At 42.9% G+C, this 288,358-nt stretch overlaps 1 protein-coding gene across 1 annotated transcript; it reads left to right on the top strand.

Annotated features, from left to right (window-relative positions):
- The first annotated feature begins 71,641 nt into the window (after nt 1-71,641).
- Nucleotides 71,642-257,320, top strand: LOC115098868 (transmembrane channel-like protein 1). Its single transcript, XM_029615918.1, has 19 exons — nt 71,642-71,666; nt 80,806-80,877; nt 99,193-99,592; nt 134,295-134,435; nt 138,728-138,818; nt 148,847-148,928; nt 149,897-150,003; nt 161,686-161,784; nt 173,185-173,327; nt 184,355-184,499; nt 186,508-186,702; nt 219,205-219,384; nt 219,498-219,650; nt 221,560-221,688; nt 225,151-225,218; nt 234,157-234,396; nt 251,123-251,248; nt 254,283-254,361; nt 257,199-257,320. Exons 1-19 carry the CDS (start codon nt 71,642-71,644, stop codon nt 257,268-257,270), a joined length of 2,547 nt encoding a protein of 848 aa, XP_029471778.1. The 3' UTR covers nt 257,271-257,320.
- The last annotated feature ends 31,038 nt before the right edge of the window (nt 257,321-288,358 follow it).

Raw genomic sequence — 288,358 nt, 5'->3', positions numbered from 1 at the left:
GCAGTCAGGTGTCTTCTTATGCGCCAAAGGGGGGAATTTTTGAAAGAAATGCGCAGCAACGCATTGGGTCCTTCCCCAGTTTCCTCCCAGTGCGCTCCAATTAAGGAGCGTACTGGGAGAGAACTTTTCTATACTCATACCTACCCTCCCTCCCTTTTCCCCTCTCCTCCCCGACCCCTAAACTAACCCTAGCTATCCCCAAATTTTATGTTTTTATACTTACTGCTCCTTTGGAGCAGAAGTAACTTCTGCATGCCGGCCAGCTGCTGGCGCTTGCTTCCCCAGACAGGGCCTAATGACCACTGTCCCGGCTGGCCCCCAGCCCACTCAGACCCTGTCCCTCAGCCTGCCCTGTTTCGATGGCCCAGCACTTCTGCGTGTATCGGGGGTTATGTGCTTGGCTGGGCCTTTTCTAAAATGCACTCAGCGCGCATGGCCTGGCCACTTGCGTAACCCCTGGATTTTAAGTGTGTGGGCCATCGAAAATTCAGGCAATAGTATTGCTCATAATCCTTGATTGTAAATATATCTGAATAGTAAGAGCAAGAACTTTTGATAGCTTGCCCTCTCTTCAGTACAGTCAATAGCACAGTGTTGCTCTCTGACTGCTTCTTTGCAGAATGTGGCCACTAATAATCTTATATTGGAAAGACTTGCTTTGCTAGAAATTTTCTGAAGCTTCTATCAAATTGATATGGTATTGTGCTCCTTTTAGAAAATGTTACTTTGGAGAAAATTTAAGTAATTTTGCAAGAATTTACTGAAGCCAAATGAAAAAGACTCCAGAATGTGAAACAAAATCAAAAGTGAAATTAGTTACACTAACGCCCAAATTTTCAGTGTCCCGTGTGCGCAATTACCAGTGGTTACTCGCATGGCTGGGCTGTGCACATGCCGAGCGCATTTTAGAAAGGGCCCAGCCATGCACATAACCCTCAATATGCGCAGAAGTGCTGGGCCAACGAAAGGGGTGGGGAGGGGGTTGGCCGGGACAGCAGCCATTAGGCCCTGTCCTGGGGAAGCAAGCGCCAGCCGGCTGCCAGTATGCAGAACTTACTTTATCTATTTAGATGAAGTAAGTTCTGAAATAAAAAATGTAACGGTAGGGAAAGGGGTTTTAGGGGTCACGGGGAGAGGGGAGAGGGGAAAAAGGAGGCAGAGTAGGAAGGAGGATAGGAAAATTCCCTCCCAGTCCATTCCTTAATTGGAGTGGACTGGGAGGGAACTGGTCTAGGCCCGATCGCGTCGCCGTGCGTTGTTTTTTAAAATCCCCCCCCCTCCCTTCATGCACGAGTCCTGACCCGCCTGCACATGCGTGCATGAATGCTTGTGCACGCAGGAAACATATTTTATAACATGCGCACCTCCATGTGTGCGCACCAGGAATCGTGTGCACATGGACGCATGCACGCTTCTTTTAAAATTGACCCCTAAATTTGTTGACATATTGCCTTGTTTCTCATGGTTGGAGAGGAAAGCTGAGAATGGGAAAAGAGAAATGAGCAGGTAACATACATTTACCTATTTAAAAATTGACTAGGTTTTAGAATTCTACAAAATAAATATAAAATAATAACACAGGCTTTAAAAACTATTAGCATTTGTTGGAACCATTTGGTCTTAAGTTGATGGATGATAGCTTCTCCCCTCTGAGCAAGGTAAGAAAAATTGAACCAGCTAATACTTTTACACCTCAGAGAGAATATGAGTAGAATATTAAAACCAATGACATACCAATTATGCTGATAGATATTCCTCATTATGATTAATGTCATGAGTATTGCACAAGGTACATTGCTTTAGTTTCTTAGTCAGGGAGAACTGCCCTTTCCTTCGGGCTGTAATCATGTCTTGAAAGGCAATAGCAATGTAAGTAAGCTATCAAATAATTTAACTGCATCGTTATTTTGTCATTAACTTTCACAACACACATGACTACAATCTGAGCTGTTCCATTCATTAGTGCATGGCAAAACAGCCTTGCAGTAAGTTTCATGAGAAAGTGTTCTTATATGAGTTTTACATTTCTTAGAGGCTGATGGACATCTTTTAAGGTGGTTTATGTGATGCAAATGGCTACATCAAAGCAATCACTCCCTTCTGTAATATTAATCCATTTGATATGGGGGACATGCACTGGTAAGTAAGGTTTGGCTGAGCCCCCCTCCCCCATGAAGAGCTATCATGTCAGTGCTTGGCCACGCCTATTGTAATGCATTCAGTAGAGACAGATGGATCCAGAAATTGGGAGCCATAAACTGGGAGCCATGAGGTTAAGTGATGTATCATTTGTGCTTTTTGCAGTCTGATCCTGTGAGCCATAATTTGGCAGAGAAAAATAGGGAATCACAAATTCACAGATCGCTGAAAGTAATAATAACAAACGAGATATTGGATGTATGCTATCAATAAAGAGATCGAAGAAAATCATGCAGAAAGAGTTTATAAGTGCATTTTATCAACAAGTTTAGCAAAGGATTGTATAAAGTGTCAGCACAGCCAGGGATATTTGTTGTGTACCTGATGACAAAAAAACTCATCCTCTACTAGAACACCACAAAATTCTTAAACCAACACAAATGATTGAATATCTGAAGGTATTTGCCCTGCAGCATTATTTCTCATATTGCAAACCATGAAGCTCAGGTTGACTACTTGGGAGATATTCAGCTCTATCTTGGAGAGATTTACTTCTGTACATAATTGTGGAGTGGAGATGTGGGCCTAGTGAATAAAGCAACAGGTTGTGAAATAGGAATCAAATCCTCACACTCTTTTTGAAGTTGGGCAAGCCACTTCATTTCCTTAGGAGCAACAGATTATAAACCTTCTGGGGCAGGGACCTTCCAAATATAACAGAATCTGTAACTCACCTTGAGCTTGGATTTGGAAAGGTAGACCATCAAATAAATCCGATATTTGAATTTCTCAGCTAGAGGCCTATAATTGTACACAAGTCCAGAAAAGCAGGAGACCATTTTAGCCTTTTTTTCTGAATTCTGAAACATACTTAACAAATGTTGTTGTTGTTGTTGATTTTTTAAATAACCTAACCTTACAAACACAGTAATCTCATATCTAATTATTTTATTGGCTCAATATCCTGATCTGGTTGTTTTCAGGGCATTGTAGCCTTCAGTTTATAACCAGGCTAAACTATGACTTATGGTGTGGCTAGGTCATGCTTCCTTTTTATCACCTCTCCTCTCTCCTCTGCTCTTGAGGGAGTGAATTGGGGGCTGTTTTGTAATACTAAAAACTCCCAACTCTATCTCTTTCTCTCTCTCTCTATATATATATATATATGTCCCACTTATACTTGAATTCTGTCATGGTATTTGATTTTACTACCTCTGCTGGCAGTTTATATCAGCCATCTACTACCCTCTCAGTAAAGAAGTATTTTCTCATGTTTCCTCTGAACCCTTCAGATTCCTTGTCCTTGAAATTCCTTTCCTATGGGAAATGTTTCCTTCCTCTAATTTATTGAAACATTTCAGGGATATGAATGTTTCTATCATATCCACCTTTGCTCTTTTTTCCTCCAACGAGTACATTTTGAATGTGTTTAAGTCTTTCTTTGTAGCATTTGTTTTACAGGTCATGTATCATTTTAATAGTCCTTCTCTGTACCACTTCCATCCTCTCAATGTCCCTCCAACATTTGCCAAAGGGTCAATATTGTGTTTATTTGTCTAGCTGAGCCCTGCATTATAGAAGTGTGTAGGCAAGATCCAGTGTTGGCAGATGTAAAGTCAGCCACAGTTATATTTAGATTAGGCATTTGTTTTTGAACACAAGAACATAAGATTTACCATTCTTGGTCAGACTGAGATCAGTCAAGTGCAGTATCCTGCTTCCAACAGTGACCAATCCAGGTCACAAATACCTGGTAGGATCCCAAACAGAAGATAGATTCCATACTGCTAATGCCCAGAGATAAGTATTGTCTTTCCCCAAGTCTATCTAGTTAATAACAGTTTATAGACTTCTCCAGTCTATAAACTGGAGCTATACTAAATGCCTTTAAACCCAGCTATACTAAATGCCTTTATCACATCCTCCAGCAATGAATTCCAGAGCTTAATTATGCATTGAGTGAAAAATAATTTTCTCCAATTTTTTAAAAATGTGGGTACTTACTAACTTCCTGGAGTGTTCCCTAATTTTTGAAGTTTTTGAAAGAGTAAATAGCCGATGCACATTTATCTGTTCTATTCAACATATGATTTAATAGACTTCTACAGTATCCCCCCTCAGCTGTCTCTTCCCCAAGCTAAATAGCCCTAACCTTTTTAGCCTTTCCTCTCATGGGAGGTGTTCCATCCCTCTTATCATTTTAGTAGCTTTTAGTAGCCACATGCATGTTATAAAATCCGGGGTCAGCGTGCGCAAGGGGGTGCACATTAGTGCACCTTGAGCGTGCCGAGCCCTTGGGAAGACCAGCTGGCTTTCCCCGTTCCCTCGGAGGCCGCTCTGAAATCAGAGCGGCCTCAAAGGGAACTTTCCTTCCCCCCCCCACCTTCCCCTTCCTTCCGCTACCTGTGCCTCCCCCCCAGCTCGAAAATTAAAAAAAACCCGTACCTTTATCACATAAGTTACGCCTGCCAGAGGCAGGCGTAACTTGTGCTCGCCGGCCAATTGACCGGAGTGTGATCCCCCAGCCCAGGATTCCTCGGCCACGCCTCCCGCCCTGCCCACGGACTGCCCCCGCCCGCTCATTCAGAAAAGCCCCGGGACTTACATGCGTCCCAGGCTTTATGCTTTATGCGTAAATCCAGTGTGGTCTCACCATGGAGGGATATAGAGGTATTATGACATTCTCTATTTTATTCTCCATTCCTTTTGTAATAATTCTTAACTTTCTGTTTGTTAATTTGTCCGCTGTTGAATACTGACTGAGGATTTTAAAGTATCATCTTTCTTAAGTGACCCTTTAAGCCCTCAATCATCTAATAGTCTAACCGACTCCCTCATGGGCTTCCTGCATTGTGTATATTTTAACAAGCGTTTATTATGAATTTTTGCCTCTGTACCCAGCTTCTTTTCAAATTTTCTTTTTGTCTGCCTTATCAATGTTATACATTTAACTTGCCAATGCTTATGCTTTTTCCTATTTACTTCAGTTTGATCCTTTTTCCAATTTTTGAAATAAGTTATTTTGGCTAAAATAGCCTCTTTTACTCACCTTTCAACCATACCAGAAGTTGTTTGACCATCCTTACACTTTGTCTAATGTATGGAATACAGCTGGTCGGGCTTCTAAGATGGCATTTTTAAACAATGTCCACATCTGATGTAAACTCTTAATCTTTGTATCAGTATCTTTCAATTTTTTTCAAACTTTTAAAAATGATTTTATCAAAGCTTCCCTTTTGAAAATTAAATGCTAGAACAGTAGTTTTACTTAATGACCTCACTCGTGTCATTAAGTCAAATTTGATCGCATTATGATCACTGTTCCTGAGCGGCCGCACTACCATTATAGTTTGCACCAAATCCTGCATTCCAATAAGAATTAGGTCTAAAATGGCTCTTCCTCTCATCGGTTCCCAAACTAGCTGCTTCATTAAGCAGTCATTATTACATCTAGAAACTTCACCTCTCTAGCATGTCTTGATTTGACATTTACTCAGTCAATATTGGAGTAATAATAATCTCCCATTATTACTGTGCTGTCAAATTGGTTAGCTTCTTGGGATATGCAGAGGAACACCATACGTTGCATTCGGGAATCAGATTCGTCAGGGAGCAGATATGTTGCATTCGGCCATATGGCGCCCCGATGCATTAATACGGCGATTTCTATTCGTGTCCCAGCTAAAATTAAAATTAACTACAACCCCCCACCCTCCTGACCCCCCAAGACTTATCAAAACTCCCTGGTGGTCCAGCGGGGGGTCCGGGATCCATCCCCTGCACTCTCACACCCTCGGTGCCTGTTTCATCATGGCCCTGATAGCCTTTGACCCACTATGTCACAGGGGCTACTGGTGCCATTGGTCAGCCCCTGTCACATGGCCTTCGGCGCCATCTTATGCTCCTACCATGTGACAGGGGCTGACCAATGGCACCGGTAGCCCCTGTGACATAATATGGGCAAAGGCTATCAGTGCCATTTTGATTACTGGCAGCCGACGGTCCGAGTGCAGGAGGTCATTCCCGGACCCCCGCTGGACCACCAGGGACTTTTGGCAAGTCTTAGGGGGGGTTAGGAGGGTGTGCAGTAACTCTTTGCTTCTTCGAGACAATGTACACACTTATAAGTTTATAATGCTCATTTTGTCCATCAAGTCATCCCCATACTCCCACCTTCCCCAGTTTGCCCAGTGACACACACACACACACACACACACACACACAGCCCCAATTATGCACACACTCTCAGAAATACAGTGCTATCCACTGGTCGCCGCATCTCAAAAAAGATATAATTGCGATGGAGAAAGTACAGAGAAGGGCAACCAAAATGATAAGGGGAATGGAACAGCTTCCCTATGAGGATAGGCTGAAGAGGTTAGGACTTTTCAGCTTGGACAAAAGATGGCTGAGGGGGGATATGATAGAGGTCTTTAAAATCATGAGAGGTCTAGAACGAGTAGATGTGAATCGGTTATTTACTCTTTCAGATAATAGAAAGACTAGGGGGCACTCCATGAAGTTAGCATGTGGCACATTTAAAACTAATCAGAGAAAGTTCCTTTTCACTCAATGCACAATTAAACTCTGGAATTTGTTGCCAGAGGATGTGGTTAGTGCAGTTAGTATAGCTGTGTTTAAAAAAGGATTGGATAAGTTCTTGAAGGGGAAGTCCATTACCTGCTATTAATTAAGTTGACTTAGAAGATAGCCACTGCTGTTACTAGCAACAGTAACATGGAATAGACTTAGTTTTTGGGTACTTGCCAGGTTCTTATGGCCTGGATGGGCCACTGATGGAAACAGGATGCTAGCCTTGATGGACCCTTGATCTGACCCAGCATGGCATGTTCTTATGTTCTTATGTAAGCAAAGTTTGGCTCAGATAGGACAGACACACAGAAAAACACTAACATGAGATACAAAACAAACTAATAAGCAAGCAATCTCTCCCTCTCCCCCTAGCAAGCTGCCCTTTCCATTCACCATGACAAACCAGCATGCCACATACTAGGTGTACAAAGAGAAAGAAAGTTTGAATATGGCAAGCTAAATAGCAGGTGTAAAAGTGCTCATGCATTCTTACTGACGTACACATGTACGTTCTTTATAAAATAGCAAAGTACGTGCAAACACCCAAAACACATCCTAACACGGTCAACTCGGGGCATGGGCGTGGCCAGAGGCCTTCATATAGCCGCTAAGCCGGGGGATCGCGCGCCGGCACTTGGTCAGTGCGCGCAACCTATGCCTGTCCAGAGGCAGGCACAACTTGTAAAACAAAGGTGAGGGGGGTTTTAGGTAGGGCTGGGGGGCAGGTTAGGTAGGGGAAGGGAGGGGAAGGTGGGGGTGGTGGAAGGAAAGATCCCTCTGAGGCTCGCTCTGATTTCGGAGCGGCCTCGGAGGGAACGGGGAAAGCAATCGGGGCTCCCCTAGGACTCGGCGCGTGCAAATTGCACTAGTGTGCACCCCCTTGCATGTGCCGACTCCGACCTCTGGCCATGCCTCTGCCCTGCCCGGGACCGCCCCCACCCCGCCCCTTTTTTTAAGCCCTGGGATATACACATGTTCCGGGGCTTGTGCATGTCGCCGGGTCTATGCAAAATAGGCTCGGCGTGTGTAACCCCCCTGTGCGCGTAAGTCCAGCTGGATTTACACACGTAGGGCTTTTAAAATCTGCCCCTAACATTGTAACTGTCAGATACATTTTGACAATGTTTTATGTCAATATCTATACATGTTATAAATGCATAACACTATAGAGAGTTTAGAAGCTATGTGAATAATGAATGATTGACAAGGGCAATTGATAACTATATGTATGTTTTATTATGCCAGTTTTATTTTTTAAATAGTTTTGATATTCTTTGCCATTGTGTAATAGGGATGTGCATTTGTTTGCAACGAAATAGGAATTAAAGACGATATTTCCTATTTCGTTGCTTTTCGGGGGGGGGGCCGACGAAACAAAAAGAAAACCCATGAAATTTTGTGTGATTTTCTTATTGTTTTTTTTTGGGGGGGAGAAAGGGCACATTAAAAACAAAACAAAACCCCAAACCGACCCCAACCCTTCAAATTTAATTAATTGCAACCCCCCACCCTCCCGACCCCCAAGGCTTGCCTAACCCCCCCCCCCCCCCAAGACTTACAGAAAGTCCCTGGTGGTGCAGCGGGGCCCCGAGAGTGATCTCCCCCTCTTGGGCCATCAGCTGCCACTAATCAAAATGGCGCTGGTGGCCCTTTGCCCTTACCATGTGACAGGGGCTATTGGTGCCATTGGTCAACCCCTGTCACATGGTAGGAACAATGAAAGGCCCACACCATTTTTTTTTTAATTTAAATTTTATCTTTATTGATTTTCATTTCTTTTAAGTAATAACTCTTGCTTACAGAAAAAATAAAGGAGCTAGAGTTACATTTCCATATACACATATATTACATATATTCCTAGGTAAACTTCAAACATCTCCTATCACTCATACCCCTTTCTTTAAAGGAAATTTGGTAGGGGGGGACAGAATTTTCAGGAGTTTAAAAGGAAATATATCGTACATTAATATAGGCTCAATGTATCCTCCTACTCTCTATCTATATTATTAATCTTCATGGGTCAGATCTTATTAAGGAAGGGGTAGCTATGTTCCTTGCATATAAAAAAGACTTCAGTTGTTCCGGTAAGAAGAAAATAAATGATTCACTTTGTAGTCGAACTAAACATTTACAGGGATATCTTAAATAGAAACTATAACCTAAAGAAACAACTTGGGATTTCAGGGAGAGAAATTCCCTCCTTCTCTCTTGAGTCACTCGGGTGAAATCTGGGTATATTCTTATCTGTTGAGAAAGGAAGCTAGCAGAGATATTTTTAACATATCTCTGCATTATTTGACTAACATCGTGCTCAGACATAAGCGTTATTAACAAAGTGGCTTGTTCATACACTTCTTCTGAAGAGCTTTCCAGAAATGGTGTTAAGTTCTCTAAAACCTCCGAGTGTTTCTGTATATTTATCTTATTAGCTGGTAATGGCAAGAACACCAATTTATTAACCACAGGGATTTTCAAATCTTCAAACCTTAGAACTTCATTTAGATATTTTTTGAAAGTTATATAAGGATCTTTTCCTAGGACTTTAGGAAAGTTCAATAGGCATAGGTTCAGACGCCTATTGTAATTTTCCAGTTGTTCTAGCCTTCTGCTGGTATAACTAAATTCCTTAATTAATTTTATATCACAGTCCGAATTCTTTGTAGTTACAAATTCCACTTTTTCAACTTGAGACTTGAGCTCAACCACTTGTTGTTCCAACTTTTCTTCAAGCATATCAACTTTAGACTTTAATGCCCCAACTTTGTCCCTTCTTCCTTAAGGGATTGGCTTAGCCCAGCCACCAAGTCCCACAATGCATCCAGCATTACAACGGCAGGTTTGGATGGAATTTGAAAGGACTCACCCTCAGTTTCCGATAAGGCAAAGTCCTCACTCCCCATGACTGCTCCGGACAAATTTTCCATTCCTTCCTGCGTTCCATTGTCCCTGCCCAGCATTGATGAATATGAGAAACTGATGTGGATAAAAATGCTGTGTTAGAGGCAGAGGGAGGAGCTAAGATGGCAGCATAGCGAGGCCGTGTGGAGGAGTAGCTCTGTTTTTGCCTGTTGGTAACCCGAGTTTTTTTTTAGCTCGAAATGCCTCCCAAACATAAGGGAAAGGTGTGGGTTTACCCCTCAGAGTCTACCATCTCCTATTCAACATTTGGAGATTACTCAGTTCATGACCTCACCAGCGTTTAATCCAGGAGCTGAGGAGGCTGATGAGCGGAGCAGCTTGGGAGCGCCGCCGATGCTGGCAGAGGAGGCATCCTTGACTCCAGACCTTCAATAGTCACAGGCGCAGAGATTGAGCATCGAGAACCCCTCTGGGGCTCCAGGGGATGATGTCATTTCCGGGTCCAAAGCAGAGGGAGTCTCTCCTAGCATCTCACCACCAGCCCTGGGTCCTTCCTCAGCATTCCCCCTGTTGGGGTGACCAGTATAGGTCTTTTGGGTCCTGTTCTGAATGTCGGAGAGATGAACGTGGACCCTGCTGTTGGGCTATCAGTGACCACAATTGGAAATATCGTTAGCGGCGAGTCCTTTAATATTCCTTCTTGTCCAGCGGTGGAGATATTGGATGCCCTGTGGGATCTTGTGGCTGGTTTCAGGACTACACTAAAAACTTTGAATGTAAAGATGGATAATTCTGTTTCTAAATTTCAGCAGAACGTTTTGGAAATACAAACCCAGGTTAATCTGATGTCAACTAGAGTATCTGCTATTGAAGAAAATGAAAAGAAAGTTCAAGAATTTAATGTAGCCACAGTGAAAGACTGAGAGGTCCTTGCAAGACATATAGAACATTTGGAGAATAATGCTAGACACCTCGATCTGCATTTTCTCAGTTTCCCAAGAGTGGCTGGGGAAATTCCTTTTACAACATTGAAGACATTTTTGCAAGAAGCTTCGGGATTTACAAGTGAAAATCTACCATCAATAAACACTTGTTTTTTTTCCTAAACCTAAAGCTTCTAGAATGGCAGTAAACACTTCATTTCAAAATGATCTGTCTAATTTTCTTGAGAATTCTGCAATGGAGGTTATTGATAGAGGAACATTATTAGTCTCTTTTATTTCCTCATGTGATTTAAACACAGTAATGAAAAATTACTTCAAGAAGTATCCTGTTAATTATTATGCCTTACCAGTAAAAAGTTTTCCTGATTTAGCTTCAACTACTCAAATTCGGCAAAAAGGATTTTTAACCATTCGCCAAGATATTGTTGCTTTAGGCTTTTCTTTCTTACTCTGCTTTTCTTGCAAATGCATAATTAGAAAAGGAGATGAGTGCTTTATCTTTTTCTCTCCAGAACAGTTAAAATTATTTGTTGAGTTGAGGAAACCAATCACTTCTTTCCCGGTGCCTCCATGAAGAAAAATTAGTAGCGCTGGATGTCTATGTTATGCCTTTTCCTTTTGAGTATCTTTTTAATTTTTCCTCTATAGATCTCTTCCCTCATTTTCTGGGAAGTGGATTCGATATTGTATCTTGAAAACATTTTTTACTTTGTCAGACGTTAGTTGTGAATATCCACACATTTCTGTTACAAACTATTGTTATGTTTGTAAAGTTAAAATTCTATAAATAAAGAGTTAAAAAAATGCTGTGTTAATATTCTTTTTAGTTGTTAACTGAAAAGTATAAATAAACTTTTTCAGGCTGACCTCATTGTGAACATTTGCTGCATAAATTGATAGATTCTGAGAGTTAATGAGCTTTTGAAGTTCTACAGCCAAGTACTTAGCTCAGATTTTGGTCCGAGAGTGACCGTGCAATTTAAGTGCCTGGCCCGCACCATTTTTTAAGATGGCGCCGGCCATCCATTGCTCCTACCATGTGACAGAGGCCGGCCAATGGCACCGATAGCCCTGTCACATGGTAAGGGCAAAGGGCCATCGGCGCCATTTTGATTACTGGCAGCCAATGGCCCGAAAGGGGGAGATTGCTCCCGGGACCACGCTGGACCACCAGGGACTTTCGGTAAGTCTTTGGGGGGGTCGGGCAAGATTTGGGGGGTTGGAAGGGTGGGGGGTTGCAATTAATTACATTTGAAGGGTTGGGGTGGGTTTGGATTTTTTTTTTCTAAATCTGAAGGGTTCAGGCATTGTTTTGGGGGGCAGGTGAAATAAAATCGGCCCGAACCACTGGAAAATGAAATTTCTCATGGCAGGCCGATAACAAAGGCTGAACCAAAAGGTTCGGCTGAATCACATCTCTACCCTCTTATGGTATTTTTAACCCCTGGTCACATTGGCTTGTGAGTGCAATGCAAGTTGAGCTTCATGACAGTATTGATTTTGACCCAGGGAATTGACAAGGAAGACATTAATGTATATGAGGGTTTCTTAGAGCTCTTGGCAGAGACAGTATCTTGTAGAGTAGCAGGCCAATAGTGAGTTCTGTCATGAAAGCAAGAAATACGAGCAGGAACTTTAGTGAACTAACCTCCAGCCTCTTCCTGACTAGCATGCAGCTGGTCTAGCCCCTCTTCGTCTTTCCTGTACAAGTCCCAGGCTTTCTTCTTGAGGTCCTCAAACTATACAAATAAAAAAGAATACAATGCTCTTAGTTCAATGTGACTGGTTCTGTGTCCTCTTCAATAGTATGATTCTATTTTTTCAAATGAAGCCTTGACGCTGTTTCATAACTCTCACTTTGTAGATCAACATGTGATATCCTGCCACCTGTCCAGAAAATATACCTAACCAAGGACAATTCCAGATCAGTCAAGGTACCCTATTTCAAAAGGAGGAATATAGGCCAGTTCAAACTTCTAGACAACCCCATTCTGATGCATTATGGACCCATAATTACTATACAGCTTTGGGGTGTAAGTTTAAAACCAGGGCTGGTCAAAAATTCTCCCTCCTGGAACTGGAACATTGTCAGCTATGCAATACAGACCAGCACCAAAAACCTGAAAATGTCGCTGATATTATCTTTCCCTTCTGTATCTTTACTTGATTTATGACCTTTTTCTAATTTTGTCCCTTCTTTTCCTACCCTTTAATTTTACTCTTTCTGTATAATACTTCAGCAACGCATGTACAATTATCATGCCAATAAAGTTATATGAATCTGATTCTGAATCAAAATATGCCTATTGTACGGGTGGCCAATTCTGGTCCTAGAGAGCCACAAGCAAGCCAGGTGTTCAGGGTATCTACAATGAATGTGTTTGAGATAGATTTGCATGCACTGTTTCCATTGTATATAAATGTATCTCATGTATATTCATTGTGGATTTCTTGAAAACCTGGCTTGTTTGTGACTCTTGAGGAGTTGGCCACCCCAGTCTATTGGAGCTTGCCCTACCAGAAGCCCAAAGTGCTCTCCTAGACTCCCAACCTCTCCCCACCTCAAAAGCTCCTATATAACCACCTACAGAATGTTAGGAATTATTAGGAAGGGACTGGTTAATAAAACGGAAAATGACATAATGCCTCTGTATCGTTCCACGGTGAGACCGCACCTTGAATACTGTGTACAATTCTGGTCACCGCATCTCAAAAAAAGATATAGTTGCGATGGAGAAGATACAGAGAAGGACAAAATGATAAAGGGGATGGAACAGCTCCCCTATGAGGAAAGGCTGAAGAGGTTAGGGCTGTTCAGCTTGGAGAAGAGAGGCTGAGGGGGGATATGATAGAGGTCTTTAAGATCATGAGAGGTCTTGAACGAGTAGATGTGAATTGGTTATTTACACTTCCGAATAATAGAAGGACTAGGGGGCATTCCATGAAGTTATCAAGTAGCACGTTTAAGACTAATCGGAGAAAACTGTTTTTCACTCAAGGCACAATAAAGCTCTGGAATTTGTTGCCAGAGGATGTGGTTAGTGCAGTTAGTGTAGCTGGGGTCAAAAAAGGTTTGGATAAGTTCTTGGAGGAGAAGTCCTTTAATGGCTATTAATCAAGTTTACTTAGGGAATAGCCACTGCTATTAATTGCATCAGTAGCATGGGATCTTCTTAGTGTTTGGGTAATTGCCAGGTTCTTATGGCCTGGATTGGCCACTGTTGGAAACAGGATTCTGGGCTTGATGGACCCTTGGTCTGACCCAGCATGGCAATTTCTTATGTTCTTATGTTCTTACCTTTCCTCATCCAACAACCACCCTCACAAACCTCCCCATCCTCTCCCTACCCAAAATAGGCTTCTAAGACCCCCTACACCCCCAAGCACTTTTACCCCCTCCCACTTTCCTAGTTCCTACAATGTCATCTCGTGGGGAGCGGAAGCTCCATGATTAAATTCAGCCTGCAGGCCCCGACCTTCCCTTCCCAGGCTTGCCACATACTGTGTTTTTTTTTCCTGACCCCAGGGATGGGGAATAGGACGGCTTCGCTCCTCACCATCAGGGATGCCAGCCTAGACACATCCCTGGTGGTGAAATTTGGCTGCCTTGCTAGGGTTGGGGCCATCTTGGAATGAGCTCTCCCCAGGAAAACAGGAAGTGTGCCTAGATGTGTATAAAAGCATAGTGCCTGCACACTTCTGGGTTTGCATAAACTTTCAAAATATGGGTGAATTTGCCCATGAAACTAAAACTTCCATGTGTACTTTTAGGGTTGTTGATACGCATATGTTAGAAGCTGAGAAGATGCATTCATGCAGATTCTATAATACTATGGTACATTTGCGCAGACCTATATATGCGGGGACCAAACAGAGTTCTTTGAAAGTTATTCTCTCTTTTTTTAGAGATCTCCAGTAGAAAGTTTTTTCAACACAGTCAACTTGACTGCTCTGAAAATATCCTTGTAAGGTTTACAATTTTAAGGAGTAAAATAAGTCTTTAAACTTATTTTCTTCTTATTTGCAAGTCTCTGGTCCCTTTCTGATCTTATTAGGATAGCAATAGTGTTCAGTTGTACTCATGATAGGATCCAACAGGAGTTAACAAGGTGGCCTGAAGAAAATCATCATACAGAGCAAGCACTGGGGAAAAAAAAGAGAAAAAATAACCTTTTACTTTTATTGAAAGACTAGGAGGCACTCCATGAAGTTAGCATGGGGCACATTTAAAACTAATCGGAGAAAGTTCTTTTTTACTCAACGCACAATTAAACTCTGGAATTTGTTGCCAGAGAATGTGGTTAGTGCAGTTAGTAATAGTATAGCTGTGTTTAAAAAAGGATTGGATAAGTTCTTGGAGGAGAAGTCCATTACCTGCTATTAAGTTCACTTAGGGGTAGATTTTTAAACAGCGCGAATAGGCCTACTTTTGTTTGTGCTCCAGGCGCAAACAAAAGTACGCTGGATTTTAGTAGATACGCGCGGAGCCGCGCGTATCTGCTAAAAACCTGGATCGGCGCGCGCAAGGCTATCGATTTTGTATAGCCGGCGCGCGTCGAGTCGCGCAGCCTACCCCCGTTCCCTCCGAGGCCGCTCCGATTTCGGAGCTGCCTCGGAGGGAATCCTCTAACGCCCTCCCCTCACCTTCCCCTCCCTTCCTCTACCTAACCCACCCGCCCGGCCCTGTCTAAACCCCCCCCTTACCTTTGTTGGGGGATTTACGCCTCCCGGAGGGAGACGTAAATCCCCGCGCGCCAGCGGGCCTCTTGCGCGCCGGGCCGCGACCTCGGGGCGGGTACGGAGGGCACAGCCACGCCCCCGGACCGCCCCGGGCCGTAGCCACGCCCCCAGGCCCGCCCCAGAACGCTCCCGACACGCCCCGAAAACGCCGCGTGGTTCGGGCCCGCCCCCCGACACACCCCCCGACACGCCCCCCTCGGAGAACCCCGGGACTTACGCGAGTCCCGGGGCTCTGCGCGCGCCGGTAGGCCTATGTAAAATAGGCTTACCGGCGCGCAGGGCCCTGCTCGCCTAAATCCGCCCGGATTTGGGCGGATTTAGGCGAGCAGGGCTCTGAAAATCCGCCCCTTAGAGAATAGCCACTGCCATTAGCAATGGTTACATGGAATAGACTTAGGGGTAGATTTTTAAACAGCGCAAATAGGCCTACTTTTGTTTGCGCTCCAGGCGCAAACAAAAGTACGCTGGATTTTAGTAGATACGCGCGGAGCCGCGCGTATCTGCTAAAAACCTGGATCGGCGCGCGCAAGGCTATTGATTTTGTATAGCCGGCGCGCGCCGAGCCGCGCAGCCTACCCCTGTTCCCTCCAAGGCCGCTCCGAAATCGGAGCGGCCTTGGAGGGAATCCTCTAATGCCCTCCCCTCACCTTCCCCTCCCTTCCTCTACCTAACCCACCCGCCCGGCCCTGTCTACACCTCCCCCTTACCTTTCTCTGGGGATTTACGCCTCCCGGAGGGAGAAGTAAATCCCCGCGCGCGAGTGGGCCTCCTGCGCGCCGGGCCGCGACCTGGGGGCGGGTACGGAGGGCGCGGCCACGCCCCCGCACCGCCCCGGGCCGTAGCCATGCCCCCGTACCCGCCCCCAAAACGCTGCCGACACGCCCCCGAAACGCCGCGACGACCAGGCCCGCCCCCGACACGCCCCCCTCGGAGAACCCCGGGACTTACGCGAGTTCCGGGGCTCTGCGCGCGCCGGTAGGCCTATGTAAAATAGGCTCATCGGCGCGCAGGGCCCTGCTCGCCTAAATCCGCCCGGTTTTGGGCGGATTTACGCGAGCAGCGTTCTTAAAATCCGCCCCTTAGTTTTTGGGTACTTGCCAGGTTCTTATGGCCTGGATTGGCCACTGTTGGAAACAGGATGCTGGGCTTGATGGACCCTTGGTCTGACCCAGTATGGCATTTTCTTATGTTCTTATGTTCTTATATTAAACACCAAACATCGGTGGGCTTCCATTTCAATCTAGCCATCTTAAAGCTTTGTGAAATTCTGCTCTAAGAAAACTGCCTCAATGTGCCTTTTTTCAGCTGTTCATTGTATTGATTAATGTTTTGAAAAATAATATATTTCAGTGTAAGTCTGTTTTACTGTGAGAGCTTCAATCAACTATTCTCCACTCCAGTTTAACATTTTACTGCTTTCCTCTTCTATAGCTTGTGCTTCTTTCTCACCTTGACTGACCCAGTTAAATCCAGGTTTGTCTATTTGAACCCACCTGGCATGGATTCTAGGGGCTCTACTCAAAGCGATGTTCAAGTTAAAGAATGGGATACGCATAAACAGTTACTGCGCTCGCATAAAACTATATATGGAATTTATTTTAAAAAGCAAAGAAACTGAGTTGAGTTACATCTTTCCGAGTCTTGACATTTAAAGGGAATCCATTGGGAAAGCATAATTCCTGATCTATCACCAGGTCAGTGGTGTGATTCTGGGCCTGCCTAACTCCTCAGTTTGCATCACACAGTATTTTGAGGCTTGCAGCCCTGTTTTTCCTATTAATATATGCAGGGCTACAGCTCATGATGGGAAAAGAAGGAAAAATAAGAGTGACCTGGGGGGGTCATACGGAAAGTGTGTTATCTTTTGTTCATGCTCATGTTTGCATTGAGTAAGGTATCTGTGGGTGAGCTGACATGATTGCTCACCGTCCCTGCTGTGGCAGAGGTCATTTCTTTCTGTCACCCCTCAATGTAAAAGAGGAAGAAGAAAAGGCTCCCCTTTACCTGTTCTCCTAGCCATCACTACATCTCCTACCATCTTTTTCTGTTTCACTGGCTTAATATAGACAAGCCATGCCCTCAACTTCTTTCCAATTCTTTCCAAGCCTTTCCGGCTGGAAATCAAAGATTGCAGCATTCATTCATATGTTACGTGAGCAGCAATTGGACCTGTTCCAGAATGGCCTCTCCCATGTTTAAGATTTAGGATAGCATGGCACGTTGAAACAAATCACCGTAACACTTCCTGTAAGTTTGTTAATTGTACTTACTTGGAAAACTGCAGAGAATCGATGCTCCAGTCAGTCAGCCCCAAGCATGAAGTCTTAGAAATGTCAGCCCCTTAGAGTGCAGTGAAAGATTCATATCACAGGGGCCGATGCGATAAGCTGCGCCCAGCCTAGTGCATGGGTATAGTTGCAGTTGGGCATGTGTTTTGGGCACACAAGAATAGCACCCAATGCAGTAAGGAGATTAGTGTGTCCAAAATGCATGCCCTAATAAATGCATTCCAATAGCGCCCAACGCTGTAAATTCTATGGTAATGAACACATTACCTATTACCACCCGATGCAGGAAAGTGCACCCTAAGATTGGGTGTCCAATGTGTATTTTTTCATGCCGGAAAATTAACAACAGCTCTGGAGCTGGAGTAAAGTTTATTGCACCTCCATAGCTAGAGACAAGGGCTCTTGAGAAACGTAGAAAAAATTGTTCCTCTGTGCTTCAAAACACATAGTAACATATTTGCACTTTACTGTTTTCCCTGGTCAAGTTGAAGTACAGGTTTTACAGCATATATATATATATATTTTTTTTCCATCTGATTTCCTTGTAAACAATTTAATAAGTCAAGGGAATGTTCAACCTGAGAAAAAAGTCAGGATTTTAATTGATATCCTCAAAATATATTTTCAATAATTAACATTTTGAATATTTAGGAATTATTAGGAAAGGAATGGTGATTAAAACGGAAAATGATAATGCCTCTGTATCGCTCCGTGGTGAGACCGCACCTTGAATACTGTGTACAATTCTGGTCGCCGCATCTCAAAAAAGATATAGTTGCACTGGAGAAGGTACAGGGAAGGGCAACCAAAATGATAAAGGGGATGGAACACCTCCCCTATGAGGAAAGACTGAGGAGGTTAGGGCTGTTCAGCTTGGAGAAGAGACAGCTGAGGAGGGATATGATAGAGGTGTTTAAAATCATGAGAGGTCTAAAACGGGTAAATGTGAATTGATTATTTACTCTTTCAGATAATAGAAGGACTAGGGGGCACTCCATGAAGTTAGCATGTGGCACATTTAAAACTAATTGGAGAAAGTTCTTTTTCACTCACTGCACAATTAAACTCTGGAATTTGTTGTCAGGGGATGTGGTTAGTGCAGTTAGTGTAGCAGGGTTTAAAAAAGGATTGGTTAAGTTATTGGAGGAGAAGTCCATCAACTGCTATTAATCATATTGTCTTAGAGAATATCCACTGCTATTACTGGCATCAGTAGCATGGGATCTTCTTGGTGTTTGGGTACTTGCCAAGTACTTGTAGTCTGGATTGACCACTGTTGAAACAAGATTCTGAGCTTGATGGACCCTCAGTCTGACCCAGTATGACATATCTTATGTTCTTAACCTGAAAATGTAATGAACGCACAATTTTGACACCCATGTGCCTGATGCAATAAACCTTTTGAGCGCTTTAATCACACATTACTCCCTCGTGCTCCCCTTTTCTTTGCCACTCTGATTCTGCTCTCATTTGAATATTGTATCAGATGTACAGGGGATGTGGTTGCATGCGCTTTAGGAAAACGGGTGCTCATATTGAGTGCCTGTTTTGGCGCGCGTTTCATTGCACTCCAAAATCATCTGTTTTCAGAATTTGTTGTTGTGCTTGAAGTTGTAGTTCTTTCTTGTGGTAAGAGTGAAAATTGTGGAGGTGTAAGTGTTCATAATATATCCAAACCCCCAATATGAAACATTCAGCTCTTTCACATGGAGCCAGATGATGAAGATAAGAATGGATTTTTCACTTGTTTAATGAGATGTAGACAGCATTCCTTAAATATACTAGAAGTTGGTGAAACACTCTGGCAGTGTAGGAATTCAGCAGCCATCTCTTGTGCTCATGTTTGAGCTGGATGGGTCAGGGTGTCTGCTGTCCGGACTGATGACGTTGCTCAGTGTTAGGATCTTTTTTTTTTCCTTTACTGCCTCAGTATGAACGGCACAAGACAGCAGACGCCCCTCTGTCTATTCACTGAGTCACCTTCAGGTTTCTTCATCTCACCTTTGTCTGCTTACTCAGCTCTAGTTAGCTGTTAAGGGGAAACACAAAAACCACGTGAGGCTCTGCTGCTGTAATTCTTTGGGAGTTACGGTATGAACCATCGTGTTTTGGCAGAGTCTGCAGAAATTGCTCGAGCAATTTCTCAGCTCCTGTGGTGCAACTTATAAATGAAAAGCGGAAGCGTCTGAGTTAAATGTAACAGGCTGGTACAGCCATGATAAAGGGGAAGCATTTCATTTCACTTCTTCCTTCTAACTAAAGCTCAGTTTATCAACTAATGGGAATAAAGAAAAGGGGGTTCTTTAATCGTTTTCGCTAGCTAAGCTTTATTTTTAGGATTTTGCTAACTCCCAATGGAATCTGTCAGAAAGGTAGGTAATCAGCTCTTTCTAAAACTAGAACAGTCAATAATGTTGCACGGATTAGTCATCCGACAAGAATAGCCCTGCCAGTCTGGTGCCGGTGAAGATGGTCATGTGATAGCTATAGGATGGATGTATGTTTCAGGTCTCAGAATGGGAGCACCTAGTTTACGCCTGATATGAGTAAACTCAGATTAAAGATTGGGTAACAAAGACAGCTGCCCACATTCCAATCTTCTGAGAGCTACCAGTTTCACAGCATCATTTTGGGACATGTTTACAGCATTTTGAATATTTATGAATGTAATCAGTTTTTAGAGGAAAGAAGCAACTGGTAAAAACTTTTTTTTTTTTTAATTTAATTTATCTGTCTGGTCACTGCAACCAGTACAGTCCCACCTGGATAAACTATGGGTTTTTAAAATCTTTATTTGGCCCCAGTGGCCAACACTGCTATAAAACATCCTTCCCAGTGTTTTAAGCCCGGGTAATCAGAGTTTGGCTCTGTGGTGTGGTGTGTGGAGTGGACCTTTTTTTAATTGTTTGTGGCTAAGTACAGGAGAGTTTGTTTATTTGCCCACTGCCAGCACACTTTCATTTCATTTTATTTTTAATATACTTTTTAAAATTTCCATTTGTGGGTGAGCACATGGGGCCAGGTGTCTCTCTCTAGGCCTCTGCTTTTTTTTTTAAACTTTATTTGCAGGTCGCTCCAGCCAGCACAGCAGCTGTTGGCTGAATTAACCATGTGGTCTGGTGGTTGCTTATCAGATGCACTAGAGGACTCAGCGCCGCTGGGCCTGGTCAGGAATAGCTGCTGTTGGACTGAAGCAGAAGGGACTGCAAGACTGATTCCAGAGACAGCGGAGTCAGGTGGATGTGGTCTGTATCAGCAGCACGTGTGATGGAATGACCGGTCAAGATACAGCCAGATATGGGATCCCGTCCCTCTTTTATCTCGTCACCAGTCACATAGAAACATAGAAATCACGGCAGAAAAAGGATCAAAATAGTCCATCCAGTCTGTCCAGCTAGATTCTTATGGTAGGATCTGCCATGCCATGCAGGGTACCCCCATGTTTCTCTTAAGGGTAGCAACTGCTGCTCCGTGCAGTTAGTCCCAAGCCTTATGATAACCCATAAAGATTTTACTGCTAGCAACATTTTTACTGGGTGATGAGCCTTTTTCCAGGGACCATTGGTTGCCCTGAGCAGCCTGGCCCTCACATCCCAGCCCAAGCTGAATACTCTGAACTGAGGTCAGAGGCCAGAGGCCAGGCCATTAGAGATGTGAATCGTGTGATCGATCGTCTTAACGATCGATTTTGGCTGGGGGGGGGGGGGGAGGGGGAGGGAATCGGATCGTCGTGGTTTTGTTTTCTTTTAAATCGTGTAAATCGTAAATCGGGGGAGGGCGGGAAAACCGGCACACTAAAACAACCCTAAAACCCACCCCGACCCTTTAAAATAAATCCCCCACCCTCCCGAACCCCCCCAAAATGTCTTAAATTACCTGGGGTCCAGTCGGGGGTCCCGGTGTGATCTTCCACTCTCGGGCCACGGGTGCGTTAATAGAAATGGCGCCGTATTGCAAAATGGCGCTGGCCGTATGGCCGGCGCCATTTTGCAATACGGCAATACGATTCGAGTGCAGGAGGTTGCTTCTGGACCCCCGCTGGACTTTTGGCAAGTCTTGTGGGGGTCAGGAGGCCCCCCCCAAGCTGGCCTAAAGACCCTGGGGGGTCCATCGGGGGTCCGGGAGCGATCTCCTGCGCTCGTGACGTCGGGGGACAGGAACCAAAATGGCGCCGGCGCTACCTTTGCCCTGTCATATGACAGGGCAAAGGTAGCGCCGGCGCCGTTTCTATTAACGCACCCGTGGCCCGAGAGTGGAAGATCACACCGGGACCCCCCCACTGGACCCCAGGTAATTTAAGACATTTTGGGGGGGGGGGGTCGGGAGGGTGGGGGATTTCTTTTAAAGGGTCGGGGTGGGTTTTAGGGTTGTTTTAGTGTGCCGGTTTTCCCGCCCTCCCCCTTCCCCTCCCCCCGATTTATGATTTTTGATGATAAATCGAGGGAATTCCTATTGTATATCGCCTCTAACAATTTTTGACGAGTTAAAATATATCGGACGATATTTTAAATTGTCAAAAAACGATTCACATCCCTACAGGCCATCATCTTCAGGTAGGTTCTCCTCCCCCACCGACCACATGGCTGGCATCATGTTATGTCCTTGGTTTCATGGCAGGGGCAATGGCCTCGGGGGTTTAATAAAAACTAAACAATGGCAAAATACATTCATTACATAAATCACTGCAAAATATTAGTACAAAACAAAAAATACAAATAGTACCAAGAAAGATTACGTATCACTGATATAAAATTAGGTAAAGGTCTGAGTAAATAAACAGTGTTTAGCAATTTTCTAAACTCAGAGTGGTCAGATGTTTTCTAGGCCTCTAATGGCCAATGATTCAAAAACTATGGATCTGCATGGGAAAAAGCACATTTCCTTGTGGAATTTAGTCTAAGTTTTATGGGTAGCTCTAGTTGCAGAGCAAGCTGTGATTGATGCTGCTGCTGACAAGGGATGTATTTGATCAGGTGTATCTGCAACTAATTGGCTCCCAGACCCTCGATGGATTTAAAAACTGAGGGCTCCATTTTTAGCTGCTGTACAGCTCAGGTAGTTAGCTGGATAAAAATAATTGGCTAACTAGCAGGGTATATTCAGCAGCACAGTGGCGTCGCTATCTTAAAAATAGTCTAAATGTTAGCAGGATAAGGGCTAAATATAGCCGGATAAGCCATTTACATTTAGACGGATAACTATTATGATATCCATTTAAATAGCTTTTGAATATGGATTTGTAAACATATGATTTTACATCATAGAGAACACATAGAGGCCTTGAAGTAAAACCAGAATTTCATCAGCCTGTGAGTTGACCTGCGTCAGCTGATAATCCTAGATATATGTCACCTTCTGATGACTGAGACACATTGAATAGAACATTTTGGTTGAGTTCCATTGATATTGACTGTTCAGTAATTTTGACTTGGTAGCATTTACTATTATTCTGCCTTATCCAGGGCAATTTTAGTAGATTTGATAATATCTTCTGTAAATTGTCAGTAGTTTTCATATACCTGGAGAGACTATGATCAAACTCAAAACAGGATAATTTCAGAAATCCAAAAAAAGGAAACCCTCCCTCCTCTTCTCATCCCCCCTCCCCCACCTGGCAAATTTGAACCAGACTTGCAAACAAAAATAAAATGAATCTGCCAATTTCAATGAAGTCTGCTTTGGGTTTTTCAAAATTCTGAAATATTGAATTGAAATTTGAAAAATTTGTATTCAAAAAATGGGTTGTTGAACCAGCTCAATGAAACCTCTGACTTTTCCTGGGCTGGTCAAACTGCTGCACAAGCCTATTTGGAAGACATCAGTACATCCCCATTACCAAAAAATTCATATGTAATAGAGGAAGCTCAGGACAAGACATGCAAGACATGACTGAGCTGTTTGTTATTACCGCAGCGGATTTATTTATTTATTTGATTCACATTCTTCCTTGTTTCTTTACTCCCTATTTGTTCATCAGCAAAACCTCCCCTAGGCTGTTAAGTTATTTATTTCTGACTCCTTCCCAGTCTGAGCTAACCCTGTTGGTTTGCATTTCATTTGAGGGTACAAAGGTGAATACATTCAGCGTGTAACAGCAGCATTACTCATCTATGGCTATTAGTTTCTATGCGATCAAAAATGTTTTCATTTGTTTTTCTGTCTTTGGTAACAGCCTAAGGACTTTTGTTAAACGGAACACGTGCCAGTTCCTCAGCTGTGCTTCAGATTTTGGCAAACTGGATTTTCAGCTGAGTGAGAAGGCAGTCTAGAACTGACATGATACCCCAAAGAAGAATTTTATTTTAGATCAAAAGTAGGCAACATCACTGTACAAATACTCTACATCAAAATGCATACATAAAAAAAAATTAGATAAAAAAAAAGAAAAGGTACAGGAGAGACTATAACACAAACTGGCAGATAATTCCACAGTAAGGACTAAAGTCACTTTGTGCCCTTGTAGGACACAGCAAAACTTCATCTCTGCCCTTGAGGGAAGCCTCACTGTGTAATAAGTCACAGACTGCACAGCATGGCACTAGGTGATCTAGGACACTGCGTTACAGGAGTGAGTCAGAGGCAGTGCTGAGTGGGCGTATTTAAGATTAGAAGCCCTCCTGGTGAAGCCAGGTCATGGGAAGAGGTGAACGAACAGCAGCATCTTAGCACAGAATTCTGCTTTCTTCATAGCAGCATCCTGCAAGTTTTGTTCTTCGAGCGGGAATCCCTTTCCCTGTCTTTTGGTGCCACGGTCTATCCCAGGGTCGCTCCTCTTGGATGAAAGGCGCTCTTATTAGGAATCGCCTTCGCTTTTGTGGCTGATCTATTTGCTTATAGAACATATTATTGCAGCAAAGGCTTATGCAGCGGAACAGGCTTTTCCCAAATCTGTCTAGGTGACCCCATAGCTAATGAGGTTTTCGGGATATCCGTAATAATAAACATGCATAAGATTAATAAGCATATACCAGGTTTCTGATGTATGCAAGCCTATCTCCTCCATATTCCGAAGACCTGACTGAGAAATGTGTCCAGTTGGGTTTGTTTTGGGCACGCCATGACAGGAAGGAACCTCACTCATAAGCCAGGGTATGTTGGGTGTGATCCCAGTCTCCCAAATTTACTGATAGTAGTACCCATCGTCATACTTGCATTCTGCCAAAGACAGCTTCTTTCTGGAGTTCATACAATGTGAATATGTACAGGCAACATCAAGGTGTGTTTGGAAGTTCTTTTTAATTAGGCTAGTGGTTCCCAATAGAACTGGGAATCTTTCTTTATCTTTTTGCCACATTTTCTTGGCCTCTGGCATCAGTTGGTACTTGAGAATAATCTCTTTCCATACCTTGTATGGAATAGTTGCTTGGAACCGACACTTCTATTAGCAAGGACATTCATGTGTTTGTCTCCTTTTTCACAATGACTGTTTTTCTTGGGCTTTTTTTCAGTTGGAATGGGAATGTCTCAGGCGATCACAATTTCTTCATTCTCACCAATTCTGTTAGGAACGTGATCCTAGTGTTTTTCTGGTACAGTGATGTTATAATATTTACAGTTTCCAGGGGATGAGCAGTGCCACTTTATTGTGCCTTTTCATATCCAGGTCTTCTGACATCAGCACGTCATTGCTGGTGTTTAAACCTGCAGTTCTGTTTTACAGAATCTGCATTTGTTTGATTTATCATTTTTTTTTCTATTCAGGCTGTGAACCATCTTATTTACTGACCTGTAGTGCAATTATCAGTCTCTGATCTTTAATTCTAAGTTCACCTCTCCTTAATCATTCCTGAGTAAGGTTGTGATCTTGTAGCTGCAGAAGTAACTTTCTGTATTTCCCACTTGCTTTGTGCCTTAACTAATTGTTTTTCTGTATTTGCTTGGCTGACTCTTCAAAGATGTTTTCCTTGTTTTGCAAATTCTATTGCCTCTTTCCCCAAGCATGCTGGTAAATTCTCACTCATTCCTTTTACTCATCAGAATGATTGCCCAAGCTTAAGGATGGACACTGACTATGGTCATTCACTTTTGTACATCATCAATTTTTGAGTGTTTGGATCTGCTGATGATGTTAGAGAGGCTTGGAAGCCTATTATAGTATTCTGTTTCTCTATGACCCATACTGCCTTTGGTTCTTGGAATGTACATTTCTTCTTATAGGTTGCATGATGGGCATGGATGAGTTTTTTGTTCTTATATCCAACTGTTCAAGATCTTTGTGAGGCCAGTGTACAATTCCAAAATTGTAGCAGAAAGCAGAACTAGCAAGTTGATAGGTAGTTTCATTTTATTCTGTGTTGTTAAAGCAATTTTCAATATCAGTTTAACTCTCCATTAATATTCTTTGATAATCTTTTCTCTTGGTAATTTATGCCAGATTGTTACACCTTCTTCCACTTGTAGATTGTTTTTTTTATATATCTTCCTGCTCAAGTTCTTTTATATTACAATCTTCATTCAGAGAGATGTTTTCAGTTTTGCTTAAGTTTCCTTTAAGCAAGGTTGCCTTAGCGCATTTGATCAGGCCAAATGTTAAACTGATGTCATCTGAGAAACTCTTCATTACTCAGAATTGTTCCAATAAGTGATGATCATAGGAACTGTAAAGCTTCAAGCCATCTACAAATAATAGGTGTGATGTTATCTGTGAATCATTGGTGTCTCTAGGATTAAAGCTAAATCTATAGCCCAAGGAGTAAATAAGAATACTAAGTGTATTCAATGCCAGACAAAACAGAAGGGGTGACAGGGAATCTCCCTGCAATATTTTTTTTACTAGATCTTGATGTTAGGAGGGATGCATTGTCCAAATTCATAATTCAGATGGAATGTAGTCTGGTACATTTTCCTGGTAAACTTGATGTTCTCAATATATCCAGGGTTCATTCAGTACATTTCAAAGCAATTCATTATCCTAGAGTGTGGAAATCTATCAAAAAGCTATTTTATAGTCAATTCTTGCTGTACTGAGGTTTTTGTTTTGACTTGGCATGATGGCTTTATTTGGCATCATCTGGTCTTTTCTTCCATATGCTGCTCCACTTTTGTTATCCTTCTCTTCTGTCACTATGATGTTATTAACCTCTGCGTGGTTGCATATTCTATATGCATCTATTGCAGTGAAAAACTTGTTGATTGTAGGTAGGCACATTATTGGTCAGTAATTTTGAGGGCTATTACTTGGATATCCCTTTGGAAGGAGAAGTGTTCTTCCTATTATCAGCAATTGTGGTGTTAGCAGGGCCGGTGCAAGGGGAGTAGGCGCCCTAGGCACCTTCTGCCTCTCGCCTCCCCCTCCTTGTCATGCTGCCCCCCCTCCCCCAGTCATGCCGCCACACCACCCCGGTTGTGCCCCCTAATGGTTGGTGCCCTAGGCCCAGGCCTAGTTCGCCTAGTGGTTCCGCCAGACCTGGGTGTTATTTTTGGTTGTCTGATCAGTAGGTTTTTGCCGTTTGCCCGATCTTGGTGGAGAGATGTTAAAATGAACCAAAAGTTGGACCCTCCTTCAGGGCCAGGGCTCTTTTTAATCTGGTTTCCAGCTCTTTTGTTGTGACTTCAGGCCACTCCATAGTTTTGATGTTTGACTTTTGCGTGTTCCTTTGTATGTTGAGTAGCTATTCTGCTTACCTCTTGTCTTGTGTGGGATCGTCATGTATACCTTTTTCCAGAAGTTCTCTGCTTTGTCTTTAATTGGTGGTGTTTGTTTTAACGAATCTAATGTTCTTTCCAAGTTCCCTGTAAAATTGCTTTGGGTTCTGTCTAAATGTTTTATTTTGATGCCTTTCTTTTCTATTTTCTTCATAACTCCATAGCTTTTATGTATCCAGTTGGGTTTTAAGTCCTGAAATAAATATTAAAGAGAATGAATTATTGTTTAGTTGCCAGTGAAGGTATGTGTGTATAATAGGTTTCTTTATTTATTTTTTTTTAAATATGCAGGGTATGCATTTTTTTGCATAGGATATAATTGTTTTCATTTCCTAATGGCCTGAATTTGGGTGAATTGAGCCCTTGTGTACTCCAGATTTAGTCTTGGTTGGGTGGAGCCAACTTTGTTCTGTTAACAGAAAATAATGTTTGTTTGTTTTTTTAGTTATAAGGTCTGTGATTTCTCTTTCATAGTCTAAGTGCTGGCATTTATGTCTTGTTTGTGTATGTGTAACTACTGTGCGTAGACAGAGCAATGAGAGGAAGAAATGATCACACTGGGTAGGGTGAATGAAGGAGGAAAGGCAGAAAAGAGGTATATGGGGAAGGGAGTAGAGGATGCAAATGTGCCTTGTGAAGTTTGTGGGCAGAAGAGAGAGATGGCATATTTAAAGGAAAAAATCAGAATAAGGGGAGATGGGGAAAAAGTAGAGGCCAAGAGCTGAAGAAGACAGTGGGGTAAAGGGAGTAATTGTTGAGAGGTGGAAGATAAAACAGAGGTGAAAAGCCTTGAGGAAGGGAGGGTGTAGATAAGCTATGTGGTGGTTGATAGGAAGAAATCAAAATGCATGGTCTATGGGGTTGAGGATTAGCACCGGGGCACCGGGGGTAGAAGGGGGGCACGTGAGGGGCTTCTGTGGCCAAAGGGAGAAGAGGAAAGGACCAAGTGGAGGAGGAGGAAGGAGGGGAGAATGATAGGAAGGCAAGGGAGATAAAGTCTTGGTTGATGGTACCCTGCAAATAAATGGGATAAAACATCACAGGATAATACAGGGAGGAGAATGATTATGAGGAGAATGATTCCAGAGGGAAACACAAAACAGAACAGAAGAAAAGGGAAAAATGGATAATGGCATTGTGGAAGGCAAGATGAAGGAATAAAGAAAGGACATCAGAAGAGAAAATAGTTGGTGGCTATGATAGGGATCTCTGTTAATTATTGTGATGCTCCTGTTGGAGGACGTGTACATTTATTTGGAGAGGAGGCACTTGCATTGCTGATTGCAGCCTCCTGGGAGTTTTATTTAATGGCTTCTTTTCTGCAGACTAAGGATGGAGTTTAGGGTGTGAATGGAATATTTATGGGTCTCTACCATTACATTTTAGCTGGGGAGAAATAAATATTCCCTGAGATGTCCCAAATATCTTCTTTTATATTGCATGCCAAAAAAAAATTCAGGCACATGAATACCTCAAATTCTTTATCCACCTTTGGAGACCTAGAATTTTGCAGAATTGTGCTCTAAGAAACTTACACTAAAGTTGTGTTTGAAATATTGCACTCTTAAAGCAGAAGCTGCATGCTTATCACTGAAAGGGTGCTGTATATAGCTCCATCTGTTGTCCATACATTGAGTAGCAGCTCCTAACACAAAAGTTCCTGCATGAGAACCAATTAAACAATGATTTTATCCATGTAAATCCTTAGTTAATATGACCAAAAATAGGTTATTAAATTTTTAGGATTATTATTAATAGTCTCAAATTGATAAGAAATATTGGAAAATGTTAAATCAAACTTGGGGGGGGGGGGGGGGATGAATTCTCACACAGAGCACAGAATTTGTCTGTGTGTAATCTATCCCTCCTTAACTTCATTGGCAAAATCCTAAAAATGTCCTACTTTATTGATTAAAGCTTTGTAAAGGAGAGCCAGCACTGAAAATGTCTAATCGCAGGAGAAAACAACTTCACAAGTCACATAGTTTATAAACATGTTCTGTTCTTAAAACTTTGGGGGCCTATTTACTAATCTGTGATAACTTTGCTGTGAAACACCTGCAGCTAAAATATAACATGTGTTGTGATAAGGTAGGCTGTACGTGAAACAACGGCCGCTGTTATGCCGTGGTCACTATGACTTGAATTGAATTGAATCACAGTAATAGCTTTTATTGCAACACTAAAAAGATAAAAAAAACCCAGTTCTCCGCAAATGATGGAGCTGTCCAGGTGGCCCGTTAATAAGAGGGCACGCTGTCAGGCTTGCTGATGCATTGACATATCGTCATTTGTAAGACATACACGTGTACATGCACCTTCGTGAGTAACAGTACGCGAGAAAAACGTGGGCGAGCTGGGAGCATGTCAGGGTGTGGTTTGCATGTAGGCACATAATGAGCTATTTTAAAAGCGACTTATCTGTGAACATCATCAACACTGCGCAGTAGATTTACTACTGCTAATTTACGCATACAAGTTCAAACTTTCATGGTGATTTGCCATTATTTGACGGACTGGCTTCTCTGGGTGAGTAGACACAGCAGCAGTCTAGAGGCTGGGAGGGACTTGGTGTCCCTGAGAAAAGCTGGGCTATACTGAGTGTGTGTGTGTAACTGGGCCATACTGGGAGGTACCTGAACCATACAGAGAGATGTAAGCATACCTGAGATAAACTGGCCCATACTAAAGGGTAACTATGCTAGACTGGATCATGCTGGGGGTGGGGCGGCAGGGAGGGTAGGAGTGAGTGTATCTGGGACATACAGGAACATACTGGGGTAACTGGGACAGACTTAGCTATACTGTGGGAAACTGGGCTAGACTAGGCCATACTGGAGGTGGGAGTGAGTGTATCTGTGGACATAAAGGGCCATACTGTCGGTAACTGGGAGAGACTGAGCCATACTGGGGGTAACCACTACAGGGCCATACTGGGGGATGGGAATCAGGGGTGAAGGTTCCATTTTCAAAATGACTCTGATGGCTTTATGGATACTCGTGTCATAGCAGTTGAGGAGGGAGAGAGATCAGATAAAGAGGAGGAGGTATCTTTTACAGAAAATATACAGGACTAGGGCACAGTTTTTTGATCTGTCATTTGATCTGTCAGAGGACCAAGTCAAGCACAGGTTTAGATTCAACAAGGAAATCATACTGTACCTATGCCAGCAATTAGACATGCAATCTTCCATCTGCAGGGGCCATACCTTGCCAGTGTCATGGACTGGTAGGCTGGAGTCAGAGAGCACCCCCACATAAGCAATACAGTGCTGCAGGACAGACCTGGAGCTGGTCTTCTACCTATGCAACCTCCTCCCCCGCAGATTGAGCCCTTGGGTTCTGGGGGCGGTAGGTCTTCTATATATAACTTCAGGGCACAGACTGGAAGCTGGATACAGGCTGGATGAGGCAGGGCTGGCTGGAAGCTGAGGGCAGGCACAGGCTGGAAGCTGGTTACAAATATTGGCTATGGGCTGAATACACGTACTGACTGAGGGCAGGACACAGGTACTGACTGAGGGCTGAATATAGAGCACAAGCTAGGGCTGGATCTGACAAAAACGACAAAGGCAAGGCCTGGGAAATAGAAAAGGGACTTACTTGGACTGGCAATGTTCAGACAAGGACAGGACTGGACTAGACAAGGATAGGACTGTATTAGGCAGGAGCAGGACTGGACAAGATAGGTAACATGGAACAAGAAAGCCCAACAGGGCATGAGACTGGGCGAGGTAATCCTAGTAGGACTGGAGGCCAAAAGTCAAGACAGAAAAGCTAAGAAGGGCACAGAGCATGGCAGGGAGGCCTGAGAGGCTGCAGAACAAGGCCAGAAGGCCTGGAAGAGCACAGAGCAAAGCAAGATGCCACAGAACAAGGTGAGAGGCCAAGAGAGGCCACAAGATAAGGCCGGAGGCCCAGAGGCCACAAGGCTAGGCTAGGCAGATGACCCGGATGCCACAAGACTAAGCAAGGCAGAAGGCCCAGATAGGCCACAAGGCAAGGTAGGAGGCCTAGGTAGGCCGAAAGGCAAGGCAGGATAACCGATAGGATAACCAGGAAAGATTGGCCAGGTCATAGAGTCGAGGTAACTGAATGAAGAGGCACTGAGGCATTGAACAGGCTGGGTTAAATAAGGCTATAGGGTATAGGCTATAGGGTATAGTAGGAGCAGTGAGGAGGTAACTGGCAATGTAGTGAGCAAGGCTCGCTGAGGACTCCTTGTGGAGGGAAGACTGCACAGCAGGCTGAATCTTGGTACGGGAAGACTACACAGCAGGTGAAATGGTGACAGCCAGTACACATATAGGTCACTACCACCCTAGTTTTTTTGGCCACCAGCACTTTCTATACATCTCTAGCATCCCTATAGCAACCCTGCTAGTCTATATATAGTTGCCTTTCTGAACACATAATTTGTAATGTCATATATAGTTTCTCCTGTATGTACTAGTTAAAGATAGCGTATATTATTGTATATAATACTTTTTGTTATTATTGTATATAATACTTTTTGGAGTGTATAATTTATATACAGGTTATCCACAGTGTATAAGGTTATACACAGTCCCTTACTGAGTGTATAATTTGCAATGCTACTTATTATGTTCTTCTGTTTTTTCCCATCAGGTACTGTTCCTTTTCTCCTCTTCCTGTTTTTCCCTCTCTTCTCTCGCCCCTTCTCTCTTCCCATCTACTCCCTCTCCCCCCACCCTGGTTTTTTGTAATTTCCTCCTTCAGTTATATTGTAAACCGGCATGATGTACCCACGAATGTCGATATAAAAAAGCGAATCAATAAATAAATAAAAATAAATAAATCTGTAGGGATTACAGCTGGAATAAGCCAGTCTGCCAACTCCATATGCAGAGAGTAGCTCCTGGCTGTGTTGCTCAGAAAAATTACAACACTATATATCTTTCCCTCAGAGCAGACAGCAACAACAAAAATTACGACTGATTTCTAACAAACTGCATGTTTCCCCCGGTCTTGGGGGCTAGCGATTGCACTCATGTCTCTATAAGGGCACCAGGGGATGACAAAGCCACCTACTGCAATTTCAAGGGCTTCTATTTCGTCAACATGCGGATAGACTGCGATGCCAAAGGGATCATCATAGATGTCCTGCCCATGTTTCCGGGATCCAGTCACGATGCTACGTCCTTTCAGAGTCTGGAGTTCAAGAACACTTCCAGGAAGGGCTCGTCACCTGAGACTGGGTTCAGATAGGACCACACAGCAAATAACTGCTTTTTGTCTCCTTCGTATCTTAGGTGGAGTGATAGTATTGGTCCGGGAGGATCAGTCAAACCTTGTCCAGGGAACCACCTAGCTGCTTAACTTAAGGGATATTATCTAATTCTGCTCTCCTCTGTGCTCTTCCCTACTGGTGATAAAGGATATCCGTTCAAAACCTGGCTCATAATCCCACTGCAAACCCACAAACTATTGCAGATGCTCACTACAACCGGACCACCGGCAGACCAGTTCAGTCATCGAGAGAACTTTTGGCTTTACCCAAAACACCTTTCCAATGCCTGGACAGATCTGGAGGATGCCGTCTGGACACCCCCCCGCTAAGATCTGTGAGATCTTTCTAGCCCGCTGCATGAGTGAATAAGACAAATAAAAAGAGAAGAAGGGGGATTAAACCATAAATTAAATTTAATTACCTGCAACGGTGTCACTTGGTGCCCTGGAAAGGGGGGGGGGGGGGGTAGCAGAGCCAGAGTTGAAGTTGCAGGGAGGATTTCTGGTTTTTTTTTTATTTTATTTCTTGTTGAAGGGTCCTATGAAGTGAGGGCTGAGAGAGGCCCTGGGGCTTGGAGCTGGTGACAGCACAGAACTGCATTAGCAGTGGAGGCCTGGTGGTAGAAGCAGCATTGGGGCTGTCCATTTCCTCCTGATTTGAGAAGCAGGAGGGAAGGGCAGGCCTGTCATGCAGCCTGGGAGAGGAGGCTGTGATTATGCAGCCACGGGGGGCAAGATCCGTGGAGCTGGAGGGGCCCTGATGTGGGGGGCAGATTTTGTGCATCATCGTGTTGCCGATAGCCGTGAGCTGTGGTGTTGGTGCTGCCACGGGAGCAGTAGGAAGCTTCCCGCAGTGCTTGTGAGTCAAAGTGGAGCTGCAGGAGGGAGGGAGCGGGGTGAGTAGCGATGCATAAGGCCCTCTGCTGCCACTCCAGCCTGTGTCTTAGCCGTGGCAGTGACAGGGTAAGCTGTGCACCACCACAGGAATGCGAGGCATCCAGGACAGTAGGAAAGCCTCCAGCATGACAAGAGAGTGCAGACCGTGATTTCAGGGTCTCAGACCCAGGAGAAGTAAAAGCAGTAAAAAGAAAGTCAAAATAGTCAAAATAAATAAAAATTAATATCAAGGACTGATGTGCAGAAGTCAAGGAAATAGTCCCCTGTCACATGTGAAAATGTGGTAATGAAAGTAATAATGACCTTATTTTCACCATAAAGATTTTGGGGGTTAAAACATAAAAATAGCCAAAACAAATCAAATTAAGTATAGGTCACATCTGTAGGGGGTTGGCCTGGCTGCTCTTTCTCTCCTTTTACCCCAGAGACTGCAGACATCCTTGCACTGCTGCTGTTGCTGCCTGAGCTGTCAGCACACTCAAGCCCAGATGGGATTGGCACCAGTGTCAGCAGGAGTTGGAAACTGCAGTATGGCCTCACCCCCCCCCCCCCCATGGCCCAGAAGAGGAAGTGATGCTCAGCAGGGTGTGCGGGAAAAAGAAACGGCTATGCTGCATTCAAAAGTAGCAGCAGCAGCATCGGCCTGAGGAGCAGCGCAGGTCTGGAGAAAAGCAGCTGACGATCCGCAATGGGAAACAGCAGTGTAAGTTCCCGCAGCTGATGGGACTATTTGGGCATGGGGGCTGGAGGAGGAGGCTGCTGCAGCTCCTAATTGTGCTCAGTGTGTGTGTGTGTGTGTGTGTGGTGGGGGGGGGGGGGGGGGGCAATGAGTGAAATTGAGAGTGAGCCAGCGTGTTTATGAAAATGAGAGAGAGAAAGAATGTGTGTGACTGAGAGCTTGTGTTTAAGTGACAGAGATCATATATGTGTAAGTGAAAGAGAGAGAGCATGTGTTTCATTGAGAGAGAAACTGGTCAGGGAAGTGACTAGTGTGCATGTGTGAGAGAGAGGCTAGTCAGGGAGGTGGCTTGTATGTGAGAGAGACTGGTTAGGGAGGTGACTGTTGTGTGTGTGAGAGACTGGATTGGAAGGTGACTGGTGTGCATGTGTGTGTGAGAGAGCGAGACTGGCCAGGGAGATGACTGGTGTACATGTGTGTGAGAGAGAGAGGCTGGTTAGAGAGGTGACTGTTGTGTGTGTGTGTGAGAGAGACTGGTCAGGGAGGTGATTGATGTGTGTGTGTGAGAGAGGCTGGTCAGGGAGGTGGCTTGTATGTGAGAGAGTGGTTAGGGAGGTGACTGGTGTGCATGTGTGAGAGAGAGAGGCTGGTCAGGGAGGTGACTGGTGTGTGTGTGAGAGACTGGATAGGAAGGTGACTGGTGTGCATGTGTGTGTGAGAGAGAGAAACTGGCCAGGCAGATGACTGGTGTACATGTGTGAGAGAGAGAGAGGCTGGTTAGAGAGGTGACTGTTGTGTGTGTGTGAGAGAGAGACTGGTCAGGGAGGAGACTAGTGCGTGTGAGAGACAGAGAGAGACTGATCAGGGAGGTGATTGATGTGTGTGAGTGTGAGAGAGAGACTGGTCAGGAAAGTGATGTGTATGCGAGAGACAAAGAGAGAGATGGGTGTGTGAAAGATAGAAACTGGTCATAGGTGACTGGTGTGAGTGTGTGTGTGTGTAAAAAATAGAGAGATTGGACTTGGGTCTTAAGGTAGAGCACCATGAGGACAGAGCTTCAGCAGCCCCTGCTGCTTCTGGTATGTGCTGCTGGCCTGCAAGGCAAAGGAGTAAGAGAGTTGCTAGAAAGGGTAAGTTAAGGTGGTTTTTTAAGTTCATCTTTCTTCATTGACTGCCATTTAAAATTACATAAGAACATAAGATATGCCAAACTGGGTCAGACCAAGAGTCTATCAAGCCTAGTATCCTGTTTCCAACAGTGGCCAATCTATTTCACAAGTACCTGGCAAGTACCCAAACTTTAAATAAATCTCAAGCTACAATTGCTTATTAATTTTTGGGCATTATGTGATGGGTCTGCTGTTTTGAAATATTTTATTGGTATTTGGAGAATTTTAAATAATTTTTATGAGTTTGTAATTATTGAATATTATTCTGTTGATCAATTGTTTTGAAATATGCATTATCTTTATTAGGATATTTGTACAATTATTATTTTTATATTTCTTGAGGAATGTATAAATAGAAATGTGCAGACAAAAGCTGAACTGTAAACAGCAAGAAGCCAAACTCTGAATACAGTGCAACAATGGAAAAACAAAAACATTAGCTTTATTGTTTGTGGCTCTCGATTTCCAGAGTTGGCCATCCCTGCTCTAGACCAATGATTCTCAACCTTTTTTGTGTTGTGGCACACCTAACACAGGGTTAACTTCATCGTGGCACACCATCACCTTCACCTTCACCATCATCATCATCTTCTCTCACTCACCTCTGGCATCATTACCTTCCCTCTCCCTCTACCCCCTGGTATCTTCATCCTCCCTTTCCTCCCCCCCACCCCTAGCACCATTACCTTTTCTTCCCTTCCTTCTTCCTCCAACCCCCTGACATCACCTTCTTTCCTTTCCTCTCCCTCCACACCCCCTGGCATAATCACTACCTTCTCCCTCCACCCACCTGGAATCATCAACACTTTCTCTTCTCTTCCCTCTCCCTCCACCCCTCTGGAATCATTTATTTTCCCTCTCCCCTTGCATTCTCACCTTCTTGCCTTACCTCTCCCTCTACCCCCCTTCTCCTTCCACCCAGCCTCTCTAGCCCTTGTCATCATCACCTTCCCTCTTTCCCATCCCCTGGCATCATTACCTTCCTGTCCCTTTCCCCACCCACTTCCCCTCCCCCTCTGGCATCATTTTTCCTTCCATCTCTCTCACCCCCTAGCATCATCATCTCCCATCCCCAGAGCAAGGCATAAAAGAGAGCCGTGCTGGATCTAATACTGCTAAAAAAAAGGGAGCACTGTGCTGAAGTCACTACCACCGGTCGGAGGGAGTGCTGGGCTGGAACTGCCACCAATAGGTAAGTTGGAGAGGGCGTGCATGACCGAAGGTTCGGTTAGGATGCCAAATACTCTTGCACCGGCCCTGGGTACATTCGTCTTTCCCTCCCCCCACACTTCTTCAGATATTTAGCTGTTGCTTCTTCCCCTCCCCCTCCATGTCGGATAGAAATCTAAGCAGCGCTTACCTGGTGCTGCCTCTTCCTCCCCTGCCAGTTTGCTTCTGCAATGGTTACAGCCCAAGGACAGCAGGTCTTGCAAGACTACAGGGCCCCCTTGCAGTTTCAATTTCAGTGGCAGACCACCAGCAACAGATAAGGTGCTACTCTCTGACCCTCTCTGCTGGCTGGAGGGCATCCTGCGCCTCAGCTTTTCTTATCCAGCTCTTGCTGTGGCCTGCCTGCAGGTCAGCCATGGCTCGCTAGCGTGCCGCGGCACACCGGTTGGGAAGCACTGTTCTAGAAACATGACAAAATCTGGAGCTCAAGCCTAACTTTGGCGAGCACAGCTGCTGCCAGAGAATACTTTGAAGTGGAAGCTGCACAGATGCATGCATTTATAGGAGGAAAGAGGTAGCTTTAAAACTAGAAAGAGCTAGAGCTGAGGAGCTGGAGCAGATTCACAACTTCTGCTGTATTCAGCGCAGCTGACTCTAAAGGGTTAAACTCTGACTGGGAAGCAGGGGTGCCTGGGCGATTTGCCTTCCTCTTTTCAGTCAGCTCTGGTCAGGCCGTGTGCACCAGCAGCTAATCTGGCCAACCCTGAAGAATTATCCTTATTTTACCTGTGTTTCTTTCAGTGCCCAGATTGCGTTGGTCATTGTTATCTCCAGTTTATGCACAGTAAGACGTTTAATGGTTTTTCCTGTTAATATAGTTTGGAGTTGAAGAAGCGGCCTCGTCCATCCGCTGGGAGTAAAGTTCAAGTTAAGCTATCTGTTCAAAGGTGAGATCTAATAATTACTCCTGGAACAATTTTTTTAAAACCCCTTGGTGAAGCAGGCTCTTTCACAGTGCTCACCTTAGCAAATAGCCTGGCTTCTATTCAGAGGGGCAGGAGAGAAGGCAGACCCGAGACTAGATATCCAGAAGGAATTGTCTATTAAAGGTACTATTCCTTAGTCAGAAACCTTACACTGGCTGTGCATCTTGAGTTCTGATGTTAATCAAGTTCTGACCCCCAAAACGTTTCCACAACAGGTGGAGGTATTTTCTTAAACAGGAACAATTCAAAGTGATTGATTATTAATGTAATAGCAAATAAATAATTATATGCACCCCAGACTCCTTTATAATATATAAAATGTATTAAATAATGCTTACTGATATAAATGAAATAAATGTAATTATAAATCACAGCAGTAAATGTGCAAGAATGTATTCATATCAGTAACTTATGTAGCGTAACTACAGGCAGCCACATAGCTGGAACTGGCTGGATTTGGAGCAACTGAGGGAATGGACTGGTGGAAGGAGAAAGAGGGAGAGAGACTGGTGGGGTGGGGGAGAGAGACAGACTGGCAGAGATAGACTGGTGGAGGAAGAGAGACTGACCAGGATGGACTGGTGGAGAGAGAGAGAGACAGACAGACTGGCAAGAAAGGGAATGTGGAGGAGGAGTGAGAGACTGATGAGGATGGACTGGTGGAGAGAGAAAGAGAAAGACTGGTGGAAATGGGCTGGTGGAGAGAGACAGACAGACAGACAGACAGACTGGAAGAAAGGTACTGATAGAGAGAGAGAGAGAGACAAACTGGTGGGGATGGACTGGTGGAGGGAGGTAGAGACTGGTGGGGATGGACTGGTGGAGGGAGAGACAGAGTAACTGGCAGGGATGAACTTGTGGAGAGAGAGAGAGAGTGACTGGTGGGCTTGGACTGGTGGAATGAGAAAGGGGAACTGGTTGGAATGGATTGTGGAGCAATGACAGCGAGTGAGAGACTAGTGGAAAAGGGAGAAGGATGTTTGAGACAGGCCCACATCACTAAAACAGAGATGTAGAGACTAGAGAGAGGTTTGGTGCACATATTCCCCTCTCAAAACCTTCCTCCCCCCAACATGGTATTTTTATTATTATTATTTTTAAAGAAAATCACTTGAGTCAGGGAAACCACCCTGTTAATTTGATCTTGGTGGGGGTCCAATGAATCTCTCCACACCTGCCTGTTACAAATGTCCATAATATGCAGAGACAGGACACCCCTGCTTATAAAGCAAGAGGCACTGCTACAAACATTTTGCAACATTATCATAAGATACTGGGCATGTATGCAGTGCCATCTCTAGAGAGAAGAATTTCTAAGTAACAAAAAAAAAAAAAACCCCAAAAAACCCCTGGCCAGTTTTATCCATTTAGTAAAACTACCACTAAAATTATTCAAGAACATCAATCAAAAAATTCTTCTATATGGGACAGAATCCCATCATAAAACCTGCACCTCAAATTCTACAATACCCTGCATTCACAGAAACTCCTCCAACAAGGGATGCAGGGCAGAACAAAGACGTTTCCCCTTACCATTCACCATAGAAAAAATAATAATCAGTACCAGCAACACAAACCTGCAGACATACACTGAACTGGAAACCCCAAGAAACCAGACTCTGTATGCATTTCAACAAGGGAAAAGCAGAAACATCGTTGTTCCTCATAAAACATCAAATGATATAATCAAGAAATATCAATAATAATAAAACCATACTAATAAAAGGAATATTTCAAAACAACTGACATATACAATATCCAATAATTTAAAACTTATATAAATTATTTTTAAATTTCCCACACAACAAAACATATTTCAAAACATCAGACACTAATATAACACTAACAGCTAATAATTAAAACTAATAAGGATTTAAAAATTCCCCATTCTCCATACTTGGGAACTTTTGATTTCCAGTCACCCTGAGATTGTGGATATGTAGGGGTGGGAATGGGGCACACAAACTTTCTCCTCTCTCTCATATACAGTACACACACATGCACATGTTCATTCTCATTCACACGCTCACATACACCCCCTCCATCTCACATACACGCCCACACAAACATGCTCCCTCTCTCTCATACGCACATGCTCATACACACACACACGCACACACATACATGCTTTCTTTCTCCATTCACACATGTTCTCTCTCACACACAAACATGTTCCCTCTCTTTCATTCAGCATGCTCTCACACACACATGCACCCTCTCTCTTATACACACATGCTCTCTCTCTCTATCCATTTCTTCTGGCTGTGATGGAGGTCTGCATATTACACCAGTATAAAAAGATATTCCATCCCTCTTTCCAGATTAACCCACAGTGCCTCTACCTTACCTTGCAAGCCCTGCTGCAATTCTGTTCCCTTAATATTATTTTTTATATATAGCCATCCCTTCTCCCTTTCTTCCTGCCTGGTTATTCCTGAATAAATATAAATATATATCCCAGTTATGGTTTTCCATATACCATTATGACAACCACTGCATTCAAGGCAGCTTATCATTCAGGCAGCCCTCCTTTGAATTGACTCAGTCTTCTCAATATCCTGTGAAGATATAGTCTCCAAAAGGACATGGAAGGCAGAGGCAATTCCATATTGGGCTAAGTACATATTGGTCTTCAGATTGTTTAGAACAGTCAAATGAGTTTGAAAAGCAACTTACAAAATGATATAATTTCAGAAAGCTTTGCCAGCTTGTAGATATGATTATCCAAAACATTCATTTCTGCTTTTGTTAAGTTGTTTTTTCATAAATAAATTATACATATTATGGAGCAGCATTTGCAAAAGGGGGCCTCAGAGTGCATTCCAAAAGAAACTGAAAAAGATCTATCTTACTAGCAAAACTAAGTGGAACTAAAGACAGGGGTTGATTTGTCAAGTGTTTGTACCAGGCACAGTCAATCAAGTAGAGCTGTACCTGTCACAATCACTGCACCTACACAGCACTCATCTAAATGGCACCATTTTTTTCAGTTGCAGGCTGCTCCAACCTGTCTTCACTCTCTGTACAGAATTTTAGATGTTCCTAAAACATTACACATGCAGATGAAGGCAAAGCAGCAGGATCACTGGTTTAATGAGGCACACACTATTTGGAGCAATCTAGAAAACTTTGACATCTAAATTGGTGAAATTTTAAAAAATCTGTTTTCACAAATACAGTATGTGCAATCAAGAAGCACAATAAAAGCATTCAATTTTGGATTTAAAGTAATGCAGTGAAATAAGTCAGCTACAACTTAGGTTGCTGGTTACTTTGGATTGAAACATTCATTTTGCAACTGGAAAAGAGGTTTATGTATAGCTATTCGGTCAGGCCAGGGAATGCAAATATTTTTTTTTATTTAAAACTGAAGTAGAGCCTTCAGAGGTGGGAAGCAAAGAATTAGGCAATAATGAGATTATAATGAAGCATTTCAGGCATGCCCTGCTCCAAATCATGGAATAAATCAACTGCCTCATTTCCCTATGCATGAACCTGATTATACCTTTATAAAACATGCACAGCCATGTGGGTGACATTGATCCTCCTATAGAAAAAGGTGGGGAAACTGAAATGAATATGCATGGGACATGATATCAGTATATCCTATAAACAAGAATTAAAAATATCCTAGTGCTACACTGCCTCATTTGCATGATCTCTAAAACTCAGCTCCAAGCTACTCTTGCTATCCTTGTGTGGTTCCTCCTCTGCCTTGAATATCTTCAAGGTTCTTTCCAAATTCCCTTCCCTTAGAGTACTTGCAAACTCTTGGTCTTCTCCTGGCAATCCAATGCTTTACATACACCTTACCCAGTTATCTTTAATGTTTTCATGCCTTCTTAGATTTTTTGTTCAAACTCCCTTCCCTTACTATTCTTACCAACTACTGGTCCTGTCTGGTATTTAGCCTTTGACAGATTTCCCCAATACCACAGCAACAGGAAGGAGCAGCAGAAGTGCAACACCCAAAACCAGGACTGCACTCCTCCATTATTTCTGCTTCTCAGGTAATGCAGATTAGTATTTGCAAAAAATGATTCAGAAGAAGAATCATGTCCCGGATTCCCTGAATCACAGGATATTGTACAGCTAGTGGCTGAAGAGAATTTGGGGTCTCTAATCGGCCTTTAGCGAGGCGGTAGAGAAGGCATATGATACTGACAGGGCTAAGATGATACACAGCAAAGGGGAAGGCCAACTCCAAGCCTGTGCAGTCAGCCACTCTCCTTAATAACGCTGTATGGAAATTACATTAAGTTTTACTCCAGAGATTTCCCCTGGCTTCTCTTTGCCTAGGACTTTGTACCCATTTGGTTGGTGCCCCTTGATCCTCACTTGGAGTCTTGAGGGGCTTCTTGTCACTGTGGGTGGCTGCTTTGCATGCCTCATGGTGCTTTGGGGGTCTTCATCCAAAGCAGCATCTTTCTGCTGCTTTGACCCTCTATTGCTACATTGGGGGTTTTTCTGCCACTTTTGGTGCTTTCTTCCCCAATCATAGGGCCTTGTGCTGTTCCTGCCACATTTGTTGCCACTTTGCCCTTCACGTGCTGCCTTGGGGTTCACATGTTTTTTCATGCTGTTATGTTTATACGGCTTTTGTAATTTGTGTAATTGTCAATAAAAAAAATTTCACAAATTAAAAAAAAAAAAAAAAAAAGAAATGATTAGAAAATCCCAATTTAGGAGCCCAAAATAGGCTGCATTTCTCCTCACATTGACTTTAATGGAAAACAAATGAATGAATAAAAGGAAATAAAATTCATCTGAAACAAACCAAACAAATTATTGTGGCATATGAAATGAATAAATGAACTTCTGCTCATCCCTACTATGCTCCGGGTAGGTCCAGATAGCGAAGCGAATTTTCAAAGAGTTATGCACATAAAAATTAACATATCTGCAAGTAATAAACCGGTTGTTGTGTGTCCTGGCTGCTTCTGCTCCACGGCCGGCCCTGCTCACCTCGCTCTCTCGTCCACGAGCTCCAGGCTGTCCTCCGCAGCTGCAGCCACGGTGTCCCCGGCTCCCCTGCTCTCAGTCTCCGATGCAGGCCTCACAGCAGAACACCCGTCGGGGCTCCGCGTCCTTGGCCCCACTCCTAGGTGTGTGCGTGGCTGACCTGCAGCCCTTTAAAGGGCCAAGCGCAGGAAAACCCCGAGAGGCTCACGCTGATGACATCACTGAGACTCCATATATAAGGCAGGGCTCAAACCCATGATCCCTGCCTTGGCAATCAGGTTGTACACTCCGATGTAATCTAGTTTGCCTGTTCCTGTGTCTCCTGTTCCAGCGTCTCCTGTTCCTGCGTCTCCTGCTCCTTCTTCTCTCCATTCCTGGTAGTACCTTTCAGACTGATCTCACGGTACTGACCTTTGCTTTGCTCCTGACCTCATCTGACTGCTGCCCGGATCTTGACCTCTGCCTGTTCATTGACCACATCTGATTGCTGCCTGAAACTTGACTCTGCCTGTCCACTGACTTCATCTGACTGCTGCCTGGAACTTGAGCTCTGCCTGACCTGACTACTCTCGGATTGACTAAAGGTATTGACCCTTGCTTCGGCTGACCATTCTGGACTGATACTCTGGCCTTGATCCTCGCTATCCACTCGGACACTCTATTCTGGCCTCCTGTGACCTCTGGACGCTCCTGCTTGGACATTGACTGCACACCCTTGTTTGTGGTGGGCACGCCCCTGCGCTTCCTCTCTAGGAGACCCTGTGAGGCCCACCTAAGACCAGGCAGCCCGGGTACTCAAGGGCTCAACCTGAGGGAACCCCGAGTTGCTATTGGTGAAGCTCCAGCAGCTAGCCTCTGTCTCCTCCTGTGCTCTGCCTCTTGGTGGCAGGTGCTCACCGGGTCCGACTGGAGGGCCGTTCCAATCCTGTACCAGGCCAAGGGTCCACCTCCAGCGCAACACCTGTACTCATATAATCAGAGTTTTATAAATGTTTTCACGCACACACACATATGCACATATAAAGGGGCAGTCTAAGGGCATTCTGGAGGGCCCAACAGGTATGCATGCTAAGTTGCTATTTTAAAAGACACATGCATTCATTTGACAACTTACTCACATAATTTTACATCTGCTAATATCTGTCATAACTGATGTCAGACTTGTTTATTGTGTATGATTGGCAGGATGGGAGATCTGGATAAATGGGGGGGGAGTTCAAGCTGAAGAACCAGGATAATCTCACTGAGATGGAGAAGGGTGAACTGGTGGAGTTCTTGGTAAACTGGTTAATTTCAATTACGCGCACATGTCTTAGAATATGCTGACTTATGCATGTAAATCAGGTTCACCATAAGTCCTACTTTATTTTCCTGCTAAAACATATATGCGTATATTTTTAAAACAGTAGTAAAAGTATACATATTCAATGCATTGAAATACTTGCTTTCATTGCATTGCTTGTATTTATATGTATGCATATATACTCGCACATATTTTCTGGGGTAAAGATATGTGTATTTTATAATAGGCCTGCATATGATATGCACAGGTTATAAAATACTAACGCAGATCTATGCAGGTCCATATACACACATATATGCCACTATGCATAGTTGTTTGAAAGTTACCCTCACTGAAAACAAATGGGAGACGTGTGGATAATGTGTTAAGATGCTCACTTTCCAACAGACGTGTCACATTGTGCTGTGGCCATTGTAGAACGCTTTCTTTAAAAGCATCTAGAACAGTTCCAAATGAGACTTTTTGGCAACCTTTTCCTGAAACCTTTATTTTTTTGTCAAACATTTTGCCCAGTTCCATTCCAGTGGTATTCCAATTCGAACATATCTAACTCTGCATCACAAAAAGTATTTTTTGTATGTTTTTTTCCAGATACCTCCTGGGTTTTTCTGTGAAGGATCTGGTATCATTGTGTGATCCGCTGGCTTACAAAGCCATTCTCTTCCTTTTTTTTTTCGTTCTATCACATCTCAGCAGGCTCGTCGTAGTCCCCAACAAAAGCCCAATTAAAAGCTTTTTAAAGGATAGAGTGCACTTATCACAGACACATATTGTAATATCAGAATTGCTACTTGATTCAGTTAAAAAACACCTACCTATAAATTAGTTGCTTTTTTAATTGTGCACCTAGACACAGTGGTATTTTTAAGTGGGTGTTTTTTTCATTATGCACCATGTGAATAATTGTTTCTATATACGGCACAGAACTGCAGGTAAAAATGGAAGAGAAACATGTGGGGGTCTGTGAAAATTTTGGAGGTTGAAAAGGTGTCCATGTTCACAAAAAGTCTGGGAACCCCTGCTGTAGAAGAAGGGGAAGATATAATACGCACATACAGGAGCAATTTTCAAGTAGTCCATGTAGTTGCAAAATACATAAGAACATAAGAAATTGCCATGCTGGGTCAGACCAAGGGTCCATCAAGCCCAGCATCCTGTTTACAACAGAGGCCAAACCAGGCCACAAGGACCTGACAAGTACCCAAACACTAAGAAGATCCCATGCTACTGATGCAATTAATTCACCAACTTTGAACATATAAGGGAATCCTTATTTGGTGGTTGTCTTGTACGGAGGTTTTTGATGAGGATAACCGATTTGCAGTTATCCTTTTCTTAACCTCCGTCTATTACTTTTTTTATTAAATTCAAAAATATTTGTAAGTATATTCACTTTTTTATTGAGTTTTTCTAATTCTTCTTAAAATCCCTTCTCCCCTGCTGCTTTTCCGACCCACTTCAATTTCTATTTCATACTTATCAAGGTCGTCGCCTTTACTGATGTTTCACGGGTACGGAGCTGCACGTCCGACACAGGCCATGTTTCAGCACTGTGTGCCTGCTTCAGGGTCTGTGGGAGAATCTACTGTGTCCTGTGTAGGGTTCACAGCATTCAATTTACTTTTCCAAGCTTCTTATATCTAGCGTGCGACGCCTTCTGAGCACAGAAGGCGTTTAAAAAGGGAAAGAGGTTGGTTAGTGACTAGTGAATACTGATGCAATTAATAGCAGTGGCTATTCCCTAAGTAAACTTGATTAATAGCAGTTAATGGACTTCTCCTCCAAGAAATCCAAACCTTTTATGAACCCAGCTATACTAACTGCAGTAACCACATCCTCTGGCAACAAATTCCAGAGCTTTATTGTGTGTTGAGTGAAAAATAATTTTCTCCGATTAGTCTTAAATGTGCTACTTGCTAACTTCATGGAATGCCCCCTAGTCCTTCTATTATTCAAAAGTGTAAATAACCGAGTTACATCTACGCGTTCAAGACCTCTCATGATCTTAAAGACCTCTATCATATCTCCCCTCAGCCGTCTCTTCTCCAAGCTGAACAGCCCTAACCTCTTCAGCCTTTCCTCATAGGGAAGCTGTTCCATCCCCTTTATCATTTTGGTTGCCCTTCTCTGTACCTTCTCCATCGCAACTATATCTTTTTTGAGATGCGGTGAGCAGAATTGCACACAGTATTCAAGGTGCGGTCTCACCATGGAGTGATATAGATAGAGGCATTATGACATTTTCCGTTTTATTAACCATTCCCTTCCTAATAATTCCTAACATTCTGTTTGCTTTTTTGACTGCTGCAGCACACTGAGCCGACGATTTTAAAGTATTATCCACTATGATTCCATGATCTTTTTCCTGGGTGGTAGCTCCTAATATGGAACCTAACATCGTGTAACTCCAGCAAGGCAACAACATCTAATTGCGTGTACTTTATACAAATTTTCAAAGGGAAATGACCTGTATCATTTCTCTTTGAATATTAGTGTAAAATGTGTGTGCTAAAGTTGCCATGGCAGTGCTGCTTGTATGTCACCTGTATTAGTCCCTTGAATTAAACACACCCCCTGGGAATGCACCTTGCATGCAGACTGGAAGACTATGCATACTTTTCGCCACTCGGAGGAGGGCAAGCCATTTTGCCTGGGTAAATGGTTCAGAAAATTGCTCTTCTTGGTATCTAGCAGGCTTCAATAAAATACCACAAGTTAGAATTTTCCACTGAATGTAAAAGTCAGCGGCATCACATGCAGCTGACGAGAGGAAAGCTCAACTGGAAAGTTAGAAAATACTTTTTCACTAAGATGGTGATGGATACCTAGAACAGGCTTCCAATGACAGCAATATGAGCCAAAACACAGAGAGAACTGAAGTTTGTATGGGATAGACACAAAAGAATCCAAGCGGTGGCAGAAGACCACAGATCGCGTAAGACTTGTGTCAAGCACAAATGGACAGACTGTTTGAACCAAATGGTCCTTTTCTGCAAACATCTTTTGTGTTTCTGTGTAATTTAGGATGTGAAAACTCCAAAGTTTACACTAGCAGAGAAAGTTTGGAGCTTAAGGACAAAGGGTAAAAGAGCACCGTACAATATCATACTAACTGCAAAGTACTAGATTGATTTTGTTTAATGCTTTGTATGTTAAAAGAAGCGTAGCTGCCTGTACAATTGACAGAAATAAAAGCTTTCTTCCCTTTTGACCTTAGCACTCCAACCCTAAATGGTAAACTAAACATTCATGAAAAATTGATCAGTTTAGGAAATTAGTGCATGCTCATATTTCGAACAGTGAAATTGCTCCAGCATCCTTTCACTGGCACATAAAAGTGTGTTGATGGGCTGCTGGATTATCACCCAGCAAAGCCTCTTCAGTTGCTAACCACCTCCACACTCAGCAGCTGACGCAGCCCAGGACCACACAGCCGCAATGCCAAGACATAAGAAGCTGGTTGCCTCAGAGAATGATGGTACATTTTTTAAAATATCATTTTCTTTACTACTTTCTTATTTGTCTGTGTTTTTAGTTTGCTGCTTATTGTTATTTTCCATTTTATTTTTATCATCTGAATTTCTCTCTGGCTCCTGTTTTTTTGTTTTTTTTAAATAAATTTTAGAGTTACTTTCAGGCTTTTTATTGTTTTTACAGAATGCAGCACTTATTCCTCTATGTTGCACCTTAATAAATTGCAATAATACAACAGACTGAGCTCCAATTTCCGGTAGTTGTGCCAATAGTTGAAAATGACATAGTGGCTCACCTTTTAATTGATGAATTTTTTTTTTTTTGGTTGGCAAGATCGTCTTGAAATCATTTGTTATATCGATGAAGAATCTATCTGCCCGAAAAAAAGCGAAAGGCAATTCAGTAGCTCTGCATCTTCCAGGCATTTAGCTATCTTCTCTTGCCTTTTGCATAATTAGAATTAGCAGAAGAGAATTTTCTAGAAGATTGTTCGATGCATTCATTTTGCACATGAGTGCTATATACACACACACACACACACACACAAATTGCCAGCAAAACAGTTATCAAGGCATAGATTACTAGATGGCTGCCTTCCTTTGACCAGCATACTCTTTTCCCAAGTGTGCAATCTTTTATTTTATTGTCTAGGTTGGTTTTAAAAATGTGGAAAAATACATAAACTTACCAACAGCTTAGCGCACGCTGAGCAGATTTTAAAAGCCGCCCGGATACGCACGTAAATGCCGCAATGCGCACGCCTCAGAAGTTTACAAAAAAAGGTTTGGGCACGGACGTGACGGGACGTCAAGCTGAGAGGTGCCTCGTAAATACGTACGCGATCTGGCGCGCGATGAGGGCCCCCCCTGGCCGTGAAAATTTACTTCTGCTGTGGATGCCGTGTTAAGTTATAAAATAAAGATAAATAGGAAGATCTGTGGAGCTTTAAGGGTGGAGGCTTAACTGGGGGGAGTGAAGGCTATCAAACCAGGGCAAACTGGGGATGAACTGGTAAAACTGGAAATGGCGTCAGAGTGCGCCCCTTTTAAAATCCCCCGATTTATGCGGTAGAAGCAGCTTTGGTGTGCAGTTGCAGGGGCCCGCTTAAAATTTGGCACATGTGTACACAGGGCCAGGCTGTTTTATAACTTGTGCACATATTTATGCGTGCAAGTTATAAAACAGCCGTGTCCCCGGGCGCGGGCAGATGAACCAGCGCTCATGTGCGCCCACATGCCGGTTTGAAAGTTACCGTCATAATATGCAAAGACGACGACAACTTTGGTGCACCTGTGCCTTCTGTTGTGGGTCTTTCGGATCCTGTGTGCTCAGGATTCTGGATTCCAAGCTCAGACATTCTACTGAGCTGCAATTCCAAAAATCCCCCCAGGATGTGTTTGTTTTCCCTGCTGCTGTTGGCGGGCATTGCAGCTCTACCTTATTTACATCACTGCTAGCCCTGCTACCATCGGCAATTGAATTAGCTGGATGACCGCCACCTGCACTCCCACCATCACTGTCATCTCTTCCTCCTCTGTTATATTCAGTTTCTCTCATTATTTCCCTAATAATCTTCTGCCAGCTGCATCTACTGGTAAAAGAGGACCTTACTGCTCCTTGCTTTCAGGCTGTATTTCTCTGCTGTGAATACTGTCACGTTGATGATGATTGGCTCTGCAGAAACAATGCCTAAATGAAGTCCTGCCTTCTGAAGTGTGCTGTGTTAGATTGGCTGCAATGGCAAAGAATCTTTCCTTCTTATTACTGTTATTCTTGGGTTATTGTCTCCTAATGGGTTTGTTTTGCACATGGAATGATAGGAATGAACCTCATTTGTTAGCCAGCACATGCTGGATATGATCTCAGTGTCTCACACTTACTGCTAATACTTCTCTGACTAACTGCGTTGTGCCAAAGAGAGCTTCCTTCTAGAGTTCATAGGTGTAATATAGTACGTAGAGGCAACATATCCAAGATAGGCTTCAAAGTTTTTTTCAATTTATTTATTTAATCTGTTTATTTATTTGTTTTTTCGTTTATCACTTACTAAAACCTTAGCGATTTACAATAGGAACATACTTAATAAAATCACAAAGGCCAAAATACAAAATAAAGAAATCAGAACAGCACCACTCAATACAATTATGGCTATTTCTGTATCTTTCTGACACATTTTCTTGGTTCTGATTGCATCTCTTGATACTTGATGATCTTCCTTCTCTCTGTTCATAGTGTAGAATAGTCTCTTGCTGCTGACACTTCTATTAGCTCTTAGCAAAGCCATCCCTAAGTTTTTCTCCTTTATCGCTATGTCTGGTTCTCCAGCATCAAGCTTTTTATTGCTTGGAATGGGAATGTTTCCATGTGTGATGGATTTTTCTCTCCTTATCTGTTAACTGTTCTGGCCCACTCTGCTTGTTCAGGATCAGAACTGTGATTGTGTGCAGTAGGGGCCTTCACGCCTCCTGGAGAAACACGGCCGAAATTTCAAAAGCCTACACGCCTAAAAACCGGGGTTTATGTGTGTGGCCGGGCCTTGCACGCATAGCGTGCATTTTATAAATGGGGCTGGCGGTAAACCCCGGTACGTACACAAGTGCCGGGCTTCTCCAAAGGGGCTGGCCGGGGGCGAGGTCTGGGCGGGGAGAGGCAGGGCAGGGTGGGACAGAAACCGGCCGGGACAGCAGCCATTAGCTGGTGTTCCGGGGAAGCGCATACTGGCAGCCGGCACGCAGCACGCGGAGATTACTGCTGCTCCAGATGAGCAGTAAGTAATAAAATACAAAATTTGGGGAAAGTTAGGATAGGTATAGGGAGTGGGGAGGAGAGGGGAGGAAGTTTAGGTAGGGCGGATAGGGAAATGGGGGGGGGGGGGGGGTCCGATTGCATCACTGTGCGTAGTGAGCGAAAATTCGCCCCCTCTGTGCGCGCCGCTTGCACATACACGCTTACACATGCACGCGCGGATTTTAAAATCCAGTGCGCATGTGCGCGTGGGCAGCCAATTTTATAACACGCCAGTGCGCGCATGTTATAAAATCAGTATGCTCATGTGCGTGTGCTGGGAACCGCGCGCACATGGAAGTGCACGCACTCCTTTTAAAATCAGCTCCTGTATATTCACTCTCATGATTCTGTACAAGTATTTTACTGATTATATTACCATCTAAACAGGCAGGTAGGAAGATGACGACATGACTCAGTAGCACAGGTTACATCCTATCTAGAAGCCCTTGCAAACCTACCATCCCTGGCAGTGTCAGGTGATATGGCTTGGCTTGTGGGGGTGGTGGTGGTGCAGGTAGCTATTAACCCCTTCCTGTCTGTGCTGCCTTCTGCCATCAGTCCTTCAACAAAGTGATCATCCGTTCTTCATTCTCTGCCCTTTTCTTAAAGCTATGATTTCATTATCTCTCTGGTATCATGTTATTATGTTTACACATTTCCCAGTTAATGAGCCATGATACCTTTTGTGCTTTTCTGAATAAAGAACTTCTCATAGGAACTTGTAATCGCCAATCACTAGATTGAAAACTATTTCCAGTTCTGTGCTACAGCTCCTTGAAATGCTCTTCACTGGATTTCGTATTGCAGAGGTAGTGTAGTATGCCAGATTTTTTTTGGTGAACTTGATATTCGTTATCAAGCCTGGAGTGTATTTTATACATTTATAATATTAAAAAATAGCTGAATGCCTAACTGAGCTGACCAAATTCTGGCTGGCTAAGTAGGTTATGCTGATTTTCAGCCAGATCTAGCCAGCTAGAATTTTGGCTGAAAATCAACCTAAATCTTGCTAGTTAAAATGTAGCCAGTTAGATTTAAGATGCTCAGATTTTTGTGCCTAAACCTAGGCAGCTAACACCAGTATTCAGTGCTAGCCAGTAAGTCCTCATAAAATCCCCCAAACAACCAAACCAGCCATCCCTCCCTCCTGTATATCAAAATTAAAAAAAGGCCCCTCCCATCCGATCCCCACATCCTCTCTTCCTCAGCATGTCCATATTTTTAAAAAAATCTGGCCCAGTGCCCCTGCCATCCTTCCCTCTCCCATATCAAAATCTAATTAACAAGGCTGTCTTTATGTTAACTCCAGTGAGATGCGCTTCATTGAACCACCGCATGGTCTCTTTTCCTCCTCCCATTGATGGCTCTGGCCCGATGTTGTTAGTTTGGCAGCCTGGTGCGATGGAGGTTCAGGTTCACTGGACCACAGTCACCTTCCTTTACTCTTGATAGCCCAAACTCAGGCAGAGCTGGCACAGACCTAAGCCCAGATGGACAGGGTAGACAAGAGGGGCAACTACCCTGGATGTCAAGCTGAGGGGGGTGAGAGGGGCGGATACCACACTGTTCTTTTGAGTTAGTCTGCGAACACTCAAGTCTAAAAGGAAAGGGAGCAATATGTTTCCTATGATTGCCTTGTCGTGTGTGCTTAGCCAGTAAACTATCAAACAGGCGCACATGTCTGCTCAATCGTTGGCCTGCGCCCAGGGATTGCAGCCATTTTATAACATGCGTGCGTAAATGTGTGCGCGTTATAAACTAGCCTGAACGCGTGCAATTTTCAGTGGACATGCGCCTCTGTGTGTAATTCCATTTCTACTGTGTAAGTTGTGGTATTGTAATAGACTCATGTGCCAATGCCACGACCAGTTTTCCCAGTTCGTTCTTAGTTCGCCCAGGTAAAGGATAGGACTTCCAAACTCCTCTAGTTTAAAAGCCTCCCTTCTCCGACCCTTAAAACCTCACTGATCTATCTATTTATCTTTATTTTATTACTTACCTGTTCTCCATAACAGAGGTAAAGTTATGTGGCAGGGGACTCCAGCGTTCGCCTGTGTGTGTAAGTATTTATGCGCTAATTTGAAGTTGAAATCCAGGAAAGCCCATGCCCACGCTCTGCCCAAACCACAGCCACACCCCACCCCTTTTTTGAACTTTTCAGTCTCGTTCCAGTCTTTTTCCAGCCTTGTTCCAGCATCCTTCTGTTCCAGTGTCCTTCTGTTCGTGTCCATCTGTCCCGTCTTTCCAGGTAGTATCCTCGGACTGTCTCTCTGGTACTGACCTCGGCCTGTTCCTTGACCATTCTGTCTGCTGCCTGGATTCTGACCTCTGCCTGCCTTGTGACCTTGTCTGATCTCCGGAACCTGGCCCCTGACTCGTTGACTACTCCTCGGACTGATCCTCGGTTTCTGACCTCATCTGCCATTGACCTCGTCTCCTGATTCTGACTCTGTCCCTTGCCTTGTCATCGCCTACGCTGTTCTGGTCTTCCTTGCTCCATCAGACCTATAGCCTCGAGTGCGACTGCGCTCCCTTGCTGTCCGTGGGCACCCTGCAAGGCCCACCTAAGTCCAAGTGGCCTGGGTCCCTATGGGCTCCACCTGGGGGGACCATGGGCTTCCAGTGGTGAAGCTCATCCTAGCTTCTGTCTCCTCCAGTGCTCTGCCCCCTGGGAGCAATGGAGGAGACCAGGGAGCCGTTCTCCACTGCTCCAGGACAAGGGTCCATCTCCGAGCGCAACAATAATCACATGTCTCCCAGGTTTGGTGCACGCTAGCCTTTTAAAATTCACCTGTTAATTCCTGGGCCCCATAGCAGCTATTGTAGTTGCTATCTCTGAATGTCCACTCTTGAAAGATTTCAGTTTCCAGTACTGAAAATTTGGCACATTTTTATAAGAATTACATTCTAGGCATGTGAAGAGGCAATTTTATTTTTTTTGGTTCTTTTATTTGTTTTATAGATCACTTCCATTTGTTTGATTTGTTTCAAACAAAACATTTTCATTTATTTGTTCCATTTGTTTGTTGTTTTTTTTTCATTTCCCATTAAAGTCAACGGGGGAAGTAAAACAATCTATTTTGAGCCTCAAAATTGGGGTTTTCTTTTGAACTCTAATGAAACTGGTGAGTAGACGTCATCTGACGGGGAACAAGAACTCAAAGCCAGCAAGACTGTGGCAAAGTGGCACCAAAAGTGGCTGGAAAAGCCTAATACACCATTAAGAGGCAAAAAAGCACCATCAGAGGAGCAAAGCAGCAGCAAGAGTGGAAAGGATAACCCAAGGCTTCAAAAGAGGGCACTGATAGCAGTAGTGTGAAACTACAGTGGCAGCATGAGAAGGGGAAAGTGGCACCAAGAGTGACATGAACTTGCTAAGGCACCACGAAGGGGGGAACAAAGTAGAAAAGGTGCAGAAAATAAGACCAGGCGCAAAGGGACAAAGCATCACAAATAGTAGCACGAAGGCGTCAAAAAACCATGAGAGTTGCAAGATGCTCAAGGTGTAGCATAAGGAGTATAGCAGCTAGGCAGAGTGGCATCAAGACCCCTAATGTATGTGGCAAGGCAGAGTGGCAACAAGACCCTCAAAGTGTACAGCACGGAGGAGGGTAGCTTCACCTTTATTGGCTCTTCGTCCTGCCTACCTGCCCTCTTTTCCGCCTCAGCTCTGTCCTAGCTACTACCTCACTCAGGAATTTCTTGATGGCTTTACTTCTCAATGAGCCACAGAACTGAATGGAAAACCTATAAACGAAACAAAACTGTTCGTTTAATGTGTGGGCACCCTCCATTCATTTCGAGGGGGGGGGGGGGTCAGCAAATACAATGAAAATGGTCTCATTCATTGCATTTCTCTCATTTCAAACAAATTCACATCCCTATTAAATTCACTAGAAACTAAAAATTAATCATTTATCCAAATTAGTTTCTTCTGAATAGGAATCTTTGGAAATTAACTAACTGAATCAGGAAACCCTTTGCTACTTCTCATATTATCATATTTTCTCTAGGTGTTATCAGTTTTTTAAAACTTTTTATAGGATTTGGGTCCTTTGTAGTGCTAAAGAAAGTAATGGACTGAAGGAAAGAGGAAATTTCATTGATCTTGTAATTGATCTTCATCGATTTTGTACTTTGACTCGGCTACTTATGTAATTAGCTTTTGTAAATAGTTGTGATTTTGCTGTATCTATTTATTGATATCACGGACGCTCGCGGCATAGTCAGCTCTATACCCTATTCCACTTTTAACCACCTTGTTCTCAGTTACATGTAAGGGCCCTGCCCAAAAGTTAACCTGTTTTTTCAATGTTATATGTAAGGGTTCTGCCCATTTGTTCTTTTTTAACTGTAAACCGATGCGATGTGTAAACGGTCATCGGTATAAAAGAAACTTTAAATAAATAAATAAATAAATAAATCTTGTATCAATATTATATGATTTTATATAAGAATGAATAGTCTATCCTTGCTGCATGTAATGCTTCATAACTAGTAATCTTATGTGAAATCCCCGCCACTCTAATAATACATATTGGCGACACACATCTTACTTGACCTTCATAATAGGCATCATTGTGCGGCAACACGTACCATTTATCACTCTGCCTTATTTTTAATCATTGGTTAGTCCTTGTTTTTTTTGTTTTTCAGTGTTTGAATAATAAAGTGCTCCGTGTGTTTAAAACCGTTTCCTCAAACATATAACTAATTTCACGTTTTTTAAACTTCAATATGAGAGTGTTGAAATCACTTAGCTTATAAATCCAGTATTGTAAATGTTGTAGCCCAAATCGCTTCACATCCGATGGATTATAGCAATGTGATCTTGCTTCACACTGCCATACTGTGTCTGTGCCCGACACTGTACAATGTTTCGGACGTTGTTGAACTTCCTCAAGGGCAATATTCTGCGCCATGAACAAAACAATTATTATAGTCCAAATAATCATGTTTCACATGGAAAGATTGTCCTAGTATGCATAGCTACTTACTCAGTTTTCCACCATTGTCGTTCTCAGCGTTTTTTGCAACCTTCTCTTCCGGTTTACTATTTCCCGCCACCATTTTTAAACCCCCTGTCTTATGTGACGTGGAACCCACGTCACTTCTGGTATTACAGAGAATACCACTCTATCATGTTATTCAAACCAGTTGGACTCACAGTATGCATCCAAAAGATCCATTGTTGCTCCTTTAAATTTAACAAAGCATTAGGATCGCCACCACGTTTCTGCATTGTGACTACCTCTAACACTCGCCATCTTAGCTGTTGAAAATCATGATGTTGTTCTTGGCAATGGGCCACCATTGGGGCCATCATTTTGCCAGTAGCAATGCAGCTACGATGTTCAATTAATCGTACACGTATCTGCCATTTTGTGCGACCTATATAATACAGATTGCAGGGGCAAACTATGATGTATATCACTCTAGCTGTATCGCAAGAAGAATATTGCCATGCTTTGTGTACTTTCCCATTTTTATCAGTCCAAGATTCGCCCTCAATAACTTGGCTGCACAAGGAGCAATGTTTACATGGCCAATGCCCAATTTTTTCATTCGTACTGCCCGTGGTTATTATAGACATGAAGGAGTGTGTCACTAGGTCCCCCACATTTTTCCCTCTACTATATGCTATAATCGGCTGTTCCTTAAAGATGTCATGGTTTTTTAAGACCTGCCAGTGGTGATGTATTAACATTGAAATCTTTCGTGATAGGTTGGAATATGGAATAGTGCACACTATTCGTGGTTCTTCACTTTCTGTGGATTTATCAAGAAGCAACCATTGGCGCTCGGCATTATACGCTCTCTTGTAAGCCTTCTTTATATATTTCGCCGGATAGCCACGTTCGAGCAATCTTGCTTTAAGGAAATCTGCTTGATAAACAAACTCTGCTCGTGTGCTGCAAATTCTCCGCAACCGGAGAAACTGCCCTATCGGTAAGTTATTACGTAACTGTTGGGGATGGAAACTAGTATAATGTAAGAGGGTGTTCCTCTCACATTCTTTATGAAATAACGTGGTAATACAACGCCCATCGACCAATCTAATGGCAATATCCAAAAAATTAATATCCGTTTGATGGTAAGTGCTGGTGAACTGGAGGTGCTCATCTAGTGTATTTATCCATTGTAAAAATTGCTGTAATTTATGTATATCCGCATGCCAAATAAAAAATACATCATCTATATAACGCGTCCAATCTGACACCGGACTAAACTCTATGTGTGAACACAATTTTTCTTCTTCAAATTGACGTACATACAAATTGGCCAAACTTGGGGCCATTGTCGCCCCCATTGCGGTGCCACTAATTTGCTTGTACCAAATGTTCAAAAATGTGAAAAAATTTTCACACAACGCTAGTCTAGCTATAGACATTAAAAAAGATGTTGGAATACGATGTGGACGTTCTCTGTTGTCCAAATATTTTTCCAAAATTAATAAGGTGTCTTCTTGCGGTATAGACGTATACAGTGATTTTATATCTAAAGTCGCTAGTATCACTGGTTCTTCTACATGTATGTTCTGTAATTTTGACAGCATGTGCTTGGTATCTTTACAATAAGATGATGCATCTACCACCATAGGATGTATGATCACATCTATCAACGTGGAAAGTGGTTCTAAAAGGGAACCTATGGTAGTTATGATGGGGCGTCCCGGAGGATTATGCAGGTCTTTATGCACTTTTGGTACCATATATAGAGTTGGTGAAATCGGAAATTTTACCCGTAAAAACTTAACTTCTCTGTTAGTTAAATAACCTTCTGCAAAGGCATCCTCTGTTAGCTGAACAATTTGAGATTGCAGATGTTCAGTCGGGTCTTGCGATAATATTTCATACGTGGTTTCATCTTGTACATGTGCTGTGACCATGGCCACATATTTTGCCCGATTTAAAATAACTACAGACTCTCCTTTGTCGGCTTTTTTTATGACAATTTTGTCTTCATTTTTCAAACTATATAAAGCCGCTACTTGTTCGCGACTTAGGTTATAACTTGGAGGTGTTTTCCTTTCCTCAATTCGTTCTAGATCCCACAATACAAGGTCAATATATGTTTTTATTGCTGCATCTACATTGCTCGAAGGCAACCAATTTGACTTTGGAAATACTAATGAACAATCTTTTTGGATATCAATTTTTGAAAAAAACAAACGCAATTGTAATTTTCTAAAAAATTTATACAAGAATCGACGGCTAGTAAATGCATCGTAAGATTTATACGGCACAAAAGATAAACCTTTAGCCAAAACTTGTAATTGAATATCAGACAACGGAATGTCTGACAAATTTATTATGTTGGATGTTTGGTTTGTGACCTGGTCCACGGGCGTTCGCCAATATCTGGAGCTGGTGGTTGTTGTGTCGTCCGAAAAAACCTCCTATTTTGTGATCTATATGCTGATCGATAATTTCTTCTCCCTCTCTGCTGATATTGATTATCTTGCTGAGGTGCTGATCCAGAATATGTTCCTTCTTCTTCCGATGTAGATGAAGACGTATCATCAGAGGAGCCCGCAAAGGCTACTTTTCTAGGAGGAACATTTTTCTTACGCTGCCAGATGTATATTTGTCCCGTGGCATAGTCTTTTTCGTCCCGTTGGAATTTTTCAATCTTACTCTGCTTTAGATCGGAACGAAATTTATCCAACGATTGATTCATTTCCTGTAAATGTTGATCATAAATTTCCAAAGATTCAGCATGTTGTAATCCTTGTTTAATGACATCACTGTCATTTCGAACTGTTTCAGCGATCTTATTCGTGGTCTCTATTAAGAGCAGCATGATATCTAGCGAACATTTATTTAAGATTTTTATCCACCGATCTACAAATTCTTTATCATCTGCATAGATAGATGGTGCTATGCTCATACGGAGGCCACGTGGAATCATTTCTGTTTTCACATACTGTAACAGAGTTGCCGAATGCAACTCCAAACGTGTTTGACGCTTTTTAGTAGTAAGTAATTGATCCCACGTGTGTATTTCACTCGCAACTTCATGATCTTCTAACAGAAGATGTCCCTGCAGGGCCTGAGCAATTTGTTGGTCTGAGTAGCTATACACGTTAGACCACATATTAGTGTCAATCTATAGATGAAATTGTGCAAACAGTAGAAACTCTATCATTGACACTTAATTTATGATTGAGATGGGGATCAATCCTCACTAGTAATCTTATGTGAAATCCCCGCCACTCTAATAATACATATTGGCGACACACATCTTACTTGACCTTCATAATAGGCCTTCATAACTATACAGCTAGCTAAACTCTTGTTACGCATCACATGAGAATGTTCTAAACTCCCTGAAACAGTTATTGAGGAAAGTAAACAGAAAAATATAGATCTTACTGGGGAATAAAATGAAGGCAAGAATCAACTGGAACTAAATTTCTGAACTGTGATAAAGATGGATTGAGGACTTCTTTGAATTCTCAGCACAGGTGAAAAAGCAATGGTTTCCGTGGGTTCTCAGAAAGACAGGGAGATTCAGACTTAGCTGAGAATTGCTGTCTAAAAATAGAGGGTTCTCATTGACAGGTCGATACTGTAACGTGTGGTTGAAGACTTCCCGTCTGTAACGTGCTGGGAGCGCACAATTCGGACGCGTAAGGCGATCCAGCGATCCAGTCTCCAGTTTCACGCGTCCTTAGCGCTTCTTAAAACAGACGCATAACCTTTCCCGCATGCAGCATGTAAATGATATGTAAATGAACGAATTAGCTGTATAACGAAGGAATTAGCTATTCCCCTCCGATACTGTGACGCGCGCTCCGACTATCGCTTTTTTTCCCTGCCGATTTGCCGCGCGTTTAACCTGTTAGTTTACCACCTACCCCTACCCCTACGTTAGAGGCAGGAGTAAGGGTAAGCGGCAAACTTTCCCCCAGCCCCGGCTCACCTGCCCTGGTCGCGTCCATGGGTGCCGGTCTCCGGGGTAGCCCCAGTCCTCTCCCTCCTCCCGAAGCAAAAAAAAAGCGAAAAAAAAAAATCCAATGCGGCCCCACTTCGGCAGCTCCCCTTCGGCAGCCCCCCTTCGGCAGAGACGGCAGTGTAAAGCGAGACGGACCTTCGGCGGAGACGGCACTGTAAAGCGAGACAGACCGCGGCGCAAGGAGAGGAGGAGAGAGAAGACGCAACTTACTCCAGCCAGCCAGCCCTCCTCCGGACAGCGGCTCCTCTGCCTCCCAGCTGCCGGCAAAGATAGACGCCCGAATGGGTAGGCCCCTCGTGCAATTTGACCTCAAGGCGTGACGTCACGACGTTTGGCGTCACAGCATGCGACGTCACGCCTTGAGGTCAAATTGCACGAGGGGCCTACCCGTTCGGGCGTCTATCTTCGCCGGCAGCTGGGAGGCAGAGGAGCCGCTGTCCGGAGGAGGGCTGGCTGGAGTAAGTTGCATCGTCTCTCTCCTCCTCTCCTTGCGCCGCGGTCTGTCTCGCTTTACAGTGCCCTCTCCGCCGAAGGTCCATCTCGCTTTACACTGCCGTCTCCACCGTAGGGGGGCTGCCGAAGGGGAGCTGCCGAAGTGGGGGCTGGCTGGAGTAAGTTGTGTCTTCTCTCCTTGTGCCGCAGCCCCCCCCCCCCCAGCTGGAGGCAGGAGAGGTCGTCCGATGTCCGGAGGGGGCTGCAAAAGTAAGTCGCTTCGCGCTTTTCGCGCCCTGCTTCGGGAGGAGGGGAGGGGGAAATGGCACGGGGGAAGCCACGATGTCCGGAGAGGGGCTGCAAAAGTAAGTCGCCGAGCGTAGGATTGCTGTCCTCTCCCCTCTCTCTCTCGCAACTTTTTTTTTCACTTTTTTTTTTGCTTCGGGAGGAGGGGAGAGGGGACGGCAATCCCGACTTCCTGGTATCTGTCATTTCAAATGACATTTGAAATGACAGATACCAGCGTGGCCGTGAAGCGTTAGGCCTGAGCACCCAGGTTACTGTATAGGCGCTCTATACAGTAAAATGGGTTGCGCGGGCCTAACGCTTCCCTAACACTTCGGAGACGCGGCATGCATTTGCATGCAATTAGAAGAGAGTATCGAGCGGTGGGTGAAGAGAACTGTGCGTGCGGGGAACGAGGGTGCGCCGGGCACTGCCGCACTCTTTTTACCGCGGCCTTAGAGTATCGACCTGATAGTGAAGCCAGATCCCCTAACATTCACTGCTTCCTGCCCTACACTAAACTATTAAAGGAAAAATTTACATATCTGCACTGACAGACACACAGAGGTCTATATTCAGAAGCATTTAGCCAGATAACTCAGAAGTTATCCAGTTAAATGAATATTTGTGCACTTATCTGGCAGCTGGATAACTTTTCATCTGGCTATAATTTGGCTGGATAAGTTGGCTGGATAAGTTAGGGATGTTCTGGGGATGTAACTGGGAGGAAATGATTTAGCTGGCTAAGGGGCTCATTTATCAAAATGCTCTAAAGTGCTTTCACATGCGTTAAGGACTTATCGCATGCGAAAAATCCCGTTAACGCATGTGATAAGCCCTTACTGCTTGCGAAAATGCCTTTAACGCATGCAATAGCACCATATCGTATGGTGTGATGCAAATTTGAAAAAGAAGAGAAATTAGGGGTGGGCTTACCAGTTTGTGAAGTCCTATTGCATGGACTTAATGCTGATTTTAGTTACACCTTTTTTAGTAGTGTTAGTCATTTTGCAATGTCTCCTGAAAGGCCTGTTTCAGTAGGTTTGAAGGAGAGGGAGAGGGGGAGAAAGAGAGAGAGAGAGAGAGAGAGTGAGAGAGACTAGCCATAATGACCTCTCCCTAGACAGGTATTTGTATTCCTATCGGAGGCCCACCTAGTAACTTGAGGTGAGGTTTAGGTGTTAGTGTAGAGGGTTAGGGGCCACTTTGACATTCAAAGTGAGACGATGAACAGAACAGTGGTCTCTTGTGAAGATTTGATGACCTACAGAGAAAGGAAACTCACCCAAAGTTGAGATTGGTGCAATGTTCTCTCCACCTAGCTTGATGGACTCTCTACCTGGGTAACATCAAGCTAGGTGGAGAGAACATTGCACCAATCTCATCTTTGGGTGAGTTTCCTCTCTCTGAAGGTCATCAAATCTTCACAAGAGACCACTGTTCTGTTCGTATGTCTCACATTGAATGTCAAAGTGGCCCCTAACCCCCTACACTAACACCTAAACCTCACCTCGAGTTACTAGGTGGGCCTCCCATAGGGATATAAATACCTATCTAAGGAGAGGGCATCATGGCAGATACAGCATTACTTTCACTGGCAGTGATAAGGTAAGGACCATTATCATCACCAGTAGCACACCCAATAGCACCACCTTTCACAGTGGCATTATTGGTTGTGAAAGCCAGCAGCGATAACACAACGGTAGTGTGATCACTGTCAGCTTTCACAGGCCCCCCCCCCATAACTAAACATAACTGGATAAACTTATCCAGCTACCTGTAGAAGAGGTTAACTCATAAAGTATATCCAGCCAACTAGCCAAGCTGCAAAGCAGCTGAATATGGACCTCACAGAAGGAACCTGTTTATGTTATTTTCAATATAACCACTAAGTGGCAACATAACACACAAACATAAAAAGTTTTCTGTATTCAGGCACAAGTTAGTCCATTTATTTATTAATTACTTTTTTCTGTCTTGGCTTAAGAACTCAAACAGAGTACAATATAAAACCATAAATACATCAGTAAAACATTGTTAATCAACATGATGATATACAATACAAATAAAAGAACATAAAGCATAAAAATAAATGCTAAAACATATTACTGAACAATTCTACAATAATACCCCTATTCAATATTTCTCATGAATTAGACCAATCAGTGTGCCAATAAAACACAATTACTTGCCTGGTCCCAGTGCTATCTCTAGCTAATACCTAGAGTTAAATTCCTTAATGAAGCTAAAATAAAAATGTCATGTAGACAGAATTTTATAATCTGGCAATATAATGAGATGTAAAAGTAAACTGAAGTATGCCAGAAAATTAAAATTGCTGTGTATACATAGATAGAAACTTGCTAAATTTGCTAAAAACTGGCTTTAAGTAATTTTTTTGAAAAGTCTCTTTACTGTGTGATAACTTCCCTACAGATGGGGGAAAAAGACAATTTTAAAAGCCATTTGCCCAGATTGTAAATAGCTGTTTACTCGGGGAAATGTGCTTGCCTGAAAAACAACCATCCTCTGTCCGGCTAAAAGTAGGGAGAGCTTTGGTAGCATGCACACTTTTAGCCGGATTATAATATGCATTCCCATGAGTGTGTTTAGGCTTAAGACGTAAAGAGGCATGTGTAGGCAGGCTATTTTGTTCCTAGTTGGCCACCCTCATTAATAGCATTTTGTGGCTGCTGCTTTTCAAAATGAAACAACACGGATTGTTTCCCTTTTGAGATCTGACTTCAGTGAGCACAGGCCAAACGTACTCACATACCTTGCAAGAAATGTGGATTATTCTAAATTGCCCCAGGAATGTATATTTCCAATGAATGCTGTTGTTTTCCTGGTAAAGAAGGACATACTAAAATCTTTTTCTGTGGATTAAAAGCTGTTTACCTGTGGGAAAAGACACATTGAAAATTGCCCCTCCCCAAAATACGGGTAAAGGAACCCCCCATTAATCACACTGTGGATAGTTTAACCTGTGCCCGAAAAGGGCAGCTGGATTTCAAAGGGCAGTAGTACAACTGTGAATGTTTCTCTCTCGCTTGCAAAAGTGATCAGTGAGAGAGACGGGGAGGGGGGGGGGGGGGGGACACACGGACGTCAAGGGCTTTTTTTCTTGTTCCTACTGACTGAGGACAAAAGTCTCAACTCATCTGTAACTCAAATTGCCCACACAAAGTGGAAGCTGTGAGCTGGGGCTTCCTCTGAATAATGGCAGGGCCCAGGATTTGGAGATGTACACAGGCAGTGCTCAACAACCTAGCTGAATGGCCGTTCAGTTTCTAAGGGCAGTGATACATCTCCCTTGCAGAAATGACCAGTGAGTGAGATAGAGATGAAATCCAGGGCTTTTTTCTTGTGTTTCTTCTGTATGGACTTGAATCACTCCCACTCTATCCCTTACCAACCCACCCTATGGTCTGCGATTTTTAAATATTCTTCCAACGGCATAGATCAAATTATCACTAAATTAAATTAACTGGAGAATAAAGGATTTCATTAGAATTTTTAAATATAATATAGTTGTTCCTCATAAGAACACTCCCTACCCACTCTAATGGAAAAAAAAACATAACCTGCCAACTTGATGTACCCCTCAGACCCTGAGAAAAAAAGTGAAAGGCCAAAATAAATCAGCACTATGTGCTTCAGCAAAACCATGCTACCTACATAGGTGATTTGGGGTAGATGAGATCCATTACCACAAAAGACAAACTCTCAATCCTCCTTCAAGCAAGATCTCAACCCAACCCAAACAAATCACTTCTCCATCCCTTCAACTAGGCCTTCTTAATATTTACTCTGCGAACATCAGATCTCATCACATTCAGCACTTAATTAAAAAATACCAATTCCACAACCTATTTATCACTGAGACCTGGATAGGAGAAGGTGACACTGTTACTCTCAGTGATGTTGAATTAGATGAGTGAACATTAACACAAAGCATATGACTGTTGACCATGAATATGAATGCTAATACTATAAACCGTAGTGATCTTCTTTTGGAACGAAGTTATATAAAATGCCTAAATAAATAAATAAATAAATAATAAATATCAATCTTTGTTTCGGCAAAGAACACTCCAAAAAATACAAAGCTGCCACTCGGCAAGTTAAAAAGACTGCATTTTCAAACTATTAGAACTGTTCATGAACCACCCAAGTAAACTTTTTTACCTGTTACAGAAAATCTCCAAGATGGAAACCCAAACTGCTTCTACCAAGACAGAGGGTCACATAGCTGAAGACTTTGCCAAATTCTTCACTGGAAAAATACAAGCTGTTCATTCTTTCTTTCATCCCACCACCTTTTCCACCTCACACACTCCTGGCACAAACCAACCCATTAATGCAACAATCACACAGGCAAATTCTATTCAACTCCTTCCAAACTTGATCCCATTATCCGGGATCTTTATAATTGTTTTTACCAATTACATTGTTCATCGCCTTGATTTATTTTCAGCAAAGGCAATTTATCAAATACAATAAACTAAACTAAACTAAATTAACACTCTCCAAAATTGTGAAAAAAGTCATTTACCTCCAACTCTTAGATTTCTTCGAGAAGAACAATATCCTATATGGAGACCAATCCAGATTCAGGAAAGTTCACAGAACAAAATCATATATTTATTTATTTATTTAAGCATTTTATACACCGTCGTTCCAAATGAAGATCAATATGGTTTAAAAAAGTAACATTCATATTCTAGATCAATATTCATATTCTAGGTCAACATAACAACTAATACATATTCTATCTAGGTCAAGACATCATCAAATACATGTTAACTAGGGGATTAAGATAGTATTTTGTAGTACATTAATTCCATTGTAATTTCATTCACGTATTAGTCTGTCTATATCCCTCATTATTTATTGCTTTCTACAAATATGATCTCTGATTTTTGAAAGTGAAGTTATCGGCATATTGATATTTTAAGTTAAATCTTATACATTTCTGAAGAGCCAGGTTTCCAGTTCACATCTGAAACTCTTTCTTTCTGTTATCATACGTAATGTCTCTGGTAGAGAGTTCCACAACTTGGGGCTCACTATGGAAAACATTTGGTTTCTTATTTGTGTTAGATGTGTACTCTGTGTTGAAGATACAGTTAACAGTTCTTTGTTTTGTGATCTTAGTGCTCACTGCAGTGTGTAGTGGTCTCAATAGTCCTGAAGGAAGGACTAGTAGTAGGGCATTGCAATAATCTATGTTTTAAAACATTAGTGTTTATAAAACTGTGTGGAAGTCCTGTAAAGTTAGCAATGGTTTCACCCGATGTAATATTCTCAGCTTGGAGTATCCTGTTTTTAACAAATTGGTTTATGTGTTTTTTCATTGTAAAGTTCTCATCAATTTGTATTCCCAGGTCTCTTACTTGATCTGTAGGTGTAATGTGAAAATTCCCCCGGTCTAGGGGTGGTGGTTTAACTATAGAGGAATTTCTCCTTAACCACATGATTTCAGTTTTTTTTGTGATTAGTGTTAGTTTCAACTGTGATAGTTCTTGTTGACTTGCCTTCATGTGTGTAAAATGAGTTGATGCAATTTTTTCAAATGATTTTTTGAGTGGGATGTAGAATTGTTTGTCATCTGTGTATAAGAAGAAGTTGATTCCTAGTTTTGCTCACTAGGTAGCATATAAATGTTGAATAGTGTTGCTGAAAGTGGGGAATCCTGGGAGACACCTGTATCGATTGTGAAGGTGTCAGATATGTGATTTCCCAATTCTGTTGGCTATTGCAAACAATATTCCACCTCCATGCAGATCAAGGTAGTTAATATCTCATTGTCCTAATGATCATTCGACCACCATCAATATGGTTGATCATCATTAACTGATCCAGTGACTCAAGAACATTAGCATCGATTGTACTGTCCTAAAATGGTTTGAATCATTCCTTTCCAACAGAACATAAATGGTTACATGGGCCAACAAACCATTCTGCCCTAGAGAATTCACCTGTGGAGTGCCTTGGGGCTTGATCTTCTCCCTAATATTTTTCAACATCTACATGCATCCTATCTGCGATCTCATCCAGTCTTTCAATTTTGAGTGCCACCTATTTGCGGATGACATCCAACATTGCAACAAAATAGAACCTGACCAAACTTCATCCATTACCAATCTCAATAACTGTCTTACAGAGAAAGCCCAATGGCTTACTCAGTACAAACTCAGAGTAAACCCACCTAAATCAGCATCTCTCTGGCTCAGCTGCCAAGTTCACCCCTTAAAATTGCTTCCTTCACAAGCAGGTACTGCTTTATATCCTAAGAAGTCGGCACAAAGCCTAAGGGTTCAACTTGACCAAAATCTCATAATGGAACCACACATTTTTGGAAGTAGCAAGGTCATCCTTCATGTATCTGTGTTAGATCTGTAATTTCCTTGTTACATGCAATCTTGCTACTGTAATCCATACATTAATTGCCAGCCAAATTGATTACTGCAATTCTTTATACAACGACATCTCCAGCTCCTACAAAGTACTGCTGTGAGAATTTGGGTAGGTGCAAAAGCAACTGATCATATCAAGCCTATTCAACATTATCTTCACTTGTGCCTAGTAGAAAGCATGATAAAATGTAAAACTCTGTGTTCTCTACAAATGCTTGAATAAACAGGTCCTTGTATACCTCTCTCAACTTCTCTCCCCTTACACACCTTTAAAGTAACTTCAGTCTGCCAAAAAAGGCCCTTCTTTCCTATGAATCTTAGAGGAAGGCTATTCCTTAGCTTTTTTTCCTGAGCTTAAGATAACATGGCTCCAGGCGCAGGGTTAGTGGTACATTGTTCCAAATTTTTGGATCGTAACAGCTTAAAGCACGGATTCTCATGCAGGAAATTCTGGCAGGGGATGATATTTCTTGCTGCTTTTGTAAGACTGTCATTAATTATTATATATCTATTTTGACTTATCTATGTTTATCTCTGTGTATAATGCAAAACACTGTATATACTTGCGACTATACAAAATATAATAATATTTCATATCATAATAACAATATGTACTTTGGAATATTTTCAATGACTTTTAACTGATTTTGGAGCCTATTTACTGAAGAACTGTAATAATATCAGCTTTAACACAGGCTAGTACCCGAAGGATTCACTAAACTGAGGCATAGATAATATGGTAGGGGTCTGGAGTGGATCCTGCGGCTGGGAATGAACTGATGTTAGCAGTTGTAAAGTCCATGCATTTCCAGCCACAGGAAAGCGTATTCTGAGGGCTCGCTCCCTCAAGAATGTTTTAAAGTGTTTGAAACATCCAGTTCAGTGCCCCCTATTGTATCTGATATATTAGTAGATAGCGCATGCTTTTATCGGTAGCATGCAATAATGCGTTTTAACGCAAGTTAGGTGCTGATTTCAGTGTTTTAACAAATGTTAAAATGTTATCGCAGCTTAGTAAATCCGCTCCTTAATGTTCTCTGAAATATGAAATCATACGTGTGGTCATTGTCAACATCATTAAGAATTTGATAGTTAATTTTGTTTTCATTAGCTCCCAGTCATGTGCAATTCTATTCCATTTTTCGTCAATTAGAAATTTATGGTTATAAGATGCAGAATGTGTTGGCACCAAAGACAAGCTAAAATCCCAAGCCTTCTTAATTTGACTGCGATCAGTCTGCATTTATGTTTCAGTCACTGAAAATCTGGGTTTCGTACTGCAGTCAAAAATGGCAGGCAATATCCTGGGCAATATTGTGCAGTTACTGGTAGATTGTAAAAGTCCTATGTGCCCCCAAATCCGAGAGATACATGCGTGACTTGGCCCGAAGTGTTTCGCCCGGATTTTAAAAACCATGCGGGTATGCATGTATCTCCCGGGCCGGTACATGCATAAAAACATTTTCACAAACAGGAGCAGGGCGTGGGCGGGACATGAGCGGGCTAGGACTGCACCATAAAGTCTATGTGAAAGTATTTACCTGCACAAGCGCGTGCCGGGGTCCCCTACCTTGTAACTTTACTTCTGCTATGGATGGTGTGTAAGTCAAGTAACAAAAAAAAATAGGCTAGTCAGCAGGGTTTTTTTTTTAATTTTTTTAATTTAATTTTTAGATTTATTAGTACATTCATTTTCAGAAATGCATTTTACAGCAATAGGAGAATTCAAAAATCAATATACAAATGGTCATTCTCATAACATAAATTTCTTATGAGTTATAAGTTTACTCCATTCAAGTCCTCAAACTGATGGGGGGGGGAGGAGAATCTCAACCTATATTACATTTAAATACTTTTTCAGAAAAAGACTGACTAGGCTGCTTCAAAGAGAGGTATCATTATTTATGCATATACAAATTACAAGCTATTTTTACGGTGCTCTCACGGTCATGTCTGACTCACTATCTCTGGTGATTTATTTAACAGGAAATTAAGTCAGCAGGGTTTTAAGGTTCGGGGTAATAGGGTAAAATGGAGGCAAGTTAGCTAGGTGCATTAGGAAGTCTTCTCCTTTACTGGGGGCAAACTGGGAGCTAACTGGGAAAAAGAGCTATTGTGTTGGTGCGTGTAGCTATTAAAATTCTCCCCACTTACGTGCGCGAGGCGTCATTTGCGCACGTCAGTATAAAATCCTGAGCACATGTACGCATGTATAGCTGATTTTATAACACTAGTGCCTATATGCGCATATACATGCATATGTTATAAATCGCCACGTCCGTGTCTGTGCACCGGCAAATGCACGCACATGTGCGCCTGCGCACGGGTCTTGAAATTTGCTTCATAATGAAAAGCAGATTTACATCTATTAGTGAAGTGAGACACAAATAACAGTTCTGGATCAAGGTTGGGACAAATATGACAGACGAGATGAAGCAAAAGTGAGGTAAGGGACAAGAAGGGAGAAAGAGGATACCAATTTGTTAATGTTAATGGAAAAACCTCTTGACTTGCAGCAGGACTTCAGTCTTAAAGACATTCAGTAGAAGGAAACTGAGTTCAAGTCATTAGTTGGCAGAAAGGTGGCATGTGTTGCCCTGGGGACGCTCTGAAAATTGCCACGGGTAGAAAGCCTGCATGGACACAGGCTCCTACTGTGTGTGGGCAGAGGTTTGCTTGTGCATAGATTAGAGCTTGCAATCCACATGTGCACATTTCCTTTCCTGACCTAAATGTACCCCCCAGAGAATGCCTCCTCTCAAGGTGGTTAAAAGAACATGCAGACTTTTCGTTGCACTGAGGATAGGCGATTTTCAGACAGCCAATTTATGTGGATAGGATGGTTTTTACATATTTGATTCATTGCCTTCAGAAATTCCTATTTATGTCGGTTGAGAATTTTTAAAAAAAGATATTTGTTCCTTTAGCTTGGGAGCTGGAATGTTCCAATTTACTTTTAAGTCAACAGCCCTCAAATGCCAGCAGATATTGTTTGACTATCTGTATGCCTTGTTCTGCTGATTGGTAAATCTGATTACTGTAATTATTTTCTTTTTTTTATAAAACAGACTACTGTGAAAAAGATAATAGGTGAAAAGTCATAAAGAAGAGTAAATCACATAACTGAGCATCTGAGTTTTAGCCTTGGCATTTGTAGCTGATTTTTAAAAACTCATGAACTTGCCCTTGCATTCCTCATTGACAATATCATGCTACATGCAGCCTCCCACTCTCTCCATTCTGTAAATTCCTGCTTCCCCGTTATGCCATCTTTCAATTCATTTGTCAGAGCTGGTGGTAGAGTATATTCTCCTCTGCCTTGAAAATCTTCCATTGTCCCCTCCTTTTTCAACATTTAGGGATTAATTTTGTGGGCTGGTTTGCATCTAAGCTGCACCAATTAAAAAAAAAAAAGAATGTGCCTAAGTTCACTTTGAAATTGTCCCATAAAAATCTGTCTACCTCTTTGTGTGGGGAAAGGTTTCAGAAAAATATAACGGCAACCTTTAAACCGGCAGGCGGATGCACATGTGCACACATTCACTGGCCCATGCCCAGGGACGCAGCGTGTATTTACATGCATGTTATAAAATAGCCCGACCATGCGCATATGTGTGCACAATTTTAAGTGGATATGCGCCTATGTGCTCAAATACTATGTCACAGGGGCCGACGGGTCTGGGAGAGACCTCCTGCACTCCGGCCGTAGGCTGCCAGTATTCAAAATGGTGCCGATAGCCTTTGCCCTCACTATGGTTATTGGTGCCATTTTGAATACTGGCAGCTGACGGCCGGAGTGCAGGAGGTAGCTCCTGGACCCCCGCTGGACTTTTGGCAAGTTTTGTGGGGTCAGGAGGGTCCCCCAAGACTTGCCAAAAGACCCTGGTGATCCAGCGGGGTACGGGAGCGATCTCCTGCACTCAGGCCGTCGGCTACCAATAATCAAAATGGCACCGATAGCCTTTGCTCTTACTATGTCATAGGGGCTACCGGTGCCATTGGTCAGCCCCTGCCACATGGTAGGAGCACAAGATGGCGCCAATGGCCATGTGACAGGGGCTGGCCAATGGCACCGGTAGCCCCCATGACATAGTAGGTCAAAGGCTATCGGCACCATTTTGAAACCGGCAGCCGAGGGTGTGAGTGCAGGGGATGGCTCCCAGACCCCCCGCTGGACCACCAGGGAGTTTTGGTAAGTGTTGGGGGGTCAGGAGGGTGGGGGGTTGTAGTTAATTTAATTTTAGTGGGGAAACAAATAGGAATTAATGTATAAACATATTGGGGGACCCCCTTGTCGAATGCAACTTATCTGCCCCCCGACGAATACGAATCCCGAATGCAACGTATGGCGTCCCTCTGCACATCCCTAATAGCAGTGGTTATTTTCTAAGTCAACTTGATTACTAGCAGGTAATCGACTGCTCCTCCAAGAACTTATCCAAACCTTTTTTAAACCTGCTACACTAATTGCACTAACCACATTCCCTGGCAACAAATTCCAGAGTATAATTGTGCATTGAGTGAAAAAGAATTTTCTCCGATTAGTTTTAAATGTACTACATGCTAACTTCATGGAGTGCCCCCTAGTCTTTCTATTATCTGAAAGAGTAAATAACCGATTCACATTTACTTGTTCTAGACCTCTCATGATCTTAAAGACCTCTATCATATCCCCCCTCAGCCGTCTCTTCTCCAAGCTGGACAGCCCTAACCTCTTCAGCCTTTCCTCATAAGGGTGCTGTTCCATCCCCTTTATCATTTTTTTGCCCTTCTCTGTACCTTCTGTATTGCAAATATATCTTTTTTGAGATGCGGCAACCAGAATTGTACACAGTATTTAAAGTATGGTCTCACCATGGCGCTATACAGAGGCATCATTACATTTTCTGTTTTATTCACCATTCCCTTCCTAAAAATTCCTAACATTCTGTTTGCTTTTTTGACTGCCACAGCACACTGAGCCAAGGATTTCAATGTATTATCCACTATGATGCCTAGATCTTTTTCTTGGGTGGTAGCTCCTAATATGGAACCTAACATAATGTAAATACAGCATAGGATATTTTTCCCTATATGCATCACCTTGCACTTATCCACATTAAATTTCCATTTGGATGCTCAATTTTCCAGTTTCACAAGGCTCTCCTGCAATTTTGTGTCATCTGCAAATTTGATTACATCACTCATCATATTCCTTTCCAGATCATTTATAAATATATTGAAAAGCATGGGTCCTATACAGATCCTTGAGGCACTCCACTGTTTACCCTTTTCCACTGAGAAAATTGTCCATTTAATCCTACTCTCTGTTTCCTGTCTTTTAAACAGTTTGTAATCTATGAAAGGACATCACCACCTATCCCATGATTTTTTATGTCTTTCTATATGTACTGAGATTTTGATCTTTAGAACATTTTACACAGATCACCCCTGGAGCTCTTTTTAAATATTGGGGTTACATTAGCCACCCTCCAGTCTTCAGGTACAATGGATGATTTTAATGATAGGTTACACATTTTAACTAATAGATCTGAAATTTCATTTTTGAGTTCCTTCAGAACCCTGGGGTGCATACCATCCGGTCCAGATGATTTACTACTCTTTGAATAGCGAAAGGCACTTTAAAGGAGCAAAGGAGTGCCAGAAGTGGCAGGAGTTCTCCATGGCATCAGAGCAGCAAAGAAGCAGTAAGAGTGGGAAGAACTCCCCAAACTTTCAAAAGAAGGAGCCAACAACAGTGACTTGAACTCTCGAAGGCAGCACATGAGGAAAAAAGGCACCAAATGTTTCATCAACATCCTAAGGCATAATGAAGGGGAAATGAGGCAGAAACATTAGCAGGAAAACCCCTAGGGCTCTGATAAAGGGACAGAGGAGCACAAAGAGGCATCAACAGACCAAGGAACCATGAGAGATGCAAAGTAGCCCCCCCCTCCCCCCCCGACACAGTAGCAAGAACACCCCAAAGTATAAAGTCTGAGTATAGCATTAAGTCTGAGTATCAGAAAGATCCCCAGGATGGAAGAACCAGGCTGGGATTATAGATGGATAGACCAAAATGAAAAACCATAAAGTTGATGGAATATAGAGAAGAAACTTTACATTTTTCACATTTTTTTCTGGGGAAAAACAAACACCCCAGTATAACCAACAAACTAATAACATGGAGGCACCAAAACTCCCATGCTGGAACACAGTAGGCATGGCAGGTGGCAGCTACAGTTTTACTTGACCCATAGGTTACAATGGAAAACAAAAAGAAATAGAAACAACAATTTTTGTCATTGGTGGTGGTGCCTTTCATTCTTTTTGGGAGACCATCAATGGAATGGAAATAGCCTCATTCATCCTATTTAACCTATTTGTTTTAAACACATGCATTAGGGATGTGAATCATTTTCTGACAAATTAAAATATCGTACGATATTTCTTAATTCGTCAAAAATTCGTGAAAAATGAGAAACGATCGTATTTCCCCCAAATTTTCATCAAAAATCGTTTTTTTGGCTTAGTGCGTGCTAACAAAAATAGCAAAAAATAACAAAAAGTAACAAAAATTAACGGTTTTTGTTAGTGCACGCTAACGGGGATTAGTGCGTACTAACTCCCCATTAGTGTGCTCTAATTCCCGTTAGCGCGCACTAACAAAAACCGTTAATTTTTGTTACTTTTTGTTATTTTTTGCTATTTTTGTTAGTGCGTGATAACTCCCGTTAGCGCGCACTAATCTGAAAAAAATTTTCACTAAAAAAAAAAAATGCCGGTCCACGAGAAACCGAGATTTTCCCGCGGCCACACAAACTCGATAGCAGAAATGATGGGGCACCCGAATTATATCTCTAACATGCATATCTCTAGCCTATAATGACTTTGTAGTTTGCAAATGTTTAATCCTCCTATGGTTTACAAATAATAGCCTGGATTCACCATTCTATCGCAGAATGGTGAATCCAGCAAAAACGGGGAGTGGGGGTGGTGAAGAGGGCCGGCCTGCAAAGGCCGGCAGCCTTCGCACCACCCTGGTGTTTTCGCTGCCAGCTTTCGCACCCAATAGCGCCACCATGAAAGGTGGCACTATTGGGTGGGCTACAGGCGACGATAATGTTACTAACCTTATCGCCGCCAATGAAGACGCTGCCGAGTCCTCCTTCTCGCCGCCCTGACTCCTCCCCCACCATGCTATCGCACATGATAAGCATTTGAAAATGACCCCCAATGTGTGCTTATGATAGTTTCTAAATATCTTTATCCTAATTAACATATGTTAACCTTTGTAACCATGATGATATCAAATTCATATACCGTGAGGCAGTACATATCCTTTAACAGGTGCAGTATCGTTCCATTATTGTTTCTTAATAAACCAGTTTCATAATTAGTAAATATATTGTACTTGCGATACACATATCTCATTCACTCAGAATAATGGACCTCAACTTTTGTCATTCTTTGAAACACTTCAGCCGCAAACCAAATTTCAAAAAGCTACATTCAAATGAAATCTTCATTTATTTTTCAAATGTAAGTTCTATTCCAACCTATGCTATTTCAAAAATTCTGCGTACAGCTTGGTATGCAAGAGCTGCATTGATAAGTCACAGGTTGAGTAATATTGATTTACCATATAATATTGATTGAGTCAATCATCAATTGATGACACTCTCTTTTATAATTACATTGATATACCTATTTTTTTTCCCTGTATGGTACGGTAATTGTTGTTCCTTCAATTTAAAGTTAAAAATAATAATTAAATGAAAAACAACAAAGTATTTGAGTCAATTTTATGTCTATATATTTAAAAATGCAAGCTTTCAGAACTACCAATATCTCTCCTTTAGGCAATGTCTACTTTCCATTCCCTCTGTACTTTCTAAAAAATAAATAACATTTAAGAGAAAAAGAATATACAGAACAGTTATTCATGTGTTATTAATATATTTTCCTAGGGAATTTCTCGTTGAATAAAGCAGGTCATGGAGTAGCATAGGTTAAAAATAAAAGACTGTTTCCTTTTGACGTCAATAAAGTAGCATTTAAAAAAATGCCTGCCATTATTGCCATTGCAAACTCTTATTAGGCATGTGATGGCTTTTGCAAGATGTAGACCCTGATACTGTGAATAACAGAAGGCAAGTGTCCAGACCGAACAAAAGAGCACTTATTTTCACTTTGCGCCTCTGAAACGGAACACATTTTTTTGCATAATCCTAAAACAAGTTAAAATCTAGTATGCAGATATGGTGGTTGTGACAGAAGATGTTTAGAAAGTGGGATGCTTTCTGAAAGGAATGTGACTTCTACTTTTGCACAATATTTCTTTCTAACCTCGTCAGTTTGATTTCAGAAGTACTTGGTTGGCATGTTTCATAGAAATGTTGCACACAGATATGTTGTACATATGTAAATTAAATTGTGGAGGTATAAAGCATTATCATAGTAGTCTGTTAACAGAGAATATAGAAAGAACTATAATTAAAGTCCATTTGTTGAAATAATTATATATATTAACACCCGGGACGAGCGTAAGTCCCAGGGCTTCGCAAGGGGGCATGTCGGGGGCGTGTTGGGTGGGCGGCGCGAATTTCGGGGCATTCCGGGGGGCGTGTTGGGGGCATGGCGCCGGCCCGTGGGCATGGTCGAGGTCTCCGGACCAGCCCCCGAGTCTGGCGATGGTGCGCCAGCAGCCTGTTGGCGTGCGCAGAGTTACGCCTGCCTCTGGCAGGCGTAACTTTCCCAACAAAGGTAGGGAGAAGGTTTAGATAGGGCCGGGGGGGGGGGGGGGGGGGGGTTAGGTAGGGGAAGGGAGGGGAAAGTGCGGGGGTGGGGGTGGAAGGAAAGTTCCCTCCGAGGCCGCTCCAATTTCAGAGCGGCCTCGGAGGGAATGGACAGCGTGCAGGGCTCGGCGCGCGCAAGTTGCACAAATGTGCACCCCCTTGTGCGCGCCGACCCCGGATTTTATAAGATACGCGCGGCTACGTGCGTATCTTATAAAATCCGGTGTACTTTTGTTTGCTCCTGGTGCGTGAACAAAAGTACGCGCGCGCGTAGATTTATAAAATCTACCCCTATATGCATTCTCCTAGTGGAATCCTTCTGTCTTATGATTCTCAAAAGAGTGAACCAGTCTCAGCTTTTAGATCAGACTCTACTCCTGGATCTTAGCCAAGAGGTTAAGAAGCAATGAGCGGAGCCTTTAATAGTTAGCATCTCTCACAGACATTAGCCTTGAAAAGAGATAGTATCTTCTTTAACTTTGGCTCATGGCACTAATTCCTGTGGCATAAAGTTTATGGAAACCACAAAAAGAGCATTTTCTTGTTTAAGAGCAGCACTCTGGAATGCAATGCCTAAATATTTGCAAGCTACAGTGGATTACTTAGTATTTCGAAAAGGGTGTAAGATGTGGCTCTTTAGTAAAGCTTCTAAACTAATACTTTTGTTTTATATGAAGCTAGAGACCTCTTTATTTTGGCAGGATTGTTCGATGCTGTTTGAATTTTTGGCGTAGTATTTTATATACACCCAATAAAAGAGCCATACAAATATTGTGAAAATCACAGAATTGTTACCATATTCATATGGCGTAAAAAAGTAAAAATTTTAATTGGGGTTAATGATCGAGAAGGTCGGCGCTGGCTCTGCTCTAAGTCAGACGTGTCATAGGCTTGCTGAAACCTCTTCTGTTCATTTGCTGTCAACCTCAATTACTTTGGTATTTCTGCAGCTGGATTACCTACCTTGGCTCTTTTATTGTGAGTTTCATCTTTTGTGCAACAGCTGCACTTGATATTTTATATACAAACATAGTTACCTTAATTTTATCAGGATTAAGTATGTTTAATTTAATGTTAATACAAATTAGATTGTGTTCTGTATATTTTATTGTAATTTATATCCAGGATGTGTAATGGTATGGCAAATCAGTTATTTCTGAACCTTCTGCAATATTGCAGACCTTGCTTAATCTTAGATTTAAAGGATGAATGTTCATAAGCATAGTGAGCCAGATTTTTAAACCTAAGCGGGCATAGATTTGTGCACGCAACCCGGCGCGCACAAACCTACGCCCGATTTTATAACATGCATACATAGCCGCGAGCATGTTATAATATCCGGGGTCGGGCCTTTTTAAAATAGGCCCGGTGCGAGTAACCTTTTTAAAATCCGGCCCAATCTGCACAAATAAATCTTCCCAAATTCAAAGACATAAACTATCCAATTCACATTTTCCATCAAGTTCCCAATCCCCAATACTGTTCCTTCTCGATTCTGTCCCTCTTCCCAAATCCAAAAAACATGGACTATCTAACTTGTATTTTGCACCAAGTTCCCAATTTCTGCTTCTATCCCTTCATGGTTCCGTCCCAACAAGGTCCCTCGTTTCACTTGTTAGGGCTTCTTTAGGGTATACAGTCTTATAATAAGCTAATCGTTAAACTTTATAATATTCAAATGTTCTGGCTCCAATTAATATCATTCAAATGATTAGGTGACCCAACGATTTATATCTTCTATACGAATCAGAAATCAGTGGACATCTCGTAATGCTTGGGTTTATCCACTATCTGTAGACCTTTTCATTAATCCCATCCACGGGAAATCACCAATGGATTATAATTAAAAGAGTTATATCATTTCTTCTTAACACTTATGAACATATCATCCTCCATATATCCGGTGCACCTCATAACTCCAGGGCACTCCAATATTCACTCAGTTATCATTACTGACCAGCATTGCTTCAAATGCCATTCAAATGGAATACAGGACGGCGGTTACAAGATGTCTACCGATTTCTGATTCATATAAAGGATATAAATCGTTGGGTCACCTATTCATTTGAATGATATTTATTGGAACCGGAACGTTTGAATATTATAAGGTTTTCCAATTAGCTTATTTAATGACTGAAGAAGCCCTATTGAGTAAAATTAGGGACCTTGTTGGAACAGAACTGTGAAGGGACAGTAGCGGAAACTGGGAACTTGATGCATAAAGCCTCTTCCTATCAAATCTCAATCTGACATACTTCATCTATGCTGATGATATTCAAATATTAATCCCAATAAAAAATTCACTAGAAGACACTTACAAATTAACAGCAACTTACCTAAACAACATAAAGGAAATACTAACCAACTTAAAACTCATCCTCAACTTCGACAAGACTGAAATGATTTTATTAGATAGAAAGAACAACTCTCCTCAAATACCACCACTCAGCCTAATGAACCAAAATTCACTCATATCTCCAATCAATCATGCCCGCAACCTCGGAGTAATAATTGACAGAGAACTTTCTTTTAAAAACCATATCACAACAAAAAATCAAAGACGGATATCATAAACTACTTACTCTCCGTCATTTAAAACCTTTTCTTTCCAATAATGATTTCAGATCAGTCCTTCAATTACTAATTTTCTCCAACATAGATTACTGTAACTCACTCCTTTTCAACTTAACTCTAAACACCATTTGCCCACTACAGATCCTACAGAATGTAGCTGCAAGAATCCTCACTAGATCCAAAAAGCACGACCACATCACCCCAATACTTATTTCACTACACTGGATACCAATAATATTCAGAATTGAATACAAAGTACTATCCATCCTTCATAAAATTATATATGAAAAACAAGAAAATTGGCTAAGCTCATCTATAAAACTACATACCCCAAATAGAAATCTCAGATCAGAAACAAGGGACTTCTAAAAACACCTCCTATGCGTTCCAATCAACTCACCTCAACCCAAAAGAGAGCAATATCTCTAGGTAGCCCAAAACTCTGGAACTCCCTACCAACTGAACTTAGAACTCAAGAAAACCTAAAAACATTCAAAAAAGAGCTAAAAACATGGTTGTTCAACAAAGCATACCAACTCACCCAATGAACGACACAACAACTTCACCTTCCACTTCAACCTGAAGATTAAATGAATAAATGAACTTATCCCAACTACAGACGTTTAACTAAGAAGTTAAACGTAAAACAGAACAGTAAATAACTAACATTTGATTCCCCTATGCTTAACAACAATTTGAATCTTTTTGAAACTCTGTTTATCCCTTAACATTGTAACCTTCATATTTGTAAACCGTTATGATGGATTTATGATGGTGAATTCGAATGACGGTATATAAAACCCGATAAATAAAAACATAAAAAATAAGTTGGATAGTCCATGCTTTTTGGATTTGGGAACACAAACACAAAGGCACTCTGAAATTTCCCCCTACTAAAGCCACTCGCCTCACTATGACCAAAGACAGAGCTTTTTCAATAGCAGGCCCATCTATCTGGAATAACATCCCAGCAAATCTCAGATTGGAACCCTGCCTCTTAACCTTCAGAAAAAGACTAAAGACGTGGCTCTTTCACCAAGCCTTCCCAGATCCACCTGATAATCACTAGTTTGAGCCTCACGTCCTACAAGGTCTTCAACACACTTCCTCCTGAACAATGGACACTGGCATTTCCAGGTTAAAGCATAAGCTCTAACCCGTTAAATTATTCGTATCACGTTATATTTATTCTACCTGCCTTTATCTTCCTTCCAGCTTGTCTTAAGCTTCCAAGTTTTTCCATTCCTTGTTGATTGTAACTTTGACTTATTCCTTTTTCCTTTGTTATCTATTGTTTACCAGAATTGTTACCTCAGTTTACCCTTGTTAAAATGTAAACCGATCCGATATGGTTATCTACTATGAAGGTCAGTATAAAAAACTGTTAAATAAATAAATAAATAAATAAATAAATTGTCCAGACTCTTCCAAATTTCCTGTCTTGTCTAGAGTCTTCCAAGTTCCTGGTTCATTTCCAGAGTCTTCTCATCTCATCTCAAGTCTTCTGTGTCACAAGGTCTCTGTCTGCCCTCATCCTCATTCCGGCCTGCTGCTTCTTGCCGATACCTAGCGGCAGTTCCGAAAGGGCTGGGAACGGTCGGAGGACTGTTCAAATACCAACATAGTGTAGTTGGCTTTCCAGAAGTATGCAGGTCCGGCAGAGGGTTAGACTTTGTCTTCGCCCATGCTGGGACACGCCTCGCCAACCATTGGTGCTGTCTTGGATTCATCTGGGATCATGCCGAGGCCCAAGGGCACACATTCTCCTCAAGTTGGGATCGCTCTTCTAGCGGTCCCAAACACAACAAATACTAAGATGCATCCCATTGGGCCCATAGCTTAGTCCACTTTCAGTTTTGTTTGTTCCTCACAAACACTCTCTTCCATAAATGGTGTCATATATTCCCCACTCCCATATGCACTCAACAATCAACGGTCTTTGTCCAAAGTAGCTTTCACATGCCAGTCACTCAATTTTACAGCACAAAAAAATTAGATCAACTAATTAGAAGTGAGATTATTTATTTATTTATTTTATTTATTTATTTAAAAGCTCTTTTATACCATCGTTAAGTTAGATAACCATCACAACGGTTTACAGCAAGGCACGATAATGCATAAAGTAAGTGGTATAGATTACAGTTAGTCATGTGCCATCATAGTGCGGTAACAATTCACTTCAATAAACTATGTGTGTACATTAAGTTTGTCTGTAGGGAGCATATTAGACGGAAAGAATTTAACCTTAATGTGCATTTGTAGGTTACAAATAACAATTTCTAGTTTTGTGCATCCTAATCAATCAACTGTTTTTTTCCTTCTCTTTATCTTTATAAAAAGCTTGTTTAAATAGTCAGGTTTTCAGATTGGATTTGAATATTTTGAAGTTTCTCTGCAGCCTTATTTCGAGTGGCATGGTGTTCCATAGCACGGGGCCAGCCAGTGATACTGCTCTCTCCGTAACTTGCGTGAGGCGTGCTGTTTTGACAGAGGGAACAGTTAGTAGAGCCTGATTAGCAGATCTTAGGTTTCTTTGTGGGACATGTACACGCAGAGCAGTGTTAAGCCAGCTTTTTCATCATGGATTAGTTTATGAATTATGCATAAAGCCTTATATTGAATCCTTTGTTCAATTGGGAGCCAGTGTAGATCAGCAAGCGTTCCTGTAATGTGATCATTCTTTTTTTGCTGGTCAAAATTCTAGCGGCTGAATTTTGTAATATTTGTAGTGGTCGAATTGTGGATTGTGGTAGTCCTAAAAGTAGGGAGTTGCAGTAGTCTGATTATGTCAGAATTATTTGGCTGGAACCCTTAACAGAAGGCATGTGGGTAACCTGCACCGAGCGGCAGTTACCACCCTTAACAGAAGGCTTGGAGGTAACCTAGCAATGACTTGGGAATGAGAATTTTCTATTGCAGGGCCAGTATTAGGGAATTCAATCCTGCTAGAGATACAGTCATTATCTTGCCATAAGGATTTTAAGAAACCTATAAAAATGTATCTATTTTCTCAGGCCTTCCAAGCAGAAAATGAACCTATTCCTTGCAAAGGCCATTGTAGACCTCCCTTGGTGAGCCGTTTATGTAATTGCTTCGTAATCCGTTTGCTAATCATATGTTGATTGTTTTTTTTTTTAATATTGTGTTTGTTAGCTTTGTAACCTGCCCTGAACTTTGGAGGGATAGAAGTAATTTTAAATAAATAAATAAAATAAGTCTGTACAAGGTGGCAATTACGAACCTTAGCAAAACGTATGGGGGTAAGCTGCATGGAGTGTCAGTTACTACCCTAAGCAACTTGCTGGACAGACAAGATGAACCATTTGGTCTTTATCTGCAATCGTTTACTGTGTGGCTATGTTACTCAGGTTTTCAAATCTTGGGCATGCAGCTATAGAAAACACATAACTTGCTTGCTTATGTGTTAAAACTGCACTTTTGCTGTTTTCATCCTATTTGTTTTGTTTCTCCGTAGTTGCAATTGATGTGGATGATGAAGAAGGCAGTTCAGATAAGAATGATGACAAAGAGCAAGAAGACAAGAAAGGCAAGTGATCATTGAAGGAAACCGTGCCCAGGGGCATCGATGTCTGCTCCTAATATACAGGATCACTTTTAGATGGCCTTTTCTTTGCACTTTGAATGAGAATCAAAGAGGAAGAAACAACTGAAAAGTTATAAAATAGCAGTAATCTAATATTATATTTTCAAATAAAATGAAATCATAGGGAGCCAGTTCATATTGTTTACACATCCATTTCTTAAGCACAAGTCTAAGGGATAATAATCACTGAAAATGGCCAATATTTTTGGTTACTTGAACTCTTTTTAGTAAATATCACTGAAATGCATGAATCTTTATTATCAGTGGGTTAAACTGTCAATACAACACTTAACTGCAAAATCACCTTTAAGCCCACATAAATCGTAAGGTTCCTGCCTAAACTGAATTTGAAAACCAGGTTGTTGGGTGGGTAAATGTGTGCGCATACATTTCAGTAGAGCAAAACCTGAGTATTATCGGGTTCTGGTTCAAATACCACGCAGCAGGCACACTTTTCAGTAAGGTTTAATGGAAGCAACAAAAGTTCAGAATATAACATGGGTTTCCTGGCTTACAGGCTGCTGAAAACAAACAAAGTATTGGTGATGTGAATCGTGTCCTCGATCGTCTTAACGATCGATTTCGGCTGGGAGGGGGAGGGAATCGTATCGTCGCCGTTTGGGTGTTTAGAGTATCGTGAAAATCGTTAAAATCGTGAACCGGCACACTAAAACCCCCTAAAACCCACCCCCGACCCTTTAAATTAAATCCCCCACCCTCCCGAACCCCCCCCCCAAATGCCTTAAATTACCTGGGGGTCCAGCGGCGGTCCGTAGCTAAATCGGGGGAAGGGGGAGGGCAGAAAAACCGGCAGACTAAAACACCCTAAAACCCACCCCGACCCTTTAAATTAAATCCCCCACCCTCCCGAACCCCCCCCCAAATGCCTTAAATTACCTGGGGGTCCAGCGGCGGTCCGGAATGGTCTCCTGCAATTGAATCATGTTGTCTTCAGCCGGCGCCATTCTGCGCCGCCATTTTGCAAAATGGCGGCGCAAAATGGCGTACGGAAAATGGCGTACGGAAAACGATTCGCGGCAGGAAATTGCTCCTGGACCCCCGCTGGACCCCCAGGGACTTTTGGCCAGCTTGGGGGGGCCTCCTGACCCCCACAAGACTTGCCAAAAGTCCAGCGGGGGTCCAGAACGACCTCCTGCAGTCGAATCGTGTTGGTCTATGGCCGCCGCCATTTTGCGCCGCCATTTTGCAAAATGGCGGCGCAGAATGGCGCCGGCTGAAGACAACACGATTCAATTGCAGGAGACCGTTCCGGACCGCCGCTGGACCCCCAGGTAATTTAAGGCATTTGGGGGGGGGGGTTCGGGAGGGTGAGGGATTTAATTTAAAGGGTCGGGGGTGGGTTTTAGGGTGTTTTAGTGTGCCAGTTTTCCTGCCCTCCCCCTTCCCCTGATTTACGATTTTTTGACGATAAATCGGGGGAATTGGTATTGTATCGTGGCCCTAACGATTTTTGACGATTTAAAATATATCGGACGATATTTTAAATCGTCAAAAAACGATTCACATCCCTACAAAGTAGTCCAGCAATGTGGATTCTCTTACCAGATAGGCAAAGGGGAAGATCCAGCAGAGCCCTGCGTGTTCAGCATGACTCAGCTCAGACCCTGCTTTCTACAAACAAATGACTTTGTGCCTGCAGGGTGGGTCTATCAGCTAACCAATGACAACCTGCTTTCTCATAACGCCGCCCACGAATACCTACAGACCAGCAGTACTAGCTGCTCTCCCACTAGCTGGGTAGCTCTCTGTTAGATGTTCAAGCCCATACCCTCCAGCGCTGAGGGTTCAGAACTCCCCATGATTCTTACACATATAAAGTTAAGCATGATAGTAATGTGCCATGTATATATATACCTACTTTGTTGAAAAAGTAAGGTGACCCTGTACATCTAATAAATGCCTCTTATATGCTTATTTGACCAAGTTTTGTGCATGTTATGAAAATATGCACATATATTCAGGAAGTTGAAAATCCACTTACCCGTCATGGATGTACTTAATTCTATCTTTGTCTGTATAAAAAGTGACTAAGAACCTGCTTCACCAAAGATTTTCTCCCACCCTGTGTTCATGGAAAAAACCTTAGTGATTCAGGCTCTGAAGCTGATGCACTACAGTATATATTGGTGCCTGAAAAGGTGTGTGAGAGCATTGACAGACTAACACTCCTGCTAAGTCAAAGCTCTAACCCCCACCCCCTCCTCCAACAGAAAAAGAAGGTTGTTCATCTTAATATTTCTAAGTTTTTTCTATTATAATTATGCCTTCTTTATTTCTATTCTTGATCCCCCAATTGTTGTGGACTTAGGAATATATGGAGCAAGAAATTATTATAATGTGTAATGTTAATTTATGTTTTCCTATTTCCTTTTTCTTTTTGATTTCTTATTAGACTCCATACATCTGTAACAAGTTTTAATTTGCTTGTTGTTTGTAAAACTTTTGAGAAATAAATAATAAAAAAAAAAAGAAGAAGGTCTTGCTATTGCCTGATTCTCCCACTCACCCCATCACCCACCCTGGTGCAAATAAAATGTCCCCCTGAGATTGTATTCCTTCCTCCCCTCTCCCCCGGCATTCACCGCCCCTGAATGAATAGAGCCTCAGTGACTTGAACCCCGCACCCTCCCTCTCCCTAAATAGTGAGCTACACCTGAGCTTCTAAAGAGGTTCCAAGCCCAAATTTTCCTCTTCCCACCCCTGCCTTTCCTCTGCCTGCCTAGATGAGAGCAAGAAAGATTCCCGCTCCCAAATGTCCCACTTGCTCCAAAGCACAAAATGGCTGGGTGAGCTGAGGATCTTCTTATTTATTTATTTATTTTTAACTTTCATATACCGATGTTCCTGTATAGGATACATATCGCACCGGTTTACATGAAACTGAACTGTCGCCGGATGGCGGATACAATGAAACATGGGTATAATGAACATGCGGAAACAATAAAACATGTGAAACATTAGAAATACACTATCATAAAATGTTGTAATGATAATAATGATAAAATGATAATATAATAACATAATATTAAAAATAATAACTTCAATAATATGATGGAAACAAGGGCCTATGCCTGGTGAGATACAGAGACGGGGAAGGGGGGAGTAGTTGATGGGTAACAAGAAAGAACTAACTTAGCCAGCGGGAGAGTTAAGAGGAAAGAAATCCACAATGTGCATTAGGACGTTTAACTTGGAAGGGTACATAGAGGGAGTAAGTGCAAGGGCGAGGAGATTATCTGTCCGAAAAAGCCTGGCTGAAGAGCCAGGTTTTCAGTTTCTTTTTGAAGACCAAAGGGCAGGCCCAGCTGTGGAGAGGGCGCGCTTCCTTAAAGAGGTTTTAGCAGGTGGGGTATACAGCGTGTCTTTGTATGCTCTTCTAATGGGTCTGTTTGAGATGTGTGGCCTTAGTTGGAAGGTTAGATTGAGGGGGGAGATATTGTGCAGTGCCTTGTGGATCATCATGAGGGCTTTAAAGAGAATCCTGAATCTTTGCCTCATATGGGGACATACCTTGAGGAGGAGCTAGAAAACTGGGAGAAGATAGATGAGATGGACAACAGTGGGTGAAATTGAAAGGGCCTATAATAAAGGCAACAAACCTTCATGTTAGAAAAGTAAACAAAAGTAAGAGAAAAAAGAAACTGATTTGAGTTCTTAAAGGAGGTGTCTAATAAAATAAAGACAAAAAGAACAGTGTTCAAGAAGTACAAAGATTCCCAAAAAAGAGGAACACAGGAAAACATGTCGTATGAAGCTGAAGGAGACGAGAAAAGAAATCAAGAAAGCAAAAGGCCAAGTGGAAGAAAGAATCACCAAAGTGGTCAAGCAAGGCGACAAAACATTTTTCAGATATATCGCAGAAAGGAGGAAGGCCAGAAGTGGCATTGTAAAATTGAAGGGGAAAAAAGGAGCAATATGTGGAGAAAGATGAGGAAAAAGCAGAAATATTAAATAAATACTTCAAGTCAGTTTTCACTAAAGAAAACCCTGGAGTAGGACCTATGCTGGTTGACAACAGCATGCATGGGAGTGGGGTAGATGCAATTCAATTTACAGAAGAGAATGCATGGGGAGAGCTAGGAAAACTGAAAGTAGATAAGGCGATGGGGCCAGATGAGGAACATCCCAGAATACTATGGGAACTCAGAGGTGTGCTAGTGGTACCACTGAAAGACCTGTTCAATAGATCCATGGAAATGGGAGTGGAGCCACAGGATTGGAGAAGAGTGATTGTGGTCCCGCATCACAAAAGTGGTAGCAGAGTGGATGCTGGAAACTACAGGCTGAATAGCTTCACCTCGGTGGTGGAAAATTAATGGAGACTCTGCTGAAGGACAGAATCGTGAACTATCTACAATCTGTTGGGTTGCTAGACCTGAGGAAGCATGGTTTCACCAGAAGAAGCACTTTATAGACAAATCTGATTCATTTTTTTGATTGGGTGACTAGAGAATTGGATCAAGGAAGAGCGCGCGATGTGATCCTCATGCATTTCAGCAAAGGTTTTGATAAGGTCCTGCATAGGATTCTCATGAATAAAATGAGAAGCCTGGGAATGTGTGATAAATTGTTGGACTGGATTACAAATTGTTGACTGACCAGAGATAGTGTGTAATAGTAAATGGAACTTGCACCGAAGAAAGGACAAAGTTAAGTGGAATACCTCAAGGATCAGTTTTGAGACAGATTCTGTTCAATATCTTCATGAGTGACATTGCAGAGGTGACAGAAGGAAAATTTTGTCTTTTTGCAGATGACACTGAAAAAAAGTGGACATGCCTGAGGAAGCAGAAAGAATTAAAAGTGATTTAAGAAAGTTTGAAAGTTTGGCAGCTGGGATTCAATGCCAAGAAGTGCAGAGTCATGCATTTAGGGAGTAGTAATCCAAAAGAAATACATGAGACTGGGTATGAAAGACTAATGTGCATGCACTGGGAGAGGGACCTTGGAGTAATAGTTTCTGGCAATGTGAAGGCAACAAAACAATAAGACATGATGGTGGCAAAAGCCAGAGGAATGTTGGGCTGCATAGAAAAAGTAATAATTCTCAGGAAAAAGGAAGTGATAAAGCACTTGTACAGGTCTTTGGTGAGACCTCATCTGGAGTAGAGATGTGAATCGTGTCCTCGATCGTCTTAACGATCGATTTCGGCTGGGAGGGGGAGGGAATCGTATTGTTGCCGTTTGGGGGGGTAAAATATCGTGAAAAATCAAAAAAACGTAAAATCGCAAAACCGGCACATTAAAACCCCCTAAAACCCACCCCGACCCTTTAAATTAAATCCCCCCCTCCCGAACCCCCCCCCAAATGACTTAAATAACCTTCGGGTCCAGCGGCGGTCCGGAACGGCAGCGGTCCGGAACGAGCTCCTGCTACTGAATCTTGTTGTCTTCAGCCGGCGCCATTTTCCAAAATGGCGCCGAAAAATGGCGGCGGCCATAGACGAACACGATTGGACGGCAGGAGGTCCTTCCGGACCCCCGCTGGACTTTTGGCAAGTCTTGTGGGGGTCAGGAGGCCCCCCCCAAGCTGGCCAAAAGTTCCTGGAGGTCCAGCGGGGGTCAGGGAGCGATTTCCCGCCGCGAATCGTTTTCGTACGGAAAATGGCGCCGGCAGGAGATCGACTGCAGGAGGTCGTTCAGCGAGGCGCCGGAACCCTCGCTGAACGACCTCCTGCAGTCGATCTCCTGCCGGCGCCATTTTCCGTACGAAAACGATTCGCGGCGGGAAATCGCTCCCTGACCCCCGCTGGACCTCCAGGAACTTTTGGTCAGCTTGGGGGGGCCTCCTGACCCCCACAAGACTTGCCAAAAGTCCAGCGGGGGTCCGGAAGGACCTCCTGCCGTCCAATCGTGTTCGTCTATGGCCGCCGCCATTTTTCGGCGCCATTTTGGAAAATGGCGCCGGCTGAAGACAACAAGATTCAGTAGCAGGAGCCCGTTCCGGACCGCTGCCGTTCAGGACCGCCGCTGGACCCGCAGGTTATTTAAGTCATTTGGGGGGGGGTTCGGGAGGGTGGGGGATTTAATTTAAAGGGTTGGGGGTGGGTTTTAGGGGGTTTTAGTGTGCCGGCTCACGATTCTAACGATTTATAACGATAAATCGTTAGAATCTCTATTGTATTGTGTTCCATAACGGTTTAAGACGATATTAAAATTATCGGACAATAATTTTAATCGTCCTAAAACGATTCACATCCCTAATCTGGAGTACTGTGTTCAGTTCTGGAGACCTTATGTCAAAAAGGATAAGGACAGGATGGAAGCAATTCAGAGAAAGGAAAAAAAAAATGGTGTGGGATGTGCATCAAAGCCATATGATATGAGACTGAAGTGTTATGGAGTCTCAGTTTAGTGGACCCTTGGGCTGACCTGCAGGAGACTGGGAAAGATATTCAAAGTCTCTAGTACACCGCAGGCTGGGAGGTAGATGGTCAGGCTGGACGTAGAGGTGCTCTTCACCCTGGAAGCTGGTACTTTCCCGGGAGGAGCCCGTAGGAGCCCGGCTGCTGGGACTTAGTGGGTTGATGATCTTGAGACTGAAGCGGGCAGGCTGATGAGCAGGACTGGGAACTGGAACCAGACTAGAACAGTAGACAAAAACTGTAGCAGGACTCGGGTACTGGAACCAGGCAGGAACTGTAGCAGGACTCGGGTACTGGAACTAGGCAGGAACTGTAGCAAGATTCGGGTACTGGAACCAGGCAGGGACTGCAGCAAGACTCGGGTACTGGAACCAGGCAGGAACTGTAGCAAGACTCGGGTACTGGAACTAGGCAGGAACTGTAGCAGGCAAGCAGGAACCAAGCAGGTACTGTAGCAGGCAAGCAGGAACGGAGCGAGTTCCAAAGGCAGCTCACTCCAGGGCACGAAGCAACAGGGATCCGGAAGGTAAGCCCGTTGCAAGGCAAAGACTGAGTGTCCGCGGCCAGCTTATCAAGGCCGCGGCGTCTGACGTCAGGAACTGGGCGGGGTCACCACTGGCGGGAAACGGCCTAGAAAAGCGCCCAAGCGGCATGCGCACGCGCCTAGAGACAGGGCGTCCATGGGAGGCTTCCCGGTGGCGCGGCCCTCGCGGGGATGCCGCCGAACAGGCCGCGAACTAGGCCACCAGAAGCGGGAACAGGTCCAGGAACTCGGAGGTAAGGGTCTGGTCACGGCGCTCGCGGCCAGAACCTTAACATGTAGGACCTGAATATGTATACCCTGGAGGAGAGGAGGTGCAGGGGAGATATGATACCGACCTTCAAATACCTGAAAGGCATTATTGATGCATGAACAAGGAAACTGCACAACTAGGGGTTATGATATAAAACTCCAAGAGTGGGGGGTTGACTCAAAACCAATAACAGGAAATATTTCTTCACTGAGAGGGTGGAGGTTGCATGATATTCCCTCCCGAAAGAAGTGGTGATGATGAGGATGATGATGGAATTCAAAAGGGCATGGGTTAAACATTGCGGATCCCTACATGCTAGAGGATGTAAATGAAAATATGGAGTAACCTATGTTACCTTTAGGTGTAATATGGGGGTAACCTCCACAGAGCTACAACCATAATTTTAGGCAACTTTAACCTTCACCTCCCGACCTCCTCATTCCCATCCCCTACCCAAACCATGTTTTATAGCTTTATTTCTTGTGGCTGGAAGCAAATCATCTCCTCTGCCACTCACAAGAAAGGCAATTGCTTAGACATGGTATTTATAAATCCCTCAGGCTTCCATATAGATGAAGCTAATTTCTCCATAGCTGAAACCCTTTGGAGTGATCACTTCCTCATCTCCTTTTCGCTTATACCCAAATCCCTTGTGCAAATTTCTCAGAAGAATAATACTACGGTCATTAAACTAGGGCATTTAGATCCTGAGACCCTTGCATCTAACCTTATACCTATACTAGACAGTAAATCCTGTAATTAGCCTGAAGACTTTTTAGAATTCTGGATCACCTTCTTAACATATACCCTTGATAAACTGGCTCCTCTGAAACCTTTCTCAACCAAGAGAGCTAACTCAGCCCCATGGTTCAATACAATGCTTCAAATAAAAAAATGCGAGCTGAGGAGAAATGAGAGGAAATAGCAAAAAGACCCCACCCAGATAAACAAAATATTCTATAACTGTAAACTTACATCCTACCAAGATGCCATAATCTCTGCTAAAAAAAAATACATATATTTATACGAAACTGGCATTTACACTAAACAACCCAAGAGAGCTATATTCTTCTGTTAAGAAGGTGTCATAGTGGATAAAACATTGAAATCATCGGTTCAGTGTGCTGCAGCAGTCAAAAAAGCAAACAGAATGTTGGGAATTATTAGAAGGGGAATGGTGAATAAAATGGAAAATGTCATAATGCCTCTGTATCGCTCCATGGTGAGACCGCACCTTGAATACTGTGTACAGTTCTGGTCGCCGCATCTCAAAAAAGATATAGTTGTGATGGAGAAAGTACAGAGAATGGCGACTAAAATGATAAAGGGGATGGAACAGCTCCCCTATGAGGAAAGACTAAAGAGATTAGGACTTTTCAGCTTGGAGAAGAGATGGCTGAGGGGGGATATGAAAGAGGTGTTTAAAATCATGAGAGGTCTTGAACGGGTAAATGTGAATCGGTTATTTACTCTTTCGGATAATAAAAGGACTAGGGGGCACTCCATGAAGTTAGCATGTGGCACATTTAAAACTAATCGGAGAAAGTTCTTTTTCACCTAATGCACAATTAAACTCTGGAGTTTGTTGCCAGGGGATGTGGATAGTGCATTTAGTGTAGCTGTGTTTAAAAAAGGATTGGATAAGTTCTTGGAGGAGAAGTCCATTACCTGCTATTAATTAAGTTGACTTAGAAAATAGCCACTGCTATTACTAGCAACAGTAACAAGGAATAAACTTAGGTTCTTATGGCCTGGATTGGCCACTGTTGGAAATAGGTTGCTAGGCTTGATGGACCCTTGGTCTGACCCAGTATGGCATGTTCTTATGTTTTTATGTTCTTAAGAAAGTCATTAATCCCAGTTCATCTCCTTCTACTTTACCACCCACACTCCCTGGGATGAATATCGTGGAGACATTTGCATCATACTTTAGTAATAAGATGGTAACCATAAACAATACCTTTAATTACTCCCCTACTGATGATGCAGATGAATTGACCACTGATGGCCCAATATGAGAATGATTTAACTATGTATCAACATCGGATACTATTGAGACTATCAATAATATGAAACCATCATGTTATTGATAGATAAATAAGCAGCCCCTGCCTTATTTATGTTCAGTTATATGTAAACTGATGTAATATTTCGATCGAATGTCGGTATATAAAAACAAACAAATAAATAAATAAAAATAAATCATTCAATCCCTTAAACCCTTGGGTCACACTTCATTACTTAAACTGATTAAACTTGACATTGCTCGTTTTATTACTAAGTTCATTAATTCTTCTCTACAACATGGTGTCATTCCTGATCTACTAAAATAGGCCTCAGTCTGGCCCACAATCAAAAAACCATCAGCTGATCCAACTTTTATCTCCAACTACCACCCAATCTCTTCTCTAACTTTCATGGTAAAAGCATAGAAACAGTAGTTCATCACCAGCTATGCAACTTTATCTACTCTAATAACATCCTGAATCAATATCAATTTGCATTTAGGAAACATCATAGTACTCAACTGCTGTTACTTTCCAGCTTTGACATGGTGAGATAAAGTTTTGACTGAGGTTCAGCTTTCCTCCTATGTCTCCTTGATATCTCCTCAGCATTTGACACAGTAAATCACCTCATCTTACTTTCTAGATTGCACTCCATTGGTATAACCGGCATTGTGCTTTCCTGGTTCTCCTCATATCTCAACAACAGGACTCAACAAGTCCACATCAATTCCTCTACCTCTTCCATGACATCCCTTAGCTCTGGGGTACCCCAAGGATCTGCTCTCTCTACTGCCTTATTTAATGTCTACTTAACATCATTATGCCACACCCTTGCTGGCCTTGGAGCTCATTATAAAATCTATGCTGATGATATCCAATACTTTTTCCCTCTGAAAGAAACATGGGCACTTACAGAATCATTCCTTATCTACTGTCTCATAACCATCCAAAAATGGCTTCATTGCAATAAACTAGCTCTCAATATCTCTAAAACAGAAATCATTGTCCTTTCACATTCTCCTATTGAAAACACACCCAACACTTTCTTCTTTGACACCCATTCCATCACTGTCTCCAAAACTATATGTAACTTGGGAGTCACCATTGACCCCTCTCTCTCTCTGTATGATCATATAAGAACCATTACCAACATCTCCTTCTACAAACTACGTCTACTCCATCAACTCAAGCCCCTTCTCGAACACCCTGATTTTCAGTCTATCCTTCAATCTTTATTACTTTCTGGTATTGATTACTGTAATTCTCTCTTAACAGGTCTCCCACTGTACTCTATCTGTCCATTGCAGATGATGCAAAATGCAGCAGCAAGACTTTTAACTGGCATGCCCATTCATGAACATATCATCCCTGTCCTCAAAAAATTACAGTGGCTCCCAGTCACATACCGTATACAATACAAGCTCACCATGAACATATACTCAACTATTTACAACTTATACTCCCCTTGGATTTCCTCGATTCTAAAAATCCACACTCCTCCCTGGTCCCTCAGGTCGACAAATGTAATGTTATTAGATATCCCATCTCCTAAGCTTACCTGCTTTAATGAAACCAGAGAATGTACTTTCTTTACTGTGGGTCCTCTCCTATGGAACTGCCTACCTAAGGAAGTAAGATGCCTCCGAGAAAAAAGATTCTTTAAAAAAAGCACTAAAAACTTTCCTCTTCAAAAAAGCATTTCCAAACCTAAGCAATAATGGTTAGTCCCCGACATTTTTCCCCTCCAGCGAGTCCTTTATAACCTTTTATTGGCCCCACTACTAGTTCTTCTGTCTTGCTGAGCTAACACCTATATTTTAATATGTTGTCATTTGATAACCAATGTTCCCTTGCTCAAGAAAATGTAATGTGCTATATTATTTTGTTCTTCTAATCTATGTATGTTCATAATGTACTCCACCCTGAGCATAGGAAGGGTGGGTAATAAATGCTTTTAAATAAATAAACAAACAAATAAATAGCCAATTAAATAAATAAATAAATAAATAGCTTATTAAAAGCAACTTTCTGGGCAGACTGGAAAGACCTTTGGTCTTCATCTGCCATCATTTACTATGGAGTATATTTCCAGCCACATTGCGGCTTAGCTATTTAGCTGGATAACTTTATTCAGCTAACTAGCAGGGTATATTCAGTGGTGCAGTCACGCCATTGAATATACTCAGTTAGCTTAAAGGTAGCCGGATAAGTTTATCTGGCTATTTTTAGGACAGGTCAGTGACTCAGCCAGAGTTAGCCGGATAACTTCTCCTCCCTGGAATGCTCCTCTCTTATCCAGCCAAATTCTAGCCTGATAAATAGTTATCCAGCTTGGCTAAATATGCCAGTTTTGCCATTTAGACAGGTACATTTTAAGTTACTATCTAAATGGCTTTTGACTATTGACTTCACAGAGGTCCATATTCACATTCCCGATAGCAAAGTTAGCCGCACTATTGAATATAGCCGGCTATCTTAAAGTTCATTTGGCTGGCTAACTTCTGGGTTATATATTCATCAAAAGAACAGCCCCTGCTGTTCTATCACTGTAGTTTAAGCTATTTTTTTTTTTGTATTTAACACATTTGTTATTGTCACAGTCAAAAATAACATAGTCACATCTGTAGTCATATTAGAAAAACGAAATAGGTACATAGGATCTTGTGCATGTTAACACTACGATGCGGAAAGCATGACAATTATTAGATTAATTAACAATACCAATAACGCATATTTGTATAAAGCTCCATTCGAGCAATGTTTACCTCCCCTTCCCCCCCCCCCCCCCTCACCCTCACCGGATACACAATGGTGAAACAGATTAGTATACAAATTAGGATAAAAAGAGCACTTATATAAACTATTAAAAGTACTGAAAGGACAAGTAAGGAAGGTTGTTAGGAATTAACCGGCGTATTACTCCACACTATGTCTGAGCTGTAGACTCCTCTGTCAGCTGTGCCTGTAACCATTTACAGTAGGGTGCCCAAATTTTAGTAAAAGGAACTAAACGATCGTAATGTACTGCCGTTAGTCTACCTAATTGATAATAAGCATGTATTCTATGTTGTATATTAACCAAGCTGGGAGTGTGTATATGTTTCCATTGCTTTGCTACTTCTGCCCTCGCCGCAATAAAGATCTGCAACATAAAGCGTTGTGTCGCTTGATTGTGTCCGGGAACTGGTAACCCCAGTAGGACTTGCCAAGCTTGTAGGTCTATGTCAGTATTTAAAACTTGGGATATCCAATGCTTCACCGTATCCCAATATGCAATTACTTTGGGGCACGTCCACCAGATATGGTAGTACGTTCCAGCTTCCCCACATCCCCTCCAACACTGCTCGGAAATAGAAGAATTAATCTTATGTTATGTTGTTGGAGTGTAATGCCAGCGATATAATAATTTATAACAATTCTACTGGAGCCCGGCCGACATAGAGCATTTATGAGCATTCACATAGATAATATCCCAATCCTTATCAGCAAGGGGCTTCTGGAAGTCAGCTTCCCAGCGTGATCGATATGTATGTTCCCTAACATGTTTACTATTTAGAAGAGCATATATTTTGGAAATTATTCCCCGCATAGAAGAGGCGTGTCTGCAAAAATTTTTCAAAAAGAGTTCCTATCACCCTCAATGACCCGTTCCGCTGACTTTTGTGTATAAAGTGATAGACCTTCGCATATAGTAAGAAGTCCCCCCTAGCTGCAGGGTAGAGGTCATCCAACTGCCCTCTAGTTAACAACTCCCCTTGACGGTGTACATGCTCTACCCTTTTTAACCATGCTTATTACCTTTATATTCTGTATATTTCATGTGTAATCTCAATGCCTACAAAATTAATAGAAATATTTTTTCTTCAATATTTTATTTTGTTTAAAAACCATTAATTTTTGGCGTGGGAAGAAGATTTCATACGTTTGTTTAGGCGTGCCTGCAACATTTATGCATTGTAATCATTAACCTCCTACCAACTCTGTACTGATGTTTATACTATATATTTTTTGAGAATTTTTTTCTTAATTTAAAGTCCCAAAAACTTCATGACATCCATTTGATTTAACATAATGCGATGAACTCTCTAATGTTACATATTTTTTTATCTTCAACTTGAAGACACTTCTGATTGAAATGATTTTATTAGCAAAATGTTACTCGTTTGAATTAATATTATTGGCAAATGTTACCTTCATTGATTCTTAGTGTTTCACTATTTTGCTTGATAATTTTCACAGTGGATACCTTCCAACCTCCTGTTTGCTGTCTAACTTTAACTCAAATCCTGACACATTCATGTTTCAGACTTTGCTTCTTTCTTCAGGGGAGTGTCTCTGTCATTAGTTTGAACAGGAAGGAGGGCAGAAACTATACCTAGAAATGTAAGCTTGAATATAAAATTACAGCGTGGTAATAATCCTGTCTGTTGGAGGTTTATTTTACAGGGTCGGCGTGCACAAGGGGGTGCACAATTGTACAACTTGCGCATGCTGAGCCGTGCAGCCGTCCTCCGTTCCCTCCGAGGCTGCTCCCCACCTTTCCCTCCCTTCCCCTACCTAACCCACCCCCCAGCCCTACCTAAACCTCCCCCTTACCTTAACTTGCACCTGCCTCCGGGCAGGCGTAGATTGCGCACGCTGGCCGATGGCTGGCCTGCAATCCCAGGCACAGCAGCAAATGGCCACTGTGCCTGGAGGCTCTGCCCCACCCCATCTCTTCCCGCCCCTTTTTCAAAGCCCCGGGACATACGTGCATCCCGGGGCTTATGCGCGTCGCCGAGCCTATGCACGCGCAAGAGCGGGTTTTCGGGGTTATGCGCATAATATGCACATGTAACCCTTTGAAAATCCCCCCCCCCTTAGGGAATAGCCACTGCTATTGCTGGCATCAGTAGCATGGGATCTTCTTGATGTTTGGGTAATTGCCAGGAACTTGTAGCCTGGATTGGCCACTGATGGAAACAGGATTCTGGGCTTGATGGACCCTTGGTCTGACCCAGCATGGCAATTTCTTATGTAATTTGATTATCTCCCTCGCCGTACGTATTCCTTTCCAGATCATTTATAAATATATATATCTATATCTATATCTATATCTATATATCTATATATATATATATATATATATATATAATGGAGCTGGTTGAGTTATGTTTCTAAACTAATTATTTCTTTTATCTTCTTTTATCTCTATTTTAATTATTAAGTTTTTATTATAACTTTGATACCTAACTATTTTATGTGATATTGTATTTAAAAATTTAGTTTTATTTCCTTAATCTTAATTATTTATATTTAATACTATAATGATGTATTTATTCTCTTAACTATGTAAACCGTTGTGATGGTATAACTGAATGATACTCTAGAAAACTTGCTAAATAAATAAAAATAAATAAATATTGAAAAGCACAGATCCCAATACAGATCCCTGAGGCACTCCATTGCCACACCCCTCCATGTTATGAATTGGCTCCTGTGGAGGGAGGAGTTAGCAAACTGTTATGATCTACTCTTCAAGAATGGAGGAGATAGCAAACTGTTATGATCTACTCCTCAAGAAGGGAGGAGTTAGCAATCTGTAATGAATCTGCTCCTGTGGAAGGAAGAGCTAGCAATCTGATATGCTCAGCTCCTGTAGAGGGAGTAGTTAACAATTTGATAGGGTTGAGACTGCGGAGTAGCAATGCTATGAATCTGTTGTGGAAGACTCCTGATGGGGGAAGGAGTAGCAATCTGTTACCAGCGGAGTGCTTGGAGAGAGCACTCAGCTGTAGAGGAATGTAGATAGGTGAATCCTTGGGCCGATGGCAGATGACTGCGCCCCCAGGAGGATATCCTGAGAGGGACCACCGGCTAGGCTTGAGTACGGAGACAGACACAGATAATTCTTTTATTAGACAGGTTAGTAGAACCACCAGAGGTGGCAGTAGTGAGCTGATATGTCCGGCAGGGCTGAAGTCCCTCAGGTACTGGAACAGCGATCCCAGGGTTGCTGAGTTGTAGAGAAACTATAGATGGTGAGTAGACAAGGTATGCTGTGTTCATAGCCAGAACTGGATGAGAAAACTCACATAAGGTCTTTAAGAAGCTCAGTAGCTAGAAAGGGTTAGGCCCTCAAGGAAAGAGTACCTGGTTCCAGAGAAAGCTCTGAGAGAGCGATGATAACTCACAATTGTCTGTTTCTGCGATAGCTTCCAGGCAGTAGAGAATCTTCAGAGTCTCCATTAACATGGGCCCTCGAGGAGCGAGTACCGGTTCCTATCTGCAATCTGAAATAACTGCTGTAACCACATCCTCTGGCAATGAATTCCAGAGTATAACTGGGTTTAAAAAAGGTTTGGATACTGGGCAGAGACCCGACAATGTGTGGCTCTTATAGGGCTATTTCTTTAATAAATATAGATCTAAAGCTATTATTCAAAATATTAGCGAGCCGTCTTAATGGTTTCATTTCCCAGCTAATCCATCAAGATCAGGCAGGGTTTATACCTGGTAGAATGGCCAGCGAGAACATCCGCAAAATCTTAAATATAATCTGAGGAGCCCATAAAGACCATATACCCACTCTTCTGTTGGCAATATTCGTTGAAAAAGCATTCGACATGGTCCACTGGACATTTCTATTTGCTACTTTGGAAAGAATGGGTTTTGGCCCTCCCCTGCCGTTGAAGCTCTCTGCTTCAACGGCAGGGGAGAAGAAAAACTGATACTTCACGCATATCCAGCATAGCTCTCTGCTTCAACGGCAGGGGAGAAGAAAAACTGATACTTCACGCATATCCAGCACAGCTCTCTGCTTCAACGGCAGGGGAGAAGAAAAACAACCAATAAGGGCTGAATAACATAGTCTGGGTAAAACAAATAAGCATGGGTGTAGCTTGCTTATTGCGGCGGTTACTACCCCTACTACCCCTATCTAATCAAGCTTGATATTTCACTTGGATGCAGCTCCATCACTGCTCTCTGCATTAATGGTGGGGGTGGAAGGGAAATAGAACCAAAGAGCTAAGAGAAACAGATAAGTATGAGAGAAAAAATGTGTGAAGCTTGCTGGGCAGACTGGATGGGCCGTTTGGTCTTCTTCTGCCGTCATTTCTATGTTTTCTATGTTTCTATGTAAATGTTATGTAGCGATTAATGCGGTAGGAGATTGCTGTGATGACCTGATCCAGACAGCATGAAAAAGTGGTTTGGGACATTCCCCCAAGATCCCTACTGTCATTGGAAGGAGCTGATTGTTATGAAATGCAGGGTGGCCAATAGTTTAGTGAGGCCCAGCACAGCATGGGACCTTTCCGTGACCGGATCCAAATCCCCTTGGATTTCTTCATATAATCCCAGGATAGCCCGAGAACTAAGGCAATACCTGCAAACCACATAATCCTCTGGCATGCCCAGCAATGATGTTTGGGGAGGAAAGATGTGCTCTCTGTATCTCTACCGCCGTAGCCGCCTGCATGCCAGGCGCTGCCCTGGGTCCCGACCCTGCGGGGCCCGTGGCTTGGCCTCCGGTGCAGGAACTTCCTAGGAGGGCTTGGAACTGCCCTTACCTGTTCTTCAGGTTGTTGTTCCTCTTGTTGTTGTCTGTGGTGAGCCTCCCGAAGCATCCAGTATCGCCCAACAATTAAACTTGCCACAAACATTATGGCTTTAGGAAGCTAGACCAGGTAAGAACAGGTGTTTTTATTGGGGCAGGAAGGCCAGGTAGGTGTGTCTTTTTATCATGCACGATAATTGCTGTGATAATACCCGTAATTGGTGATATCAGCCATGGGAGCGCAATAAATAGTATTTTCACTGTACAGCAAAAAAAGGTGTAGTTATTTCCTGCATTAAATCCCGTGATAGTGTGCATTACTCTATCGCACTCCACGCTAGCAGACCCTCATTTCCATTTACTCCGCCCAAACTCCTCCCACTCAAATACTCAATGTTTAATTTTCATACGCATTTTGCCTTGCGTTATTTATCACTTGCGTTATGGCGCTATCGCTCGTGTTATGGCATTATCACTTGAAATAAGGCTCTAATGCGGAATGATAAATAACCCAGAGAGAGAGAGAGAGAGAGAAAAACAAGGTGTTTCTTATGACATTTGCTCGACCCCCATGTCCAATCACAAGCAGTAAGTGCTAAACAGAGAACGAGGGAAAACATTTTAACATTATCTCATTTTAAATAACTGCATTAGTTCAATACACACTAACATACATAAGAAGCTTCTCTCCCTTTCACTCTTTTAGGAGTTGATGTTCCCAATAGGTGGTAGGGATGTGCATTCGTTGGTCCTTTTGTTTCATTTGTTTCAGCGGTGCGCGTGTATCTTGTGAGCAGAAGGTGGGTGCACAAAACACTATGCGTGCATGTAGGTGGTTGCATATTCCTAATAGGTGGGTGGGCTTGGAAGGAGGAGAGATGGGTTGCAGGAGGAGAAGAGGAGTCTATAATATTTTTACTACTTACCAGGAAGGAAGGGGTGGACAGGGGGAGGGCTGTTTGCAGTATTATCTTTAGTTCCCCTTTGAAGGGATTTGGAGGGGACTTGGCCAGTATGGGGTTTTAATGATTTATGGTGGGGGGAGGGGGGGAATTATGCCAGCTAAGTTTTTTTTATTTTTTTTAACCATAGGTATGCTACTTAATTGGCCACATAAGGCCAGATAACTTCAGAACTAACCAGACATATTCTAAAGCTACCTGGTTATGCTTAAAGTTATCCATCTGCAGTTAACCAGATAATTTTAATCAGAGATATTCAGTGGGATGTTTATACAATGAATATCTGGACAAATTATCCAGCTAACTGTAGCTGTATAAATTGTCTGCTTGCTTACTGAATATTGGGCCTTTAGTGTTTATAATTTACAATATTTCATGTGGAAAATCATTTATAGTTCTAGTGTTTGGTATTTTGCTTCTCTTTCCTTGGATAATATTGCAGATGTATAATGTTTGCTATTACCTTTCCCACATGCCAAATTGATTTTGCTTATGAATTATATTTTGGGCAAGGAAACTGCAACTTTTCATACACAAAAAAAATTGTTTGCATTTTTTTCCATGAAGGTAAAGACCACGGGGATTCAAAAGAGAAAATAACTCCCAAAGGGAAAGGCGTAGAAAGAAATGCTACTGAAGAGCCAGAAGATGAGGAGGGTAACACAGCTGGAAGATACAGGCAAAGGAATAGGAGGGTACAAAGCAAGAAACCTACAAATGAAGGCAGTGATAATGAGGAAGAGGAAGAGGAAGGAGGAGGTGCCTGCAAAACCAGAAAAAACAGAGCCAATGAGAGATCAAAGCAACAGGGCCAGGCCAAGACGGCTCCTGGTGGAAAAGGAAGAGGCAGAAACAAGAAGAAAGAAGACAGCGTCACAAAGAATGCTGACAAAAATGACAAGAGCAAGAAAGGAAAGAAAGAAAAATTGAATAAGAAAAAGGATAAAAAGAAGAAAAGTGGCTCAGGGTAATATATATTTGTTATACTGTGTCTGTCATTTGGTCGCTAGACAATCTTAGCTCCTGTCAACAAGTGAGGAACTGCGTTCAATCATGAATATAAGCTGTGATACAAATTTTCAAAAATGTTTTCACTGGAATAGCACGCATTTTGGGGTGTGTGTGTGTGTGTGTGTGTGTGTGTGTGTGCACACGTGGGGGCAGTTGAGACAAGATGGGGAAAAGCTTATCTTTGGTGCTTAATGTGTCATTGCTGAAAAGTAATTAAATAACATTTATCAGTGATATAGTTCTTGCAGAGTACACAGGACTGCATACAATAATTCAGGTATGAGCACAGGGAGGGCAGAAGATTTGTCTAAGGTACGTAGTGTTCTAGGGAAATGCTGGGGCGGGGGTTGAGAAGTGCACCTGAAGTTTCTGTTTTGTAAGAGAAACGCACATATACATTACTGAACTTATTCGTACATTTTTACATCTGCTAATTGACTGGCGCAAGTGAAATCAGACTTCTCTGTTGTCTGCAGTTTTTGTTTGGGAGGTGTGGGTGAAGTGCTAGGAGGTTTTAGCTGAACTGGAGAAGGACTAGGAGAGCTAGTGGAGGTATTAGCGAACTGGTGATTCCAAGTATTCTTACATACTTTAAAATATACCCACCTCTGTGGGTTTATTCCTGCAACATCACCACTATTTCACTCGTAAAACTTACATGCACATGTTTATAAAGTGGATAGTAAAAGTATGCGTTTTCTTGCACTGGAAACATTTGCGCATAGTGAAACATATGCCTGTGCTTTCGGAGCAGAAATATGCAGTATTTTATAAACTGCGCAAAACCCACCACTCAGTTTATTCAAATCACTACTAGTATTATTATCCATTTAGGAATGCCAATGCTGTACTAAGGCTAAGTTTGAAAGTTAGGCTCTAGGCACCCACTACTGTTTAATATCTTATTTTGGGCCACATAATCCTGAGAAAGTCACTTAACATTTTGAAAAGAAGAAAGCCTATTTTTTTTCAAGATTAAATATCAGAGCACTCAGCACATTCTGCAGTGGGAACCACAATGACAGTTATACCATTGCTGATGAGCAACTGTCAATCAATTAACAACCCATTAGTATCATGTTTGTCATTTTTGGAAAGGCTCTTTTTTTTTTTTTTTAAAGAATTTTAAATGTAAATGTTAAAAAACAAAGAATTACATAAAACCAAAAAATTGGTTCCACAACCTAAATACTGTATTGCTGAATGAGCAAAAAAGAATAAATTGATTTCTTCAACAATTTACGTGCTAGGAAAGCCAAGAAAACAAAACACTTCTGATTCTACGGCTACCTGTTTTGTCTCTTATTTACACTAAACTGGCACTTACTTATCAGGTCAGGTTCAAGAAAGGTTAGCAAGTAGAATAAATTAATGGTTTTATTTGCTTCTAGAATTAGAGCAAATAGGCAGCTTGTATACAGCCACATTTCTGAACCTGGATAGGAAAATCATAGCTATTACAAACTTTGTTTAAAATTATTTTATGGATGTTTGAGCATAGATCAACCATTGCACAACAAAATTATAGAATCTGATCATTAGTTATATAACATAGTAACATAACATAGTAAATCATGGTGGAAAAGAACCAGTTTGCCCAGCCAGTTTCTTTTTTGTTTTTGGCTGGTAGTAACTGCCGCTCCATTCAGGTTACCCCCATGGCTTCTGTTAAAGGCAGTAATAGTAAACTTTCAAACTTGGTTTAATGAACCTTATTGCCATCTTCTATTAAAATGCTTAGTAACAGAATGTGATGCATTCAGTACAACATACAGTTTATAAAACATTAAACTAAAAAGAAAAAACATATTTCATATCTAATCCCAACCCACCCTCTCTCTCTCTCTCACTATTTTGGTCATTAACAGAGATGTTCTATGCATCCAGAAACTAACACTGTGCTTACTGAGGGTAATTTTCTAAGCCATTTCCACAGTAAAAAAAAAAAAAAAGTGTTTTACCCAAAGAAATGGGCTTTTACAAAATCTCTCCATTCTGTGGCTCAGTTTGCTTGCATAATATCATGACATGCGTAACTGTACCCACAGTGACAAGAGGCATTTCTGTGCACAGAGGCAGGGTGGGATTTGCATTTATGTGCATAATTTTGAATTTTCAAAAGCATGTTCGTATTGTTTCTTAGATAAACTACCTGCATGAATTAGCAGGTGGAAATGTGTGAGGATACTTTTCCTGGGATAACTTTGAAAGTAAAAGTACACACACAGACCTGCAGACTTTGAACCAATTCAGGCAGCTAGAAAATTGCCCCTATTAGGACCCAAGTCCTATTCTTCATATTAAAGATTATTTACAGAGAGGTCAACATTCAAATGCGTGTGCCTGACTAACTTTTGGAGTTAGCTGGAAAAACCCTGAGGTATAAAACGTTTTCCTCGCTCCCTGGCAACATTTTGTCTCAGCAATTTGTTGCCTGCACCACATTCATCCAGGTAAAAACAGGTGGCAGAAGGGGCATTTGCAGAGTGCAGACTCATTTTGTCCACCAGTACTGATATTCAGTGTTGCCTGGATAAAGTAACTGGGCAACTCTAATTGAACGAAATGCTATCCTAAAATTACCCACATATATTCAGCAGCAATTTTACCCAGAAAACTACAGCTGAATATCTGAATATAGTTAATAGGATATAACCTCTGAGCAGGACGGATCCTTGAGTTGTCACCCAGGGGCACATAGAAAACAAATAGGAATGGACCCCTTTTGCACAAACATTCCCTTTACCTCATCTCTCCTTTACTCCACGGATAGCTTAACACTCTGAGCCCTAGGATTCCACTGTTGGAAAGGAACAACAGCTCCAATACCCTCGTTTTGCAACACAAGCTCCTTCTATGTCCTCTATATGCAGCACTGAGAATCACAGACTTTGCATCCATTAAACACACTGGAAAGACTGGTGATTTCAACCTTCATTACTGATAGCTGATCTGATGGCCGAATAATATTTATAGCTTCAATTCAGTTCTCAATCAAAGTCAATAAATAATAAGACAGCAGATAGATTAAGGGGTAGATATTCAAAGCTGGCTGTGTAAGTAACTTTGCCAGTTAGAACGTACCCAGCTAAGTTCTGATGTATAGTCAGTGGCACGGTGAAGCCCCTGAATATATACACGTATATAATATATGCACTTGGCCAGATCAGTCTACCCACCTAAGTTTAGACCGGCTGTGTGGCGCATCTAAACTTACACGGATTCGAATATTGGAGTTATACAGCTAACTTGCTCTGCCTCAATCTGCCCAGTACATGTCTACTTTTTGTGCATGTAACTTTTAGTCGTATAAGTCCCTTATACAGCTAAGCGGCGGCCACTGAATCTAGGCCATTACTTAACTGCATAAGTCCCACTTATCCAGATAATAGTATTGAATGCACTTTGAATATTCAGCCCTAATAAACTTGTAACTCCACTTCTTTAGCAAAGACTCTGGAAGCAGTCTTTTTAATACTTAAATTCCTTCTCTTCTCAATTACTCCAATTACTTAGATTGAATATAGTTCAATCTTCCTTTAAATTCCCAGATTTATTTTCCCAGCTCTTCCCACTGTAGTTGGTTAGAATTTAGTCCCCGTTTTAATCTTTTTTACTTAACTCTTCTTAAATCCTTTAACTCCTTATGCAGCACCTGAAGGGTACTTTACACTCCCTTGAATTCTGTTGTAGAAGCAACAAAGTTCTTGATACCTTCAGTTCTCAGCCACTTTGTGCTTTATATCCTTCCCTTTATGCCACTGTCAGGAGCCCTCTTCTCCAGCTGCACTCCTCCACACTTACAGTTTCTTTCGGGATGAAAGACACCACTCTCCCTTTGGTTTGGTTACTGAGTCCAGGGTACCAAGGGCCATCAGTTCCCAGTGGAACAAAAATAGTCTGTGAACCCAAAAGGGGAAAAATCAAGTAAGAGGCAGGAAGAGTGGAATAAAACGTCCTTGCCTCAAAACAGAGGATATAGTCCAAAAACAGTTAATTCAAAGTTGAAACTCCTCTGAATCAGGTCACAGTCAGTTGTATCCTCTGAAGGAGAGACAGCGAACTGCAGATCTTCCATACCCCAAATCTAGTCTTGAACACAGGGACGCCCCAATTCACTGTAACAAAGGGGACCAGGTTCTCACATGGAATTCTCAAAAAATGAATTAAAAGAGTCAAAGCAAGCAAAGGTTTTGGTCAACGAAGGCTGACCTCAACAGGGAAAATTAATTACTCCTTTCCCATAAATAAAGAGTCAAAATGAAGACAGGAGACAGAGAGTTCCTGCTTTTAGAAAGAGTAACTACAAATCTGCAACCTGTTAACTCAAGTTCCAAACTAAAAATCCACAAAGATAGATGGTGCTTTGGGATGATAAATGAGACAATTTTTGTTTCATTTGTGGACCCTGGAAACAAGTGGAGGGTGCTCACAAATTTATATACAAATTTTCATTTAATTTGTTTATGTTTCCCATTCAAGTCTATGGCACATTGGAACATGCTGTAGTGAGACTGGTATCTATTGCAACCAACCATTGCCTATGTAAGGTAGCAGCTGGACCAGAGCCAAGGCAGGAGAAGTAGGCAATTAGGTTAGAGAACCAATCAAGGTGAAGCATTTTTTATTACTAGTCTATAGCTGGCATCTGTATCAAGTGACACTGATGACCACCCATTAAAAGGTCTGAGCATGTGCAAAAAAACTCCATTATCTCTGCTGGATTTTGCAGAGAAAGCTTACCTTTCAGAAGTTCTCTTAGAGTAAAAAAAATACTTTAAAAAGGAGAGAGAATTTTGGCATTAGAAAGGGCTTTTTCTGATCTTCATTGCTGCAGTTGCAGTGCTCTTACTATGACAGTGAGACCAAGGCATTGCTATCCATCTGTTTACTCGAGTAGGATCATGAACTGGAGACAGAAACAGTGAACACTGATTTTTTTGTGTCTTTACTGGTTGTTTACCGACAGATTTCAGTGAAGAAACTTGCAGTCTTACTAGTCTTCTTAGTTTATTCTCTGATAGTTTTTTATGTGTGTGCAAACGTAGTCAATTGAATGTTTAAACACATAACTGTGTGTGTGCATGTATATGAAAGAAGCATTTTTGCACACACTAGGGTGGATTTTAAAAGGGTTACATGCATAACCCGAAAACTTGCTCCTGTGCGCGCTGAGCCTATTTTGCATAGGCCCGGCGACGTATGCAAGCCCCGGGATACATGTAAGTCCCGGGGCTTGAAAAAATGGGTGGGGTGTGGGCAGGGTTAGGCGGTCTGGGGGCATGGCATGGGCATGGCCAGAGGCCTCTCCACTGCTGCTGGACCTGGGATTGCGCGCTGGCACTTGGCTGGCGTGCGCAACCTACGCCTGCCCAAAGGCAGGCATAAATTAAAAAATAAAGGTAGGGAGGGATTTAGGTAGGGCTGAATAGGGGAAGGGAGGGGAAGGTGGGGGATTTAGGTAGGGTTAGATAGGGGAAGGGAGGGGAAGGTGGGGGAAGGTGGTGGGGTTGAAGGAAAGTTCCCTCCGAGGCCGCTCCAATTTTGGAGCGGCCTCAGAGGGAACAGGAAAAACCATCAGGGCTCCCCTAGGGCTCGGCGTGCACAAGGTACACAATTGTGCACCCTCTTGTGTGCGCCGACCCCGGATTTTATAAAATGTGCACGGCTGCATGCGCATGTTATAAAATTGGGCGTAGATTTGTGCGCGCCGGGTTGCGTGCACAAATCTACGCCCACACATAGGTACGAATATCTGGCCACTGTGAGAGAGATAACCCTAGAAAGACAGAGACTGAGTTTGTGCCACTAGCAAACTACTATCTCTGCTTGGCAAGTTGGCAGTGCTTGCTAAGTGCTGAAGTAAATGCAATCTGTTAACTTGATTGAGTGTGTGTGACAGGCAGACAGGCAGTGTTAGAGTGGCACTGGTGACTGGTAAAGCGATTGGACATCTGCATCTGGGCCTTACATCACCATTGTTGGATGGGTCTCCCTCGCCAAGGATTACAGACTGTTACCAGCTAACCTTCTCTCTACTGCCACCTCTGGTGGTCATCCTAGCTGTACAATAACATAATCTATCTCTGTGTTTGTGCTATTGAGTCTAGTCCGGTGCATCAGTCTCCCTACGGGGCTCCTCCCCGTAGGAAATAATATTACTGTTGCCCCTAAGAATCCACCAAACACCTCGATATCATAACACTTGGGGTCTTGATGTCACTCTGTCTTGCTGTCCTGACTCTGACCCTACACTTTGGGGGGTAGATTTTAAAAAAGGGCGCCTTTTTTAAAATCCAGCATACAAAAGTACGCTGGATTTTAGAAGATACGCGCGTAGCCGCGCGTGTCTGCTAAAATCCTGGATCGGCGCGCGCAAGGCTGCCGATTTCGTGTAGCCGGCGTGCGCCAAGCCGCACAGCCTACCTCCGTTCCCTCCCCTAGTGGGGTTTAGAGGGAGAAGTAAATCCCCGCGCGCCAGCGGGCCGCTAGCGTGCCGAGACACGACCCGGGGGCGGTTCCGGAGGGCGTGGCCACGGCCCCGGACCGCCCCGGGCCGAAAACACGCCCCCGGGCCCGCCCCCGAAACGCCACGTCCCGCCCCAAAAACACCGTGCCGATCGGCCCCGCCCCCCGACACGCCCCCGACATGCCCCCCTCGAAAAACCCCGGGACTTACGCGAGTCCCGGGGCTCTGTGCACGCCGGCAGGCCTATGTAAAATAGGCGCACCGGCACGCGAGCAGGGCTCTTAAAATCCGCCCCTGGGGGTCTTACTGCTACTCTGCTTTCTGTCCTATCCCTAATGTTAAACTTTGCAGGTCTTGCTACAACTCTACCTTTCTGCTCTTCTCCTGATGTTTTACTTTGAAGGTCTTGCTGATGATCTAGCTAGCTGCCAAATCCTTGATGTTACATCTTGGGGTCTTGCTACCACTCAGCCTAACTGCCATACCCATGATACCATACCTTTAAGGTTATGCTGTCACTCTGCCAAGCTGCCAGACTCCTGACACTATACGTTCTGGGTCTTGCTGCCACTCTGCCTATCTGCTATATCCCTAATACTACACCTTGGGGTTTTTGATGCCTCCGTGTTGTTTGCTGCTTGGATCCTAGCCTAGTTTTCTCACTCTGCTTCTTTCTTGTTTATACTGGGATGTCTTGTCTCTGAAAAAAAAATGCAAGACCCTCCTCCCATCTCACCTCTTTTCTGTTTCTCCATCTTACTCTTTATTGTATCCTAAAGGATCCTGGGCTATTTCTCCTATACTGCTTCTTTCTTGTTTATACTGATGTGTTTTGTCTCCAAAACAGAATGAGAAAAAAAATAAAAAATATATGTTATTTCTCCTACCCCATCTCTTTTCCATTTCCCCACCTTACTGTTTTGATGAACCTCTCCAGAATGCTGCCTACATTTTCCTCCCTGTTTCTTTCTTGGTTATATGGGGTGTTTTGTCTCCAAAATAAAATATCTCCTCCCATACCATCTTTTTTCTGGACGTATGCCTTGCTGTCTAAACCTGGCACTGTTACTACCCTGTCTACTCCTGGATTTCTCATGGCATCTTGAAGATCCCTGCCACTATGGTTACTGTTTTTTCTGTTTTGCAGTTCCTTTGGGTTTATGTTGGTGCTGCTTTTGGAGCTGTTTTGGTGCCTTCAATGCCTTAGGCTTTTCCCTTTGCCCCTCTCATATTACTTCTGATGCCTCTGTGCTCTTTGTGATAGCCCACATTCCATGCCTTAGTCGCTGTGATGCCTCTTGCTGTTTGTGATTTCTTGTATGCTACATCTTGGGGTTTTGATGCCTCTGAGTTGTTTACAATACCAAACACTCTATGACTTAGAGGTTTGATGTATCTGTGCTGTTTGCAATACCCTACACTATGTGCCTTGGGGGTTTTTAATGCTACTCTGTCTTTCTGTCTCACTCTGTACGCTGCTATCTTGTCTTCTATTCTGCACCTACTCTTTATTTCAGAGGCAGATTGCCGTAAACACCTGCCTGAACCTTATCTGTTTCCTCTCTGCCTCAGAGTTTGTGTGTGTGTGTGCACAAGGAGTCAGCACACATGCACAGTGTGAGAGATATTTTTGCACAAACTGTGGGAGTTACTGGGTGTAGTATTATAATGTATAACTCTAATACACTATGTAGGAATAGCCAGCCACTAGTCAGTGTGTGTGCCTCTCCCAAGCATTGTAACACTGCTTGCTAAGCAGTGCCACTATTCTTTGAGCATTGCTCTGCACCTACTGTTTGTGATTTTAATCACCATTGGCACAGCTGCTGCTGTTCAGCTCCACTCTTGTACCTTTGACAGGTTGTTTTTCTACTCTGGATCTCTTCGAGGTTCTTTCCAAATGATTTTCCTTTATAGCACTTGCTAATTCTTTGTCTTGCCATGGCAATCCAACGCTTTACACCAACAACCAGTTATTTTTTAATGGTTTCATGCCCTCATGGGCATTCTTTTCAAACTCCTTTCCCTTCCCTTACAGTTCTTACTGTGCACTGATATCATTCAGTATTTAACCTTTGAAAGATTATATCAGAGGAAAAGCAGGGGCAGGAGAAGTGTAGCACACAATACCAGGGCTGTGCTTCTCCATTATTACTGTTTCTCAGGTAATAGAGGCATTATTTGCAAAAACTGATTCAGAAAAATAATTATGTCCTGGATTCCTTGAATTACATGATATTGAATAGCTAGTGGTTGAAGAGAATTTGAGACTTCTAGTCAGTAGCATCTTAGCATCCAGTGAGGAGGTAGGGGAAGCAAAAGGGAAGATTAATTCAAAGCTTGTTCAGCCTGCTCCTTCTCCTAATGATGCTATAAGGAAATGACATGAGGTCTCCTCCATTGATTTCCCCGGCTTCTCTCCATCGTGAGCTTTGTTCCCCCATGCTTGGAAGCCCAATTTTCTCTGTCAAGAATGTGGCCAGATTAATGGAGATGATAGTGATCAGTGAGACTCTCCTCTTCTCCATTCATGAGGCACAGCAAAATGCAGGCCGGATGGACCAGGTCTGACAACTCCTGCAACTTGAATTTAACCACAGAGCCTCCGATTCCCAGGAGTTAAGTGCCTAGAGCGAAGTAGGTGTTAAAGAATCAAAAACAGAGAAGGCAATTTGGATGCGTGCGCAAAACTTCATGAACCAGGTGGAAGCTCTTGCCCTCAGTATGCTGTTTTGCACAGAAACCAGGGAAAAGGTTTTAGGTATTAAGAAGAAGCTTCCTCTGGGGTAATCTGCAGCCCCATATCAAGAGATGTGAGAGCAGGACTACCCTGCAAGGAGGCTCAGAGGACAACTCCAATGCCCTTATTGTACTAGGAAAACTCCAGTTGGTAGAGCTGGGCAAAGGGCAGCCAAACCTACAGCTGTTAGCATTAAAGTTTTATTTTCTGTGATAAGCTGTAAGGGAGGAGCACATAAAAGCATATATGTATGGCATAAGGGACTCTGAAGAACCACATTATGGCAAGGTTAGGCTGACATGAATGGAAACCTGCCATTGTGGATGTCATTGTGCCAGCATCAAAAAACTAAGAGCATATTAATCAAACTTCTCATCTATACAGATTGAAGTCCTCAAGAGGAAGGCATGGGAGCTGCGCTACTTGGAGGGAGAATGGCTGGAGCAGCTGCACATCAGGCAAGAGCAGGCCAGAGGTAAGCTCACATAGCATCCATCATTATCATCATGTATGTTGCTTCCATCACAGACTACACTTTAGCCCTGATTGCCAATCACAGGCTGTCACAGTCAGCAGCTTTAAGAATCCCTCCTGCACAGAAAGCACTACCCATGCAAAACCTATAGGCAACCATCCAGTGGAAAGGTGGACAATGCACAACCCATGGGTCATGGGGTGTCTTTCCACAAGGTACTACTCACAGGTCAATTATATATGTTATAAGGGTGACTAGGAGAACTCAAAAATTCTAAAACAGGGAAGCTCTTTGCCTCCCCTCTAATAAGCTCCCTTTGCCCAGTGGCAGCATCCATACTGCAGAGGTGTTGGAATCTTAGACAGAGTCCCAAGCCGTAAACACTAAGTGGTCACCATTCTGTACAGGCCAGTTGTACGGAAAATATGTTTGAACCTGTACAGCCTTGTGACTCCTTATTGTCGTTTGGTGTCCACTGCTTGGATCACATCCCTTTGCCTCCACCCCTCCTATAAATGGAACACATTTACAGTTTTTCTGAATCTTCACATCACACCCCTGTTCACATCCACTGGCTGTTTTTCACAATTTTCTCTTTTCACAGAGCCCACTAGCTTCTCCTCTGATGATGATGATGATGAGGAGAATGAAGAGGAGGAGGTTGAGATGGACATGGCCCCTTCTTCCGATGTAGCCACAGTGCCTGATGCAGGTGGCCAGCTGCCACCACTACCACCACCAGCAGCTCCAGTCCAACCAACGTCTCCACTACAAGGTGGCCTCAGGCCTCTTGGGGACATGCCCTCCTGAGCTGCTCCCCCACTAGCAGCCCAAGACTCCAGACTTCCATGTATTCTCTGCCCCCCCCCCCCCAGATGGCCTTCTCCCCTTTTCCTCCAGAACTTCAAGACAAAGGTCCTGAAGGTGCTCTCCTATTGTTAGCGGAGGGAGGGGAGCATAATGGGGGATAGCTTGCCACCAATTCAGGGCAGCATCCCATGGCTGTAGATGTTGAACATGGGGGGGGGGGGGGAGGGGGGCAATTGACGGGAGCCAACTTCAGGAGGCTGGCGGCGGTGATGGAGAATATTGTCTATGCTCACGAGAGGTTCGCTACTGCTCTTGAGCTGGTTGGCATCCGATGACCACCAATGCTCCCAGCCCCCTAAGCCTTACAGGACTTATCCTCCTGGGGTTTCTGGGGTCTTTACTGTTTTGTATATTATTATGTCCCTATATTTTCTTTCCCCTTCCCTTCTTTTCTCCAAGTTTTATATTTATTGATATTTTGATATGATTTTATAAACATGTTATATTTGTTAGCTTTTGCGTGTGGCTTCTTCTTTTGCATGCTAGGTGCCATATCACCTCTTAGTCAAGCCCCTTTCAGAATAGACTACTGAACTCATTCACACACCCACATGCTATTCTGCATGTACCTATGCATCCTGCTTATTCCAATAATTTCTATCCTTCTCTCTCCTACTCTATTAGCCACCTCAGTTCAGCTCCAGAATATGAGTGTAAAGTCTAGGCAAAGCTTCCCTGAGTGTCCTTACTGTAATGGCCATAACAGTACAGAGCTATATGCTACCTTTTTTGGTCTTCCCTCCTCTAATATGTGTGAAGATAAGCCACAAACACTGAGACAGCCTTTAGAGGGTAATATCTTTGTTGCAACACCACAACTACCATCACAAAATGGCGAGACAGTGCTGTAAAAAGTGACCTTTACATGATCAGCAAATGTATGATAGAGATGTGCCATTAGGTGCTTTTTTCAACAAAAGCTGTCTGCATCAACTCTGTCTCCCAGTTGCTGGTAATGTGAAGGAAATCAATATGCCCTAAATCCCATTTTATACCCTGATGCCTGTTCAAACCTGAAGTTAAACAGATGGCTCACATTAATAGAGGCCCAATCCTCACCATCACTCTTTCTTCACACACTGGCTCACGAGCCAGCTTTTCACTACAAGAGTCTCAGCTCACAGGTATGATTCCCTTCTTTGACTTTCCAATACATAAGTCACAGGAAGCTCCACATGTCAATAGAAGTCTGCTAGCCTGTACAGCAGGGGTGGTCAAACCTGGCTTGATGACAATTTTTTTCTGGCCCTCCTCTTCTTCAAGGCACTGGCCTGCCAGTGCCTTGTAACGATGTCATCACTAATGGCCTCAAAAAATATCCAGAGGTACGGTAAATAGTTTCTAATTTTCCACCAATATTCAGTCATATATAACCATTTATTTAACTTCTCTAGATGTATCACAGGATATTTCAGTTTCTATATAAGTTCAACGATCCTGCGACATGGACCGTGTTTCATAACAAAACTGTGTTGGGAGGGATCATACATCAAAACTTTTGAACGTTATATGAAACCAGAGCTGAGAGCCACCTTTATAATTAATTATTTAACAGCTTTCAAACTAGGATGACACATCGGACACATCAGATTGTATTGAAAAGAGCAGACATAGGAGAAAATCCACCAGAAATTGAATACCGTCTTCTACAGCAATAGAAATGTGCAAGACCTCAGCCTTAAGTGGTGAGACCTTAGCCGCAAGTTGAAGGAAAAACAGAGAGGATGAAGTCTGAGGTGCCTTCCGGCCAGATTACTTTCACCTCTGCTGAACAAATGGTTCTGAGCACCAAAGCTGTGTGAAGGGTTGGGAGAACAAGTATCTCATGATCAGACATCAGACAAGGTGAGTGCTCTTTGTCAGAAAGACATTCAGTTATTATTTGTATAATTACATATATACAGATTGTGTATAGCCCAAAACCTAGTAGGGCTTGAAGTGATGGTCTGCACCTTGCAATATGTTTCTATTTTTTTGTTACCTGATTGTCTTAACTGGGAACCACATAATGGTACAGAAGAGGCAATGTGGACGTGAAGGGAGTTTTGTAGCAGGAGACCAATGAGTGGGACTCCTTTGGCTGTTTTCCATGCCTGTAGTGGAGGTCTAGTGTGAGATCAGAGTGAAAGCCTGACAGTTGTCACAGTTTTGTACTTTACCTATTTGCAGGTGAGAAGAAATACCATGACTTGGATGGAGCTAGTGCCAGGGTCAGGCAAGACCTGTGCTCTGTTCTCCAGTGCTGGCTGAAAGTCCAGAGGTGGCAATCCAGAAAGGAGGAGGAAATGGGCATGGAAGGAAATGAGTAGCAGAAGAAGGCCCAGTTGGAGGAGAAGATCAACCCTACGTAAAGCGAATTACATTCTCCTGATCACTTTGCATATAATGTGGGTGAGGAAGAAGGGCACACAGGAGAGGAAGAGCAAAGATATTCACCAGGTCCAGATGAGCAGTTGCCATTCACTTCTGCAAAGAGCTGCATGTTTGTACAAAACAATCATCTTGGGGAGCTCTTTTTTTGCTTACATTAGGAAATGCAGGGCATAAAGGTAGTGCTGCAAGAGAAGCTGCAGGGAAATAAAAAGTGCTGCAGGAAGAAATGAATGGCATTAATACATTTTGAGAGAGAAATGCTTCAGCGCATGCCTCCATGTCAGCCACAGCTAGAATGGGCCATTCCCTGGCATCCACAAGTCCTTGATGCAGCCTCCGCCATGATTTCAAACTATCTCCGCTGTTGGACCATCAGTAAATTTTGAACCTCCCCCTGCATGTTCACCACCACTAAGGATGCCTTCTCCGACTATGGCTCTACCACCTCCAAGGGTGGCTCCTCCCCCAGTAGACAGACAGGTGTGATCAAGTCCAGCTGTCTTTGTGAGCCATGTTATGTCCTCATCTTCCACATCCTCTGATGGGGGTTCCAGAGCTGCCAGTCATTCTTCTGGTTTCCCAAATTTAAGTCTCAGGAACCTCCTTTTCTTCTGGTACTCTCCTATAGCTCTCTCCTCTTGCTACAGCCTTCTTTGTACGTAGCCTCTGAAGGCACACTCAGCATTGATTATATGCCCCTTTGTAGAAGCACTAGACTAGGCCAGTTGAAAATAACAGAGGCTCCCCCCTCCAAAAGAAGAAGATCCCCCCAAAAAAATATATACAGTACATCTAATACACATAGGGGTAGATTTTCAAAAAGCACGCCTTCGCGTACTTTTGTTGGCGCAGCCGCGCAGCCTGCCGCCGTTCCCTCCAAGGCCGCTCTGAAATCGGAGCGGCCTCGGAGGGAACTCGCTTTCGCCCTCCCCTCACCTTCCCCTCCCTTCCTCTATCTAACCCACCCCCCCGGCCCTATCTAGACCCCCTCCTACCTTTGTCAGGGGATTTACGCCTCCCGGAGGGAGAAGTAAATCCCCGCGCGCTAGCGGGCCTCTAGCGCGCCGAGACGGGACCTGGGGGCGGTTCCGGAGGGTGCAGCCACGCCCCCGGACCGCCCCGGGCTGAAACCACGCCCCCGGGCCTGCCCCCGAAACGCCGCATCCCGCCCCCAAAAATCCGCGGGCAGATTTACGCGAGCAGGGCTCTTAAAATCCGCCCCATTCAGTATAAATGCACACTCACCATTAAAATTTCACTGCTGCAGAATGTTCCTTTTATACAAAATTTGTTGGTGAATCTGGTGCTCTATCTCCTCCCTTTCCTCCTCTGCCATGTGGTTTGCCTCCTCTTTCTTATCATCATTGGGCACTGTAAGATGAGCATTGTTCCCTTCTGGAGGAGGTAGGCTGTGGGTTTTGGCAAGGTTATGGAGCACGCAGCAGTCTAAAAAGATGTCATAGACCTTAGTTGGGTTGTAGATGAGACATCCCCCCTGATCTGCCCAGGCAGCAGAAATGTGTTTTGAGTACGCCATAAGTTCTCTCAGAGACTGCTCTGGTCTGCCTGTGTGCCAGGATTTAGTGTTCATCTGTCGCAGTGTGCAAGAAGGATCATGAGCCAGGTTTTGAGTGGATATCCTCTATAACCTGTTGAGGAGAAGGCAGCAACGCGGAGAGTGAGATATTCCAAGCTGGTTTGCAGTGTGGCAGGCTCCTGATGGCTGGAGGCTGGAGTGGGCCTCTTGGGGCAAAGTGGTAAGATCTCTTAGAGAGAGAAGGCAAGAAAAGGGCAGTGGTTAGTTGTGGAGTAGTTGTGAGAGCAGCATATACATACCTAGAAGCCATCCCCCATTGATGTGGCCAGACTGGAAGTGACCATGAATTCCTCACTGGGTGAGGATGTAGGCATTGTGATAGGGTCCCAGAAACTTGGGCACCCTGTCCATGATGATCCCCTTGGCATTGCAGACCACTTGCATGTTGAGGGAGTGGAAGCCCTAGCGGTTGCTGAATGTGGCCTTAAAACTATGTGTTGCAATCAATAGCCCCCAAAACCATGGTGAAATGTGCAATTTGGTAGAAATCAATCATTATTCATTACTATTGCTGTCTACCATGTGGGGAAAGATATATACTGATGTATCTTCCTGAGAAATGCTGCCAGATACTAATCTATATATAGGGAGGTAGTTGTCTGGCTTATTCCTTCTATGACCTCTAGGGATGTCTGGAAAGTGCCAATGGCAAAAAAGGCCAGGGCTGTAGTGACTTTGAGGTGCACTGGCAAAGCACGGTCTCTCTAAGTGGCACAGTTCCTCCTCTAACTGCTGGCTACAGTATGGTTTATTTGCTGAACCAGAACTTGCTCCTCAAACAGATCCAAAAACTGTGATCTGATCCTGTATACTTTGTCTTAGGAGTATCCCCCTCCTCCTCCTCCTCCTCTGCTGTTCTCTTTCTCTTCTCAGACATTGCTCCCTGAGTATCCAAAAATTTATGTTACTCATTTAGTTTGTCACTTCACCACCACCCTCCCTCCCCCAGTCTGCCCCACGAACATAAGAACATAAGAAATTGCCATGCTGGGTCAGACCAAGGGTCCATCAAGCCCAGCATCTTGTTTCCAACAGAGGCCAAACCAGGCCACAATAATCTGGCACTTATCCAAACACTAAGAAGGTCCCATGCTACTGATGCAATTAATAGCAGTGGCTATTCCCTAAGTAAACTTGATTAATAGCTGTTAATGGTCTTCTCCTCCAAGAACTTATCCAAACCTTTTTGAACCCAGCTACACTAACTGCACTAACCACATCCTTTGGCAACAAATTCCAGAGCTTTATTGTGCATTGAGTGAAAAATAAGTTTCTCTGATTAGTCTTAAATGTGCTACTTGCTAACTTCATGGAATGCCCCCTAGTCCTTCTGTTATTCGAAAGTGTAAATAACCGATTCGCATCTACTCATTCAAGACCTCTCATGATCTAAAGACCTCTATCATATCTCCCCTCAGCCGTCTCTTCTTCAAGTTGAACAGCCCTAACCTCTTCAGCCTTTCCTCATAGGGGAGCTGTTCCACCCCCTTTATCATTTTGGTTGCCCTTCTCTGCACCTTCTCCTTCGCAACTATCTTTTTTTGAGATGCGGCGACCAGCATTGTACACAGAATTCAAGGTACAGTCTCACCATGGAGCGATATAGAGGCATCATTTTCCTTCCTAATAATTCCTAACATTCTGTTTGCTTTTTTGACTGTTGCAGCACACTGAGCCGACGATTTTAAAGTATTATCCACTAGGATGCCTAGATCTTTTTCCTGGGTGGTAGCTCCTAATATGGAACCTAACATCGTGTAACTACAGCAAGGGTTATTTTTCCCTATATGCAACACCTTGCACTTGTCCACATTAAATTTCATCTGCCATTTGGATGCCCAATCTTCCAATCTTGCAAGGTCCTCCTGTAATGTATCACAATCTGCTTGTGATTTAACCACTCTGAATAATTTTGTATCATCCGCAAATTTGATAACCTCACTTGTATTCCTTTCCAGATCATTTATATATATATTGAAAAGCACCTGTCCAAGTACAGACACACACACACACACATACACACATATACAGAGTCAGCCCCCCCCCCCACTCACATATATACCCAGTCAGCCCCTGTCACACACATACTCAGTCTTTCTCGACCACACAACACTCATGCAGACACATGCACTCACTCTCAGAAATCCAGTGACACGTCAAAACAACTATAATTGACAAGGACAATGATTTTGCACTTACCACCCCATACATTCTCCCTATACTACCTACCACAAGAATCCAGCATGCCAGTCGCCAATCTCTAGTTCCAAAAGACAATGAAGGTTTGGCATTAAATGACAGGTATAAAAGCATTTACGCATTGTTGATAGTAAAGTATGCACATTCCAACATGACCACTTTATATGCGCTCACTTTTCTGTCTAATCATGTGAGTATGTACATACTTTCCTTGTTTTGAAAATCACTTGGTATGTACATTAAATGTAAGTGTGTACAAGGTGTCTTTACACAAAAAATTCTATGAAAATTCTCTCACTAATGTCTGCTTTCTGGCAATCAGCAGGCATTTCAGATTAAGCAACTTAAATTTGTTTTTGAAATATAAACCAACAAGATGATCAATAATACAGATTTGTATTGATTTGGGTAATCTGCATTTTGTCATTAATATTTTTCAAAATTGCATCACAAAAAGTAGATACAGCATTTTGACAGCAGTTCTTGGGCTAAAATATATCCAGTGCATATGTATAAATTACATTTCTCTTATTAAGATATTTTCAGTAGGAGACTTAATATCTTTAAGCTTTCTTAGATTGGAAGAAAAATCTATGCATATCAGCCTGCCATTTCAAGTTCAACGGAGTCATAACCTATGAAGAATTCATACTTATATGATAATTATATAGCTGAGCAAGAGATTTCTCTTTTACAGCCAAAGAAACTACTTGGCTTAATTTATTGGGTTATAAGATTTATTTGTCATAATTATAGACTGCAAATAAAATCTTACTTGGAGGAAGGTGAAAAAGTCTCAGTTTAATAGACCATAGCACTCTTTCAAATGCTGAGATAAATGTATGGTAATTCCATCTGACATTAAGAATAACTTAATCACGTATAGTCCTCCATCAGCTCGCGTTTGATATGGTTGCCTTTGAGTTCTTGGTTTAAATTTTGCATTACCTCTAATCGGCAGATACAATAAACAATAAGAAGATATTCCAAGAGTTTTGCATACTGAATGCCATGCCTATCTTACTGTACTTATAAGGGAATTTTATTGAAATTCTTGTGCATCTGTACTTCCCTTTTGAAAATTATCTGAACAAAATCACCCACACAGAATCACACCTGTTAATATGCATGCCAATTTTTTCCAGGGAAAAACATGCACATAATTTTGAAAATGCAAAAGGTATGCACATAATTCCGTAGCCCGTCCCAACACCATGCAAATGAGCGCCCCTTCCTACTTCAGGGGCTCTATGCACATATATTTACCTGCATATTAAGAGGGCAAGTATTTAAAAGTCCATTATCCCCCCCCCCCTTCACTGTCTGAGGACCCAGGCTAGGATTCATCCAGTGGGGAATAGTTTCTGATATAAGACCCAAGGGAAATTCACTCAATTCAAAATAACAGTCCACACAAGAAAGTTATGTCCCAACAAATGCAAAAAAAAAAAATCATTAAAAAATCCAATTTCAAAATTCATTAGAAAGTAAAGAAAAAATCAAACAGTCCATAATTCCAACATAAAACCGCAGCTTCTTCAACATGACCTAAAAGATTCCCCAAGTAATTATTCACATCTCCTTAATCTTCTTACAGTAAGTTACAACAATGGAAAAGCATTCCCCTTTCAGGTCCCCCCCCCCCCCCACTCCATCCTCTCTCTTTCTTCAGGCCCAGGTAGAAAATGGGATCTCTCTTCCATCTTCTCTCAAATCAGACTGCAGGCTTCCCCCGACAGGAAAAGTGTCCCTATGGGCTAGGGATCCCAGTTCTTCTACCTGGTTAAAGTCTTTAACAGATAAAGGGATAATTTCTCTGGAGGATCAACAAAACTAGAAAATCTTTATACTCTGTATCTGATCACTTCAGACGCTAACTCCTAGACTAAAAAATCAACATCCCACCTCTATGATTCATCAGAGTCAACTTATATATATTGAAATCCTACCCCATTTAGGAGAATAATCCATCTTTACACCCTCTTGGACCTCCCACTGCTGAAAGATTCTCAGTGTTAACACAGCACATATCTTAGTAAAACTTAACAGGGATTACAAAACAAAAATTATTGTCAAATTACTGGGTAATTTATCTGAGCTTATCTCAATCAAACTCTTCTCAGTGACATGCGTGACTGTGAATTCTCTGTTGCAGAACCAATCTTCTGGAATTTGTTTCTGGAGACATTGTGCTTAACAACTTGTCTAAAAACCTTTAAATCACAACTAAAAACATATTTATTTAAATTAGCCTATTCATGAACACATTCCACTTGCTCTGGCCGCCTATAGCTATGGTATTCAGAATCTTCAATATTTTTGTATGGATGTCCTGTATCTGTTTATTTTTTTAATTTATGTAAAAATTGTCTCATGTATGTTACAACATATGTATTACTTAGAGCCACTAGCCGGCCATTAGCAATTAACAAATTTTGATAAAAACAAAGATAAATTGATTTCCAAGGTGGCCTTGTGGTTGGAGCAATGGGCCAAAAACTAGGAAAACCAGGATTCAAATCCCACTTAACCCACTGACATTCCTTGTGACCTTGGCCAAGTCACTTTATCTTCCACTGCCTAAAGTACATAAAAGTTGTACTGCTCTCACAAATCATCTGCCTTTGCTTGAGTTACTAAAAAGTTAGTTCTTGTATTCTAAATGACATTTATTAGAATCAAGAAACAGTTCAACATTCACTGTGACAAGGGCATTGAGAATAGCCATACCGACAGCAATCTGGTTCAGTTATTATGAGTCTCTGAAAGCCCAGTAATCAGATAAAGATAACTGCAACTGAAGTAGAAGTTGTGGCTACTAGTGAATAGTAGGAAATAGTAGCGGATAGAAAATAGAGGTGAAAGAGCAAAGCTATGAGCTTGAAGAATCTTTTTCTTCCAACTGAAAATCCTGCAGGAAATGAATCAGTTCCAGGCTGCATTCGGGCAAGAGATTAATAGGAAGAGGCAAGAGAACACAGAGAGAGAAGGAGCAGAACAGAAATAAATCCAATAGGGAGCTCAGAAACATTCAAACAATAACCAATCAGGAAAAAGGGTATCATACCCTGTTGAGATTCTAAGCTAAGCAATATCATAAGATGACATAGGATGGAGTGTAACATATACAAACACTATGTAGGCAGAACAAAGGTGAATTTTCAAAGGGATTCTATGCATAAAAATAGCATATGTGCGTGCAAGTAACATGTATGTGCATATATGCTATTTTATAGATCTTGAGAGTAATGTATTTTTGGTTTTGCACATACATTTTACTGCAGAAAAAGGAGCAATCTAGGGGAGTTCCGGGTGGGATTCAGAAGTATGTGTGCTAGTTGCAATTTTATAAAAGATATATGTGTATACATTACCAGACTTATTTGTACAATCTTACATCTGTTAAATGACTCTTGCAAGTAAAATTGGACTTGTCTGTTGTGGGTGGGTGGGAGGTCTAGATGAACTAGTGGAGTTTAGGGTGACGAACTAGAAGGTCTAGGCAAAGTGGAAAGGGACTGTGTAAGCTGGTGGAGGTCATGGTGAACTGGAGATTCACCATAAGTGCAAATATTTTCAAAACAGCATGTGCACCTACTTTATAAAATACCTGCCTCCATGTTTAATTCTTGGTGTTTATTTGTGCAGTGTCACAATTATTTCACAACTATAATATATGAGCACTTATTTATAAAACAGAGAAAGTGCATTTTCTTGCACTGGAAATATTCACGTATGCTGAAGCATACATGCATACTTTCAGAGTAGAAATAGGTGGTATTTTACAAATTGTGCAGCTCTTCCTACATAGTTTATAAAGCGCTAGTATTAGTCTCCATGCACTCTATTACACGTGCATGGGTTTGAAAATTAGGATGTCAGATTATAAACTCTTTGGTGCAGGGACTTATTCTATCTGAATACTTATAGTTCTATAAACTGCATTGAGCATCATTTAGAAAGGTAACCTACAAAATTCAAAAATCCATTTAAAATTTCCACCTATTACCACTGGTATTTGGTGATCATTTTTTAAATTTTAGAAAAGAAATTATGGTCATAGGACTTTGGAGCATAAAAGTTTTACAAAATATCATTTTCTTTCCATATATTTCACTTTTTAGTGCAGCAGATCTGCCTTGAAAGTCTGCAGCTTTCTTGTCAAGTTTGAACGCAATAGATTAGATTTATGGAATAAAATTCAAACTCTGGCTCTTTTAGTGCTGCTCACTGAGAATGAATAGCACTGATCTACCCAATTAGTCTTTCACTTGGAATGTTCCAGCTCCCATAAGTCAGTTTCTTGTAACATAGCTATTCCTGTTTGTTACCTTTCTTATGACTGTAATACTGTTTTTCATTTAAATGGTGAATTAAGGCCCTCCACATTCCAATGGTTAGGGACCCATTTACTAACCATTTTCCCAATTACACAAAATGGGTGAAAACATTTAGGGGTAGATTTTCAAAGGGTTACACTTGTAATATATGCACGTAACCCCTGAAAACCTACCCCTGTGCGCCGAGCCTATTTTGCATAGGTTCGGCGGCGCGCGCAAGCCCCGGGACACGCATATGTTCCGGAGCTTTGAGAAAGGGGCAGTCCGGGGGCGGGACTGTGGGAGTGGTGGCGGTCCGGGGCGGGGCTGTGCTGGGGGATGGCGCACCGGCAGCTGGCTGGCACGCGCAAGTTACGCCTGCCTCAGGCAGACGTAACCGGAAACAAAGGTGGGGGGGCTTTTAGCTAGGGCTGGGGGGTGGGTTAGATAGGGGAAGGGAGGGGAAGGTGGGGGGGACCGAAAAAAAAGTTCCCTTCAAGGCCTTTGAGGGAACGGGGAAAGCCATCGGGGTTCCCCTCAGGCTCGGCGCGCGCAAGGTGCACAAGTGTGCACCTTGCGCGAGCCGAGCCTGGATTTTATAACATGCGCGTGGCAACATGCGCATGTTATAAAATCAGGTGTACATTTGTGCACGCTGCGTAGCGCACGCAAATATATCCCCCGCGCGCTCCTCTAAAAATCTGCCTCTTAGAGGTCCATATTCAAAAGCTAATTAGACAGATAACTAAAAAATTATGGGCCGGATTTTAAAAGGGTTATGCGAGAAAATCCGGAGGATTTACGCATGTAACTGGGTTTACATGCGCCAGACCTATTTTAAAAAGCGTGTAAGTCCCAGGGCTTGCAAAAAGGGGCGGTCCGGGGCAGGGACCCCTGGGCTGAAGTAAGTTTTGCAACAAGACCCCCCGCAAAAATAAAAAAGGTAGGGGGGAAAGGGCGGGGGAGGTAGGGGAAGGGAAGGGATGGTGGGGTGGGGGGTAGGGAACGGGGGAAGGCAGCGCCGCTTGGCGCAGGCTCGTCGCACGCAAGATGCACAATTGTACACCTCCTTGCACGTGCCGACCTCCGATTTTATAACATGTGCGCGCCTGTGTGCGCATGTTATAAAATCGGGCATACATGTGTGCATGCCGGGTAGCGCGCTCATATATACGCCGAGCGCGCTCCTTTTAAAATCTACCCCTATCTAAACGAAAAATCTGGTATATTCAGCACTTATCCAGCTATAAGTACTAGTTATCTGGCTATAATTTAGCCAGATGAAAAGGGAGCGTTCCGGGGGGCGTTCTGGGGAGGGGTTCAGTTATCTGGGTAACTTAGTTGAATATCAGGTATATCCGGCCTTCTTTGACTGTATAGCTACCTACGTACCCGGATGCCCACCCCCCCCCCCCCCAACACAAGTCACTATCCCCTGCTGGCAAAGAACCCACGTTCTACCCCAAGAAATGTATTTTTACAGCAAAAATAATATCACAATGAACCCAGGCCTCTAGGCCTCCCTCCTCCCTCCCTGATAAGATTTTATTAAAGTTTACCCTTTCCTCCCCCCAAACACCCTCTCCCCCAGGCAGACACCTCCCCCAGGCGCTTTCCCACCCATCCGGTACCTGCCAGGATCGCTGTACCTTGCAATCCTGGTGTTTCCAGCATTATATAGGTAATAATGCTGGAAGCATTCTGTAGGGGTAGGAAAGTTAGGGTTATGTTTGGGGAGGGCTTTTGGGGGGGCTTTTGAGGGGTGGGGATGGGGTAAAGGTAGGTTTGGGGTTTTTTTTTAATGATGCTAAGGTTTGGATTGTGAAGCTTTGCAGGAGATTTTGGGAGTGTCAATGGACTGGGGTGAATTTAGGAGGCTTTTAGGGTTGCAAGTGGGGGTGAGAATTGTGGGGCATTTAAGGGTGGGATGCAAGGGGAGAGGAATTGTGGGCTGTGGTAGAGCAAGAGGCAACAGACATATATCAGTGCAGAAATTGATTCATATTATGTTATTGGTCTAACCAAGGTACATGTGTTTATTTATTTATTTATTTATTTTTCTATACCGACATTCGATTTGCCATATCACATCGGTTTACATATAACGAGTGGTCTAAGGCAAGCCTTATGAAGACCTGATACAGTGTAACAGCTCTATTAACTAGCTAGGTACAAATAATGGGTATACATGGTAGTATTATAGGTAAAAATGCTTAACAACATGACATTTTACAAAATGAATTTGAATTTGTTGGTTTGAATTTGAATTTGAATGTGTTGGTAAAGAATTATACTAAAAGCATGAAATAAAAGGGTAGGTTAAAAAAAAAGACAAATTTAGATAAGGGTCATCAGTAAAGATAAAGGATAAGGGTCATCAGTAAAGATAAAGGAAAGAAAATCATTGTGGACATGTTTTTTATTTAGTTGCTGGTCCTTATTGCATAGCTCAATAGTGTCCTAGTTACAAGAGAGAGAAAATTGGGCCAGGCTTACTTGTAGAATTGCACCCCAAAGCCGTGTGGTATCTGTAGTCTCTGATTCTTCCCTTTAAAATAAGTGCTTCTGGACCCATAGCTCATCAGAATGGGGATGTCCAAAAGCCTGAGCTGGGCTTCTATCCTTCCTCTTGAAACTGGGTATCTTGGCTGCTCTGGGATTGCCCCTGATCTGGTGTATTTTTTGACCACGTAGCAGGACACAACGTACAGCTGCATGAAGGGAGAGCAAAGAGCCATAAAACAGAGTTAAGGCTTCAATTGAAAAAAATGGAACCATACATTCTGGAAATCAGATAACCTGTAACATTGAACAAAGAGCTTCAGCCACTGAGGCTGTCTCTGCAGTCAAGGGATAGAGTCCAGAATTAAGTGAAAGGTCTCCAGTGAGCTGGTAGCCTCCCTCATCCACAAATGGCTACCGCTGTTACGAGCGCGCGCGGAGCGCGGTCATCTCGAGCGGGTGGTGAGCCCTTGGGCCACAGCAGGACTCAAGGAGGGCCCCAAGCCACACCGTGGGAGGTGAGCTGGGCAGGCATGGAGAGCCAGGCGGGTCCAGAAGCAGGAAAGCAGGCACGGAGTCTGACCCTCAGCCGGACCTGCACGCCCATGGCAACCAACACTGGGGAGTTGATTGATGAACGGTCCTCCGACTGTTCCCGGCCCTTTCGGACCTGCCGCTGGGTATGGCAATGGGTGGCAGGCCGGACAGAGGCGAGGGCAGACAGAGTCCTTTACACTGAAGACATCGTAGACAAGGCAGGTGCAGACATCGAAGACAAAGACTAGTGCAGACATCGAAGATGAGGGCTGGAAGAAAGACATGGCACTGTCCATCAGGGCGCCCTACTCAGCCCACCCGTGGGACTGAGTCGCGGACCACCCCGTCCCAGATGCGCCCTACACAGCCCAGGAAGGCTGGTCGCGGACCACGCTGAGGAAAGGAGGGTGCTGGGAAGAAGAAGAGGCGAAATACTGCACACCAGGCAGCTCTAGGCAGGAACGCTGCTCTCCAGGCAGCACAAGGCAGGACATCAAGGAAAAGCAGGAACTGGATCAGGCACAGGATCAGACATCAGGTAACACATCAAGGCAGACATCAGTAACATCAGGTAGTGGACATCAAGGTAAGACAGGACAAGGAGCCATCAAAACAAGGTAGACCATGGAGGACCTGGATCGAGGAAGAGGTACAGGCAACTGTAGCACTCAATCCGAAGGCCGACATCAGGACAGAGACAGGACAAGGAGCCATCAATACAAAGCAGACCACGGAGGACCTGGATCGAGGAGGAGGTACAGGCAACTGTAGCACTCAATCCGAAGGCAAGTTGCAAGTGACAAGAAAGTCCTTATATACTGGAGGTTGTAGGCAACTCCCTAGGAGGAGTTTGCCAGGACCGCCCCTCGCTGGCCCTATAAGTGGGGTAGAGAGCTGCGGGCCGGCCCCTAGGAGAAGGGCGTCGCCAACAGGAAGTCCAAACGCAGGTATGCAAGCCACAGGAACAGCTAGGCCTCCCAGGCCCTGGAGCAAGTCCCGGATGGTGCACAGGAGGCCCTGGCTTCGAAGCGGCCTCCGGGAGGAAGGTAAGATACCTCCTGTAGCGCAGCAACAGGAGGGATCGCAACACCGCAGGACTTGAATGCAGAAGTTCCAGGGCAGAATGGGGAGGATGCCCTACTGGGAAGGAGAGAGGGTTGAGTGGTTATGTCAACTTGGAGTCCCTTATTGGAGAGCGGTTGCTCTGCCATTGCAGGTCCACTGGTGGATGTTGCTCCCTTGCAGTGGACACAACTGTTGCAACAGCAAGAGCTGGGTGCTCTTCCTTCTCCTCTTCCTCCTTCTAGCTGGCATCATCTGTGAACAGAACAAAAATTGTATGCTTCAGGATGTGAGCATTCCAGCTGATGAAAGGCTAAAGAAAGTTAGGGCTGTTCAGTTTGAAGAAGAGGCGACTGAGGGGGGTATGATTGAGGCCTACAAAATCATGAAAGGACTTGAACAGGTTATTGTAAATTGGTTATTTACTCTCTCAAATAATAGAAGGAATAGGGTGCATTCCATGAAGTTAGCAAGTAGCTCATTTAAAACAAATCAAAGAAAATTATTTTTCACTCAGCGCATAGTTAAGCTCTGGAATTCATTGCCAGAGGATGGGGCTAGTTAGTGTAACTGTGTTTAAAAAAGGTTTGGATAAGTTCCTAGAGGAAAAATCCATAAACTGCTATTTATTAATAGGCAATAGTAGCTTGAGATTTATTTAATGTCTGGGTACTTGCCAGATACTTTTTACTTGGATTGGCCACTGTTGGAAACAGAATACTGGGCTTGATGAACCCTTGATCTGATCTAGTATGGCATATCTTATGTTCTTATATGCACATCAAACAACCTATTAGCGTGCATAGCATTTCTGGGAGAGTTGGAGGCAATAGGAAGTGTTCCTAGCAGTGGGACACCCATCTACTATGGGGTAGCAAGGCCATAGATTTGTTCCTGGAAATACATAGGCTTCTGTACAGCAGTCCTCAGAGGATGGTGCCTAGCTGGTGATAGGGGCTCAGAGGTAGGCTCATCATCCAGGTGATATGTTTTGGGGTATACCCTAGATTTCAAGCTATCAAGAGTCATGATGCAGTCTCAAGTCTATGGGTCTTTGGATGGGAGGCCTTGACATTACCTGATAAGTATTTTAGGAATAAATTCTAATACCCTCTTAAGTTCAATGGTTGGCCTGAGAGTTCTTTACAAGTAGTGCTTCATGACAGTGCTGCCTGTGTCACAGAGAATAACCAAGGATAAATTGAATGTGCATGAGGGTTTCTTGAAGCTCTAGGCAGTGTCTTGTAGCGTGGCAGGACAATAGTGGGGCTGTGATGGAAGGAGTAAATAGACAGACCTTGTTGATATTTCTCTGATGGACATTTAAGAAGAACTTACTTCCAGCTCCTCCTGCCAGGAATGCAGGTCATCCAGCTGCTCCCTTTCCTTCTGGAAAAGCTCCCAGGCCACTTTCTTGAGGTCCTCAATCTTTGCAGAGAAATAGGAATATTGCCATTTTGGAATTTATTTCTCCTGCCACTCAGCCCACCAATATGCCCCATATGCATTCACCCCATCCACTATGCCCCTATCTCACTTACTCCCCAGTATGCCCCAGTCATACTCATTCTCCCCCCAGTATGCCCAGTTACCCCCCCCCCCCCACACACACACATACACAAACACTAACCCTCTCTGAAATGCTGTGCTGAAATGCTGTCATAGTGAGAGCACACATTCTTGAAAAAAAAAAGATGTCACTTTTTATTATGGTTACATCCATTTTTTTCTTTCCATTTATTTTCTTGAGTTATCTTTTTAGCTGTTTACATTGTATTAACACTTTACGTGAAGTCCTGATAAGGATCATCGCATACCTTATAAAACTATGGATCTTCACCACTGTAGCAGCAACTAATGGCCTATGGATACTTGCTATAGTCAATAAAGGAAACCATGAGGACAAACCAATGCTTTTGGTGGCATTTTAAACAAACAAATACACAACTTAAAATCCCTATATTTTTGTGCTTCAAAATGGAATCCATTAATATTAGCACTATTATCATAGAAAGCAGGCATCTCCTGAACCTTGTAAGATATAGGACCTGAGTGAAACTCTGCTGGGGAAGAAGAGTGGGTTGATACTTAGAGCAATGAGCTAAAGAAATCAGTTTCAAACCCCACTTCTACTAGTGACACTCCTTGCAATTTTGGGCAAATTCTATAGTCTCAGGCACCCACTCAGATTGTAAGCTCTTTCAGGCAGGAATTTACTCTACTTGAATTCAAATAATGACATAAACCATCTTGAGCATCATTTTGAAAGGTCAGTCTAAAATTATTATTATCCAAGCCTTTAGATACCTAATCCTGGAACAAAGAGAGAAAAAAGTTTGTAGGGGGCTGAGGGAGTAGCCTTGAAAATTGATGCTTCAGCCCACTGTAGGCATGTGCATTACTTTAAAACGAAATGGAAAAACAAGACAAATAGGGGCAAATTTGTTTCTTTTATGGGGTCCCATTAATTAAACAAATCCTATTTGTTGCATTCGTTTGAAATTCATATGATTTATGTAAGCCATTACCGTCAATGGACTCATAGAAATCATAGGGAGAGTAACAAAGTTTAGAGCAGGCAGTCAGGAAACCTGGGTAGGATGGATGTGTTGTCAAGAAGGCAACAGAGATGATGATGTATCACGGTGAAGAAATTTGCCAATCGGACCTATCGCAACGCACTAGGTACAGTGATGTTGGTCTTGAAGAGTGAACATGTCAGAGTTTTGCCATGCACACATTCTGAAGACATTGTCTGGAAGCATCTGCTAGTTGAGCTCTTAGTGCAAGGTTTACTTTTCGCAATCAACTTTTGCTCTGTCCATTTTACAGTTTGTCACTGTGTCAGCAAGTTACACAAAAGTGGAAAGCAGTGAGGCAGCGCTGTGTCTGAAGCTCTGTGTTTCAGATCAGACTTGTATTGCTTGCTGTTCCTTTTTTTTTTATGCTTTGTGGTGACTGGAGGAAGACTGTTGAATTGCTTGCAGAGCTGGTGATGATTTTGTGGGCAGTGAGCATCGAGGATAGTGGGCACAAGGGAAGCACTGAGGGCAGGGTGGAGATTGAATCATACCAGGCTGTGTTGTGAAGCCAGTCAATGTTAATTAACAAGTGCCAGCAGTGTGACATTCAGTGCAGTTATGTGTCACCTACACTCTGTGTCTGAGCACTGGCACAGTCAGTGGGCAATACGATATCACTATAAAATATTAAATCATTTTAATCCTCACATCCCAGTGACAGAATTAATCCTGTCAGGGAGAGGGAAAGGCAAAGCAGCAAGAACCTCAAAATTAGTACTGAATAAGGATGCTATTGCTACTTTGGTTAAAAGTTTGCCACTTGAGATGCCATCAAGGTTCATGTCACTTTTGCTGGTGCTCTGTTTTGGAGCCTTGGGGTGTTGCTATGTAGGGTGAAGAGCTCTGATTTCTAATCCCACCCCCCTTTATGTATGTACTTACCAGCAACCCTCCTGTTCATTGTTAGAAAATTAGCCAAACTGCTGAACAAAACAAATCTCCTTTATTCCAAACTTCCACAGGGCTAAGCTTAACACTTTGCATCAGGAAATACACAGGCAATAAGAAAAACAATAGTTACACAAGCATATTTAACATCCAGTACTTATCAAATTACCCTTAATTTCTGCTGGTCTCACCTTTTAGCACTTACTTTTGAATGCTAATAAGCTCTACCTTACTAACCCCAAGGGGAGAAAATGGAGCCCAGGTTCTTATCATGTGGCTGGCAGTAGCTTACATTCTCTGGCTGGTCAGGGGCGGTCCCTCCTTTCTCCTCTTTCCAGCACAGATACAGAGTCACCGAAGTGACAGACTGTTCAACTCTCAAGTATCTTAGGCCTTGTCTTCGCAAGTCACCTCAATCCAGGATACCTGGGGGAAAAACAGAGGTGGGAAGCCACTAGAGATTAATTCGGCTGAACTTTTTGGTTCGGCCTTTGTTATTGGCCCGCTGCAGGAAATTTCATTTTCCCGTGGTTCGGGCTGCTTTTTTTTGGCTGCCCCGAAAAAAACAAAACAAAACCCACTCCAACCCTTGAAATTTAATTAATTACAACCCCCCCAAGACTTGCCGAAAGTCCCTGGTGGTCCCCCTCTCGGGTCATCAGCTACCAGTATCAAAATGGCACCGGTGGCTCTTTGCTCTTACCATGTGACAGGGGCTACCGGTGCCATTGGTCAGCCTCTGTCACATGGTAAGAGCAATGGATGGCCCGTGCCATCTTAAAAAAATGGTGCGGGCCATCTTAAAAAATGGCACAGGCCATCCATTGTGACAGGGGCCGACCAATGGCACGAATAGCCCCTGTCACATGGTAAGGGCAAAGAGCCACTGGCGCCATTTTGATTAGTGGCAACCAAATGGCCCGAGAGGGGGAGATTGCTCCCGGGACCCCCGCTAAACCACCAGGGACTTTCGACAAGTCTTGGGAGGGAGGGGGTCGGGCAAGTCTTGGGGGGTTGGGACAGTGGGGGGTTGTAATTAATTAAATTTGAATGGTTGGGGTGGGTTTGGGGTTTTTTTTTTTAAAATGTACCCTTTCCCCCCCAAAAAAAAACAATAGGAAAACCACATGAAATTTTGTGGGTTTTCCTTTTGTTTTGTCAGCCCCCCGAAATGAAATGAAATAGGAAATATCATCTTTATTTCCTATTTCATTGCAAATGAATGCACATCCCTAGAAGCTACAGTATTCAGATTGGTTGCCTTCTTCTCTTCAGATGGGTCTCAGTCAGCTGACCCTGAGTACTTGTACCCTGATATTTTTCAAGGACTTACTTATGCATAATTCAGCAGTTCATGCATAGTCAGGTGAATGCATAATTAAGGCTTTTAGTTAACAGACCTTTCCATCCTTTTTTACCAGTCCTTTGTCTCATCTCCAGGTTCATTAAGTGCTCAGTTCTCATAAATGACAGTTCTTCACATTTGACAGAGCTCTGATAAACTCTGATCCCGGATAGACACTTAGGATCATAAAGAGAGGCCCTAATATTATTGCAGTACCTATTTCCACACAGCACCATCTGTCCTGGTGTTTATTTTGGCCCCATTTTGGTGCCAGCTCGGCTAGCAAGACTAAAAAATTCCTCGGGCTTGTCACTTATACAGCAATGAGAAGGCTCTCTCATGTTTGCATTTGGCTGTACATAGCCAAGTTCCAAGTCAATTTTTTTCTCTGCATTTAGCTATGCATAGCCTAAATAGGCCAATGTCTATTTTTACTGACATCAGAGACTCCATCTTAGCTACTTGTCCTTATTAGCAAGAATTGTGATATTTCCTACAGTTCTCATACTTGTTTTCTTCTTGTTTGTTATACTGAGGTGTTTTGTCCCCAGAACAATAATTTGTCAGAAGTCAATAAAAGACACTGGTTTCACTACCAGGGCACAGTGGTACCTGTAACTTCCATAGTGCTTCCTTTCCTCCAAAAATCTCAGTCTGGTTCTCCTACACCCTTGAGAACGTTTGCTGATACTGGGTTGGTTTTTTTGTCCAAAAAAGCCCTCATTCTGAAGGAAAAAAATAGAGGAATAAGTAAAAAAAATGCTCAAGACTAACCATTTTGATGTTCTGATTGTGATAACTATTAGAGTAATGTGAGAAATTCAATGTAAAACCAGAAAATCAGGAGACGGAACAGCTTGAGGTCAGCTAAATAATATGGGAAATGGCTGATAAATAAAGTAGCCCTCACCACTTTCCAGGAAAACCACATAATGATCATTAGAGAACAATTTACTGAATTGCAATGTGCTGAATGCGATAATATTTTCATTTAGAAAGCTCATTTCACAAGACAATCCAAATTCCACACTGTACCTTGGGGTCTTTGTTCCACTCAACCTTGCTTCCATGCCCAGACCTTGAACCTTGCAGTTCTTTTTGCCACTGTGCCTTGTTGTCATAACTGAGACCTTATATCTTGCAGGTCTGGGGGGGGGGGGGGGGGGGGGGAGGGGCTGCTTTGTGCCTCCCGTGTTGCTTTGGAATCTTGAAGCCACTTCTTCTGCTGCTTGGCTCTGTTATCAGTGCCTGCCTTGGTTTTTTACATGCCACCTTTTCTGCTTTGTTCCCCCTTCATGCTGCCTGAAGATGCTGATGCCACTTTTGTTGCCAGGTTGCTGCTCGATATACCATCAAGGGTTCATGTCACTGTTGGCGGTGCCCTCTTTTGGAGCCCTGGGGTGTTCTTACAACACTTGCTTTTCTTTCTTCTTGGATTGTGTTATTCTGGCCTCAGGTGTTTTGTCCCCAAAATTTTGAAATAGAAAAAGGTAGAGGTTTATTGCCATGGCATAACATTTGTTTTCTACTGCTTCCTTTTCCCCAGCCCCTACACAATCTCAGTCTGGCTCTCCTGCCTTGTATGAAAGTTGATTACACTGAGGTGGTTTTTTCAAAAAAAGCCTTCATTCAGAGGAAGAAATACTGGCACAAGACAAAAGATGCTCAAGAGAAACCATTTACTGTACTAAAGGTCATAAGAGGCTAGAGTAGTAAAAAGGTGAATTTTAAAAGCCTGGTATGTGCCAAAATGAGGAGATATGTGCATAAGTTGGACTGGTGCATGCCGAGCAGATTTTAAAAGATGTCTGCATACATGTGTATTTCCTGCTAAGAGCACAAAAGTTTTTCTCAAACAAAGGGGCAGGGTGTGGGTGTGGTCTAGGCAGGGCATAGGTGTTCCTGGATTTCTCAATGAAATGAGCACTTAAATACTTACTTGCACAAGTGCGTGCTGGAGTCCCGTACCATGTAACTATATTTCTGCCATGGATGTTGTGTAAGTCATAAAACAAAAAAATATAGGCATGTCAGCAGGGTTTTAAGGGTTGGGGTTAACAAGGGAAAAGGGAAGCTATTAAACTAGAGGGGTTGGCAGTCTTATCCCTTGCCTGGACAAACTGGGAATTAACTGGTGAAACTGGCAATGGCGTGGATGAATGCCCCTTTTAAAATCCCCCCACTTACGAGGTGGAAGCAGAATTTGCACACAATTGTGCACATCCATTTAAAATTGTATACACATGTACGTGTGCTCAGCCTATTTTATAACATGCATGCATATACGTTATAAAATAGCTGCATTCATGGAATGAACCAGCAAATATACGCACATGTGAGCGCATGCAGCTATTTAAAAGTTACAATTTAATAAAGAATTCATGCAAAACCACAAAATCAGGAAATGCAAAGCCACAGTTCTACTACAGAATATAGAAAACATTTTCTATTAAAAAAAAACCTCACAATTATAAACCCCCTGTCTTTGTGAAACTATTTCCATGTACTACATGTAGTCTCATTTTCATTTACAAAGCCTATTTCACAGGAAAATCAAAATTCCACCCTGCACTTTGGGAATCTTTGTGCCACTCAACCTTGCTTCCATGCCCAGACCTTATATCTTGCAGCTGTTTTTGCCACTGTCCTTGCTGTTGTACCCCAGACCATATACCTTGCCAGTCTGGGGAGGACTACTTTGCACCTTTCAAGTTGCTTTAGAGTTTTGAAGCCACTGTTTGTACTGCTTGGTCTCTTTATCAAAGCCTGCTTTGAGGTTTTTTTCTGCAACCTTTTCTGCTTTGTTCCACTTTCTTGCTTCCTTAGGAAGCTATTGCCATTTTGGGTGCCAGTCTACCATTTTAGATGCCATCTAAGGTTCATAACACTGTTGTTGGTACCATCTTTAGGAGCCTTGGGGTGTTCTTCCTAAAAAAATTTTCTTCTTGGTTTGTTATGCTGGGGTATTTTGTACTCAGAACAAAAATGTGAAAAAGTCAATAAAAGACACCAGTTTCATCACTACCAGGGCACGGTGGCACCTGTTCCATAGTTCTTCTTTTCCTCCTGAAATCTCAGCCTGATTCTCCCACACCATTGAGAAAGATTGATTATACTGGGGTGTCTTTTTGTCCAAAAAAGCCCACAGTCTGAAGGACGAAATAGAGGCACAAGTCAAAAAATGCTCAAGACTAACCATTTTGATGTCCTGAATGTGATAACAGTTAGAGTAGGGCAAAAGATTTCACACAAAACCAGAAAATCAGGAGATGGAATGGCATGAGGTCAGCTAAATAATATGGGAAATGGTTTCTAAATAAAGCAGACCTCACTACTTTCTAGAAAAACCGCACTGCAATCATTAGAGAAAGCATTGCCATGTACAGAATGTGATATAATTTTCATTTGGAAAGCCCATTCTACAAGAAAATCTAAATTCCACCCTGCCCCTTAGGGGTCTTTAAGCCAATAAACCTTGCTCCCATGTCCAGATCTTACAGCTTAGAGGTCTCTTTGCCACATTACCTTGCTGTCAGACCTTAGAGCTAACACCTTGCCAGATTTGGGTGGGTGAGGGGTGTGTGTGTGTGTGTGTGTGTGTGTGGAGGACTGCTTTATACCTCTCATGTTGCTTTGGAGTCTTCAAGCCACTCTTTGTGCTTCATGACCCCTTTATAATTGCCTGACTTGCAGGTTTCTCTGTCATCTTTTCTTCTTTGCTCACCCTTCATTCTGCCTTTGGATACTAATGCCACGTTGAGTGCCAGTTTGCCACTTGAGATGCCATCAAAGGTTCGTGTGCTGGTGCCTTCTTTTAGAGCCTTGGGGTATTCTTCACACTTTTTTCTGCTTCTTTGCTCCGCTCACAGTGACTTGGTGAAATCCTGTCAATGATGGGATCCCTATGCCCCTTTACAGAGTCGAAGGCTCTGTAAAGGGGCATAGGGATCCCATCACTGTCCAGTCTTACCAGTTTTTCTAGGTACCCTGGAGTTCTTTTCCCCTTCTAGTGATCTCTTCCCACAAGTTTTAAGACAATTTGAAAATGATCTCCTTTGTGAGAGTTCTTACCAGTTTTTACAGTACCACTAATTATTCCTAATACTAGTCCTGAAGAGTCAGCACAGATTTCTGTGTAATTTTATGCTAGCACAATATGTTCAGTTTATCCAGTCATGATTAGATACTAATAAAAGCTTATTGTTATCATTCCTCTTCAGAAGTTAGTTTGCATGTTCAGTTGTGAAAATGCACTGAAGTCTTTTGGATTAGAGAGGTCAGTGTGCAGGGGTCCATCTACATTTTCATGCAATTTTTTACAATCCTGCATTGCCTACAGGTCCACTGGTACTCATACCCTCAGGCCTGCAAGCTTCCAACCTGGCCCCTTTTCTACCTGGCTACGTTTTCTGCAATTTTCAATTTTATCCTCATAAATGTAGTCAGTCAGAGGGGTCCTAGTTTTAACTGGGTATGCCTGGCTAAAACTAAATTTTAGCCAGGCATGTCTATTGACTATCAGCCCCCATTGTTTGTGTGACTGTCTTTAAATGGTGTGCTCGAATTGCAAAGTGTGTGTGCTAGTGTCCAGTTTGGATGAAGGGTGCAATATTATGAAGAGTACATTCGTCTGATTTATATCTCACCCTGGGACTTGAACTCACCGCACACCGCACGTTTTTTTGTTTATATGTTTGAAGTTCCGACTCTGAATCTGAAGAGGAGCCAATTACAGAGGAGGAGCTGGACAAGCTGAAGGAGGCAGTAGAAGAGAAAAAGAAACTGATTGCAACAATAAAAAATAAGCCGTGGATGATGAAACGGAAACTCGAAGTACTTAAGTATGGATTTTTCCTTGTAATAATTTCAAAGCTGTTCTAATATTTATGGTGCCCAATCACATATTTTTAACTGGCATTTTGCTCATGCCTTACATAAAATATCTGCAGGCAGGACACTAGCCTAACTTTTCCCATCTATGTCTGTGCTTTCACAAACAGTTTTGTTAACAGAGATCAGAATATTATTTTTCATAAGCTGGATTCTGTGCAGGTTGTCATACTTTCCATTAGACCAAAGCAAGAATAATCTTGAGACCTGCCAACATCACGCACTCCATATTGAAGCAATGGTACCATGTGGCAAAATATTCTTGTACTGTTCTCCTGCGCCTGCTGTGGGAAAAGGAGGAGAGGGGGAGGGACAGGAAGAGACGAGGAAAGACCATGAACAATCAGTGAACAATCAGAGACTGAGAAAGAGAGAGAGAGGGAGAGAGGAAAGATGGGATGGGGGAGGATGGAGCAAATGAACTGGAGAAAAGGATGAGGGGAAGAGACATGTTGTGCTGGAGATGGGTGACAGATAAAAGAAGGGAAGGAGGGGTAAGAATGGTTAGAAGGAGAGAGATGGGGAATGTGGAAGGGTCACAAGAGGGATAGGAAGAAGGAAATAAGAGGAGAGAGAGAGATAATGGAAGGAAGGAAGAGAGAGGATAGAGATATGTTCCTTCGGAAGAGTAGAAAAGTTGTGAGATGACTAGGGAGTTGGAAGAAGAGAAGGATCAAGATTGGAGTGATTGAAAGTGGGGGGAGAACATCTGGCAGACTGTTCTGCAGCTGGTTACAGAACATGAGGTGGACATGTGGAAGAACTCAGCAGGGACAATCACCATGATCCGATGGTGCAGGATCCAATGAAGCAGCAGTCAACTGGGAAGCATGGCACGGATAGCAGCAAAAGTAAACAGTGTTGCAACCAACCACGCCCAAAGCCAGATATACAGAACCTAGCCAGATCCATTTTGTTGGGGGATTTTTGGTATCAGGAAAGGGTGAAAGTGAAGTTCAGGGATTAGGAGAGAATAGGAGATTTCAAGTGTTTTTCTTCAAAGGAGGGAGGCATGGAGGATGAGTGATGTGATGAGTAGGCAAAGAAAATCTCCCTCATTCCAATTACTCCCTTGGCATTCTGAATCCGGAAAGAAAGTAGTTCTTGCAGGTCCTGTGTGCAGACTCTATTTCACTGTGTGATGTTTGCATGCCTTGCAGAAAAGGAGCGAGCCCAGCCTGCACTGTATAGAACAGACGGAATGAATGGAGTCAGCATCTATAAGCAGCACCGCTAGGGTTGTCATCTCACCTGGCTCACCTAAAAAATGCTGATCCATTCCTGGTTTTCTTCCACCGCCTGCATGTAGCTGTGCTTCTGATTTCCCTAATCAAAATAAGACTACATCTCTGTGCATGCAATGGAACAAAACCTGTACTGGATCAGCATCTTCGGCAACTCTAAAGCATCACTCCAATGCTGACCAGGGAGGGGAGATTCACTCAGGTTTGGGGAAAAAAAAGAAAAATGAGAGAAGAAGTGAGAAGGAAGGGTTCAAGAGAAAGGATGGGGAGGAGAGTGCTCCCATTTTTTTTTTTTTAAATAGTTTAACCCCTACTTGAGGCTACATATTGTACCATCTTTTGAAAAAAATTACACTGTACAGTAAACTCTAAGACATTTTAATGGGGGAATAATTTTAATGACATTCCAGAACCCAGTGACTGAAGCCTTTCCCTGCCCTTAGCAAAAATGTAAACAATCCGTGAGCATTAGATTCATCCGAAGCCTCAAGTGTTGTAATTCATCCCGTGCCCTGTGAAGCTGAGCCGAGGAAAGTACTGTTGAGTACCCCCCACCTGCTACTGTACCTCTCAGATAAATAAGTAATTAGTGTGCGTTAATGAAAAAAAAGTCCCTTACTTCATCAAATATGTATTCACCTTTTGTACTGGCAATTAGATTAATAGGGTTTGTCTGAATTTTCATGGCTTTTGCAGGTACTGGAGGAGTTCAGTTTGACCTAACTTCCAATATATGTAATGTACCTATAACACATGATACAAAGTGATTACAAAGCTGAGGCTTGTCTTACTGTGTTGCTTTTGACACGTCTATGTTCTGGTATGGGTCTGGATGACTTTCTCTCTCCCGGACTTTCATCTTTTTTTTTTTTTGTCTCTCAAGTGGTAAGGAAGCTAAATGAATCACTGAACATTAGGATGTTTTATGCTCCACTGTTGATGCTGTGTGTTATTTTTCTTTTTTCAGAAACCCTTCACCCAAAGTATTATGTACATTTTTTTAGAACCAGGGTTGTAGGTAGATTATCTGATTGTTAAATTTTTCCTAAGTCTTCATTGGTAACACCTAAAGATATGCTTAAAAAGTTCTATTAGGAAGCCCTAAATGTTCCTGTTGATTCAATTCCACCTTCACTATGGTGTCTACTTGTTCTGGCATTGTTGGTGTGGAGGGTACTCCTGGAAGAATTTGACTGGATTTCTTATGAATTCCCAGACAGAAGTGGTTAGCAAGGCTTCTCTTTTCATCACTTTTGCATTAGAATGGGTTAGAAATTATACATTGATAATTTATTTCCATGCTAAAAATAATGGGTTTGTTTGACTATAAGGTGGCTATATTTCCTGTTCTGTGCAAAACTATGCAATTTAGATAAAAAGCCTTTTTTATGGGATCTATTTACTAAAGGTTTTCTCCCATTGGTGTCTAAGGAGAAATTCTTAGTGAACAAAACCATAAATAAGAAGAAGGAGGTGATCTCTTTAGGAGCCACATTTATGCTGTATTTCCTCTGCAAAGTGAAGTTAATTATATCAAAATTATAGGATTTTCATTTATTTATTTAAAATCATTTTTAGCCTGCACCCTACAAAGCTCAGGGTGGGTTACATGGCACACACATAAAATAAACAGGATGGATCAAATTGATAGAGGGGTGGCACTATCTATTAAAGAGGGCATTAAGTCAAGCAGGATAAAAGTTTGCAGGAAAGAAAATGCAATGTTGAATCTTTTTGGATAGAAATTCCAGCAGTGGGGGTGTATTACCATTCTCATGGCCAGAATGAACAAACAAACAATAAAATGCTAAAAGAAATTAGATAACAAAGCGGAAGCCGATCCAAATTGCCGATGAGCGAAGAGACAAAGGGTGATTGGTGCAAAACAGCCTTTATTGGAAAGAGCCCGACTCTGGCCGAGTTTCGCTCCTAAAAGGAGCTGCCTCAGGGGCTATCGCTGTAGATTGTCTTCAGTTGTGATTAAACACTGTACTATCAGAAAATATGTACAGTCCAGGCTATGCAACTTGGCGTGTTAGTCTTCAGCGTTTGTTGATTGCATGTGTAGAATGGTATAGCGACATTACTCAAAGTATAAACCGATATGAATGCACTCCTCTTAGAGCCGTGTTCAGAAACACATTTTGAAATTATATCAGGTCACTGTTCTGTGCATCGCCTAGCGCTTCTCCAGCCTGTGTGAGATAGCATTTTGCAGACTGGCAAACCCACCCCTAACTCCTCTTCTTTTTTAAATTTGCATCGCACCATAGGATATGGTGCTATCACATGTGATAAAGATGTTTTTGCATGCAATAAGCCCTTAACGCATGCGAAAACTCCTTAGCGCATTTTGATAAATGACCCCCACTGTCTAGACTAAAGTCTCCTGGAATAGATACATTATAAGTGGCAAGAAGCTGCTAAGCATAGATCTGATTTATTATTGGACATTCTTTTATTGGGAATCCCCCTATGATTTTTCTCCAGAATTGTCTGCAGCAGAGTCATGGAGATTTGACCCTTAATTCTTGAAAGCTCCAGGAAATAATTTCTGCAAGGTTTACAACTCTGGAACTGGCCTAAAATGCACTGATATACCTTAGGAACCTGCTGCAGCCTCTGGGCAAGAAACCTGGCAGTGGAGGAATGAGGTCATACAGCTGGAGAGTTCAGGACTTCCTGGTTTCCTCTCCTTCTCTAGCTGTGGCCAAAGATGGCCATTCTCTGTCATATGCACTATTCTACCCACCTCAAATCTGACACTGTGCAAGAGAGAGAGAGATGACATGAGCCCTTCAGTTAGGGCTGTTGTTGCCAGTGTCATTTCACACAACCCTTGTGATTCTCCAGCAGCATTCCTGAGGTTTACATCTCTAAGGCTGAGACCTGCTACTCTAAAGAACTTCAACAAGAAATTCAATAGACATCATTCTTAAGTGGAAGACATTCTTAAGTGGAGACAAAAACATCAAAGTGATATTTGTCCTTTCTTTTAGAGATGCCCAGGTTTTTGTAGAAAAATTTGAAGGAGCCCTTGGGAAAGGAAAAGGAAAAAGATTTTATGCATACAAAGTGATGATGACCAAAGTAAGTGATCAAGTGAATGATTTTAATAGAATGCCACGCAGTTCTGTGACTGAAAGCTCTGATAGCTATTGTCATAATATAATACATGATGTTTGTGACTTTGACTTGCAGTATTCTATAGGACAAAATGTGGCTTTGAAAACTGTCAATGTATTTCCGTTTATTCAAAAAAAGTCGTAAATGCTAAGCCTTTCATAACCTGGATTATACTAGGGATGTGCTGCTGTTTTAAAATGACATGAAAAAAATAATGATATTTTTATATCATTTTTGTTTGTTTCCCATCTGAAATGACAAAAAAAAAATAATATTGTTTGTCATTCATGCTATTTTAGCATGTGTTGTAAAAATTTGAGTGCATTGTAAAAATACAGCAAGCTCTGAGAACAAAATAAAATGATTTACATTTCAAAACAAAATGAAATAATTGAAATAAATGGAAAAGCAAAATGAAAAACAGAATACCTCTAGATCATGCATATATTGCAAACTTTTCAAAAAATATTTCATCCATTGAGCAGACTTTCATAAAATTCCAAGGGTCCAAAGTGCTAAACTGTATTTACAATAATAGAAGCGATGCGGTGCTTCAGATGACTTCAGTATCTATTGCACACACTTTAACAGAGCTCCTAGGGGTAATTTTTTAACAGCCGGCATGAATCTAACCGAATCACAATAATAGCTAAAGAAAAAAAGTATTTTTGCTACAAATACCACAATAATAACTAAAATAAATTGCAAACAAAAATTACATATAAATATATATATAAAGATTTTTTCAAAATAATCAATCATTATTCAACCTTCAGAAATATTTCATGTAATTGCAAAAATGTAAGTCATCCCAAAACCTAAAAGGAGAGGACAATCCCAACAATACTCAAAATTATATGTACTATGGGACCACAAAATCTAATACACAAAACAAAACACACATACTACATAGAATAAAATAAGCAAAGAAATGTTTTCAACATGTATTAGTGCCTTAGCACCACCTACTCAATATCATTTATTTTTAAATACAATAATTACAAATACAGCCTTTTCAAAATAGAATTTAATAAAATACAAACACTGTGATGAAATTTATTTACTCTGGGGTGAATTTTAAAAGAATTGCTCGCGTTAAAAGGCCCATATACCTGAGCATATGGGCCGAGTACGAGCAACTCATTTTAAAACCAGAAAAATATGTGCATATATATGCACGCAACAGAACGCATGAAAAAAACAGGGCGGATTTAAGGCGGGTCAGGGTCAATATTTATGACCTACAGATAGACTGGGCAAACTGGTGGACTAAGTGGTCAAATTGGTTATTTCCTTCGCAGGCGCATGTTTTAAAATGTGCTCCTTTGTGGGTGTAAAAGCTGTCAAGTCTAAAGAAAAGATATGCAAATAATGGGGTAGATTTTAAAAGCCCTGCACGACTATTTTGCAGAGGCCACCAGCTCATGCAAAGCCCCGGGATGCGCGTAAGTCCCAGGGCTTCGTAAAAGGGGTGGGAGGGGCCAGTCCGGGGGCGTGTTGGCCGGCCGGGGGTGTGTCTGGGGCGTGTCCGGGCCCAGGGGGTGGTCTGAGGCGGGTCCGGGGGCGTGGACACGGTTCGGTGGCGGGCCGGAAGGACAGTCCCGAGTCCCCTGGCACTGCGGCCTGTGCCAGGGGATGCCAAGGCGGCGCGCACAAGTTACGCCTGCCTCAAGCAGGCGTAACTTGTACAGCAAAGGTATGGGGGGATTTAGGGTAGGGCTGCGGGGTGGGTTAGCTAGGGGAAGGGAGGGGAAGGTGGGGGGATGCAGAAGGAAAGTTCCCTCTGAGGCCGCTCCGATTTTGGAGCGGCCTCGGAGGGAACGGAGGCAGGCTGCGCGGCTCGGTGCGTAGCCGCGCGTATCTTATAAAATCTGGGGTCGGTAAGGCTGCGCAAAATCGGCAGCCTGCGCGCGCCGAGCCGCGCAGCCTGCCTCCGTTCCCTCCAAGGCCGCTCCGATTTCTTACATTTCGGAGCGGCCTCGGAGGGAACTTTCCTTCGCCCTCCCCGCACCTTCCCCTCCCTTCCCCTACCTAACCCACCCCCCCGGCCCTATCTAACCCCCCCCCTTACCTTTGTCGGCAAAGTTACGCCTGCTGGAAGCAGGCGTAACTTTGCGCGCATCGGCCGGCAGCCCCGCTCCGTCCTCCGGTCCCGGGGGCTGGTCCGGAGGTCTCGACCACGCCCCCGGGCCGGCGCCATGCCCCCGGGCCTGCCCCCGAAACGCCATAGCCCGCCCCCCCTAACGCAGCGTCAGTAGGCCCCGCCCCTGACACGCCCCGACACACCCCCTTACAAAAGCCTCGGGACTTACGCACGTTCCGGGGCTTTACGCGCGCCGGCGGCCTATGCAAAATAGGCGTGCCGGCACACGAGGGCCCTACGCGCGTAAATCCAGAAGGATTTACGCGCGCGGGCCTTTGAAAATCCGCCCCATGTGCGTATCTTATAAAATCCGGCATACTTTTGTTTGCGCCGGTTGCGCGAACAAAAGTACATGCTCGCGTACTTTTTAAAGATCTACCTCAATGTTTCCTCAAGTAACTGCTTACAATTAGGAGCACACATAAGCACACTAGGGCCTGGATTTTCTAAGGTCGCAGACCTTAGAGAATCTGGCGGTAACGGGGGGCAGGGAGGCAAAGCGGAGGGTGGGCCTGAGAAAGCCAGCAGCGATCGCACCACCGCAGTGTTATCGCTGCCAGCTTTCGCACCAATAGCGCCATCGTAAAAGGTGGTGCTATTGGGTGCACAGCAGCGATAAGGGTTCTTACATTTTCGCAGCCAGCGATGTTTCCACCGCGTCCGCCCCGACTCCTCCTCTTCTGGTGCCACCGCCACCCTGACTCCGCCCTAATTTAGCTATCGCATGCGATCCCATTAGAAAATGCCCCCTAGGTGTGTTATATTTTATACATTTGCACTTCTGCGAAGAATTTAAAAGTCCAGCGTATGTGAGCGCATGCACGCTCATGTTAAAGTTTAAGAACATGAGAATCTAAAAACATGCCATACTGGGTCAGACCAAGGGTCCATCAAGCCCAGCATCCTATCTCCAACAGTGGCCAATCCAGGCCATAAGAACCTGGCAAGTACCCAAAAACTAAGTCTATCCCATGCTACTAATGCTAGTAATAGCAGTAGCTATTTTCTAATTCAACTTAATTAATAGCAGGTAATGGACTTCTCCTCCAAGAAATTATCCAATCCTTTTTTAAACCCAGCTACAGTGACTGCACTAACCACATCCTCTTGCAACAAATTCCAGAGTTTAATTGTGCGTTTAGTGAAAAAGAACTTTCTATGATTAGTTTTAAATGTGCCACATGCTAACTTCATGGATTGCCTTCTAGTCCTTCTTTTATCTGAAAGAGTAAATAACTAATTCACATTTACCCGTTCTAGACCTCTCATGATTTTAAACACCTTTATCATATCCCCTCTCAGCCGTCTCTTCTCCAAGCTGAACAGTCCTAACCTCTAGTCTTTCCTCATAGGGGAGTTGTTCCATCCCTTTATTATTTTGGTCGCCCTTCTCTGTACCTTCTCCAGTGCAACTATATCTTTTTTGAGATGCGGTGACCAGAACTGTACACAGTATTCAAGGTGTGGTCTCACCACGGAGCGCTACAGAGGCATTATGTCATTTTCCATTTTATTCACCATTCCCTTTCTAATAATTCCCAACATTCCATTCTTATGTTCAAGAACACTAAAAATTCTCAAACAATGAAGCTTGCCACTTGAAAATTATAATAGGGCACAGGTATTACATTACCAAAGAACACAGTCTCTTTGTGCAGTTACTATTAGCTGAGGATCAACAATAGCTGCATATTCGAGACCAATGATGAAGTGATTTCGTATTTGAAATCACACTTTGCTCAACATGTTTCACCTTATATTCAGTGGACCCAGTGGCATTTTTTTAATATTAAAAAAATTGTGTGGGAAGTTTACTGCACAGTGTGATATGAGAGAGAGAGAGAGAGAGAGAGAGAGAGAGAGAGAGAGAGAGAGAGAGAGAGAGAGAGAGAGAGAGAGAGAGAGAGAGAGAGAGAGAGACTATCTACAAGGCCATTGTAGTAGTTATTTATTTATATCTCTATAAGAGGCCCCCCTAATAATTCGAGGTGAGGTTTAGGTAGTAGTGTAGGGGTTAGGGGCCAATTTTACATGCAGAGTGTGACGTACAAACAGAATAGTACACTTTTGTGAAGATTTGGTGTCCTTCAGAGTGAGGAAACTCACACAACAATGAGATTTGTACAATGTTCTTACAAATCTCATTGTTGTGTGAGGTTCCTCACTCCTAAAGACATCAAATCTTCACAAGAGTGTACTATTTGTACGTCTCACTATGCATGGAAAAGTGGCCCCTAACCCCTATACTACTACCTAAACCTCACCTTGAGTTAATAGGTGGGCCTCCAATAGTAGCATAAATAGCTGCTTATTATGGTGCCATCCCCAGAGGTGCTCTCTCTCTCTCTTCCTCCCCTCATCTCAGGCCCCTTCCCCAGCTTAAAAATGCTCAAAACAGAATTTGTGAAGAAATTGCATTATGGGCACAATGCATTATATTGCACAGCTTAAAGCTACTGAGAAAGGTGTAGTTCTTTTTGGTGATATCGTGCGTTGTGGCTTGCACTTTGCGAAGCCAGCACACTTTTGTGGAAATCATACCCACAATCTCTCCCCTTTTAAAAATTTGCATTGCGCCATGCGTTATGGTGCTTATTGCATACTTTAAGGCATTTTATGCATATGAAAATACCTTGACATGTGCTTTAAGGCCATAGCGCATTTTGAAGAACGATGCGGTCAATCAGCAATGTAACCTTCCACATAAGCACACCACCATCTTGCTGGATAGTGAAACGTCACACATAATGGACAAACATGTCATTAATTACACCCAATCACACCTTTATACTCACAAGCTACAATAATCATGCACTCAATCCCATCTAAAGCAAAAACCCTAAAGAAAAACTGCCCAATTAACCCGACTATTCAATCCCTCAGGACTCAGGGATTTAAATTAAAAACTTCAGTGCTGTTCACTCCACAATAACATTCGGTCAATGTTTCTTCCCCTACTATTAAGAATCTTCTGTTTCACAAAGCACTGGATATCTTCCACCGTGTGATTACATTCCAACCAATGTGCTGTTAGTGATGCCTCCCATTCAGGCACGTTGACTTGCACTACAGTGCTGAGATCGCCATATCTTAAGTGGTAAATGTATATATACCACCTGCAAAGAATCACAAGTATTTGAACATAAATAAGTCTTGCCTGTTACTGGATGTAAAAACATCAGTAATGATATAGACAAAGGGCAAACTTTTCATCTGCTACAATATTTATGGCCCATTTCAAATCCGGAAGAAGGTTTTAAAAAACTTGAAGAAACTAATCAATCACAGAGGTTGCGAGCTCTCTGATAAGCAAACAATGGCATGTTTTTACATAAATATTGTGTGTTTGAGTGAAGTGCCTATGTTTCTTTATAATCCATATCACCTGAGTAGTATAAATCATATATGGCAACACACACACACACACTGCCTGGTTTGTTGAGATCTTAGGTGTCTTTAAAAACAAAAAATCTCTATTGATATACAATGCATATTTATATGGCTTGTGAACAATCTTTTTTTTTGGAAACCTCTGTGCACAAACTTAGCCTGCATCGCAATAGATTTAAATTTGTAATCATTAACATCTGAGGAAATATGCTGTATATGAAAAAACTGTTCAATCAGGATATTAGTTCTCAAGTGCCGAGGATGAAAGCTCATGAGTATTGTTGGGATGGAAGTTTTTGATATTGGGATGACTTTTATTTTTGCTATTACTTGAAATTATATATTTATTATATACAGATAGATATAGATAGATAAATAGATGTAGATATAGATAGATAGATAGATATAAAAAATAGTATATGTTTGAAATTTCTGTCAGTCGAATAAAGGTTGATTAGTTTGAAAAAATACTTTATACATTTTCTATAATTTTGTTTGCAGTTTGTCTTGTTATTATTTATGACATTCCTAACTAACACCAATTTTCAAAGCAAACTTTTGCATATAAGTTCACTTTGACAATTAGCCCACAAAAATTACCCATACAAAGTTACACCTGCGCCGAAAGCTCTTAGGAAAATGTATGTGCAAAGTTTGCAAAATTGAAAAGTTTATGTCTAAATGGAAGCCCTGCCCGTATTCTGCCCCAGAATGTCTCTTCCCCATGCATTTAAAATTATGCACCATGTGTTGCACATGGATATAACATATGCACATACTGACTAGACAATTTTCAAAAGGGCCATGTCTGCAAGTAAAGCACTGCTTTACTCAGAGGTCCCTTTGAAAATGACCATCTTAATGTGCAGAAACTACCTTTGCATTAGTATTAACATAAATCAATGCAAATGAGGTAATGAGATGCAAAAGTATGCAAAATAGTTCATTATCTCTTAGTGCAGTAAAAAACTGCATGGGTTAAAATGGGCAAAAAGTAATGCAGATGAAATTAATACAAAACCATTTTGTGTTGCCATCCACAATCACACACATTTTTTAACATCTGTAGTAGCATGTGTGCCTTTTTTCGTATCTCAGCATCAGCCATTAATATGCACACTGGTGGCCGATGTTTATGCAGTTTAGTACATTGGCCTCAGGCAGCAAATATAATGACTGACTTAATTACAATAATCATTCGGTACCTATTTGTGTGAATCTTTTTTAAATTTTAAACCTTTCTAAGTAAGTATGAGGGAATACATGTTTTCGACTGCCATCGTTTGATTCTCTGTTGTAAGCTGATACACATGGATTAATGCATTCTGAAATCTATATGAAGGAAACCCATTTAAATGAAATATAAAGAACTGAAGAACACTATTAAGTAATTACAACCAGTGCTATTGTATGCAGGGCAGTTTTCAGACAAGGCTGATCACCTAATCTAGATAGTCCAATTTTAACTGCCTGGATTTAGGAGATTTTTTGATATAAATTTCCCCTAAATTTAGGCAAACAAAATTTGGCTGTTCAGCCTTGATTGAAAATAGGCACTTAACTCAATCCTAACTCCTCCACCCCCACCAGTCAACAGTACTGCCCTCCACATATCTCACTGTATTTAGAAGTAAATCCTGGGGTATGATAGCCTCCCTGGTAACCCTAGTCCCATCTTACACTTTTACAACGTGAAACTGGATGGCCAGCAGCCCCCTCCCTGGATCTACCTCCTTTCCAACTGAAAGTAGAAGTAGTGTGAGGGTCTACTCCTCCCCCCCACAACCTTTCCTCCTAACTCTCCTTCAACCTACCAGAAACTGAGCCAGAGGAGAATATAGTCTTGCATCTCCCTGGTTTCATGTCTCCTGTTGCTCTGAAAATAAATTGCACCAATAAGGGCACTTCATTACTTATTCTGCAAAGAGTAATGGTGCAGGCAGGAGAACTTTGTCTTCCCGCCTACCTGTAAATATTGGAACCCTCCAGAAGGGTGAGTGTATCTTCCGAAGTGGTGCTGGCGGTAGGGTGGGGTACCTGGGGACTATGGAAGGAGAAAAGGACTGGAATCAAGGGACTTTATAGCATAATGTATCTTCTGCTGGGGAGGTTGTTTCTTATCACCACGAGAAGAAGGGAAGGATGCAGTACCCTAGACCGGACTTATTTTTCCAGTGGAGTGAGGTAATCCATCTTGCTGAGTGACCTGTTCCCTTTTGGCTGCTTAACTTGGAGGATATCAAATATCACTGTGCATGAGGAAAGGCTGAAGAGGTTAGGGCTGAAGAGGGCTGAAGAGGTTGAAGAGGGCTGAAGAGGTTAGGGCTGTTCAGCTTGGAGAAGAGACGGCTGAGGGGGGATATGATAGAGGTGTTTAAAATCATGAGAGGTCTAGAAGGAGTAGATGTGAATCGGTTATTTACACTTTCAAATGATAGGACTAGCGGACATTCATGAAGTTAGCAAGTAGCACATTTAAGACTAATCGGAGAAAATTCTTTTTCACTCAACGCACAATAAAGCTCTGGAATTTGTTGCCAGAGGATGTGGTTAGTGCAGTTAGTATAGCTGGGTTCAAAAAAGGTTTGGATAAGTTCTTGGAGGGGAAGTCCATTAACTGCTATTAATCAAGTTTACATAGGGGCGGATTTTCATACTCCGCGAATAGGCCTACTTTTGTTTGCGCTCCAGGCGCAAACAAAAATAAGCTGGATTTTAGTAGATACGCGCAGAGCCGCGCATATCTGCTAAAAACCTGGATCGGCGAGCGCAAGGCTATCGATTTTGTATAGCCAGCGCGCGCCGAGCCGCGCAGCCTACCCCCGTTCCCTCCGAGGCCGCTCCGAAATTGGAGCGGCCTCGGAGGGAACTTCCTTTTGCCCTCCCCTCACCTTCCCCTCCCTTCCCCTACCTAACCCACCCACCTGGCCCTGTCTAAGCCCCCACCTTACCTTTGTCGGGGGATTTACGCCTCCCGGAGGGAGGCGTAAATCCCCGCGCGCCAGCGGGCCTCTTGCGCGCCGGGACGCGACCTGGGGGCGGGTACGGAGGGCGCGGCCACGCCCCCGGACCGCCCCGGGCCATAGCCACGCCCCCGTACCCGCCCCCAAAACGCTGCCGACACGCCCCGAAAACGCCGCGACGACCGGGACCACCCCCCGACACGCCCCCGACACGCCCCCCTCGGAGAACCCCGGGACTTACGCGAGTCCCGGGGCTCTGTGCGCGCCGGTAGGCCTCTGTAAAATAGGCGCACCGGCGCGCAGGGCCCTGCTCGCGTAAATCCGGGCGGATTTACGCGAGCAGGGCTCTTAAAATCCGCCCCTTAGGGAATAGCCACTGCTATTAATTGTATCAGTAGCATGGGATCTTCTTAGTGTTTGGTTAATTGCCAGGTTCTTGTGGCCTGGTTTGGCCTCTGTTGGATACAGGATGCTGGGCTTGATGGACCCTTGGTCTGACCCAGCATGGCAATTTCTTATGTTCTTATGTTCTTATGATAGTTAGTAAATATCAGGCCCTACCTAGAATTAACTAGTGGCCATTTGGCAAGCTCCTGCAAAATTCTGTGGAGAATTAGAATATGGTATTTAGCACGAGCTTAAAAAACCCTAAATTATGTATGACTTTCCTTCCTTTATATGTGTCAGCTTGCAAATTTTGGTGAGCCCATGCAAATGTCTTTCAGGACCACTTTACCCTGCCCTGTAAGGCCTACCTACTTGCACAAAATGGCCTTACCGTGAATGCTAAAATTTATTGGATAGGCTGCTATTTTTTATATTATATTGCAAAAAATTTCCATGAAGATAAATTCACGGTGACATGTTAATAACGGAAGTCCAAAATTCAAATGAAAAAATTTGCAAATACTTCAAGTACAGCTGCATATGAAATTCAAAATATTCCACAGCAAATTAATGACTTTTCCCTATTCTGCGCTTAAGTAAAAAAAAAAAATGTTTGAATACATTTTTAAGTCTAGCTGTGCTCTGACTGGTCTTTTAATTGTATTGATTATGCTTATATTTCTATGACCCAAACGTTTGCTTTTCTTACTGCTCCATTCTGTTTATTGTGCTTGCTCTGGATTAATATAATTCAGCACTTGATGCTTGCTCCAGTGAGGGATTTCCCTCACTGGAGCAAGCCTGTCAGTTCCAGGCGCTACGAGATGGGGCTTAGAGAAGTATCATTTTCCTTTGTAGCCTATTTCAATTTGTATTTTACGACCATGAGAAAAGCATTAATCAGATGGCCTCCAAAATAGACAAATCAGGCTGAAATTTGGCAGCTTTGGGTGAGGAGCTAAAAATCTTAGTTCCTCATCCAAAGCTGCCAAACTACAGCCCGATCTGATTTGTGAGTCAACGGTACAACTGCACTCACTATAGTGTCCAGGTTAGGAATGGACAGTCACTGTATCTCTTTTTTTTTTTTTGTTTCTTTCCCTTTCTAGAAATGGATGAAATTTCAGAGAGATTTTGAGAATTTTAGAACAGCCTGCATACCATGGGAAATGAAAATCAAAGAAATTGAAAGTAAGGAACAGTCACCAACAAAAGAACTATTTATCCAGAAACTGTAGTGGGTCTCAGATTATTTCCTAATGTAATTTATGTGCTGTTATTACTTTATAGTATAGTAAGGATGTGAAATTATCTGCTGTGAAAGGCTGAGGTTTAACTATGAGTTTTAGAAATGGGTCCTGCCTGACCTTAGCTGGCAGGAAATCTGCATTGCTGGAACAGAGACAGCCCTGCTATCTAAGACACCATGGTATTCCTAGAGAGAAGGGCATCATGGATTCAGATGACAGCTGAATTGACTTTTTGTTTCTCAGAAGCACCTAAAACAAGCACCACTAACAATCCGTAAAAGGCTTCTGATGGCAGGTTCTTTAGTAAGCATGGTGGCGTTATTCATGGAAGCAGCACGTGCTTCTTTCCCTTATTGAAATATCGCTGTACGTTTGGCTAATCAAAAGTCCTCTTTCAGGCATCCACAATTATTTTTCATTACAAACAAATGTTTCCTTGGCTGGATTTTCTACCCTCCACAGTTCTCTAACAATAGCAAAGGTGGGCACATCGTAGTTTACTTTCTAGCTACCTCAAAATCATTTGTCAATGGTTTACAAAGTGATGGGCCATTTACTGAACTTGACAACATCCCAGTACTTTGAAAGGCTTGCTTACTCACTAAGGGCTGCGTTTAAATCTTAGCGGAGTCATATTTCAACAAGCTGAGGAAATGTTCATGCTGAAAAATGAGAATGGCTCTGGAAATAATAAGGAAATATGACTTCGAAGAACTCTAGACTTGGGCTTTAAATATATTTAAAGCCCAAGTACTGTCATCAGATGAGAAAAAGTGAAAATAGCATAGCATGTAACGAACGTTATTGCTGCAGATTAAAAGGGGGAGAAGGGACAAATACGGTTAAATAGATGGTAATGTGTATAGCAAAACGTTTGAAGAAAAACTGTACTTGTCTCTGTCCTTCTAGGTCATTTTGGCTCCTCTGTTGCCTCTTACTTTATATTCCTGCGATGGATGTATGGAATAAACTTGATTCTCTTTGGACTGACATTTGGACTTGTCATGGTGCCTGAGGTAAAAGTGTTTCAAAAAATTTTAATGCTCTATTTAAGAACATAAGAAGATGCCATACTGGCTCAGACCAAGGGACCATCAAGCCCAGCATCCTGTTTCCAACAGTGGCCAATCCAGGCCTGGCAAGTACCCAAACATTAAATAGATCCCATGCTACTAATGCCAGTAATAAACAGTGGCCATTCCCTAAGTCAAATTAACTAATAACAGTCTATGGACTTCTCCTCCAGGAACTTGTCCAAACTTTTTTTAAACCCATCTAAGCTAACAGCCTTAACCGCATCTTCTGACAACACATCCCAGAGCTTAATTGTGCATTGAGTGAAAAAGAATTTTCTCCGATTTGTTTAAAATGTGCTACTTGCTAACTTCATGGAGTGCCCTCTAGTCCTTCTATTATCTGAAAGAGTAAATAACCAATTCACATTTATCCGTTCAAAGTTCTTTCATGATTTTATAGAACTCTATTATATCCCCCCTCAGCCATATCTTCTCCAAGCTGAACAGCCATTCCTTTTGTTCGCCCTTTTCTGTACTTTCTCCAGTGCAACTATATCTTTTTTGAGAAGCGACGACCAGAATTGCACACAGTACTCGTGCAGTTTCACTATGGAGTGATACAGATTTTTATAGCTATATTTCTTTTATCTTATTTTCTATGGGTTTTTGATATTTTTGCTTGACTTTCTACCATTTGAAACTAAAGAGAGAAATTGCCCAGTACCCATCACAGTATTATAAATAAACTGTTTGATTTTTTTTTATATATGACATTGGTCCAAATGGTCCATCTATGTAACCTCTAACTTATCCTCTACCTACAGAAAACAATAAGTTGTATTTGTTTCAGTAGTGGAAGGTGTACATTAGGTTTTTAAACTTTAAGCCATGATGATGTCAGCAGTGATAGTGTTTACCTTTTACCAAGGCTAATTATTGTGTAGTAGGACCAAATGTTTCCCACATCTGTTTAAACTGGACTGAAATTGGTCACATTTAGATACTATTGCTTCCAAAATACTCTCGAAAGTAAAAAACTTCTTTATGAATAGAGGCTCTTGCAAAGAAGCAATTTTGAAGCAGAATACTTTTTCAGTACTTGATTTCATGCTTATTAGAAGGTATTCCAAACTATCAAACAGGCCAGTTTAGGAAAGCACACCAGAAGGCGCCCATATTCATTTCTTAGGGCCAAGACTTTCAATTTTAAGCAACGCAGGACAAAAAGCATACAAAGAGCCAGCAAGTTAGTTTGCTTGCGTAATTCTGACATAGCTAGCATGTGGTTTGCTCAAGGGGTTTCATTTTTCTACAGCTTTAGAAAGGGGAAAAAAATCCACAGAAAAAAATTTTGCAAGTGCAAACCTGCAAAAAGCACTGGTGAACTTTAGTCTGTTTCTTGCACTTAGCACTTCCAAACAAAAGCCCCCAAGGTGCTTTCAGCAGAATTTTTTTGCTTGCACAAATTCTCCTTTCATGCTGTGTTTCCTTTTCGAAACTGCAGGAAAATAAATCATTGAACAAAAGATGTGCTATTTCAGAAAATATGCCAGCACACTATTGTGAAGGCTTTTAAAAAAAATCCTCTATATGATTTACATGCAAACAACTAATCTGCAATCATACATTTTTAAATAATATTGTTTAACTATCTCTGGCACTATCTATCTCACACATCAATGCCATCTTCAACCTGAAAGATATAAAAATGGGGCTTTCGATGTCATTTTCCATCCATAGTTCCATCATTTCACACTATTTTAGGATTCTATTTTTTTTCAGCTTGGTAAAGGATTAACTGGAATTTGTTGCCAGGGATGTGGTTAGTGCAGTCAGTGTAGCTGGGTTTAAAAAATGATTGGATAAGTTCTTGGAGGAGAAGTCCATTACCTGCTATTAATCAAGTTGTCTTAGATAATAACCACTGCTATTACTAGCAACGGTAACATGGAATAGACTTAGTTTTTGGGTACTTGCCAGGTTCTTATGGCCTGGATTGGCCACTGTTGGAAACAGGATGCTGGGCTTGATGGACCCTTGGTCTGACCCAGTATGGCATGTTCTTATGTTCTTATGTTCTTAACTGAGTGAAGCACTAATGACGAGACAACCTTTGCTGAAATACCTGATAGTCACTTTACCTACTATGTTTGTTATAATGTATGATATATGTTACGGACCCTACGGTTACATCACCATTAAGACATGGGTGAGCCTTTAGTTCGGTTAGAGAGAATGCAGGTTAGTGTGAGGGGAAGGTTACCATTCAAATTCAGCTCCTTCCTTTGAGGAGTCTGAAATGGCCGTCCCCCTGAGAGTCTATGCAGCAGCTCTTTACAGAGAGCTCAGGGGGCAGTCCCTTTAGGTTTGCCAGTGGCGTAGCGAGGGAGGGGATGGGAGGGCCAATGCCCCTGGGGGGACGACATAAGGGAGGGTGCAGCAGCTCGAGTCTTCCAGCTCATTTTTTGTTTTGCGAATGTACACTGCACATGCTAGCATGCCACAGAGCTCAGAGGCCTGTCTTGAGTCAGAGTGCTTCTTCTCCGCCTCCGCTGGGGTTCTGTCTGGCTCTGCTCTGCTACTAATTTTCAGCAAGCACTGTCTCTCTGCACAGCAGGGAAGCCAGGATAGGTCAGGACCAGGTGTTTTTCTACTGCTCTGCTCCCTAATTTGGGTGGGTGCCTGGCCTGGGACTTTATAATTCCTCCCCCCTAGGCCTGCACCCCACTGCCGACTGCCTAGCTGTCTCTGAGTTGATACAAAATAAAAAACAAAAAACAGTACCGTGACCATCCTATGTGTTGTCACTGTCTGCAATCATGTGCATTACTCTCGCACCAGACCACCTCCAACTTCCTAAAAATGGTAACTGCAATGGCATGGCTATGGGTGGACCCATAGGCCTCAGAAAGTAGGGGGAGACAAAGGGCCCATGGCATTCTCTCCCAAATTTCCACCAGCTATGGAAGGAGAAGACTCATTGATGGCAGGTGGGACAGCATATGTCCTTTCCACCTTCCTCTGAGCTTTGACATAATCCCTTCATTCAGCCTTTCTACTGCAAATGAATCGGATTGCGGCCTTGCCATACTTCGGGTTGTCTCCTCCTACTCAGCTGCTGGAGCCTGAATGACGTCATCGGCGCTGACAGTTGATGAGGAGGCTGCAGCCCATGTGGCAAGGTCTCTCTCCTCTGCAAGCAGGTTTGGCTGAGGCGTCGCAGAGCCTGTCCCACGGTGGCCAAAAAAGAAGCCCCAAGCTGCCAAGGAGCCAATCCCATGTCAGCCAAAGAAGCCCAGGCCACCGTAGAACCCATCCCACGGTGGCTGAACATGAGACCCTGGCCTTACTGCATGCATATATATATATATATATATATATATATATATATATATATATATATGAGAGAGTTTGTGCTTGTATGTTTCTATGCCTGCCTACATATGTGTGTGAGAGAGCATATATGAAAGAGAACCTGTGCGTGTGTACGAGAAAAGAAGGAAAGAAGATAGGAGGAGAGAGAAGACACAGAAAGAATAAAAAGAGAGCCTGCATGTAAGAGCTTGTGAGACTGAGAGCCTGTATGTGTGAAAGCGGGAGCCTGCATGTGAGAGTGAGAGACTGTATATGTGTGTGAGTGTGGGAACCTGAGTGAGAGACTGTGAGAAAAAGCATGTGAGAGTGAGAGCTTGTGTGAGAGAAAGCATGTATGTAAGATAGTGCATGTGTATGAGGAAGGAAGGAAGGAAAGAAGACAAGGAGAAAAACAAACATGGGATCAACTGATTAGAAAAATAAGATTAGACAACAAAGGTACAAAAAAATTATTTTGACTTTCAGTGATTAGAATATACCATCTTTGGGAATGGGAATGTGCATTTCTTATATGTTTGTATTTTGCTTTTTTTTAGTATTCCACTGTTCACACAGTGTCTGGTTTCTCAGGCTTTCCATTTCAGTTTTGTCTGCATGTTTCTGTTTCTAATTTGTAGTCCCTTATTCTGTATTAGATAAGGTTCGATATGTGTTCTGCCTGTGTGTGGCAGAGATGCAGTATTTCAGCTAGCATGTAGTTTCTCTGTAGGGATTTGAAGCAGTCCAGCATCTTATTTGGCTACGAGGTATGTGTATTAGTGATTTAGGGCCTGGTGAATATTTCCATTGTTGTCTTTTCATAGATAAGGTTGCTGCTTTTTGAGTCTTGAGTTACTGCTGTTATGGCATAGTATGGCAAGGTTCTAGATTATTTTTTTTTTTTTGTAGGGGTTTTTACTAGTTCATAAAGTATTTGGCATTGGAGAGAGTTTGATTTGAAATTACTGAGGTGACACCAGAATTTGAATATATATTTTTTTGCATGTCCTAATTGTGATTTATATGCATTGCAAATCTTAAGTTCTTGTCATTATTATGATTATTGCTGTTTTATTGTAGTTATGATATTCTTCACTGTTTTAGAAAGAGGATTTATAAAAGAATACATTGATATTTGTTTTATTACATGAATGGATCTGATGTTTCTGTTAAGTATTCTTTGTTTACTTTTTACATGATATTGTGTATTTATAAACTATAATAAATTAATACAGATTAATAAGACATTTTTTTAAATTGGTAAGTGCTTGAAATAATTTAATTAAATATTTTAAAGCGTCACTTTTGATGCATGATGATTGTTGCATGCTACTTTGAAATTCATTGTCAGGAAAGAAACATAAGAAATTGCCATACTGGGTCAGACCAAAGGTCCATCAAGCCCAGCATCCCGTTTCCAACAGTGGCCAATCCAGGCAACAAGTATCTGGCAAGTACCCAAAAACTAAGGGGTACATTTTAAGAAACAGTGCGTGCGCGAACAAAAGTACACTGGATTTTATAAGATACGTGTGTAGCCGCGTATCTTATAAAATCCGAGGTCGGTGCACGCAAGGGGGTGCACATTTGTGCAACTTGCATGCGCCGAGCCCTGCGCGCGCTGCCTGTTCCCTCCACCTCCCCCCCACCTTCCCCTCCCTTCCCCTCCCTAACCTACCCCCCGGCCCTATCTAAAGCCCCCCCCTACCTTTGTTGCAGAAGTTACGCCTGTTCGAAGTAGGCATAACTGCGCACGCCGGGGCGGCTGCCGCGCGCCATGTTCCGGTCCGGGGGCTGGTCCGGAGGCCGCGGCCTCGCCCCCAGAACGCCCCTGGGCCGAAACCATGCCCGCAGCACCGCCCAGGATGACGCGCCGACCATGTCACGCCCTCGACACGCCCCCAATGATGTGCTGACCGCGTCACGCCCCCCCAACGCGCCCACCCCAAGAAAGCCCCGGGACTTACACGCATCCCGGGGCTTTGTGCGCGCTGGAATCCTATGCAATATAGGCTCAGCGCGTGCAGGGCCATTTTAGAAGGGTTACACGTATACCTTATGCGCGTACCCCTTTTAAAATCCGGCCCATTGTGTATCCCATGCTACTGATTCTAGTAATAGCAGTGGCTATTTTCTAAGTCAACAATTAATAGCAGGTAATGGACTTCTCCTCCAAGAACTTATCCAAACCTTTGTTAAATCCATCTAAACTAACTGCACTAACCACATCCCCTGGCAGCAAATTCCAGAGTTTAATTGTGCGTTGACTGAAAAACAATTTTCTCCGATCAATTTTAAATGTGCTACATGCTAACTTAATGCAGTGTCCTGTAGTGTTTCTATTATCCAAAAGATTAAATAACTGATTCACGCTTACCCGTTCTAGACCTCTCATAATTTTAAAGACCTCTATCATATCCCCCTCAGCCGTTTCTTCTCCAAGCTGAACAGCCCTGACCTTAGTCTTGCCTCATAGGGGAGCTGTTCCATTCCCTTTATCATTTTGGTCACCTTCTCTGTACCTTCTCTATCACAACTATATATTTCTTGAAATGGGGCAACTAGAATTGTACACAGTATTCAAGATGCAGTCTCACCATGGAGCGATACAGAGGCATTATGACATTTTCCGTATTATTCACCATTCCCTTCCTAATAATTCCTAACATTCTGTTTGCTTTTATGACTGCCGCAGCACACTGAACCGACAATTTCAAAGTATTATCCACTATGATGCCTAGATCTTTTTCCTGGGTGGTAGCTCCTAATATGGAATTTAACATCATGTAACTACAGCATGGGTTATTTTTCCCTATATGCATCACCTTGCATTTATCCACAATACATTTAATCTGCCATTTGGATGCCCAATTTTCCAGTCTCACAAGGCTCTCCTGCAATTTATCACAATCTCTTGTGATTTAACTACTCTGAATAATTTTGTATCATCTGCAAATTTGATTACCTCACTCATCAATTTCCTTTCCAGATCATTTATAAATATTTTGACAAGCACAGGTCCTAGTACAGATCCTTGAGACACTCCACTGTTTTCCCTTTTCCAATGAGAAAATTGTTCATTTAATCCTACTCTCTATTTCTTGTCTTTTAACCAGTTTGTAAGCCACAAAAGAACATCACCATCTACCCGATGACTTTTTACTTTTCTTAAAAGCATCTCTTTAGGAACTTTGTCAAAAGCCTTCTGAAAATCCAAATATATTACATCTACCGGTTCACCTTTATCCACATGTTTATTAACCCCTTCAAAAAAGTAAAGCAGATTTGTGAGCCAAGACTTGCCTTGGGTAAAGCCATGTTGATTTTGTTCCATTAAACCGTGTCTTTGTATATGTTCTATGATTTTGATCTTTAGAACACTTTCCACTATTTTCCTGGCACTGAAGTCAGGCTAACTGGCCTGTAGTTTCCCAGATCACCCCTGCAGCCCTTCTTAAATATTGGGGTTACATTGACCACCCTCCAGTCTTCAGGTACAATGGATGATTTTAATGATAGTTTACAAATTTTGACTAATAGATGTGAAATTTCATTTTTGAGTTCCTTCAGAACCCTGGGGTGTATACCATCCGGTCTTGGTGATTTACTACTCTTCAGTTTGTCAGTCAGGCCTACCACATCTTCTAGGTTTACCGTGATTTGGTTCAGTTCATCTGAATCATTACCCATGAAAACCTTCTCTGGAATGAGTATCTCCCCAACATCCTCCTCAGTAAACACCGAAGCAAAGAAATAATTAAATCTTTCTGCGAAGGCCTTATCTTCTCTAAGTGCCCCTTTAACCCCTTGATCATCTAATAGTCCAACTGACTCTCTCACAGGCTTTCTGCTTCAGAAAATTTTTAAAACGTTTTTACTGAGTTTTTGCCTCTATAGCCAACTTCTTTTCAAATTCTCTCTTAGCCTGTCTTATCAATGTCTTACATTTAACTTGCCAACATTTATGCTTTATCTTATTTTCTTCTGTTGGATCCTTCTTCCAATTTTTGAATGAAGATCTTTTGGCTAAAATAGCCTCTTTCACCTCACCTTTTAACCATACCAATAATAATTTTGCCTTTCTTCCACCTGCCTTAATGTGTGGAATAATCTGGATTGTGCTTCTAGGATGGTAATTTTTAATAATGTCCATACTTCTTGCACACTTTTTACCTTTGTAGCTGCTCCTTTCAGTTTTTTCTATCTATTTTTCTCATTTTCTCGAAGTTTCCCTTTTGAAAGTTTAGCACTAGAGCCGAGGATTTACTTACTTTCCCACTTCCAGTCATTAATTCAAAGTTGATCATATTATAATCACTGTTGCCAAGCAGCCCCATCACCATTACCTCTCTCACCAAATCCTGTGCTTCACTGAGAATTAGATCTAAAATTGCTCCCTCTCTCATTGGTTCCTGAACCAATTGCTCCATAAAACTGTCATTTATTCCATCCAACAACTTTATCTCTCTAGCATGTCCTGATGTTACATTTACCCAGTCAATATTGGGTTAATTGAAATCTCCCATTATTACTGCCCTACCAATTTGGTTAGCTTCCATATTTTCTCTTAGCATTTCACTGTCCATCTTATCATCTTGGCCAGGTGTTGTAGTATAAACATAGAAATGACGGCAGAAGAAGACCAAATGGTCCATCCAGTCTGTCCAGCAAGCTTTCACACTTATTTTTCTCATACTTATCTGTTACTCTTGGCCCTTATTGGTAACATTTTGGTTCCAATTTCCTTCCCTTCTGCCATTGATGCAGAGAGCAGTGCTGGAGTCGCATCAACGTAAGTATCTAACTTAATTGGTTAGGGGTAGTAACCACTGCAATAAGCAAGCTACTTCCACTCTTATTTGTTTACCTAGTCTGTGCAATTCAATACTTGTTGGTTGTTGTCTGAATATAAATCATTTTTTCTTCATCCCCCCTGCTATTGAAGCAGTGAGTTGTGCTGGATATGTATTCCAAGTGAAGTATCGGGCTTATTTGGTTTGGGGTAGTAACCACTGCAACAAGCAAGCTACTCCCCCGCTTATTTGTGAATGCAAATCCTTTTTTCCACATTTTCTCTTGCCGTTGAAGCATAGAACAATGTTGGAGTTGCATTAACCGTGTGTGTGTTTATTGAATAAGGGTATTAATCACCAGGTAGCAGCTGTCATTCCCGCAAGCCACCCCATGCCTCCTCATTCACATCCTCTAGATTTTATGGATCCACAATGTTTATCCCACGCCTCTTTGAAATCCTTCACAGTTTTGGTGTTCACCACTTCCTTTGGAAGGGCATTCCAGGCATCTACCACCCTCTCTGTGAAGAAATACTTCCTGACATTGGTTTTGAGTCTTCCTCCCTGGAGTTTTAAATTGTGACCCCTGGTTCTGCTGATTTTTTTCTGATGGAAAAGGTTTGTTGTTGACTTTGGATCATTAAAACCTTTCAAGTATCTGAAAGTCTATATCATATCACCCTTGCTCCTCCTTTCCTCCAGGGTATATATGTTTAGATTCTTCAATCTCCTCATAAGTCATTCGCTGAAGACCATCCACCTTTTTGGTCACCCTTCTCTGGCCCGCCTCCATCCTGTCTCTGTCCATTCGGAGATACGGTCTCCAGAACTGAGCACAGTACTCAAAGTGAGGCCTCACCAAGGACCTGTACAAAGGGATAATCACTTCCCTTTTCTTACTCAATATTCCACTCTCTATGCAGCCCAGCATTCTTCTGGCTTTAGCTATCACCTTGTCACATTGTTTCGCCGACTTCAGATCGCTAGACACTATCACCCCAAGGTCTCTCTCCTGCTCTGTGCACATCAGCCCTTCACCTCCCATCGAATACATTTCCTTCGGATTTCCACACCCCATATGCATGACTCTGCACTTCTTGGCATTGAATCTCAGCTGCCATATCTTCGACCAGTCTTCCAGCTTCCTTAAATCCTGTCTCATTCTCTCCACTCCTTCCGGTGTGTCCAGTCTGTTGCAGATCTTAGTATCATCCACAAAAAGACAAACCTTACCTTCTATCCCTTCTGTGATATCGCTCACAAAGATATTGAAGAGGACTGGTCCCAACACCGAGCCTTGCGGCACTCCACTCACAACTGCTCTGTCTTCCGAGTAAGTTCCATTTACTATCACACATTGTCTTCTGTCTGTCAACCAGTTTGCTATCCAGGCCACTACCTTGGCACTCACTCCCAAGCTTCTCATTTCATTCACAAGCCTCCTGTGTGGGACCATATCAAAAGCTTTGCTAAAATCCAAGTAGATGACATCGAGCGCTCTTCCTTGATCCAGTTCCTTGGTCACCCAATCAAAAAAGTTGATCAGATTCGTCTGACAGGACCTTCCCTTGGTGAAACCATGCTGCCTCTGGTCCAGCAATTCTGCTGCTTCCTGATAGTTCACTATTCTTTCCTTCAGCAGCGATTCCAATACTTTTCCCACCACAGAAGTGAGGTTAACCGGCCTGTAGTTTCCAGCCTCCTCTCTGCTCCCACTTTTGTATAGAGGGACCACCGCTGCTCTTCTCCAATCACTCGGCACCACTCCCGTTTCCAGGGATCTATTGAACAGGTCAGGCAGCAGAGCTGTCAGCACATCTCTGAGCTCCCTCAGTATCCTGGGATGAACCTCATCAGGTCCCATGGCTTTGTCCACTATCAGTTTTCTTAGCTCTTCCCATACATTCTCTTCTGTGAATGGAGTTTCATCCATTCCATTCCCCTCCAGTTTCTTGTTTAGTAGCGACGGTCCTTCTCCTGGGCCTTCTTTAGTGAACACCGAACAAGTATTCATTTAATATTTCTGCCATTTCTTCATCTGTTTCCACCCATTGATCCTTTTCACCTTTCAATTTCACTTTACCACTTTGGACTTTTTTCTTTTCACTGATGTATCTGAAAAATGTTTTGTCACCTCGCTTTACCTCTTTGGCAATCCTTTCTTCCGCTTGACTTTTTGCTTTCTTGATTTCTTTCTTCGTCTCCCTCAGTTTTACCTGATATTCTACCTTGCGATCCTCCCTTTCGGATATTTTATATTTCTTAAACGCTGTTCTTTTATCTTAATTTTTATCAGCCACCTCCTTTGTGAACCAGATAGGTTTCATTCTTTTCTTGCTTTTCTTAACTTTTCTAACATATATATTAGTCGCTTCAGTAATTGCTCCTTTTAGTTTGGCCCACTGTTGTTTCACATCTCTCGTTTTCTCCCAGCCTTCTAGTTTTTCCTCCAGGTACTTTCCCATTTCAACAAAGTCAATGGATGGCCGGCGCCATCTTTAAAGATGGCGCCGGCCATCCAGTGCTCCTACCATGTGACAGGGGCCGGCCAATGGTACGGATACCCTGTCACATGGTAAGGGCAAAGGGACATCGGCGCCATTTTTTTTTTTTAGAACAGCTGATGCCTGGGAACGGGAAATCTCTTCCCGAGGCCCCCCTGGATCTCTCCTCTCCCCGAGGCCCCCCTGGATCTCTCCCCGAGGCCCCCCGAGGCCCCCCTGGACCACCAGGTAATTTTGAAAGGTTTTGGGGGGGTCGATTTAAAGGGTCGGGTGGATTTTTTTTTTTTAGCGGTACGGGCCTCCCTAAAAAAAAAATTAGCGATGTGAATTGGAATCGGAAACGATTCCAATTCACATATCTTAACGATCAGATTCCCCCCCCCCCAGCCGAATCTGATCATTAAGACGATCTGGCACAAGATTCACATCTCTACTGCCTGCCTCTGAGAACCTGCGCTTGGAACAGGAAGCATTTCAGAGAATGCTATCCTGGAGGTCCTGGATTTCAGCTTTCTACCTAAGAGCCTAAATTTGGCTTCCAGAACCTCCCTCTCACATTTTCCTATGTCGTTGGTGCTCACATGTACCACGACAGCTGGCTCCTCCCCAGCCCTGTCTAAAATCTTATCTAGGTGACCCGTGAGGTCCGCCACCTTTGCACCAGGTAGGCATGTTACCAGGCAAACCTCACGCCCACCAGCCACCCAGTTGTCTACATTACTAATAATCGAATCACCAGCTATGATGGCCGACCTAACCCTTCCCTCCTGGTCCTCTCTCAACAAAATTGTGTAATTCGTCATGGTTCGGGGGCACTAACATGAAAACCGGGTCCCACGAAAAAAAAAAAAAAAAAAGAACTGTGGGAAAAAACAACTTTCCCGCGGGGGCCCGAAGACGAAGCCCAAATCGATAAAAATAAACAATGCACATCTCTATTACATACAGCTAACCTTAGAAAATCTGTCATTGTTCTGTTTTCAGTATTGTACTGATTAGGTTTCTCCTGTCTTTTAAAAAAAAAAAAAAAGGCCCTGATGGGAAAACCGTATGGATCTATGCCTAGGAAAACTGTTCCAAGATCCGAAGAAGCAAGCGCTATGAACTTTGCTACTCTGTGGGACTTCAGCGTAAGTTGATCAATAAATAGAACTGTGCCAGGTCATATTTATGCTACTGACTTTTAAGCATGTAGTAAACATAAAGGGCTGCATTTTCAGATCCATTTGTTTGAAATTGGAGTCCATAAGAAGTGTATGATAGTTAAGCATTATGATATTAGATATTTATAAAATGTAAATTTGGGTGTTTATTTTTACTTAATCATGATTTTATTAAAGATGTTTAAAATCAGGGCTTATCAGTGATTGCACACTGATAAGCCCTGATTTGTTGTTTTTTTTCAGATATTTCAAATTAGCAATATTTTATAGAAACACTTGAAGTTATATCTGAAGTCCTACTTACAATGTTTTCCCCCTCATAGCCCCAACCATTGCCCCACCACTCCCCCTCCAAAGTAACACAGAAAATGATGGAACAAAAGACTGGCATGGACCATCCAGCAGAGCCGTAGCTAGCCTATGGCTGTTATGGCCGTGGCCATAGGCGCCATTCACCAGGGGCACCATCACGCTGAAGCATCGCAGCATCTCTCCCCCCCCCCCCATGCAGTGAAAGGTAGCAAGGCCCAGAGCGCCATTAGAGGCATCAGACTACTAGTGAGCAGCATAGGGCTGAAAAGAAACATCAGGTGGCTTTTCCATGTCCCGCCCCGGCAGTGAGGAACAGCGCAGCCCGCGGAGCTGTGAAAATTATCAGCCTCCTTCTTTCTCTCATCGACCCGGCAGTGAAGGGCAGTGCTGCAAGACACATTGGCCTCCTTCTCCCCCCCCCTCCCCACTCTGGGAATGAGAAGCAGTGCAATCCATGGGGGCCGCAAGAAACATCAGCCTCCTTTTCCCTCCCTCTCCCCGCTTCTGCAGTGAGAAGCAGTGCAACTAAAAGGAGAAAAAAAAAGCATCGTCTTCCTCCAAATTCACCCTACCCCCACCCCTGGCAGTGAAAAGCAGCATGGCCTACAGGGTGCAAGAAGCATTGGCTCCCTCTGCATACCCCATCCCCTCCCCCCCCCCAGCCCTCTCCACAAGTCAGAAGCAGGAGCAGCACTGCACAAATGAAGCTAGAAGCAAGGAAGCTGCTGCTGCTGCGCCTTGTGCTTCCAGAGGAGGAAAACAAAGATCATGTGTGTACTGTATATGTGTGTGTGTTTGTGTCTGAACATATGATAAAACATGTGAGTGACTGAGCATGTGAGAAAGAACATCTGAGCGTATCATTGAGCATGTGAGAGTGTATAAGCAATAGCGTATGTTTGAGTACGTGAGACAGAAAAAGAGCATGTGAGTGCGTGTGTGATTGAGCAAGTGAGACAGAGAGTGAATGAACATGTTTTTTGTATGGTTGGGCATGAGAGAGGAAGTGTCCGAGTCTGTGTGTGTATGTTTGAGCATGAGAAAGAGAAAGAGAAATTGTAAGAGCATGTGTGTGTATAGATCAGCATGTGAAACAGAGAGGGAATGAAAATGTGTGTATGTATATAGTTGAGCATGAGAAAAAAAGTAAAAGAGCGTGTTTGTGTGTATATATCTGAGCATGTGAGAGTGTGTGTGTGTGTTTGTACATATGATTGAGCATTTGAGAGAGAGTACACGAATATGTGTGTGTATGGTTGATCATGGGAGAGAGAGAGAGAGCATGGAGAAAGTTTGTGTGGAGCAGCCCCACCCCACGTGCTTATCCATGGTAATCTCAGGGCATCTGGAAATCAAAGGTTCCCAGGTTTGGAAAGCAAGAAATTGATTTTATCCTTATAGTTTTAATTGTTGGGTATTACTTCATGTATCAGCTATTTTGAAATATTTTATTGGTATTTTGTAAATTTTATATGAATTTTTAATTATTGGATATTCTATTTGTTAGGATTTTAAAAATATTTATAATTTGTATTAGTATGGTCTTAATATTATAATCTACATTTCTTGATTTTGTTTTATGCTATATGAGGTATGATGTTTCTGTTTTTCCATTGTTGCAATGCATACAGAGTCTGCCTTGTTGCGGTTTCCAGTTCAGTTTATATCTGAATGCTTATACTTACACTTTATGATGTCTTTGTTCATTATTTGGTGAGGATCTGTCAGTGTGAACAAGGTGAAATGTTCTGCAAGAATGTAGTTTTGTGTAGGGTAGCTTGGCTTGTTCTGTTTTACTAATAGCAGATGTATTGGTGTTTTAGGGGCTGGTATAATATTTACAGAGTTGCCTTTTCATAGGTAAGATTGTTACCGTTTGAATGCTGGCATGCAGTACTGTTTTCATATGGGAGCTTTACTATATTGTAATTCAGTTTACTCATGGCTTTCTGAGGGCCAAGCCTACACCTAACATGTGTTACCATAGGCCTAATACCATATAGGTTCCAAATGCTTTTTTTCTTTTATATTTTTTGCAGGGCGTTCTGCATGCAAATATAGATGTTGTAAGAGATATTTTTTTTACCTCAGAATGTCCTTTTTCATCGTTTTCCGTACGGAAAATGGCGCCGGCAGGAGATCGACTGCAGGAGGTCGTTCAGCGGGGGTTCTGGACCGCCGCTGAACGACCTCCTGCAGTCGATCTCCTGCCGGCGCCATTTTCCGTACGGAAAACGATTCGCGGCAAGAAATCGCTTCCTGAACCCCGCTGGACTCCCAGAAACTTTTGGCCAGCTTGGGGGGGCCTCCTGACCCCCACAAGACTTGCCAAAAGTCCAGCGGGGGTCCGGAACAACCTCCTGCGTCGAATCGTTTTTGTCTATGGCCGCCGCCATTTTGCGGTGGCCATTTTGCAAAATGGCGCCGGCTGAAGACAAAAGGATTCAATTGAGGGGGCCGTTCCGGACCGCCGCCGTTCTGGACCACCGCTGGATCCCCAGGTAATTTAAAGCATTTGGGGGGGGTTCGGGAGGGTGGGGGATTTAATTTAAAGGGTCGGGGGTGGGTTTTAGGGGGTTTTAGTGTGCCGGTTTTCCTGCCCTCCCCCTTCCCCCGATTTACGATTTTTTAACGATAAATCGGGGGAATTGGTATTGTATCGTGGCCCTAACGATTTTTGATGATTTAAAATATATCGGACGATATTTTAAATCGTCAAAAAACGATTCACATCCCTACCTGATGGTTGGATTGAAGGCCCATGACTACAGGGTTCTGAAGGGAGCCCTGGTGCATGGCTTCCAGCCCAGGTCTGACCCTGCAATGATTTGAGTAAATAAGTTAGGAGAAGATATAAAATAAGGGGAAAAAAGATCCTCAGTATTTGTGAATGAAGGCTCATGGTGTCAGAACTTCTGGATTGGTAACATCTGAGCTGCAAGCCCAAAGGAGCAGGAGGAAACTAACTGCTGGATTAAAATAAAAGGCTCCATGCTCATAGTGTGGGTGCACTGTTTTACTTGGCCATTGCTAACAAATGACTTGACTATGGCTCTGCCATCCAGACTGCCCAGCAAAGTGTTTAGGGTTGTAACTGCAGCTCCATGCAGGTCACCCCTGGGCCTTCTGTTTAGGATTGTTCTGTGGCTCTGTACAGGTTACCCTCTGCTTTTCCTGGAAGCGCAATACAATAATTTCAATTTGGTTTTGGGTTGATCCACTGCTCTATGCATATTACCCCACAGCCCAGATTGCAGGAAAATATCAGCCAGGAGGATTTTTTCAAAACTGGCCCACGGGGTATCTGTGATTCACGTGTGCACTTTCTGTGCAGCATGTGCTTCAACAGCTCCCAAAAGAACACAGAGGTATTATCATATGACCTGAAGCCTGGCAGAATTGCAACAAAAAATCTCCAAAATATAATTCTTGTTTTCCTAAGCAACGTTTTAGAGCACAATTTAGACCAAAGATGAGCAAACTGAACTGCAGTCCTACTTTCTTCTATGCAGTTGGTCAGCCCTCACAAGTTTAGTTGCAGCTCTCATATATCCTGGATTCCTGGTCTGGTGTTAGTCTTTTGCCAATCAATCAGGTCTTGAACCAGCGGCCAAGTAATGAGAGAAATGCATTACCAGCCAGTGGCTCAGATGCTCATTCAGTGAGTGTCCCCCTGCCCCTAGCACTGCTGCTTCATTGTGTAAAAGTTGGTCCTTGCTGCCAGTCCTTCCTCACATTGTCACAGCCCCCTCCCTTTCCCATTCTTACTCCTTCTTGGCATTCTCATGCTCCAGGAGATTCACCAGTTCCACAGCCAGCAGCTGCTCCTCTCAGAGCTCTGCCAGCCTTCACAGATAGAGCCTTCTCTTAGCGCTGCACAGCTACCTCCTTCTGGCTCACCATTTTCCTTTCTATTAAGGTAGCTTTCTCCCACTTATCAGAGCCTCGCCCAACCCATTCGCATTGACTGTGTGCAACACAAGCTGCTGCTTTTATGGCTCCTTATGCCAGCATTTCCTTTTTCACACTGAAGGCATAGCTATAATAACGAAAATGTATGGCACACCAACCTCCACAGAGCAGGCAGTACAGACACGGAGAGGACTCATATGGCCAAAAGAGGTAGGGCAACGAAAGCCCCACCAGTCTCTCTTCCAAAACAGAAGACACACTCGCATCAGTTCCCAAGACAGAAGGGAGAAATCAGTGTAGTGTGAGAAACCGGCTCAGTTAGTTACCTTGGCTGCTGCATGTGGCTGACAGAGCTCTTTTGCTGCTGCTCCTAGCATTCAAAATGAGTCACATCCAGTGCTCAGAGCATGCTCTCCCCATCTCACACAGCCTGTGGGATAAAACAGAGGCTTCAAGGACTCAAACAGGGAAGATGAGGAAGGGCTGAATGCGCTGTGTCTGCAGCATAAAGCAGGTCCCGTCTATCTCTGCTCTGCATGCTGCCCATTTACCAGTACACCCCAGGGCTCCTGCTGTAGCTAGGATGAAGTTTGCATGATTGCATGTGTTCTCAAAAAGGAGTTCCTATCAGTTTAAGAGCCACCGCCGGTGTCTCTTGTTGCTTCAAGGTGCTAAGAGCAGAGCTCAAATGGTGGAGGCTTTTCCGTGGCACACCTGATCAGCTCTGAAGGCACACACTGGTTGGGAAACACTGCCCTAGGATCTGCTCAACCTACCTATTCCTGGGGGGGAGGAGGGAGACCAGAAATGATTCATACTGCTGGCTTCCTCCAGGACTTGAGAAAAAAATTAAGCCCTAGCCAAGACTAAGGGGTAGATTTTAATAAAGTACGCTGGATTTTAATAGATATGCGCATATCCTTTAAAATCCGGGGTCAGCGCATGCAAGGCTGTGCAAAATCGGCAGTCTGCATGCGTCGAGCCGCGCAGCCTGCCTCCGTTCCCTCCAAGGCCGCTCTGAAATCGGAGCAGCCTCGGAGGGAACTTTCCTTCCAACCCCCCCCCTCCCCGGCACCTTCCCCTCCCTTCCCCAGCCCTATCTAAACCCCCCCCCCCTACCTTTGTAGGGCCCGGGAGCAGTTTCGGTGGCCTCGATCACACCCCCGAAACGCCGCCGCGACACGCCCGCGACACGCCCCCTAGCAAAGCACTGGGACTGACGTGCATCCCGGGGCTTGCGCGTGCCGCCGAGCCTATTCAACATAGGCTCGGCGCGCGCAGGGGGAGGTTGGGGCAGGTTTTCGGGGGTACGCACGTATCTTACGCGCGTACCCCTTTGAAAATCTGCCCCTATGTGAATTACGACTGCAGCACAGACTGGGGAGAGCCCGGCCCATGGCAGCATAGCTCCAAATGGAATTCTGCTTTCTCACGTGGAGCCAGATCATCAGATACCCTAGGAAAACCTTACAACCTTGCACCTCCCTAGCTGCAGTCTCATCTTCCATGCACACAATTAAAAATTATGCATTTGTAATAAGATTTTACATGAAAAATATACATTTATAGTACTGTCTTCTGAAGTAAAAATATTACAATATGTTTATTCTATTGAAAATGATCTAGGCATCTTAGAGGATAATACATTGAAATTGTCAGCTCAGTGAGCTTTGGTGATCAGAAAAGCAAACAGAATGTTGGGAATTATTAGAAAGGGAATGGTGAATAAAATGGAAAATGTCATATGCCTCTGTATCGCTCCATGGTGAGACCCCACCTTGAATACTGTGTACAATTCTGGTTGCCACATCTCAAAAAAGATATAATTGCACTGGAGAAGGTACAGAGAAGGGCGACCAAATGACAAAGGGGATGGAACAGCTCCCCTATGAGGAAAAACTAAAGAGGTTAGGGCTGTACAGCTTGGAGAAGAGACAGCTGAGGGGGGATGTGATAGAGGTGTTTAAAATCATGAGAGGTCTAGAATGCGTAAATGTGAATCAGTTATTTACTCTTTTGGATAATAGAAGGACTAGGGGGCACTCCATGAAGTTAGCAAGTAGCACATTTCAAACTAATTGGAGAAAATTATTTTTCACTCATCACACATAAAGCTCTGGAATTTGTTGCCAGAGGATGTGGTTAGTGCAGATAGTGTAGCTGGGTTTAAAAAAGGTTTGGATAAGTTCATGGAGGAGAAGTCCATTAACTGCTATTAATCAAGTTGACTTGGGGAATAGTCACTGCTATTACTAGCATCAGTAGCATGGGATCTACTTACAGTCTGCACGTTTTCCACACACTGTTAGCCCTTACAGTATAAGGGGTAATAATAGCGGGTCTAAAACGCGCGGCCAAACGGTGGCTAAACGGTGTGCTCAGCCGAGCGCACCATTCTGTATTGGCCTGTTAGTGTTTGGGTACTTGCCAGGTACTTGTAGCCTGGATTGGCCACTGTTGGAAACAGGATGCTGGGCTTGATGGACCCTTGGTCTGACCCAGTATGGCATGTTCTTATGTTCTTATTTACATGCACTGCTGTGGTGCCAAATAGAAATCCCTGCAAAATAGTAAAAGGAACTCATATGGCATTAGGCCTAATGTAATGTGCATTGGGTGTGGGCTTGGCATTCAGAAAGCTATGAGTAAATTAAACTAAAATTACAATTATAATATAGCAAACTTCCGATACCAAAACACACGAATTGCCAACACTCAAATATTAACAACCCTACCTGTGAAAAGGCAATACTGCAGCTATTACACCAGACCCTAAACATCAATACACCTATTAGGAAAAACAGAACAAGCCAAGCTGCTATAGATCTCAGCACAGAAACTGCACCCTAACAAAATACCTTGCCTCAGTCTGACAAAGGTAGAATACAGACGGACGAACAAAGAATAAAGAGAAATAAAGCATGGATAGCAATATGTAGACAGAAACTAAACTGGAAATTGCAATAAGGCATACTCTGCATGCAGCACATTGATGTATAAACACTGGCGGCCCATGGCTCCCTTCTTTGTCCCTGTTGGCCTGGGCTCCAGTGGTGATGCCTGAGTCTTTCCTCTTTGGCTCCGCTGGCCTCAGCTCTGGCAGTGGCCCATGGCTCCTTTCATCAGCCCTGCTGGCCTGGGCTCTGGCGGTGGCCTGTGTCTTCCTTCTATTGGCCCCACAGGCCTGGGTTACAGCAGTGGCTTGCAGCTTCTTTCTTCTGCCCTACTGGCAGGGAAGAGAAAAATATACAAGGGAGAAGATCCCGCTGCTGGCTGATGTTGGGCAAAGCAGCTCCTCAGGCATGGGGGCCGCTGTGACCAACTCCAGCCCACGTGACTGCCTGGACCGGCCCACTGGGGCATGCCCCAAGCCCCAGTAGACCAATCTGCCCTTGCCACAGCCCCAGCACTCTTCCCCGCCCCCCACAGCAGGTTGCCACTTTCTGAGCAACACTTCTACTGATAGTCTTAGAGGTTTTTGCTGACAGCCTAGCTTTATTCAGTTGAGTAGGTAGGGTGGGTCCCTTGGAAAATCAATCAGCTGAGCAAGGAGGAAAGGTTTGCCCTTTTGTAGGATAAACTGGGCAGGGTTCTGACAAGCACTCATTCCCTTCTCTCTGGAGTACAGGTGCTGCTAGGCTATCCCTGGATTCCTAACCCTATCTATCTCTCTCTCGAACTGAAATATCACTTCTAGACAGTATCCTTGTTCCCCCACCCACACCAAAGTAGAAGCTCAATTTTGATAACGTCCGCCTTCGAGGAGGGAGCAGGAAGAGAGATGCAGACAGGATTGCCAAGTGCCAGGAAATTTACAGGCTGCTGGAAGATATTTACAGATTTTATGGGCAGGCCCATATTTTGCCTATTTTTATGGACATCCTGTAAATTTGTAAGTGGTTGGCAACTCTGCCTCACATCTCCAGTACTCCCCTGTCCACCTGCCATCCCAGCAGTCCCAGTCCCTCTGCCACCCCAGCAGTCCCAGGCCCTGTATTTTTTCATCCACAGACACAGTATTTCCTCTTATGGCCTCTTCCTCCCTTGCAGGTTGCTCCTCTGCCTGCTGCTTCTCTTCTGGGGCTGTTTGTGGGCTAGGCCTCTTCATGTCAGCTGCTCCTGCTGTGGTCATCTTCCAGTTCAGGTCCTGCTGTAGCTGATGGCGTGTCCCTGCGTGACTCACTCCCTGCTGCTGCTGCTTGACTCACACTAAATTTAAGCCTGCACGGCTCCCCTGCTCCAGCACTTATGAACTGAGCTGCCAGCCATTGTAAGTGAACCACATGTGATCTGCCACAGCAGCCCCAAATCAAAGGAGGAGCACCCAGGGAGGCCAGTTTCAGGGTTTATTGATTAAAACCAATAACCCCAATTTTCACTTCAGAAGGGGAGGGGCATTTTTGTGGTTTATTCATTTTAACCAATAATCAAAAGCCATAGATATAAAATGTTATAGCAAATATGTGGTCTTGGGAGGCTGTGACACTTTTTAAAAGTGTTCACTCTTTACAGTGTATTTTATGTTTCCCTTATTGTACCTCCACCCTGTGTACTTTTGTAATATTGTTTGGCTTAGATTTTCTGCAGGACATGACATTTGCTCTGATAGGTCATTGGAACTGCTATTTCATTGCTCTGAATTGTACATTGCCTGTTTTGCCTTTTCTTTCTCAGTGCGTTTCTCCTTTCTCACTTGGTCCATTTATCCCAAAGCAACTTGGGACATTTTATTGCTCAGAGGGATTTTAAGTTTGAAAAGGCTCCCAGCAATCCTTCTGCGCTGTCTGTATCCCTTTTCCACAAACTCCTGAGAAGGGCATTGTTTCTTACTATTCACATTTCCAAACTCTAGCTTCTACTACAGTTGCAGTTTTTTTTTGCTTCATTTAAACTCACCTAGAAGAGAGAAACTCATTATGGCTGTTACAATTCCAGAATTTGACAGATGAGGTGAATTTTAAAAGTGTTACTGACATGAAAAGGCCCATATCCATGAGAATCTTGCCCATGCATGAGCAACGCGTATTTTAAAAGCCATAAATTATGTGCGTATATGCGCATGCTTAAGCAAAAAAAAATAAAAGAGGCAGAGTTATGAGTGTGGGTGGCATGGGCATTCTGGGATGGGGCCAACAGTTACGCACGTACCTCTGAATTTTAAAACCGAAATGAATTATCTTGGTTTTAGAAAAAAGGTAAAGGCCTGGCTTTTTCCATCATAGTCTGGGTTTTTATGTATTTTAAATTGAAAGCGGTCCTTACTGATTAGGAAGGGTATAGATTTGAAGTGTTATTAAATGTTTTATATGTTATTTGATTGGGTGTGTTTTAGTATTTATGCATATGATTACATTGAATGTATATTTTTATTGTGGTTTTAATTGTAAACCGCTCTGGCCAGATCTGGAATCTGTTGTATGGTATATAAGAAAAGAGAAACAAACAAACAAACAAACAAATAAATAAATAAAACTGACCACCACAGCGCTCGACGGTCCAGTAGCCGCACATGTTTACTTCTGCTTCTGATGAAGTGAAGTCTTCATAAATATCTCTTAAGGCCTAAATCAACTGGGTGACGTAAATGGGTCAACTGGGAGGAGTGCAGGCTGAAGAACCAGAGAGGTCCAGATGACCTCAAGATGAACTGGGCATACTGGTAAACTAATGTGTACAACTGGAAATGTCCATGTTTTAGAATCTGCTTCCCTGTGTGCATTAAAGTCAACAAAATTCTTAAGGAAGCTATGCAATTTACATTTGCTTGAGTAACCGCTTAAAATTAGAAGCACATATACCAGTAGGCGTACTTTAAACTATATGCGCTTAATAGCACGCATGATTTAAAATTCCAGCATATGTTCGCTTGAGCACCCATACGCACATGTTAATGTCCCTATGCTGACTCCAATTCTTTGCAGTGTCTTGTAATTCATTGCTGTAATAAATGTTTTGGAAGTTTAGTTCTGAGTCCTTCTGATTACTTGAAGCTGGGTCAAAGGGTAAACTGGATGTCTAGCAGCACAAGCAAAGATGACACATGCTGCGAGGAGAGCACAAATAGACCAACAAAAAATGTTGTAGCAATCAAACTTTAGAGACCTGACAGGCCTCTTCTTTAGGGGCCTGTGGGATCTTGAAAGATCATGATAAACATCTTTTTCTGGGTCTTTGAAAAGGTCTCACAACCTGCAAAGACTCCAGTTTTCTTCAGAACTAATACAGCTGCCAGAAATCTAGTCTATGCTATGGCAGTTACACACTGATTGATTCAGATCATCAGGGGCTTGATTCATTCTCTGATCTCATTTATGACTTTTACTAACCATAAAAATTCTACTACTACTAATAAAATTTGTATTACTTGCAGTCTCCGTCATCCGAGGCAAGTTACAGAAAATACAAATAATAAAAATAACACAGTACATCAAAGACCATCAACAACAGCGCTCATTTGGCCAAACTTTTTCTCCACTAGGCCAACTTCTAAAAGCTGTTTTAAAAAAGCAGGCTTATAATTGTTTCATAAGGATCTTATAACCCAACAAGGAATGTAATTGCACAGGTAAGGTGTTCCATAGACCATGACCAGCCACTGGAAAAATCCTTTTTATGTGCTTCTGTCAAATGAAACAAGGCTCGGAGAAGGAACATCTAAAAGACATAAACTACTTGATCGAAGTGTATACGATGGTCGATAAATCCTCAGTGCTGAACTTATGCACAAAAGTGCCTGATTCTTTAAAGCCTTGTGCACATTAGTTATGACCTTGAATTTTATTCGCCATGAGATTGGAAGACAATGTAGAGATTCTAGCACCAGAGTTATATGATCTTGTAAACACATCCCCTTAAGAGCATGGGCAGTCAAATTTTGAGCCAGCTGTGAGTCCCTAAAGTCAGGAGGATAAGCCTTTCAAGGAATCCATGGCCCAGTTATCAATCACATAAGGTCTACAGTACATAATACATTTAAATCCAGCCCTAAATAAATAATTTTGTAGGAAAATAAATTCAACAGGAATTGAAATACTCTGGAAGAAAACTTGTTTTTTCTATCTCCTTCTTCTGGATAGATTTAATTTTAACTTGTTGGAAACATTTTCGGGAACATTTTAAGAATATCTTGTGTTTTCATTTTAGGGTCTTGCACAATATTCTGTCCTCTTTTATGGCTACTACAACAATCAAAGAACAATAGGATGGCTGCAGTTCCGGCTGCCACTTTCCTACCTTCTAGTGGGAATCGGTACCATCGCCTACAGCTTCATGGTTGTCATCAGAACGTAAGTTTTCTCCCTGCTAGGTGGCACAGAGGCAAAACATCAAAAAAGCACTGTGGAACTCTTGCCCAACAGGACTACATTCATGAACTGGGCACAAATGCTGCAGCACTTTTTGTCCAAAGTTTTGCTCACACTTGTTTTTTGCTGCAGATTTTTTTCCTCGCAAAAGTTGCAATAAATTAAAACATTGAATAAATGCTACACTATTTCAAAATTCTGCAAGCATACTGACTTGCAAACCTTTTCTTTGCTATTTTTCCCCTACTTTTGCTTGATCTCTAAAATCTTCTATTAGATGTTTGTCTTATTCCATGTTGATTCAAGGATGGGGTTTTGGCTCTGCTGCAGCTCCACAAGATGTACTATTTGCCTCTAGCTACTTGCTTACTTCGTGGAGTGCCTCCTAGTCCTTGTGATATCTGAAAGAGTAAATAACCAATTCATATTTACCTGTTCAAATCCTTTCACGATTTTGTAGACTTCTAGCATATCCCCCCTCAGCCGTCTTTTCTCCAAGCCCTAACCTCTTTAGCCTTTCTTCATTTAGGAGCCGTTCCATCCCCGTTATCTATTTGGTTGCCCTTCTCTGTACTTTCTCCATTGCAACTATATCTTTTTTGAGATGTGGTGACCAGAACTGCACACAGTATTCAAGGTGTGGTCTCACCATGGAGCAATACAGTGGTATTAAGGCATCCATCATTTTATTCGCCATTCCCTTTCTAATAATTCTTAACATTCTGTTTGCTTTTTTGACTGCCACAGCACACTGAGCCGACAATTTCAATGTATTATCCACTATGATGCCTAGATCTCTTTCCTGGGTGGTAACCCCTAAGATGGAACCTAATAATGTGTAACCACAACAAAAGTTATTTTTCCCTATATGCATTAGGGATGTGAATCGTTTTTTGACGATTTAAAATATCGTCCGATATATTTTAAATCGTCAAAAATCGTTAGAGCCGCGATACAATAACAATTCCCCCGATTTATCGTTAAAAAATCGTAAATCGGGGGAAGGGGGAGGGGAAGGGGGAGGGCGGGAAAACCGGCACACTAAAACAACCCTAAAACCCACCCCGACCCTTTAAAATAAATCCCCCACCCTCCCGAACCCCCCCAAAATGCCTTAAATTACCTGGGGTCCAGAGGAAGGGTCCCGGTGTGATCTTTTACTCTCGGACCTCCGTGCGTTGTAGAAATGGCGCCGGCGCTACCTTTGACCTGTCATATGACAGGTCAAAGGTAGCGCCGGTGCCATTTTGTTTTTTTGTCCCCCGACGTCAGGAGCGTAGGAGATCGCTCCCGGACCCCGCTGGAACCCCAGGGACTTTTGGCCAGCTTGGGGGGGCCTCCTGACCCCCACAAGACTTGCAAAAAGTCCAGCGGGGGTCCGGAACGACCTCCTGCAGTCGAATCGTGTTGCCGTACGGCCGGCGCCATTTTGCGCAAAATGGCGCCGGCCTTACGGCAACACGATTCGACTGCAGGAGGTCGTTCCGGACCCCCGCTGGACTTTTGGTAAGTCTTGTGGGGGTCAGGAGGCCCCCCCAAGCTGGCCAAAAGTCCCTGGGGGTCCAGCGGGGGTCCGGAATGACCTCCTGCAGTCGAATCGTTTTTTCGTACAGAAAAACGATTCGCGGTAGGAGATCGTTCCGGACCCCCGCTGGACTTTTGGCAAGTCTTGTGGGGGTCAGGAGGCCCACCCAAGCTGGCCAAAAGTCCCTGGGGGTCCAGCGGGGGTCCGGGAGCAATCTCCTATGCTCCTGACGTCGGGGGACAAAAAAACAAAATGGCGCTGGCGCTATTTCTACAACGCACGGAGGACCGAGAGTAAAAGATCACACCGGGACCCTTCCTCTGGACCCCAGGTAATTTAAGGCATTTTGGGGGGGTTCGGGAGGGTGGGGGATTTATTTTAAAGGGTCGGGTTGGGTTTTAGGGTTGTTTTAGTGTGCCGGTTTTCCCGCCCTCCCCCCCCACTGGACCCCAGGTAATTTAAGGCATTTTGGGGGGGTTCGGGAGGGTGGGGGATTTATTTTAAAGGGTCGGGTGGGTTTTAGGGATGTTTTAGTGTGCCGGTTTTCGATTTACACGATTTACATGATTTACACGATATTTAAAAAACCCAAACTGCGACAATCCGATTCCCTCCCCCTCCCAGCCGAAATCAATCGTTAAGACGATCAATCACACGATTCACATCTCTAATATGCATCATCTTGCATTTGTCCACATTAGATTTCATCTGCCATTTGGATGCCAAATCTTCCAGTCTCACAAGGTCCTCCTGCAATTTATCACAATCTGCTTGAGATTTAACTACTCTGCAAAATTGTGTGTCATCTGCAAATTTAAGCACCTCACTCATCGTGCCCCTTTCCAGATCATTTATAAATAAATTAAAAAGCACTGGTCCTAGTACAGATCCCTGAGGCCCTCCACTGTTTTCCTTTTTCCACTGTGAAAACAGATCATTTAATTCTACTCTCTGTTTCCTGTCTTTTAACCAGTTTGCAATCCACAAAAGGATATTGACTCCTATCCCATGACTTTTTAATTTTCTTAGAAGCCTCTCAGGAGGAACTTTGTCAAAGGCCTTCTGAAAATCAAAATATATCACATCTACCGGTTCACCTTTGTCCACATGTTTATTCACCGGTCACCCCTTCATAAAATCATAAAAATGTAGATTTGTGAGGCAAGACTTCCCTTGGGTAAATCCATGCTGGCTGTGTCCCATTAAACCATGTCTATCTAAATGTTGTGTGATTTTATTTATTTATTTAAAAAGTTTTTTATACCATCATTAAGTTAAATAGCATCACAACGGTTTACAGGAAGGCACATAAATTAAGGTTGGTTAATATATTGGAACTACATTCTACATAGGTGCCATAAAGATTCGGTAACATAATTTGTGATTAATATTATTTGGTGAAAGTGATAAATCATGTCCTTTTATATAGGTCTCGTTCTAGATTACAGGTTTAGTTTATAAAGTGAATATTTCTTCTATGATAACAGTGTGATAAAATAATAAAGCGCACATATTGAGTTAAGTGTTGTGCGCAGGTGTTCTACCGCCTGCTCCCTTCTCTTTTCTATTCTCTATTCTCCATTCTCTTTGTGATAGGCTTGTTTAAAAAGCCAGGTTTTTAAACTCTTTTTAAATGTTTTGAGATCTCTTTGTAATCTGATCTCAAGTGGCATGGTGTTCCATAGTATAGGTCCTGCCAGTGATAATGCTCTTTCTCTAACTTATTTATTTATTTATTTATTTATTTATTTATTTATTTAGGGCTCTTATATACCGATATTCTTGTAACAAGTTACAAATCAATTCGGTTTACATTAAACCATAAAACCTGCACTAACAAGGCATTACATTAAACAAGAAAGCCAAAAACTTGGGTTCATTAACAATGTTAACAGGGTGAATACAAGGAGAACAACTTTAGCCGGCTAGCCAGCTCTTAACTATAGGTAACTGGCTCGATGTCTGAGGGGGGCCACAGGGCCTCGGAAATACTATGACATTTGTTGGAAAGACTGAATTAAAGAGTTGATTTTTCTGGTGAGCAGCCTCCCGGATTCAAAGGTGAAGGAAGCTCTACTGTTCTGCTGAGTCAGGGAATGCTTAGATGAACAACCAGGTTTTGAGTCTCTTCTTGAATGAGATTGTGCATCTTTCGAGCCGAAGTTCTGGTGGGAGCGAGTTCCAAAGAGATGGGCCAGCGGTGGAAAGTGCTCTCTTTCTTACTGTTGTTTTGATTGAGGGAACTTGTGTTAGTCTTGCTGTTTTGACAGAGGGGATAGTTAGTAGTGCTTTGTTAGCTGACAGAGGGGATGGTTAGTAGTGCTGTGTTCAACCATTCTGCTTTTTCATTGTATGTTAATTTATGTATAGTGCACACTGCATAGTGCTTTGTATTGTATTCTGTGCTCAATGGGTAACCAGTGTAATTCTGCTAGAGTTTCTGTAATGTGGTCTCTTTTTCTTTTCCCAGTTAGAATTCTTGCTGCAGTGTTTTGTAGTATTTGGAGTGGTCTTAGCGATGTGTATGGTAATCCTAATAGTAGGGCGTTGCAGTAATCCATGCTTGCAAATATTAAAGCCTGGAGCACTGTTCGAAAGTTTGTGGGTGTTAGTAATGGTTTTAATCTCCTGAGAACCATGAGTTTTGCGTAGCCTTCCTTTACTTTTAAAGATATGTGTTGTTTCATGCTTAGTTCCGTGTCTATTATTACTCTGAGGTTCCGTACCTTCTCAGATAATTCTATTTTCTGGTTGTTTTTCAGCATAATTGGGTTTTGAATGACCTTGATATTTTTTGCTCTAAATGTAGAAATTCATTTTTTTCGATGTTAACTAGCTCCATTTGGTTTAGTAGCTGTTTTATTATATCTAGGTACATGTTGGCTAGGTTTAATGTCTTTTTCAATTGTGTCATCAACAGGTAGGATTATTTGAATGTCATCAGCATATATGTAATGTATGATACCTAGGCCTGCCAGTAGATGGCATAGTGGTAGTAGGTATATATTATATAGTGTTGCGGACAGGGCTGATTCCTGTGGTACTCCTGTTTGAAGTTTTATTTTTTCTGATATTACATCTTTGATCTGTACTTGGAAATACCTCTGATTTAGGTAAGATCTGAACCAGTTGATTATTTTGCTGTGTAATCCTATTTCTTCTAGTCTTTTTAATAGAATATCGTGGTTTATCATGTCAAAAGCTGAGGACAGATCTAGCAATACTAGAATGTAATGTTTTCCACTATCAAAACCTCTCATAATTTTGTCTGTTAGTGAAAGCAGCAGTGTCTTCATGCTGTAGTGTTTACTGAAGCCATGTTGTGATGGATATAGAATATTATTGCTATCCAGATGATCAGCTAGTTGTTTTTGTATGGTTTTTTCTATTAATTTTGCAATTAATGGAAGATTTGATACCGGTCTGTAGTTGCTTAGGACCAGTGGGTCGTTGGTTTTTTACTTCATGATTGGTTTTATGATTGCCCCTTTCAGTATATCTGGCATTGCTCCTTCCTGCAAAGATAGGTTTACGATTTTTGCTAATATCGGGGATACTATGTTGGCTGCTTTTTTATGTCCATAGTTGGTATTGAGTCAATTATGTGTGGGGCTGGATTAACCTTTTTTAGCATGGATTCAACTTCCAGGTCCAATATCTCGTTAAATGTAGACTATTGTGTAACATCTCTATTTTGCATTTTGATTTCTTGCTTGTTTGTGTTTGGGATTTTGGCTTTTAGGTTCGTAATTTTTTCACTGAAGAACTTTGCTATTTCGTTACACTTATTTTCTGGTAGGTTTTGTGGAGATTCTGATTTGTCATTGGTGAGATTATTTACTAGGGATGTGAATCGTTTTTCGACGATTAAAATTATCGTCCGATAATTTTAATATCGTCTTAAACCGTTATGGAACACAATACAATAGAGATTCTAACGATTTATCGTTATAAATCGTTAGAATCGTGAGCCGGCACACTAAAACCCCCTAAAACCCACCCCCGACCCTTTAAATTAAATCCCCCACCCTCCCGAACCCCCCCCAATGACTTAAATAACCTGGGTGTCCAGCGGCGGTCCGGAACGGCAGCGGTCCGGAACGGGCTCCTGCTATTGAATCTTGTTGACTTCAGCCGGCGCCATTTTCCAAAATGGCGCCGAAAAATGGCAGCGGCCATAGACCAACACGATTCCACGGCAGGAGGTCCTTCCGGACCCCCGCTGGACTTTTGGCAAGTCTTGTGGGGGTCAGGAGGCCCCCCCCAAGCTGGCCAAAAGTTCCTGGAGGTCCAGCGGGGGTCAGGGAGCGATTTCCCGCCGCGAATCGTTTTCCGTACGGAAAATGGCGCCGGCAGGAGATCGACTGCAGGAGGTCGTTCAGCGAGGTGCCGGAACCCTCGCTGAATGACCTCCTGCAGTCGATCTCCTGCCGGCGCCATTTTCCATACGGAAAACGATTTGCGGCGGGAAATCGCTCCCTGACCCCCGCTGGACCTCCAGGAACTTTTGGCCAGCTTGGGGGGGGGGCTCCTGACCCCCACAAGACTTGCCAAAAGTCCAGCGGGGGTCCGGAAGGACCTCCTGCCGTGGAATCGTGTTGGTCTATGGCCGCCGCCATTTTTCGGCGCCATTTTGGAAAATGGCGCCGGCTGAAGACAACAAGATTCAATAGCAGGAGCCCGTTCCGGACCGCTGCCGTTCCGGACCGCCGCTGGACACCCAGGTTATTTAAGTCATTTGGGGGGGTTCGGGAGGGTGGGAGATTTAATTTAAAGGGTCGGGGGTGGGTTTTAGGGGGTTTTAATGTGCCGGCTCACGATTTTACGATTTTTCACGATATTTTACCCCCCCAAACGGCAACAATACGATTCCCTCCCCCTCCCAGCCGAAATCGATCGTTAAGACGATCGAGGACACGATTCACATCTCTATTATTTACTATGGTAAATAAGGTTCTTGGGTTATTTGCAAATTTTTCTGTTTTAGAGCTAAAGTATTGTTTCTTTGCATCAAGAATTACTTGTTTGTAGTATGCTAGATTTTTTCTAAATTTAGTTAGGTTTTCGGTTGTTTTATCTTTTCTCCATTCTTTTTCTTTTTTCCTAAGATTTCTTTTGACTTCCTTTATCTTTTCATTGTGCCATGAATTTATCTGTTTTGGTTCTTTGATGCATGTAAATTTTATGGTGTTTATCTCATCTGCCAGTTTGTTGGTTTTTGCATCCATGCTGTTGTTGCAGAACAGCAATCGTTAAAGTCAAATTCAGCTAGCTTTTCTTCTAATTTATCTTTTAGTGTTTCTATGTTGTATGGCGGTCGATACTTAAATTCTATGGCTTCTTTTGTTTGTATCACTTGTGGTTCCAGATAATTAATAGAAGATTGTATTAGGAAGTGATCTGACCATGGACTTTGTGTGTATTCTGTTTTGATGTGTTTTAAGTAGCTGTGATTGATAAATGTAAGGTCATTACTGATTGCGTGGGTTTATCAGTAATGAGAGTGAATCCTATAGCTGTCATTATATCCATCAGTGTCTGGCAGGTATTTGATAATGGGTGTGTGTCCATGTGAAGGTTGAAGTCTCCCATTATGATGGTAGGTTTTGAAGTATTTAGGTGTGTTGTTAGAAATTCAATTAGTGGAGAGATATTTAGTTCTAGTAGGCTTGGTGGGCAGTATAAGAGGCATATTTGGATATTGTTAGTTTCAAAAATTGCAATCTCGTGATTTTTTGGAGGTGTTATTGGAATTAGTTTACATTTAAATTTTTTTTCAATTATTAGTAATAGTCTCCCCCTCTTTTATTTATTCTGGGGCTTGAAAAGACATCATAGTTTCTATGTGCTATTTTATTTTTTAATAGTGTCTGATTTTTTTAAACATGATTCTGTGATTGTGATGAAGTTTGGTTTTGTGTCTGTTAGAGTTGCTGCTCGGAGTTAGCAATCTGTTATCGGTTAGACTGCGGAGTAGCAATCTGTTTAGAAGCTGCTAGGAATTAGCAGTTTGTTAGGGTTTGCTCCTCCCAAGGGGAGGAGTTAGCAATCCTGTTGAGCTTTGCTCCCTCAGAGGGGAGGAGCTAGCAATCTGTTAGCGACTCTGCTAGGGTTAGCAGTCTGTTGGCAAACTGTTATAGTGTTGCTCCCCAGAGGGGAGAGGTCAGCAACCACATAAGATCTGTTCTTCCAGAGGGGAGGAGTTAGTATCTGTTATGGATCTCTGCACAGAGTGGCAACCTGATATACGAGAGTTCCCCTGAAGGGAGGTGTTGGCCATCTGTATGGTTCCTGCTAAGAATTAGCAATTGGTTATGATACAGTTCCGGAGGAAGGAGATGTTAACAACAGTTGAGGTTAGACTGCAAGGTAGCAGTTGTACTCAGCTCTTGATGTGTGAGAGTTGAGCACTCTAATGTAGAATGGTGAATCCTTGGGCCGATGGCAGATGACAGCACCCTCAGGAGGATATCATGAGTGGGATCACCGACTAGGCTGGAATATGGAGACAGACAGATAATTCTTTATTCGACAGGTAGTAGAACCACCAGAGGTGGCAGTAGTGAGCTGATGTCCCTCAGATCCTGGAACTGGAACTGAAGTCCCTCAGATCCTGGAACTGCTATCTCCGGGTTTGCTGAGCTGTAGAGAGAGACTCATAGATAGTGAGTAGACAGGGTATGCTGGATACATAACCAGAAGTAGATGATACACTCACATAGATTAATAAGAAGGCTCAGTAGCTGGAGAGAGTTAGGCCCTCGAGGAGTGAGTACCTGGTTCCAGGGACAGCTCTCAGAGAGCGATGGTAACTCACAGTTATCTATCTCTGTAATGGTTTCTAGGCAATAGAGAATAGTTAGTATATTCAGGAACAGGAGCCTCTAGGCGAGTACTGGTTCCTATATGCAAACTGAAATAAGAACTCACAATATCTGTATATGAAATAGCTTCTGAAATAGAAGGGAGTCTTCGGAGGGTTTTAGGAACATGGGCCCTCGAGGAGGGAGTACCGCTTCCTATCTGCAATCTGTAATAATAACTCATGATCTCCATACCTGCGATAGCGTCTTAGACAGAAGAGAATCTTCAGAATTCTAGGAACATGGGCCCTTGAGGCGCGAGTACCAGTTCCTATATGCAACTGGAATAGAAACTCACAATGTTCACGTCTGCGATCGCTTCCAGGCAATAGGGAGTCTTCTGAGCGTTCAGGGACATAGGCCCTCGAGGAGCGAGTACCAGATCCTGTCTTAGCAATCTGAAAACAAGAGGAGAGAGTGGGGCCCCCGAGGAGCATATACCCCTGGTAAGTTCGAGGAGGCAGAGCAGTGGAGAATGAAGCGGGTCGAGATGATCCCTGCAATCAATCCCTTGCAAACTCAATTCGTAAGTGTAAGCAAAGACCTTTTATGTTGGAAGCGGATGACATCACTATGGGGGGACGCCCCCGAGGTTCGCGCCCTTGCTGGTACAAACTTTGGAGCGCGCGCCCTACGTCATCAGAAACATGGCGGATCTGCAGCATCAGGCCAGCCAGGGGACTCCGGGAAGAAATGGCGAGGAGAAGCCACGGCAGCAACTGTCCATTAGATCCGAAGGGAGTCACCTCAGAGGTAGAGAGGATGGAGCGAGGGCAAGAGCTGGCACGAACGCAACAGTGTCATTCAATAGATCCGTAATTATTGGGAATTTCTTTGTGATTGATTGTGTGTTTACTAGTAGGAATGTTATCATTAGCAAATTATTTGTAATTGCATTTGTTGAGGTTTTGGTCCTTTTGATTTGTATAGGTTACTAGATTTTGTTTTATTCTTTATAACAGTTTCCATGATTATTCCCTGCACTGAAGTCAGGCTCACTGGTCTATAGTTTTCCAGATCTCCCCTGAAGACTTTTTAAATTGGCCACCCTCCAGTCTTCAGGTACAACGGACGATATTAATGATAGTTACAACTTTTTACTAACAGGTCTGAAATTTCATTTGAGATTTTTCAGAACTGTGGGGTGTATACCATCTGGTCCTGGCAATTTACTATACTTTAGTTTGTCAATCTGGCCTACTACATCTTCCAGATTCACTACAACTACATCTTCCAGGTTCAGTACATCTGAATCATCACCCTTGAAAACCATCTCCGGAACAGGTATTTCCCCTACATCCTCTTCAGTAAACACCAAAGCAATGGCCTTATCTTCCCTAAGTGCCCCTTTAACCCCTCAATCATAACAGTCTAACCAACTCTCTCACAGGCTTTCTGCTTTGGATATATTTTTAAAAGTTTTTATTAAGAATTGTTGCCTCTATGGCTAACTTCTTTTCAAATTCTCTCTTAGCCTGTCTTATCAATGTCTTACATTTAACTTGCCAATGCTTATGCTTTATCCTGTTTTCCTCTGCTGGTTGTTATTGATACTCAGAATTGTTCTGCCTGCATTTTTCTGCAAGTGACTATAATTATACCAGTATATTTTAAAATGCTATAGGATACTGTACATAGGGAAGGTAATTTTACAACTCTGCAAGTAGAGTTAAACTCTGCATTTAAAAGCACTTTGAAAGGAAACTTTATGTGCATAAAGGGCCAGTTACATGGGACATTCCCTCTTCCCCTCAATTCTGGCAAAATCAATTACCCTGTCCTAAACCACCTCTTCTCCAAAGCACCATCCTCAACCCCATCTTATAGTAGGCATCTCTGAATTATCTCCCCTCAACTGGGCAGTGAGACATTTCTACCCTACAAAAGGAACATTCCCTTGGCAATAAAATACCCTCTATCAGTGTCATTCAGTGCCAGCTGCAATGCCAGCAGGAGTTCCTTGACATCCCTGCTGCTCATGAAAAGCGCTGAGTGGGAGTGGAAGGTTGGAAAGGGGGCTCTGCTATAGGACAACATCTAGGGGGAAAAGCCTGTCTTGGGGGAAGGTACCTCACTATTGGGGAGGGAAGAGTAACTTCCTGTCCAGATTGAAGGCTCTCTGCTGGGGGAGAGAGGGGTAAGAGAAGGGTGAGGGTGGTGTCTTAGTAGAAATGCTTACTATGCGTCTAGGTTGGAAATGGGGGTTTGGGGGGGAGAAGACTTCACGTGTGCTAACTGGCCCATTTATGTTGGACCCAAAGGATTTCTGCCAATTGCTAGCATGCACAGTTGTGTTTTTTAGTTAATATGCACATTAGTACTGTTGTTACGCTAGTGTGGCAAAAATTGAGCATGCACACAGTAAAACATTGTATTCCGCATTAAGTGGTGTTTTACCGTGTGCGTTAAATTGTACCAACTCACATTCTAAACTTTTTTAGCACAAATTGTATGCTTCACTCCTATTCTGTCCCTCCTTTTTTTTCTCTTTTAAATCTTTTGTTCCAAATTTTTTTCCTCTTCCTGCTGCCTTTCTTCTTGAGTCTGGGCCCAGCCAGTTCATGTCGGTTCTTATTGTTTGATTATTGCCTAATTGTGTGGGGGTTGGGGCTTTCCTACAGAATGGCAAAGAATGCTAACGATGAAGGAGGTGGAGATGACACCAGTTTTAATTTTAGCTGGAAAATGTTTACAAGTTGGGATTACTTGATTGGCAATCCAGAAACAGCTGACAACAAGTTTGCATCCATCACAACAAGTTTCAAAGTAAGTGTTTTGTTTTTGTTTTTTTTAAATGGGATTTTATAAGTTTGCAATTTAAGACAGGGGAAGCACTATCCATGCATTGGGGGCCTGATTTTGAAAAAAAAAGGCTTTCTGCTATTTCATGCCTAGAGGAAAAACCTTTTGATAAATCAGGCCTTATCTTTCCTTGCCGTCAAAATTTTAAAAAGATTTTACATATGTTACCCACCAGCTCAATTAGTCACACACCCACACATACACCCACATATACAAATGCATTTTTAATGTGGGACAGAATTAATCTCTTGTTAGAAAAGTTTCTCTGCACAAAAGAAAATGTTTGTCACTTGTTAGTAATGTACCTGAACGTCTCTGTCATATTTCCCCTCTTCCCTCTCCTCCAGGGTATATATCTCCATCATGTACCAGGGAAAAGATGTGATTTTTAGATGTTGATTACTCATTTCTCTAGCGCTACTAGATGTACATAACTTTACACAGATACACATTAGTGATAGTCCCTCCTCCATGTAGCTTACTGTCTAATCATGATACTAAGGCATGACAAGTAGTGATGTGGAGCTTCTGTTCATAGGATAAGTAGATTTCATCTACAGGAATTAAGGGTGATTTGAAATGCAGTTTGTGAATATTTTTAGCTATTACCCATGAGTGCAGTTCAGTTGGCTCTTGTCACATAAAATGAACAGCCTGATCTGCACACCTACCAACAATAGGGGGGATATGATAGAGGTCTTTAAGATCATGAGAGATCTTGAACGAGTAGATGTGACTCGGTTATTTACACTTTCGAATAATAGAAGGACTAGGGGGCATTCCATGAGGTTAGCAAGTAACACATTTAAGACTAATCGGAGAAAATTCTTTTTCACTCAACGCACAATAAAGCTCTGGAATTTGTTGCCAGAGGAGGTAGTTAGTGCAGTTAGTGTAGCTGGGGTCAAAAAAGGTTTGGATAAGTTCTTGGAGGAGAAGTCCATTAATGGCTATTAATCAATTATACTTAGGGAATAGCCACTGCTATTAATTGCATCAGTATGCATCAACCAACCTCTTCCCTTGCAATAATAATTCTTCAACATACATCGATATAAGGGAATGCTTGTGTGATGGTGTTTTTTTTGTGTACGGTGGCTATATTTAAGGGCAACCAATCTGTGGCTGTCCTTGTATTCGCCCCGTCTATTGCTCTTTATTGTCAAAATCTTGTAGTAATGTAATTTTTCTGTAACAATTTTTTCTTCTTTTTGATAAAACCCCAACTCCCTGTTCGCTGAGGCGACCCGTTAGTGAGTGAATAAATACTTATCGAGGCATCTGTCTCTAAAGCTTCTTACAGGATCGCTTCTGCCACCGTACAAAAAAAAACACCATCACACAAGCATTCCCTTATATTGATGTATGTTGACGAATTAATTGCATCAGTAGCATGGGTTCTTCTTAGTGTTTGGGTAATTGCCAGGTTCTTGTGGCCTGGTTTTGGCCTCTGTTGGAAACAGGATGCTGGGCTTGATGGACCCTTGGTCTGACCCAGCATGGCAATTTCTTATGTTCTTATGTTCTTAAACTGGTCCTTTAAGTAATTCAGGATCTTTAAGGCATTCCAAACAACCTGGCATTTAGATGACAATTTTCTAACTTAGGTATCCAAATATATTCGACATGGTGCCCAAAATCTTTTGGAAAACGGAGAATTTAGTAGTACCATTGCCATGCTAAGGTGAAATAATAACATAATGTTATTAATGTAATTATCACAAGAGGCAATTTTAAAGCCATTCTTAGGTTTGTGGAATTTGATATCTTGCAAGTTTTAGTCTTGGTAGCTTGGCATAACCTATCATGCATATCCTTATATTACAGAGGTATTGGCTTTTATGTATCTGCTATAAATTTGTTTCTTTGTTTGCATAAGACAGAGAATTTTGGTAGGTGAGAGTGTTTGTTCTGTCTTATATTCTTTCACTCGGCTTCAGCTCACTAATCTTGTTTGCTAAACTACTAATAGGAAGCCATCGTGGAGGAACAGGAGAGCCGGAAAGAAGAAAACATCCACTTGACCAGATTCCTTCGAGTTCTTGCTAACTTTTTTGCTCTGTGCACGCTTGCTGGAAGTGGCTACCTCATTTACTTTGTTGTGAGGAGATCTCAGAAATTTGCTTTGGAAGGGATGGAAAACTATGGGTGGTGGGAAAGGAATGAGGTTAGTGTCAACTCAGTACCTAAAAGTGATGTGATTAAGATGATCTTTTTAAAGATGTTTATCTATGGAACAATGCTCTTGTCTTTGTACTCTTTTGCAAGGCTGGACTCTCATCTTTGGAAATCAATCTTCCATCATTGCATCTTGCTTTCCTATTATAGATGTTAAAAATCAGTCTCTCCACACAAGATTCTATTTACTATTTCTTTCTTTAGTTGCGATTAAGGGCCATCATCAATTACTTCTAGGTTTATAATAAAAATAATTGTTAGAATTATAAGGTGCTCCATTTATGTTGATTTTAATTTCCAATACTGTGTTTTTCCTATGATATAAATATCTTTTCTATACGAGACTATGGAAGGTAGCATTCATATTTGGTAACACAATATACGAATGACATAGGCTTTCAGGTAATTTCATGGAGAGCAAGCAGAAAAAGTTTCATGGCGCAAACAAAAGGGGTCGGCGTGCGCAAGGCTGCGCAAAATCGGCAGCCTGCGTGCGGCGAGCTAGGCAGCCTGCCTCCTTTCCCTCCGAGGCCGCTCTGAAATCGGAGTGGCCTTGGAGGGAACTTTCCTTCCGCATCCCCCCACCTTCTCCTCCCTTCCCCTATCTACCCCACTCCTCAGCCCTACCTAAATCCCCCCCTACCTTTTCTTGTGCAAGTTATGCCTGCTTCAAGCAGGCGTAACTTGCTCGCGCCGCCTTGACATCCCCCGGCACAGGCCGCAGTGCCGGGGGACTCGGGACCGCCCTCTCGGCCCGCCCCAGAACCATCACCACGCCCCTGGATCCACCCCGGACCACCCCGGACACGCCCCGGACACGCCCAGACATGCCCCCGGACACGCCCCCAGACTGCCACCACGCCCCCTGGACACGCCCCTCCCGTCCCTTTTACGAAGCCCCGGGACTTACGCGCGTCCCGGGGCTTTGTGCGCGCCGGCGGCCTATGCAAAATAGGCCGCCGGCGTGCGAGTGCCCTGCGAGCGTAAAGTACGCCAGATGCACAGGCTCCACCAACTTTAAAATGGGATGTTTTGTGCACTATCAACTGCCTGGAGGCCTAAGAAGAGAAGCCCCGTCACAGGGTCACAGTGTGCACATCCAGGGGAGCAGTGACAGAGAAGAGGAAGATGCCTGTGAGGCTGCCGGTGAACCCTATCCCATCAGCTTCCATCCTGCCCCTCCTTTCCCCGCTCAGACCCCTGCCTCCCCCCCCCCGGCCTGCCCCTTCCTCAATGTCAGGCACTTGTGCACGTATTGGCACTTATGCTCGTGGCCGGACCATTTTGAAAATGTGTGTGGTGCGCACAGGGCCTAGCCACACGCATAAGTACCAATTCTTACACGTGTGGCTGCTTTAAAATTCAGCCGATAATGTAGATGCAAGGGGGAGAGAGCCTGTGTCAGTGAGAGGGAGTGTGTGTGAGAGTATTGGCATGCGTATGAGAAATGGAGTTAGTGAAAGAATGAATGCTTTAGTTTGTGTGTGTGAATGAGAAAGAGAGGAGATAGTTTAGTGTCCCTACATCCCCCAATCTATAATAATCTCAAGGTGAGTGGAAATCAAAAGATTCCAGGTTTGGAGAGCAGGAGATTTTTTTAATCCCTTTTAGTTTTAATATTGGGTGTAATTTGATATTTCTATTATTTTGAAATATTTTATTGTTTTTTGTGGGAAAATATTAGAACATTTTTAAATTACTGGATGTTTTATTCATCAGATGTTTTGAAATATTTTATTTGTGTTTGGTAAATATTAGAACAAATTTATGCAAGTTTTTTTTTAATTCTTGAATGTTTGTTGGCTGTTTTGACATTTATTCTTTTTATTAGCATGGTTTAATGTTATTATTGATGTTTTATATCTCTTGATTTTATTGCTCGATGTTTTGCGAGGAATGATTGTTTCTGATTTTCCATTGTTGCACTGAATAATACAGTCGGGCTTGTGGTTTCCAGTGCAGTTTTTGTTGGTGCACTTCTATTTTGTATTTGTTGAGGTTTTGTCTGTATTTTAAAGGTCTAGTTCATGTGTAACTTGAATTCTTGCTGTGAGAATGATATTTATCATCATTGTCTTTGACGGCATTACAGTCCTCTCTTCCTCATTTCTATTTTAAACAGGTTTGCTCTTTATTAATTTCATTTGCAATCAGAAAGCATTTTTGAATGTTATTGCAGAAAATATTTTTTTAATTCACATATTTTATTGTAACTGCTGTTAGTAGATTAGGCGATTATTTTAAGCAATGCACTTAGCTAATTTTCCTTCTAAGTGTTAGGCTTTTTGCATCAAAGAAAGCAGTGCTCACAAGGTAATGTAGGAGGGTGCACTGGGTTCTAGGGCATCTGGTAGCAGCAATTTTTCGGGTGCACCACCAACTTCAGCAGTCACCCTACGCCCCTGATTTGAACATCCCTACTCCCTTAGAAATATTTAATTGCTAATAACTGAACAAAATGAAGATGCAGACAGTAGTCCAGCAGTGAGGAGGGGGCTAACCAGTCTTTTGCAATGAGTGTGTTGTGTATGATTATCTACCAGTGGTGAGAGGTTATATATGTGCACATGAAGCAAAAAGCTCCTAGCCCTCAGAGAATGAGTGGCTGGGGCTCGGGCTGGTGGGGGGTGGGAGACTGCAATGTGGCTGGAGAAAGGGGCTCAGCTTGAGAGGGCAGGCTGTGCTGGGCCTGAGAGGAGGGGCTTGACTGGGGAGGGGGAGGGGGAGGGGGAGGGGGGGAGTCACTGTGCTAGAACTGGGGCTGGAGGAGAAAGGGCAATAAATAGGAGCCTTTGGGGAATTTTTATGGGTGACTGTGCTGCAGCTGGGGTTGGGGTTGGGAAGGGAAGCTTGGGCTGGGTCACATAGGGACAGGAAGGCAGGCTATGCTCTGGCTGGTGGTGGGGGGGAGGGTAAATCATAGGGGCCTCCTGGTAATTTTTAACAGGTATCAGCTAATAAAATAATTATTGCTGCCCTGGGATTTTACCTTGACATTCAGCCTCATTCTCTGTCCTTCCTGCTCTCAGTCTGGTAGTTGTAAGGACCCAGTTCGTTGTCTAATTCTTATTTTCTAGCATGCTGTAAAGTGGGATTGGCATTCCTGGGAACTCTCCGGATTTGGCCCGGAGACTCTGGAATTCTAAAGGAATTGCCGGGTCTCCGGGCCAACATCAGAAAACTCCGGGTCCTGCCGCAGAAGCAGACCCTGGAAAAAAATGTCACCGGGCATGCGGCTGAAGGGAGATCTATCGGGGCTGCACACCCTGGAAGGAGGAGGAGTGTGGGCCCCACACTGGAAGGAAGAGACCCGTCGAGCCATATGCGTGATGAGGAGGAGGAGCATGGGCTCCACGCTGGAATGAAGAGGGGCTGCGAGTGAACACATGCAGAAGAACAAGGAGCACTTCCCTCCCCTCCATCCATTGAAAAGGAAGAGATCCATTGCCAGTGCAGCTGCAAGGAGGAGGCGTGTAGGAAAGAGGAGGAGCCATATTGGGCTCATGCAAGGGATGATCTGTTCACCCTGGAAGAGGAGGCTGCTGTCATTGGTAGGTTTGGGGTGAGGACTGTGTGTAGAAGAAGGAGAAGAGTAAGCACATGTGTATGAGAGTGCATGTATGCATGTTATAGAGGGAGAGAAGTGTGTGTGTGTGTAAAAGGGAAAGCAGTGAGTGCATGTGTGTGAGTGCATGTATGTGTGTGGAAAAGGAAGAGAAGTGTGTGCAAGTGTGATAGAGGGAGAGAAGTGTGTGTGTATGTGAGAAAGTGCATGTATATGTGTTAATGAGCATGTGAGTGCTATTGTGAGAAAGTGTGTGTGCCTGCTGCTACCATCACTCCCCTCCCCCCTCAACAATCTCAGGGTGACAGGAAATCAAAAGTTCCCAGGTAAAAGTTTCCCTTTTGAAAGTTGAGCACGAGAGCCATGGATTTGCTTACTGTCCCCCTTCCAGTCATTAATTCAAATTTGATCATATTATGATCACTATTGCCAAGCAGCCCCACCACGTTACCTCTCTCACCAAATCCTGTGCTCCACTGAGAATTAGATCTAAAATTGCTCCCTCTCTTGTCAGTTCCTGAACCAATTGCTCCATAAAAATGTCATTTATTCCATCCAGGAACTTTATCTCTCTAGAATGTTCTGATGTTTCACTCACCCAGTCAATATTGGGATAATTGAAATCTCTCATTATTACTGCACTACCAATTTGGTTAGCTTCCCTAATTTCTCTTAGCATTTCACTGTCCTTCTCACCATCTTGACCAGGTGGACGGTAGTATACTCCTATCACTATAGTCGTCTGGGTCTCGTGCTGACAGGATTTTGCTGCCCAAAAATGTTTGGTGCTCTATGGAAGCAATGGCCTTCTCCTGCTGAGTTTACTTGTCTAAAGTTACCTGAATAAAGTTATCAGATAAATTTGCCATTTATCGGGTTTATATTGATATTATAAAGTAGAATGCTGAGCGGGTGCAGATTCCCCCTATCCCCTACTTTTAAGAAAGGTGTTGGGCAAATCCCCACCTCCTGAATTCCCCACTGGTCTAAATACAAAGAGGGTAACTTTCTAAAAACTCCACGCAGCAGCATATACGCCCCATATGAGTACTCAGAGATCTACTATAGTATTTTATCACCTGCACATATCTGGTTAACACAGATTATAAAATACATGCATGTCCACTCTCCAACATACAGGCATATGTTTCATTACTCATGAATATCGGCAATGTATTGAAAGCTTGTACTTTTTCTAGCTGTTTTCTAAACATACATGCAAAAAAAATTAGAACTTGTTCACATAAAACCCTGATTTATACATGGGAGTAGGAATATTTTTATTTATTTATTTATTTATTTACAACCTAGTCCTCAACACGGCCAAAACTGAGCTCCTTCTCATCTCGCTGGACGACAACAACCTCTCTCTCAACAACCTCCCCACCTCCTCAACGATCTCAATCGCCCAAGTGAGAGACCTTGGTGTTATATTGGACAACTGTCTGAACTTAAAAAATTCGTCAACAATACAACTAAAGAATGCTTCTATAAATTACAAGTTCTTAAAAAGCTTAAACCACTCCTCCACCTACACGACTTCCACATGGTTCTCCAAGCTACCCTATTCTCTAAAATCGATTATTGCAATTCCCTCCTACTAGGCCTCCCCGCTACCACCACTAGACCTCTACAGATGCTCCAGAATGCCACCGCAAGGATCCTAACCAACTCTAACCAAGGAGACCATGTCACACCCATTCTAAGGAATCTACACTGGCTTCCCATTAACTTCAGAATCCTTCACAAAGCCCTCACCATTATTCACAAGACCATCCACAATCAGTCTTCACTTGAACTAGATATCCCTCTTCGCCTTCACACCTCCACCAGACCGATTAGAGCAGCGTACAAAGACACCCTTCATGCTCCTCCCACCAAGTCCTCTCTCCACCCATCCATAAGGAAACGTGCTTTCTCCACAGCTGGACCTTCTCAGTGGAATGCTTTACCCCCAGATCTACTCCAAGAACAATGCCCGCTCACCTTCAAGAAAAAACTTAAGACTTGGCTTATTAAACAAGCATTTCCTTAAAAGGCTGTAGGATCTTCACTGACTCGCATTGCTGCTCAGCCTTTAATACTTTGTTATTTTACCATCCCTGTGCCCTACCATTCCCCCTTACTCCTCTCCCACAACCCTCCTGTCAACTCCTCTCCCTCAACCCTCCGGTTTACCCCTCAAGTTTATCACTCCTTGTCTCCATTGTTTCTTTGCTATGTACCCCTTCCCCCACCCTACTCTTCCCAGCCCAGTTTCCCATACACCCTAACCTCTTGATACCACAGCTTTTGATACACAAGATATAAGTTATTTTGGTTTTCTATCCCTTATTCCTATGAATATCGTTCTCGTTTTTACCCTCATTTTTCACTTGTTATCTCCCATTCTAGGTTGTTCTGCTCAAGGTTGTCTCTCCAGGGTCTTTACCCTTGTTACCGGCCAAGTTATTACCCCCTGTTCAATGTACTTCTCCAATGTTTGATGTAAACCGATGTGATATGACTTGTCATGAATGTCGGTATAAAAAAAAATAAAAAATAAATTAATTAAATAAGATAATAGAATAGACTTTCTGGGGTCCATATTTAGCTGCTTTGCTAGTTAGCAGCCTTGCCTCTGAATATACCCAGCTATCGTAAAGTTAGTCAATTATGTAAAACTGACTAAATTTAGGACAGCCCTACAGCCAGACCAGAGTTAGCTGGATAAGTTAACAGGTTGCCAGTTAACCTATCCGCTAATACCGCTACTCCCTGGAATGCCCCCTACCCACCCCAGCACCCTCCCCCTGAATTATCTGGTTAAATTCTAGCCGGGTACAGGCTGAATATAGCTGGGCAAGCCATTTAGATGGATAACCGTTACAGTATCTGTCTATGAGGCATATGAATATGGACCTCTCTATGGTGCACTTGATTGATAGTAATAAGCATTCTTTTCTCTTGTCGAGTAATTCTTATCTGTATTCATTATTTTCTGTCATCCTCTTGTTTTAGGACTGCCTCCAGCCCTATTTTACAAGTGTCTATCTATAGTATAAATTCTTTTTAAAGTCAATAGTGTGAAGGACCAGTTTCTTGCATAGCTTGTCTTTTAGGCTTCTGAAGACTCATCTCATGTCTCTGACATCCAAAATAACTTTTGTTATGTGCTCTCTTCCATGTGAATTTCACAAGGGTTTCTGCCAGGTCTGAAAAGAAAGGCATGCATTTTTGGTAGTGGCCTGCCAGTCCCAGGAAGGTTCTCACTTGCTTTTCTGTACTTGAGTTGGACAGAAGAGCACTGTCTGTACCTTGTCAGCTAGGGTTGTAACCTAATAATATAGCCTGCTCTCACTGTGTGCCACCATATCATCTAGGTAAGCAGCTGTGTGAGGTCTTAACACCTTGTTCATTAATCTTTGAAAGGAAGGCACTAAATCCCGTTCAGAACTTTAACTGGCAAACCTTAGGCAGATACTTTAACTGGCTAACTTTAGGAATTATAGCTAACGCAAGTTACTGAATAAGAATGGATCTCTGATACCTGTCAGTAAACGGAACAATCATTTTTTTTTCACCAAGAGTGAAGTGAACAAATGAATATACTGGGAGCTGCCAGCCCTATCCACTTAGGAGCTAATTTTCAAAGCAGTTAATGCATGTAAAGTTAGCATATATGCATGTAGGTAGCTTGCACTTTTATAAACATCAAAAATGTGTGTGCGTCTAGGAATATTCAAGGGCAGGGCCAAGAAGAACATTGCATAAGTTGCTATTTTTATAAAAGATTTACCCAAAATCATTAGGCAACCTGTTTCTGCAGTTTTACACCTGGCAATTATCATCAGATGGGGCTGCTATTGTAGGGTGAGAGATCTAGATGAAATAGGGAGAGTTCAGGGTGAAGTACTAGAAGGGTCTCAATGAACTGGAGATTTATTTATTGTTTTTTATATACCAACATTCCATCTCAATGTTTACATTCAGGTACTTCTCTATCCCCAGAGGGCTTACAATCTAAGTTTTTGTACCTGAGGCAATTGGGGGGGGGGGGGGGGGTTAAAGTGACTTACCCAAGGTCACACGCAGCAACGGCGGTCTTCTGGGTCAAAGTCCACTGCTCCAACCACTAGGCTATTCCTCCTCCCTCAATGGATGGACTGGATGAGCTGATGGAGGTATCAGCTGACTGGTGATTTCAATTACATGCACATTTTTAAAAATATACCTACTCCCATGTATAAATCAGGGTTTTATGTGAACAAGTTCTAATTTTTTTTTTCGCATGTATGTTTATAAAACAGCTAGAAAAAGTACAAGCTTTCAATACATTGCCGATATTCATGAGTAATGAAACATATGCCTGTATGTTGGAGAGTGGACATGCATGTATTTTATCACCTGCGTTAACCAGATATGTGCAGGTGATAAAATACTATAGTAGATCTCTGAGTACTCATATGGGGCGTATATGCTGCTGCGTGGAGTTTTTAGAAAGTTACCCTCTTTGTATTTAGACCAGTGGGAAATTCAGGAGGCAGGGATTTGCCCAACACCTTTCTTAAAAGTAGGGGATAGGGGGAATCTGCACCCGCTCAGCATTCTACTTTATAATATCAATATAAACCCGATAAATGGCAAATTTATCTGATAACTTTATTCGGGTAACTTTAGGCAAGTAAACTCAGCAGGAGAAGGTCATTGCTTCCATAGAGCACCAAATATTTGGGGGCAGCAAAATCCTGTCAGCACGAGATCCAGAAGACTATAGTGATAGGAGTATACTGCCGTCCACCTGGTCAAGATGGTGAGATGGACAGTGAAATGCTAAGAGAAATTAGGGAAGCTAACCAAATTGGTAGTGCAGTAATAATGAGAGATTTCAATTATCCCAATATTGACTGGGTGAGTGAAACATCAGAACATTCTAGAGAGATAAAGTTCCTGGATGGAATAAATGACATTTTTATGGTGCAATTGGTTCAGGAACTGACAAGAGAGGGAGCAATTTTAGATCTAATTCTCAGTGGAGCACAGGATTTGGTGAGAGAGATAATGGTGGTGGGGCCGTTTGGCAATAGTGATCATTATATGATCAAATTTGAATTAATGACTGGAAGGGGGACAGTAAGCAAATCCACGGCTCTCGTGCTCAACTTTCAAAAGGGAAACTTTGATAAAATGAAAAAATAGTTAGAAAAAAACTGAAAGGAGCAGCTACAAAGGTAAAAAGTGTGCAAGAGGCGTGGTCATTGTTAAAAAATACCATCTTAGAAGCACAGTCCAGATGTATTCCACACATTAATAAAGATGGAAAGATGGCAAAACAATCACCAGCATGGTTAAAAGGGGAGGTAAAAGAAGCTATTTTAGCCAAGAAATCTTCATTAAAAAATTGGAAGAAGGATCCAACAGAAGAAAACTGGATAATGGATAAAGGTTGGCAAGTTAAATGTAAGACATTGCTAAAACAGGCTAAGAGAGAATTTGAAAAGAAGTTGGCCGTAGGGGCAAAAACACAGTAAAAAACTTTTTAAAATATATCCAAAACAGAAAGCATGTGAGGGAGTCAGTTGGACCATTAGATGATCGAGGGGTTAAAGGGGCAATTAGAGAAGATAAGGCCATTGCAGAAAGATTAAGTGATTTTTTTTGCTTCAGTGTTTACTGAAGAGGATTTGTGGAGATACCCGTATCAGAAAAACTTTTCATGGGTAATGATTCAGATGGACTGAACCAAATCACGGTGAACCTAGAAGATGTGGTAGGTCTGCTTTGACAAACTGAAGAGTAGTAAATCACCTGGACCAGATGGTATACACCCCAGGGTTCTGAAGGAACTAAAAAATGAAATTTCAGACCAATTAGTAAAATTTGTAACCTATCATTAAAATCATCCATTGTACCTGAAGGCTGGAGGATAGCTAATGTAACCCCAATATTTAAAAAGGGCTCCAGGGGCGATCTGGGAAACTACAGACCAGTTAGCCTGACTTCAGTGCCAGGAAAAATAGTAGAAAGTGTTCTAAATATCACAATAACAGAACATATAGATAGAGATGGTTTAATGGAACAAAGTCAGCATGGCTTTACCCAAGGCAAGTCTTGCCTCACAAATCTGCTTCACATTTTTGAAGGAGTTAATAAACATGTAGATAAAGGTGAACTGGTAGATGTAGTATATTTGGATTTTCAAAAGATGTTTGACAAAATTCCTAATGAGAGGCTTCTAGGAAAAGTAAAAAGTCATGGGATAGGTGGTGATGTCCTTTCGTGGATTACAAACTGGCTAAAAGACAGGAAACAGAGAGTAGGATTAAATGGAAATTTTCTCAGTGGAAGGGAGTGGGCAGTGCCTTAGGGATCTGTATTGGGACCCGTACTTTTCAATATATTTATAAATGATCTGGAAAGAAATACGACAAGTGAGGTAATCAAATTTGCAGATGATACAAAATTGTTCAGAGTAGTTAAATCACAAGCAGATTGTGATAAATTGCAGGAAGACCTTCTGAGACTGGAAAATTGGGCATCCAAATGGCAGATGAAATTTAATGTGGATAAGTGCAAGGGGATGCATATAGGGAAAAATAACCCAAACTATAGTTACATAGTTAGGTTCCATATTAGGAGCCACCACCCAAGAAAGAGATCTAGGTGTCATAATGGATAACACATTGAAATCATCAGCTCAGTGTGCTGCGGCAGTCAAAAAAGCAAATTTAATGTTGGGAATTATTAGAAAGGGAATGGTGAATAAAACGGAAAATGTCATATGCCTCTGTATCGCTCCATGGTGAGACCACACCTTGAATACTGTGTTCAATTCTGGTCGCCGCATCTCAAAAAAGATATAGTTGTGATGGAGAAGGTACAGAGAAAGGCAACCAAAATGATAAAGGGAATGGAACAGCTCCCCTATGAGGAAAGACTGAAGAGGTTAGGGCGTTTCAGCTTGGAGAAGAAATGGCTGAGGGAGGATATGTGGCACATTTAAAACTAATCGGAGAAAGTTCTTTTTCACTCAACGCACAATTAAACTCTGGAATTTGTTGACAGAGGATGTGGTTAGTGCAGTTAGGGGTAGATTTTCAAAAAGCACGATTTGGCGTACTTTTGTTGGCGCATCAGGCGCCAACAAAAGTACGCTGGATTTTAGTAGATATGCACGTAGCCGCGCGTATCCGCTAAAATCCTGGATCGGCGCGCGCAAGGCTACCGATTCCGTATAGCCAGCGCGCGCCGAGCCGCGCAGCCTACCTCCGTTCCCTCCGAGGCCGCTCCGAAATCGGAGCGGCCTCGGAGGGAGCTTTCTTTTGCCCTCCCCTCACCTTCCCCTCACCTTCCCCTCCCTTCCCCTACCTAACCCACCCCCCCGGCCCTGTCTAAACCCCCCTTACCTTTGTCGGGGGATTTACGCCTCCCGGAGGGAGACGTAAATCCCCGCGCACCAGCGGGCCGCTAGCGCCCGGGACGCGACCTGGGAGCAGGTCCGGAGGGCACGGCCACGCCCCCGGACCGCCCCGGGCCGTAACCACGCCCTCGGACCCGCCCCCGAAACGCTACGTCCCGCCCTGAAAATGCCGCGCGGATCGGGCCCGCCCCCGACACACCCCGACACGCCCCCCTTGGAAAACCCCGGGACTTACGCGAGTCCCGGGGCTCTGCGCACGCCAGTAGGCCTATGTAAAATAGGCACACCGGCGCGCAGGGCCCTGCTCGCGTAAATCCGGGCGGATTTACGCGAGCAGGGCTCTTAAAATCCGCCCCACAGTGTAATTGTGTTTAAAAAATGATTGGATAAGTTCTTGGAGGAGAAGTCCATTACCTGCTATTAAGTTGACTTAGAAAATAGCCACTGCTATTACTAGCAACATTAACATGGAATAGACTTAGTTTTTGGGTACTTGCCAGGTTCTTGTGGCCTGGATTAGCCACTGTTGGAAACAGGATCCTGGGCTTGATGGACCCTTGGTCTGACCCAGTATGGCAAGTTCTTATGTTGTTAGGGTAGGTGCTGTGCCAGAGCTAACTCCTCCAAAAAAGGGAGAGCTATTCTACAACCACTGTTGTCAGTAGGAGGAAGTGCTCTGCTAGAAGTAAGTTAGGGGAAGGGAGTGCATGATTGAAAGTTCACCTAGGGCGCCAAACACTCTTGCACTGAGCGGGAGATTTAAGTCCTGCTGAATATCCTGACCAAAGTAACTTTAACCAGCTAACTTCCTGCTACCCGCACCACTGAATGTTGACCTCATTAAATTCCTGGCCTGGTGGCAGGATCTCACATATTTTGCTGCTGTAGCTGCTGCTTCTCCTGTTTTCCCCCAGGATTATACTGAGTTTTTCCTGTTCAAGTCTTTTGTGGGTTGTCTTTTATTTTCTCTTTCAGCTTTGTTAGCAGTATGACAAACTTCTGTAGCTGTCTAGATCACAAAAACATTTGGCTATGTTAGGAATATCCTGACCTCATAGTTTATTGGATCACCAGCCATTCAGACTGTCATAGTGTAAGTGACAGTTGTGAAGAGACTGCTTTATGTCAGTCAGATGCACTGTAATTAAAACACAAAGAAGCCTGCCAGCATTACTCCTGATTAATTCATGTGCACACTTAGATGGGGCTGTTTTCTGCTTTTAGGCTTGCACAGTATAGCTGTTACATGTTCCTCATGTGACCATTGAGCATTTTGCAATGGCAATCTGAGGGAGAGGCCACAAAAAGGAGACACACCATTTTTTCTGGAATCTGTATTAGATAAAGTCTATGGGGGATGTAAGCAGACTTTTCAGTGGGAAATTTGCATCTAATTGCACATACAGAAATTATGAGTAATTTGGATTGTAGCTCATTGTTTTAGGGTTAATTTGCTTGTCAGTCTATTTTATAATTATATGCATAGTTGAAAACTTGGAAACAATGTTTATTTTTTTTTAGCTAACACTCATACTGAATGTGCTATTACAAACTAGTGCACTAGTGCCCATCAGATTTGATGGACACTGACTTGCAATTCCAAAAAATCATCATTTCTATGGAAAAAGATAGATAGAATAATGTTTTTGACAGAATGCAGTTCTTCAGTTTGAAATATCCTCCAATCATGAAATAATGGTATAGTGTAATTGTCATTTGGAATTGAAGTTTCCTTGAAAGAAGTTGTTTCTATGCCATTTACCTGAATGAGTGATTTACTAGGGCAGACTGACCTGTCTTTCTCAGTTCTGGGATTTCCGGGGTAGGGAGGGGCAGGTTAGAGAAACAATGCAAATAGACTTTCAAATCTATGGGACTGATATAATAAGGTGTGATATTTATTATTTTATATACCGACATTCGATCTGAGATATCACATCGGTTTACATTCAGGTACTGTAGGTATTTCCCTATCCCCAGAGGGCTTACAATCTAACAGGCCGATACAGTAAAGCGCGGCCGCGGTTACCCTGCTTCTAACCTGCTTCTAACTCACAATTTGGCCGCGTAAGTCCAACCCGCGATTCACTATCTCTTTTAACTCATCCTTACCGCTTCTTTAAATCAACCGGTAACCCTTTCCGCCCGTAGCATGTATATGAGATGTAAACGATCGGATTAGCTATTCCCTCCCATTCAGTAACGTGCGCCCCGACTATCGCCTTTTTAATCTGCAGTTTTGCCGCGTGTTTAACCTGCTAATTTACCGCCTACCCTTACCCCTGCGTTAGTGTGGAGCGTCAGGTCAGAGAGACAAAATTTCATGGGCAAACGACCCCCTCACTCCCCGGGACCCTTACCCTGGCGTTAGTGTGGTGTGACAGCAATAGGCAGGCTCCGGTCAAAATCCCCCCCTCCCGAAGCAAGGCGCAGGGCGAAAATCGGCTCGACATGTCATTAAAACAAAAGTAAATAAAGTGTAATAAAAGTAAACTTACTGCATGTGAATTTTCTTTGAACAGTCCTCTCTCCCCTCCTCCCAAGGCGCGCACTGCTGCTCCCCTGCCTCCCGGGGGCAGCCGGGGGTGAAAGCGGCTTCCAGCAGCCCCCGCTGGCGAAGGTGGATGAATGGACGCCCGTACGCCTGGATGAATGCACGCCCGCCGGCGAAGGTGAGTGAATGAATGCACGCCCGTACGCGCCAGCGGGCATGCATTCATCCAGGCGGGAGCCGGCAGGCGTGCATTCATTCACTCACCTTCGCCGGCGGGCGTGCATTCATCCAGGTGGAGGGAGCCAGCGGCGAAAGCGGCTTCCAGCAGCCCCCGTTGGCGGTGAATGAATGCACGCCTATGCGTGCAATTTGGGCACTCAAGGCGTGACGTCACGGCATGTGACGTCGGCGTTCGCTAATGCACTGCCTTGAGCGCCCAAATTGCATGCACAGGCGTGCCTGCCGGTGGGGGCAGGGGAACCAAAGCGGCTTCCAGCAGCCCCCGCCGGTGAAGGTGAATGAATGCAATTTGGGCGCTCAAAGTGCATTAGCGAACGCCGACGTCACACGCCGTGACGTCATGCCTTGAGCGCCCATATTGCATGCACAGGCGCACATTCATTCACCTTCGCCTGCAGGGGCTGCTGGAAGCCGCTTTTGCCGCCGGCTGCGCCCTGGAGGCAGGGGAGCAGTGGTGCGTGCCTCGGGAGGAGGAGAGAGAGGACTGTTCAAAGAAAATTCACATGCAGTAAGTTTACTTTTATTACACTTTATTCACTTTTGTTTTAATTTTCGCCCTGCTTCGGGAGGGGGGGGGAGAGAGGACTGGCAGTCCCCGAGCGCCCGACACTAACGCACCTCTTCCTACCACTCCTTACTGTATCAGCCTGTAAGTTTGTACCTGAGGCAATAGAGGGTAAAGTGACTTGCCCAAGGTCACAAGGAGCGACAGCAGGACTGGAACCCTGGTCTTCTGGTTCGTAGCCCACTGCTCTAACCACTAGGCTATTCCTCCTCCCTTAATTAGGTGCTACCACCAAGGAAAGAGATCTAGGCATCATAGTGGATAATATATTGAAATCGTCGGCTCAGTGTGCTGCAGCAGTCAAAAAAAAGCAAACAATGCTAGGAATTATAAACAAGGGATGGTGAATAAAACGGAAAATGTCATAATGCCTCTATATCACTCCATGGTGAGACGCTCCTTGAATACTGTGTACAATTCTGGTCGCCACATCTCAAAAAAGGTATAGTTACAATGGAGAAGGTACAGAGAAGGGCAACCAAAATGATAAAGGGGATGGGACAGTTCCCCTATGAGGAAAGGCTAAAGAGGTTAGGGCTGTTCAGCTTGGAGAAGAGATGGCTGAGGGGGGATATGATAGAGGTGTTTAAAATCATGAGACGTCTAGAACAGGTAAATATGAATCTGTTATTTTCTCTCTTTCGGATAATAGAAGGACTAAGGGGAACTCCATGAAGTTAGCTGCTTAGCACACTGTTTTACTGCTGTTGTATTGCACTTTTTTGGAGAGTTTAAATAACTACTAATTTAATAAAGGTTGAAGTGCATAAAAAACGTATTCTAAAGTAGTAGTAAAAATAAAGTGTGCTAAAAATATTGCACTTCCATACAAATGAAGTGGAATATAAAACACATAAATTAATAAAATATTATGCTAATGACTGAATCAGGTAATACTACCTAATGCAGAGAAGTGTATTAAAACCTGCTGTGCTTAACAATTTTTTTTTAATGCAGGAAGTTTAACTACAGAGTTAAATGTGAAGCCAGGTTAACTCACTATACTGTGGCAAGTGTTAATTTATTGTGCTGTGCCAGCTTGAGGTGTTCGCAGCTGCTTCTCTGTGTACCAGCGATAAAAGGGGTCTAATGCACGATGAATGTACGATCTTTATTGTGTTGTGCGCTAGCTTTTAAATACGATGAGTATGCAAAACCAGGAAAAGTCTACAAATGAGGGACTTCTACTGCATAACAATACGGGATTTAACGTGGGAAATAACTACACTTTTTTTTTTTTTCAGTAGAGGGGGAAAAGTTTTTATCATGCCATAGTGGCCATTATCACGGATTGCAGCTATTATCGCAGCTATTATTGTGTGCAATAAAAAAGGCCTTCTCTGACTCACCTCCACAGCCTACTGGCCCAGTAAAGACAGCTTTTTGCTACCTTCCCTTTCTTCCTAAAGCTACAATGTTGGGGGAAAGTGTACTAGTAGTGAGATATGGCTGCTTCGGGCTGCTCAACAAGAACAAGAAAATCTCTAACAATAGGCAAGACAGGTTCAACCACCTCCTAGGGAAGTACTCGCATGGGAGCCAGAGCCACAAGCCCAGCCGGTGGAGCACCTTGGCCCAGAGTAGGACTTGCCGTGCAGGAGGGCACGCAGGCGGTACAGGGAGCACATCTTTCATCCATGAATTACATTGCTGGGGATGCCAGAGGAACATGTGGTAATAACCAGGTATCCCCTCAGCTCTCAGGCTATCAAGGATTTGCATCACAAATTCAGATGGGATCTGGATCCAGTCATAGAAAGGTCTCGCATGATACCGGGCATCACCAAACAATTGTGTGTGCCCTGCATTTTATGGCATCTGGCTCCTTCAAAATGACAGAGTTGTTGGGGAAATGTCTGAAACCGCATTAATCATTACATAAAATTCCCTCATGAAAGGCAGGACTTGCTGGACTTGAAGAGTGGGTTTTATGCCATTGCCAACTTTTGCTAATATTCTGGAAGCTATTAACTGCACTCACAATAGCCATCATCTCACCCTGTAGCAGGGAGGAGATCTACCGCAACAGAAAATTCTTCCACTTCATCAATATGCAAGCGGTTTGTGGTGCTTGACTGTGCATTAGGGATGTGCATTCATTTGTGATGAAATAGGAAATATAGGCGATATTTCCTATTTTGTCAATAGGAAAACCCACAACATGTCGTGTGGTTTTCTTATCGTTTTTTGGGAGGGAAGAAAGGGCACATAAAAAAAAACCCCAAACCCTCCCCAGCCCTTCAGATTTAATTAATTACAATCCCCCCCTCCTGACTCCCCCCAAAATCTTGCCTAAAGTCCCTGGTGGTCCAGCGGGGGTCCCGGCAGCGATCTCCCCCTCTTGGGCTGTTGGCTGCCACTAATCAAATTGGCACCTATGGCCTTTTGCCCTTACCATATGACAGGGGCTATCAGTGTCATTGGCCGGCTCCTGTCACACACCAGTGTATCCTCAAGCACATGCAGGTGTGTCACCATATTTCCCAGTTCCCCTCTGGCCCAGCTGCTCCTCCTGCTCCAGCAAAATGGAACTCTTCCCCCGCCTGGGCTTAGAATGCTGAAAACCTGGGTGGAACATGGCAGGAGAGCTGAAGTCAGAGGCACTAGCATGGTTTCTTCTTCCCACCCCCATAGCCTGGAAGAGGAAATGGAGTGTAGCAGCCATGCACGCAAGAAGAAGAGACCATGTTTGGTAAAGTGCGGGCACCATAAGCCCAATGAAGAGGAGCACTGGCCCGGAACAAAACAAGGAGCAATGTCAGCCCCCACGGCCAATGGGATTCCTTTCTTGAGGCCACAACAGCTGGAAGAGGTGGAGGCCATTGCTGCCACTAGTTCGGTAGAGAGAGAGTGAGTGAGTGAGCATATGTGTTTGAGATCGTGTGTATGTGTGTGTAAGATATGCGCGTAACCCCCGAAAAGCTGCCCCTTCCACCCCCTGCGTGCGCCAAGTCTATCTTGCATAGGCTCAGCGGTGCGCGCAAGCCCCGGGACGCACGTAAGTCCTGGGGCTTTCCTGGGGGGGGCGTGTCGGGGGTGTGTTGGGGGCGTGTTGCGGCCGGCGCATCATTGGGGGGCGTTCCATGGGCGGGGCCGTGGGCATGTATTGAGGGAAACCAACTTTCAGATAGCCAGTTTATGCATGTAAATCACTATTTACCCAAAATAAATGGCTTTGAAAATTATCCTCACTATTAATAGGGGTAAACTGAATGTAGCACGTTAGATATCCAAATGTATCAAAATGCAGGGATCTGAGAGTTGTTCTGTAGTCTTGATATGAAGTTTGCAAAGGTTGTTTATACTGTATGTTTGTTCTAGAGAACGGAGTGGAATCTCTACAGGAATGTGGATGTAGGAAATGGACTGTGCACATAGTATGTAAGTTAAAATTAGTGAATGGGATTAAATGGGGAATGGAAACTCATTAGGTTTAGGTAGGCTGGACACAAGTTTCATTTCAACATATTCTGCGTAGACTTGGCTTGTTGTGCGACCTCTGCTCTCTCCACCTGTTTTCCTTAGAAGCATTTATCCTTCACCAAAGTGTGCATCCAGGGAATTTGCAGAATTCCTTGTTTTTATGTTAGACTGTAAGAGTTTGCCTCTAAAAATGAACAGACTCCCTTGGGATGTATACTCCATTATCAGTTCTGACCAAGAACTTTCATCAGGGTAACAACATAACTGCATTATGCAATAAATACATATTTAGAGTTTCTTTCCATTCTCTCTGGTTCCCGTAGTTGAACAATGATATTAGTAATGTACAACATGTTCCCAAGACAAAAAAAAATAACCACAATAATCTTCATATATATGTTTATCTAAAATGCCGTAACATAATAACACAATAGATGACAACAAGAAAAGACCACTGGCCCATCTAGTCTATGCAGAACAATGAACCCGCAGATTTTACAGCTACACACACATGCTGTTTGAAGATTGTCATATTATATGATAGAAACTACTTTGAAAGATACCTTTTTCCTGAAACACATTTTCTTTTATAGAAGGGGACCAAGCATAAAGAACAAATTAATGACAGCAGACCACTAGGACAAATATTACAAACAGAAAAGGAAATTGAAGATGTCACGATTGTTCCAGTTGTAGTAACATGATCACAGGGGATTGTTTTCATCCTCCTCCTAGTGGGAAGCAAGATAAAAGATGACATTATTTCTGATGATGAATTTGTGATTTATGTACTTAAATGTCCCTGTGGTTTAGGATATGCAGGGAAAACAACCATGAAATTAAAAACAAGAATTACTGAACATGAGTACAAGTAGGACAAGAAAGAAAAAGCATTCTGAATGTGGAACATTTTATTAATATGTAACGTTTCATATGATGACTGAGATTTCAAGCTGTAGAAATGATTAGAAGATATCCTTGTGGAGATGACAGAGAGACATTTGTTGCAAAGAGAAACATACTGGATTTATGAACTGGGAACAATTGTATCTGAAGGGATGAACGAATGGGACTGAAATGTTCCCATGAACCGAGAATACATTGCAACTGATCTTACAAATTTCCAAGCAGACACTCTTTGAGGAAGATGTCCTTCCAAAACTCGTAGGAAGCTTTACCACCAATGCAAATGACTTTTATCCTTTTTAATTGATGATGATTAAATAAATATGATATCTTATTGGCAACCTGGAGAAGCTGGTGGGATACTTGTCTATTTTTTTTTTCATGAATAGGGCTACATGCTAGTTTTTGAGTGGTTAACAGATTTGAAGTTATGAAGAGAGAATATTTTGAGTTATGGGAAGAACATTGAGTAAGAGTTATATTTAGGAAATGTATGGAAATTTGACTGAAGAAAATGAGAGGCCCAGCAATTTAATGGAACAAGGGCAACACTTACAAACAGTGTGGAACTAAGAACAAAGAAGCATATCAATAAAGAGGAAAACATGGAATAAAAATTATCAAGGAATAGTATGGTTTTAAAATGGGAGCCATATAAATGTTGGGAGCAAGAATAACATCAGCGATCACTGTGGAAATAAGAATAAAAATGGAGAGGAGAATATGGAGTAAGAAGAATAGGTTGATATTCAGTACTTGAACAGCTCTTCATATGAGAATATATCATTTTAATGGAGTCATTTTTCAGAAGGAGTTTAAGCAAAAGTTACATGAGGAAATTTATTAACTTTTAAGATGGATTTTTCAAATGTAGTTTATTTATATCATTCTTTTCTTTGATGCCATAAATCATGCTGTTTTTTTTTCCCTTGAAGGACTATTTGGGGGTTTTAGTATCACAATACTTGAATAGTTTAATTCACAGTCTATATAACTGATTTATGGATGTTATGTTTGCTATATCAGCAGAGCAACAAAAAAGTTGGCTTAGGGGACATGATATACTGATGTCATTTGCTTGCTCCAGTTATAAAATGATTACTTACATGATTTAATTTGCTTATGTATTTTGGCATTTGAAATAGATGTGTATGTAAAGATTATGCTGGCTCTAATTTTTTTTGTCGTGAGGACACGTCACACATTGATAATGTTATTTTTCAACTGCAGAACCTGGAAGGAGCAGGGAGGAACATGGGGGAAGTATTTATTTGGATATAGTGCTAATGCATGCTGCCCTGATGAACATTCTCTATCAGCACCAAGACACTGGGCCAGCACTGTGGCTAAATGACTGTGCTGTGAACCCCTGTCCAGAGTGATGTGAGTTTGATTCCTGGGTGAGGCCTTCTACTCCTGAGGTCAGCTAGGGCTGGGAATTCTACAAAGACAGTGTGGGGGAGGGAAGTCCCTGCATTGTGTGTGATGGTGACACATAAGGGCTGGATACAGCACCCATGAGTGCAGGCTGGCAGAAAGAGGTTTGACCATGCCCCCCCCCCCCCCAAGGAGTGTCCCCATAATGCCTGGGCTGAGATGGAAGGGGGATTATCAGTCAAATAGGCGAAAAGTACCTTAGTAATTGCAAATGAAGACTTATAGCAGCATTGTCCAACAGAGGCTAATTCTGATTCTGCTGGAAACCCAAAGCAGCAGGAAGAACTTGCTGTGCTACTTCTTCCCAACCAAAAAAAAGATCTGTAATGCTGGCACTTTGATGCTCCATGAGAATAAATAATTTGTATTTATTTATTTGAAAAATGTATTTTTCACATTCATACAAACGTGTTTGAGGCAGATTACAGGGTAACAATGTGCAGAGTCAAAAGATAAAGAGAAAAAGCAAAAGTAAAACAAACAAAAATAATTTCTATTATCAAAGTAATAACTAATCAGACAAACAGGAAACCTGCTCAAGAGAGTTTAAGGATCTGTTAGCTCACTGGGAGATGGCATCACAGAAGACTTGAGAAAAAAGATGGGTCTTTAAAGCCTTCTTAAAAATTCCTGGACATGTATTTGGAGTCCCTGGAATTGTTTTGTCTTAAGTTGAAGTGCAGCTGATGTTGGGGGCTTATTAAAGCAGAGCATATGAAAAAGGAGAATTCTGACAGTGATGGAAAAAAGCATCACTCCCATATAATACTTCATTGATATACATGCGAGACAGAGCATGTGTGATCCAATTCAAATTCCTGTAGACTAGCAAATGGTGTAGTGTAGTGAAAAGGCATAGTCTGGCAGTGTGGTGTAGTGTAGTAAAAAGGCACAGTCTGGCAGCCTCAGTGCTGCCTTGGATCAGAAAGGTCTCCCAGTTGGAGAACATCACCCTGGTGTAGCAGGAAGTGATCCTGTAGCAAAGACCTGCTCTCCAGGTGATCTCCTTGTGCACTGAGGATAAGTCTGCTAGGGCTACTGCCCAGGAGGGAAGGGTTAGGCTGGCCATCATAGTTGGTGATTCAATTATTAGAAATGTAGATAGCAGGGTGGCTGGTGGACATGAGGACCACTTGGTAACTTGCCTGCCTGGTGAGAAGGTGGCAGACCTCATGTGACACCTAGATAGGATTATAGACAGTGCTGGGGAGAAGCTGGCTGTCGTGGTACATGTGGGCACCAACGACATAGGAAAATATGGGAGAGATGTTCTGGAAGCCACATTTAGGATTTTAGGTAGAAAGCTGAAATCCAGAACCTCCAGGGTGGCATTCCCTAAAATGCTTCCTGTTCCACGTGCAGGTCCCCAGAGGCAGGCAGAGATTGACATAATTGGCATCAGAGAGACCTGGTGGAAGGAGGAAACCAATGGGACAGTGCTATATCAGGGTAGAAATTATATCGCAATGATAGGGAGGATCAACTTGGTGGGGGTGTGGCACTTTATGTCCGGGAGGGTATAGAGTCCAACAGGATAAAGATTACAAGAGACTAAATGCTCAGTAGAATCTATATGGGTAGAAATCCTATGTGTGTTGGGTAAGAGTATAGTGATAGGAGTATACTACTACGGTCCACCTGGACAAAATGGTCAGACAGATGATGAAATGCTAAGAGAAATCAGGGAAGCTAACCGATTTGGCAGTGCAGTAATAATGGGAGATTTCAATTACTCCAATATTGACTGGGTAAATGTATCATCGGGACTTGTGTTGCGCCCGCTGGTCGCAGATGGCTGCGACTTCTGTTGTTCACCTCTCTTTTGCCTGCTCCATTGATTTCAAGGAGTCTTTCGGGCTTAGCCTGCAAACGCTGCTGTCCCTGGCGTCCCCAGGATGGCTTGGGTGATCCCGGATGCCATCTTGAAGATGGAGTTACCTAGGGCGGGCGCGCGCGCATCAGCCTCCCTCTTGTTCCCATCAAGGCTGGAACCTCTGGGGTGTTCCCACTTATGACATCACCCACCAAGAGGTATTTAAACTCTAAACTTCCTGACATCCAGTGAGTTAGCAAGGACTTCCGTCTTGTCTGATTCCACTCCTATGGAGATCTTCTCTTTGCTTCACAGTACTCATTCCTGACTACTGATATTAGACTAAGGTACCCGTTCCTCGGTGGCCTATTGTGCTCTGGCTATCCGGTACTCAGAGGGCCATCTTGTCTGCAGGAATCTACTACTTCTGTCTGTGAGTACCATCATTTACCACCTTGGTGACAAGACCTCCGGTGTACCCTAAACCTCTGGCCACTAACGAGCGCTCTCTGTTACCTGCCTCATCGCTACCAAGTGAGTGCCCTCATCTTCTCTGCTCTTCTGCTATGAGTGATCCTCTCTCATCTCTACCTGATTCTCGGAGTAACCCACGCTGCAGGCCACTTCTGGATCACATCTAAGAAGCATCTCCACTCCAAAGGAGCTGCCCTGGCATACCCCGCTCTGTGGACCATTACCAGGAGGACCAGCTTCGCACCACTTCACTCCAGACTGAGTATATGCCCACCTAGTGGGATACCTACATGCCTGCTTAGTAAAATCTATTACTGTTGTCTGTCTATTGAAGCTGTGAGTCCCCACAGGACTCCTCCCTGTGGGTGGAGCCAACTCTCACTAGGACCCAGGGGTCCACAACCACACCGAATAATAACTTGATAGAGACATAAAGTTCCTGGATGTAATAAACGACTGCTTCATGGAGTAATTGGTTCAGGAACCAACGAGAGAGGGAGCTATTTTAGATTTAATTCTTAGTGGAATGCAGGATTTGGTGAGAGAGGTAACGGTGATAGGGCCACTTGGCAATAGTGATCATAACATGATCAGATTTAAACTATTAACTGGAAGGGGGACAATAAGTAAATCTACAGCTCTAACACTATGGGGTAGATTTTAAAAAAGTACGCCCGCGCGTACTTTTGTTCGCATGACTGGCGCAAACAAGAGTACGCCAGATTTTAATAGATACGCGCGTAGCCGCGCGTATCTTTTAAAATCTGGGGTCAGCGCACGCAAGGCTGTGCAAAATCAGCAGCCTGCATGCGCCGAGCCGTGCAGCTTGCCTCCGTTCCCTCCGAGGCCGCTCTGAAATCGGAATGGCCTCGGAGGGAACTTTCCTTCCACCCCCCGCACCTTCCCCTACTTAACCCACCCCCCCAGTCCTATCTAAGTCCCCCCTACCTTTGTTTGAAAAGTTACGCCTGCCCCCGGATGACGTGCCACTGTGACATGCCCTCGACACGCCCGCTCAGGAAAGCCCTGGCACTTACGCGTGTCTGGGGCTTGCGCTCGCCGCCTAGCCTATTCAACATAGGCTCGGTGCGCGCAGGGGTAACTGGGGCAGGTTTTCGGGGGGTATGCGCATATCTTACGTGCGTACCCCTTTGAAAATCTGCCCGTATATTTTCAAAAGGAAAACTTTGATAAAATGAGGAAAATAGAAAAATATTGAAAGGTCAGCTGCAAAAGTTAAACATGTTCAACAGGCATGAACATTGTTTAAAAATACAATCCTAGACAGGCAGCTCAGATGTATTCCATGCATTAAGAAAGGGAGAAGGAAGGCAAAACGATTACCGGCATGGTTAAAAGGTGAGATGAAAGAGGCTGTTTTAGCCAAAAAAATATTCTTCAAAAATTGGAAGAAGGATCCATCTAAAGAAAATAGGGAAAAGCATAAGCATTGTCAAGTTGGCCGTAGAGGCAAAAACTAATAATAAAAACTTTTAAAAATATATCCGAAGCAAGAAACCTGTGAGAGAGTTGGTTGGACTGGTAGATGACCGATGGGTTAAAGGGGTTCTTAAGGAAGATATGGCCATTACAGAAAGACTAAATTAATTCTTTACTTCCGTGTTTACTAATGAGAATGTTGGGGAGATACCAGTTCCGGAGATGGTTTTCAAAGGTGATGAGTCATATGAACTGAACCAAATCTCTGTGAACCTGGAAGATGTTGTAGGCCAGATTGACAAACTGAAGAATAGCAAATCTCCTGGACCAGATGGTATGCATCCTAGGGTACTGAAAGAACTAAAAAATGAAATTTCTGATCTATTAGTTAAAATTTGTAACCTATCATTAAAATCATCCATTGTACCTAAAGACTGGAGGGTGGCCAATGTAACCCCAATATTTAAAAAGGGTTCCAGGGGCAATCCGGCAAACTACAGACCAGTGAGCCTGACTTCAGTGCTGGGAAAAACAGTGGAAACTATTCTAAAGATCAAAATCATAGAGCATATAGAAAGACATGGTTTAAAGGAACACGGTCAACATGGTTTTACCCAAGGCAAGTCATGCCTAACAAATCTGCTTTATTTTTTCTAAGGGGTTAATAAACATGTGGCTAAAGGTGAACTGGTAGATGTAGTATATTTGGATTTTCAGAAGGCATTTGACAAGGTGCCTCATGAGAGGCTTCTAAGAAAACTAAAAAGTCATGGGATAGGAGGTGATGTCCTTTCAAGGATTACAAACTGGTTAAAAGACAGGAAACAGAGTAGGATTAAATCGTCAATTTTCTCAGTGGAAAAGGGTAAACAGTAGAGTGCCTCAGGGATCTGTACTTGGACCGGTGCTTTTTAATATATTTATAAATGATCTGTAAAGGAATATGACGAGTGAGGTTATCAAATTTGCGGATGATACAAAATTATTCAGAGCATTTAAATCATAAGCGGATTGTGATACATTACAAAAGGACCTTGCGAGACTGGAGGATTGGGCATCCAGATGGCAGATGAAATTTAATGTGGACAAGTGCAAGGGGTTGCATATAGGGAAAAATAACCCTTGCTGTAGCTACACATGCGTCGCTGGGCCTTTTTAAAATAGACCCGGTGCGTGTAATCCCCCCCCTACGCTTATATATCCTCAGGATTTAAGCACGTAGGGCTTTTAAAATCTGGCCCATTATGTATGAGGGATGTGCATAGAGATGTGTTTCGTTTTGCTTTCACTTCATGCCATTTTGTGTCCTTTTTTGTTTTTTATGGTTTTGTTAGGATTTTTTGTTTTTCCCTAGTGTCATTTTAGTTAACACTAGTTGCCATTAATGCGTGGTATTTGATGTTATTGCACACGATTTTGAGTTAGTGCACTATTGCAAATAGAGACAGTGTGCACTAACAGCAAATAGCGTGCATTAATGGCGAATGATGTGTACTAAAACAAAATTAGAAAAAACAAAATTTTGTCAATTTCCCTCAATTTGCTTTATAAATAAAATTAAATAAAATAGACAATTGTCTATTTCCTTAAAAACGAAAGCACATCAGTAATATATACTTTATATGGTATATAATTTTCAGACTGCCCACATTGAGACAATGACCATGCATACTTTTTACCTATGGATTTCGCATCAATTCCCAAAGCAAATGTATATGTGTACTTTTGCTTTAAAACTTGCAGTGAGTAAAAAGTACTCAAGGTCATTTGCACCTGCTCTTTCTGTGGCTATACATTTGCTGAAAAAGTATGCACATAAATTTGAAAGTGTCATCTGCACATGTACTTTTCCTCTCCTGACCCAAGCACACGCCCGGGAGACTCCTCCTCTCAGGGATGCTAAAAGGGCTCACATTGTGGGACAACAGGCAGATTTTTAGCCACCCTGAAGGAGGGCAATATTCTGTTAGCCAAATAATGGAGATAAAGCACTTTTCACCTGCCCAAGTCGCTTTGAAAATTTACCCTCACTATGGCTTGGATTCATCATTCCTCACAGAATGATGAATCCTGCGAAAATGGGGGGTGGGGGGAGAGGACCTGCGAAAGCCCGCAGCCTTCTCACCACGGCGGTGCGCTGGCTGCCGGCTTTCACACCAAATAGCGCCACCATGAAAGGTGGCGCTATTCGGCGCGCTACTGCCGACGATAATGTTAGTAACATTATCGCCGGCAGTGAAGACACCGCCGACTCCACCCCTCCCCGCCCAGACTCCTCCCCTCCCCTCCCCCTAATTTGCATTCTATCGCATGCGAAAAGGCCCTTTTTGCATGCGATAAGCCTTTGATAAATGACCTCTTATGTCTCTAAGGGGGTCATTCATCACATTGCGATGGGCGGTTATCACGTGTGCGTTAGGGTGTTATCGCGTGTGATAACACTCTACTGCACACGATAACTACCGCAACGCAATTTGAAAATGTAAATTAGAGAACGGAGAAGAGTTTGGGCGGGGTTTAGGTAAATTAGGGGCCTGTAGCGCTGGGATGTAGCTGCCTGCTCACTATCGCTTTCCGGCCCTTTTCTTTTTCACGGCTCATCATTCTGCTATACTGAAGGTGAATTTGAAAATGAATCTAGGGGTTGGACCCTTGTGTAAGATTTAAATACTTTTTATTTTTCAAGAGGCAATATTTGGATAATATTCTATTTTATTTAGAAGTCAGAATGTCTGAAATTTGAGGACTGCGTTATTGTCTTAACACCCACTGCGTCCAAGCTTGCAATTTAACAAAATAAACCTGCGGGGTTTGGAAGAGGGATATCTTAAAGTCTAATTTTATTGTTGATTTTTTACAATTTTTTTTTTTTATTCTGACATTGAATCAGCAGTAACTCTGGTAGCATCAGACATTAGAAAAACCTTCCCAATCAAAAGGAGGAATACCAGGGTGCCGAGATGGCGGCGTGAATGGACACAAATGCAGACTCTCTGAGATTTTTCCTGCTTCTTCCAAGAATGCCTCCCAAAAGAAAAGGCAAGGTGCAGGTTTTTCCCCCGGAACACCCCTTACCTGATGACCAGCAGCGGATAACTGCCTTTGCTACCGCTTCAGTGGAACTGGGAGAAACTCTCCCCGCTTCAGCGACAGGAGAGGGAGCTCCGTCGCTGTATGGGGAAACTTCATTGAGTCCTCCGGACTATCGACCTCCACCGCCTCCACTACCGCGGATGAGCCTATCGGAAGCAGCGCATGAAGATGACATCACCCGCTCGACGGGAGGGGGAAGCCGAGATGGAGGGTTGGCGTTGCAGCCTCAGCTTTCCTCCAGCATGTCGGAGTCAGCTCCTCTGAGGACCCCAGAGGAGGCTGGAATATCCTTCACTGGTGGATACCTTGGAGAAAGATCGGAGGATAGTGGCGGCACAGGCGGTGGCTTTTCCAGAAGCTCTGAATGCTTGTAAAGGGGGTGACTAAAATAGTGCAGTGCCTCCGTCTATATCGAAGATAAAGTATACAATCAGAGGTCCTATACGCAGTACTATATTCTACAAATAAATCTTTTTTATTAAACACATTCAATATAAATCATCCTCCTCTAATACATAGGAACTCCTAGCTAGACAATAATTAATAAAAACCGCTCACTCATTCATTACCCCCAATCATACTTTCCACACACATACCATTCTCTAAAAAATACCCCAACATGATTAATATGTCGACAAATATCTTATGAACATTTCACATAATATACAGCGCACTCCCTCTCAGTATATAACGCATGGAATATTAAATGTCTATTTATATGTTCAATCACCCGATTGAACATATAAATAGACATTTATAATCACCCGATTGAACATATAAATAGACATTTAATATTCCATGCGTTATATACTGAGAGGGAGTGCGCTGTATATTATGTGAAATGTTCATAAGATATTTGTCGACATATTAATCATGTTGGGGTATTTTTTAGAGAATGGTATGTGTGTGGAAAGTATGATTGGGGGTAATGAATGAGTGAGCGGTTTTTATTAATTATTGTCTAGCTAGGAGTTCCTATGTATTAGAGGAGGATGATTTATATTGAATGTGTTTAATAAAAAAGATTTATTTGTAGAATATAGTACTGCGTATAGGACCTCTGATTGTATACTTTATCTTTGTAAAGGGGGTGAGTCATTTCAATTACCCCCAAAGCCAGCTATAGTGACTCTGGACAAATTGTGGGATCTGGTTGCTAGCCTAGGTGGGCTAGTTAAGGACTGTGAAAATAAATAGCTGAAATTATAAACAGAAATGAACTCTCTGAAATTAAATTTGGGAGGCCAGGTAAAGGACCTTAATAGCAGAGTGGATCTGGTGGAACAGAGTGTGTCACAAGTTCAAACTGTGAATGTAAAAATGATAAAAGATCTTGGAATCCAGGCCAAAAGACTGGTATCCCTGGAAAACCATGTGAAACTTCTCAATTTAAGGTTCCTGAATTTTCCTCATGTCCAAGAGAGGATACTTATAATATATTAAAGTTTTTTTAATGGAAAATTTGAAGTTTGAAGAAGGTAAACTTCCTATGGTGAATAAGGCTTATTTCCTGACAAAGAGGAGAAGGAATAATGGAGGTAACCAGATGGAAGCCCTGGATAATCTAACACAATTTTTGGAGAGCTCTGCGATAGAGATAATAGATCGAGGTGTACTTTTGGTGTCGTTTGTGTCTGAGAGAGATTTTAGCGATATCATGAGAAAATATTTTCAAAGTTTTCCAAACGGTTAAAATTTTCCCTGTTTTTGCTAGGGCCACCCAATTAAGGGAGTTCCTAAATATGAGATTACAAGTACTTAATTTAGGATACATGTTTGTTTTAAAATATCCTTGTAGATGTTTAATTCAAGGAAAAGATGAAAGTTTCGTATTTACAATATTGGAACAACTAAGGTCCTTTTTGAATGCCAGGGAAGTTAACATCAACCCTGGGTAACAGATCCCCTGATAGTCAATTGAAATAATCCACCGAATCAGTTAAGCCAGTTTTTGTCTTATATTGATTTCTTTGTAACTCCCTTTAATTACTGGCACCCTTGTTTTCTGAGATTAAACTTCACTGAAAAGTTTGTAACCATTACTGATTATCATGTATGTTAAGTTGAAATTTGATCTATTTTACATATGTTTTCTTTGCATTAAAGTAAGATGTATGATTACTTTATGAAAAATAATAAAGTGTGAATTAAAAAAACAAACAGAAAAGCCTTCCCACTTACCAAGCCAAATGAAAGCTGCTGGAAATTGAGTAACCAGGAATGAGTAATCGGAACACTAGCCAGAAATTAGGCATTAAAAATAAATTCAAGCTTATAGTAAGTTTAGTAAGTCATCTTACCGCTTTATTTTCCACCGCAAAAAGCTAAATACTGAAGCCTGCCATAGAATTGATTTCCTTACATCATTTTCTTTATATCACTTTATCATTTGTTTAATGTTTCTATATAAACTGTCTCATATAAACAAAACTTATAGCATACAATCAATTATAAGGGAGCTGTGAAAAAGACAGATGGGTTAATTTTAAAACTCCGGTGCAGGTAAGTAAGGGGGAAAAAGAACCCCAAGTTAGAGGGTTTTTAGGGGTTGAGGAGAATAGGGGAAAGGGCAGGCAGTGTAGATAGGGGGTTAAGGAAGTTCACTCCCAGTCTGCTCATTTATTGGAACAGACTGGGAGGGAACTGGGAAAAGGCCATATTGCGATGCCTTGCGCATGCAGCAAACCCCCCCCCTTGCACGTGAGAGTCAACACTCGCGCTCATGCGCACGTCCAATTTTATAACAGATTTTATAACATGCACGCATCGGTTTGCACATGTTATAAAATTGGCGCATCTATGTGCGCGCGCCTGGAGCTGCGCACACATGGACGCCCGCACGCAGGTCTGAAAATTCACCTTAAAGGGCATGATTTATCTAAAGGTGAATTTTAAAAGCCCAGAGTCTGCCAAAACTGGGAGGTATGCGCGCAGGTTAGGCCAACGCGTGTCGAGTGGATTTTAAAAGCCACCCGCGCATGCGTGCACTTGCTCCTACGCACACAAATGAAGAGTTCAAAAAAGTGGTGGGTCAAGGGGTGTGGTTTGGGTGGGGCATGGTCATTCCTGGATTTAAAATACAAGGGAATTAATTACGCACCAGCGATAATTCAAGACAGTCGACAAAATGCAGTTGTCATTAACATGAGAATTCACCAAAAATATCAAGAATTAGTGACCAAACCCCCTAAGCAATGTAAATTCTGCATAGGTAACATGTACCTGAAAGCCAGGATATTTTACACCAAGTTGCTGGTGAACCTTATAGCCCTGTGGCTCCCCTCCAACCCTGGCCCCAGCACACACCATTTAAAATTGTGCGCAGATATACATGTTTCCTGGTGATTTTATAACATGCATGAATATTCGCGCATATATTATAAATGGACACGTCTCTGGATGCGTACATGTGCGCCCGCACGGCGGTTTCACTGCCGTCCTGGGCTCCCAGACTGAAAAAACCCGTGATTGAGCCCCAGGCAAAAAATTCCTGTTGCCTAAAAGAAGCAAGAATTGAGTTACCCGGCTATTTAATTGTAACATGGAACAAAAATTTCCATGTCTTAACCAGGGAAATTATCAGCTGACTAACTTTGAGATTGGGTGGCAGCATACCAGGAGTCGCATGTAGCACCAAGCCTAAACTGAAAGGGAGGGAAAACGTCTCTTTCCAGAGAAGTGGGAGAATAATAATGGGTAGGTACCAGGATCCAATCACCTACATGGCAAAGATTACAGGCAATATTATAAAACATTAAATCAGCCAGTCCAATATCCCCACATTCCCGCTTGCCTACCAGCTTGGCCAGAGCTAATCGCAGTTTCACACCCTTCCAGAAATATCTTCTAAGAAGGCTTTCCACTTTGCATAGATCCTTCCTTAACATATAAAACGGAATAGTTAGAAACATATATAACCATTTTGGTGGTATCATCATTTGAAATAATCCTACTTTACCAACGAGGGACAATGGAAAATCCTTCCAGAACTGCAATAATATTTTAATCGCTGTAAACTTTTAAAAATTAGCCCTAGAGAGTTGTGTAGGATCTCTGTGCATCACTATACCTAAAGAAATGAAAGAATCCTCCACCCATCTCATTGTAAAAGTTGCTTCCCACAAGGAGCTTACCTGCTCTTGAATATGTAAGGCTTCAGATTTGTCCGGGTTCCTTTTCAGTCCCGCTAATGTGTGTCATAGTTTTAATAAAATTTCTGTGCCCATGTGAATCTTGCGGTGCTTTTCCTCACTAGAAGGTGCAGGCTGCAGGGCTCAATATGTTTTCCTTGGTAATATTGTTGCTGCAGCATTGGCATATGCTTCTCTTGTCTTTGATTCTTCTGGATTTTTGCCTTGTGGAGCTACACCTTTGCATTATTTACTTCTGTAAATGTTTGTCTCATTTTGTGATTTGATTATTACAGCCACTCATGGATGCTAAATTACTACATGACAGCTGGTTTATTGTTTTGCTTAATTCTAAAATAAACTTATTTAGTTTTTTGGTTTTCTACATGTTGCTACTTATCCATTAAATCATCAATATATAATATAAACAGGAAGTTATTTACAATATAAAAAATCTAAATCTAAATACAATGCCACTTTTATAAGATATTTTTGATATTATAGATAGTTTCCTTCTTATGTGATGTATTCACTATTTACAATTCTGGTCACCGCATCTCAAAAAAGATATAGTTGCACTGGAGAAGGTATAAAGAAGGTTAGGTCTGTTGAACCTGGAGAAGAGATTGCTGAGGAGGGATATGATAGAGGTCTTTAAAATCATGAGAGATCTAGAAAGGGTAAATGTGAATTGGTTATTTACTCTTTTGGATAATAGAAGCACTAGGGGGCACTCCATGAAGTTAGCAAGTAGCATATTTAAAACAAAATTTTTCACCAAATGCACAATTAAGTTCTGGAATTTGTTGCCAGAGGATGTGGTTAGTGCAGTTAGTATAGCTGGGTTTAAAAAAGGTTTGGATAAGTTCTTGGAGGAGAAGGTCAGTAACTGCTATTAATCAATTTGACCTAGGGAATAGCCACTGCTATTACTGAGATTAGTAGTATGGGATCTACTTAATGTTTGGGTATTTGCCAGGTACTTTTAACCTGGTTTGGCCACTGTTGGAAACAGGATGCTGGGCTTGATGGACCTTTGATCTGACCCAGTATGGCAACTTCTTATATTCTTAATAAAAGGGGCAATATTCAGCTGCTAAGCAGCTTGACTATTTTGCAAGATAAACATCTCCAGCCAACTTTAAGACAGGTCAGCGGCATGACCAGAGTTAGCCAGATAAATTATCTGATAATGTATCTAGATAACTCTGCTCCTCTCCAGAATGCCTCCAACATATCCAATATTGCCGGTATTGCCATTTAGATGGATACGTTTTTAGTTATCTGTCTAAATGGCTTTTGAATATTAACCTTAAACTGTATAATTAAAAGTTTTTTTGGTCTAACATTCATTTTTGGTTATATTTTTGGTTTCGCTATTCTGTTTTTTGAGCCTTAATACATGTTGTAAAAAAAAAAAAAATAATGATGTAGTATAATATTTAAACTCTGATTAAAAGATGACTTTCACTTCACAGTGGTTCTGTATGTTTGTTATTTTTTTTTTTGCAGGTGAATATGGTTATGTCATTGTTGGGTATGTTCTGTCCTACTTTATTTGATGCAATTAGCAATCTGGAGAACTATCACCCTCGAATAGCTTTGAGATGGCAACTGGGCCGTATCTTTGCTCTTTTCTTGGGCAACTTATATACATTTCTTATTGCATTAATGGATGAGATCAATCTTAAGGCAAGCAGATTACAATTTGTTTATTCTTTGTTACATATGTATTTTAAAATATATCTTTTTCAACCCTATACAAACATTTCCCAGTTGATATTTTAACTATATTGGGTTTCTAGCGTGAAGAAGAGAAGGTAGTGAAGCACAACATGACATTATGGGAAGCTAATCTTTACAATGGTACATTATCGGAAAATGCTACAACTCATCTCATACAAGTAGATCCTGCAGATGTTCCCAGAGGTCCATGCTGGGAAACTATGGTGGGGCAGGTGAGATTGGGGGTCATAAACATATTTTTAAAGACTTCATTCTTGTATTTCACTTTAAGGGAGGATGACATCATAGCGATACTTGGTGTAAGATCTTTAATTTCTATTGTTCTGTAAATAAATAGATATGAGGTGGGGAAAAATCCCCATTTCAACTTTTTTTTTTTATTTAAAGGAAAGAAAGACATGGCTTCATAAGCCTTCTCTCACAATTCAACCCTTTTCTTTTGTGTACATAATTTAGATGCTCCTCTCTCCACTTTGAGGTCCATATTCAGTGCATTTGTCTAACTAAGGGCTGGATTCATCATTCTTCGCAGAATGATGAATCCAGTGAAAAAGGGGGCGGGGCGGGGCAAAGAGGGGCGGGCCTGCAAAAGGCCGCAGCCGTTCGCACAACCGTGGTGCGGTTTGCCGGCCGCAGGGCAGCCGGCTGCAGCCTTTCATGCAAATAGCGCCACCGTGAAAGGTGGTGCTATTCGCTGCTCACATTATTCCTCACATTATTATTCCTCACATTATTAGTCCTCACATTATTATTCCTCACATTATCGCTGGCAGTGGTGCCACGGCCGACTCCTCCCCCTCCCCACCCCGACTCCTCCCCTCCAGCTAATTAACATCCTATCACAAAGCGAAAAGCCCCTTTTCGTGAGCAATAGGGGTTTATCGCGTGCCTTAGGGCCTTATCGCGTGCGATAAGGCCCTAAGGCATGTGATAAACGTTTAGGAAATAACCCTCTAAATTTGGCACTTAGCCAGGCAAACACCAGGATTTAAAAATCCCACCAGTCTGATTATCCCTGATAAAGCTAGATAACTTATTATCAGGCTAAAGTCTTATCCAGCTATGTCAGGGGCATTCCAAGGGTGTTTTGAAGAGGAGCATCATTATACAGTTATCTTAGATAGATAGCCACAATTTTCAGTATTATACAGCTAAGCTATCCAGATAACTGTAGAGAAGCCAAAGCACAGTCCTAAAGTTAGCTGGATTAACTTATCTAGCTAACTTTAATTTAGCCAGGTATATTCAGTAAGGATGTGCAATTGTTTTTTCGCTAATGGTTTTCCGCAATGATTCGGGAGAACCGAAAAAAATGATTGAATTAGTGCACGCTAACTCCCAATAGTGCGTGCTAACCTGAAAATCGGGGCCCCTGAAAAAAAAAAACCCCGAACTGTGGGAAAAATGAAATTACCGTGGGGGGGGGGGGGGGGGGGCGCGAAACGAAGCCCGATACAAAATTTTTTTCCCAAAACACATCTCTAATATTCAGTGGTGCACTCACACAGCTGAATATCCCAACTAAATGAACCAGCCCCTTCAGGTAGCAGAGAGAAGGGAGGGTCATCTGTGGTTGGTTGTATCTGTTTTTCTGAAGAATTGGTTACGATTTTGTGGCAGGAGTTAAGAAAGCAGATAGAGTTACCTTTTATACCTACCTTCCCTCGCCACTGTCAACGTGTGTGTGGTGTGTGTGTGTGTGTGTGTGTATGTGTGAGTGTGTGTGTGTGTGTGTGAGTGTAGCTACAGGTTAGCAGGGTTTTAAGGGTTAGTACTAACAGGGTAAAAAAGAGCCTAGCTTTCCAATAGTTGAATATGGGCCTCTTTGTGTTAGCTTAGTCATATCTTTCCAGAAGTATGAGGCCCAGAAGTCTATGCTATACTCCAGATGCAGCCAAAAAAAGGGATCTTTATTCTTTATTTTTGTATTCTACTTGACAAATAAACACTTAAACATGCTAGAGATGGGCCAAAGGACTCCCATGATGAATCATGATCCCCAAACTGCCTTTGTTGCAGGATTTTCCTTAAAGCTGAGTTTACTGGATGCTGTTCCAAATGTAAATTTATCCACACATACCCAGCAGGAATAAGTCTATTTTCTTTCAAATGTGATTCCAGGAATTTGTGCGCCTGACAGTTTCTGACATTATGACAACGTATATTACCATTTTGGCTGGTGACTTCCTACAAGCAGTCTTTGTCAGGTTCTTTAATTACTGCTGGTGCTGGGACTTGGAATATGGATGGGTAAGTGTCAAATTATTTTTTTTTGCAACTGTCCTTTATTGATTTTCAGCAACGAAGAAGGGGATCTGCTGAATTATTTGAGATCATCTTTCTGATTGAACTGTTTTGTTTTTTTATAGTTCTAGCTCATTAAGAGGCTGATGTCCAAAATTTCAAATATTTCACAAAAGGCATGTATGCATGAAAAAATTGACAAAATACTTAGAAATGTGCAAAAAATGACAACATCCAGGGTTTTGTGGTTTTTTTTTTACATGTGAGCATTCCTTTGGCCCAATGTTGCAAATACCTTCACTAATCTCTGTAGTAAAGAGTCCACTATACATGAAAATGTATTTAAATTCACCAAGAACAAACAAGCTGGCAGACCTCACATATGGGGTGACATCATCTGATGAAGCCTGATACAGAAATTTGACTTCAAATCTTCTAGAAGCTTATGGGGTGAATTTTAAAAGCCTGGCACATGCCAAAAGTGGGAAATATGTGAGTATGCCCGGCATAGGCTGAGTGGATTTTAAAAGATTCCCATGTACATGCGTATCTCCCAGTATGCACATAAAAAAGAAGTGTGTGGTCTGAGCGGGGCTTAGGTGGGACATGGACGTTCCGGGACTTTAACATGATAGAGGTCTTTAAGACTAATCGGAGGAAATTCTTTTTCACTCAACACACAATAATGCTCTGGAATTTGTTGCCAGAGGATGTGGTTAGTGCAGTTAGTGTAGCTGGGTTCAAAAAAGGTTTGGATAAGTTCTTGGAGGAGAAGTCCATTAACTGCTATTAATCAAGTTTACTTAGGGAATGGCCTCTGCTATTAATTGCATCAGTAGCATGGGTTCTTCTTAGTGTTTTGGGTAATTGCCAGGTTCTTGTGGCCTGGTTTGGCCTCTGTTGGAAACAGGATGCTGGGCTTGATGGACCCTTGGTCTGACCCAGCATGGCAATTTCTTATGTTCTTATGTGCTCATGTTCTTATGTATTTATGTGCACAAGCGCGCACCAGGGTCTCCTGCCGCGTGACTTTGCTACTGCTATGGATGGCGTGTAAGTAATATAAAATCCAGGTTAGTCAGTGGGGTTTTAAGGGTTAGTACTAGCAGGGTAAAAAAGAGCCTATTTAATAGAGATGTGCATTAGTTTATCACAAATTAGGCAATTTTTTCAAAATTGCCTAATTCGTCGTGGGTCGGGGGTCCCGAAACGGATTTTCCCCGAACTTCAGGGAAAATTTGTTTTTTGGGTTTGTATGGGGGGAGGGGCACATTTTATTTTTTTAAATAGAAAACCACCCCAAGTATTAAAATGTACTATAATACAACCCCCCAAACCATCCCGATCCCTCCCCAAGACTTACTAACATCCCTGGTGGTCCAGCGGGGTCCCGCGAGTGATTTCTCCCTCCGTGCCGTCGGGCTATCGGGCCTGCCTTGCATCAAAATGGTGCCGATAGCCTTTGGCCTACTATGTCACAGGGACTACCGGTGCCATTGGTCAGCCCCTGGCACATGGTAGGAGCACAAGAATGTGCCAGACCCTCCTGTCCCCCACAAGACTTGCTAAAAGTCTCTGGTGGTCCAGTGGGTATCCGGGAGCGATCTCGCTGTCGGCTGCCAGTAATCAAAATGGCACCGATAGCCTTTGCCCTCACTATGTCACAGGGGCTACCGGTGCCATTGGTCAGCCCCTGTCACATGGTAGGAGCAATGGATGGCTGGCGCCATCTTGTGCTCCTACCATGTGACAGGGGCTGACCAATGGCACCGGTAGTCCCTGTGACATAGTAGGTCAAAGGCTATCAGCGCCATTTTGATGCAAGGCAGGCCCGATAGCCCGACGGCACAGAGGGAGAAATCGCTCGCAGGACCCCGCTGGACCACCAGGGATGTTAGTATGTCTTGGGGAGGGATCGGGATGGTGTGGGGGGGTGGGGTTGTATTTAATGTATTATAGTAAATTTTAATGCTTGGGGTGGGTTTTTTTGAGATTCGTTTTCCGGCATCGTTTTTTGGGCCCGTTTTGTTTTTCCCCGCTTAGTTTTTTGTTTGTTTTTCCAAAAAACTAACTGAAGAAAAACAAACTTTACCCTGAAGCGTCCAATTCAAAACTGACATGGTAAAAAAAAACAAAGCTCATCTCTACTATTTAACCCAGGTGGGTATAGGAAGGCCTGTCTCTTACCTGGTGAACTGGGAATGAACTGGGGGAAACTAGTAATTGCTTTGGCGTATGTGTCTACTAAAATCCCCCTGGGTTATGTGGCAGAGGTGGCATTTGCGAGCACATACGCAGCCATATAAAATTGTGCGTACATATACACTCATATAGCTTATTTTATACCATGTGTGCATATATGTGTGTATGTTATAAAATGGCCACGTCCTTTGGCATGAGCCGGCATATGCGTGGACGCATGGGATAACTTTCAAAACTGGCTTGTGTGCACTCATTTATGTATGTATATGGGCTCACGCAAATTTTCGAATGTATTTTGTAACCTACATGGATATGATTTGCACAGGTTATATGAATATATATGCATGCACAAATGCTCATGTATGCAAAAACCTCAAGCCACGCATATTTGGATTTATCTGGAAAAGTAACAACATTTTTTGGACTTATCCAGATATGTAAGATAGACAGATAAGTAAAAAAAAAAAGTGCCTCTTAGCCAGATGTCTTAAATAGCTACTTATCCAGCTAAGTCAGATAACCAGATATGTCAAAAATCGCTACATATTCAGCTAAATCTGATAGCTAGATAAATCGAGCTGTTAGACTTATCTGGCTATCTGACTTATGGGCCGATGCAGTATGGTGCACTCGACTGAGCGCACCGTTAGCCCCCATTTGGCCGCGCGTTTTCAACGTGCTATTTTTACCCCTTATACAGTAAGGGGTATTAGCGCGTGGAAAGCGCGTGGCCAACTCCCCCAAAACTTATAACGCCCGCAACATGCAAATGAATGTTGATGAGCCTATTAGTCTCGCGCGATCCAGAAAGTAAAATGTGCAGCCAAGCTGCACATTTTACTCCTGCCAAAGGCAAGAGTTAATTTTGACCGGCACCGGGAAAGTGTACAGAAAAGCAGAAAAAAAGGTTGACGGCCACGTGGGTTAGAGTGGCGGCTGCTAGCGTTAATGGCTTTTAAAATTACCCTCTCTAAATGCCCCAAAACACTTGATATGGGCCACTTTGATTGAATCAAAGTAGTATACAGTTATGTCATTTTGCAGCTGATATCTGACAGTTCCGTGCTTCATGAGTGCCTTGGTTCTACACCATCTTTTTTTTATTTTGACTTTTAGTAAGTTGACAGGCATAGTCAATATTCAGCAGAGAAAAAAGCTGGATGAATTTACGGGAATAAATCCAGTAGTAATGTGCTTCCAAATTTTTTTATAATGCCATTTGCAAGGCTAATGATTGTATTTGCTTCTTTTTTTTTTCCTTTCCAGCCTTCCTATTGTGAGTTTGATATCAGTGGAAATGTGCTTGGCTTAATCTTCAACCAGGGCATGATTTGGTAGGTGTCGTATATTTGTATCACTGTCTTCTTCATAATTTGTGCAGGTCTTCTGCAAGATTATGCTATTGGGACATGTTAGCTGGAGCAGTTGGCCTGAAATCAGCATCTCAGTGGCAGACCATCAGAGGTGTGATAATTGATGTACCAGTCATTTGAATAGAAAAATACTGAAGCACATTAAAACAACTCTGTTTATTCAAATGATGCAATTATTGCTGCAATGCAACATTAACACAGCACATTTACACATTCACATGCCCAGAATTCTCAGACACTACTGGGAAAACTACTTCTATTACTTTTTAGGTGGATGCAAATCTGCCTCTCAAAATACATTCAAATATTTAATTATAATTAGGCTTTTGATTTTAGGTGCCTATTTTCCAGATAATTAGAGGTTCTTTGGGGGTACCAAAAATCAGTACTTATTGATGTTTTCAATAAGCAGTGCTATTGTTTAGTACCTTCTCCGGTTGAATCAAATGCCTATATTTGTACAGCTGAGGAGTCGTTAGTGTGGAAAAGACACAAACATCAGAGGATCCAGGATAGGCAAAGGAGGGGTGAGAGAGTACTAAGGGAAGTACACTTATTTTATTTTTGTTGCAATAGGTGTGTTTTATCAGTGTTTATTGGTTAAAACCTAACATCAGAAACCCTAATTATAATTGTGATTGTCTTTTCCCCAGTTGCAGCATTATAGTCATGCCTTTTAAGAGAGATTCATTAGAAAAATAGAGGTTTCCAGGTAGAAATAAAAGATGTGACACAATGGGAATTATTCAGTGTAATAACTGTGGGGCTTTAGTCTTTAAGCTCACCATCTGAAGGATTAGAGTATGTGCCCTCTGTTTGTGGCTCTGTTCCTACTGAAGGTGTTAACTCAGTTTAGGGAGGAACTTGAGGTAGTTGTTTGGTATTAATAGCTATTTAGATTATTACAAAGTTTGGTGGTTAGTCATAGGAAGGGAGGGGTGCTGGGTGTGAAATGAGTTGGGGATCGTGTATGGTCATCTACCTAAAATGGTTAATTACAAACGAGGGAGATGACAAACGCTGTTCTGCATAAGGAATGATATCTTATAAGTGGTCACATTCTATGGCTATATAATCCTTGGCAGTGTGGGAAGGAATAATTGGCCAGTTGGATGAGCTTGTTAATCTTGTTCAACCTACATCTAGTATGTTACTATATTATATCTTATTTTCTAATAGAGTAGCTCACATACTTCTGAGGTATCAAAAGTATATGATTTTGCTATATACAAGCGTAGCCTTTGTATTTCAGGGCCTCTGAAATGACTGTGTTGGTTGTCAGTACATCTGGTCAAGCAACTAGTATAGTGAACCACATGCAGCCAAGAAAAATAAATTACACAATCCTCAGGGCAAAATGCTCTCGTCCTGTTATTCTTTTCCAAAACTAACCTTCAGGAATACTTTCCAAACTGATTTCCCCAAAAGTGACAGTACCACTGAAGCTCTCCAAGTTCTCTTTAGGTTGTTTGCCCAGAACTTGCATTCTTCACACAACAACCCTCTCCAGCATTTGGGGTTCTTTGATGACACCATTCTCTTCACCAGATATTTTCACCAGCAAAATACAGACAACCTCCCTTTTACATGTCTGTAGATACTTCAGTTTCCTCATTGCTGGCTCACAGACCGGAGACACTCCTTAAAGGATATTCATTTACTTTAGCCCTGGTGCTATGAAACTCCCTTAGTGCACATGGCAGTCCTGACAGGGATTCAGCAGCAGATGACTCCATATTAACATCTTTAAACTCTGCCCTCCTCAAAATCCCTCATAAAATCTCTTCGGAATGTTCCTCAGACTGCCTTGTTACAGCAGATTATAGAGTCTCATGCCATGGCTGTTCCTAGAGCATATAGGTGTGTTACAAAGAACTTTTACATATGTTCTTAAAAGATTCAAAAGTCTAAGATGATTATTCATTCAAAAAACCTTTAACAATGATTTCGGAGAAGTCACAAGTATCAATAGTCAGTTCCCCGACACAGTCCATGTTTCTCGTGGGGCTGCATTGGGAGGGACAATGTGACCAACAAAGTTCCCTTCATATAATTATATAAAATACCAAAACAGCTACCAACAGCAAATATTGATCCAGAACAAATATCAAATAGTTAAAAAAACATACCATTCAAGTACACAAACTTCACATAGAATGGAGTGACTTCAACAAGAGGACCACCAAAATGTAAGCCTTCTTAAAATTAACAAGTGGAAAATTGTGCCAAATGCGGTAGTAGCTATTCAGCAGTGTACCCTCCATGTCATTAAAACACAATAGCCAATCAAAGAACGACATCATGAAAATAATATCCATATAAATGCAGTCAAATGATCACAAGTGTCCAATAGAGGATAGGTGTAGTATTATGAATTGTCATGTGATTTTAGACAGCCAATCAAGGGTAGCTGATCCAAGGAGAACAGGGGATTTAAAAACTCTTTCTGGAATTTGAGCAATATAATAAAAAAAATAAAAAAAAAATATATATATATAGCTAAATAAACGATCCTCAATTCTGCTGATCCTTAAAAAACCTTCAATGGATCTGACCATACTATCAAATTTTTGTCCTGTCTCATCATTACCATACCTTAGCAAAAGCATTGAAAGCATAGTTCTCCAACAACTTATGAACTTCCTTGACACCCACAATATTCTGGACCAATCTAATTTGGTTTCCACAAACACCATAAAACTGAGACATTCTTTACAGTTTTGACACCATTAGACATGGTTTCGATCATGGAGCCTCCTTTGCCCTTATTTTACTTGATATTTCTACAGCTTTTGACACTAGTATAGATCATACCATTCTTTTGCCTCATCTTCAATCCTTGGGTATTGCTGTCTAGTTTTCTTCCTATCTTTCTAACCGGACATGCCAACTCAGGGTTGAAGCCAAAACCTCCACATGAATCCCATTGAACTGTGGTGTACCCCAAGGTTCAGTTTTATCTGCTGCATTATTTAACATCTACTTGACCCCTTTGTGTCATCTTCTTGCCAGCCTTGGAGTACATTTTAAGTTATATGCAGACGATATACAATTCTTTTTTCCTCTAAAAAACTCATGGAATGAGACCAAAGAACATATAACACACTATTGTCCACTTTTTATACCAACATCTCAAAAACTGAAATCATGATTCTATCTCATTTTCCCAATCCACATATCTCAACTGGAATTAATTTTAAGAACTTCAGTATTTCAATTTCAAAGACTGTTTGTAACTTGAGTGTTATCACTGATCCTGCCCTCTTGATGCAGGAACACATTAAATCTCTTACATAAGCTTCATTCTATAAACTTCATTTACTATGTCACCTGAAACCTCTTTTAGACCCTGCCAACTTTCACAATGCCCTTCAGTCTCTGCTTTTCTCCAGTTTAGACTACTGTAATTCCATCAGACCCCTTCAATTATTACAGAACGCTAGATATCCGAAAAACCGATCACATTACATCTATTTTAAAGGAATTGCATTGGCTCCCAATATCATACAGAATACAACATTTTAACTCTAATTCATAAAACATTATACAATGACAAAGTAGAATGGCTCAATGCTGCCCTCCATTTTCACACTCTACAGAGAAACACGTGCTCAGCCAGCAATGGTGCTTTATCAATTCCTTCTCCAAAACTAGCACATCTTAACACTGTTAGAGAGCGAGCTCTATCCTTGGCAGGTTCTCGACTATGGAATTCTTTATTCATTTATTTATTTGAATTTCTGTACCGATATTAGTAGGGACATCATATCGGTTTACATCAAAAACATAAAGATTGGAAATTACATAAAACAGGGTGGTGGGGAGGGAGAGATAGGAACTGTGAGAGCGTAGATTAGGAAGTACATAGGAATCAGGCTACTCAGAAACAAATGAGAGCCACAAAAGTTCATATTGAGCATAAAATTTGTAAAAACAAATACAGAATACAGAAGCCTTTACCACAAGGCTTAAGATTAGAAATAAACTCTTGAATCTTCAAGAAAAATTTAAAACCTGGCTGTTCCAGCAAGCCTATACTTAACCTAATAATAGTTACCGTAACACTACTTTATGTTATATATGATTTTATACTACTCATAGGAAGCAGAGCACCCCTGTACAGCTAAGGTTTTTCAGCTTTTCAGCTTTTAGTATTTACCTTTTAGTAATATTATTTGATATTTTAGTTTAATGTTTTCTTAAATTGACCATGTAACTGATTGTCTGACTTTTAACTGTGTTATATATTTATTACATTGTAAACCGATGTGATGTTCCCTATGAACTTCGGTATATAAAAGCAAATAAATAAATACATAAATAAATACATATTCCTGGGTCTTCCAGCCTACACAATTCGGCCCCTTCAAATTCTTCAAAATTCAGCAGCCAGATTATTGACCAGTTCACCCATTCGTAATCACAACTGAAGGTTTGGAGCTGTGGGCATCCCTCCTCTGGAGGTTTTAGTTCGCTCTTGCGGACTTTAACATCTAGTGCTGGCTATGTCACCAGATTGATGTCCATAGATTCGTTCTTTTCATAGAGACAGTTTTTGGCCAAATGATCTCTCTTTCCATATATAAAACAAGTTGGAGGGCCTGGGGTTTGTGATCAGAGTACAGCATCAGAATTGTTCTGCTCTGAGGATCGTTGCTGGGGTCTTGCACATTCACTACCATGCCAGGAACCCTGTGTGGGTTGCCTTTCTAGCTTTCTGGCAAACAACTGAGCCTGATGGAAGGCATCCACCACTTCCAATAAGGTTTCCAGGGTGAGACCCACTTCCGTAAGGTCAGTCCAGCCTGTTCAGGAACTGCTCCAGAAGGGCCTGGTTGAGACCTTTTTTTCTCTCTGGATGTAATCACTTCCATCTGACATCCTTTAGCCAATGAAAAAGGCTCCATAGAATTTCCCCAGACGTAGGGTGCCATACTGGGACTGTTGCTGGAATGTCCTCATAGTGTAACCTGCCCTTTCCAGGATGGTGTTTTTGACTTCCAAATAGCTGGCCCTTCCCTCTGGATTGACAGCTTGAAACAGCTTGAAAAGCTGTTTGGCTCATGCCTGAAAGCAGGTTTGCCAGGTAGGTGCTCCAGGTGGCTTCTGGCCAGCCAACCATGTGGTGGTTCTCTCAAAATTCCTTTAGAAAACATTTGGGTCTTCCCTTGTATTTTAAACATGACCAGAGGCAACGGGGGTTGTCTGTATTGTGGTGGCTTGCATTGCATGGGCTATGTGTGCCAGTGCACCCTGTTGTTGGTTAAACTGTTTATATAGGGCTTAAATGATTCTCTGGTTTGCTGCTGCCCTTCAGCGAGAGTCTGCACTAATTGTTTCATGTTGGTTAATAAGCCTTGGCACCACTGAGGCTTTTCCTGCTGCAGTTCCTTCCTTTTATTCAGCAGCCCACAAAACACAACTTCCGGCCCTCTTCTACTGCAAAGGGTACAGGGCCTCTGGAAGCTGGGGCTGTGGAATTCAAACCCTAGACTGCTCGCTGTGACCTCTGCTGTCCTCTCCCGGGGAATGCTGGGAGCAGTATGCAGATGAGCCTTCCGGTCCTTTTCTACAGATGAGCCTTCTGGTCCTACTCTCTGTTTCCTGTCTTTTAACCAGTTTGTAATCCACCAAAGGACATTGCCTCCTATCCCATAACTTTTTAGTTTTCTTAGAAGCCTCTCATGAGGGACTTTGTTGAATGCCTTCTGAAAATCCAAATATATCACATCTACCAGTTCACCTTTGTCCACATATTTATTCACCTCTTCATAAAAATGTAGAAATTTGCGAGGCAAGACTTCCATTGGGTAAATCCATGCTGGCTGTGTCCCATTAAACCATATCTATCTAAATGTTCTGTGATTTTATCCTTTATAACTGTTTCCATGATTTTTCCCTGCATTGAAGTCAGGCTCACCGTTCTATATTTCCTGGATCTTCACTGGAGCCCTTTTTTAAATATCAGGGTTACAGTAGTCAGCCTCCAGTCTTCAGGTACAATGGATGATTTTAATGATAGGTTACAAGTTTTTACAAATAGGTCTGAAATTTCATTTTTTAGTTCTTTCAGAACCCTGGGGTGTATACCATCTGGTCCAGGTGATTTACTACTCTTGTTTATCAATCTGGCCTACTACATTCTCCCAGGTTCACCATAATTTGGTTCCGTTCATCAGACTCATCACCCTTTAAAACAATCTCCGGAATGGATATCTCCCCAACATCCTCTTCAGGAAATACCAAAGAAAAGAATTAATTTAGTCTTTCTGCAATGGCCTTATCTTCCCTAAGTGCCCCTTTAAGCCCCTCGATCATCTAATGGTCCAACCATCTCACTCTCAGGCTTTGTGCTTTGGATATGTTTTTTAAAGTTTTTATTTTGAGGTTTTGCCTTTATAGGCAACGTCTTTTCAAATTCTCTCTTAGCCTGACTTATCAATGTCTTACATTTAACTTGACAATGCTTATGCTTTATCCTATTTTCTTCTGATGGATCCTTCTTCCAGTTTTTGAATGAAGATCTTTTGACTAAAATTGCCTCTTTCACCTCACTTTTTAATCATGCCAGCAATCATTTGTCCTTTCTTCCACCTTTTTTAATGCATGGAATACATCTGGTTTGCACTTCTAAGATGGTATTTTAAAATAATGTCCATGTCTGTTGCACACTCTTTATCTTTCTAGCTGCACCTTTCAGGTTTTTTTATAACTGTTTTCCTCATTTTGTCAAAGTTTCCCTTTTGAAAGTATAGTGCTAGAGCAATGGATTTACTTACTATCCCCTTCCTATTATTAATTCAAATTTGATCATGTTATGATCACTATTGCCAAGCAGCTACACCACCATTACCTCTCTAACAGGATCCTGGTTTCCACTGAGAAGTAGATCTAAAATTGCTCCCTCTCTTTTCGGTTCCTGAACCTATTGCTCCATAAAACTGTCATTTATTCCTATCCAGGAACTTTATCTTTCTAGCATGTCATGATGTTACATTTACCCAGTCAATATTGGGGTAATTGAAATCTCCCATTATTACTGCAGTTTGGTTACCTTCCCTTTCTCTTAACATTTCATTGACTGTGTCATCATTTTGGCCAGGTGGATAGTAGTATACTTCTATCACTATACTCTTCCCCAACACACAAGGGATTTCTACCCATAAAGATTTGATTGAGCATTTAGTCTCTTGCAGGATCTTTATCCTGTTGGACTCTGTCCCATCCCGGACATAAAGTACCACCCCGCCACCAAAATGCTCCTGTCTGTCATTGTGATATAATTTATACTTTGGTATAGCACTAACACATTGGTTATCCTGCTTCCACCATGTTTCTGAGATGCCAATTAAGTCTATGCCATCATTCACTACAAAGCAGCTCATTAACAGGCAATTTGATGTTAATAATGTATCACGGCCAACTTTAGCTGCAATAAATTAACACCTCCCTGGGAAACAGTAATCTAGTGCTGGAGCCTTGGGTCCCTAATACGGGTCCCAAGGATCCCACATTAAATTTAAAGCGCCATCTCATTAAAAAAGAAGACCCATGCAAAAAAAAAAAATAAAATAAAGTTGATTGGGGGGGGGGGGGGTGTTAAAGCTGACCCCTTGCTCATTCAAGGCCTGCTACTTGAGGCGCCCTTCACCACCAAAAATAAAAAAAAAATAATATATTAGGCATGCAATGATGGCCCCTCCCAACCCTCAACACTGTCTGCATTAAATAAAATGTCCCCCCCACCCTCCCTTTCCATTGAAATAAGGGCTTACATAATCCTCCCTTCCTCCCACCCACCCACCAATGATCAAACCAAGTCATTGGAGATATAGGGAAGCCCCAATACCTTCCCCTCCCCCATCCCCACAACTCAGCCACATGGTATATTTGGGGGATGGGGGGAACTATTGGGGAGATCCCTATACCCCCAACAATTTTGTTTGACCATTGGGGTGAGGGGGTGGGAGGAGGGGGAGACCTTGTCAGCCTTTATTTCTATGGAAAGGGGTGGGGGAAATTGTATTTAATGCAGACAGGGTTGGGGGTTGAGAGGGCTGTCATCGTGCGATTACTATATTAATAGTTTTACTTTTGGTGGTCAGGGCCATCTCAAGTGGCAGCCCCTGGGTGAGTAGGGGGTCAGCTTTGACCACCCCTCCCCTCCCCACACACCTTTTAAAGGCACATTTTTTGTTTAGGTATCAGCCCTTTAAGGCAATGGCGGTCTCGTGAGATGTGGGCTGCCATCGCATCTAAAGGGCTGATGCCTCGTTGTTTTGCACAGTTCGTCATTAGCAAGATCCTTCATTTCTTGCAGTTGAAATAAATCATGAGACTTCCATGAAGCATGCTTTTCCTTCTTCTGTTGTCCCCATGATTTCTCCCAGGGGATCTTCTAAAAAGAAAAAGCCCTTGGGCCTTGGAGCAGAATATTGTTATCACTCCCTCCAGAGAAAAGGTATGCCCACCAGCTTAGGTGGCAATAAAAACAAAGAGAAAAAAAATCCAAAATAAAGAGCTCTCTGTCCCCAAAAGCAAGGTGGTGAAAAAGACCTTGTACACGCTACAAGTTTCAACCTTTATACCCACTAAATGTCACTGTTTATATCACCAGGACTTAAAGGTACACTCCCATTACACCAGCTCTATAGCTGAACAGGTATAGGCTACTGTTCTCTATGGTTAGAGGGTAAGTACATGTAGAGGTTAAGGGAAATTAATTTTATATAAAGACCTGAGTATTTAACTTTGGGACCAGGGCCACATTTATTCATTAAGATCCAGCAAATGTCCAGCGTATATGTTTATCACTATCATAAAATATTGGCAAAAAGTTGTGGGATTGTCCGACTGGAGCTTCAGAAGTAATGTATTGCTGTTTCTTCTTTGTTTCCAGGATGGGATCTTTCTATGCTCCTTGTCTCCCAGCTATCAATGTTCTCCGCCTCCACACCTCCATGTACTTGCAGTGTTGGGCTGTGATGTGTTGCAATGTGCCCCATGAGAGGGTCTTCAAGGCCTCCAGGTCCAACAACTTCTACATGGCCATGTTGCTCTTAATTCTCTTCTTGTCCATGCTGCCGGTCATCTACACGGTCGTCTCCATTCCACCATCTTTTGACTGTGGCCCATTCAGGTTCTTTATTTTTATATTTATTTAATTACTGCAGGTACCTGCCTTTACATTAATTGAAGTGGTATACAGTAATTTGGAACTTAACATTCTCAAACATTGATAGAAATCCCAAACCTTTAAATTAACAAATACTTTCTCTGTATTTTGGAGGGGGACGGGGGAATTCTCTATTTTTTTGCACAAGTTCCCCACATCTGACTTCCTTCCAAACTCTATTGGAACTGTCGGGAAACTGATGCAGGAGTGAGGTCCCAATGATGGCATTTGAAGATAACTGGGACATCATCAGGAAGGAAAGGAATATTTTCCTGCTTGCCAAAATTCAGAAAAAAATATTTTTGTTAGCTTTAAAGTTATTTTGTTTTGTTTTTTTGCACTATCTTTTCTTAGCTTCCTTTCGTTACCCCCCCCCCCCCCAAGTTTGACTTCCCTGTTACAATGTAATTTCCAAACTTAACCTGTTTATTGTAAACCGACATGATGTCCACAACGAATGCCGGTATATAAAAATGTTTAAATAAATAAATAAATAAATACATATTTTCTCTTCCTGAGAGCATTTAGCACCATACACCTACAAGCAGCATTGCAACGTAATTGACTCTTTCAGTCTGCTAGCTATGACGTTCTTTCAAGCAGCCTTTTCCAAGTCAAACTAGCGGCAAAAAAATGAGGGCAATTTTCTTTCAAAGTCATTTATGTGAGCAAATGGTGATTTACTCAGGCAAATTGACTTGGCTAAAAATTCCCATCCTCTAAACGTACATCCTGGCTTTAACAATGTGTGTATTTTTAACTGAATTGAAAAAAAGAGGCACTCTCATGGGCATGTATAGCTAAGGGAAGGAACTATGCATTTTGAAAGCATAGTTGGGATTTTCAAATGTGCTGCAATATGTCCTACCCACCCCACTGGCCAATTGCACAAATAAGAGGTGCGAAGCGCGTGGGCAGTTTTAATGCATGTACTTTGTCGGCCACTGATTTTCAAATGCAAAGGATGCAGGGAGTTTCCCATTGAAAACCGACTGCAACCAATGTTGGTTCTTCCAACTTGTCCCCTAAAAGAACAAGAAAGAGGTAACAGCTTTACTGGCACCGTGAGCCTTATTCAGGAAGGAACCTTTTTCCCAATTGTGCCTTTGTAAAAAACAAAAAAAATAAAATAAAAATATATATCTTTATTGAATATGACCTTCAGAGTCCCTGTTCTTTTCACAATGTTCCATTGTTTATTTCATAATGAAGGAATCACTTTCTCTGATACCTACATACCTTTCATTCAGTACTCTTACACAGCAGGTCCTGTTTTCCAAAGAGCCACTACGCACAGAGAATGGGAGAATCCCTTCTGAAAAGAGTTCTGCATGTATAGATGTTTATCTTCTGTGCACAAAGGGGTGCATTTTCATTTAACCAAAACATGCAGAAACTTTTCAGTTGACACAAGGACCATCTGATCTTCCAACACAAATCTGAGTCTGAAGATTGAATTTTTCTGTGGATAAAATGTATGGGGTAGATTTTATAGTATGCTCGCGCGTACTTTTGTTCACGCACCAGGCGCAAACAAAAGTATGCCGGATTTTATAAGATACGCGTGTATCTTATAAAATCCGGGGTCAGTGCATGCAAGGGGGTGCATATTTGTGCACCTTGCGCGAGCCGAGCCCTGTGCACGCTGCCCGTTCCCTCCGAGGCCCATTCCCTGCTTCGGCCTCCCCCACCTTTCCCTCCCTTCCCCTCCCTTCCCCTACCTAACCCCCCCAGCCCTATCTACACCCCCCCCCACCTTTATCGTGAATGTTACGCCTGCTGATCGGCCGCCGCCACGCGATTCCCTGGCTCAGGAGTGGTTTTGGAGGCCTCAGCCATGCCCCCAAAATGCCCCCGGGCCGGCACCATGCCCCCGAAATGTCCCCCGGAATGCCCCGAACGTCGTGCCGCCCCCCCCGACACGCCCCCCGACACGCCCCCCCTAGCAAAGCCCCAGGACTTACACGCGTCCCGGGGCTTGCGTGTGCCGCCGAGCCTATGCAAAATAGGCTCGGCACACGCAGGGAGGTTTTGAAAGGGTTACGCGCATAACTTATGCGCGTAACCCTTTTAAAATCTACCTGTATGCGTGAACTTAAAGCCATCTAAAGTGGGCATTGAAAATCCGCCAGTTGACTGTGCACGGTCATTTTTTGAAACTTTAATGCATGCACATAGTTTTCTCCCTTCAAGTTAGACCCCTGAAAATAGCCCCCTTGAAAATGTATCCCCAATGTTTTTACAAATTATTTTAAAATATGTCCCCTGTTGATCTATGCAGTATAAAGAAAAGCACATAGAGGGAAGGGAAATGCAGAGGGACAATTTTCATTTCGTTTTATTTTTCATTTCTTGGAGGTGGTGGAACAAGGTGTTATTTAGGTTTCCATTTGTTTAATATATTTTTCGGTTCAGTTTGTTTGCCGAATAAAAAATAAACAATAAATTAAATAAAACTCAAAGCAAAAAAAAGGAATCAAAACAGGGTCTCCCCAGGCTCCCTCACCTCTGCATTATATGACCTGAAGACTCCTTTGCTGCAACCCTGGCAAGTAAGCTGGGGCCCCCCCAGGCTGAGCTGAGCCAAGTTGGGGCCTCCCCTGGAAAATAAGTTTTAGGCCTGTCTGGCCCCCACTTACCCCTTCCATGGATTCTTCAGTGTAGAAAGGAGCAGGAGCAATCCCGAGTGCTATTACCTTTCCGTCTCCCAATCCAAAATGCTGCTGGCCGGCCCTGAAATCTGTGCTAATGTTTTACAGCCATAAAACAAAATGGTGCCCGTCTTAGGGCCAACTGGTGCCATTTTGTTGTATGACTGGATTTGTACAGCCATGAAACTAAATGGCGTTGACCTCAGGGCCAGCCATGCCATTGTGGATTGGGAGCAGGCGAGGCGGGAGCAACTGGAGATTATTCTTGACCCCCTTCTACACTTGACACCCTCATAGAGAGGTAAGTGAGAACTGGGGATCAACTTATAGGCAGGGAACACAGAGGCCCCCTAATTTTTACCAACCAAAAATATCCAAATATTTGTGGTTAAGTGGATTTCTGGTTTGTTCCATTCATAATGAACCAAAAATTCACTTTTTCATAATGAAATGTGCATTTGTTTCAAATGAATGCACATCCAAAACACATCCAATTTTCAAACTGCCTGCGTTGTCGCATAGTTGGTGGATATTCTTTACCCCTGGTGTTTGCACCAATTTTCAAAGTGGAAGTATGCATGAATTTTCACTTTGAAAGTTGCCACGGGGACAAAGTATCCACGGACATTTGCACCTGCTTTTTCTGCAGATGTGTTTGCATGGAAAATAATGGGTGAAGATTTGAAAACGCAATCTGCATGCATTATTTTCCTCCCACAACCAAAGCACATCTCCGGGAATGCCTCCTGCTGATGAGGATAAAAGCCTGCACATTACTTTTAGCTAGCTAAATGGTGGACAATTTTCAGATGGCCCTTTTCCCCCAATAAATTGTTTTTTATTTTGCCCAGGTAAACGGCTCTTAAACATTTTCTTCACCAGTGCTCCATGGTATAAATACAGAAGTGATTATGCTTTTTTTTTTTTTTACCTTATACAGATGCAATATGTGTTTTAACATCAGATACCGTGACTGGGATAATGTCAGGCTGTGGTGCTGACTCATTATCAGCAGCATGATGACATTTCCCAGCTGATAATACCAACTCCCGCTGCATGTACATAGGGCTCTGATTATCATCAGCACAGCCCACCATGTCATGAGGCAGCACTATTTCTGCATATTGTTTTAACAATCCTTGAACATCTGTTGAAGACATCTAGATCATACAGTAGGTGGTATTGTGCTGTGATTTCTGAACATGTCCTCCACTATTAGCACTAAATCCTTATGCTGAAGATTTATTTTTTAAAATGATTTTGCTTCTATATTTTTGTGCCTGTGAAAAGAGGAGTTACTTCTAGAGACTATAAAGCAACATTTATAAATTTAATGGTTCTGTAGATACATCTTTCTTACATATAGCAATGTGTCATGTTAGGAATTTATTGACTGTCAGCGAACCATAGAAAGGAAACACATTGTTTTCCACTTGTTAATAAACTTTAAGGATGTGCTTTTGTTTGAAATAAAATAAGAAACGTCAATGATTGAGACTGGTCCTGGCACCTAGGCCTAGGCCCAATGCTGGGCCCAGCCCGAGGCTTGGTCCTGCTGCCCTAGGCCTAAAGTTGGGGCCTGAACTGAGGCCCAATTCCTAGGCCTCAGTGGTGGAATTGGACCTCAGGCCAGGCCTCAGTGCCAGGACCAGACCTCGAGTCAGGCTCCATTATCAGGCCTAGGCCTCAAGAAAAGGACCAGGAAGCGGCGGACACCTACTGATCAGGCAAACCTCCTGGCTCAGGTTCTTGGTTCTTACATTTTGGGGTACATTGGATGAGGATCAAGGGGGCCTAGAGAGGCCCCATTTCATTTTTTTTTCTAATTTATTTTTTTTTTGGGGGGGGGGGGGGTATGTTTATTTTGTTTTTACAAACTAAAACTAAGTGGGGGTGTAGCCTATTGGTTAGAGCAGCACCTTCTGCCTTTGCCCCTATCATGGGGAGTGCCATTTTGGAAAAAGGCCATTACCCCGGCCCAGAACCTAGAGGCGTTCTTGGTCCTCATTGGACCACCAATGCCACTTTTGAAATTCATTGGGTGTCTGGGGGGTAGGGTTCAAGGTTTACTAGATGACCAGGTTTTATTTTAAGGGAATGGGGGGCAGTCCACTGGACCACCAGGGCAATTTTTCTTAATTAGTGTAAGGCCCGGGGGGGCTGGGTGAGCCATGGGAGACAAGTTTTTCTAACTGATGGGGCAGGGTTTGCATCAATGCTTTAAAAGTATTTTTTCTTATTATTTTTACAAGTGCAAAGGTGGCACGGGACAGGGGTTCTATGCAAACCATTGGATGTATTACTATTTGTGGTGGGGGCGGGGGGGGGGGGGTGTGTGCTTACTCGGGGCCTTCAACCCCTTTAAGTGATGGTAGGCCCACAATCCTGGAGCCAGCATCACACATAGGTTGGGAGGCTTTCACTGCCTCAGTGTTTTTCCACAGGTGGTAATACCGCAAGAGTCACAAAGCTGCTGTCACGGTTTCACCTGCTGTGCAGTCTCACTGTGCCCTGATCCAGCTTACTGTGACACCTGCCAACCAGCAGAGGCCTCCAGTGAGCTCTGTACTGAGCTACTCGAGCCATCTACTCACTGGCCACCTGACTCGGCCTGTAGCAGACTCTTCTCTACCATGGGCCTTCAGCGAGTTTCATCTGCAGCCTTGCCAAGCTCCAGTCCTATTTAACCCTACCATGCCAGAACCTAGACGTTGTTTCATGGAGTCACTCTTGGCTCTCTAACCTGGCCTTTCTTACCTTGCTCTATGCCTAGTGGCCTTCGGGCTTTCTTGCTCCTTGCTCGTTGCCATGCAGCTTAACTAAGCCTTAACTTGCCTTGTGGCATTACGGCCTTCTTGCTCCTTGCCTTCCCTTGTAGCCTCTGGGCCTTACATAAGAGCATAAGAATTGCCCTACTGGGTCAGACCAAGGGTCCACCAAGCCCAGCATCCTGTCTCTAACAGTGACCAATCCAAGTCACAAGTTCCTGGCAAGTACACAAACATTAGATAGATCACAAGCTATTATTGCTTATTAATTACTGTAATAGCAGTTTATGGATTTAACCTCTAGGAACTTATCCAAACCTTTTTAAAACCCAGTAACACTAACTTCTGAAACCACAGCCCCTGGCAATTAATTCCAGAGTTTCACTATGTGTTGAGTGAAAAACATTTTCTTCGATTTGTTTTAAATGAGCTACTTGCTAACTTCATGATCCTTCTTGCTCCTTGCCCTGTCTTGTGGCCTCCAGGCCTTCTTGCTCCTTATACCTTTCTTTGTGACCTACCCTAGGCCTTGCCTTGCCTTGCCTGCTCTTTACCTAGGGCCTATAGCCTCTTGGCCTGCAGGCCTCTAGCCTTGTTGCCTTTGGGCTTCTATATTCTCTGTTCTGTGTTACCCTTGTCTGCCTTGTCTAAGTCCTGCCCTAGTCTACCTTGTTTAGTCCTGTTCTTGTCTGGTCTTATCATGCCCTGTCCAATCCAGTCCTGAGTATATAGTCCACAGTTCTCTCTCTGTTCCATTATCTTGTCCAGAGCTCCCTGTCTATTCCAGTATCCTGTCCACAGCTCTTTGCCTTTTCCAGAATCCAGCCCACAGCTCCTCGCCTGCTTCTGTATCCACCCTTCAGCTGGTGCCTACCCTGCCTTGATCAATTTATCCAGCATGTCCAGCTTAGCTCTACTTGCCCCCAGAACTCAAGGGCTCAGCATGTGGGGGGAGGGAGTTGGCTAGGCAGATCCAGCTCCTGCTGTGTGGTACTGACCTGATCCTGAAAGGGTATTTCCTGACTCTAGCCCTTGTGACAGCTGCAGGGTCAATTATTACAGCTTTGTCACTCCCATGATATTTTCCCTCAGGGAAAAATATCATGGCTTAGTGAATGACCACCTTAGATTGTGAATCGTCTGGGAACAGGGAAATACGTGCAATACCTGAATGTAATCAGCTTTGAAGTGTCTAAAAGACAGAATATAAATCAAATAAATAAGAAAACTACAGAAATGAATAAACATTAAATAAAACAATACAGAGGGTGGTGGGGTTAAATGCCAAAAATTAAGCATTTTTTTTTACCTGCACATCCCTCATAAACTTGAAAAACTGACAACTTAAAAAAATATAGAGAATTCCCCTCATATCTGAAAAGATACTTATATTGTTGCGCTCCTGCTCGCGGGCTTAGCCGCAGGCACTTACCAGGGGCCCGGAGTCTGCCGTCATGTCGGCGCAGCAGGTGCTATTGCCGAGGCCTTTTTTCGCGGCAGGATCCGCCTACAGTCCGTCTTCACGGCCTGGAGGCTGCCTGTGTTCCTCTCCTGTACGGCGGGCCTGCCGCCATGCTTCTATGCGGTCCAGAGGCCGCCAATGTGCCTTGCCCCCTCCGTAGGGAGGGGCTCTCCTCTCTGACCTCTCCGCATCCAGAACGCCGTTGCTCCAGCGTCGGGCCTGGTTGCGGCCTGCTCTGGCTCCTCCTCTCCTCAGCGGCAGCATGGCCGCTGTCCAGGGTCCTGCACCTCTTCCTCCTCCTGCTTCCTTAGGCATGGGGCCGTGCCTCCTTCTGTTATTTAAAGGGCCAGTGAGAGAGAGGCCCTCCTGGCTCCACCCGATGACCTCATCACTGGAACCACCTCTCTAGCCCTACTTAAGGGCTCAGTCGCCATTCAGTCTTTGCTTTCACAAGGTGTTGGTCCTTCCTGAACTTCCTGTCTCCACTCCTGCTTGGTGTTCTTCGTGGGATCCCTCATCTCGTCTCATCTTGTCTCCTTGTCCTGCTGTTCTTGATGTTCCATTATTCCTCTCATCCTGGTCGTCCTGATGTCTTCACGTCCTGATGTCTTCATTCCGAATTTCTTCCTCCAGAGGTTCCTGAGGCTCCATCATCCCGTCCCTCATGGTCCGCGACCAGCCCGGCTGGGGTGTGTAGGGCACTGGCAGGATTCCTCCATCCCAGAGGGCCGAAGATCCTCCTCATCTGTCATGTCCTGATGTCCTCGTCTCATTCTGGGTTCCTGATTGAACCCTAGTGGCTGTCTTAAGCCCAACCTCACGATTCCCTCTGTTGCGTCTTCCACGCCGGGTCGGAGGTCTCGTCCTCCATCTACTGACCTGTCAGGTGCGTCGATCACACTGGGTCCCCAGGCTCCATCCAGGACTTCGCTACTGGAGTTATCCGGATTCCTTCTGCCAGATGTCCGTCTGCTGTTCCCGGATTCCTTCTGGGGCCGTTGTCCGTCCTGTGCTCGTGGCTGCTCTTTATTGTAGTGGGCTGCTTTTAACCTGTCCTAGTGATCGTCACTCCCTGATGTGTCTTTGTCAGTTCCGCTGTCTTCAGCATCCATGTTCAAGTCCTCATCTACCTCTGCCTCATGTCTGGCCTGCCACCTCTGCCGTTACCCAGTGGCAGGTCCGAAAGGGCTTGGAGTGGTCGGAGGACTACTCAGAGGCCAACCTTGCATGGTTGATCTCATTGAGGTGTGCAGGGCAGCAGGGTCCTGGTTTCCAATCCATCCCAGATGAGGACCCATCTCACCGCAAGGGCACATACTCCTCGTCCTGCACTGGGGAGCGCCTCTTCCATCACAGTGCAACATATATGATATTTAGTTTTGATGGCTTTGAGCCTTTTATTTATAGTTTAGATAAGTGGTTCCCAAACTCAGGGGGTCATTTATCAAAATGTTATATGGCGTTTTCACACGCATTAAGGTGTTTTCGCATGCAAAAGCCGCCTTTAACGCATGTGAAAATGCCATAACACATAGTGTGATGCAAATTAGAAAAAGGGGAAGAGTTTGGGGCGAGATTTGTGGCCAAGTGGGATGGCTTCATAATTTGCGAAGCCATATCACATGGCTTTAACGTGTATTTTAACTACACCTTGATGCTTAATGTTACCCAGGTAGAGCATCCATCAAGCTAGGTTGAGAGAACATTGCACAAATCTCTTCTTTGTGTGAAAGTCATCAAATCTTCACAAGAGAGCACTGTTCTGTTCACACGTGTCACTTTGAATGTCAAAGTGGCCCCTAACCCCTACACTAATACCTAAACCTCACCATGAGTGATTAAGTAGGCCTCATATAGAGGTATAAATACCTATCTAGTATGAGGGTATTATGGCTAGGCTCTCTCTCTCTCTTTCTCTCTCTCTCTCTCTCTCTCCCATAAATCTGGTGTATTTATTTAGTGATGTATGTTTATCATTATTGTACTTTTTTTCTTTGTAAACTGCTTTGGGAAGGTGGTCAGGAAATGTAAATTAACATAGCATAGCAAATACATTTCATGACGTTTCAATGTGGACATTCTGGGGAAAAAAAAGACCTGTTAGGATTTTTTTTGAGTACATGATTTGGGATCACAGCTCTAATTTGTTAGTTAAAAGAGGGGCAAAATAGGTGTGTTTCTTTTGTAGTTACAGAGCTATTTGAAGACAGCAGGAAGAAAGTGACATGTTATCTGATCTGCACATTCTGAAGCTGAAAACATTCCATAATATTCTTTACCATGCATAATAAAACCCAGGTACAGTTTCACTTTATGTAAAAAATACCAAGAACAACATCTATGGAAAAAGAAAAGAGGAATAATATGGCTTGCAAGAGGATCGATAATTGGCAGTTAGACCATTTTTAGCACTTATCATTTCTATGATTTATCAGATGGTGACACCTAGTGTCCAGTTGTATACTTGCAGTTCTCATCCTGGAGGAATTAAGAGGCTGAAATTATCTTTGGCAGCCATGAGATGTGTTTAGTGATAAATATAAGTTAAAGTACTGTGGGACTCCTATATATAACTTCTTTTTTTTTTTTTTTTAAAGAACTATTCATCAATAAATTCGCAACATGGGGAGATACCTAGTTTCTTATTTATTTATTTATTTTGAATTCTTAAATACTGACATTCCTGTAAAAAATACTGATCATACCGGTATACAGTGGAACATAACTGCCGCCATGGGGCGTTACATTGAACCTTAAACAATTACATTGAAACTTAAACAATTAGAGCAATAGTAAATTCGAAACGTTAGAAGTAACATTAAATATTAGAGCATTGAACATTGATTATTAGAACGTAAGGACAAACAAAACATATGGAGAAGCTCTGGAACAATTGCAAACCATAAGAAACTTAATGTGGATTAACTGAGAGATTTCAATCCAGGATAAAAGTATATAAAAAACAATAGACGAGATGCTGGAGTTCTGAGGATTGAAGGGAGGGAGAAGGGACTGTGGAGGGCAGAGGGGAAAAAAGAAAAAAAGTCGGTAGAATCTAGGGAGGAAGGGCCCTGATGAGGCCTGAGTGAAGAGTGCAGCGTGCTCAGATTATCATTGCGCTTTGGTCCATGTCCATCGAACGGCATCCGGCATTCTTGATGACTTCTCTCAGAGACATGAAAAAAATAAAATATATTTGACATTCCACATGGCAAACATGAATATTTACAATTCTGTCTGCATTCAGCTTTCTTTCAAATTTATTTGAAATTCAATGTGAAAAAGTGCAATGTGACACATATAGGGAAAAATAACCCCAACCACAGGTACACAGTGTTGGGTTCTGCATTGGGAGTCACTACCCAAGAAAATAAATCCGCAGTTTAGTGTGCGGTGTTGGTCAAAAAAGCAAACAGAATGTTAGGAATGATCCAAAAAGAAATGGAGAATAAAGCGGAAAATATCATATTGCCTCTGAATTGTTCCATGTGTGTCTGCACCTTGAGTATTGTGTGCAGTTCTGGTCCCCTCCTCTCAGATAAGACATAGCAGAACTAGAAAAGGTCAGAGGAGAGTGACAATTTTGATAAAGCGGAAGGAATGGCTCCCCTATGATGAGAGGCTACGTAGGGTAGGGCTCTTCAGCTTGCAAAAGAGATGGCTTAGAGGGGATGTGATAGAAGTTTATAAAATCATGAGTGGGATGGAATGTGTAATAAAGGACAGTTATTTACCCTTTCTAATAATACTAAAAAAAAAAGGTGACTTTCAATGTAACTAACAATCAGCAGATTTGAAAGAAATCATAGAAAATATAATCACGCTGTGGAATAGTAACATAGCAAATGTTGGCAAAAAAGGAGCATTCCATGCATTCAGAAATATTTCCTGATGTTGCAGTTTCATATTGTGTCCCCTATTTCTACAGCTTTCTTTCCATTGAAAAACGTTTGATTCCTGTGCATTATTAATTCCTTTGAGATATTTAAAAGTTTGTTTCATATCACCCCTGCCTTTCATCTCCTCTAGGGTATACATATTTAGTTTCTTCATTCTCATTTCATAAGATTTTGTTGCAGAAACCACACCATTTTGTTCACCTTTCTCTGGACTGCTTCTATCTTGTCTCTATCCTTTTTCACATACAATCTCCAGAACTGAACACAATATTCCAGTATGTGGTCACGTTGACTAGCATAGCAGGGTTTACAAGAGGGTTCTACACATTCCAGGAGGTATGGTCCATAAAATATTATTAGTCAGGTAGACTAATTGGGAGTGGGTAACAAGAAATAGATCTACTGTTTGGGATCTGATGGATACTTGTGCACCAGACTGACCACTGTCAAAGATAGGATTCTGGGCTTGATGGAGCTTGGTCTGACATGGTCTGACATTTCTTATGTGCTTATGCTCATTTATGAAGAAAGGCTAAAAAGGTTACGGCTCTTCACCTTGGAGAAGAGGCAACTGAGAAAGGATAAAATAGAGGTTTATAAAATCATGAGTCAGATGGAACAGATAAATACAGAATGATTTATTCTTTCAAATACAGTGGTATGCAAAGGTTTAGGCACCCTTGGTCAAAATGTATGTTTCAAGAAATCTCTAATGGCTGAGGGCCAGATTTTATAACATGCTTACAGGCGTAGGTTTGTGCGCGCAACCTGGCGTGCACAAATCTATGCCCGATTTTATAACATGCGCGTGCAGCCGCACGCGCATGTTATAAAATCTGGGGTTGGCGCGCGCAAGGGGGTGCACACTTGTGCACCTTGCACACGCCGAGCCCTAGGGGAGCCCCGATGGCTTTCCCTTTTCCCTCCAAGGCCGCTCTGATATTATTATGAAAACTCTCCTCATAATCCATAAGGAGAGTTTTCATAATAATATCATTAATGGCTCAGAGCATAAAAATTTGACTAGAGTGGAGGAGCAAGCATTACAGGAAGTGCAGAAGAACCAAAATATCGTTATAAAACCAGCGGACAAAGGAGGGTCAATTGTAATACAGGACAGAACACAGTGTATAGCAGAGGTAGAAAGACAATTGAATGACAACACTTTTTATCAAAAACTGGCAGGGGATCCAACCCAAGATATTAAGAAAATGATAGATACAATCATAGAACAAACAGTACAGGCAGGTTGGATTAGCGAAAAAGAAGCCAGGTTTTTGACAGTGGCTCACCCTATATGTCCAGTATTTTATACGGTGCCTAAAATACATAAATCATTGCGTCAGCCACCAGGGCACCCTATTGTATCATTGAAAGGATCCTTGTTAGAACCTTTGTCTCGGTTCGTTGATCGAGCACTATGCAAATTGATTCCACAGATTTCTTCCTATATACGGGATTCCGCCCATTTAATTACCATCTTGCAGGAATATCAACAAGAGAATAATTCGGTATACTTGGATACCATGGACATCACTGCTCTTTACACTAGCATTCCTCAAGAGGAGGCATTATTCATTATAACCGTTGCAATGATGGGGACACAAACATATCATGGTACACCACATGCGTTGATTATAGAACTGGCAAGCATAGCGCTGTAACAAAATTATTTCACCTTTCTGGGGCAGTATTATAAACAAATCAAAGGAACAGCGATGGGAGCCACAATGGCCCCAGATTTAGCTAACTTATATGTTGCAGCATTCGAGAGAAAATGGATACAACAGAATCCATTCAGCCCACAGATAAATCTGTGGAAAGGATTCATTGATGACATTTTTATGATTTGGCATGGAGATGAGGAGAGTTTGATACAATTCACTCAATGGCTCAACACCTGTAATCCTCATTTACAGTTTGTTACTCAATATCACAAGCAATCAGTTTCTTTTTTGGATATCAAGATCAACCTGGATCAGGGCATTTTTAGTTTTTCTATTTTTTGGAAACCCGCGGACAGAAATATGTTGCTACACTACTCTTCATTCCACCCAAATCATTTGAGAGACAACTTGCTAGTGGGTCAGTTTCTCCGGTTGAGAAGATTATGTTCTATGGTGAATGAATTTAAAATTCAAGCAGAAGATATGAAAAAGAGATTTCTTCAATGAGGATACCCCATGACGGTCATCAAGAAAGCCTACAAAAGAGCAAGATGGGCCAACAAAGATCTGTTGTTGCAGCCTAAATCAGCACAAACCAATACAAAAATAGTATGTGTATTACCTTTTACGCCTCACACACAGATTTTGAAAAAAAACATCTTGAAACATTGGTCCCTCCTCCAGATACATCCTATCTTTCGAGAAAAAACGATGTTGCCCTAACCAGGGCTAAAAATTTAAAAGACTCAGTGGTTCACTCCAACTTGTTAACACTAGAAGAAAGAAGGGGGCCATCTGAAGCAAGACAGGATCAATGTGGCAAATGTAGTGCATGTGCACAAATGTACACGGGCACACAGGTAGATATTCCCAAGTGAATAATTTTCTATTTGCAAGACAAATACACATGTGACTCCACCAATGTGGTATATGCATTATGGTATCCCTGTAATAAAGTCTATATAGGGAAAACCACCCGAAAAATCAAAATAAGGATTCAAGAACATCTAAGTCATCTCAAACATCAAAAGGAGGGGGCTCCATTATTGGACCACTGGAAAGAAGCAGGACATGACATTCAAGCGTTTAGAGTTGCAATTCTGTTTCAAATGAAACATCATCCATGTGGGGGGGACCTCAATTTGTGCCTCATGCATGGGATACAGTGGCTCCAAAGGGTTTGAATCGTGAAATAGATTGGTCCATTTTTTAGTAAAGATGGGGTAGCAGAAATAGAACAACATATCGACAATAAGGGGCCTATTTGGGGAACAAATGGGTTTCTCAAGCAACAAAAGAAATAGGAAGAAAAGTTAAAACAGCACAAAACAACATTGATAAGTGCCATGGTCCCTTGGAAATAATAGAAGGTATGGAGGATAAATAGAGGATATAAAAATCAGCAATATCCTAGAAGAATAGGTTAAATTTATTCTGGAATGAAGCAAATGGTCCCGCGATATTCAGCACCAATAGGGGCAGACATAACTAGTAAAGTACATTAGCTCATCAATTAAGAGGCCAATCAAAGAGGTTTTAAGGATCTAAAGATTCGCTGTGCGAATAGGAGGAGAATTTATTAATAGGCTGATGAAGGAGAGGAGGAGCGGAGTAAAACACTTTTAAAATAGATATTTAAAGCATCTAAAAACTCGCGTTGTAGGTAGGGGTAGATAATGGACATCGGCATCGTTGGCCATGGCAGGGAAACGGGGTGGACGCTACAGTGAGGTCAGTTCTCAACCACGTCCGATCGGACATATTGGATTAAAATAGACTGCTCTGACAGCGGTTCCCCTTCAGGTCCACCCATACAAAAAAGGCACCCAAGGGTGCCCTGAGCCCCGTTTCAGATTGGACACTGGTGACTGGACAAGTATAGGTTAAAAAGAAGCGGGATAGAGAGAAACACTGGATTCTAGGATGAAGGCATCACTCACGTGAAAAGACTTGTACCAGAAAGAGTAAGTACGACATTTACCCTTACAGCAATGATAAATATAATATGGATTTTAAATTCTATGGTTAACTTATGTCTTTTTAAGAAAAATTAACGTGCTTTTGAAGAGTGGACCCATGTAGCGGACACTAGAAGTCAAAACTCCCGAGATCCCTGAAGCAGGCAGCATTTTGCCGAAACACAGCTGATGTTGGGCAGGCGAGTCGGACCCCGCAGGAGCGGTAATAATTAAATGACAACAGAAAAAATGTATGAGTTCTTGTTCAGTGTGCTTTGTTTCTACTCCCTGGACGAACAGCCGGGGAGTAGAAACAAAGCACAAAAAAAGCTAAAATAAAAAAAATATGTTGATTTAAGAAAATAAAGAATAAAATCAGGAGCTATAAAGTGGGACAGCCACAGAGTGGTTGCCCTCAAGATAGTGACAGCACAAGACCGCGCATCAAGGGGTTCCCTTGAATATGGTTGTTTAGGATTAAATATAAATAAGACAGAAATGATACTTTTAGAGAGAAAACAGTCATCTGACACATTACCACCATTAGTTTTAAACGACAACTCCAAAATTACAGCAGTGGACAAAGTACGTGACCTTGGTATAATTATTGAACCAGATCTAAGTTTTAAAAAACATATATCAAAAAAAATAAAGGTCGGATATTTTAAACTAATGACACTAAGGGCTAGATTCACTAATACCACCGGGATCTTTGAATCCCGCAGTAACGGAGGGCAGGGGAGCGAAATGGGGGGGGGGGTCCTGCGATAGTTATTCAGCCCGAAACTGGCAATGAAAAAGACGTGTACCTTTCGCTGTCGGCAAAGTCTTCACGGCATCAGCCCTGGTGCCGCCCCGACTGCTCCTCTTCCAGGGCTGACACCGCCCTGATCTTGGTATCGCACGCGATAAGGGACTTTTCGCATGCGAAACGTCCTTATCGCGTGTGATCCGCTTGGAAAATGACCCCCTAAGGAGACTGAACCCACTTTTAAAACAAAATGATTTTAGAACAATTATGTCAGGCCGTTACAACTTTTGCAGAACGCCACTGCTAGAATATTAATTGGGGGGGGGGGAGGGGGAAGGAGCACATAACAACAGTTTCAATAGCGCTGCACAGGCTGCCAATTGAGTCACGTATCCTTTTTAAAACCTTATGTACTTTACACAAAGTAATCTTTGGAGACCAAAATGATTGGCTGAAAGCTGCAATATGGCTGTTTAAAAGAGATTACAGCATAGCTGATTGATCTTCCTTAAACCTATTTGCATACTGTTCTTATCTATTTTATTAATTTTAGCTATCTGTGTTAAAAATGTTTACTCTATTGCACTATTATTTATTTATTTTATGAACCTTTTATCATGTATTTATCTTCTTAAAATGATGTATTTATTTTCTTAATATTGTAAGCCATTGTGAAAGTTTTTAACTAATGGGGATCTAGAAAACCTGTTAAATAAATAAATAAATTGAGAAAAGTCCTTTTTGAACAAGGCTCAGCATTTTCAGATGCAAAGACAAAGTAGATACAGAATTATTTTATATGCTCATGTGCATTCTTTGGGGGCCACTTTCAATTTTTTTCAAACCTCATCATGAGGGTGATGTCCCCATTTTAAAGAAACCATTCTCTTACTCCCCGTCCTTTTTTCCTTATGCTTTAGTGCTTGCACTACCAGTTTATATATTAAGATTATTCCAATAAAATATTGAAATGTCATCTTTATAGCTTCAAAAAGAGAGACAAAAATACCCTCTTTTAGAAATCAGCAGTGTGAAAGATATGTTTTAAAGAAAGCCTACCGAGAAGGTCTTAGCAGTGTACTGGGGCCTTTCATAACGAAAGAGAGTTATTCTAATTTTACTGTAAATGAAAGGCAAACAATATTTTATTTGTACAGTATGTGGCATTTTCTATATTTTAAATTCCTGAAGCATATGATGGGAGGTCCCATTCTTGCTGCAGAGTGACATTCGTATGCTAGTAAGGGGAGACTTCATGTCAAAGAGTTACCAGTATGGTGTTTTTTTTTTTGAAAAATTAGATGAGACTCTGGTGAAATGTATCTCTGCAGTTATTGTGGTTATGTGATAAAGACTTAGCAAAGCAGACACAACAGACCTTGAACAAAACGCAGAAGAATGACCAGAACACAGAAATCCAAATTAAGATTTTTTATTTTAGGGAATATCATGCATGTGGAAGATGCAGTCCTCCGAGCAATACATTTTCATTGTGTATTAACATGTTTTTATCTTTTTTTTTCCTTGCATTTAGTGGAAAAGACAAAATGTTTGAAGTCATTGCAGAAACCCTGGAAAATGATTTCCCATCTTGGTTTGGGAAAGTATTTAGCTATGCATCTAACCCTGGACTGATCCTTCCTTTCATACTGCTGATGGTGTACGTATAATCCCTGAGATTACAGCAAAGCCTCCCTGCATGTTTCTAATCCCCACCACTTGCATGCCATGATTTTGCTACCCTGAGTGATCACGCAGTCACTCACACTATGGAGTGTTCTACATTAGATTCAAAATATTCAAATATAATTCCTTTATTCTAATTATTATATGAAAGACAATGTGTTTGGTTATTTTTGTTCTCAACCCCACACATCAAGCAATTACGGTAACTGTCATGATGTCACATTCTATTTAAAAATTACTAGCTGTTAGTTGAGTGGGGATGAATTGGCTCAAGAATATGCCTGTTCTCCAAAGCTCGCCTCATAAAACAAAACATTTCAACAGGGCTCTCATACTATGTGTTTTCAGTACCAATCAGAGACAGATTCAATTTTCTTTTAAAATGTCCATGTTCAAAGGTTTTGGAGAATTATTATTTGAAAATGATTCAAAAAGGGAGACATTTGATCTGCATATTACAAGCCTGGGACACACCTTTTCTGTTTTCCATTAGTGCTGAAAAATGAAATACAGTTTTTTTATTCCAACAGTATTTCAGGCAGAAGGATTTCTCAAGATGTGTGTTATGATTCCAACTGCTACTCAGCTTCATCATACCTTGCCTATGATGTCTCCCCATTAGCAGAGGCTCTCCTCAGAGCTCCGTTCCATGCTATCCCCATCAGCTCCTCACAGCTCATCAAACTTAGCCTGTGATGCAGCCTACTAGCCACCAGGAGTCCTCAGCAAATCATATCTACAGCCTTGCCAAGCTCCTCCTCCTTGCCTGCACCATACACAAGCCTCAGTCCTACATAATCCAGCCTTGCCAAACCCTCCTTGCTTTTGCATCGAGTTGCTCTTGGCTCCTTGCTCTAGCCACGGTTGCCTTGCGGTCTACCCAGGCCTATCCTTGCCTTGCCTTGTGGCCTAAGGCCCATCCTGCTTCTTGCCTTGCCTTGTGGCCTAAGGCCCATCCTGCTTCTTGCCTTGCCTTGCGGCCCAAGGACCTTCCTACTCCTTGCCTTTCCTTGTGGCCTAAGGGCCTTCTTGCTCCTTGCCTTGCCTTCTGGCCTATCTAGGTTTTGTCTTGCTCTGTGGCCTATCTAAGCCTTTCTATTGTCTTGCTCCTCAGGACCTTCCCCCCCCCCACCTTCAGGCCTTTATGTTCCATGTTCCATATTGTCCTTCTCTTGCCCTGTCCTGTCTTAGTCTAGCTCCAGTTCCAGTCCTTTCCTACACTCAAGCTTCAATTCCAGCTCTTACCTGCACTCTGTTCCTGTCTAAGTCTTGCTCCAGCCTTACCAGCCTGCCCAAGCCTTGATCCAGACTTGCTATGATGTACTGCCGCTAGAGAGATCAACTGGCCCCCAGAATCCAAGGGCTCAACCTGCGGGGGAGGGGATGTTCCCTACATCCAGCCAAGATCTGAACCATAACAAAGTGTGCAACTCTTCCATTTTCCAGTGTGCAACAATTATAACAGAAATGATCTGCAATGTGAATAGTTATGAGGTACCTTTGTCCAAACTTGAAACTGGATAAAAAGTGCAAATCACAGCAGAGTCAGGTTCTAATCAGCTCAGAGCCATCTGAGCCTTCAGAGCCATCCAATCTGCTTTTTGGATATTCTAAGATGCAGTGGATCCCTCTATACAAATATGACTTGAATTAAATGCAATAAAAAATAGGAGAGCCAAAGGTAACACCAACTATAGATACACAAGCCCAAACAAGGGGAACCAAACAAAAATCAAACAATTGTCAGCAGTGAAAACTTAAAGAAAGGTGTTAGCAAGCCTGACGATGTATCCTGCAACAACAGGCAAAGGCAGTAGTAGCAAAACGAGACCAGTCACCTTAATTTAAGGGAATCCTTTATTAGTTAAACAGGAATTAAAACACTGAGGTAAAAATTAGGCCAAGTTTCGCCCAAGTATGGGGCTGCATCAGGGGCTGAAAAGTATTAATGTAATAATATATTAATCTACAATACAGGCACAGTCGAAGTGAAAATAGAGAGAGCAGGTATATTAATGTAGAATCACATATTAATTTAAAGACACATACACATACAGATAAACCACATAGAACATTTAAAGGTTCAAGTAACTTATTAAGCAGGAAGGATAAGATATTTGAGTATCCGGCATGTGTAGAAAAAACAAACAAACAAAAAAAACAAAAACAAATGCATGTATATCTTGTTACCTTGTGAATTGGAATAAGTAATGTAAAGCTGATAAAACAATGTACTCCGTTGAGTGCTGCACAATGAATATAATCATTGTTACAGTGCCTCATTAGCCTCTCTGGAGAGAGAAATTAAATATCTAAATAAAGTGGAGGGTTTCAGTTAAAGATTATAGCTTATGGAGTCTTGCATGCCGAAACTAACTTATTGATATAAACATTTGCACTACCGTACCTGACTCATGGAACAACGGTTCTGCAAGAACGGGAAATATTCAAGAAATATAGACTTAACCAACATTTACCCAACAAAATTCATCACATTCTTTAGAAAATTCTTTTATTACTCTGTTATATTTAATACAAACAAAACTTTAATTATATGAGATGGATTCCTTAGCCAGCATTTTCCTGTATATAAACAAACGTGGTTGATACACGACAGTAAACAACCTCCTCAAATCGGAGTATAAATTTGTGTGCATGTTATAAAATCGGCATGTTCATGTGTGCGGCGGGTCTTACAATTGACCCTAAACTGAGAATCATGTGTACTCTCTTAAGGGACACATGTTTTTCCTGGTAAGAAAGCCAGGGGTCCTTACATAAACAATAGGGTATGTTTTTGTTCAGTAGTCTTTTTTGCCATGAAAAAAACTTGTAACTAAACTATCAGCTTGTTGAGATGGATCAGACAGTATCCATGAATAGTGTAAATATTGTTAGATCCTATCTAATACTAGAAACATGTAACCCATTTCAAAGAAAGATATTTATTATTGTTTTATTGCACTTGTGAATAAAGGCTGCAATTGTTTTCTTTTTCTTTCCTTTAGTATGAGTATCTATTACCTCAATGCTACATCAAAAGCATATCAAGCAACAATCCTGGAATTAAAAAAGAAGCTGCAAATGGTAAGGAAAAAACTGTCATTTGTATTCATTTCTTACTCCACATACCCAAGGTATTAAAGAACTATCGTCCAATCTCAAATCTATTATTCCTCGTAAAGTTAATTGAAAAGGTGGTACTGAAACAACTCACTAGGGGTGTGCATTCATTCCCTAAGAATTGGTAATCCGCAATGTATAGGGCCATATTTGTTGTATTCATGGGGAAGCAAAACGTATCACGATTCCCCACGAATACAACAAATCTTTGCTGAATTATTCGGCCAGTTAAAGGAGCCAATTTAAACAAACCCCCACCCTCCTGACCCCCCCAAGACTTACCAAAACTCCATGGTGGTCCAGCAGGGGGGTCCGGGAGCCATCTCCTGCACTCACCCTCAGCTGCCGGTTTCAAAATGGCACCGATAGCCTTTGACCTACTAAGTCACAGGGGCTACCGGTGCCATTGGTCAGCCCCTGTCACATGGTAGGAGCAATGGATGGCCAGCGCCATCTTGTGCTCCTACCATGTGACAGGGGCTGACCAATGGCACTGGTAGCCCCTGTGACATAGTGAGGGCAAAGGCTATTGGCGCCATTTTGAATACTGGCAACCGACGGCCCGAGTGCTGGAGGTCGCTCCCGGACCCCAGCTGGACTTTTGGTAAGTCTTGTGGGGGTCAGGAGGGTCCCCTAAGATTTTCCAAAACTCCCTGGTGGTCCAGCAGGGGTCCAGGAGTGATGTCCTGCACTTGGGCCATCGGCTGCCAGTAATCAAAATGATGCCGATAGCCTTTGCCCTTACTATGTCACCGGGGCTACCGGTGCCATTGGTCAGCCCCTGTCACATGGTAGGAGCACAAGATGGTGCCGGCCATCCATTGCTCCTTTCATGTGACAGGGGCTGACCAATGGCTCCTGTAACCCATGTGACATAGTAGGTCAAAGGATATCAGCGCCATTTTGAAACCGGCAGCCGAGGATTTGAATGCAGGAGATGGCTCCCGGACCCCCCGCTGGACCACCAGGGAGTTTTGGTAAGCCTTGGGGGGGGGGTCAGGAGGGTGGGAGGGTTGTATTTAATTTAATTTTAGCTGGGAAACGAATAAAAATTAACATATAAACATATCGGGGGCCCCCCTTGCCAAATGCAATGTATCTGCCCCCCGACGAATACGAATCCCGAATGCAACATATGGCGTCCCTCTGCACATCCCTACAAGTCACTGAACATCTTGAAACCAATGACATAATCTATCCAATGCAGTTCGGTTTCAGAAAACACTTCATTACAAAAACCCTGCTCCTTTCCCTATCAGATACAGTCATGAGAAGATTTGATAGTGGACATAAATATCTCCTGATATTGTTAGATCTTTCAGCAGCCTTTGATACTGTCAACCACACAAATCTCACCCGAAGACTTGTAGAGATTGGGCTCCATGGCAAAACATTGCAATGGTTCACCTCTTATCTGAGCAATAGATCATATCAGGCCAACATAACTCCATTTCTGACACAATAACTCTTGAAACAGGAGTACCTCAAGGCTCTTCTCTCTCAGCCACTCTCTTCAATATATATATGCTGCCACTTTGTTATCTTCTTTCTGGATTAGGCCTAAACTACTACATTTATGCAGACGATATTCAGATTATAATCCCGGTCAATGATACAATGGATAAAATTTATAAAATTACAGCTCTGTACGTGAACATCATCAAACAATTATTAACACAAATGAAACTTAGCTTAAACATTGATAAAACTGAAATTATTCTACTTGAAAGGAAAATTTCCATTTCAGATCAAAAGCTGACAATGCCACATGACAATCTATCAATTAATTTAGGAGACAAAGTGTGAGATCTTGGAGTCTGGATTGACCCTGAGCTCAATTTCTATTAAAATTAAAGAGGGATATGGTAAGCTTTTAATGCATAGACGTCTAAAGCCACTATTAAATCCAAATGACTTCAGAACAGTTTTACAGTCCTTAATATTTACCGGCACTGACTATTGCAACTCACTATATCTTGGCCTTCCACAATCCACCATTCGTCCTGTCCAGATTCTGCAAAATTCAGCCGCAAGGATACTCTCAGGTTGTAGAAAAAAAGATCACATCACACCTATCTTGAAATCTCTGCACTGGCTTCCTATTGAGTACGAATCCAATATAAAGTACTCTGTATCCTGCACAAAGCAATCTACGGTGAGCAAGTAGATTGGATGAATGCTGTTATTCGACTGCACACTCCGCAGCGAAACCTAAGATCCGCCAATAAAGGATTACTTTCAATCCTTTCAGTTTCTTCAGCTAGACTCATCGCGGTCAGAGAGAGAGCCATATCACTTGTGGGACCTAAATTATGGAATACTTTACCAGTGGATCTAAGATTGCAAACTGAACTTAAGTTGTTCAAAAAAGCTCTCAAAACCTGTCTATTTGAGCAGGCTTACAAAGCAGGCATTGGTTAAAATCTGACTATTTCTTAATGTCATTTACCACAATTTTTGAGGCTATTTTACTTAACTTGCACATTTTTAACTGCTTTATTAATTGTTCTTATGACCATGATTTGCATAGCACTTTTATGCTTTTATAGAGTATTTTACTGAATTTGGTATTCTTTTTAATTGATTTATTAATTGTTCTTAGACCATAGTTTACATAAGGCCTTTATGTTTTCATTACTGTGTTCTTACTACTAATTTTTATTTTTGTTTTTAATATCTTTACTGGAATGTGTAATATGTTTTGAATGTTTATAAACCGTTGTGATGGCTAGTCCTAAAACAATGGTTATAAGAAAGTCTAAACAAAATAAATAAGAAAAATTATGCTTTTTTTTACTTAGCAAGCTGAAGAAAATAAAAAAAGAAGCAAGCAAAGAGCAGAGAAAGCACAGGATTTGGAAGAGAGGAATTGAAGCCTCCATCCAATCAAACAACATTGAATAAGAATGAAACATCTAGAAAGGTGAGCCTAGATCTTCTTGAATACTTTTCCAAATTGGTGACTCAAGAGTTTCCAGAAACCAACATCATCAACATGTCCAACTTCAACACCTCACATTTATTCTGGAAATACAAGGTTTTGTAAATAGTAGAGATGTGATCGTGTCCTCGATCGTCTTAACGATCGATTTCGGCTGGGAGGGGAGGGAATCGTATTGTTGCCATTTGTGTGTGTAAAGTATCGTCATAATCGTTAAAATCGTGAGCCGGGCACACTAAAACCCCCTAAAACCCACCCCCGACCCTTTAAATTAAAATCCCCCCCCCAAATGCCTTAAATTACCTGGTGGTCCAGCGGCACACTAAAACCCCCTAAAAACCACCCCCCCCCCCTTTAAATTAAATCCCCACCCCCCCCAACCCCCCCCCCCAATGCATTAAATTACCTGGGAGTCCTCCGTAGCGGCGGTCCGTGGCTAAATCGGGGGAAGGGGGGAGCACCAAAACCGGCACACTAGATCGTGAGGTCTTCAGCCGGCGCCATTTTTCAGAATGGCCCACCGCAAAATGGCGGCGGCCATAGACGAAAACGATTCGACGCAAGAGGTCGTTCCGACCCCCGCTGGACTTTTGGCAAGTCTTGTGGGGGTCAGGAGGCCCCCCCAAGCTGGCCAAAAGTTCCTGGGGGTCCAGCGGGGGTCAAGGAGCGATTTCCTGCAATTGTTTTCCGTACGGAAAATGGCGCCGGCAGGAGATCGACTGCAGGAGGTCGTTCAGCGAGGTCCGGAAATCTCGCGAGGGTTCCGGACCTCGCTGAACGACCTCCTGCAGTCGATCTCCTGCCGGCGCCATTTTCCGTACGGAAAACATTCGCGGCAGGAAATCGCTCCTTGACCCCCGCTGGACCCCCAGGAACTTTTGGCCAGCTTGGGGGGGCCTGACCCCCACAAGACTTGCCAAAAGTCCAGCGGGGGTCCGGAACGACCTCTTGCGTCGAATCGTTTTCGTCTATGGCCGCCGCCATTTTGCGGGCCATTTTGAAAAATGGCGCCGGCTGAAGACCTCACGATCTAGTGTGCCGGTTTTCGTGCTCTCCCCCTTCCCCCGATTTAGCCACGGACCGCCGCGACGGAGGACTCCAGGTAATTTAATGCATTTGGGGGGGGGTTCGGGAGGGTGGGGGATTTAATTTAAAGGGTCGGGGGTGGTTTTAGGGGGTTTTAGTGGGCCGGTTTTCCTGCCCTCCCCCTTCCCCTCCCCCCCCGATTTATGATTTTTGACGATAAATCGGGGGAATTGGTATTGTATCGTGGCCCTAACGATTTTTGACGATTTAAAATATATCGGACGATATTTTAAATCGTCAAAAAAACGATTCACATCCCTAGTAAATACTATAATAAAAATATATTTGTCTGAAGCATCACAGTCCTAACCCTGTAACTTGAAATAACATAGCTAGTGCAGATACCGAAAGCATTAGTCAGGCCAAAAGAATGTTAAGAGAGAATGAAGGGAGATATTTTATTCATAATACTAATTCAGTTTGTTATGATTTAGTTTGGCTTTGTTTTATCAAATTTCCCTGAATCGGATGGTGGACTCTCATTATATTAAAGAGATTGCTGTCCCATCCATCTCCCATGGACCCTTTTCTTTAATGCATAGTCCTATATTTCTTACCATTTCATTAATGACAGATGGGAAGACATAATCAGCTATTCTGTTTCAACGCTAACAGAGATCCCCCACGTCCTTTTTTCTTTACATTTTAGTCTTGTTATGAACCCTCCTGTAGCTGGGCTACGGGAGGCTCCTTACCTCTTCCTGGAGGCCGCTCCAAGCCAGGGCCTCGCCTGCGAACTGTCCAGGATTTGCTCCAGGGCCTGGGAGGCCTCGAATCCGTGGGGCCTGCCTGAGGCTGCTTGTGTTTGCATGGACTTCCTGGTTTGAGCCACGCCCTTCCCTAGGGGCCAGCCCGCTGCACTTTTTCGTAGTTATAGGGCCAGTTAGGTGTGGGCCTGCCAAACTCCTCCCAGGGAGTCGCCGGTCTGCAGCCCTATAAAAGGACTTCAGCTTCAGTCTGTCTTTGCCTTGTATCGTGGTGACTTCCCTCTGGAGGCTCCTGCCTGCCAGAGCCTTGTAAGGTTGTCTGTTCTTCATGGAGCTCCTTGTCTTGTCTGCTTTTATACCATGTCTTGGTGTCTTGATGTTTTGCCTGAGGTCCCTGACCATGTCCTGATGTTCTGCCATGACCCTCCTTATCCTGATGTGTCCGCCTGCCAGGATGTTCTTCTCTGCGTCTTTGTCTGGTGCTCTCGAGCCTTCTGTTCCTGTAAGCCGGTGCTCCTCGGATGGTGTAGTGCCCGAGAATGAGGTGGCTTGCAGGTGGGAAAGTGTCCCTGTGGTCCTGAGCCTCCGTTCCTGCCAGCCTTGGGGGAAGCTTCGGATGACACCGGCTCCGTCATTGGAGTTCCTTCTTGCCTGGATCTTCCCTGCGCTGTTCCGCTCTCCTTGTGGTCCGTGACCAGCCTGCAAGGGCTGTGTAGGGCGCGCAGTGGGACAGGGTGGTCCGCGACTCAGTCCCGTGGGTGGCCTGAGTAGGGCGCCCTGAGAGACAGTGCCAATGTCCATGCCTTATGTGTGCTTGTTTGGATGTCAAGGTCCTCGTCCGTGATGCCGATGCATCAACCCTGCTGTTGTCAAGTTCCTCATCCGTGATGCCGATGCATCAACCCTGCTGGTGTCAAGTTCCTCGTCCGTGATGCCGATGCATCAACCCTGCTGGTGTCAAGTTCCTTGTCCGGAATGCCATTGCATCATCTCTGCTGTTGTCAAGTTCCTCGTCCGTGATGCCGTTGCATCAACCCAGCTGTTGTCAAGTGTCTTGACTGCGATGCCGCTGCATCGACCATAGTTCTGTCTTCGTGTCAAGGCCTCCGTCTGCCCTCAACCTCAGGCCAGGCCTGCTGCTCCATGCTTTTCGCAGCAGGTCCGAAAGGGCTTGGAATGGTTGGAGGACCATTCAACTTCCAACATCCTTGGATGTTGGCCTTGGGAGCTTGCAGGCCTGGCAGAGGGTAAGACTGTGTTCAGCCTTGCGGAGCCACCGTCAACCCTCGGCTCGGCCCTGAAGGTCTGGGCTTGGGCTGAGGCCCAAGGGCACACTAAACACCCCCATTCTCAACAGAATGCAAGGCCTTTCGAGGCCGCTCACAACACTTGTTCACACATTAACAGGTCTCCCAGCTTGGAACTTCCTTTTGTTTATTCTGTAGCAAGCTTTGTGTAGGGTCTGGGCAACTCAGAGAAATTGTATCAGAATGCCAGAGCCTTTTACCTCTAGGACACTGGTTCAAATTTAGTTTAGGTCAGTAAGACATTTATTTAACTGAGGTTTTAGAATTGATACTATTTGACCTGCTATAACACTGTATCTGTAATGTTCTTTATGAGATTATGAATGTAAACATTAACCTGTGCCTTTGATCTTATTTGTAAGATTTTGAATGTCAACCTTGACCTGCTGTAATACGCCTAGAGTTCACTGGCTGGAAAGGCATGAAATAATTAAATAATGATGATTTATATGAAATGAGGCAGAGATTTTAGTCTAACTCCAGCAGCCATAGCCCCTGACAGATTACTGCAAATTCAGCTGCTCATGCTGTCACAATGAGAGAGTTAGTTTTGTGTTTTGTATGGTACCCTACACAGGGTGCCTCACTGTAAGAGCTAAGAACAAACACAGCTAAGGAACGAAGGGATTCCTTACCAGAAGGACCAAACCAAAATCCCCAGAGTGGTACAGCGAGTAGAGGTTGGGGCTCTCCCATGTGAGAGTAGATGGTATGTTTGCAATCTTTATAAACCCTTGCACCATCTCACAGTGCGGATTTTTTTTAGTTTACCTTTCAGAAGGCTGGATGTTCCTATCCCCTGTTGTATTATTTTCGTCTTGTAGACCCTTAATTCAGTTTTTCCTGAGTTACTTTGCCAAGGGACAGCCCTGCTTGTGCAGTCTCCACTTTTGGATGTCTTTCCTGAGAGAAGGACTCTTGAGGTACTCAATTACAGAGGCTTGGGTACAGAATTTGAGACAGAGTGACTTACCCCTCTTTTGGTCCAAGATTTTGGAGACCCTTTTGTTATGTGAGGAGGAATTTATACCACCTTTCCTTTTTCTCACTCAGTTTCCCTTTTGAGAAAGATTTTTTTTCACGTGTTTATTCCCTGAGTACCCTAGGGCCCTGGGACTCAGATTTATGTTATTCAGAGGACGAGGGGTCTTTAACTTAGAAAGGACCTGAGGAGCAGTGCTGTCAACATGAAGAAAATGATGAACATCCATTATGAGGGAGCAGGAATTGGAAGCATTATATAGGAGTTTTGCTACTGGCTCAGGTATGGAACATCTGGGCTAAAGGTGTGTCTTGGTGCCAACCTGGCACCTATAGAAGAATGGAGCAAAGAGAAGACTGCTAGAGGGAGCCATCTTTAAAAATGGCGTGGGCCATCCAGTGCTCCTACCATGTGACAGGGGCCGGCCAATGGCACGGATACCCTGTCACATGGAAAGGGCAAAGGGCCATCGGCGTCATTTTGATTAGTGGCAGCCAATGGCCAGAGAGAGGGAGATCGCTCCCGGGACCCCCACTGGACCACCAGGTACCTGTAAAAGATTTTGGGGGGTGGGGGAAGCTAAGGGATTAGTTTTAAAAGGTCGGGGTGGGTTTTTTGTTTATAGGCGCAGCCGATAAAAAACAACCCCAATCGGGCCGGATGAAAAAAAAATCAGAACCAAATCCAGTTCCGATTCACATCTGTAGTGCACACTAACCTGAAATTGAATTTTCCCCAAATTTCGTCATCCCCGAATCAGGACGAATTAGCAATTTCATTGAAATTGCCAATTCGTCCTGAACGATAGCACATCCCTACTTCCCATTAAAGGGATTTGCCTTCCTGTTTCCCTTTTACACCTTGAGGCGTCCCATCCTTCTTCATTGTGAGGAAGAGGGAAGTTGGCTCTTAAAGCCAGGGACTGGCTTACTACTTCCCCTGTGTTTCCAGGCAAACTTACACGAGTTATCTTTTCCCTGGGTACTTCTAAAACTGTACTGATTACTTTCTCAGTCTCCCTCTGGAGGGACAACTAAATGATTAGGGCATACTTAGGAAGGCTTCTCTAGCCCAAGATCTCTATCATTGACAACTTCTAGATACTGACAACTATTGTGCTTCTTTTCCTGGGGTTGTCGTTGTGATTTAAGCATCTTAGATCCTCTCATGTATATGTCTGACTTTCTCAACAGAAAGGCCTCACTACAGACTGAGATGATCTAATTTGTCAGCTGGTCCTAGAGTCTCAAATTGAGTAATCCTGTCCCAGAAAAATGAGGTATAGGAGACTGGAAAGAACTCCTATTTCCAAGCTGACTTGTCTAGCAGGGGTCATCAGCAAGACCTGGCTGGTCGGGTACTGTCGCCTGTCATTATATATACAGGCAAGGGTCACTATTTTCTCATAGACGATCCATCCTCTCTCAACTATTTCCCTGTGGATGAGAGTCCTTATGCTTCCTAACAGGCCTTGCATAGGAGAACCATCCAGTTCCATTGTCACCAAGTATCCTCCCCAAGTGGAAGTTGTCAATAAAGTTGTAAAAATACGGAAGTCATTCCATTCACATCTATCAGTTCACTCCCTGCCCCAGAACAATCCCGGGAGAAGAGATGTTGCTCTCCACAACTTAACCAAGATGGTGGACCTGTGTTCTGTAACTGGTATTTCAGACTGCAACCTCCCGACCCTATGGTGGCAGTCTCTCTAGCTGCCTGGGGTGTTCTGCAATCGACTGTGCTTGATGAAAAGCATCAGCTACTTCCAATGCTATCTCTAGGGTGATCTTCAGGTGCCAGCATACCCACTACACATAGGCCTGTCCAAACTATCCAGAAACTGCTCTAGAAGAATCATGTTGGCTGCTTCTGCACTTGTCTTTTCCTCTGGCTATAGCCATTTCCAGCCAACATCATTTAGGTGATATAACAGGCTCCATGGATTGTCCCTGGGCTGTTGGATTCTCCACCAGAACTGTTGCCCTTATACTTCTGGGGTGCAACCAGCCGCTTCGAGGATGGCAGCCTTAACCTCTGTGCAGCTGGCCCTTCTGTCTGATTTGGCAGCTTGGAAAGCAACCTGACTGCTGCCTGTAAGCAGATTGCCCAGGTACATGGTCCATGTGGCTTCTGGCCAGCCTGCCAGCCAGGCAGATCTCTCAAAGTTCCACAGGAAATGTTTGAGATCTCCTGCCATCATTTTAAGTATTAATGATGACATGGGCAACAGCTGGGACACAGCAGCTTGCACTGCTTGTGCTACTTAAGTCAGCTGGTGATGATAGCATTGTTCTTTCAACATCTGCTGCTGGGTGTACTGGTTTTGTACCACAGTCTGTAACAGCTACTCTTTTTCTGCAAAGGCCTTCAGTACTTGCTCCATTTCAACTTAGTGGGCTCTGGTAGCACAGAGGCTTTTCTTTGAAGGGCCCTACCCCTGTTCAGGAACACACACAAAACAACTTTTTCCCTTTTGCATCAGAGAAGGGAAGAAAAAACCCTAGCCTATTTGGCTCTGACTGATTATAATCCCTCTCTGTAGAGATGGTAATCGTCCCCCTGGGTCTGCTGTATTTTAACTCCCAGGCTGCTGTTGTAGCCAGGCCCCAAGAAAAAAAAATCCTTTTTATTTCCTCTGCTGTGAGTCTGCCTATGCAGGAGCTTTAGAGCAGAAATCCTACTGCTGCCAACATATGTGATACCGAGAGGAGCGGCCTAGGCTTTGGTAGGTTACCAGAGGACAGGCCATTCTGGACTCTAGCCTTGCTTCATATAAATCCTTTTATTATTTACAAAAACACAAAAAAACTAGAGATGTGAATCGGAATCGGTTTGGATTCCGGTTCCGATTCACATCGTGTTTTTTTTTTCGTCCGGCCCGATCGCGGTTTTGTTTATCGGCTGCGCCAGAGCCGAAAAACAAAAAACCCACCCTGACCCTTTAAAACTAATCCCTTAGCTTCCCCAATCCTCCCAACCCCCCAAAAAACATTTTACAGGTACCTGGTGGTCCAGTGGGGGTCCCGGGAGCGATCTCCCGTTCTCGGGCTGTCGGCTGCCACTAATAAAAATGGCGCCGATGGCCTTTGCCCTTACCATGTGACAGGGTATCCGTGCCATTGGCCGGCCCCTGTCACATGGAGGGAGCACTGGATGGCCAGCGCCATCTTTAAAAATGGTGCGGGCCATCCAGTGCTCCTAAGCCCCAGGACTTACACTCTTTATTTTCTCTCTCTCCTAAGTGCAGGCAGCAGCAGCAACTATTTTCTTGGACTTTCATGGCATCAGACCCCCACTCTCATCTTTGTTGAGCAGACATAGCTCCTATCCTTGACCACGCAGGCCGTCTGCTGCACTGCCTGGCCGATGCTGCCTGTCTCCAGCCTCGTGGCCCAGCTGATGCTGTGATGTGTGACCCTCGCAGTTTTTTTTCCTCTGGGCCCGCTCTTTCCAGCTGCAACAATTGGGCATCCTTCTTCTTGTGCGCGAGGGGCCCACAAACACATTTCCTCTTCTGGTCCCTGAGGGCTGGTAGAAGGAGTTCTAGTCAGCTAGGTCCTGCAGCTGTCACCAGTGTCAGGAGTCAGGACAATGTTTTTTTCACAATTTAGAGCAGGTCCAGTGGAAGCAGTAGGTGGCTGCTGGGCTGCTCCACAAACCTGTGATGCCCTAGGTGGTTGCCTAGTTCACCTAGTGCTTCCACCGGCCCTGGCTACAGAAATAAACTTTTCTCGCTCTGAAATCCAAGAAAGAAATGCTTCATTATGGTGACTGTGCTCAAGATCTAGATTTCCTTTCAGTTTCAGGTTTACCAAAAATGAAGACACTGTGGGGTAGATTTTCAAATACCGTGAATAGGCGTACTTTTGTTGGCGCTCCAGGCGCCAACAAAAGTACGCTGGATTTTAGTAGATACGCGCGTAGCCGCGCGTATCCGCTAAAATCCGGGATCGGCGCGCGCAAGGCTATCGATTCCGTATAGCCGGCGCGCGCCGAGCCGCGCAGCCTACCTCCGTTCCCTTCGAGGCCGCTCCGAAATCGGAGCGGCCTCGAAGGGAACTTTCCTTTGCCCTCCCCTCACCTTCCCCTCCCTTCCCCTACCTAACCCACCAGCCCGGCCCTGTCTAAACCCCCTCCTTACCTTTGTCGGGGGATTTATGCCTCCCGGAGGGAGAAGTAAATCCCCGCGCGCCAGCGGGCCGCTAGCGTGCCTGGACGCGACCTGGGGGCGGGTCTGGAGGGCGCGACCACGCCCCCGGAGCGCCCTGGGCTGTAGCCACGCCCCCGGGCCCGCCCCCGGAACGCTCCCGACACGCCCCGAAAACGCCGCTGCGCTCGGTCCCGCCCCCGGCACGCCCCCGGCACGCCCCCCTCCGAAAACCCCGGGACTTACACGAGTCCCGGGGCTCTGCGCGCGCCGGTAGGCCTATGTAAAATAGGCTCACTGGCGCGCAGGGCCCTGCTCACCTAAATCCGCCCGGATTTGGGCGGATTTAGGCGAGCAGGGCTCTTAAAATCCGCCCCTGTCAGTTGAGATTGGCTGCTTGAAAAAGTGCGTCACTTTGATTGGCTCTGCTCCTTTGTCCCTTCCCATCACAGCTCTAATCTGTCTGGTCTGAGTAGAAAAAAGCTGCAGTTTTGCTTGCACCTTAGGGGTAGATTTTCAAATACCGTGAATAGGCTGGCGCATGAGGCGCCAGCCTATTCACGCGGGATTTTAGTACGCGGGATTTAGTACGCGGGATTTAGTAAGCGGGATTTTAGTAGATACGCGCGTAGCCGCACGTATCCGCTAAAATCCTGGATCGGCGCGCGCAAGGCTATCGATTTCGTATAGCCGGCGCGCGCCGAGCCGCGCAGCCTACCCCCATTCCCTCCGAGGCCGCTCCGAAATCGGAGCGGCCTCGGAGGGAATCCTCTAACGCCCTCCCCTCACCTTCCCCTCCCTTCCTCTACCTAACCCACCCACCCGGCCCTGTCTAAGCCCCCACCTTATCTTTGTCGGGGGATTTACGCCTCCCAGAGGGAGGCATAAATCCCCGCACGCCAGCGGGCCTCTTGCGCGCCGGGATGCGACCTGGGGGCGGGTACGGAGGGCGCGGCCACGCCTCCGGACCGCCCCGGGCCGTAACCACGCCCACGGGCCCGCCCCCGGAACGCTCCGGACACGCCCCGAAAATGCCGCGCGGTTTGGGCCCGTCCCTGACACGCCCCCGACACGCCCCCCTCAGAAAACCCCGGGACTTACGCGAGTCCCGGGGCTCTGCGCGCGCCGGTAGGCCTATGTAAAATAGGCTCACCGGCGAGCAGGGCTCTTAAAATCCGCCCCTTAGATTTTAAAGGACCTGAAAATGAATGGAGACAAAAATGTTAGTTATTTTCAAAGCCCCCATCCATTCATGAAGTTTGGAACAAAACTAAGCAAAAAATTATCTTTTTCAGTTCCTCTTACTCATTTTTTTTCAATTGAATGCACATCCCTAATATCCAATTTAGATTTCCTATGCACAGCAATTCATTTTAATAAAAAGAAAACACATACTGAATGATATTTATGATTTGTTTCAGATAATCAAAAAGGAGGAGATAATATCAATAAGAAAACAAATCATCAAACTGCGTCAAGTGGGGCTTATTCATCCAGTGGCATGGACAGAAATAGTCAGCCACCACCACGCATAGCTGTAACTCAACCACCAGGACCCAGGATGCCTTCACCCAGACAACCACAGCCAGGAGGAGTTTGTGCAACTTCTCCAAGAATGCCAGGAGGGCCCAGGGGCCCAATGAGGAGATAATATATAGAACAATTGACAAGCAACAATTCATTTTCATACTTTTCTTGCTTTGGTAATGTCATAGATCAGGGGTCGGGAACCCATGGCTCGCGAGCCAGATATGGCTCTTTTGAGGGCTGCATCTGGCTCGCAGACAAGTGTCGCCACACTTTCCCGCTGACCCAGCTGCTCCCCGGTCCTCCTCCGCCCGGGCTTAAAATGCGGCAGGACAGCTGGAGTCAGCGGGCACCGGCGTGCTTTCTTCTTCCCGCCCCCCCCCCCCGCGGCCCGGAAGAGGAAGTGGAGAGTATCGGGTGCATGCGCGGCAGGAAGAGGCCACGCTAGTGCGCTCGGCATCGGCCCGAAGAAAAGAAGACTGCAGCGCGGCTCGGAGGAAAATGAAGAGCTTCAACCGCGGCCGATGGGACTCCGCCTCCGCGAGAGAGAGAGTGAATTTTCTCTCTCCCCCACCCCGGGAACTCGCGGCAGCAGCAGCCTCCTCCCAATGCTAACCTCTTCATTTTCAGCCCTCGTGGAGGCGGAGTCCCATCGGCTGCGGTTGAAGCTCTTCATTTTCCTCCGAGCCGCGCTGCAGTCTTCTTTTCTTCGGGCCGATGCCGAGCGCACTAGCGTGGCCTCTTCTTGCCGCGCACGCACCCGATACTCTCCACTTCCTCTTCCGGGTCGCGGGGGGGGGGGCGCCTGTGTGTGTGTGTGTGTGAGAGATTGCATGTATGTGAATGATTGAGAGCTGGGGGGGCCTCTGTGTGTGTGTGTGTGTGTGTGTGTGAGTGAGAGATTGTATGTATGTGAATGATTGAGAGCTGGGGGGGGCCTGTGTGTGTGTGTATGTGTGTGTATGTGAGAGATTGCATATATGTGAATGATTGAGAGCCTGTACATGTGAAAGAGAGTATGTCTGTGACTGAGAGCCTGCCTGTGAGAGAGGGAGAGCATGAATGTAAGTTTACCATTGGGAACCTGTATGTGTAAGTTTGTGATTGAAAACCTGTGTGTGAAAGAGTATGTGTGTATGATTGAGATCCTTTGTGTGTGAGAGAAATCATGTGTATGTATGATTAAGAGCCTGTGTGTATAAGTAAGAGAGAGATCATGTGTGTCTATGTGTGATTGAGAGCTGGTTTAGGTGATGGAGTATGTGATTGAGAGCCTGTGTTTAAATGAGAGAGAGAGAGACCATGTGTGTCTGTGTGTGATTGAGAGCTGATTTAGGTGAGGGAGCATGTGAGTATGTGATTGAGAGCCTGTGTGTAAATGAGAGAAAGAGAGGACATGTTTGTAAGCATGTGAATGAGAGTCTGTGTGTGAGAGAAAAAGACAGCATGTATTTATGTGATTGAAAGCCTGTGTGTGTGTGTAAGCGTGAAAAGATAGACAGCATGTGTGTAAATGTGTAATTAAGAGCCTATATAAGTGAGAGAGAAAAAACATGTGTATATGTGAGTACTGAGAGCATGTGTGTATAGGTGTGTCATTGAGAGCCAGTGTGAGAGAGAGCGCTGGTATGTGACTGAGAGAGGAGAAAGTTCCAAGCAAACCACCCCTCCTCCTGCTAATTCAGAACAATCTCAGGACACCTGGATATCAAACGTTCCCAGGTATGGAGAGCAAAAAGATTTTTGTATCCTTATTATTTTTCATTACTGGGTCTTTGTGTCTGCTATTTTGAAATATTTTGTTGGTATCTGGAAATGTTTTATATGAGTTTTTAATTATTGGATATTCCACTCATCAGCTGTTTCGAAATATGTTCTTTTTGTTAGTACAGTTTTACTGCTGATGATTTTATATTTCTTGATTTGTTTTATAAGGATGGGTGATGTTTCTTTTTTCCTTTGTTACACTGCATACAGAGACTCTGGCTTGTTGCAGTTTCCAATTCAGTTTTTTCTGCATGCTTCTTGTTATGCGTTTTGGTCTCTTTATTCTGTGTTAGGTGAGGGACAGCACGTGATTCAGGTGAGGTTTTCTGCTGGCGTGTAGTTTCTGTGTAGGACTCTATAGCAGCCTGACTTGGTCCGTTTTCCTAATAGGAGATGTATTGGTGTCTTAAGGCCTGGTGTAATATTTTCAGAGACTTATTGTACTTTAAAAGTGTGATCTTACATAAAATGCACACATTTACTTGTATTTAGTTTTAAACATATTGTATGGCTCTCATGGAATTACATTTTAAAATATGTGGCGTTTATGGCTCTCTCAGCCAAAAAGGTTCCTGACCCCTGTCATAGATCAATCATTCTCAAACTCAGACCTTGAGTACCCTAAGCAGGTATTTTTTTTGCAGAAAATCCATTATGAATATTCAAGAGATATTTGCTTATATGTGGTCTAAGAATTAAGGCACATTATATATTTTGATTGACCTGAAAACCAGATGGTTGGTGGTCTTCAGGAATAGGGTCTGAGGACTGGTATCATAGACTATAAGTGTTGTAATCATTTTGTAAAATTCAGATTCATGTCTGCAAATGTTCACTATGAGGATAACTTTCAAACAGCTAAGAGGGGCAGAATATATGCATATATATGGCTGAATATAGATCTATGCTAGTATTTTGTAACCCGCACATATCAGATAGGTAAAAATGATAAAATATGGATATCTTTATCCTGGTATATACACAAACATGTAGGCTTACATGCATTGAAACTTTGTATATCGATACATTGAATGAGCACACTTTACCCAGATATTTTTAAAATGTATGTACATATATTTTATGCATGAAAATAAAGCAGGATTTACTTGTGTAAGTTGGGAGTTATATGTGTATGACATATGTGCGTGAGTAAAATTAACAGTTTTACCAAGCAGTCCACTTTTCCCCAGGTCATCGAGATCCTCCTAGTTCTTCACTCTGAACTCCCCCCAGTTCACCCAGACCTCCTACCCAATCAGTATTACACAATAAACACACTTATTTTCACTTACGTCAGATAATTAGCAGGTGTAAGAATATACAAGTTGGAAAATGTATGCATATGTCTTTTAAAATAGCAACTTATGTTTTCAACTGCTGGCCTCACTTTGGGACGCCCCTAATATGTTCCTTTTTTTCACGCATACATTTGATGCATATGCACACGCATGTGACTCATTTATAAAATATGGTTTATGTGTGAATGCTTCACATATGCATGTATATGCACATTTTTTCGTGCTTAAGCTTTTGAAAATTCAGCCCTTGGTTTCACATAATTTTAACCTAAACAAAATGTTCATTTTTTTTTTTAACCTCCAAGATATTTCATATTACTGAGATTAAATTGGACAGAGTTTCCCTAAATGAGAAACTTCTGATCGCACAAAAGGTGAAATTCTTGGCAGACCTAGATGAAATCGTGCACACTGCAAAATAATCTGGATTCCTTTTTGTTTCATAAATAGCACAGGTTTTACTTCCAAGGCAAAACTTTCGCAATAGCACTGCTTACTAGAGAGCTGACATTCTATAAGATTTCATTAGGAAGTTTTGCTGATTAACTTCAACTGAATTCATGTGGCACAAAAAACTCCCATTCAAAATGGACCATGTCTGAAAGAGAAACGAAGAGGTCAACAGTGAAAAATGTAGGATTCTGATATAGACAAAAAGGTTTTTCATGCCATTTCTTCTCCATAACTAATTGTCTCCTCTCTTCCATTTTGCCTTCTCTTCCTCGACTCCCTGTCTTCACTTTTTGTCTCTTTTCCGTTCTTTTCTGTTTTCCCACTAGAATGCAACATTCATCTTTACAGCTTCAAACTGCATTTGCATGATAGCAAGGAAACCCGAAGCCTCCTCTCGTCAGCACTTTGAGAGAGACATTAACGCACCTCGCGTGGGCTAGCAAAATAGAGCAGTGCCATTTTCTGTGAGGGATGTGAAACCCAGGAGACAGAAAGGAGAATGCACAGTGCAGCACGGATGCTAAGACAGTGTAGGGAAGCGCATGGCATGCCAACTTAGAATGAGCATCACCCAGGAGAAAGACTGTTGGATTCCCACAGCTCTGTAGGCTGACATGAGCCCTGCTCATCCCTTGAGGATACGCACAGGAAAGTCCAGGGCAACATTATTTTTTAGAGATACTTCTTATAAGAGCAATGTTAACAACCTAGCACCATATCGTCATAAGATACAGTCAGGGATGTTTTTTGCCCGATTTTCAGGGATCTTACTGGACCAATCTCAGGAAAGTGACTAGATGATGATAGACATAGTTTGCCATCATAGTTGCCATTTTTATTTATTTATTTCAATTTTTGTCATGCTGGATCACCTACCTGTTCCCACCATGTTACAACACACAAATTATATAGTGTGTGTATATATTCATTTGAAAGTAACAAACAGGCATTAAAATAATGCACTGAAACAAGAAAATTCAAACAGAAAAAAAATTGTTTAAAACACTGCCCCACAAAATTGGAACCTGTGTATATAGATAGTACCGTAGAAAAACACCCTGAGGTTGAGATTCAAAGGAATTTGTATGTATAACTTTTATATGTATAACTGTTGAGTTGTCCAGATAAACCCCAAGGTTTGACTATCTGGCCCCTTTAACTGGACAAACTTCATCCTGCTAAGTCATTAACTGGATAAAATGTATCCAGATAAGATGGAGGCATTCTGGGGGATTCTGAATAACTCAGCCAAATAACAATTGTACCACTCCCAGCAGCTTTAGCATTGCTGTCAGAGTATTATTCCATCAGAGTATTATTCTATCAGAGTATTATTCCATCAGCAATCTTGGTAGCTTACGTTTTCAGCATTGCAATGCTGAAAGCTGCGGAAAGCAATCCAATTATGCTGAAATCCTGGTGGTCCTAGGGTTTTCAGGGGTGCCAGGTGAGGCAGGAGGGTTCAGGTTGGGAGTACAGTGGGGATGGTTGGTTGGTTAACGAGAAGGCTGATATCTTTTAAAACATCATGAAGGTGGGGTTGGGACCACTCCTTAGGTTGATAGGCCTGCCACTTTGCTCCAGTCTTTGGGGGGCCTGGGGAAGGAGGGGTTATAGGGAACAATGCCTGATGTTTGCCAGATAACTTTATTTGGAAATATTCAACGGGATGTTTATCCTGTTGAATATTCCTGATAACTTATCTGGCTATTTTTAGCCAGATTAAGTTATTTATTCTCTGCTTTTTTGAATATTGGCGCACCAGTCGCAAACAAAAGTACGCTGGATTTTAGTAGATACGCGCGTAGCCGCGCGTATCTGCTAAAATCCAGGATCGGCGCGTGCAAGGCTGCCGATTTTGTGCAGCCGGCGCGCGCCAAGCCGCGCAGCCTGCCTCCATTCCCTCCAAGGCCGTTCCGAAATCGGAGAGGCCTCGGAGGGAACTCGCTTTCGCCATCCCCTCACCTTCCCCTCCCTTCCTCTAATCTAACCCACCCCCCCGGCCCTATCTAAACCCCCCCTACCTTTGTCCGGGGATTTACGCCTCCCGGAGGGAGAAGTAAATCCCCGCATGCCAGCGGGCCGCTAGCGCACCGAGACGCGACCCGGGGGCGGTTCCGGAGGGCACGGCCACGCCCCCGGACCGCCCCGGGCCGAAACCACGCCCCCGGGCCCACCCCCAAAACGCCGAGTCCCGCCCCCAAAACGTCACATCGATCGGCCCTGCCCCCCCGACACGCCCCCGACAAAAAACCCCGGGACTTACGCGAGTCCCAGGGCTCTGCGCGCGCCGGCAGGCCTATGGAAAATAGGCCTGCCGGCGCGCAAGGCCCTGCTCGCGTAAATCCGCCAGGATTTACGTGAGCAGGGCTCTTAAAATCCGCCCCCTAGTGTATTAAGTAACACACCTGTCGGTCGCAGACGGCTGCGACCTCTGTTGCTTACCTCTTTTTTCCCTGCATCAGTAATTCTCAGACAATTGGTGACCTCTGACTCTTCATGCTGCTTTTCTCAGCGTTCCTGGGATGGCGTGAACACTCCCATCCGCCATCTTGAATTGGGGATTACCTAGGGCACGTGCGCACGTGCCAGGCCGCATCTTGTACACGTCAGGGCGGGAACATCGGGGGTGTCCCCTCCGTATGATGTCATCTGCCTGCGTGTAGAGCCGAGCTACCTACGAGTTAGCAAGGACTTCCTCCCTGCTGAATTCCACTCCTTCAGAGATGCTCTTCTTCGCTATGCTGAACTCGTACCTGACCCACAGACTCGAATGCCTTAGGTACCCGCTCCTCAGGGGCCTTGTCACGTTCAGGCTATCCGCTCCTCAGAGGGCCTTCCAGCTTGGAGTCATCCTTCCTCTACTCTGGGTTTGCCTGATTCAGCCTTGTGAGTTTGCTACCTTCTGCTGACGGAACCTCTGGTGAACCCCTTGCCTCGGGTCACTACCGTGCTCGCCTCAGCAACCTTCCTGCACACCAGAGTGAGTACCATCACCAATTCAACTCTATTGACCTCCAGCTCTTCTCTCAGCACTCACCTGCAATTCTCAGCACACCCTACGTTGCGGGCCACTACCGGATCTACAGAGAGAAGTTCCATTCTTGGAGGAATTCCCAGCATACCCCGCCTCGCGGGCCACTACCAGGGATATCATCAGTGAGCTACCTTGCCTCTGGACTGTGTCTCTCTTCCCACGGTGGGTTTCCTTCACATTCCAGTATAATAAAAGTCTCTTACTGTTGTGTCCGTCTCAGCTGAGGCCACGCCTATCATGGTGAGTCCCCACAGGGATTCCTCCCTGTGGGTGGAGTCAGCTCTCACCACGATCCAGGGTCTACAAACATACCAGTTGATAACAAAATGATAAGAATATTATGTTTGTGACAACGATAAACACTGAAGTTTAAAATAAATGGGGATAAGTGGTATGGCTCATGGTGGCATGTAAAACCAAGTAAAGATGACTAGAGCTGTGATTTGTGACTTAATACTTCGAATACTTGAATATAATCAGGAGAAAGTGTTCAATTCCAATTGAAATATTCAGAATGAAATTTTTGACTCCAACTGTGAAAATGTGAATGCAGCGGGGATCCAAAATTTAAACTAACATGTGAATGCAGGCACACTATTGCATCCTCACTCCACCACAGTGTCACTTCCACTGAGTTTCTTAGGGTGAAGTATCCTAAAGAGATTTTCCAGTTTGTGTTTTTAGTTAGAAATCTTGTAGTCAGCTGCCCACTTAGGGCCTGATTTTTGAAATAATTTTCATGAATAAAACTGGGTTTTACTGGAGTAAATGCACTTCACTCGAGGAAGTGGGCTTTTGAAAATCGCTCCAATATATGCCATTGAATTGTTCATAGGATTTACTCGCGTAAATGCATACTTTAGTAAATGGCTTTTGAAAATTGCTACAATAGTAGTCACATTTACATGTGTAACTCCTTTGAAAATGACCTCCTTATGTTCTATACAGCTGTACACACAGATGGTACCCCATAAACAGGGCTGATGTTGTTCAGTGGTTTTAAGCAGCAACAGGATGTCAGTGCTGTTGGCAAATGCATCTCATGCATATTCATTGTGGATATCCTGAAAACCCAGCCGACTTGTGACACTCATGGACCAGAATTGCCTAATCCTGCTCTAGCACACTGTGGTATCCAAGTGGAAAGATGTGGGAGCAGTGGGGATGACAATAAAACAGATGAGTGACAGAGTTCTGGAGTAATGGAATCCAGCGTTGTGATGAATCTGGAAGATGTGAAAGCAGGCTGGTTTAGTGATCTAGGCAAGAAAGAAAGGCAGCATGAACAAGGGGGTGACAGGGTTTGTAAGTATTATGAAGCTGGTATCAGAAGAAAGCACAGATAGAAGGAATTTCTGTTGGTAAAGGGAGAAATTAGTCCAGAGTGACACCAAGATTTTGAGCAGAATTAAAGATTGAGAGAGAAAGATGGAGTCATTTGAAAAAAAAAACCCAAGATGGTCAGAAAATGTGGAAAGATCCTGGGTGGGAAGAAGAGAATTGTAATCTCAGAAGAGTTAGAAAATAATTCATCCAAAAAGATGCAGATGAGATGCAAGATGAAAGTTGAGTGACTGGTGTAAAATGCATCCAAATAGCTTAGCCAAAAAAAAAATCTGCAAGGAACGCATGAAAAAAATGGCAAGATGAGAGCAGAAACGAGCAGTATTCAATCAAAAAATAACCTGTACACTGCTCTCGTAAAGCTATAATCCCCTCCTTCTTCTGATACTTCAGTGATAGGCCTGTAACTCTCTGAGATACAAGCGTCACTCAGGATAAAACATTATTGTATTACTTAACAAGGAAAAGCAAAGTCACAATGCAGCCTGCAAGGTGTCAGTTTGCAAATAACTTTACTCACGCAGTATCAGTTTTGCAATATTAAAAGCCAATGCTGCATTGCATTTAAAGATTTTGGCATCCTTGTATTTTTTGGTAGGGCCTATGATTATATGTCTAGCTGAAAAGTGCGGCATGAACAGAAACAGTGCACCAAAAAGTACAACAAACCCAGCTGAGGAATATTTATTTATTATATTTATTTACAAATGTTTTTATATCGCCTGTATCAGAAAAACTATGCTAAGCGGTTTACAACAAAATGTAAAATACAAATCAAATAATATAAAACAGTCAATGTATAGGGCATACAATAAAACAGCACCCATACTATGGGCCGGATTTTAAGACATACGAACGGGCATACATTTATGCGCGCAACCCGGTGCACACAAATGTACGCACAATTTTATAACATATGTGCGCAGCTGCACGCATGTCATAAAATCCGGGGTCGGCGTGCGCAAAGGGGTGCACACTTGTGCACCTTGCGCGCGCCAAGCCCTAGGGGAGCTCCGATGGTTTTCCCCGTTCCCTCCAAGGCCGCTCTGAAATCAGAGCGACTTTGGAGGGAACTTTCTTTCCGCCCCCCACACCTTCCCCTCCCTTCCCCTACCTAACCCATCCCCCAGCCCTACTTAAAACACCCCTAACCTTTATTTTATAAGTTGAGCCTGCCTCTGGGCAGGCGTAGGTTGCGCGCGCTGGCCGATGGCCGGCCCGCGATCCCGGGCACAGCGCCAAATGGCCGCTGTGCCTGGAAGCTCTGGCCATGCCCACATGCTGCCCCCGGCCCACCCACATCCCGCCCCTTTTTTCAAGCCCTGGTGCATACTGCATACAGCGTCCCGGGCTTTATGCGCGCTGCCGGGCCTATTGAAAATAGGCCCGGCGTGCGTAACCCCCCCTACACGTGTAAATCCTCCTGGATTTACCTGCATAGGGCTTTTAAAATCTGCCCCATTATGCATAAAACATAGGAATAGAGATGGTAACTTTCAAACTGGTGTGCATGCGGACATTTTTGAGCACACATCAGCCCACACCCAGGTACGCGGTTATTTTATAACATACTCGCAAATTCCACTTCTACTTCATAAACTGGGGAATTTTAAAAGAGGTGTGTGCCGATGCCATCTCCATTTCTACCAATTCATTCCCAGTTTGCCCACTTATGAGACAGGTCCTCCAACCCATCCTGGCTTAATAGCCTTCACTTTCGCCAGTTAGCCCCAACCCTTCAATAGTACACATCCACTGCCTTTGATTAAGAGTTTATCTATTTCTCAGTTTTTAGTTTTAAAGCCTCAACCTTAGCGGTATGTTTCAGTATTTCTGAAGCCAATGATTTGCAGAAATAATGTCTATGACAGTGGTTAAGTGAGCTCTGTATCTGCATTGCATAGCATGCTTGTAATCATGTATAACCCCTAGGCAGGACAAATCTTTTACTTGGCACCCAGGGGCATATAGAAAGAATAAAGGATGAACCCTTTTTGGATAATACAGCCACAGCCTCTATACCTCTCCCAGGCTCCATGGGTAGTTTTAATATCTGAGGCCATGCTCCCAGTTGTGAGGATGACCAATTGCTCTTATACCCTGCTGTTTTGCAATCAAGCCCTGTTTCTGTCCTTTGGTTTACAACTCTGCCAGTTTATACTGTCTTTGAATCCAATAAACACACAAGAGAAGAATGGTGGTTTCTACCTTCTTTACTTATAGTTTGATCAGATGACTGAATAATATTTACACTTCTTGTATTCAATTGTTTAGCAGCAATAAATAAGACAGTAGATAGAATAAACTTTTGCCTTCACTTCTTTTAGCAAAGTCTCTTAATCGCTTTGGAACACTCCTTATTTACACTGGAATTTCTTCTTTTCCCGCTTACTTAATTTCCCCATAGTATGTAGACTGAAGTTAGTTCAATCCTCCTTTACCTCATAATTTAGTTCTTAAATCTTCCCACTGAAAGTAGTTAGAATGTATACAGTCCCAATATTTAATCAGAACATAGTCTCAGATTTAATATCTTCAAAGAAATCATTTAAACATCCTTTAACTTCTCAGACAGCACCAGAAGGGTGCTTTATACTCTTTTCTTGATTCTGTTAACTCCTTAAGGAGTGCCTGGTGGGCACTTCTCACTCCCTCAGGTAAGACTTCCCTCAATAGTAACAAAAATTCTTTTTACCTTTAAGGTGAATTTTAAAAGCCCTATGTGCATCAAAGCCGTGAGATATGTACGTGTCTTTGGCCGGTGCACACCGTGGATTTTAAGAAGTGCACAAGTATGAGCGTACCTCCTGGTCCGCGCACAAAGCAAAACATGTAAAAAGGGGTGTGGTCTGGGCAGAGCATGGGTGGGACAACATGGACATTCTGGGAAGGTAACTTGAAATGTGCACAAAAGTATTTACATGCACAAGTGCGTGCCGGGTTCCCCTACCACGTAACGTTACTTCTGCTATGGATGGCATATAAGTTTCAAAATAAAAAAATAAGGGCTAGTCAACGGGTTTTGAAGGTCAGGGATAATAGGGTAAAAGGAAGGAAGGTTAATTATGGGGGGTTAGGAAGTCAGGAGCCTTTACCTGTATGAGCTGAGAATAGACTGGGGGAACTGGCAATTGCGTCAGTGCACATATTGAATAAAATCCAATATGTGCACGCACAAGTGCACGCCCATACAAAACTGTGCACACATGTATGCATGTATAGCCAATTTTATACTATATGTGCATATACACGCATATGCTATAAAATGATTGTGTCCATTCGCGCAAGCTGCCATACGGGCGTACATGTAGACTTGCACGGCTAATTAAAATTTACCACCCCTATGTTGTATCTATTTTTTCTCCTGGTAGTTCACTTTACTGGGATCTCTTGCTTTAGACAGACCTTACAACTTTCTGTTTCTTTCACTTCACTCATTAATAGGTTTGGTATACCCCAGGTACTATGGGTTATCAGCTCCAAGAGGAAAAGATATTAGATGAACCCAAAAGAGGAAAAAATATCAAGCAAGAAGCAGGAAGAGTGGAATAAAGCCTCCAAACAGAGGAGATATTTCAAAAAGACAGTTATTGCAAAAATATAATTCCTCTGCATCAGGTCACCAGACAGCTTAAATCCTCTGGAGGAGAGACAAAAGTCTGCTAGAATCTTCCCTTACTCATGATCTGACCATAATCAGCAGACACCCCAATCCACTGCAAAGGGGTATCAAGAACCTCATAGGAAATGTGCAAAACTTGACTTAAAAGAGTCCAAAAACAAGCTTAAAGGCTAGATAGACAAGTCAGCAGAGGCTGGTTCCTAAATGGGAAAACTTTCTTACTCCTTTCCCATAAATTAGGAGAAACCAGAACAGGAGACAGAGAGCAACCTATCTCCTTGAAAGAGTAACTAAAAATCCACAACCTGCTAATTCAAGATCTAAACTAAAAATTCACAAGTATCGCAGCAGGTGCTCTGGAATAGTAAAAAGCTAGGACACACCATCTGCATGTTCACACATGGGGGGAGCAAAACGCAAACCTCTTTCGCATATTTCCTCATTGATCCTCCCCACCTTACTGGTACATTCCTTTAGTAAGGGGAAACCAGTAAGGGTGGTACTCTAAAAAAATTGTTTCTGTTTCTTTTTTGTTCCTGTGGGAGGGGGTCCACCCCGGATTGTTTTTGTTTTTTTTTTTTGTATTTTCATTTCCCTGTTTTGATATTAAAAAAGAAACCAGAAACTCTGAACCTGCCCCAACCTTTCCCATTGATTAAAATATTGAGGACCCCCCATCAGCAGACTCCCCCACTCTAACCCACCTTGCTACTCCCCCAGGACTCCCCAAAATACTTGGTGGTCTAGCTTGTCACAGGGGTTACTGGTGCCATTGGGCAGCCCCTGTCACATGACAGAGGCAATCAATTTGCCCCCTCAAAGCTAGGGGCAAAGGACGGCCGGCGCCACAGCCTAGGAGTAGGAGGTCACTCCTGGGCGTCCCTCTAGACCACCAGGAATTTTTGGTGAGTCCTGGGGTCAGGAGGGTGAGCTATGGTGAGCGGGGGATCAACTGGTGGAAAGCATCAATATTTTAATAAATGCAAAGGAATGGGGCGGATTCTGTAATGTTGCTTTTTTTTTATTTGGTTTTTTTTTTTTTTTGCACCACCCAAAAAATGTTAGAAAAACAATACGAAATTTCATTTTTTTTCCTATCGCTTTTTTTTAAAATTCCAAAATGCAACAAAATAATAAATATTGTCAGTATTTCCTATTTCATTGCAAACAAATGCCCATGTCTAGAAATCAAAGGTCCCTTTCATATAGTTCTTTTAATATTCATTTAAAACTGGAATGCATACTGTAAAAATACTTTGAAGTACATACAATGAGGATTATTAAAACAAGTAAGAAAAGACTTGCAGAGCAATTGGTAGGAAAAGTTTTTTCTAAATAAAAAAAAAAAAAAAAATTAACCCATGGAATAAGTTGCTTTCAGTCCAGTGTCACCACTGGGCAGGGCTGTCGTTTTGGGGATGGGGGCCCATTCGTGGTTTTAGGGAGCTTTGCCCTGCTGCAATAGATTTGTCCCTAACATCATCTAACATCATCCCATCATCCAAATCCTCAGAAGCACCAGTGCCACAGGAGCTGCAGTGGCCGCGGAGACATCAGAACCAGATCAGAAGATACAGTGCCCCCCCTCCCCCCCACCCACTTTTCATTCTCAGGTCCCCGTCCACACCCCACTCTTCAATACAGAGCTGGTGTAAGCAGGGCCAGTTTAACCATTAGGCAGATTAGGCAAAAGGATAGGGTGGCAGCTTCTGGAGGGTGAGAGGTGGCAAAGAACAGCAGGCGTGACAGCAAACCAATAGGTCCTGACAGTCACACAAAAGCACAAAGCCATCATGGCTTTTAATCACTTTGTCTTCACATCTCTGGTATGTACAAACAAACAGCCACACCAAGTTCTACTTTTCATCAGGGTTTTGTTTATTAGGTTTTATGTTTTGTTTTTTGTGTGTGTGTGTGTGTGTTTTTTTTAAGTGGTTTCATTCACTTTGTGTTTGCCCTTCTGAGAAAACCTGAGCCCTCTGCTTTGTTCCCAGGGCTTAGCTTGTGTTGCAAGGTAACAGAAGTGGAGAGGGTGAGGCTGGAACAGACAGAGTAGATAAAGAGTTACTTGGCTCCCTAATCCTGCCCTTCCCTTTCTGTTGTTTACCCCTCCTCTCCCCTTCCAGGCAGCTGCAGGGAACAGGAGGGAGGGAAGGGGGTGAGGATGCAGTAGGTAGAAGAGCAAAGCGGAATTCAAATTTTGTCTGCAGATTTCTGCTTCTAATTTGTTATCCCTTAGCCTGCATTTGGTGAGGATCCGTCTTGTTATATTCTGCTTGTGCGACTGAAATGAGAGATTCTGCTAAAGTGTAGGTTCTCTGTTGGGATCTATAGCAATCTAGCTTGTTTTGTTCCCAGTAGAAAGTGTGCTTCCTATGCTGGGTGTGTTGTTTTTTTGCAGGGTTTTGTGTTAATTCACAGAGTGCCTGATAATGAGATGCAAGGCGTCCTATCTTCAATTAAACTATATCTATTAGGTGAATATTTAAAAACGCAGATAATGGATAACTTATCTGGCTAAAGTTAGATAAATTATCAAGAATATTCAGTACGCTGAAAACCCTTGCCCAGCTATGCATAGCTAGATAACATTGAAACATTAATCAGTTAGCTTAAATATCACCAGTTAGGTTTCAGTGTTATCCAGGTATATGTTTCCAGGTAACCGGCTATTTTCAAAATCATATAGCTGGTTAAATGGTGATCTTGATGTAAAAAAAAAACAAAACCCCACACAATCTCAGGGTCTGGTGGCACAATGTCCCGAACCTTACTTAGTACCAAAAAATGGAGCTTGCTGGCTCAAGACCGCCCCTCCCCCAAACTCCTCCAAAGTTTAAAAATGTATAGGGCAATATTCACAAAACCCTAAAATGGATAACTTATCTGGCCAAAGTTAGTCACATAAGTTATTCTGGATATTCACTGGGATAAATGTCCCACTGAAAAACCCTGAATAAAGATATCCTGCTACCTTTAGAGTGATAACTTTAACTCTAACCGGCTCTCTTTGAATATGTTGCTTAGGTTTAAAGTTATCCAGGGAAGTGTATCTGGATAAGTTGTGGATTAATTCATTAAATCATAGCGTGAAGAAACAGGGAAATGCAGGAACCGACATTACATTAAGCATTTTCTCTCAGATAAGAGTAGGCATCATAATAGACACACTGCCGGTCTCATGACCGTCATTGTCCAGTCATTAATCATGTGGTTTTCAAACTGGTTTGAAAAATGTGGTGCCAATGCACATGAACGCCATAGTGACTTATAAACTAATGATATTGCTAATATCTATGAGGTAAACCCCCTGATGCAGAAACTCTGTTTCAAAATGTGGACCGTGCCAGGGAAGTGACTTCATCAAGCGAGATAAGTTTTATGTGCATTATACAAAGTTTTCAAAAAATGTTCTTTTTGCACTTATGCCGTACGATTAATTACAAGACAATGAAGGTCATGAGACCAGCAGTGTGTCTATTATGATGGCTACTCTTATCTGAGGGAAAATGTTTAATGTATTGTAAGTTGTGGATTAGGCAGCTATTTTCAAAGGAATATAGCCAGTTAAGTGGCTACAGTGCAACACGCCTTCCCCCAAAAAACCCCCATGTTGCATAAGCCTGGCAGCCAGATTCATCAACTCTCACCCAATATATAAAAAAGGGCCGTGCTGAGCTGAGAACCCCTCTGCCCCCAATTCTCCTCCTAGGAAACATTAAATATTTGCAAACCCTAGGTCCGATCACTGGAATCACCCTCCTTCCCCTGTCCCCTCCCCTGTCAGTAAAAATTCCATTTAAGAGCCCTCTCCTCTTCCGTTCCTTCCCCCAACCTGGTACCTCTAGAAACCCCTTACAGCCGCTGTGATCCCAATATTCTATGACCGCTCACAGCAGCATCCACATGGCTTAGACTGCAAAGCTAGAAGTGGGTGACAAGTGTCAGAGCAATGCTGGATGTCGCCTGGAATGCCTCTTTTATGCAGCTAAAATTTAGCTGAATAAGTGCCCTATATATTCAAAATTTGGCATTTAGCCAAGTTATCTGGCTTCCCCTTCTCCTGGCACCTGCCAGTACACTGGTCCACCAACCTCTTCAAAACTCTTTTTCACTTCTGGACTCCCAAGCACCTCCACCCTGGAATTCTTCTCCACCCACCTTCTCTGGAACCCCTTTGACAAAGACAGACCCAGTGGAGCCACGCTGTGGAGAACTGGCTCTAAAATCCCACCAGAACTCCAGAGTTTAGAATCCCATCACTTCAGTCTCCTCACTTCAGTCCTCTGCTTCACATGAGAGCATGGGTTTTTATTCTACTACTTCACCCCTCCCCATGGGGAATGGTGCTCCTCCTCAACACACCGACACTAACTTGACATCACCAACAGGAAGGGTCTGGGGAGACCTCTATCACATTGAGGGCACTCACATCAGCTGAAGCCATAAGAACATAAGAAATTGCCATACTCGGCCAGACCAAGGGTCCATCAAGCCTAGCATCCTGTTTCCAACAGTGGTCAATCCAGGCTACAACTACCTGGCAAATACCCAAAAACTAAGTATATCCCATACTACTGATGCTAGTAATAGCAGTGGCTATTTTCTGTCAACTTGATTGATAGCAGGTAATGGACTTCTCCTCCAAGAACTTATCCAAACCTTTTATAAAACCAGCTACACTAATTGCACTAACCAAATCCCCTGGCAACAAATTCAAGAGTTTAATTGTGTTTTGAGTGAAAAGGAATTTTCTCCGATTAGTTTTAAATATGCTACATGCTAACTTCATGGAGTGCCCCCAGTCCGTTCTTAGACCTCTCATGATTTTAAACACCTCTATCATAATCCCCCTCAGCTGTCTCTTCTCCAAGATGAACAGCCCTAACCTCTTTAGTCTTTCCTCATAGGGGAGATGTTCCATCCCCTTTATCATTTTGGTTGCCCTTCTCTATACTTTCCCCATTTCAACTATATCTTTTTTGAGATCCGGTGACCAGAATTCTATACAGTATTCAAGGTGAGGTCTCATCAAGGAGCAATACAGAGGCATTATGACATTTTCCATTTCATTCACCAATTCCCTTCCTATTAATGCCTAACATTCTGTTTGCTTTTTTGACTGCTGCAGCACACTGAGCCGACAAGTTCAATGACACCTAGATCTCTTTCCTAGGTGTTAGCTTCTAATATGGAACCTAATATTGTGTAACTACAGCATGGGTTATTTTTCCCTATATGCATCTCATTGCACTTATCCACATTAAATTTCATCTGCCATTTGGATGTCCAGTTTTCCAGTCTCACAAGGTCCTCCTGCAATTTATCACAATCCACTTGTGATTTAACTACTCTGAATAATTTTGTATCATCTGCAAATTTGATTATCTCACTCGTCGTATTCCTTTCCAGATCATTTATATATATTGAAAAGCTTGGGTCCCAGTACATATCCTTGAGGCACTCCATTTTTTACCCTTTTCCACTGAGAAAATTGTCCATTTAATTCTACTCTCTTGTTTCCCATCTTTTAACCAGTTTGTAATCCATGAAAGGACATTGCCACCTATCCCATGGCTTTTTACTTTTCTTAGAAGCCTCTCATGAGGAACTTTGTCAAGCGCCTTCTGAAAATCCAAATACACTACATCTACCGGTTCACCTTTATCTACATGTTTATTAACCCCTTCAAAAATGTGAAGCAGATTTGTGAGGAAAGATTCACCTTGGCTAAAGCTATGCTGACTTTGTGCTGTTAAACCATGTCTTTCTATATGTTCTGTGATTTTGATATTTAGAACACTTTCCACTATTTTTCCTGGCACTGAAGTCAGGCTAACTAATCTGTAGTTTCCCAGATTGTCCCAGAGCCCTTTTTAAATATTATTATTATTTATTTATTTATTTATATATATACCGACATTCAATCTGAGATATCACATCAGTTTACATTCAGGTACTATAGGTACTTCCCTATTGCTGGAGGGCTTACAATCTAAGTTTTGTACCTGAGGCAATGGAGGCAAACTGACTTGCCCAAGGTCACAAGGAGCAACAGCGGGACTCGAATGCTGGTCTCCAGGTTTGTAGACCACTGCTCTAACCACTAGGCTATTCCTCCTCCGTATTGGTGTTACATTATCCACCCTTCAGTCTTCAGGTACAATGGATGATTTTAATGATAGGTACATGCTCACTCTCCCTCTGTATTCACTCACACATTCTGATATACTCATTTGCACACACACACTCACACACATGCTCACTCACTCATTTTTCTCTCTCTTCCACACCCACATGCCCATGTGCTATCACCTACATCCTGATGCTCTCACGGCTTTTCCTCTTAAATACACACACACACACACTCTATCTCTCACAGACATGCTCACTTATTCTCTTCCCCCACCCCCAGAACTCATTAGGAACAAGTCTCCTCTTTGGGGTCCCTAGAGCAGCAGCCTCTTTTTTATTGCCTGTTTCTTCTTCTGGACGTCCAATACTCCTCCTTTGGCTAAATGGGCCCAACACTGGGCCCTGTTCCTCTCAGTCCACATGACTAAATGCTCTTCTTTCTTCAACCACATGGGCCCAGCACTGCTTCTTCCTGATCTGCTGCAGGCACCCAGAGTTTTCTGGCATTGGTCTGGAGACCCAGCAATTCCATGAGCATTCCAGAGTCTCTAGGCCAAATCTGGAGACTTCCTAAGATTAGTTCATCTTCAGCTGGTCAGACAAGCAGGATTTTCAAATAATGGCATTTGTCTAGCTAAGTGCCAGACTTAGCCAAACAAATTTGCTGAATATAGACCTCATAAAAACTACAGTTAGGAAAAGTTTATATTTTAATATATGATATTGAGATTTGCATCAGAACTGACACTTCAGAAGCAACAGAAAAATTGAGGAGTGATCTAAAAAAGCTTAAGATGTGTTCAAGAGTTTGACAACTAAAGTTTAATGCCAAACATTGAAGAGTCATGCATTTAGGACACATAAATCCAAAGGATGAGGAGAAACATACTGTTGGGCATCAAACAGGAGAAAGATCTCATGATGACCAAAACCTATGATATGAAGGTTGCAAAACAAAGCAGTAGCACGAGCAGAGAAAGTAGGATACATAAGGAGAAAGAACCAACCGAATAAAAGGAAGCAAAATTAATATAATTTTAGATAGAGCCTTTCCTCATAAACCATTTATAGCATTGTCTCCTTAATGCAACCTGATCAAATTACCAACATGAGCTGTCCTTATAGAACAAATGGCCTGCCAGGCAGAACTCGCCTTCAGCAGAAAAGAATGCCTTGCTTACAGCTATGAATTTCAAATTGTAGTGCTGGGCCAAGTATGAAAACCACCGTTTAAAGAATCATTGACTGAGGAATGCTCGCATAGATTCAAAAAATTATACTTGAAAATATTCATTATCCCAAGAAAGGTGTGAAATGTTATAACGCCACATGACCTAGTGTTCTCCAGGCGATGCAGAAAAGAGAACATTACACCTTCTTAAATATTAACTGGTTTGCGGATTGCGACACTAATATCAAATTACTGATCACCCTAAACACTGACAAACTATTTTTTATGTAGAGTAGAAAGCACTAGGATTTCTACACTTTCAGAGGTCTTGCATCACTTGTAAAGCGTTCATGGCAATAACCCAAACCATCACAGTGCCAGACAGAAACTTCCTCCATGCATTCAAAATCAGTTGATCACAGTCTACAACACGCTATTTTCATTAAAAAAAATTGTTAGGATCATGATTTTACTTTGCCAGTTTGCATATTTGTTTTTATCGTTCTCTTTATTAAACACAACAGCATGCAATCAAGCATTGTCCAAAAGACTTTAACAATTGTTTGCCTTTTCTTCCCAACTTATAATGCATTCCCTAACCCAAACAATACAAAACAAGCATTCACCTACCTCCAGGAAGGAACAAATCAAAATAAGTAAACTGTAACTTTTAGACAAAACATTCACAAATAAATAGAGATTATGAGGATAACTAAAATGATTGTGCATGGTGGCCAGAGCCAGGGCAAGAGAATTAGATACCCTAGGTGAACCTTACAGCCTTGCGCCCCCACCCCCCTCCTCACACACAATTACAAATTATACATTTACAGTAGATTTAATATGCAAAAGGTGATTCCCAGGTCAAAATAATCACAACTTATGTATCTTATTTATATGCACTATTATGGTACCAAACAGAAAACCCTGGAAAAGAGACACTTGAACTCATATGGATGAGGCCTATTATACAAAGAAGTCTCTTTGTAACCAGGGAGCTTAATAGAAAGACTTATAGTAGTATAATATTCCTCTCAATATCTGGACTTGAATTAGACTTATTATAACTTGTGTTTGGTATAAGCTTGACCCTTAGAAAGCTATGAGGAAACAATTGCAATTACAATATACTAAAAGAGTACTAACTGCCAGTAGTCAAACCCTAACAACCATACCAATAAAAAGTCAACCCTGCAAATATTACACCAGGCTCTAAAACACCAAATCACCTCCAATTAGGAAAATAGAATCAGCCAGACTGCTACAGATCCCTACACAGAAAGTAATGATAACAGAATACCTCACCTTGGTCACATATGCAAAACACAGTAGGGATGTGCATCATTTTTCTGATGATTTAAAATATCTTCCGATATTAAATCATCATCCATTGTTAAAAATAGTGAAACAATAGAAATTCCCCCAATTTTTCGAAAAAAAACTCATTTATCGTCTTACAGGCGGATTTAAAATGCCCTGCTCGCGTAAATCTGCCCGGATTTACGCGAGCAGGGCCCTCGCACGCTGGCGCGCCTATTTTGCATAGGCCACCGGTGCGCGCAGAGCCCCAGGACGCACGTAAGTCCCGGGGTTTTTTGAAGGGGGTGTGTCGGGGGCGGGGCCAAATGATGCGGCGTTTCGGGGGCAGGATGCGGCGTTTCGGGGGCGGGACCGGGGGCGTGGTGCCGGCCCGGGGGCGTGGTCGAGGCCTCCGGACCAGCCCCCGGGTCGGATGACGGCGCGCCAGCAGTCCGCTGGCGCGCATAGATTTACGTCTGCTTCTAGCAGGCGTAAATCGAGGGACAAAGGTAAGGGGGGGTTTAGATAGGGCCGGGGGGGGGGGGTTATGTAGGGTAAGGGAGGGGAAGGTGAGGGGAGGGCGAAAGAAAGTTCCCTCCGAGGCCGCTCCGATTTCGGAGCGGCCTCGGAGGGAACGGAGGCAGTCTGCACGGCTCGGCGCACGCAGACTGCCCAAAATCGGCAGCCTTGAGCGCGCCGATCCAGGATTTTATAAGATATGCACGGCTATGCGCATATCTTATAAAATCCAGAGTACTTTTGTTTGCGCCTGCTGCACGAACAAAAGTACGCGATCGCGCTCTTTTTTAAAATCTACCCCTTAGTGCGCATTAACGGGGGTTACTGTGCACTAAGTCTGCGTTAATGCGCACTAACCGCTGTTAATGCACACTAACAGGAAATGATACTTTGACATTTTTTGGGCAATTTAGGAATGAATATGTATTAATATTGGCTGTCTTCTTGTTATTTATTCATGTTACCAAGGTTCCCTCTGAGGTGATGGTTTTATTTATGGGGGATGGGAAATGGGAATGGGTGGTAGCTTGACAAAAAGTAATGTCACCAGTCATGTGACTAGAACTTGTTTGTTTATTATTTTTGTTACCAGGCACTGGCACATGAAATGCTAGTGCAT

Source organism: Rhinatrema bivittatum, chromosome 1 (assembly GCF_901001135.1).
Source record: "Rhinatrema bivittatum chromosome 1, aRhiBiv1.1, whole genome shotgun sequence".
Lineage (NCBI taxonomy): Eukaryota > Metazoa > Chordata > Amphibia > Gymnophiona > Rhinatrematidae > Rhinatrema > Rhinatrema bivittatum.
Note: the sequence above shows the minus strand (reverse complement) of the source record. Positions and strands in the feature narration are given on the sequence as shown.

Bases quoted from the DNA above. Each gene is read 5' to 3' on its own strand.
- LOC115098868 (XM_029615918.1), top strand. From the start codon at position 71,642: ATGGCATCAGAGCAGCAAAGAAGCA. The intron at 161,785-173,184 runs GTAAGTTGATCA...TTTTCATTTTAG, and splicing joins CTACTCTGTGGGACTTCAGC to GGTCTTGCACAATATTCTGT. The intron at 221,689-225,150 runs GTAAGTGTCAAA...TTTCCTTTCCAG, and splicing joins GGGACTTGGAATATGGATGG to CCTTCCTATTGTGAGTTTGA.